The 238802-nt window shown below is 48.8% G+C and overlaps 2 protein-coding genes across 8 annotated transcripts; both read left to right on the top strand.

Annotated features, from left to right (window-relative positions):
• Positions 1–4297: 4297 nt before the first annotated feature.
• On the top strand, positions 4298–15794 carry rsad2 (radical S-adenosyl methionine domain containing 2). Its single transcript, XM_072498749.1, has 6 exons — positions 4298–4722; positions 5479–5640; positions 7907–8136; positions 9689–9838; positions 11753–11785; positions 13286–15794. The coding sequence occupies exons 1-6, from the start codon at positions 4422–4424 to the stop codon at positions 13448–13450; spliced, it is 1041 nt and encodes a 346-aa protein (XP_072354850.1). The 5' UTR covers positions 4298–4421; the 3' UTR covers positions 13451–15794.
• Positions 15795–18797: 3003 nt separating this feature from the next.
• Positions 18798–205169, top strand: LOC140410527 (probable E3 ubiquitin-protein ligase RNF144A-A). 7 transcript variants are annotated; one of them, XM_072498743.1, is made up of 10 exons: positions 18799–19037; positions 65355–65460; positions 67187–67369; positions 102874–103020; positions 111069–111173; positions 117687–117747; positions 150066–150276; positions 160011–160161; positions 194399–194488; positions 202320–205169. In XM_072498743.1, the coding sequence occupies exons 4-10, from the start codon at positions 102886–102888 to the stop codon at positions 202449–202451; spliced, it is 885 nt and encodes a 294-aa protein (XP_072354844.1). In that variant the 5' UTR covers positions 18799–19037; positions 65355–65460; positions 67187–67369; positions 102874–102885; the 3' UTR covers positions 202452–205169. The 7 variants fall into 7 exon arrangements, with proteins under 7 accessions (XP_072354849.1, XP_072354844.1, XP_072354843.1 ...); XM_072498742.1 differs by having other exon boundaries at positions 67184–67369; XM_072498745.1 differs by lacking the exon at positions 65355–65460.
• Positions 205170–238802: the final 33633 nt, after the last annotated feature.

Below are 238802 nucleotides of genomic sequence, written 5' to 3'. Positions count from 1 at the left end.
CAAGTCTGGATGGTGAATGACTTGGAGGGGAACGTCCGGGTGGTGCTGTTCCCATGTATCTGCTACTCTTGTCCTTCTAGATGGCAGTGGTTGTGGGTTTGGAAGGTGCTGTGCATTGGTGGTGGAGGGAGTGAATGTTTGTGCAAGAGGTGCCAATCAAGTGGGCTGCTTTGTCCAGAATGCTGTTAAGCTTCTTAGACGTTGATGGTGCTGCAGTCACCAGGCAACTGTGGAGTATTCCATCACATTCTTGACTTGTGCCTTGTAGATGATGGACAGGCTTTGGCGGGTTACTTGCCACAGGATTCCTAGACTCTGACCTGCTCTTGTAGCCACAGTATTTATATAGCTGGTCCTGTTAAATTTCTGGTCAATGGTAATCCCCAGGACCTTGATGGTGGAGGATTCAGTGATGGTAATGCCATTGAATGTAAGGTGTGATGGCTTAATTCCCTCTCATTGGAAATGGCCATTGCCTGGCACGTGCGTGTCGCGAATATTATTCTGCTGCAAATAACGCAGATGAGCACTTTGAAGAGTAATTTTATTTAAAGTTCCAATTAAGAGTCAATTTAACATGGCCAATCCATCCACACTTGTTGCTAACTTTTGGTTGGCTCTTAATTCGTAATTTGCTCTGTTTGTTTAACCTTTGCTCTAGAGTCGCCAGGTATCTTTATGATACCGCCACGAGGTTCAAGTTCAAGTACTGATCAATAACTCAACACACCAATTAGTAAGATTCAAATCAAAACACATTTATTATATACAGTAAGTCACTACTAATGCATATAACTCTATTTTCTAGACAATGCCTATCACTAAAACGTCTATACTTAGCTTCGGACTGGCCCACCAGGTCAGGGGAACAAATGGCCTTTCGTTCAGGTCCGAGTCTGCAGGATTCAAAAGCTGGTATGGACTTGTAGCTAGGAGCGCCTATCTCGTAGTGAGCGTTGACTGGAGACTTACTTGGTTGATGTGGCCGCTTGGGCAGTTCACTCTCAGGGGTTGGTTCGCGTTGCTGAGTGATCCTGCCAAGAAGGATGATTTGAACTTGGAGGCTTTACTTTATAGTCCCCAGGGGCTTCCCGCCCTTCGGGGCAGACCCCGTACCTGGTTCCAAATGATTCGACTGCGTTCCGATCATTTGGATCGATTTCTCCAATACTGGAGTTGTTCCCTGATCGCTGGGCGGTCCCTAAATGTCCGTTGGCCTTCCTTTGTCGTGGCTCCTGCTGGTGCCGAGGAGTCTGGCTTGGCTTTATTCACCTTAAGTGTTGCGATTGTGCCTGGGAATCGCTCATTACTATGCAGATGGCTGCTGGTTTCAGTGCTGTCTGGTTTTTGCAAGTTTCAATACACCTTGGATTTCTGCACTTGCTCAATTTTGCCTGTGTTGGCTGAATTTCCCTTTAGTCTTTGCGGTTCTCCATTTTAAGTCGGGAAGTGGCTAACCCAGGTGGCTATACACTGCACATCTTTAGGTTATGGGGGTGAGCCCCATGCCGACACGGGGAGAATTTGCAAACTCCACACTGACAGTGACCCGGGGCTGGGATTGAAACCAGGTCCTCGGCGTCGTGAGGTAGCAGTGTTAACCACTGCGCCACCGTGCCGCCTCACTTTGATGAGTAATGTATAGAAGAACGTTGATAGGTATGGATAAAGAAATGTTTTGCAGAGTCTAGCAGAAAGCCTGCAATCAACTTTGAGGTGAATGGAGGAGTCTAGCACTAACACAGCATAGGACTTTTGCAGAGTCTGGAGCCCAGCCTTTCCAATATGGAAGAAGTGGCTAACTCCATGAACTCACTTGAGGACCCAACCATGATCTAACGTCTCATGGTTGATGTCTCAGCAACCAGACTGATGCCACATTACAGTTCCTGCAGTGCAGTCATTTCTTTGAAAATCTGCTCCTGTCTCTCCTTCCTACTATTTAGTGGTTGAAATATCCACCCAGTAGCGTAAAAGCTCCTTTACTATTTCTTACCTCCAACCAAATAGATTCTGTGTTTGATTATTTTCTAATCCTGCAATATTTTCCTTAATCAAAACTGTTTACCCACTTCTTTTTTTTTAATTTTCCTGAGTATCTTACACCCAGGAATATTTGAACATCCACTCCTCCCATTTTTTGACACTGTTTAATTTCCCATGTGGCTATTTGTACCTGCAGCTCACCAACCTTAGGCGCATGTGCGCCTACAAACATGCACTCCAAACCTATCTTGACCTTTGTATTTTCTATACTCCCATTTAATTCTGGATAAAGTGTGGTGCTTGCGCAGAAAAAGAACAGTTAGGAGACAAAACAAAAGGAGCAACATAAAAATAGATAGTGGGACGGAAGCAGATTTACAGGAAGAGTGATTTGAAGGGAGCGGTGGTATAGTGGTATTGTCCCTGGACTAATGATTCAATAGCTAGGTGTAATGCTCTGGGGACCAGAGTTCGAATTCCACCAGGGCAGATGGTGAAATTTGAATTGAACAAAATCTGGAATTAAAAGTCCAAAGATGACCATGAGATAATTGTTGTAAAAATCCATCAGGTTCACTCATGTCCTTCAGGAAGGAAATCTGCCATCCTTACTTGGTTTGGCCTACTTGAGACTCCAGGCCCACAGCAATGTAGGGGGAGGCAGTGGTATTGTTGCTGGACTAGTAATCCAGAGACCCAGGATGATGATCTGGGGACGTGGGTTCGAACCCCACTACAGCAGGTGATGGAATCTAAACTAAAAAAAAAAATTCTGGAAGTCTAATGATGACCATGAAATCGTTGTTGATTGGTCTGGCCTACATAAGAGGGTGATACGGTAGTACAGTGGTTAGCACTGTTGCTTCACAGCTCCAGGGTCCCAGGTTCGATTCCAAGGTTGGGTCACTGTCTGAACGGAGTCTGCACATCCTCCCCGTGTCTGCGTGGGTTTCCTCCGGGTGCTCCGGTTTCCTCCCACAGTCAAAAGATGTGCAGGTTAGGTGGATTGGCCATGATAAATTGCCCTTAGTGTCCAAGAAAGCTTAGGCGGGATTACAGGGATGGGGTGGAGGTGTGGGCTTAAGTAGGGTGTTCTTTCCAAGGGCTGGTGCACTCAATGGGCCGAGTTACCTCCTTCTGCACTGTAAATTCTATGATTCGATGACTCTTAAATACCCTCTAAAATAGTCTAGCAAACCACTCAGTTGAAGGGCAGTTAAGGATGGGTGACAAATGCAGTGTCACCCACATCTCATGAATTCATGAATGAATTTTTTCAAATCCTGCGTTTCTGGAGAAATTGTGGTGTGTATCTCATGGCAGAGGATATCAGGGATGTTCAGTTGCCCGATCCTTTTTAGTGTGTTCTATTTATAGGTCAAAGTGCAGACAACCACACATAGAGGAATCTTGGAAGAGATATACTGTTATAAAGAGAATTATGAAGCGAATGGAAACTGCATGATTCTACAAAACGTAATCCCAAAACTGCAGGGAACAAGCACAGAACAAATTTCCTTCATGAATGCTATAGCGAACACCCTTAAGATTACGAACAGCCTTTCAGTTGTGGACAACTTTCATTGGCAGATTTGACAGGCAAGGTGATATTTGAAAAAAAGAACAGGGTCCAAAGAGGTGGCCTTGATTCAAGAAGTCAGTACAAGTTCCCTCCAGTTAAATAAGTGAGGAATGGGTGCTCGCTTCAGCCACTGTGAGATGTGGCTTCAGCTATTGCAGATGCACTGAATGATACAGCATGCACGCAAGGAAAGCTACAAGGCATGGTAGCTGAGATCTTCCCAACAAGGTTGTTCGCCCCACTTTGAGCACTTTGCCACAGTTTTAGGTTGTAGAATAGAAGCACACCACACAGGATGAACAAAGGAAAGCTTGGACACAATAATTAGAGTGCTCGCCCATGGGGAGACTGCCCAGTCAAACCAGGTTGCCTCCCGAGCTGCCACTAGAGGGGGGAGGGGGGGGGGGCGCTCATTTTTGGGAACCCCTTTTTAGCCCACGGACCCCACGGCGACACTGCTGCTCGTCCTCAGCGACCCCACTGCCTCTTGCTGAAGTGAGGCTGTCCACCGAGTCGGGTCCCCTGCAGTGGAGGAACCTCCGCCACATCCTCGAAATTCCTGCAGTGTCTCCCCCCCCCCCCCCCCCCCCCGCGAAACTGCAATGAAAATAGGGACGCATTTTCTCGATGCATGTTTAGGGTGTTAGTTCGGGCAGCTGATAAAATCTATTGCTATTTTCATTTTCGGTTTCTGTTCTGACGAAATGAAACTTTTTAATGCAAGGCAGCCCTTCTGACGTCAGAGAGTATATATATATATACCTAATCAGACCAAAACATTAGCAATAAGAGAGAACTGCAACAGTGAGAGACACAAATAAATCAGCACCACCCCAGACAGGCAAACAAAAAAATGTACGTGGTTATTTGCATCAGACTTCTGCTGCAGGTTTGCATCGACTGGGTGGGCGAACTCTCCCTGTGGCTGATGAAGTTCAGAGCCTTGGGTAAATATGGGAACTGGGAAAGAGGGCGGCAAAGAGTGAAACGGGGCGAGAAGAGCAGCGCGTGGGCTGCAACCCCCACTAGTGTCAATTACCATTTCACCCGCCAGTGCAACTACAAGTGCGGCTTCTGTTTCCACACCGCCAAGACATCTTTCGTGATGCCCCTGGAAGAAGCCAAAAAGGGGTTGAAAATGCTCAAGGAAGCCGGTAAGTCTCGGAATCCGCCGCCAGTATTACAATGCGGTTTAGTTTCTCTTCATTCAGAATAACATTATACACACTACTGCACGTGCAAAATTAATGGGGAGAGGACAATTAATGCTGATGTCCTCATGTAAGGAATAGCCCGTGAAACTTAGCTTTGGAGTGCAATGTTATGACTGCTAATGTGGTCCAGTATATATTGTCTCAATATTAGCGGATATCGACGACAATTGTTTAAAATTGATGTTATTTTTGTGGGACATTTTTTAAAAAGTCACGTACTGACATGCAAGCGTGCAGCAGGCACAGCAAAGGGCAGAAGTACAAAATGCCAATGCCCAATTCTGCTCTGTGATGGGCAGAGGGAAGGAGATTGGAGTGTGGACCAGAGTAAACAGTGGGCTGCAGACAGCATGTGATGACATTGTCAAGCACTGAAACGGTGAGATTTCCATTATTTGTTTTCTTGCTGAACTGGGAAGCTCAGGAAAATGACCCTTCAATCCTAGAGTATGCCTGTAGAGTGCCTGATGGTTATATATGTTAATAAACCTGGTTCAACGACCTTTCCAGGGGCAAACTGACTGAAATAACTTTGATACCCATGTAGTTCATCTAATTCATTGCCATTCTGTGGTCCGGGTTCTCTTTTTCGAACTATCCTGTGAGCAAAGGTTGGCAGGTTTATACAGATGGTGTTACCTTTGCCGTTGACAGACCAAAGATTTGATTCAAAATATTGTTTTTTGTCTTGCCCAGGTATGGAAAAAATCAACTTTTCAGGAGGAGAACCTTTCCTGCACAATCGCGGGGAGTTTCTCGGCAAGCTGGTGCAGTATTGTAAACAGGAGCTGAAACTGCCCAGTGTCAGCGTTGTGAGTAATGGAAGTCGTATCACCGAGAAGTGGTTCAAAAATTATGGTAATTTGTTTGTTTTTTTTGCTTATCATAGAATAGAATTTTAAAAAAAGAATAGAATCATAGCATCCTGACAGTGCAGGAGGCCATTCGGCCCATCGAGTCTGCACCTACCCTCTGAAAGAGCAACCTTTCTAGGTCCACTCCCCCACCCTATCCCTCTAACCCCACCCAACCTTTGGACACTAATGGGCAATTTAACATGGCCAATCCACCTGTCTGGTTCAGGTCTGGGAATGGGGTTGTAACTGTGTATATATTCTATTCAGATTGCCGTTTACATTCTAATGAAATATGATTGAAATGAGTTAAAATTAAACAAATGTAAGGACCCTCTTGTTAATCCCTGTTTATTCCTTGTTTAGTCCCTTTATTTTCTTTTGTTTTAGCTTTTGTAATTTTTGCCCCAGGACAATTACTGGGACGTACACCTTTAAGATGGACTTCACCTCTAATTTTAAGAAAAGGAGGGGTGGCACAGTGGTGCAGTGGTTAGGACTGCTGCCTCGTGGCACCGAGGACCCGGGTTCGATCCCAGCCTTGGGTCACTGTCTGTGTGGGGTTTGCACATTCCCCCATGTCCGTGTGGGTCTCACTCCCACAACTCAAAGAAGTGCAGGGAAGGTGGATTGGCCATGCTAAAATTTCCCCTTAATTGGAAATGATTTTTTAAAAAAGGAATCCAGCAGGATATGCTAACATCAGTGATGACTCACCTTGATGGACTTGGCTGTCGACCAATGAGCTGTTTACTTTGCTGGATTCTTGGCTATGCAGATTGGTGCTGACCGTTCTGGAATGTTCTGTCAGGGCCAGGCAGGCTTCATCTGATTTTTAGTTTTGGTTTGATCAATAAGCTGGAGGGCGACAACCCTCATCTCTCTTTCTCTTACCGAATGGACTCTGTCTTAAATTTCAAAGTAAAGACCTTCTCTCTTTACAGTCAGATTGAATTGCAAGGAAGCTCAGTTAAGCAGCAGCTGCAGGCAGGGCAAGTTTTTTAAAGTCTCTTTAAAATCTTTTGTGGGAGATCTCTGTTTTTCCTCAGTAAAGCTAGAGGGTATTCTGGTGGAGTTGGAAACAAATAAGAATTACACAGGCCTGAGTCAGGTGTTTTGAGTGAAGGCCCAGCTTAATAAAAGTGAAAGTGACTTCCTAGGGGGAATCCCACAGTCTGAGGATTCAGACTGAATGTTCCAGCCAGAAGACTCTCGTTAGCCATCCAACTGGTGGTTCTCAATCACTCCAACTCTTGGAAGGACAGTCAGCAGAAAAAAAACTTCTACATGCGAAGCAAGAACACTCATCTTCCATCTCACATTAATCCTCTTTTATTTTTCCCCTCCCCTCCCTCTGCGTGTGTATGTCTAGTATGTTGAGGTAGAGGGTGGGACAGTAAAAAGGGGGGGGGAGAGTAGTATTTATCTGTCCATTATTCTAGTATTATTATTGCATGCCTTATCTCTATTGTTGTAATAAATAAACGGTTGTTGTTTTCAATTACAAATCTGGTGCCTGTAAGTCATTGGAACAGTTGTCAAGGGCCAAAGATCTCGGAAACTTTACACTAATTATAGACTAATTCATTTGTGTTGGGACTCCAGGGCCTGTGGGGCTGGAATTGATTGCGTACTAGCCCAGGGTGTTGTAACACAAAGTACTTGCCCAATGACGCATTTGATCATTATATAGCTTGATTTGGCATCAAGCCACACAGGACGGTAGAAACAAGACCCAACAAGGTACCAGCTTCAATACTAGATAAATCTGTTTGGGTGGAATGTTTGATAAGGATATGCCAACATATCGAAGTGCAGAGTACCTTTCCTGAATCCTGTTGTTCAACACTTTGAGTTCATATAGATGAGGCAGATATGAGAACGAATTCCTAATTTCACTATACTAACTACATTTACTCATAACTCCATTAAGAAATGGTAATTAATGTCAGCTCAAGGGCACTGATGTCCGTTGTTTGATCAGATTATACCGTAGACATTGAACAATCTATCTCAATGAATCCCCACTAAGTGAATTCAAGTTTTACTGGGGTAGGTGCTTCAAGCACCTCTGAGATAAGTAACATTTTCGATCAGCTTGGTTCCAGACCAGAATTTGTATAGACCAGAGCTGCTTTTATGTAAGATGGTGCTAGGTGGTGTTTTTAGACGTTTTACTATAGCAAAGAGAATCGACAACTTGTCATCTGGTTTTTAAAAATCTATATGGCTACAGCTCAGCAATTAACCATAAACCATTGATGTTACAGGTAAGGATTTGGACATTTTGGCTGTTTCATGTGACAGTTTTGAAGAGGACACTAATCGTCTGATAGGCCGTGGGCAGGGGAACAAAAATCACATCGAGAACCTCCTCAAGGTCAGAACATGGTGCAAGGACTACAAAGTGGCCTTTAAAATCAACTCTGTCTGCAACATATTCAATGTTGAAGAGGATATGAATGAACAAATCAGGATGTTGAATCCAGTAAGATGGAAGGTAATTCAATTAAGTCACATTTCATGATTTCAGTCACAAGCTATGTAATGTAAGAACATGGAAGATTGGGGTCGAATTCTAGTGTAACTGTGACAAGGAGAACTATTTTGAACAAGGAGAACTTGTCCAAAAATCCTTAGCTGGTGGGCACAGTCTTCTGCCCATCGTAAAATGTGGACAACCTAGCTTGAGTGTATATCTGAGAACATCACTCAGCTTCCCTGGAAATCCATCTTGAAATCTCATTGCTGCCAATGGAACAGGGCATTTTTTTGTTCCTGAAAAGAAATGTAGCAGCTGGGGAAACCTATTAAAAGTTAATATTGGTTTTGTTTCCATCCACCCTATAGCATCTTCACGTCTCAATTGAAGCGTAGAAATTTTTTTCAAATCAAATTAATATGACTTTAATATGGGCAACATGCTTAGTTTAACTTTAGAGAATGAAGGGAGCTATTATTTCTATTCAGAGCTTTTTATTTCCATTTGCCTTCATTGTGGGTGTGAGTGTTGGTAGCGTTATGACAGCATAATGCTTTGAGTCTCAATTTGAATTAGGCTCTACTTGTTTAGCGATGCCCATTTTTGACATTTTCCCCTTCTAACAGTGAGAACATATATATATATGTTTTAAAAAATAAAGAAGCCCACCAAAGGGGCAGGGGAAGCAACGTTTCATTTGGAATATCCTATTGCCTTTGAATGTAAATGTGTCCATGTATAAATTTTGAATTGAAATGGCAGGGAGTGGGCTTCATCAGAAAGTCCTATTCAGTTGTGCTGACCACAGCAGGTGGGCAGCATGAACGAAAAGCATGTTCCAGCCTCAGTGTGCCCTGAATGTTAATGTTGGATTGCGGTGGTGATTTTGTAACTGATAGTTCATCACATTCTCATTATGTGTCTGTGATCTGCCTGCTTTCAAATCCTGTTGAGAATGATTGAACAAATTTCTCCTTTCTCTGTGGTTGTAACCATAGAATTATAGACTTCCTACAGTGCAGAAGGAGGCCATTTGGCCCATCAAGTTTGCACCAACCCTCCAAAAGAGCACCCTACTTCGGCCCAATTCCCCTTAAATCCACCTAATGGTTGCACACTCAGGGGCAATTTAAATTAGCAAATCCATCAAGTCTTTGGACTTTGGAAAGAAACCAGAGTATCCTGAGGAAACCCATGCTGACACAGGGAGAATGTGCAAACTCCACACAGACAGTCACCCAAGGCTGGAATCGAACGTGGGTCCCTGGCACTGTGAGGCAGCAGTGCTAACCATTGTGTCACGTGTTCTGAAAGCGTTATGAATTTTTTTTTTGCAGTTTTCATCCAATGGGTTCAAATGCGTAGCAGAACACTGCTCATAACTTAGTACAACCTGGCAAAAATTAGGTAGTTTTGTATAGATAGGTCACTGGAACTGCTGGTCTATGAAATACCGATTAAAATACTCTGTATAGTCCCGCTGGTAACTAGAGAACACATAATGGATGTATCACATAAATATGTTTGCGATATTGAGTTCTGTATATTGAATTTATTTTATTCAATGCAGGTATTCCAGTGCTTATTGATTGAAGGGGAGAATGCTGGTGAAGAAGCCCTGAGACATGCAGAAACATTTGTTATCAGCAGCGAAGCTTTTCAGAGATTTTTGGAGAGGCATAAAGAGATCAAGTGCCTCGTGCCTGAATCAAATGAGAAGGTAAAATGTCTTAGGAATAGAAACAAAACTTGGAGTACCACTTGAGTCGCGAAATTAGTTGAGAGAAGCGATTTGAGCTTTGCTTTACTTTTATGACCACCAGCCATCAGCTTCCACCTTCTGTGAAAAGTGATTCATTTCCTACATATCTACTGTCATAGGTTTAGCTTTGTCTTCACCACTGGCAGCTAGCAGTAGACCTGGTGCTATATATGACAGCTGCAGTCACATCTGGGTCCTGAGTATATCATTATAATATAAGTATGAAGAGCTGATGGCACACGTCTGTGATTTCAAATGAATAAAACTTATATATAAATAATGAAACAGTCCATAGTATTTCACAGCGGCAAAATTAAACAAAATATGACACAGAACCAAATAGCTAGGAAATATTCAGGCAGACGATTAAAAGCATAGTCAAATAGGTAGGTTTGAAGGAGTGGCTTAAAGGAGGAAAAGGAAGTAGAGATGCAGAGAGGTTTGGGGAGGAAATTTTAGAGCTTAGGGTAGCTGAAGGTAGAGCCACTAATGGTGGTGTGATTAAAATCAGGCGTGCTCAAGAGACCTCAATTAGAGGAGATCATATATTTCCATAGAATCCCTACAGTGCCAAAGGAAATCATTTGGCCCATCGAGTCTGCACCGATCCTCCCAAAGAGCACTCTACCTAAGCCCACTCCTCCGCCCTATCCCTGTAACCCCACTAACCTGCTCATTTCTGGACACTAAGGGGCAATTTAGCATGGCCAATCCATTTAACCTACACATCATTGGACTCTGGGAGGAAACCGGAGCACCCAAAGGAAACCCACGCCGACATGGGGAGAATGTGGAAACTCCACACAGTCACCCAAGGCCAGAATTGAACCCAGGTCCCTGGCGCTGTGAGGCAGCAGTGCTAACCATTGTGCCACTTTACCATTTCAGAGGATTGTAGGAGCAGAGAAGATTATAGATATAGGAAGGGATCAAGCCATGACGGGATTGGAAAACAAGGATAAGAATTATAAAATCAAGGGGCTAGTTAATCGGGAGCCAATGTAGGAAAGCAAGTACAAGCATGATGGGGGGATGCCATTTGGTGCGAGTTAGAATATGACAACAGGGTTTTTGTTGGTTTCAAGTTTACAGGGGTTAGAATTGGAGAGGCTGACCAGAAGTACACTGAAATAGACAAGTCATAACAATAGAATGGATAAGTGTTTCAGCAGCAGAGGCGGAACCAGGCAGTTACAAGGATTGATTGTCCTAATGACATAAAGCATAAAAATAGACCATTTGGCCCAATCAGTTCATGCCGGCATTTATGCTCCCTATGAGCCTATTCCCATCTTTCCTCAACTAACATTGTAAACTTATATTCCATTCTCCTTCATTTGCTTGTCCAAAATGCAACTATAATAATTGCTTCAACCACTTCTTGTCACTCTACGTGATAACGAGTTCCACATTCTCACCACTTTTTAGGTAAAGGCGTTTCTTCTGAATTCTCTATTGAATGTCATAGATATGTGGTTGAAAACTGATCTCAAGGGAAAATAGTCAATCCCCTCCAAAGATTAATTTCAAATTTGGGACATGTCCCTAGTACATCCATATATCTAGGTTTCAATAGGTGCTGTTCATATAAGCATACTTATGCTAAATCTAAGAATTGTTGCAGTCCCTTGTCACTCTTTCTGTTGACTCTTGTTGGCCTTTGCAGGTGTCCACACTAATATGCTAATATTATCTGCTAATATAATATTACTGTTAATATTATCCTTGGACATTTTTCTGCACTACTGCTTCAGTCTTTGTGTTCTTTACATTGAAGTTGTTTTGAATTTTGCATATTCCTCTGGAATTTATTTTAAACATGTGGCATTTCTGTAGCTGTGTTCCTAATTCATGTGTGTGCTCTCTCCACAGATGCGAGATTCGTACCTCATCCTTGATGAATATGTGAGTACGCTTATTACATCTGACAGAATACAGTGCTGTCCTGTCAAGTTCCCATTGTTACTGCCTGTGCAATAAAAGTGCATATAAAATTTGCTGCTGCACGATCATTTCCATGGAAAAAAATTGTTACTATAATACAATATAAAGATGCTCACACCAGTTAAACGCCATGAGAACAATACATTTAAAGAGGTTGCTGGAAGTAAATTCAAAATCACCTTCAGAAGGGAAATATGAAGGCAGAGAAATTGACCTAACCAGATAGTTCTTTCCAATAACCAGCACAGGCATAGTGAATCAAATGACCTCCTTCTATGATGTATGATTCTATATAATTACATTTTATGTAGAATTACACTCAGAGCGAGCATAAGGATGATAGTCAATTTCATGTAGAACTGTGGTGCTAACACCCTTGTTTTACTAGAGTACACTATTTGTTCGAGTAGTGCAATATGTTTAATTTATGATAATTCTATATCTGAGAAATGTGGGTGAATGAAATGGGAGAACAGGATAAATCATTGAAGGGAGAATGACAGGTAAATAGCTTCCAAAACTATATCCATCATTATACACATGATAAATCGAATACACATACTCACAAATATTTTTTTATTGGAAACATGTCAAACCTTTTGAAATGGCAGGGATAACCTGAAGGTTAAAACTTGCATGGAAACTTATAACGTTCATTTGTCTTCTAAAGTCACATGTTTAAAAATTGAAATAGGTGATAGAAACGGATATTTATTTATAGAAAGAACCTATATATGCAATCGGTGTAGTTCCAGGCTACCTTCTTACATTTTAGCTGTCACACTGAAATGAAATAACACTGTCATGATCCTTTCCATCTGGCATCACAATGAAGCTCAATTGTTTCTCATGTGCACCAGTCTCCAGATATTGAAAATAAAAGAGTCAATATTGCAAGATTATACGATAATCTCTTTGTTCGGAGCTTGACTGTCCAAGTTTCCTACAAACTCCCCAAACATAGCATTAAGTGTTGAAATTTGTTTGATTTCTCGGAATACAGTGGATTCACTGAGGACCAGGCAAATAATGCAGCCACACACACACAAATGAACAAATTGGAGCATCTTAAAATCAGAATTTGCTTTTAAATAGATTCTATAAAGTAACAAGTTCACAGTTCTTACTTGCTGGAGGAGCAAAAATCATAAGCATACAAAATGAACTGAAACTTACTTCAACAGCGACATAAAACAGGCAATGTAAGAAACACTGCCTGTGATATGAACTGTCTGATTATTCTTTGCATTGATGTCAATGCTTAAAGGGATCCAACGTCACCTAATTTTACATTTTCATCAAGTTGAAAGTTCAAACCATTATTGTCTTTGGAATAAAAATTTGATGGAACTCAGAGAAGCAACCAACAAATCTCACAGTTGATATGTACATATAGTTCATGTAAGAATTTTATAATTCCCAATTTTTACCTTCCCTCTCTGGTTTCTAAATATTTTTCAGATGCGCTTCTTAGATTGTACTCAAGGCAGAAAAGATCCATCCAAATCCATCTTGGATGTAGGAGTCGAGGATGCTATCAAATTTAGTGGGTTTGATGAGAAGATGTTTTTTAAACGTGGGGGTAAATATGTCTGGAGCAAAGCAGATATGCACTTAGAATGGTAACTGACTGTTCTACATTCTTGCTTGTGCAGCTGATGAACAATGTTCATGTTATATACTTTTTTTATTTATGAAACGTTGCAGTATTTCAGAATATAATAATTGCCTAAAAGAATAGGTCAGTCAATTCTATGTCTTTTCAACTACACCATAGTTACACATAGCAATACGGAAAGAACCTCGTGTACACATAAAACCACTGCGCTAGTTGTAATGAAATGTGGAACTTACAACAGAGGAACAAAAAATTACTGCAAAAAATGTGTTTATTTTTCTCTTTATTTTGCAATCATTTCCGAAATGCTCGAAAAGATTTTTATTGACCGCATTATAATGAATTGCAAACCGAGGGTTTAGAAACAAATCCTGAGAAAACAATGTTGACAAGCAGGATACCATTCATTTCCACATCTGGAAAGAATAGTCAACTGAAATATGGACTAATCGGTTTTGGGGGATTGATTGTATTTTGAATGGTTTATGTTTTGATTACATTTCAACACAGATGACCTGAAAGAACCATCAAAATGTGGTATTAATGGTTCAGGTATTTTTTAAAAAATCCTCAATAACCTATTTTTAAAGTAAAAGATCGAAAAATAGTTTTCACAATGATAGAGTGGTGGTGTTTATTTTCAATGTGGCCATTATATTTAATACAGAGAACTATTATTTCTACATCACTATAATAATAGTGTAGCGTTTTTCATTTTTAAAAAAATACTGAATGTTTGAATTGCAAAGCACTTCATAGTATATACTGGACGGAATTTTCAGAAAGTGTCATGTTCTGACTGAAAACTGGCATATTTCTCACCAAACACAATCAAGGTTTACTCCAAATCTTCGAACATTCCATCAAAAAAAAGCAATGGGTTGTGATTTGCGTCGTCACTCTTGTAGGGCAGGGCCCCGGAGTGAGCAAGCCCAGCTCCAGAGATCGGGGTACCATTTTGAAAGGGCTGCCTGATCTCAAAGTGAAACGGGAAAATTCCTTACTCCCCCGGACCCTCTGCAGACAATGGGAACACCCCCAACTCTCCAACACAGAGGGCCAATCTCTCCCCCTCCCCCCACTTCCCTTACATCACACAAGCACCAGGGTGACCCTTCTCCCCCTCCTCTTTGACAGTGGGCCATCCCCATTCTAAGTCCCGGCGTTACTGTGAAAAGGCACTTGTCACCACATTCCGGCACCTGTTCGGGTACACCGAGGGAGAATTCACAATGTCCAATTCATCTAGCAGCACGTCTTTCGGGACTTGTGGGAGAAAACCGGTGCACCCGGCGGAAACCCACGCAGATATGGGGAGAACGTGCAGACTCTGCACGGGCAGTGACCCAAACCGGGAATCAAAACTGGGACCCCGGTGTGAAGCAACAGTGCTGACCACTATGCAACCGTGCTGCCCAAATGGGGGAATTTACACCAAACGGGGGAATAGTGATTTGTTTCCAATCTTGGCAGTATGTAGATACAGAGAGAAGACTGGATATTAATTTGTTACAATCCCAACAAATTACAAAGTAATGTACATAAAGTCAAAAAGAAAAAAATGATCATCTATCTCTCTTTTGTATCCAGCTAATATTGCTTTCTTTTGAGCACTATTTTCTCAGATTTTCAGTACTCTGCTTTTTTTTCTGTTGTGCCCTTCCACTTCCTCCTTTGCTTGCAAAATCTTCCTTTATATTTATCTCATCATGTTACTTTATTACACGGTACATACAAATAAAACATTATCTGTTGGTCTGTGCTTCTCTTATTAATTTGTTTTATTGCCTCATATGCTGCTTTTTAAAATCCACCTCCCATCATCCTGGTCCTCTCCCCCCCAATCATCCTGGTCCTTCTTGACCCCTTTTTGTTTACCTTTTTTTCACTGCTTACTGTTAAAAATATTTTACTTCTCCTGGCCAACTCTTCCTCTTATTTCTGAATCAACTTTCATTACGTTTATTTCTGTATCTATCTCTGGAGATGCCTACTTGGCCTTATTCTGAAACTTTGTAATCAGGTATCTATTTTGCCACAATTCTAATATCCTCGATCCAAGTAATCTTCTTCACAAGCACATACTAAGCTCTTATCTATAACTGATCCAGCAGAATGCCTCTAACTTCAAAGGGATGTGTGATATAAATAAGGTATTATTAGGATATTTAGTTAATAATGTTTGGAATTTTTGAAAGTATATGAGCTTATCCAAACTTGTGTGCAGTGGAATTGATTTATATGTTAATAGTTATATTTTGTATATAATGACACTTGCAATATTTTGTACCAATAAGCGCGATAAAGTCCAAATAAAGTGGAAAAATATGCAATGCCTACTTTGTATTTATTTTTTGAGGGTCTTATCAGGGAAGAGAACGCTGTCCTTTCATTTAGTCAATGTTAGGCAGAGTTTGCCCATTGTATTTTTGTAAGGTGAACAATGGAGCTTCCAGAAAAATTGCATCAATGAAGTTATGACAGTCAAGTGGGAGAACCCACACAGCAATTCAATGTCCAACCGAGTGGTTCCAAAACCTTCTGCTTTTGTTTCCCATTTCCAGCATCTAGTTTTATTTTAAGGTTTTTTTCACCTTGCTACACATAGTGAAATCCTCAACAATCCTCTAAGGTTCACATTAGACACAACATGTTTCCACTTAGGGAAGTTATTACAATTTAATGAGAATTATGTGTTTCGAAATGCATTCAAAGAAAAAAAGGTTCAATGCAGATCTTAGTGAGCACTTATTTTTTCATGTATTAAAAAAATGTCAATAAAGCATCAGAAAAATGACTTGGTTTCCTACTGCACCTAAAAATATGGCCGGACTTCGAGGAGACCCTCTGAGCAAGTGTTATTTGGGAGTGGGGCCTTTAGAAAAGTGACGGTTGATACGTGACCTTATAGATGTGTTTGAAATTACGATCGGATCAGTAGTGCAATCACAGAAAATCTCTTTCCTCTTTTGGAGGAATGCACAACTAAGGGGTGATAAATATAGGATAGCAATTAATACATCCAATAAAAAATTAGGAGAAACAGCTTTAAGCAGGGAGTCTTTAGAATGAAACTTCATACCACAAGCAGTTGAGATGAATAGTACGACTACATTAAAGCAAAAGCTACATAAATACATGAGCAGAAAGTAAAAAGAATATGTTGATAGGTTAGGTTTAGCTAAAATAGGATGAAGTGCTCATGTGGAGCATACTTGACATGGATGAGTTTTGCCAAATTATTTGCTTTTGCACTGTACATGCCATGTAATTATTATGGTTGAAGGGATTAAGAGTTTTGGGAATATTGCATGCAAGATTCCACACTTTCTTAAAGCCACATATTTACTTTGGATCCAGATTGCACATGGCTGGGTGCAAACAGGAGAAATCTCAGCCCCTTAATATTTTTCAAAGTTGATGCACTCCAAGAGCCGATGCTGTCCATCAGAGAGCTCCAATACTACAAATATTCCTTCAAGTCACTCTCAAGATAGCATCTCTGAAAAGAGCTAAATTCCAGAGGTAAAAGCAAATTACTGTGGATGCTGGGATCTGAAACCAAAAAGAAAATGCTGGAAAATCTCAGCAGGTCTGGCAGCATCTGTAGGGAGAGAAAAGAGCTAACGTTTCGAGTCCAATGACTCTGTCAAAGCTAAAGACAGACAAAGTGGGAAATATTTGTGGAGTGAGAATGAAAGATGAGTCATAGCCACAGAAACTCAGGGAAACGGGTTTCAGAGGTGATGTGAGAGTTGTTGTCCTTGCCATCACCATAGTATTTGGCTGAGTTTGGGAAAGGAAGGAACCCTTGCAAATTTTAAGTCAGTGGAATCACCAAAACCTTCCACTGGTTGGAGCTATACCTAGCCCAAAGCACCAATCATCACAGCCCCAGGAGATTGTTGCAGGCATTCCTCATTCCGAGGCCCAACCATCTTCAGCTGCTTCATAATGATCTTCCCTGCTACATAAGGTTAGAAATGGGGTTATTTACTAATAATTGCTATTCACAATTCCTCAGATACTGAAGCAGTTTGTGTCTGCATTCAGCAAGACCTAAACAACATTCAACTTTAGGATGACATGTGGCAAGTTATATTAATGCTAATCAAGTGTCATGAAATGGCCAACTCCAGCAAAAGTGACTAACCATTTACCCTCAATGGTATAACCAGGGCTGAATCCACCACCATCATATCATGGAGGTTACCGCTGACCAAAAATTTAACTGGACCAGTTATACAAACACAATGGCTAAAAGAGCAAGTCAGGGCTGAGAATTCTGCAGCAAGTACCTCATGTCTGGACTTCCCAAAGCCTTCCCACCAATCTACAAAGCACAAGTCAGGAATATGGTGGAATCCTCTACACTTACATGGATGAGTGCAGCTCCAGCAACATTTAAGAAGTCTTGACACCATACATCCCAGACAAAGCAGCCTGCTTGATTGGCACCCCACCCCATTCATCACTTTAAACATACATTCTCTGCACCAGTGGCAGCAGTGTGTACCATCTACAAGATGCATTGCAACAACTCGCCAATGGTCTTTCAACACCTTCCAAATCCTCTACCATTGAAAAGAACTAGGACAGCAAATGCATGCGACAATAAGCGAACAATAATCGCTTATTGTCACAAGTAGGCTTCAATTAAGTTACTGTGAAAAGCCTTGCACAATCCCCTCAAGTTACACAGCATCTGAACAGTCCCTGGGTCTAAATCCTGGAACATGCTCTCTGACAGCATTATTGTTGCACCTTCACCAAGGGGCTTGCAGGTTGCAAGAAGTGTGCTCAGCGGCTTCTCACGGGCAATTAGGTATGGGCAATAAATGCTGGCCTTGCCAGCGACGCCCACATCCTCTGAACGAAAAATCCAGTTCTTTACTCCCTGCGCAGCGGAGCCCCGATGGCGTTGCCTAAACACGGCTGTGCCTGTGCCCCCGTGGTTTAGCATTGTAACCACATTAATCCCGCGCACTCAACTCGTTGCCGATGTCAACGACAAAGCTCGGACAACTGTCAGCGGAAGGGAGGTGGTGTGGACGATGATCAGCCCCCAGCAAAGCTACAACAGCAACAGTCACACGCTCGAGCCGCTGTCACCTCGTAACCCGGGGAGGATACACGAGCCGCAGCGAGGTGACAGCTGCCAATCAACCATTCAGCGCCGGGCTCGCCATGGGGCGTTCTAGCCGCCGCCTAGCAACCGTTCACCCGGTGTTCCATTCCAACTGCGCCCGCTCTGTGCCAGCGGCGTCTCGCTCTGGCTGTGTGTGTGCTTCATGGGGCTCATTGGTCGGAGCTGCAGCAAGCTCAGCCCAGGGGGCGGGGCGGCTGGCTGGCTGACGTTGCTGCCAGTGACGCAGCGGGCCGCCCATGGAGTGCCATCGGCCGCACTGCCGGATGCAGCGGGTGCCACCTTTCTAGACAATAGGAGAGGGATCCGAAGGACAAGCACGGCGAGGGAAAAAAAGACACAGACTGGAGTTTGCATGGGCAGAGGGGAGGGGGGAAAACAACAACGTCTTCCGGGACAGATTCTGTTCGCCACAGGTTTTGCAACTGAGCATAACCAAAAGGACAAAGGTGGGTCTTGGCGTGTTATTTTTCTTTTACATATGTGTGCATGAGTTAGGACGGGGATCTTGGACGGATTCACGGTTCCGATCCGCCCTCGTTGCCTTTTCTGCAATCAGCAACGTTATCGCCCAAGTGGTCCGGAATGTGGCAACATTTCTTTTAACCAGGGGGACTGCAACCCAATGCATTGTATCCCCCGCCTGCCCGCCCGCACTGGGATGTCGTCCAGCCAGTCCGAGCCGCCTTTGTAACATGTTGGTTCCTTCCCGCCACTTAGTTATGATTATGGTTCGAGGAACGTGGGGCGAATTCAGCACAATGCTTTCCAAGATTTTCGGATTTTTTCCCCCTTCTCCAGTTGCCCTTCGTCGCTCCAACATTGGCAACTGTCTATCCCAGTTGCAACCTCCGCCAAATGCAAAGGTGCATCATTGGCAGCCAGATTACTTGGAACGTTTCTCTTGGGCTACACATTTCCGTGGGACCCCCCCCCCCCCCCCCAAATAAATGCACCGAGTGCGTATTTACGGACATGACTATACGTTGTAAAAATGAAAATGTTTTTAGTTTTGAGTTGCATATGCGACGATCGAGGTGCCGGGTGGTAAATCCTTGTTAAAAACGAGCCATTAGATGGCATACTTGGTAGATTTCGTCTCCGCTGTCCCACGCATTACCGAAAATAGCACTGCTAATTAATGCCTTTTGAATTTTGTTGCGAGTTTCCATTTATACAAATGAACAATTCATGGAAAATAACGTGATTTATGCCACCTGTATTTTTGTGTAGGCTGCTAAGTTATTATTGTATGGCTTGTAGACCACGGTGTGTTTATTGAATTTGTCAGTAACTTTTAATACGAATAAATGTACATTTAAGAATATAATTTGGAGGTATTATGCAAAATTTGCTTTTCAAGAAGGGGTCATTAATATTGAACATTTAATAGGCTGCAAATAACCCCTTAGTGTTACCACTTAAAAATAATCCCTCCTAATGTTCTGAAGGGGGGGTGTTATGTTAGATTATTGTTCAACAGGCAGATTGTCTTTGGCTATCTTATTCAAACCCTTACTCTTCAAGTGTAATTCCAGACAGGAACAATAACTTATTGTTATGGAGTCTTCAGTGTAAACAAAGAACTTTTAATGGATATGGGGGGGGGGGGGGCGGGGGGGGGGGGGGGGTTGACACGAATGAGTGGTCAAAATAATGGATTTTGAGAAGATTTATAAAGTGGTGACAAAGGTGGAAATTCTGGCGAGGGTTCATTGTGGGACTTTGAGAGTCGGCCCAAGGTTGCTGAAGGTTCTGTCACTGATTGGTGATTGCAGAAGAGTTCATAGTCAGAAGACTGAATGGGAAGGATACAGGGTTCAGACTACAGTGAGTTATGGGAGGGATTTGGAAGATGAAGAGAATTTAAAAAAACTGTCTGGTTTAATTTCTTGCAGTGAGGTGCTAGATCCTTTGCTTCCCTGCAAATGTTGAAGCTCTTGTAAGTACACTAAGTAATGCCTCCTCAATCATGCCAGACAAGGTTTACAGACTACACTATAGACTCATGCTCTGACTAATTTGAAAGCTCAAAGCACCACTGTGCATTGGCTAACAAACATGTCACACATCATTTATATACAGTCGTGCTCTGAATATTAGGGGCAACATGTGCAGTCATGATAATTTGATCATGGAAATATACACCTGCTACTGTTGCAACATGTAGTAATTCTAAATCTCAGAATTATGCTGGTAGGAAGGTGGAAAGGGCAATTCTATTGAGCTTGTTGAATTGTGCCATGTTGTTAATGCAACATGGTGGACTGGAGTTAGACTGATCCAAATACAGTGGGATAAACAGTCAGTTTAAAAAAAATGTATTCTCACATGGGATGTGGGTATTGCTGGTTAGGCCAGCATTTTATTACACATAACTAATTGCCCTTAAGAAGGTGGCGGTGTGTGGACGCTAAACTGCTGGCCAAAATGTTGTCCTCCAGGATTGAGGATTGTATTCCAGACGTTATTGTGGAGGACCAGACGGGGTTTGTGAAGGGAAGGCAGTTGGTGGCCAATGTAAGAAGGCTGTTAAACGTGATCATGATGGCCCCGGAAGGTAGGGAGGTGGCGGTAGTGGTCGCAATGGATGCAGAGAAGGCCTTTGATTGAGTAGAATGGGAATATCTGTGGGAGGTACTGGGACGGTTCGGATTTGGGCGGGGCTTTATTGATTGGGTCAGGTTGCTGTATCAGGCTCCTGTGGCGAGTGTACGGATGAATAGGACAACATTGGACTATTTTAGGCTGCATCGGGGGACAAGACAGGGATGCCCCCTCTCCCCACTGTTGTTCGTGATAGCCATAGTGCCGTTGGCAATTGTACTGAGAGCTTCAAGGGGCTGGTCCGTGGGGGAGTGGAACACAGGGTCTCGCTTTACGAAGACGACCTGCTCCTGTATGTATCGGGCCCAGCAGAGGGGATGGAAGAAATCATGAGGATTCTGGGGGAATTTGGCCGGTTTTCGGGGTATAAACTAAATATGGGGAAAAGTGAGATGTTTGCGGTCCAGGTGATGGGACAGGAGAGGCGACTGGGGGAACTGCCTTTAACGGTAGAGGGAAGCTTTCGGTATCTAGGCATCCAAGTGGCGCGGGAATGGAGCGGCTGCACAAACTAAATCTGGCCCGACTAGTGGACCAAATGAAGGATGATTTTCGGAGGTGGGACGCGCTCCCGTTGTCACTAGCTGGGAGGGTGCAGATGGTGAAGATGACCGTCCTCCCGAGATTCCTGTTTGTGTTTCAGTGTTTCCCCATCTTTATTCTGCGGTCCTTTATTAAACAGGTCAGCAAAGTAATTACTGGCTTTGTATGGGCGGGCAAGCCCCCACGAGTAAAGAGGGGGATGCTTGAGCGGAGCCAGGGAGAGGGAGGGTTGGCGCTGCCAAACTTCAGTAACTACTATTGGGCGGCAAATAAAGCCATGATCAGGAAGTGGGTGGTGGGGGGGGGGGGGGTCGGCATGGGAGCGTATGGAGGCGGCCTCATGTATGGGCACCAGCTTGGGGGCGTCGATAGCGGCGCCTCTGCCGTTCCCACCAGCATGGTACTCCACGAGTCCCGAAGTGGTGGCGGCCCTGAGAGCCTGGGGGCAATGGAGGAGACACGTGGGAGCAGACAGAGCATTGGTTTGGTCTCCAATCTGTAATAATCACTGGTTTGCCCCAGGAAGGCTGGATGGAGGGTTCCGGAGATGGCAGAGGGCAGGGATTGAGAGGATGGGGGATCTGTTTATAGAGGGGAGCTTTCCTAGCCTGGGGGAGCTGGAAGACAAATTTTGATTGTCGAGGGGAAACAAATTCAGGTACCTGAAGGTGCGGGACTTCCTACATAGGCAGGTTCCAATCTTCCCACTCCTACCACCAAGGGGGATACAGGACAGGGTAGTTTCTAGAGTGTGGATGGGAGAAGGGAAGGTCTCTGACATCTATAAGGAACTCATGGGGTCAGAGGACACGCAGACTGAGGAGCTGAAGTGCAAGTGGGAGAAGAGATAGAGGATGGTCTCTGGGTGGACGCGTTGAGTAGTGTCAACGCATCCACAACATGTGCCAGGCTCAGCCTGATACAATTCAATGTCGTTCACCGGGCTCACATGACAGTGGCCTGGATGAGCAGGTTCTTTGGGGTAGAAGATAGGTGTGCAAAGTGTGCGGCAGGACCAGCGAACCATGTCCATATGTTCTGGACATGTCCAAAGCTTAGGGGATTTTGGCAGGGGTTTGCAGACATCATGACCACAGTCGGTGTTAAAAACAAGGGCGACACCGAGTCCAGAGGTGGCGATTTTCGGGGTGTTGGAAGATCCGGGAATCCAGGAGGAGAAAGAGACAGACGTTCTGGCCTTTGCTTCACTGGTAGCCCGGAGACGGATATTATTAGCTTGGAGGGACTCAAAACCCCCCAAGTCGGAGACCTGGCTAACGGACATGGCTAGCTTTCTCTGTCTGGAGAAAATCAAGTTCGCCTTGAGAGGGTCATTGTTAGGGTTCGCCCGGAGGGTGGCAACCGTTCGTCAACTTTTTTCCGGAAAATTAATCGTCAGCAGAAGGGGAGGGGGTTAGTTTAGCTTAGATGGGGGGTTAATAAAGGTGGGACCTGTAAGAGAGGAAGATGGCATTTGCACTATGTTTATAGATTCATGGATTGTATTTTCTGTTGTAAAACCAAAAATACCTCAATAAAATGTTTATTAAAAAAGAGAAGGTGTCAGTGAGCTGCCTTGTTGAACTGCTGCAGTCCATGTGGTTCAGTTATACCCAAAATGATGTTAAGAAGTGAGTTCCAACGACAATGATGCAACAGAAATATATTTCTGAGTCAGGATGTAGCTTGGAGGAGAACTTGGTGGTGTTCCAATGCATCTGCTGACCTTGTACTTCTAGTTGGTAACAGTCATGGGTTTGTCGAAAGAGCCTTGGTGTGTTGCTGCAGTGCAAATTGCAGATGGTACACACTGCTGCAACTGTGCATCGATGGTAGAGGGAATAAATGTATAAGCTGGTGGATGGGATGCCTATCAAGTGGACTGCTGTGACCTTGATGGTGTTGAGCTTCCTTTTGTTAAATTTAAAGTGCCCAATTTTTTTTTCCAATTGAGGGGCAATTTAGCATGACCAATCCACCTACCCTGCAACCTTTAGGTTGGGGTGAGGCCCACGCACACACAGGGAGAATGTGCAATCTCCACATGGACAGTGAACCGGGACCAGGGTCGAACCAGGATCCTCGGCGCCATGAGGTAGCAGTGCTAACTACTGCACCACCGTGTCGCATTGTTAGAGCTGCACTCATCCAGGCAAGTGGAAAGTATTCCAACACATTCCTGACTTGTGCCTTGTAGGTGGTGGGCAGACTTTGGGGAGTCGGCAGTTTGTAAGTTACTTTCTGCAGAATTTCCAACCTCTACCTCAGTGAGGGCAATCTAAGCTAGTGAGTAGGCCGCATGAGTGTCCCTCCTTTGTCTCAGTGGTTCGCAAGGTTGAAATCAGGCTTGTTCACTAACCAAGACCCTATGAATAAGATTAAATACTTCAATACATGCCAAATATTTCATAACGTGCTATGACATGGTTAATCTTTAATGGTTAATCTTTTATATATTAATAGAACTATCATCAACTTCAAATGGGAAAACCCAAATAAATATTTACACTTTGGATGCTGCAGGAATGCACGGCTCGCACAGTCAATGTTGTGTGAAATCAGAATGAACCTCACTTCACTTTGTAAAAAATTAATTTACGGAATGTGGGCATCACTGGTTACGCCAGCATTTATTGCCCATACCTAGTTGCCCTTCAGAAGGTAATGGTAAATTGCCATGAACCGCTGCAGTCCCTGAGGGGTAGGTGCACTCACTGTACCGTTAGGGAGGGAGTTCCAGAATTTTGCCCCAGTGGCAGTGAAGGAACAGCGATTTATTTCCAAGACACCGTTGCCGATCATTTCAGTCATGCTGGTAGAAAAAAAACTACGTGGGTGGAAATCAGTAATAGAATGTGACAACCCTGTGTGTGGCCAGTGGTCAACAAAATGTCTCATGGGCTGCACTCAGAACCCTATTGAAAAACATGTGGCCCCCAGGCTGCAGGTTGCCCACCACTGCACTACGTGATCTTGTAGCCACAGTATTTATATGGCTAGTCCAGTTCAGTTTCTGGTTAATGGTTAAAACAACCCCCCCCCCCCTCCCCCACTAGGATGTTGATAGGGGGTGGGGTTCACTGACGGTCATGCCATTGAATGTCAAGGGTGTGGTGTTGGGTGTTCTGACACACAGATGAGCCAACACGGTTGTATATGGTACAACGCTATTTTATTTAAACTTACTATGTACAGTTTTGTCTTTGCACCCTGCACGTGGGGGTTCCCTGCTTGTGATGTTTTAACAGCTCTTTCTTGTTTCTTTGTCCCCAGACCTACTGACCACCAGGTGTCGTGCTCGTGCTTTTTATGTGGTTGGTGTTCTTGTCTGTGATTGGTTGTGGTGTTGTGTGCTCTGATTTGCCTGTTGGTGTGTCCATCATGATGTATGTGTTTGAATATCATGACATCCCCCCTTTTTACAAAGATATGTGCCTACGTGGTAATAAATATGATCGTGTCGTGAGTGCATCTAAGAGTGTGTGTGTGTCGTGTGCAGCATGTGCATATGACGGAACTATGTACATGGGGCGATGTCGGGTGCGTCACATGAACCAAGTTGTACCATAACATAACATAAATGCGAGCGAGAGAAGAAGGAAAAAAAAAACTTGAACAGTTGTCCAGTCAGACGACATCTGGAACGATAAACAACAACAGGTTATCATGTAAAATTGTGCAACTTGTTAAACATATGAACGGTATTATAAGTCCAGTCTAATGGGCTTGCGACGAGTTCGGGTTGATCGCCTCAAGGGTGGATCAAGAACCACCGGCTGCTGTGCAGGCATGGCCATGGGTGGCGATGGAAAGGGCGTGATGTGCGGCAGCTCCACAAAGTCATCCTCGGAAGCCTGTTGAGGATCTGGCGTGTGCGTACTGTGTGGCTGTGAGCGTGGAAGTCGGCGAAGGGCGCGCCGATTGCGGCGACGCACGGAACCATCCGGCATGCGAACCAGGAACGAGCGGGGAGCCACTTGTCGGAGGACTTCGGCCGGTGCTGACCAGCCACCATACGGTTGATGGACGCGTACTTTGTCTCCGGAGGACAGGGGGGGCAGGTCCGTCGCTCGTGTGTCGTACCGACTTTTCTGGCGATCACGCTGCAGTTGCATGTTCCGAAGAACCGCCTCATGGTCTGTTGTTGGTGCCAGGATGGAAGGTACCGTCGTCCTGAGGGAGCGACCCATTAGTAGCTGCGCTGGCGAGAGACCCGTGGATAGCGGGGCCGATCGATAGGCCAGCAAGGCAAGGTTAAAGTCCGATCCGGCAGCAGCCGCCTTGCACAGGAGCCGCTTGGCGATGTGGACACCCTTTTCAGCCTTCCCGTTCGATTGTGGATGCAGAGGGCTGGATGTCACATGAGTGAAACCATATGCTGCGGCAAAGGACGACCATTCATGGCTGGCGAAACAGGGTCCATTGTCTGACATGACAGTCCTTGGAATGCCATAGCGAGCAAATGTTTCCTTGCAGGCCCCAATGACTGCGGACGACGTCAGATCATGGAGAGGCATGACTTCCGGGTAGTTTGAGAAGTAGTCTATGATAACGATGTAATCTCTGCCGAGCGCGTGAAATAGGTCAACACCCACCTTCGCCCAGGGGGACGTCACCATCTCGTGTGGTAGAAGTGTTTCCGGAGATTGCGCCGGCTGAAACCTCTGACAGGTTGTGCAGTTGAGCACCATGTTGGCTATGTCTTCATTAATACCCGGCCAATATACCGCCTCCCGGGCCCTTCGTCTGCATTTTTCGACGCCCAAGTGGCCTTCGTGTAGTTGATGAAGAATCATCTGGCGCACGCTGTGCGGAATAACGATCCTGTGTGATTTCATAAGGACCCCGTCTATGTTGGTAAGATCATCTCGCACATTATAAAACTGGGGGCACTGCCCTTTGAGCCACCCTTCCGTCATGTGGCGCATCACTCGCTGCAGAAGGGGGTCAGTCGCCGTCTCTGCGCGTATGTGGGCCAGACTAGGATCATCAGCTGGCAGATTTGCTGCTGTCAGAGTTACGTGTGCCTCAATTTGACGCACGAACCCCTCCGCATCTGGTGGTGTGCTCACTGCTCGGGAAAGAGTGTCCGCCACGATGAGCTCCTTCCCCGGAGTGTAGATCAGTTCGAAATCGTACCTCCTGAGTTTAAGTAAGATGCGCTGGAGGCGAGGAGTCATGTCGTTCAGGTCTTTGTTAATGATGTTGACCAGGGGGCGGTGGTCAGTTTCGACCGTAAATCGTGGCAGGCCATACACATAGTCGTGGAACTTGTCCAGTCCAGTTAACAAGCCCAGGCATTCTTTTTCGATTTGCGCGTAGCGCTGTTCGGTAGGGGTCATGGCTCGTGAGGCATATGCAACCGGGGCCCATGACGACGTGCTGTCTTTTTGCAGGAGTACCGCTCCAATACCAGATTGGCTGGCGTCTGTTGAGATCTTTGTAGGGCGAGTCGTGTCAAAGAAGGCCAGCACTGGTGCCGTGACCAGTTTGTGCTTGAGCTCCTCCCATTCCCGCTGATGCGATTGGTGCCAGTTGAATTCTGTCGATTTTTTTACGAGATGGCGCATATTTGTTGTATGAGAAGCCAGGTTGGGAATGAACTTCCCAAGGAAGTTGACCATGCCCAGGAATCTTAAGACAGCCTTCTTGTCAGCCGGCCGTGGCATGGCTGTGATGGCGCTAACCTTGTCTGCATCGGGACGGACCCCTGACCTTGAGATGTGGTCCCCGAGGAATTTCAGCTCCGTCTGGCCGAAGGCACACTTCGCACGGTTGAGACGCAGGCCATTTTGTCGTATGCGGGTGAAGACACGTCGTAGACGATGCATGTGTTCCTGCGGAGTGGTGGACCAAATGATGATATCGTCCACATATACACGTACCCCTTCGATGCCTTCCATCATCTGCTCCATAATGCGGTGGAAAACTTCAGATGCTGAAATGATGCCGAATGGCATCCGGTTGTAGCAGAATCTGCCAAAAGGGGTGTTGAATGTGCATAGTCTTCGGCTGGCCGGGTCCAGTTGGATCTGCCAGAATCCTTTGGACGCATCCAATTTGGTGAATATTTTGGCTCGCGCCATCTCGCTGGTGAGGTCCTCTCGTTTCGGGATGGGATAGTGTTCCCGCATGATGTTGTTATTCAGATCTTTAGGATCTATACATATACGGAGCTCGCCAGAGGGCTTCTTTACACAGACCATGGAGCTGACCCATGGCGTGGGCTTCGTGACCCTGGATAGGACCCCTTGGTCCTGAAGAATCTGCAGTTGTGCCTTGAGGCGGTCTTTGAGTGGCGCAGGAACCCTGCGAGGTGCGTGAACGACAGGGATGGCGTCCGGTCTGAGTCGAATCTTGTACGTGTATGGCAATGTCCCCATGCCTTCAAAAACCTCCTGGTTGTGAGCAAGGAGGGAATGGAGATTTGCGTGGAACTCAGCATCCGGGAAGTCGGATATCTCATCTGGAGAGAGAGACATAATGCGCTGTACCAGGTGAAGGACCTTACACGCCTGTGCGCCCAGTAACGAGTCCTTTGATGAGCCGACAACTTCGAAGGGGAGTGTGGCCGTGTACATCTTGTGGGTCACCTGTAGCTGGCAAGATCCTATGGACGGGATGACGTTCCCGTTATAGTCAACCAACTTGAGCCGGGATGGCGTGATGGGTGGTTTGACCTTCATGGCCTGGACTGCAGAATATGCAATCAGGTTGGCGGATGCGCCGGTGTCCAGACGGAAGGCGACGCGCGATCGGTTGACCGTCAGGGTTGCACACCACTCATCGGCTGGATTGATGGCATTGACCTTGTTGACAGCGATGACGGAAACGCGGAAGGCATCCTGGTCATCTGCATCACTTAGCTGGAAGTCTTGATGCGTGGGCTGGACGGTCCTGACTTGTCTGCGAGATTGTCGAGGATGCGCCGGATCCATGGGTTGAGCCGAACGACAGTGGGCTGCGTAGTGGCCCATCTTGCCACATCTGAGGCACTGTCGGTTTTTTGCAGGACATTGCCCTTTTAAATGTAGAGCTCCACAATTGCCGCACGTCATGACGTCACGGTGTTCGTTGCGCCACTGCGCATGCGCAGTGCGATCTTGCGGTGGGCGCGCCTGCGCAGTGCGTCTCTCGTTGTGGCCGTTATTTTTGGCGCGCACCTGCGCGGGAGACCGCGAAAAGCGCGGGAAGCGGCCGCTGTCGTCCGGGCCGTGGGTCGGGAAGTGATCGACGGCCTGGATGCGTTCGACGTCGTGGGCGGCCTGGCTTGCCGATTCGACGGCTGGGGACCCCCTCCGTGCCAACTCGGACGCCTGAAATTGGGCAAAACGGCAGGTAGCATTTTCGTGGAGGACACAGGCTTCCACAGCAGACGCTAAGGTGAGGCTTTTTATTTTAAGAAGCTGCTGGCGTAGGCCACTAGAGGCAACGCCAAAAACAATCTGGTCCCTGATCATGGACTCTGTGATGGTGCCGTAACCGCAGGACTGCGCTAGAATCCGGAGGTGCGTCAAGAAGGGTTGAAAAAGCTCCTCCTTACCTTGCAGGCGTTGCTGAAAGAGGTATCTTTCAAAACTTTCATTTACTTCAACTTGAAAGTGCTGGTCCAGCTTGAGGATGACCGTGTCATATTTGGATTGGTTTTCGCCTTCTTCGAACACCAGTGAGTTGAAGACGTTGGTGGCGTGCTGACCTGCGTAGAAGAGGAGCATTGCAATCTTCGTGTCATCCGAGGCACTCTGTTTTTCGGTGGCATGGATGTACAGGTCAAATCGCTGCCTGTAGAGCTTCCAATTGGTGCCCAGGTTCCCCGCGACTTGCATCGGCTGCGGTCCGTCGGTGTGGTCCATGTCCAGAATGGCAGGTTAGTAGGCAGGTATCGATCCACTCCTGTACCATGTGGTGTTGGGTGTTCTGACACACAGATGAGCCAACACGGTTGTATATGGTACAACGCTATTTTATTTAAACTTACTATGTACAGTTTTGTCTTTGCACCCTGCACGTGGGGGTTCCCTGCTTGTGATGTTTTAACAGCTCTTTCTTGTTTCTTTGTCCCCAGACCTACTGACCACCAGGTGTCGTGCTCGTGCTTTTTATGTGGTTGGTGTTCTTGTCTGTGATTGGTTGTGGTGTTGTGTGCTCTGATTTGCCTGTTGGTGTGTCCATCATGATGTGTGTGTTTGAATATCATGACAAAGGGGAGATGGGTAGATTCTCTTTTGTTGGATCTAGCAGTTGTATGGCATGAATGTTACTTGACACTTTTCAGCCCAGGCCTAAATATTTCTGGGTCTTGCTGCACATGGACAGAGCTTCAGGTGATACACTTGTTGGTTCTGCAATGGCACTTTCTTGCAGCATTTGCCCTGCTTTGGTTGTAAATGTTGCCTGAAAATCCTAAATATAACAAGAATGCAAACTGGATTGTAAAGCCTCTTTACATTATACGTGGTGTCTCAGGAGGGTGGGTCATTTGAAAATCGTGCTCTCCTGTTTACATTAGCTGCCATTGTCATTTCAAATGAACGTTTGTTGGATACCTTTTTTTAAAACTTTGCCTGTTGGAGCTCAATCCTCTCAACTCTATTAATGCATGAGTTCGGCAGGACAGTGTCGTAAACCCAACCATTTCAGCTGCTTCCTTCCATCACAAGGCCAGAAGTGGGGATGTTTGCCGATGATTGCACACAGTTCAGATCCATTCACAATTCCTCCGATACTGAAGCAGTCTGTGCCCACTTGTCACAAGACTTGAACTGCATCCAGGCTTGGACTAATAAGTGGCAACTAACATTTGTGCAATGCATATGCCAGGAAATGACCATTTCCACCCCTACCTGATCTCAAGGGCAGTACCATTGTTAATTCCCCACCATCAAAATCCGCAGGTGTCACTGGTATCCAAATGCTTAACTGGATCAACAACATAAATACTGTGGCTACAGAAGCAGTTCAGAAGTCGGATGTTCCGCAGCGAGTGATTCACTTCTGGCTCCCCAAAATCTTTTCACCAACTAGGCATAAGTCACGAGTGTGATGAATACATTCTACATGCCTGGATGGTGCAGCTCTAACAATACTCAAGAAATTCGAAACCCTCCAGGACAAAGCAACTTCCTTGATCAGCATCCCATCCTACACCTTAAACCTTCACTCGCACCTTAAACCTTCACTCTCTCCACCACAGGTGTGCCATCCGTACATTGCACGGCAGCAACTCCTTCATCACCTCCTAAACATCAGGCCTCTATCACATAAAACAGAGAACATTTCTGGCACATTTGCCCCATTCTGTCTCTGCTGGCAGAAAAGCAGCTGTCCAGTCTGTCATAATATCCACTCATGTATATACTGAAGTGCAGACAGGCAGTGATTGACATACAGGATGACCAATAATAAGCACACAACACAGTGCAGCCAATCACCAGACAGGACATTACCACTATAAAGCCAGAGGGCACTAGGTTTCCTGCTCTCTCGGGACCCAACTACTGAGACAGTCAGAGTCCACGAGCTAGCAAGCACAAACACCATGCGGTAGCTAGTAAGTCTGGTCAGGCTACTACAAGGTCACTAGTCAGATCAGTATAGTGTCGACCCACAGCTGAATATGTACAGCAGTTCATCTGGTTGAATAAAACAGTGTTGGATCTTCTCCTGTGTTAGACGTCTGTTTCTAACTTCCCTGCATCGAGTGCAGTCCACATCGAACCAACCTGCCTAACACATCGTGGTACCAGAGTGATACTGATCTTGACGGACTTACCTCGAGTGAATCAGTATCGAACAGCAAGCAGCCATCCAGCGAAATGGAAAATATCCAGCCTCCTCCGCATCTCCAGCAACCTCGGCACCAACTGAAAAATCTTCAAGCAAAAGTTTCTCTTGTACATCGAGGCCTCCGACCTCGAGGCAGCATCGGATGCCAGGAAGATCGCGCTATTTCTCTCCACTGCGGGGTGCCACGCCATCCACATCTACAATTCGTTTACGTTCGCCAACGGCAAAGACAAAACAAAATTCAAAACAGCCCTGCTGAAGTTCGACAGCCACTGCGACATTGAGGAGAATGAGAGCCTCCAGCAGAGGCTTCAGGGTAAGGATGAACCTTTTCAGTCCTACTTGACCCATCTCCGCATCCTAGTGCAGTCATGTAACTATGACTCGACGGCTGATTCTATGATCCGGGATCAGATCGTTTTCGGGGTCCACTCCGACTCCCTGCTGCAGCAGCTCCTTTAAATCAAACAGTTGACCCTCTCTGTCGCCATCGAGACATGCGTTGTCCATGAAATGAAATGAAAATCGCTTATTGTCACAAGTAGGCTTCAAATGAAGTTACTGTGAAAAGCCCCTAGTCGGCACATTCCGGCACCTGTTTGGGGAGGCTGATACGGGAATCGAACCGTGCTGCTGGCCTGCCTTGGTCTGCTTCCAAAGCCAGTGATTTAGCCCTGTGCTAAACAGCCCCATATGCTGTTGCCATGAGCCCCATGAGCATGCCAAGAATCATTACTCCCACATCAGGGAGGCAGAAACTGCAAAGCTGGCGTCCCATGAGGCAGAAAGTGTGCAGGCCATTGCACAGATGCAGGGACTGAGCATCGAGGAGAGTGGCCGTTTCGCGCGCTTTTCTCGGATCCCTGCGCATGCGCGCCATGACCGAGTGGATGATGAGACCGAAAAACCCGACTACGCAGGTGCGTATGTCAGCTGACCGCACTGCGCATGCGGGTTGGCGCATGGATTGCGCTGACGTCAGCATCATGACGTGTCCGAATTGTGGCTCCGCCCACTTAAAGCGGCAATGTTGGGCAAGAGGACGCCTATGTCTCCAGTGTTGCAAGTTTGGCCACTACGCAGCCCTCTGCAGATCCGCTCAGCAGCCAGCAATCCCAGCTACGGCGCAGAAGTATCCGCTCAATACAACAAGGCATGCCAGATTCTGACCCCGACAGCCCAACGGACCCTGATGTTGACTGCCTCAAGTCTCCATATCGGGTGGGCATCATAACCACACATGAGCTGGCCTCCACCACAACGGCGAAACGCCTCTCGATCCTCAGTGTGGATCCCGACGACGAGTGGTCTGCTGTCCTCACAGTTAACAAGGCTCGCATCCGATTTAAACTGGACACCGGCACATCAGCAAACATCATCTCAAAATCCGACCTCGACACCATCCGCGCCAGACCAAGAATTCTTCCACCGGCCGGCGAGCTCCATGACTACAATGGCAATGCCATAGCTGCCAGTGGCTCGTGTCAACTAGGGGTATCCAACAAGGCGATCAAGGCAACACTGCGGTTTGAAATTGTCGGGCCTGACAGAATGTCCCTGCTCGGTGCTCGAGCCTGCAAGCTCCTGAACCTGGTTCAGCGAGTCCACACCATGTCATCGTCACTGGCGACGGCCTCGCCCGATGGAAATTTTCAAGCCGCCATAGACGGCATTATCACGCAGTACCACAGTGTATTAGATAGAATGGGCACCCTCCCGTACCGATACAAAATACTGCTCAAGCCGAATGCCACCCCTGTAATCCATGCACCACGACGGGTGCCGGCGCCCCTCAAGGATCGTCTGAAAAAGCAACTACAGGACCTCCAAGACCAGGGCATCATCTCGAAGGTCACGGAGCCAACAGACTGGGTCAGCTCCATGGTATGCGTAAAGAATCCATCAGGGGAGCTCCGCATTTGCATTGATCCCAAGGATCGAAACCGCAACATCATGCGGGAGCACTAACCGATCCCGAAGCGTGAAGAGTTAACCAGTGAGATGGCTCATGCCAAATTCTTCACTAAGCTGGACACCTCCCGGGGTTTTTTGGCAAATACAGCTGGACGCGTCCAGTCGCAAGCTGTGCACGTGCAACACCCCGTTCGGCCGCTACTGTTAACAACCGCATGCCTTTCGGTATCATATCTGCCTCCGAAGTGTTTCATCGCATCATGGAGCAGATGGTGGAGGGCATTGAGCGGGTACGAGTATAGGTGGACGACGTGATCATCTGGTCCACAACACCCCAGGAACACATCGCTCACCTCAAGCAGGTCTTCCAGCGAATTCATGAACATGGTCTCCAGCTCAACAGGGCCAAGTGCTCATTTGGTCAATCTGATATAAAGTTTCTAGGCGACCACATCTCATGGCAGGGTGTGCGGCCAGACGCCGACTAGGTCTTGGCGATTGATGCCATGAAGACCCCGGAGGACAAGAAGGTGGTCCTCCGCTTCCTCGGGTTGGTCAACTTTCTCGGGAAATTCATTCCCAATGTGGCATCCCACACCACGGCCCTCTGCCATCTCATCAAGAAGTCAACGGAATTCCAGTGGCTGCCCACACATGAAGGGGAATGGCGTGAGCTGAAGGCAAAGCTCACCACAGTCCCAGTTCTAGCGTTCTTCGACCCAACCAAGGAAACCAAGATATCAACTGATGCAAGCCAGAACGGCATTGGGGCGGTGCTCCTCCAGCGAGAAGACTCCTCGTCCTGGGCTCCAGTGGCATATGCCTTCAGGGCCATGACACCCACTGAGCAACGGTATGCCCAGATCGAAAAGGAGTGTCTGGGTCTCCTGACAGGAATAGTCAAGTTTCATGATTCCGTTTACGGCCTGCCGAAATTCACGGCGGAAACGGACCACAGGCCTCTAGTCCACATAATCCAGAAGGATTTAAATGACATGACACCTCGGTTACAGCGAATTCTTCTTCGACTCCGCAGCTATGACTTCGAACTTGTCTACACGCCAGGCAAAGAGCTGATCAGTGCAGATGCCCAATCCCGGTCCATCATCACACCGTGTGAACAAGGTGACTTTATCTGCCACATTGAAGCGCAAGTGCAATTGTGTGCCACCAACCTCCCAGCCTCTGACGAACGGGTGGTCCAAATTCGTGAGGAAACGGCCAAGGATCCTTTACTGCAGCGTGTGATGCAGCACCTTACCCATGGCTGGCAGAAGGGACAATGTCCCCAATTCTTTAATGTTAAAGACGAGCTGATGGTTGTGGAGGGAATCCTTCTGAAACTCGACAGGATTGTTATTTCTCAAAGCATGCAGGCTATGGTGCTGGGTCAACTCCACGAGGGTCACCTTGGAGTTGAGAAATGCCGACGCAGAGCTCGGGAGGCAGTTTACTGGCCGGGCATTAACCAGGATATTGACAACACGGTTCTCAACTGCCCCACCTGTCAGAAGTTTCAACCGGCTCAACCCAAGGAAACACTGCAACAGCACGAGATTGTGACCTCTCCGTGGTCCAAAGTAGGTGTAGACCTTTTTCACGGCAAGGGGCGTGACTACGTACTCCTGGTCGACTACTTCTCCAGTTACCCAGAAGTGGTGAAACTGTCCGACCTCACATCGAAGGCGGTCATCAAAGCCTGCAAAGAAACGTTCGCCAGGCACGGGATACCGCTCACGGTAATGAGCGACAACAATCCATGCTTTTACACCCAAGAATGGTCTGATTTTGCACAGTCCTACAACTTCCGTCACGTTACCTCCAGTCCCCACTACCCGCAATCAAACGGGAAGGCCGAGAAAGGGGTCCATATTGTCACGCGATTGCTGTGCAAAGCTGCAGACTCAGGCTCCGACTTCAACCTGGCAATGCTGGCATACAGGGCAACCCCACTGTCCACTGGGTTGTCTCCAGCGCAGATGGTCATGAATCGCACTCTGAGGACCAACCATGATCCAGACCTTGACCACCTCACGGTACTACAAAAAGTGCAGCAGTCCCGGGCCCAACAGAAGGCCACATATGATGCTCATGCCACGGTTTTACCTGAGCTGGCTCCAGCCAATCATGTTCGCATCCAGCTGCCTGAGGGCGGTTAGTCAGCTACAGCTGTTGTTGTCAAACAAGTTGCCCCAAGGTCTTTCATTGTTCACATGGCTGTTGGCTCCCTGCTACGGCGCAACAGATGGGCATTGCGAAGAGTTCCACGCCCACCACCTGACTGCAGTGCTCCGCCGGCTATCATGCTTCCTCCGGACGTACCCTGCCACGAGGCCACTGATCTGCCAGCGATCCTGCCGGCCCATGCGGGCACCGCAATGGCAGCGATCCCACCTCTCCATGTGCAGACGGCTCCTGATCCACCTCTGCGGTGATCGACAAGAACTCGTCGCCCGCCACAAAGACTGAATCTGTAGACTTAACTTTTGTAAATTTTGTGACTGAATCCATCGACTTAACTCTTGTAAATATTGCTTAGTTTGCCATGTATCTGCACTATCGACACCTTCCCATGTATATACGTTTGTTCAATCACCGTTTGTATATAGTCAGGCTACATACATACCTCAGTATTTATTTAACTCAAAAAAAAAAGGGGAGATGTCATAATATCCACTCATGTATATAATGAGATGCAGACAGGCAGTGATTGACACATAGGATGACCAGTAAGCATGCAACACAGCACAGCCAATCACCAGACAGGACATTACCACTATAAAGCCAGAGGGCACTAGGTTTCCTGCTCTCTCGGGACCCAACTACTGAGACAGTCAGAGTCCACGAGCTAGCAAGCACAAACACCATGCGGTAGTTAGTAAGTCTGGTCAGGCTACTACAAGGTCACTAGTCAGATCAGTATAGTGTAGACCCACAGCTGAATATGTACAGCAGTTCATCTGGTTGAATAAAACAGTGTTGGATCTTCTCCTGTGTTAGACGTCTGTTTCTAACTTCCCTGCATCGAGTGCAGTCCACATCGAACCAACCTGCCTAACACATTACAGCCTAACCCACTTTCCAGCTCTTGGTCCATATTGATGTAAATTATGACACTTCAGTTGCACACCCTCATAAAAGAACAAAGTCACGAAGTGCGTCCATATTCTCCTCCAAATGATGAACCATCCTAGCATGGAATTATACTGCCATTCCTTCATCGTGGCTGAGTCAAGATGCTGGAATTCCCTACTTAACAACACTCTGAGAGTACCTTCACCAGAGAGACTGCAGCAGCTAACAAAGGCAGCTCACCACCACCTTCTCGAGGGCAATGAGGGTGAGCAATAAGTGCTTACCTTGCCATTGAAATCCACGTACAATGAACTAATAAATAAAAATAGTTTAAAAGTTCTGCCTTTTCAATTGGCTTGCTGCAAAGAACGTACAGGAGTGCAGCGTAATCAGGTAGATTTTTCTTTGGTAATGGGGGTCAAGGGCGATGAGCAGAGGTAGATGGCATTGAGCTACACTTCAACCATGATTAAACTCAAGCTTGACCAACCCGTTTGTGTGGGGGACCACGTTTCAATTTCTCTCACACTCCAGGGGCCGATGAGCAAACCTCAGCAAGATGAGGTTCAGCACAACATTAAAGATGAATCTCAAAAACATAGCTGACACATGAAAATAAATAACTTGCTGAGCAAATGAAAAGTCACAACAACAAACGGATAATTATAAAAATGAGTAATAAATAAAGATAGCCATTATCGTCCAAAGATGTGCAAGTTAGGTGGATTGGCCATGTTAAATTGCCCTTAGGTTAGGTGGGGTTACTGGTTTACGGGGATAGGGTGGAGGTGTGGGCTTAAGCGGGGTGCTCTTTTCAAGAGCCGGTGCAGACCCGATGGGCCGAAAGGTCTCCTTCTGCACTGTACATTCTGTGATATGATCGTGTGAAAGGATGAGGGTGTGTTTGTCCCGCTTACTCCCAGTTTCAGGGCACTCACACTCTTCACAAACATGCACACACACACTTAGAATTATCATTATAAGAATGAATCAATCCTGTATTTGAATGGGTAATAACAGTAAACATTAGGTCAATCAGATATCTCGATTGGATGCTTACAGTAAAATCGATGTCAGTTATTCATACGAATGCATGTTCAAAGCTGAGTTTTGTCAAGACATATTGGATCGTACTGTAACAGACAATCTGAGTTGAAATTGGTTGAGGGTCATTGTGCGTAAACCACCCATCATTACCCTTTCACCCACTCTCACCTGTTCACACCCACCCTCATCCAGACGCTCAATCATCTATCTACCCTCACCCACACTCATGCACCCTCATTCACTCCCCCACCCTCACTAAGTCTGGGGACACGCAGAGAGCTGCGAGTGATGTCGGGAGGGCCGGAGGAACGTGGCCAGAGCCTGGTCCAAGGGACTGCAAATAGCAGAAAGCAGCTGGGGGAAAGTAGCCAAAGCCAGGCCAGAACACCAGGCGTTTGGGGAAAGCAGCCGGAGCTGGGTCAAAGGGGCCAGAACTGGGGAAAAGCAGCTGGAGCCACTTTACTAATGGGGGAACCAGTGCACTCTCGATCCTCTGTTTATCTATCTCCACATTCGCAGTTGCCAGTGTTTGCTGCCCCTCCAATCACGGCCTGTTTCTGTCCCGTGTTTGCAGCAGGGTTGAGCCGATCAACAGAAAACATGGGAGAGAAACAGGCTGTGATGGGAAGATAAGTCCCCTGCAGAAACCTTCAAACTTACTGACCGTTCTTATCAGCATTTGCAACATTCAATCCAGGGGCCACATGGAAGAGCCCACATGAATTACGGGATACTCGAGGAATTGAGTGACCTCCTCCTGTCCCTCATATCATTTTCTTATATCAATAATATGTTAAAATTGAGAGTATAGCATTTATATTTTGTAACACTTCCTGTATTATCAGGGGGCTTGACAGGGTAGATGCTGAGAGGTTGCGGGAGAGTTTCAGACCAGAGGGCAAAATCTCAGAGTAAGGGGATGCCTATTTGAGACAGATGAGGAGGAATTCCTTCTCACAGAGCTATTACGATCCCGGACCAGACCCCAACATTTGCTAGGATACCAGACAGGGATCCCAATACTTTTTTTTAATTTGTAAAACTGTGAGGAAAGGATACTTCGCTTCAGAAGTGATTCCACGCAAAAACAGGGATATAAGGGGCAGCACGGAGGTGCAATGGGTTAGCCCTGCTGCCTCACGGTGCCGAGGTCCCAGGTTCGATCCCGGCTCTGGGTCACTGTCCGTGTGGAGTTTGCTCATTCTCCCCGTGTTTGCATGGGTTTCGCCCTCACAATCCAAAGATGAGCCGGGTAGGTGGATTGGCCATGCTAAATTGCCCCTTAATTGGAAAAAATTAATTGGGTACTCTAAAAATTAAAAAAACAAACACGCAAACACAGAGTGATATGGTATATTAAAATAAACTTTATTATCAACACAGTATTAAACTATCTTAACATCACAGAAGTATAGCTCTCAATTACCAGTTAAACAATGCTTAGCAATAAAAATAAACACTTTAACTTCTAACTCTTTATCTCCAATCAAACAAAACCCATCACAGGTCAAAAACCATTTATAAATAGAGTTAGCAAACACAGGATTGCTTGCCACTCTTTGGATAGAGAGATTTTTTGCAAAGAGAAAAGAGATCCTGTCAGATTAATGCTGAATCTCTTGACAGCCTTCTGCAGAAGCTGCTGTTCAGCTCATAACCAAAACTAAACGAACACAGAACTGACTGTCACAGACCTGGCTGCGCACATTACTACATCTTCTTTATCCCATTCAAATCCCATAACCTAATTACTTATGTTAAAACACAATCAGCGGGATTCTCCGACCCCCCACCGGGTCGGAGAACCCCGGGGGGGGCGGCGCGAATCCCCCACCGCCGCCCGACAGCGGCTGCCTTATTCTCCGGCGCAGGTTTTCGGGCGGAGTTCACGCCACGCCGGTCGGGGGCCTATGGCAGCGGCCCCCCTCGGCAATTCTCCGGGCTCCGATGGGCCGAGCGGCCGTCCATTTGTGACCAGTCCCACTGGCGTGGGTTAGACATGGTCCCACACGGCGGGACCTGGCAGGTAAGTCGGCAGGTGGGGTCCTTGGGGGGGGGGGTGGGGGGGGGGGGGTGATCCGACCCCTGCGGGCGGCCCCCACGGGGGCCTGGCCCGCGATCGGGGCCCACCGATCTGCGGGTGGGCCTGTGCTGTGGGGGCACTCCTTCCTTCTGCACCGGCCCCTGTATGGCTCCGCCATGGCCGGCGCAGAGAAGACAAACCCTTGCGCATGTGCCAGAATACGCCGGCCTGTCTGCGAATGTGTGGAACCATGCCGGCAGTTCTGCGCATGTGCGAGATCACACCGGCCCTTCGGCGAATGCGCTGACTCGCGCAGTCCCTTTGGCACCGGCTGGCACGGCGCCAACCCCTCTGCCGTCCTCCTAGCCCCCAGAAGTGTGGCGAATTCCGCACTTTCGGGGGCTGTTGACGCCGGAGTGGTTCGTGTTGGTTTTCCTGCCAGCGTGGGGACTTCGTCACCGTAAGGGAGAATCCCACCCAATGTCTTCTGTTATCTACTTCATAGGGAATCCCCATATATCATAACAAAATCCCATTCAGATTCTCTTTGTAAACATGTACAAGTCGGAAAGAAGGATAATCTCACATTCGCGACATCTTAATTGCACCTTTTGCAGCCACAAAGCCTGGCTGTCTTTCAAACCAAAATTTAAAAAAAAATGTCACTACAGCAGATACATGCACACCCTAACCCAGGCTTTTAAAAAATGACTGCACCAGATACATTTAATACACTATATATATCAATTTCTTACATTTATCACAATTAGTGAAACTGTGGAATTCGTTACTGCAAAGAGCTGGCTGGGTCGTTAAGTATGTTCAAGGCTGAGATAGATTTTTATTCAGTAAGAGAATGGGGATAAGGTGGGAAAGTGGAGTTGAGGATTATAATAATAATTTTTATTAGTGGCACAAGTAAGCTTACATTAACATGCAATGAAGTTACTGTGAAAATCGCCGAAGTCGCCACACTCCGGCGCCTGTTCAGGTACACTGAGGGAGAATTCAGAATATCCAATTCACTTAACAAGTATGTCTTTCGGGACTCATTGAATGATGGAGCAGCATTGATGGGCCGAATGGCCTACTTCTGCTCCTACATGTTATGGTATTATGTTAAAACAAAACCCCATCTGCCCTAACAGATGGATGTAAAGAATCCTTTTACATTATTTGAAGAATGGGAGAGTATCCAAGCCAAAAGTTATCCTTCAACCAACATCACTAAAACAGATTATCTAATCATTACCCTATTGGTATTTGTAGAGCAGATGGATAATAGGGCAAATTGGCGTCTGCATGTCTGACATTACAATAATGACTACACTTCCAACTACCTGATTTTATGTGGAGTACTTTGGGACCTCCAGAGGTTTTGAAAGACAGTATATAAACAAGAGGCCCTCGTCTTACCTCATGTAATTATTTTCTCTGTCACCTGGTTTTTATAAGACCCCAAATTATTATTAAACAGCACGTTTTCCAACTTCTATCAATGATACCACAGGAGATTGAGTTGTGTCATGTTCTTCGGTTTTAAATAAAATTCAAGCATCTGCCAGAACAGCATTGAGGCAGCCTAGAGCCTCATATCGCACGATAATATAATTTTATGTCATGACCAAGCCATGCCAGTGACCAAAGTCAAACCACCAGCAGCAGTAGAATAAACAGAGACAAGTAAGTTTACAATCTGAAGTGTGCTGATTGAGTAAGACTTGCACACCTGGAGGTGACAGTAGTGGCAGTAATGTGAAGGTTTTATCTCTCTTGTATTGCCAACAGCTTGGCTTACAGAACGACAAAGCAGGATTGCTTGTGTCCAAACAAAATGCTGAAAGACACCAAAATGATATCTAACATTTTCTCTATCACGTACCTTTTTCCCTTCTCTTTCTCTTTTGGTAGTAGTGTGGATCATTCTGTTTTCGTTATTTTCCTCCTTTTTCACTGAAATGGCAATTATAAATTGTGCACTTTGAGATCTGTCCTGTAAAAAGGAGCCGGTGCAATGGTAATTTAGGTGTTCAGTGGAATTTATTTTCCCTAACATATTATGCACCGGGAAAATTCCACCCCTTGAACAAAAATTTGTTGCTTGTCAAACATTAGTGTGTTTGTGCTTTGGCACTGATAGAATTTCTCTAAAGTACCTAATTAGGGAATAATAGCGTTATGGTATGTGTGAGGAGGAGGTGGTGTGAGGGGGTTATTATTTTGACAAAATCCAAAGCGGAGTACTTGGTATTCGCATGTCACAACTTGATATAACAGCCTTCATATAAGCATGCCTTAGTGTTAATTATTGGAAATTACAGGGTTTAAAAATTATTTTTACATGGTAATGTTACACAAATGGAAGTAATCCTGAAAACATCTGCAGTGACACAATAACAACCCTCCTGAACTTTAAACTTATAGGACCCATTGCAATTAGTGGCAGTATAGAACAACTTTCATTGGGCGCGATTCAGCAATCCTGCTGCGTCCGGCGTGGATCTGGGCGCAACAGATGAATCGCGCACAAGCCCTAAATTGAGCACCGCGCTGCGCACAAAACCTTGCGAATCATCCGTTGCTCCGCCCGGCATAATCTGGGTCTCACCCATGCTGGGCAAGATCCAAATCTGCATATTCAAATGAGCTGTACAGCTCATTTAAATACCCGGATGTCAGATTCACCTGGCGCCCGGTACACACCAGCCATGCCTGGGAGACCTCGCCAGGGTGCTGTTTAGTGCTGGTCCACACAAACATGCACCAGTTGTAATGGCACCTGGAGGGGGCTTCCAGGCCAGTATTTTTCAAAAAAAAAATTCTGCGGACCCATTTTGCTAACCGGCCCACACTGCCCTTTAATGCAAGGGATGAGCCTGCTTGGTCCTCACGATCTCACTTGTTTGTCATTCAATGTTACATTTCGATGTGGGCTGTTCATCAGAGGTCCTGGAGCTCCTACCAACACTGTTTTGTCCTGCCGTGGACTCTCCTGTGAAGCTCTCTCCAGCAGATTCGGTTGTGTGATGCTGGCCTATTTGTGTCTCTGGCCCTCTCTTTGTCCAAAAAGATCCATCTTCACTTTTTCATACAATCCTGTTGCTTGCTTGCTGGTAGTTACAAAACGGAGGAAGCTCTCCTCAGTAATTTTGCACTCAGAGTACGTGACGTCAGTGTACCGGGCACGTGACCTGCTCTCTGCCGCCGTTTCTGGCAGGAAGACAAATTGATTAAAAACAATATCTGCTCCTGGGACAGCCTGCTGACGTACTAAGGAGGCGGTTTGCCCGCTGGGGTCTGGGCCTGCGCACAGCTACATCCAGATGAGGGGGCACGCATGCACAGGATGGCCGGCATTTTTAAAAGCCGATCATAGAATTTACAGTGCAGAAGGAGGCCATTCGAGGGAAATTTAGCATGGCCAATCCACCTAACCTGCACATCTTTGGACTGCAATGGCCGTGCCCATTGGTCATGGCCATTGGGCACTTCTTCCCACGATCGGAAACGGTGTGGCACCCAGGCACCTTGGCCCTGAGCCTGGCACTCTGGCAGTGCCTTATGGGCAACCAGGCTGCCAACTGTACAAGTTGGCACTGCCAGGGGTTGGGCCAGGTGGGTGAGAGGTGATTGGGGGGGGCGGTTCCCGGGTATCTACCCAAGGTTGGGAAATTGAGGTGGGGGGGGGGGGGGCGAGGGGGGAACCTGAAAGTGGGAGGAATCACAACTGCTGGACAAAATGGCATGCTGATCTGTGAGGAGCCTTTCCTGCTGGTGAGCTTCACTCAAGTGTGGCCTCAGCAAGGAGAAAGCCCCGAGGCCAATAAAAATGGTTAAGTGCCGTTGGATAGTGGGATGTTTCTTGCCGCTGCAGCCACCAAGGAACACCCCGCCAAACGTGTCGTACTTTAACTTGAGTCCGCTGAATCGGTCCATTGATAAAGAGTGCGATGGCATTGAGAATCCTCATGCGTTATGTCGAGGTTAGTATTTGGCTGTTTGAGCTAGTCTCCTTTTAACTTCTTGTTTACTATGTTTTTGTTCACCTGTTTACGTCTTAACCTTTCTTTGTCCAGTTTACTTGCTCATTCTGATTGATTAAAAAAAAAATCACATTTCTACGACAAAGGGGGAAATTGGAACTTTTAATTGGGGAAAGTGAGAATTAATTTCCCCCCGCATCAAAATTAAGTGAATGGGGCTTTTGAGTTTCCGATTCTCGTGCTATGACCCGAGCGATACTTAACATCTGCACCAACTAATGCTGAAATGCCCTCATGTGTTGAACATCCATTAATGTGGCTTAGTTGAACTTTATTACCATACTAATGTGAGTGTAACATATTAAAGATTCTCATGCTTGTAAACATTTGAGTTGCTTTAATGATTTTTATATGGACAAAATCAAAATTGAATTCCTGAAATTTATTAATTAATTTTTGCGTAATAGTCCTCTGCACAAAACCTCAAATCTGCTGAAGTGGCGTTTGGTGCTTCAACTGAGGTGCTTGCAGACCTTAAGCTTTACTCTGTCGCATTGCCTACATACTCTATAATATCCTTGGGCTAAATTTGACTCTTTCCCCCAATAATTTTGATGGAAACTACCCCCCCCCCACGCCCCTCCCGGGTTGCTGCTGCTGACCACCTCCTAACGCTCCGCTAGAAAGTCTAGGAACGATTGCCACCGCCTGAAGAACCCTTGCACAGATCCTCTTAAGGCAAATTTTACCCTCTCCAATTTAATGAACCCTGCCATGTCGCTGATCCAGGCTTCCACGCTTGGGGGCCTCGCATCCTTCCACTGGAGCAGAATCCTCCTCCGGGCTACCAGGGAGGCAAAGGCCAGAATACCGGCCTCTTTCGCCTCCTGCACTCCCGGCTCGTCCAATACCCCAAATAGTGCAAGCCCCCAATTCGGCTTAACCCGGGTGTTTACCACCTTAGACACCGTCCTCGCAATGCCCCTCCAGACCTCATACAGCGCTGGGCACGCCCAGAACATGTGGGCATGATTTGCTGGGGTCCCCGAACACCTCACACACCTGTCCTCAACTCCAAAAAACCGACTCAGCCGTGCCCCCGTCATGTGCGCCCTGTGCAGAACCTTAAATTGTATCAGGCTAAGCCTGGCGCAAGAGGAGGAAGAATTTACCCTACCCAGGGCGTCTGCCCACGTATCCTCGTCTATCTCCTCCCCCAGCTCCTCCTCCCATTTACCTTTCAGCTCCTCCACCGAGGCCTCCTCCTCCTCCTGCATCTCCTGGTCGATTGCCAAGACCTTGCCTTCTCCAACCCACACCCCCGAGAGCACCCTATCCTGGATCCTACATGCTGGCAGCAGCGGAAATTTCCTCACCTGCTGTCTTACAAACGCCCTTACCTGCATGTACCTGAAGGCATTTCCAGGGAGGAGCCTGAATTTTTCCTCCAGCGCCCCAAGGCTCGCAAACGTCCCATCTATAAACAGGTCCCACATCCTTCTAATACCTGCCCTGTGCCAGCTCAGGAACCTCCCATCCATTCTCCCTGGGACAAACCGATGGTTCTCTCGGATTGGGGACCACACCGAAGCCTCTGCGTCTCCACTGCCCCCAAATTTTGAGGGTCGCCGCCACCACTGGACCCGTGGTGCACCTTGTCGGCGGAAGCGGCAGCGATGCCTTCACCAGCGCTCTCAGGCTCGTGCCCACACAGGACGCCATCTCCAGCCTCTTCCACGCCGCCCCCTCCCCCTCCATTACCCACTTGCGTATCATCGCCACATTGGCAGCCCAGTAGTACCCACACAGATTAGGCAACGGTAGCCCTCCTCTGTCCCTGCTCCGTTCCAGAAACACCCTTCTCACCCTTGGGGTCTTTTTCGCCCATACAAACCCCATGATGCTCCTGCTGACCCGCTTAAAAAAGGCCTTAGGGATCAGGATGGGGAGGCACTGGAATATAAAAAGGAACCTCGGGAGCACCGTCATCTTCACCGACTGTACCCTACCCGCCAGGGAGAGTGGCAGCATATTCCACCTTTTAAACTCCTCCTCCATCTGCTCCACCAGCCTCGTCAAGTTGAGCTTGTGTCGGGTCCCCCAGCTCCTGACCGCCTGGATTCCTAGGTACCGAAAACTCCTTTCCGCCCTCTTCAGTGGAAGCTCGTCAATCCCCCTTCCCTGGTCCCCTGGGTGTATCACGAATAGCTCACTCTTCCCCATGTTGAGCTTATACCGGAAAAGTCTCCAAACTCCCTGAGGATCCGCATCACCTCCGGCGTCCCCCCCACCAGGTCCGCCACATACAGTAACAGGTCGTCTGCATGCAGTGATACCTGGTGTCCCCCACCCTCACCCGCCCCCTCCAGTTCCTGGACTCCCTCAAAGCCATGGCCAAAGTTTCTATTGCCAACGCAAATAGCACGGAGGATAGGGGGCACCCCTGCCTCGTCCCCCAGTACAGCCGAAAGTATTCCGACCTCCTCCAATTTGTGACCACACTCGCCACCGGGGCTTTATACAGTAACCTAACCCAACTAACGAACCCCTCCCCTCCCCGAACCTCCTCAACACTTTCCACAGGTACCCCCACTCCACCCTATCGAAGACCTTCTCTGCATCCATAGCCGCCACAGGCATCATGATTACATTTAGGAGCCTCCGCACATTGGTGTTTAGCTGCCTTCCCTTCACGAAACCCATCTGGTCCTCGTGGATCACCCCCGGAACACATTCCTCAATTCTGGTAGCCAACACCTTCGCTAACAGCTTCGCATCCACGTTGAGGAGCGCGATTAGCCTATACGACCCGCACTGTAAAGGGTCCTTGTCCCGCTTCAAGATCAGCGAGATCAGCGCCCTGGACATCGTCGGGGGTAGGGCCTCCCCCTCCCTCGCCTCATTGAAAATCCTCACTAGTAGTGGGCCCAACAGGTCCATATACGTCCTGTAAAAGTCCACCGTGAACCCATCTGGCCCCGGTGCCTTCCCCGCCTGCATACTCCCCAGCCCCTTAGTCAGCTCCTCGAGCCCTACCGGTGCCCCAAGCCCCGCCACCTGCCCCTCTTCTACCCTCGGAAACCTGAGCCGGTCCAGAAAATGACGCATCCCCCCCATCTCCGTCGGGGGCTCAGACCTATACAGCCCCTCATAGAAGTCTCTAAATACCCTATTTATTCCCACCGTACTCCGCACCGTGTTCCCCCCTTTATCCCAAACTCCCCCAATCCCCCTCGCCGCCTCCCGCTTCCGCAGCTGGTGTGCCAACATCCGGCTAGCCTTCTCCCGGTATTCATATACCGCCCCTTGCGCCTTCCTCCACTGCACCTCCGCCTTCTTGGTAGTCAACAGGTCGAACTCGGCCTGGAGGCTTCGTCGCTCCTTGAGTAGTCCCTCCTCGGGGATCTCTGCATACCTCCTATCTACCCTTAAAATCTCCCCCACCAACCTCTCCCTCTCTCTCCTCTCTTTCCGCTCCTTGTGAGCCCAAGAGGAGATGAGCTCTCCCCTAATCACCGCCTTCAGCGCCTCCCAGACCACCCCTACCTGCACCTCCCCATTATCGTTCATCTCTAGGTATCTTTCAATGCACCCCCGGATCCGCCCGCTCACCTCCTCATCCGCCAGCAAACCCACCTCCAGGTGCCACAGCGGGCGCTGGTCCCTCTCCTCCCCTAGCTCGAGCTCCACCCAGTGCGTGGCATGGCCTGAGATGGCTATGGCCAAATACTCCGTGTCCTCCACCCTCGGGATCAGCGCCCTGCTCAAAACCAAGAAGTCAATCTGGGAGTAGGTTTTATGGATGTGGGAAAAGAAAGAGAATTCCCTGGCCCTCGGCCTAACAAACCTCCATGAGTCCACTCTTCCCATCTGGTCCATAAACCCCCTCAACACCTTGGCCGCCGGCGGCCTCTTACTCATCCTGGATCTAGAGCGGTCCAATGCTGGATCCAATGCCGTATTAAAGTGTCCCCCCCCGCATTATCAAGCCCCCTGCCTCCAGGTCTGGAATCCGACCCAACATGCGCCGCATAAATCCGGCATCGACCCAATTCGAGGCATACACATTCACCAAGACCACCCGCACCCCTTGCAGTTTACCACTCACCATCACGTACCTACCTCTATTGTCTGCGCCTCAAACGACACCCGCTTCCCCACCAAAATCGCCACCCCTCGATTCTTTGCGTCCAACCCCGAATGGAACACCTGCCCTACCCACCCCTTTCTCAGCCTAACCTGACCTGCCACCCTCAAGTGCGTCTCCTGGAGCATGCCCACATCTGCCTTCAGTCCCTTCAGGTACGCGACCACACGGGCCCTCTTGACCGGCTCGTTCAGGCCTCCCACATTCCAAGTTATCAGCCGGATCAGGGGGCTGCCCCCCCTCCCCCCGCTGCCGATTAGCCATCTCCCTTTCTAGGCCTGCCGCGTGCCCGCGCCTCCCGCACTCTCCGTTCCCCCCAGCGGCAGAACCCCGCCTCGACTCTCTCTTCAGGCTCCAGCTCTCCTTTGGCCAATGCAGCAGCAACCCAGTTTCCCCTCCCTCCTCCCCCCGCCTAGCTGCGTTGCTCCCCCCATAGCACTCCCGTAAGTCAGCTGACTCCTAACCCCGGCCGGCCGCTCCCGGCACTCCATCCAACCCCCCAGTGTGAGAATCTCCCCCCACCCCCCCTCCTCTCCATCAGCGGGCGCTCCTCTCCAGCACCACCCCTCCCCCTGACTCCGCCCCTTCCTTCCCTAGCGCGGAGAAAAACCCCGTGCTTTCCACCAAGCCGGCCCCGCCCCCTCAGGCGCAGCTCCCTTTCGCGGCCTGATCCCAGCTCCCCCACCTCAGGCCTCCCCTCTCCCCTCCCCCAATGGGGCCCCCTCTTCCAACCACCGACACCCACACTCTCACCAAACCCCCACTACGAACCATTTCACCCTACCCCACCCAGCACCCAAAAAAACCCAGTACCAAACAGAACAGAACATCCCCCCAAAACACAACAATCCCCTCTCGACATACCCTCGCAACCGACCCTCAATCCGAGTCCAACCTTTCGGCCTGGATAAAGGTCCACGCCTCCTCCGGCGTCTCCAAGCAGTGGTGGCAGTCCTTGAAAGTGACCCACAGTCACGCCGGCTGCAACATTCCAAATTTCACCCCCTTCCGATGCAGAGCCGCCTTAGCCCGATTGTACCCGGCCCTCTTCTTGGTCACCTCCGCGCTCCAGTCCTGGTATATCCGGACCTCTGCATTCTCCCACCTGCTGCTCCGCTCCTTCTTTGCTCACCTTAGGACACACTCCCTGTCCACGAAGCGGTGGAACCGCACCAGCACCGCCCGCGGCGGCTCGTTGGGCTTGGGCCTCCTCGCCAGGACTCGGTGGGCCCCCTCCAGCTCCAGGGGGCCCGGGAAGGCCCCCGCGCCCATCAACGTGTTCAGCATCGTGACCATGTATGCTCCAACATCCGACCCCTCCACTCCCTCCGGGAGACCCAGAATCCGCAGGTTCTTCCTCCTCGACGGGTTCTCCATGTCCTCGAACTTCTCCTGCCATTTTTTATGCATCGCCTCGTGCGCCTCTACCTTCACTGCCAGGCCCAAGATCTCGTCCTCGTTCTCCGAGGCCTTTTGCCGCACCTCCCGTATCGCCGCCCCTTGGGCCTTCTGGGTCTCGAGCAGCTTGTCTATCGAAGCCTTCATCGGCTCCAACAGCTCTGCCTTCAATCCCGTGAAGCAGCGCTGGAGAAACTCCTGCTGTTCCTGCGACCACTGCGCCCACGCTGCCTGGTCTCCACTCGGCGCCATCTTGATTTTCCTCCCTCGCACTTTTCGCTGCTCCAAAACTACTTTTTTCACCGCTCCACTCCTGGTCCAATCCATACAGTGCCGGGGAAATGTTACTATCACCTTTCCACACTGGGAACTATCGAACAAATGCCGCTGGGGGCCCTAAAAAGAGCCCAAAAGTCCGTTTCTGTCGGGAGGTGCCGAACGTGTGACTTAGCTCCCCATAGCCGCAACCGGAAATCATCGAACTGGGCAATTGTGACTGCTTCTCAATTTCGCATTAATCTGCATCTTGGGGCCATAAAAGCTCAAAGTGATGTACACAATTACATTTGGTTCAAATCTTGTTACAGTGTGACCCTAAAACTTGTGATAATCATCGCCTGACATTTAAGATCTTTCCCCCTTCATTTTGGCTGTATTTTCTGTATGATCCTGAATATAAATGCACACAAAGAGTGTGTAGGTACTGAACCAGTTACCCCATTCTTTATTTTTGCTCCTGTACATATACATTTTATCACCTAAAATATGTTCACACCAATTGCTTATACTGGGTACATTCATTCTCTCCTCTGTGCTGCTCTTGACAGCTGTCTTTACAAATCGTCTTTCTCCTGGTCTTATTTCCTTTTCTTATTTGACTCCCCCGCCCCCCCCTCCCCTCCCCCAACTCTCCCGTGCTTCACCTCATTTTTACTATCTGGGTCTCTGATACCTGGAATCCCAAGATAGTTGTGCTGCAGTGAAGTAGAAGAGATTTTGTGACCATGTACAAGAACCAGGAATAGGGTATGAAGCCCTTCGAGCCTGTTCCACAATTAAGTAAGATCATGGCTGATCTGATTGTAACCTCACCTCCACATTCCTGCCTACCCTTGATAACCCTTTACCCCTTGAACAAAGAACAAAGAAAAGTACAGCATAGGAACAGGCCCTTCGGCCCTCCAAGCCTGTGCCGACCACGCTGCCCTTCTAAACTAAAGTCTTCTACACTTCCTGGGTCCGTATCCCTCTATTCCCATCCTATTCATGTATTTGTCAAGATGTCCCTTAAACCTCACTATCGTCCCTGCTTCCACCACCTCCTCCAGCAGCGAGTTCCAGGCACCCACTACCCTCTGTAAAAAAGCTTGCCTCGTACATCTCCTCTAAACCTTGCCCCTCACACCTTAAACCTATGCCCCCTAGTAATTGACCCCTCTACCCTAGGAAAAAGTCTCTGACTATCCACCCTGTCTATACCCCTCATACTTTTGTAGACCTCTATCAGGTCGCCCCTCAACCTCCGTCGTTCCAGAGAGAACAAACCAAGTTTATTCAACCTCTCCTCATAGCTAATGCCCTCCATACCAGGCAACATCCTGATAAAACTTTTCTGCACCCTCTCTAAAGCCTCCACATCCTTCTGGTAGTGTGGCGACCAGAATTGAACACTATACTCCAAGTGTGGCCTAACTAAGGTTCCATACAGCTGTAACATGACTTGCCAATTTTTATACTCAATGCCCCGGCCAATGAAGGCAAGCATGCCGTATGCCTTCTTGACCACTTTCTCCACCTGTGTTGCCCCTTTCAGTGACCTGTGGACCTGTACACCTAGATCTCTCTGACTGTCAATACACTTGAGGGTTCTACCATTCACTGTATATTCCCTACCTGCATTAGACCTTCCAAAATGCATTACCTCACATTTATCTGGATTAAACTCCATCTGCCATCTTTCTGCCCAAGTCTCCAGACGATCTAAATCCTGCTGTATCCTCTTGACAGTCCTCATCGCTATCCGCAGTTCCACCAACCTTTGTTTCGTCTGCAAACTTACTAATCAGACCAGTTACATTTTACTCCAAATCATTTATATATACTACAAACAGCAAAGGTCCCAGCACTGATCCCTGCGGAACAGGCTTATCAAGAATCTATCTACCTCTGCCTAAAAAATATTCAAGGATTCGGCTTCCATTGCCTTTTGAGGAAGAGCGTTCCAAAGACTCAGTCAGCCTTCTGAGAGAAAAAACTTCTCCTCATCTCTGTCTTAAATGGGCGACCCCTTATTCATAAAAAGTGACCTCTGGTTCTAGATTCTCCACAAGAGGAAACATCCTTTCCACAAGCACCCTGTCAAGTAAACCAGGATCGTATAGGATTCAATCAAGTCGCCTCTTACTCTTCTCGGCTCCAGCAGATACAATGACTAGTCTCTCCAAACTTTCCTCATAAGCCAACCTGGCCATTCTAGGTCTTAGTCAAGTAAACCTTCTCTGAACGTCTGATGTGATCTTATCAATGTCCTGTTTGGGGCAGCACGGTGGCGCAGTGGTTAGCATTGCTGCCCCACGTGCCGAGGACCCAGGTTCAATCCCGGCTCTGGGTCACTGTACGTGTGGAGTTTGCACATTCTCCCCGTGTTTGTGTGGGTTTCTCCCCCACAACCCAAAGATGTGCAGGCTAGGTGGATTGGCCACGCTAAATTGCCCCTTAATTTGAAAAACTTTCTTTTAAAAAAAATCAATGTCCTGTTTAACTGAGGCATAACTTCTTTATTTTTGTTTTCCCCTCACAATAACAATAACATTTTATAAACTTTCCTAATCACTTGCTTCACCAATTTATTGAAGTTCTTTGAAGAAGTAATATGTGCTGTTAACATGTGCTGCATCTCTATTGACCTTAACCACTGCACCTCAGAACCCTGCAAACTCTCACTATTGAGATAATATACTTTTTTCCCCTGCTAAAATGCACAATTTCACATTTTTCCACATTATATGCTATTTGCTGAATGTCTGCCCACTCACTTAACCTATCTACGTCCCTATGTAGCCTCTGTAAGTCCTCTTCAGAACTTAATTTCCTACCCATCTGTGTGTCTTCAGAAACTTTAGCAATTATACCTTTGGCCCCTTCATCAAAGTTATGATATAAATTATAAGAAGTGTTTTTATTCAATTTAAAGTGCCAATTCTTTTTTGTTCCAATTAAGGGGCAATTTAGTATGGCCAATCCACCTACCCTGCACATCTTTGGGTTGTGGGAGAATGCAAACTCCACACAGACAGTGACCCGGGGCCAGGATCGAATCCGGGTTCTTGGTGCCATGAGGCAGCAGTGCTAGAGACCGTGCCACCATGCCGCCTTAAATTATAGAAGGTTGACGCCCAATCAGTGATCTTTGCGGCACACTGCTTGTCACATCATGCCACCCAAAAAAAGGCCCATTTACAACCATAGATTCCCTACAGTGCAGAAGGAAGCTGTTCAGCCCATTGAGTCTGCACAGACCTTCAAAAAGAACATCCACCCTAGATCCACTCCCCCAACCTATTTCCGTAACCCTGTAACCCCTCTTAACCTGCACACCTTTGAACACCAAGAGGCAATTTAGCGTGACCAATCCTCCTAATCTGCGCATCTTTGGACTGTGGGAGGAAACCAGAGCACCCGGAGGGAACCCACGCAGACACTGGGAGAAAGTGCAAGCTCCACACAGACAGTCACCCAAGGCCGTAATCGAACCTGGCTCCCTGGCGCTGTGAGGCAGCAGTGCTAACCACTGTGGCACCATACTGCCGATTTATGTCTACTGTCTGTTTTCTGTTAGCTAGCCAACCTTCTAATCATGCTAATATGTTATCTCCTACACTTGAACTTTTATTTTCCACAATAATATTTGATATAGCACCTTATTAAATGCCTTCTGGAAATCTAAGTCCAGTACATTCACCAGCTCCCCTTTATTCACAGCACATGTTACTTTTTCAAAGTACTCCAATAAATTGGTTAAACATGATTTCCCATTCACAAAACCATGTTGACTCTACTTAACTACCTCAAATTTTTCCAAGTGCCCTGGTAGAATACCTTTAATAAAAGCTTCAAACATTTTTCCTACGACAGATGTTATGCTAACTGGCTTAATAGTTTTCTGTTTTCTGTCTCCCTGCCTTTTTGAATAAAGGAATTAAATTTGCTATTTTCTAATCTAATGGAACCTTTCTAGGGAATTTAGGAAAAATAAAACCAATACATCAACTATCTCACTAGCCACTTCGTTCAAGACCTTAGGATGAAGTCCATCAGGACCTGGGGATGTTTAAGCCCGCAGCTCAAACAATCTTCTCAGTACCACTTGCCCGATGATTGTAATTTTATTGAGTTCCTCCCTCTCTTCCATTGCCTGATTTACAGCTATTTCTGGGATATTACTTTTATCCTCTATAGTAAAGACCAATGCAAAATACCTGTTCAATTCTTCTGCGTCTCCTATTTTCCATGCTTAATTCCCAAGACTTTCTATAGACCAACACTCACTTTGGTAACACTTTTCTTTTTATAGAAACTCTTACTATCTGTCTTTATATTTCTAGCCCGCTTTCTCTCGTACTCTAATTTTTCCCTCCTTACTAACCTTTTAATCATTCTTTGCTGTTTTTAATATTTTGTTCAATCTTCTAACCTGCCACCCATCTTTGCACAATTATGTGCTTTTTCTTTCAATTTGATGCCATCTTTTAACTACTTCAGTTAACCACAGATGGTGTGTTCTCCCCTTGGAATTTTTCTTTCTCATTGGAATGTATCTATTTGTGCATTCCGAAATATCCCTTTGACTGTCTGCCAATGCATCTCTACTCACCTAACCCTTAATATAATTTGCCAGTGCACTTTATGCTTTCATGCCCTCATAATTGCCCTTATTTCACTGCAACATATTTTGCATAAATTGCTGTTTCTTGCTTGTTTGCAGAAATAAAAGTTTTACTGAACTAAAGTGAAAAGTAAAGATTGAGATTGGGAGGATACACTGAAGATACACACATGTGATTTAGGCACTGTTCAGAATTTATGTAAAGTGCCTAATTAGGGAAACTGCTGTGACCAATGACTGAAGGAGGATTTAGGTCAATGATGCAGAGCTTCTGAATTTAGGGGGGAGAGAAATCAAGCCAGGTGTAGGCCTGAACTGAGGCCTGTTAGCAAATTCTGCTCCACGGAAAGGGGCTGTAAGGACTGGCAGTTTCTGAAAGTTCAGAAGCTGAATAGGCAAGTGAGTTACTGGGGCTGTTTAGGTAAGTTACTGGGGCTGTTTAGGTAAGTTACTGGGGCTGTTTAGCACAGGGCTAAATCGCTGGCTTTGCAAAGCAGACCAAGGCAGGCCAGCAGCACAGTTCAATTCCCGTACAAGCCTCCCCGAACAGGCGCCGGAATGTGGCGACTAGGGGTTTTTCACAGTAACTTCATTTGAAATCTACTTGTGACAATAAGCGATTTTCATTTCAACGTTCCCTGTTGCAGCTACTATATCAATGACATCGTTATAAGGAACTGCTGGAGATGACAATTATGTATCAGAGGGCCTGACAATCATAGGTTTCTGAGAGACTGCAGTGTCATTATCCTTCTGTGTTGCAAAACAACGACAAATGGTGCCTTTATCAATTACATAAAAATTAATCGTCAAAAGTGCACTTTTAAAAACATGCCAATTTAAAACCAGATTGCTGACTACCTTAGCTGTGGCTGTTCAAACAGCTTGGTATTTCTTACTAAAGTGGGTCCAGACTCTCTTTATCCTGAAGTTAAGGAGTGGGAATTGCCAATGTTGATGGTTTACATAATCTAGTGTGTGCATTACTGGATGCACCGATTTATCTGTTCTGTACGATGGGTGCTCTCTCTTATATTTTAGAAAACCAATTCTACATTTAGCAGACACTTGATAATTGCAGGCTGTGATCAAGGCCAATATTTGGTGCAGAGACAATACTGAATGACCCTCCAAAAGGGGTAATATAATTTTATATCCTGTGAAGGAGTCTTTTGAAGATCCAAATCCGTGTTGTCTGAAAACTCTCCTGAACATGTCAACTGAAAGTATTAACTCCAGACACTGTCTCAAAGCCAAAGTTTCCATATTTCCCACTCTATTGTGTCATGGGCTAGAATGTGCCGTAAAATAACAGAGAGGCTAATGGTGATCACTGATATTTGCACACAAAGTGAAAAGCAACATCAGATGAACATAGCTGTCCAGTTGAACAAAATTTGTGACGTTGTTGTTTGTGATACCTTCCTCCTCTGTAAACTGTGAGAAATCAGAGAAATCAGCATCTCACTGGCTAGCTCCCTATTTCAGACGTATTGTACCTTGGAGATAGGAGCTAAACTTGCCACAAAAATCTAGTGCTGGTCCATTTCTGTGTCAGTGCCGTTTTAAAGAACATAATGGGGGCAAATCTCCGGCCGCATTGTGCCCAGCGTAAATCCTGCTATGTTGGGAGAATTGTGGGACAGCCCTGAAATCGGGGGCGAAATTCTCCGGCGAGGTCCGCCGACTGGCGCCCAAAACGGTGCAAATCAGTCGGGCATCGCGCCGCCCCAAAGGTGCGGAACGCTCCGCATCTTTGGGGGCCGAGCCCCAACCTTAAGGGGCTAGGCCCGCGCCGGACGAATTTCCACCCCGCCAGCTGGCGCGGAAATGACATCTCCGGGCGGCGCATGCGCGGGAACGTCAGCGGCCGCTGACGGCATTCCCGCACATGCGCATTGGAGGGAGTCTCTTCTGCCTCCGCCATGGTGGAGACCGTGGCGGAGGCGGAAGGGAAAGAGTGCCCCCACGGCACAGGCCCGCCCACGGATCGGTGGGCCCCGATCGCGGGCCAGTCCACCGTGGGGGCACCCCCCGGGGCCAGATCGCCCCGCGCCTCCCCCCGGAGCCCGCCCGCGCCGCCTTGTCCCGCCAGTTAGGTAGGTAGTTTCATCTACGCCGGCGGGACAGGCATTTTAGCGGCGGGACTTCGGCCCATCCGGGCCGGAGAATCGCGCGGGGGGGGGCCAGCCAACCGTCGCTGCGCGATTCCCGCCCCCGCTGAATAACCGTTGCCGGAGAATTCGGCAAACTGCGAGGGCGGGATTCACGCCAGCCCTCGGCGATTCTCCGACCCGGCGGGGGTGGTCGGAGAATCCCGCCCGCGATTTGCGGCAGGTGCAAACAATTCCTCATAATTACGGCCCTCTCCAGCTGGCCTGATTAGGAAAGGGCGAGAATCTGATCAGAACTCATTTGCATTCATTTTAATCTCATTACTGAGATTAAAGTTGAATGCAGTGACCTCCTGATATTCTCCGCCCCACAACGGGAAGTAACCCCCCCTCCTCCTCTCCACTTACCTCCAGTGAACACTAGGACACAGCATCCATTAGCCAGGTGCCATGGTTGGGAGGGCGGAGCGGGGGGGGGGGGCGGGATTTGGGAGCTGAGGGCTTGGGCTGGGCAATGCTGGAGAGGACCAGGTCAGAAGTCTCTCTGATCACGCCAGAGAACTCGTGGGTCTTGGTAGCCTCGGGTGGTCTGGGATGGCTGGACAGTGTCGGGGTAGTGCCAAACTGGCTCTGTCAGAGTGACAGGCCAGTAACAGGTTAGCACTGCCAAGGGCAGTCCCTGAAGGGGGGCCATTGTGAACCTCAGAGCAGGGTGTCACTTACTTAGCGTGATCTTTGCCAGTGATTGGGGGGGGTCTTGCCAGTGATTGGGGCGGGGAGGACCTTGCTAGCGATTTGTGAAGAGTTGCCAGCTATTGGGGAAGGGTGGGTGGAGTTGTAGGGTTATCCTAAGATTTTGGGGCACTATTTTAAAGGGCGGCCCGATCTCTGAGGATGTGAATCACCCCGGCTCCAAAACAATTCTGAAGTGTGGGTGGATCGCGTTTTGGATTACGCTGATCCACCTAGTAGGAATCACGGGCGGGATTCTCCGATTGCCGATGGCAAAATCGCAATCGGCGATCGGCTGGAGAATCCGTTTTTTGCGTCGATATCGGGGGTGCCGCCGTTTTCGGACACTCCGCCGGCTCAAACGCGCGCTGTTGTGTCGGCCTCAGGACGTCACCTGAGGCCCTCCCCGATACTCCTCCCCTGATGGGCCGACTTCCCCAATGTTCGTGAACCTGACGTGGCGGCTGCGGACTGTGTCCAGCGCCGTCACAGTCGGGGCGGAGGGGGAGTCTTCCGCGGGGGCTGGGGGTACTAGTGGGGCGTGGTCCGGGGATAGCGAGGAGGTTACAGGGGGCACTATCTGGCAGGTTGGGTCCGCACGTGGACGGCGCCATGTTGTATGGCGTGGCCGCCGCAGGCCACCATCATGCGCATGCGCGGACCCGGACATTCCACGTGCGTATCGATAGGTAAACCCGGGGGCTTTACTTCGGGTGACTACTAGTCCCCCAACGGGCGGAGCATCAGTGCGGGGGCAGTGCCATCTTTTTGGTGGTAAGACCAGACACTTCCTCCGGACATAGCCGCAAAATCGGAGAATCCAGCCCCACATCTTGGGCTGGATTCTCCCAAAATGGGGCTATGTCCCCACCCTGGCGTAAAAACACTGGCATTGCACTCCCGAGTTTCCTCAAAAAAATACAAGCCGATTCACTTACCTTCAGGGGGCTAGCAGGGACATGAAGTGCTTCACACAGCTTTAGCTGCGGATACGGGCCCCGCATTTCTGGTTTCGAGTACGCGCATGAGCGGCCGGACTCGGACCACAGAGGCAGCTCCGAAATGTAGGGCTGCCCCACCCCGATCGGCCGCGCGCCCTTGCATTGGACCGGCCCGTTCTGTGCCCGGCCGCCCATAAGGCCCCCTCCCTCCCTGGTGCCCGATCCCCCCCACGCCCCCCCCCGCTCCAATCTGGGCAGCCGCAGACTGAGTCCGCAGCAGCCATGCGTGGTTCCCGAATGGCAATAGGTGGTCAGAACCACGCCGCCGGGAACTCGGCCGGCTGGGAGCAGAGAATTGCTGGGCGGACCTCTGGCAATGGCCCCCCATCGTTCGGAGTAAATTGTGAAATCACCGATTCTCGGGTCCCGGGGAATCGCCGGAGCGGCACCGGGCCAATTTCGGTGCAAAAGTTGATTCTCCGCCCCCGCGCCAAACGCGATTTTGGCGAGGGACTGCGGAGAATCCAGCCCCTTGTTTCCCACCGGAAAACACATTTAGTAATTTTTGGGGAGAATTCCGCCCATTGTCTTAACTAATGCAAAACAACCTCTTCGTTATGGATGTGGTGTCTCATTCCCTGATGCGCATGGCCAATTTTTTCAGTCCACCGTACCTTTTAAGATTTTTTGTGGAGCAGTGCACTCATAATATTTACCCTGAAACAAGGTGTGCACGATACACTCCAGGCTCCTGAGCAGCTACGCATGCAAGTGTTGTAACAGTGAATTTGGTCCAAGGGCTTCCCAGGCTATCTGAAACTCACCACTGACGGCAAGATGATGGGGAGCGTTACTTAAAGAGATTATAGTGGATAGGGAATGGCAAACATTCGAGGAGCGCATGGGGGAACTGCAACTATTGTTTATTCCTGTCTGACACAAAAGTAAAATGGGAAAGGTGGTCAATCTATGGCTTACAAGGGAAATTAGAGATATTATTCGATCCAAGGAAGAAGCATACAAATTGGCCAAGGAAAACAACAGGTCTGAGGATTGGGAGCAGTTTGGAATTCAGCAGAGAAGGACCAAGGGATTGATTAAAAAAGGGAAAATAGAGTACGGAAGTAAGATTGGAGAGAACATAAAAACTGACTGTAAAAGGTTCTATCGGTACGTGAAGAGAAAAAGATTGGTGAAGACAAATATAGCCCTTCAGTCAGAGACAAGAGAGTGTATAATAGGGGACAAATAAATGGCTGAGCAATTAAACACGTACTTTGGTTCTGTCTTCACAAATGAGGGCACAAATCAGATACCAGAAATGTTGGGGAACGCCAGGTTTAGTGTGAGGTAGGAACTGAAGGAGATCAATATTAGTGGAGAAATGAGAGAAATGGTGTTGGGGAAATTGATGGGATTAAAGGCTGATAAATCCCCAGGATCTGATAAACTACATTCCAGAGTACTTAAGGAAGTGACTCTAGAAATAGTGGAAGAGTTGGTGGTCATCTCCGATGTTCTGTAGACTCTGGAACAGTTCCTGCAGATTGGAGGGGAGTTAATGTAACTCCAATGTTTAAAAAGGGAGTAGAGAGAAAATGTGGAATTATAGACCAGCAAGCCTGACGTCGGTAGTGGGGTAAATTCTGGAATCCATTATCATTTTATAGCAGAGCACTTAGAAAATAGTGGCAGGATCTGACAGAGTCATGATGGATTTATGAAGGGGAAATCATGCTTGACAAATCTACTGGAACTCTTTGAGGATGTAACTAGTAACACAGTGGTTAGCACTGTTGCTACCCAGGTTCGTTTCCCGGGTTGGGTCACTGCTTGTGCAGAATCTGCACTTTCTCCCCGTGTCTGCGTGGGTTTCCTCCGGGCACTCCGGTTTCCTCCCACAAGCCCCGAAAGACGTGCTTGTTAGGCGAATTGGACATTCTGAATTTTCCCTCAGTGTACTGTAGTGTGTTGACGAGGGAATTTTCACAGTATCTCCATTGCAGTGTTAAAGTAAGCCTACTTGTGACACTAATAAAGATTATTATTAGTAGTAGAGTTGTCGAGGGGGAGCCAGTGGATGTGGTATATTTGGACTTTCAGAAGGCCTTTGGCAAAGTCCGCAGTAGAGACTAGTGTGTAAAATTAAAGCACATGGGATTGGGGTAGTGTATTACGATGGGTAGAAAACTGGTTGGCAGACAGGAAACAAAGAGTAGGAATTAATGGATCTTTTTCAAATTGGCAGGCAGTAACTAGTGGGGTACCACAGGGATTGGTGCTGGGGCCCCAGCTATTCACAAGAAATATTAATGATTTAGATGAGGGAACAAAATTTAATATCTCCAGATTTGCAGATAGCACCAAGTTGAGTGGGAGAGCGAGCTGTGAGGAGGATGCAGACGTCCTTCAGTGTGATTAGACAAGTTGAGTGAGTGGGCAAATGAGTGGCAGATGCAGTAAAATTTGGAGAAACACGAGGGTATCCACTTTGGTAGCAAAAATGAGAATACAGACGATTATCTGAATGGCTATAAACTAGGAGAGGAGAATCTGGAATGAAACGTGGGTGGCCTCATACACCAGTCACTGAAGGTAAGCATGCAGGTACAGCAGGCGTTAAAGAAGGCAAATGGTATGTTGGCTTTCATAGTGAGAGGATTCAAGTACAGGAGCAGGGTTGTCTTGCTGCAATTATACAGCGCCTTGGTGAGGCCACACCTGGAGTATTGTGAGACGTTTTGGTCTCCTTATCAGAGGAAGGATGTTCTTACTCGAGAGGGAGTGCAGCGAAGGTTTACCAGACTGATTCCTGATGGTGAGACTGACGTATGAGGAGCAATTAAATTGGTGAGGATTGTATTCACTGGAGTTCAGAAGAATGAGGGGGGATATTATAGATACCTACAAAATTCTAACAGGACTAGACAGTGTAGATGCAGAAAGGATGTTCACGATGGTGGGTGTGTCCAGAATCAGGGGGTCACAGTCTGAGACATGGGACAGAGATGAGGTGAAATTTCTTCACCCAGAAAGTGGTCATCCTGTGGAATTCGTTACCACGGGAAGTAGTTGAGGCCAAAACATTGTATGTTTTCAAGAAGCAGTTAGATATAGCACTTAGGACGAAGGGTATCAAAGGATATGGAGGAGAAAGCGGGATTAGGCTATTGACATTGATGATCAGCCATGGTTATAATGAATGGCAAAGCAGGCTTGAAAGGCCAAATGGCCTTCTCCTGCTCCTATTTTCTATGTTTCTATGACATGACAGTAATTTAGGAGACCAAGGGTGTGATCTATCGGCCACACCACGACTGACTTGGGATGTGTAAATCTTGCGAGAGGTCTTACGTGAGATTTACCAGCCTTGTCACGCCTCGCAAGATCTAACGAGATCTTGCGAGGTGTCGTGATCCAGATTTGCAAATTCAAGTGAGTAGTTAGTTTCACTTGAATATGTCTACGCCGGATGTACTCTGCACCCAGGACCTAATGGGCTCGCCGAGGAGACCCTGGGCGAGCGCATTTAGCACTGGTTTCCACAAACGTGGACCAGGTGTACCGGCACCTGGGGAGACAGGGGTGTTGTCCCAGATGATTTGGGGCCCCTGGGTGGTTGGGCACTGAAAGGGTACCAGGCTGGCAGTGCCAAGGTGCCCAGGTGGCATTATGCCCAAGCCGGCGGTGCCCTGGGGAGGGGAGGTGCGGGAGGCTTGATGGGTGTCCGTAGGCCGAGGTGGGGGGGTGTTTAAAAATAGTGCCCTGATCTCTCCCTGCTCTGGCAAGTGGAAGTCGTTAGTGCAGGAAATGGGACTAAGTGCGGCCTCGGTGGAGTATTCCTCACCGATGTCCAGAAATTAAGCAGAGTCCTTTCAATAGCGGGGTCGTTGTAGGAGCTGCCAGCGTGGGCAGCACCCGGCTAAATGCGCTCCACACGGGATTCCAGTTCATTTCCGTTAAATCGCACCCTAAATCAACAACAGATATGCTATTACATACTCAATGTTCATAGCTACTTTCTCACTTGCTAGTGCAAATTGATTTGTTCACAATACTTTTGCTGAGTAACACTTGGAAAATTTTGCAGTCACATTACGATAGATGTGACTTGTACTGCCTTGGATTACCTGCATTGCACAGAAGAGGTGAGCAGAGAAGTGCAGTTTGCAGGATGCACGCCCCACCTGACCTACAGGCAGAGGCTCACTTTCCTTCATGATTTTAACACCAGTGCCTCAGGAGGTCCAAGTTATTATTTTGGATGGTGTTCGATATCTGCAGCTTTCTAGACGAAGACTGGCCACTCATTAGCAGTGGCTGTCAAAGTCACCACCACCCTCACTAATTTTGCCTCTGGATCCAGGGCTCTTGTCACATACATACATATTCAGGATTTCTTGGTTGGCAACCCACAAATGCATAAGATGGATGGATGAATTACCAGGGCTGCCAATTATGTGAACTTTGCCTGCAGTGACATCAATCAGAATGAGAAGGTACTCAGCTTTGCAGCCCTGGCTGGCTTTCCACAAGTGCAGGGCAACATTGACGGACGTGTGGCAGTGTGGGCATTCCTAAAACAACCAGGATATTTGTCAACCGTAGGGGCTACCGTGCCATCCATGTGCAACCACAAAAATCTCTCCATGCAGGTGTGAGCAAGATTCCTGGGCAGCTGCACCAATGCCTTCATCCTGTAAAGTCCAAGCTCCCTGATCTCTTCAGACTTCAAAACAGACATAAGGGCTGGATGCTCGATGACAAGGGACAATGGCAACCAATGCTCATGACTACCATCAAAAGGTCCAGCTCCGAAGTCCCAATATTCAAATGATAATTGAATGAAAGATTTCTTATCGGGGTGCAATCTATGTTTAATGAGACAGGTTGTGGACGTTTGGCAAGATTAGCATGCTTGGGAGGAAAAGGTGATTTTGGATCTCTGGTTCCCAAAGGTCTCCAACACTGGGTTTTACCTCACAGCATGTCCATAAGTTTGCTGTAGACTATTTGATCGGGATTTATTGCTGTGATTAATCAACAGTCTTTGCTATTATATGACTATCAGGATGGTAGAAGGTGAACTACATGGCCTTTGGCCTTTTTTTATCCAACAGTTCCTATGTACATCACTCAGGATTGATTAATTCTTGCACTGGATATGTGAGCTAGGAACTGTTCCATTCTGCGACACTGTCATTCCTTATCTTCATGGGTTACACAAATTTTTTAAAGGGGCTAAAACAATATTGTGTCATCATTAAAGTTAGAATGTGGTCTATTTCTCAAGAAAGCATTGGCACAAATGGGACCAATGGATAACTCCAGAAAAAGGTTGTGTGGTGGGTAGGTAGATTATAACAACACACTCTGCCAGGAATGGTGGGATATAGATCCTCAACTACCAATCATGGAGGATTTATTTTCTCAGTCACGATGCCCATAGGGGAGGCAGTGGCGTAGTGGTATTGTCGCTGGGCTAGTTATCTAGAGACTCAAAGGCATGTTCTGGGGACCTGGGTTTGAATCCCACCATGGTGAAATTTGAATTCAATAAAAAAAAATCTGGAATTAAAAGCCTAAAGATGACCATGAAGCCATTGTCAATTGTCGTAAAAACCCATCTAGTTCACGAGTGTCCTTGAGGGAAGGAAATCTGTTATCTTTACCCGGTCTGACTTACATGTGACTCCAGATCCACAGCAATGTGATTGATTCTTAAATGCCCTCAAGGATGGGCAGCGATGCCTGTATTCCACGAACAAATAAAAAAAAGTAGATGAGGTCGGGCTGGGGATGGGAACCAAGTCACGTGGGAATGCTTTTTTAAAATTTAGAGTACCAATTCATTTTTTCCAATTAAGGGGCAATTTAGCGTGGCAAATCCACCTTCCCTGCACATCTTTGGGTTGTGGGGGCGAAACCCACGCAAACACGGGGAGAATGTGCAAACTCCACACGGACAGTGACCCAGAGCCGGGATCGAACCTGGGACCTCGGCGGCGTGAGGTAGCAATGCTATCCACTGCGCCACCGGACTGCCCCTAAATATGGGAATGTTAATTGAAAGTTTCCGTAGTCTACTCTTGTATCTTTCAATGTTCAGCTTGAGTACCTTGGAAGTGGTCTAGATATAGGTTGCCCCTCAATCTACATAAACTAGAACTTGTCAGAATCTTTGCTGCCCATATCCGAACTTGCACCAAGTCCTGTTCACCCTCACTCTTCTGCTTGCTGTCCTACGTTGAATCCTGATTCAGCAATACCTCAACGTAAAATTCTTATCCTTGGTTTCAAATTCCTCTGTGTCTTGCCCTTCACCATCTTTCTGGCATCCTTGAGCCTTACAAGCCTTTGAGATAGCCTTCAATTCTGGCTTCCCGTGCGTGCCTGATTTTAATTGTTTCACCAGAGCTGGCTGTGCCTCCAACTGCCGAGGCAGACTCCAGTACTCCCTCCCTAAATCTCTCTGCTTCTTGACTTTTTCCTCAGCCTTTAAGGTTTTAAGGATTTTTTTAAGATTCGGATTTATTGTCACGAGTACCGAGGTACAGTGAAAAGTATTGTTCTGCGTACAGTTCAGGCAGATCGCTCCATACATGAAAACATAGAACATACGATAGAACAGTTATAAATAGGGACGGCACGGTGGTGCAGTGGCTAGCACTGCTGCCTCACAGATCCGAGGATCTGGATTTGATCCCGGCCCGGGTCACTGTCCGTGTGGAGTTTGCACATTCTCCCCGTGTCTGTGTGGGTCTCACCCCTACAACCCAAAGATGTGCAGGTTAGGTGGATTGGCCACGCTAAATTGCCCCTTAATTGGAAAAAAAGAATTGGGTATCTAAAATTTAAAGAAAAGAACAGTTATAACAGATGTAGGAACAGGGTCTGTGGGGAGAGCTCGCAGAGAGTCGCCGCACTCAGGCGCCATCTTGAATTCTGGAGCATCTATCTCTTTGACCAAGCATTTAGTCATCTGTCCTATTATCTCCTTATGTGGCTGGGTTTTAAATTTTGTTTGATTATGCTCCTGAGAAGTGCCTGAGGACGTTTTGCTACATTAAAGGTACAATAAAAACACAAGTTGTGTTAAAAGCTGATCATCGGTAAGAGAAGAGCAAAAAAAAGGTGACGTATCCATTAAAGAAGATTAAATTTACTTTCGAACTTTGAAAACTTTTATGGAAGGCGGTAACTAATAAAAGTTGAGATGGAAAGATGACCATATAAACCCACCTGTTGGATATTTGTCCACTTTTGGGCTCTACATTGCAGGGAGGGTGCTGGAGTAATAGAGTTGATCAGAAATTCAATAGTATTATTATGCTTAGCATAATGAAATGCAGTTGCAAAGAAAGATGTACAGTAATTTTCTTTGTGAATAAGGAGATTAAGGGTAGAAGCAGTTCCCGTATTTAAGGGAACATTTGTATACGGTGGCATGGAAAAGATTTAGGACAGTGAACAGGAGAAGCAGAGTTGTGAGGTTGTGGAACATACTACCATTACTGAACTGCAGACCATGATTCGAGTCACACCTAATACAAAGGTTGTGGTTTTTGCAGGTCAGCCATCTCCTTTCCAGGACATCACTGCAGGAATTCCTTAGGGTAGTGTCCTAGGGCCAACCGTCTTCAGCTGCTTCATCAATGACCTTCTCTCCATCACAAGGTCAGAAGTTGAGATGTTCGTTGATGACTACACAATATTCAGAACCATTTGTGACTCCTCAGACACTGAAGCAGTCTATATCCAAACACAGCAAGATCTGGACAGTATCCAGGTTTGGACTGACAAGTGGCAGGTAACATTCGTGCCACACATTTGCCAGGCAATGTCCAAGAGAGAATCCAACCATCGCCCCTTGATATTCAATGAATGTTACCATCACTGAATCCCCCACTATCAATATCCTGGGGGTCATCATTGACCAGAAATGCAACTGGACTAGTCATACAAAAAGACTAACCATATAAAAACTGCAGCTACAAAAGCAAGTCAGAGGCTAGGAATCCTGCGGCGAGTAGCTTAACTCTCGACTCCCCAAAGCCTGTCCACCATCTACAAGGCACAAGTCAGGAGTGTGATGGAATACTCTCCACTTGCTTGGATGGATGCAGCTCAATAAGCTTAGCAGCATCCAGGACAAAGCAGCCCGCTTGATTGGCACCCCATCCACAAACATTCACTCCCTCCACCACAGATACACACTGGCAGCAGTGCATACCATCTGTAAGATGCACTTCAGGAACTCACCAAGCCTTCTTAAACAGCACCTTAGAAACCTACAACTGCTACCATTTAGATAGTGGGACAAGGGAAGCAGACAGATTGGAACACCACCACCTGGAAGTTCCTCTCCGAGTCACACAATCCTGACTTGGAAATATCGCCTTTCCTTCACTGTCACTGGGTCAGATTCCTGGAACTCTGTCCCTAACAGCACTGTGGGTGTACCTATGCTTCAGTTCAAGAAGACAGTTCACCACGTTCTCAAGGGCAATTAGGAAAGGGCAATAAATGCCAGAGTGGCCAGCGACCCACAGATCCCATGAATTAACTTTTAAAAAATTAATAGGTTAGATAAATGGTTGAAAGAAAAGGAAACAGAGGGATATGGGAATGGGACTGGCATTAAGACTACATGTCCTTCCAAGGAGAAGAAACACCACCATGGACTGGTTGGGCTGGATTCTTCTATCTATGTTGTAATTTCTATCTAACTATTATATTTCAACTCAGCTGAAAGCTTGCCAATATTCCAAATCCTAAAATGTGAAGTTGATATTTGTTATTTACCCATAGCTGCAATCCATATTTTTTGAGCTACGTTTGAACATCTGATCGGCCTAAGCGGCATTCACTAAATCTTTTGTGGAACAGTTTTGCAATAATGTGGTAAAATAAAATAAATTCTTCTTCCACAGAAACTCTTGCCAGTATACCCATGGTTCAACCTTTCCCAGATGGAATAATGGACCCATAGAGCAAATTGGCAACAACCGCAATGAATATCATGTTGCTTAAATCCTTTATAAAAACTTGGATCATTATTTGGTTAAATACAGGATTAAAGTTCAGACAGATGTTCAGACACTGCAATGGAAAACAATGATTCATGTACTGCTGGCATTGACTGGCAGTTCATTAAAAGATGTTCCATCTGGAGAAAGTAATGGCCAGGGTTCAAGAATAAAGATTGATAGCTTTATATGCTGGTATTTAGTTTGATTACATTCCGGGAAAATTTATATCCTTGAAGGAAATGGAGTAAATAGGCTACAGTCTAAAATAGTCGCAATAAGTGTATGAGGTTATGAAAGGAATGGGTTTGGTGGGATAAATGGCCCTTTCTTCCCTAAGATGTTTTCTTATGTACGTATTTCTCATGCAGCAGTGGTGGAACAGTTCCTTTGAATAATTAAACAGTGCATCAAAAACTATGTAAAATGGATCAGCTCATGTGGGAGCAAATGTGAAAAAGGAGGAGAATTTTAAAAAATGGATCAGCTCGTGGGCCTCGTGTTATGCACCTCTGTCATATATTGGAAGGACGTTATACAGTAGTGTGGAATAAGAGGTAATATTTCTCTTGAAAGTTTTTGTTTGAACTTTGACTGTGAATATCACCTTTCCATTCAGCGCAAACCATTTCAGATACTTAACTAGTTTAGAGTGTGACTGTGTGGTAACTTTTTAAGTTTAAATCCTTTGCAGCTTTCAAAATGTAAACATTTTTTGATCACATGGCATCTATAGAACTGACATGATGTTCAATTCTAATAAGAATTGACAGAATCTATGTGGAGATTACTCCCAATTTCAGAGTGAAAAAATCGAAATATTCCTTTATTTTTCATTTTGGGCTGGATTCTTTGGCCGTGCCCGCCGCAAGATCGCCACGGATGGGACGGGGACCATGTAAAGGTCAGTTTTACCTTGGGCAGGAATTTACGATCGGTAGGTGGACACAGCCGAAGAATCCCACCCATTGTTGCAGACGGTACCTTTTTTCTGCAAATGACTACGTTGCATAAAACTGTTCTAAAGTTGATAGTTTCATTTCTGTTGTATGTTTCTGGTTGAACGTTCTACAAACAGCTTCTGGTTGCAGTAGATCAGAACGATGAAATTATGTTTCAGTTCTTGGGACTCTTTAAGGTTTAGATAATTTTAGATCTTATATTACCTTTAAAGTTGGGTTGTGCAGAGCAGCAGCCTGAAAATTTGCTGAACAGCTGGCAAAAAAAATTGAGGATGGTTGGGGAAGAGAAATCCGACTTGAAGAAGGAATGCAATGATTTAATCTGCTTTAATCTGACCAAATGCTGCACTTCAGGGGCGTCATTCTCCGACCCCGCGCCGGGTCGGAGAATCGCCGGGGGCTGGTGTGAATCCCGCCCCTGCCGGTTGCCGAAGTCTCCGGCACCGGAGATTCGGCGGGGGCGGGAATCGCGCCGCGCCGGTTGGCGGCCCCCCCCCGCTCGATTCTCCGGCCCGAATGGGCCGAAGTCCCGCCGATAAATTGCCTGTCCTGCCGGCGTGGATTAAACCACCTTTTTAATGGCGGGACAAGGCGGTGTGCGCGGGCTCCGGGGTCCTGGGGGGGGGGGGGCGCGGGGCGATTTGGCCCCGGGGGGTGCCCCCACGGTGGCCTGGCCCGCGATCGGGGCCCACCGATCCGCGGGCGGGCCTGTGCCGTGGGGGCACTCTTTCCCTTCCGCCTCCACCATGGTCTCCACCATGGCGGAGGTGGGAGAGACTCCCTCCACTGCGCATGCGTGGGAAACTGTCAGCGGCCGCTGACGCTCCCGCGCATGCGCCGCCCGGAGATGTCATTTCCGCGCCAGCTGGCGGGGGAACAAAGGCTGTTTCCGCCAGCTGGCGCGGCGGAAATTACTCCGGCGCCGGCCTAGCCCCTCAATGTTGGGGCTCGGCCCCCAAAGATGCGGAGCATTCCGCACCTTTGGGACGGCACAATGCCCGTCTGATTGGCGCCGCTTTGGGCGCCAGTCGGCGGACATCGCGCCGTTTCGGGAGAATTTCACCCCAGATTCTGGACTGATAAAGAGAAATGAAAGGATATAAAGGAAAATAAGGATGCATTTACTTATTAACGAAATAAATCCCTATTCAAATCACAAAGTGCTTTACAGCCAACAAATTATTTTGGAAGAATAGTCGCTATTGTATAAATATTGTCCTCCTTGTGATGCTTTCTTGATAATTGACGGACTGCAAAGTCTGTTTATTGCACTATATTTCCCAAGGGCAATTTAATAAGCCGGTACACATCTGCATCTTAATTAGAATCTGGTAAGGAAACTCAGTTCGTTATAACTAGTAGCAAGATTAGAAATGAAGTTAAGCTGCTATCATCCAGCCAGTTTTCTGTTGTTCAGATTTGTATGCATTAGATATCCTCAAATAAAAGAAAACTGCCTGATTGAGCACAGTAATTAAAGAAATGCTTTATGGAATGCACCTAAAAACTTTCCTCTTGTAAAATATATGCATTGAATAAAGTTAAATGTAAACTTAGTTCAATATATTCCAGAACGCAATACCCTAGAATGATGTGCAATGACATTGGAGCGCTGGAAGCCAAATCCTGTATTGCTAATCGTTGGTAGTGATCCAAGATTTGATTGAAAATGAACCGATAATCGGAAAAAAGCAGGAAATGCTGCAAATATCTGCAGAGCCCGTCAGCATCTGAAATGTTTTGCATGGGACCAATGACGTGATTATATTATAATGTCACAATCTATACTTTCCTTTCAGAGATCAATACTATTAAGCCAGCTGGTGAAATGTCTATTGCAAATCAATGCTGGTGGCAAAGTTAGCAATTAGCAATGTGGGCAGCACGGTAGCACAAGTGATAGCACTGTGGCTTCACAGCGCCAGGGTCCCAGGTTCGATTCCCCGCTGGATCACTGTCTGTGCGGAGTCTGCACATTCTCCCCGTGTCTGCGTGGGTTTCCTCCGGGTGCTCCGGTTTCCTCCCACAGTTCAAATACGTGCGGGTTAGGTGAATTGGCCAGGATAAATTGCCCTTAGTGACCAAAAAAGGTTAGGAAGGGTTACAGGGATAGGGTGGAAGTGAGGGCTTAAGTGGGTCGGTGCAGACTCGATGGGCCGAATAGCCTCCTTCTGCACTATATGTTCTTAAAAAAATTTTTTTTTAAATGTCCTCATCATTATAACTGATAAAGTGTGTTTATGAAGGGAACTCTATTTTGGTCCCCTCTTCCACCATGTGCTTTTGTGGCTTCTCTTTAAATGCTTCCATGATCTCTACTCAAATACTCCATGTGGTAGCAAGTTCCATATTTTCAACACTCTTTGGGTAAACAAGTTTTTCCTGAATTCATCAGTAAATATATTAGTATTCATCTTATATTTATGACTTATAGTTTCAGACTCCCTACAAGTGAAAACATCTTCTTTGTGTCTGCACTCTTAAGCTTCGTCATAAATTTGAATACGTGTATTAGGTCATCCCACAATCTTTTTTCTAAAGGGAAGGGTTCCATCTTGTTTCCTTTCCTTATGGCCGTAGGTTCTGGTATCATACTTGTAAATCTTTTATGCACTGCTCCAGCATCTATATCTATACATTATATCTAACTTCCTATTTCTTCCTATCCCTATCTATTAGCTAGTGCAGAAGTAGGGATGGTACACACCACCAATGCTTCTGGGACAAAGAATGTAAAATGAATATCCCGTTAATAAGTACACGTCAGTATGCGCATGCACTGGTGTTAGCTGTAATGTGCTCCATGGCTGAATGGACTGTAGAACCCCAGACTGTGCTCACTTAGATTGTGCGATAGAAGGATGTTAATAACTGTGTGGCATGCCCCAATTGGAATCAGCAGCTTCAGGAAGCCTGTTAAATTGGGATGGGATAACTATAAAACATTGAGAAATATTGAAAGTTGGATGTAATGTCCAATGTGACTCTGAATACCACTACATTTTCCTGGCAATTAGACGAAAATGTGGGCAGTTAACCAATTTTTGCTGAGTTTGCCACATAACAGTTGAAGAAAGTTTACATTTTGGGGGGGAAAATGATTTGGAGGTACGGACATTTTATCTCCATTTAGATATATGTGCAAGGTGGTCATCTGTGCATAGTTGTTGCCTGTTGCCCTCCACCTGCCATCATCCCTATCATCCCTTATAAAGGTAACTTGGACCGATGTTTGGCTTTTTAGAAGGCATGGAATACGTTAGAGAGTTGGCTGATGGAAGGTTCCAGTGATGGGAAATGGTGCAAATGAACCATTCCTGGAATGAAAGGAGCCGTTGGAGTATGCATTGAACAGCTTTGGAGCTTGGGTGCACTGGCTGTCATTGAGGTCGTTCTGTTTCCTGAAAATTAGATATAGGTAATATTTTTTTAAAAATCAAGCCGATCTCTTCAAAAGAGCATCCATTCTGCTTTTATTTTAAACTGTTACTCGATTTGAGAGAGGGCTACAAATACAACAAAACGTGTTAAAAATGCAACTATCTATTTTGCATATAATTAGGTTCTGCCTTCAGCTCAGTAAGACCTCACAATTTTTTGTGACCCATTTATTTTCATAGCAAGGATGTTCAAAAGCCAGTAGGTGGAAACATAATTGAATTAAAGTAATGTTTTATTTTCACTGCTGTTTACAGAAGCAGAAGACTGCAATATTGTTATGCAGCTGAAATTCCTGATGAACAGTTCATGGAAATAAGATAAATTGCCTGCTCCTGGTGCCTCCAGAAGCCTTATAATCTCTTTGCAGCCCAGAGGATTGCACAAAACTGGCAAAGTCTTTTGAATGGTGCCGTGGTAATTGCGGTAGAGCCTGAATTCATACAAATTTCATAGAATTTCATAGAATTTACAGTGCAGAAGGAGGCCATTCGGCCCATCGAGTCTGAACCGGGTCTTGGAAAGAGCACCCTACCCAAGGTCAACACCTCCACCCTATCCCCATAAACCAGTAACCCCACCCAACACTAAGGGCAATTTTGCACACTAAGGGCAATTTATCATAGCCAATCTACCTAACCTGCACATCTTTGGACTGTGGGAGGAAACCGGAGCACCCGGAGGAAACCCACGCACACACGGGGAGGATGTGCAGACTCCGCACAGACAGTGACCCAAGCCGGAATCGAACCTGGGACCCTGGAGCTGTGAAGCAATTGTGCTATCCACAATGCTACCGTGCTGCCCAATGGCCAGGGGAGTGCCAGCTGCCCTTGTTAAAAGGAAAGTTTAACCTCAGTATGGATGCTGTACATCTCTATGTCCCTATGCCCCAAGGCGAGGTACATTGGTGAGACCATACAGACGCTGCGCAACGGATGCACGGACAGCGCGCGACAAGCGCCAGGCCGGTATGTTCCCTTCCAGTCGGGGAACATTTCAGCAGTCAAGGGCATTCAGCCTCTGATCTTCGGGTAAGCGGTCTCCAAGGCGGCCTTCAGGACGCGCAACAACGCAGAATCGCCGAGCAGAAACTGATAGCCAAGTTTCGCACACATGAGTATGGCCCCAACCGGGACCTTGGATTCATGTCTCAATACATTCACCCCCCACCATCTGGCCTGGGCTACGAAATCCTACCAACTGTCCTGGCTTGAGACAATTCACACCTCTTTAACCTGTGATTATCCCTCTCTTCAGTCGCTCCGTCTAGACCTGTAAAGACATAATTACCTCCAAAGACTTGCATTCAAAGTATCATCTTGCATCATTGACTTTGTCTATATATGTATTTGTGGAACCCACCTCTTCATTCACCTGAGGAAGGAGCTGCGCTCTGACAGCTAGTGATTCAAAACAAACTGGTTGGACTTTAACCTGATGTTGTAAGACGTCTTCCTGTGCCCACCCCAGTCCAACGCCGGCATCTCCACATCATAGAATCATAGAATTTACAGTGCAGAAGGAGGCCATTTGGCCCATCGAGTCTTCACCGGCTCTTGGAAAGAGCACCCTACCCAAGCCCATACCCCCACCCTATCCCCATAACCCAGTAACCCCACCCAACACTAAGGGCAATTTTGGACACTAAGGGCAATTTAGCATGGCCAATCCACCTAACCCGCACATCTTTGGACTGTGGGAGGAAACCGGAGCACCCGGAGGAAACCCACGCACACACGGGGAGGATGTGCAGACTCCGCACAGACAGCGACCCAAGCTGGGAATCGAACCTGGGACCCTGGAGCGGTGAAGCAATTGTGCTAACCACTATGCTACCGTGCTGCCCTATACTTCTCTATGCAAGAGTTTTATAACCTGTCCCCTTGCTAACAGTAGAAAGCGAAGGAGGTACAAGCAAATAGACACAAGGTTCAAATGCCAGTTAAAGTCCTTGGTATTTTTTGTTGTGTGCATCCTCTTCATTTCAGTGCCTGGTTCATTTTATTTTGTGTTGAGTGAGCAGTATCTTAAAGGGGAAGACTTTGGAGCAGCTCGGTGGCTCAAGTTGCTGCACTGTTGTGTGTGCATGCAACCTAGAGGGAGCATTGGTACTAGTTACTGCACTAAGCTGCAGCACAATTGCTGCATGAGAACCTCCCAGGTCTGATTGCAGCAGAGCTGCCAATTTGTGCAGTCAGGTTTTCTGAGGTGAGCTCGCTCACTAACTCCTACTGCCATGGGTGAATGCATCTCGATCTGGAGTGGGCCAGATCTGACATTGCAGCAAAGAGACACTATAAAACCAGAAGGAAGAAAACTTGTTTTGTATGAGAAACTTTTTAATCCTTGGCGCCTGAGTTACATTATACAAGCTTAGAATTGGTGAGGGGTGGAAATGGCTTCATATTGATGCTGAACTTACCAATCAGCCAATCGGTTTCAACTTCCTATGTTGCTACATAAGTTCGATTGTAACCTTTTTGGGACATTATTGCTTAATGTTGCACTCGCAACGTCAGCTGGATGCTTGTCAGACACAGTTGATCACAGTTAATTGATGCTTTGCTCTGCAATCAATTTGATCATTATTCCGGCATCATTTTAGATGCTTTATGCCAGTTTGGGATACTCTGCATAAAGTCATCTGCTACCTTTTTCTCAAAGCCACTGTCCTTTAATTTCATCTGTAAAATAGGTGGATAATATGAAGTACGTTTTAAACTGCAGATTTTGCACATTATTTTGTGCTGTTCGTCACAGAAATCTGAATAATACTGTGATAGGTCAAATGTACCTCTTGGCCTTGCGAGGGATACCCTGCTTGACTATGGGGTGGAGGGTCCACCCAGATGTCATGGTCATTATAACCAAACTAGATCACCCATCTGGGAGGCTGAGATGGGCAAGGTCCTTAAGGCTCAACTTGTCCAGCAACATGTTGACATCCCCAGTAGGTGGATTGGCCACACTAAATTTCCTCTTATTTGAAAAAAAAAGAATTCAGCACTTTAAATACAAAAAATATTAAGTATAATTTGACACTCTACATCTAAAGGGATATTTAAGGAGAATTGAGAGTGTTTATAGAGATATTTAACCCACATGATTAAAAGGAAAGCAGAGATATTGATGGGAAGAGGGAAAATTGATAAATAAAATATTCATATGTGGAGTTTGGAGTGGGCCAGATAAGTAAAATCAATATGTCGAGATATTGAAAAAAGATCAAACTCAAATCTTGAGCTGAAGAACTTTGCTTGTGAAATTATGTCACATGGACCTGCATAGCACCTAAATGCTCAAATTTGTGAGAGAAAATGCCTCCATATTGGACGGAAACAAGCAAAATATGGACTTTATCCACGTCTGAAGTAGGCATTAAGCCATTTTGCTTATGCAAATAAGTGGTCTAGTGCCTGCTTCAGGAGGAGTTTGGTTGGAGTGGGAAATAGTTGGAGTGGGAAATATTACCCACCAATTGGAGAATGGTATCAGTTTCATGGGAGAGGCCTGACTGAATCAATTACATTTTAGGCACTTATGTGGCCATTATCAGGCCTGTCCCACCCTCCAAATGTTGCCAGCTGGCGTGGTAGCAGCTGGCAGCAGCGTACCTAACAATGGTTGTGTGATCCCAGACCAAAGGTGAATGAAGGCGGGATGTGGTTTGGAGGGTGGGGTTCATGGGAGAGTGGGGTGGGGATAGGTGGGTCAAAGGAAGGGCAGCGGGGTGGCTTTCAGAGGCTATCCCCTGCTGCTGCTGGGTCCCTCACTCAGGCACGAGTGTCTGACTACGAGGCACTCCCCATCCGATAGGGTTTGCTGAAGGCCCCCACCCTAATCATGTGATTTATAACCATAATTTTGAATTGTGGTTCTGAGCCTTGGTCCTCAGTACTGAATTTTCAGTTGATCTATCATCTCCATTTGTGTTGCCATCAAATGCTTCAATATTTTGCATTCTAGTTATTTCCTTCCACCATGGCCACATTAAAAAGTTGTGCACTTTAACATACCCAGCACCAAGTTGTCTTAGCAATCCATTGACAGGTTTGCCCACATCAAGTTGGCTTAGGTCACACATTCGTCTGCAACAAGAGCCTGCTATTTTAGGATCATCCTGTTTTGCCAAAATAACAGCAGCTTTCTTTTATCTATTAACTTTAAAACCACTTTCCTCTACACTTCCACCTTCATCTCTAACCTGGGGCGAAATTCTCCCCCAACGGCGCGATGTCCGCCGACTGTCGCCAAAAACGGCGCCAATCAGACGGGCATCGCGCCGTCCCAAAGGTGCAGAATGCTCTGCACCTTTGGGGGCCGAGCCCCGACATTGAGGGGATAGGCCGGCGCCGGAGGGATTTCCGCCCCGCCAGTTGGCGGAAACGGCGTTTGTTGCCCCGCCAGCTGGCGCGGAAATGCGGCGCATGCGCGGGAGAGTCAGCAGCCGCCGACAGTTTCCCGCACATGCGCAGTGGGGAGAGTCTCTTCCGCCTCCGCCATGGTGGAGGCCGTGGCGGAGGCGGAAGGGAAAGAGTGCCCCCACGGCACAGGCCCGCCCGCGGATCAGTGGGCCCCGATCGCGGGCCAGTCCACCGTGGGGGCACCCCCCGGGGTCAGATCGGCCCGCGCCCCCCCCCCCAGGACCCCGGAGCCCGCCCACGCCGCCTGGTCCCGCCGGTAAATACCAGCTTTGATTTACGCCGGCGGGACAGGCAATTTCTGAGCGGAACTTCGGCCCATCTGGGCCGGAGAATTGAGCGGGGGGTCCCGCCAACCGGCGCGGCCCGGTTCCCGCCCCCGCCCAATCTCCAGTACCGGAGACTTCGGCGGGGGCGGGATTCACGGCGGCCAACGGCCATTCTCCGACCCGGCGGGGGGTCGGAGAATGACGCCCCTGGTTTGTGATGCAGAACAAGGCCAGCAGCGCGGGTTCAATTCCTGTACCAGCTGAGAATTCTGAATTCTCCCTCCGTGTACCCGAACAGGCGCCGGAATGTGGCGACTCGGGGCTTTTCACAGGAATTACATTGCAGTGTTAATGTAAGCCTACCTGTGACAATAAAGGTTATTTATTTATAGTGTGAACTTTGATTAAAAAAACTTCAAGTGGCTGGTCCCATAACGTATCGCTGACGGGGCAGCCTCTGATTCGCCTCCCCATGAGCAACTTCGACACTTGAGGATCCGGGGTGCCATTTTTAAAAGCTGCTCCAGCGCGCACCAAGCAAACCAGTTCACCCTGGCATTGCCAGGGCACCCTGAATGAATTTTTTGACGGGAGGGGGCCATGATTCCAGCATGCAGGCCTGATAATGGCATGTAAATGTATTCAAATGAGGTTCCTGATGTTGAATGTTTGGAAACACACCCCGTCACTGGCAGGGGGAGGGGACAACCACGTTATGCTTTCACACTGATATCAACTCGACTTTGCACCTCTCAGGATATTTTACTGTCACCGAACCCGCCTGATGTGAACAGGGGAGGAAAAAGGCGGTGCGGTAGCATAGTGGTTAGCACTGCTGCTTTACAGTACCAGGGTCCCAGGTTCAATTCCCGGCTTGGGTCACTGTCCGTGCGGAGTCTGCACGTTTTCCCCGTGTCTGTGTGGGTTTCCTCCGGTTGCTCCGGTTTCCTCCCACACGTCCCGAAAGGTGTGCTGTTAGATGAATTGGACATTCTGAATTCTCCCTCTGTGTACCCGAACAGGCGCCGGAATGTGGAGACTAGGGGCTTTTCACAGTAACTTCATTGCAGTGTTAATGTAAGCCGATTTGTGACAACTTTAAAAAAAATGTTTTTGTTGTTTTTCACATTGTATATTACACATTTCACTTTGTATGTTAACAAACAGGTTTCATAACCGCGCATAGAACCAAGGAAAGATTGAAATGACAAAAGAGCGATAAACCAAAGAATGAGAAGGAAAACACAAAGAAGCAAGGATCACTAAAAATATTTACATCTACATGTCCCCCCCCCCGGTCGTGGCTGTGGACCCTATTTGACCGATCTGCCTCAGTTGTCCTTCCCCGTGTATTACCTGGAGTATTGCTCCTCCCTTCGGTCCATCCCCTGCGGCTCTGCCCCTTGTGTCCCGCAGCCTTTTTATTAAGATTTTGCTCCCCTCCCCTTTATGATCCGTGGCTCAGCTGCGCCTCCCCCCCACACCTCCCCCTCCGCTCTACTGCTTGCTGGTTACAAACAGGTCTTGGAACAGGTTGGTGAATGGCTTCCACGTCCTGTAGAAGCCCCCTTCCGACCCATGGATGGCGAATATATTGTTATCCAGTTGGCAGAATTCAGACAGGTCGGACAGCCAGTCTGCAGCTTTGGGTGGTGCTGCTGATCACTAGCCAAGCAGGATTCTGCGGCAAGTGATCAGGGAGGCAAAGGCTAGGGCGTTGCCCCCCCCCCCCCTCCCCAAAAAGAGTTCTGGCTGCTCTGTGACCCGAAAAGTGACACTTTTGGGCACGGCTCCACCCTCATTCCCACAACTGTGGACATTTCCTCAAAGAAGGTTGCCCAGAACCGCCAAGTCTGGGGCAGACCCAGAATATGTGGGTGTGGTTGGCCGGGCCTCCTGGCACCACTTCCGGGAACAAACTGTTCATTCGGCTTCTGGTTAAGTGCGCTCTGTGCATTATCTTTAGCTGCATCAGCTCAGTCCTGCGCACGTGGAGGTGGAGTTCTCCCTGTGTAGTATTTCAATCCAGATTTCTTCCCACCTACTTATGTGGCCAGTTCTACCTCCCATTTTTCACTTGTCTTGTCCAAGGGGGAAATTACCTTCTCCAACAGTCAGCTGTACAGGTTCCCACAGTTCCCCTTCCATAGGTCGCCGCGTCCAACAGTTCCCATGTTGAAGAAGGCCTTGGGGATGTGGATCGGGCGGAATCTGAACAGGAGGAGGAACCTGGGCAGTATGTCCATTTTGATCATCTGCACTCTCCCCCGCCAGAGAGAGTGGAAGTGTGTCCCACCTCTGAAGGTCTATTTTTACTTCCTCCACCAGACCTTACAGGTCCACTTGTGGATCCGTTTTCAGTCGTGGGCTATTTGGATCCCCAGGTAACGGAATTTGATTGGGCTTGTTCATTCTTAATCTTAATGGAAATCAAGATAAGAATGTTTTGTAGTTATAATGTAATCTATTTTGATACTTACTGTATCCAACATCCAACGGCAGTATGGTGGGTTAGTAGTGCAGTAACATCAGTGTTGTGAAATGGCACCCAACATTCTGCAGGTTTTGTTAGGTTATGATTGATTTATAACTTTATAGTTTCATGATATTTAAAAAAATGTTTTTCAGCTTTCTATCCTCTTCCCCTGAAGACAGTGACTCAATTGGGATAAAATTCTATGAGCATAGTTACTGAACTGTATGGGAACCTTCTTGGAATGCATTTTTATTTTACCGATACCAAACTATGGTTTCTTTTTCCTATGTATTTTACATTGCAGATGTGCTTATAAATCACACATTTCTGCGGTTAACATTTATTTTAACAACAATATTTAAGAAAGTTAGTTTTGTGAATCTCCACAAACTGATGTATCTTAAAGCAGAGTTGAGCCATTTTGCCGAGAAATCACGAAAAGAAAACTTTGGTTTGAAACTTGCATTGAGTCACCCATCTCCGCATTGTAGTCCATCCTGTGCCCTTCCTATTTCCCATCCTGAATGCTGAACCAAGTGAGTGATGGGAGTTGAAGCTTCACTTATGATTCCTGCACCGTCTGCTTCCTGAACTCCAATTTACAGTAATTGGCTGTTGAGCTACTTTGGCATAAGTCTTGAAGCAAATCTTCATCTCAAAACCTTTAGATACATGAAAAGCGTTGCATGAGAGGAGGAGTAAGCTGAGAAAATTAATTTGAAGGGATGGGGGAGGAGAAGATAGAAACAGAAATGGTGGATTTCCTCGGTGTCGAGACACATCTAAATTTGCACGAAATTGCATGATGAGCATTTGTACTAATGCCAGGGTGACTGTCACGGTATCTCTCTTCTCGTACCACCATATGAGGACGTCAATAATGGCACTGTAAAAGTGTGTCAATGGACCTCCTTTAGTTTTCTGCTGAACCAAACTTGGTACTAGAGATTAAAAACAGTTGAAGCTTCGTTAATTCTCATCAGTAATCCATTTTCCTTGCACTGGGAGCCTTTATTTCATTAAACGAAACTATTACACCAAATGTTAATAACATTATTACAATTTGGTATTAAATTAACCTTTCATTTGCTGGTTATAATAATGTTGGTATTCAGTCCTTACATGCTAAAATATTTGAGTGGGCTCAACATTGCATTTAAATCCATTAAAAAATGTCAACATTTGGATGCAGCATCTGTTAAGCATGTAGACAGTGCTGTGCCAGGCTTTTACAATGTTAAAAATCCTGTCACTTGACATTAACAGATATAAAAATAGTTGCATTGTGCCAAGGTGATTTGACTCAGCAATGTACGTCATACATTAGTCACACGGTGGCTCAGCCATAACTTGTGTGCTGTCTTGTTGAGGATTATTCATTTAGAGTTTTAATTATTTGTCATATTACGCTAACATTGAGTTGTTCAACAGCTCACTGTATCTTATCAGGCCTGTGCTTCCCAATCCAAGGTCTGTCCACTTTGTGGCTCCCAATTGTATTTTTCCTTGCCTGTCGATCATATTGGTGACCTGCCTTTCAAATATCACTTTTCCCAGCTCTAGCAGATCTGTGAAAAAAGCTCGAGTAACGAGACTGTGCCCTGGCCTGAAAGATCAGGTGATCAGAGCAGACAACAGCAGGTGTTGAGAAAATTACAATGCACATGTGCCCTCACCTTCCCTCTCCCGACTGAGAATGTTAACCACTATAACTGGAGAAATAAGTGCAAGAACGCTGCTATCCACGTTCCCCCAGAAAAGAACATCGACTCGTATAATTAAACAGATGGATGCATAACAGTTGACAACCTCAGCTCTCCAGACCTCCTAGCTGGATGTACTTACCAGGACAAATAAATACATTTTCACCTTGCCTTCCACCCACTCCACCCCACCACAACGCTACTGAGCATGTTTTCCCATCTTGGTTTAGATTGCTTATAGACGAAAACTGAGGATCTCTTCCTGCCACCCACCCAGCCCAAACCACATTGCGCACATATTTCCTCCTCATCATTGAGTTAGTTTGCTGACCCAGACTCTCCACACTTACAATCCCCATCGTTAAGTCTTTCCTCACCTGCCAGCCAAGATTCCAAGCTGACTAATATCCCTCTCGATTTTTGTTTTTAACACTATCATGATCCCAATAGAGACAGATAACCTCCTTTGGAGGTCCCCAGCATCATAGATGTCGGTCTTCAGCCAATTAGATTCACTCCATGTGGTATCAAGAAATGGCTGAATTCACTGAACACTGCAAAACTTTGGGCCCTGACAATATTTTGTCAAAAGTACTTAAGACGTGCTCCAGTACTTGCTGTGCCCTAGCCAAGTTGTTCAGTACAGCCACAATACTGGCATCACTGGAAAATTGTTCAGGATATCCTGTACACAAGAAACATCTGACCTGGCTAATTACTGCCCCATCAGTCTACTCTTGATCATCAGTAAAGTGAAGAGGCCATTAACTGTGCAATCAAGCAACACTTGCTGAATAATAACTTGCTCACTGACGCTCAGTTTGGGTTTCGCTAGGATCACTCAACTCCTGACTTCATTACAGCCTTAGTTCAAACATAGTTCAAAAAGCTGAATGCCAGAGGCGAGGCGAGAGTGACTGCGCCTTGACATCAAGACAGCATTTGACTGAGGGTGGAATCAAGGAGCCCTGGCAAAACTGGAGTCAATGGGATTCAGTGGGAAAACTCTCCGCTGGTTGGAGTCATACCTGGCACAAAGGAAGATGGTTGTGGTTGTTGGAGATCAATCATCTCAGTTTCAGAACATTCACTGCAGCGGTTCATCAGGGTAGTATCCGAGGCCCAACTTCATTCAGTTGCTTCATCAGTGACTTACCTTCCATCATAAGGTCAGAAATAGGATTATTCTCCAATGACTGCACAGTGTTCATCACCATTTGTGACTCCTCAGATACATGTCCAAATGCAGCAAAAAGTGGACAATATCCAGGCTTGGAATGACAGTGGGAAGAAACAGGACCCAGCTGGGACCCAGCCTGAGCCTCTGGTACAGGGTTACCCCGGAGCTGTTGGAGACATTAGGGAGTGGCCGGGACATTCAGAGGGAGATGTCAGCAACATTCCAGCAGATCCATAGCCAATTGGAGAAGTCCCAGAGGCTACGGGTGCAGGAGATGGCGCCGGCAATGCGTGGCACCGAGGCCAACTCTGCTAGGGTGGCAACCGCTGTTGGGAGCCTGGTGCACATCGTCGGCACCATTAGTGAAGGTGTCACGCAGTCAGTGAAGGCCATGGCTGAGGGTCTCAACAGAATGTCCGCCTCGCTGAGGGATGTCACCCAGTACCAGGCTGACCTTGATGAGGTTGTGCGGGACATGTCCCGCTCTCAGATGGGAGTCACTGAGGAGAATCGCTAAGGGCCTAGACACGATGGTGTGGACCTTGGGGTCCACCAGGGCTGGCAGAGCCAAATGATTCAGGGACAGCTGGGGCTCGAACCAGCTGCCCCTCCATCCCAAGGTGAACCCCAGGACCCTATGGACACCAACAGGAAGGAAGGGCACTGAGTGCCAAACCGGACCTGTCCCGTGGAGCGGGGATGGTGGCCATTGGCTCCCCTGAGTTCCACCCCTCTGATGAGGCCGTGTCTCACCCATGAGATTGGGCGGCACGGCTGTGCATGTGGCCCCAGCGTATGCCTGGGCCCTCTGGCCCCAGAGGATGCCAGGGGCATCAAAGGCCACGGGCGAGGTAAGCAACTTGTGCCTCCACCTCAGATGTGCATTCTGTGGACACACCTAACGTAGCGGTAGAGCTAGGAGAGCAAAGCACATCGAAGATGACTGAGGGCACCAGGGGAGGAGGGGGTAGTGTGTGGGAGGTGGGGGTGAGGGGGCTGGGGTGGGGAATTGTCAAACACAGTAAACACCTTTATGCATAATCACTGTCATCTTCTTCCACAGTGTGGGCCGACCCCCGAATTCTTGGCCCATGTCTCCAGGCATCTCCCCCTCTCCATGGCACCCACCCACTCTCCAGCTGTGGACATGTCTCCGGAGCTGTGTCCCATCCTGAGTGTTCGGATGTTGGCTGCTGCGTGTGTGGTGTTGCCTCCCGCAGTGTCCAGGCATCAGGGTGTGATTGGGATGCTAGTCAGTTACTCCCACATGCTACATGGCCCGCCCACCCAAGGGAATCCACTTGGGATGTGTGAAGTGGCCACTTAATGATGATTGCCAATTCCCTATCAGCATTAGCCTTCAGCCAGAGGCCTCGGCAGTCGATGGGGGTTATGGATGGTCGGTGGGGCAGACAGGCAGGGACAAGGGTTGTCCTCGGAACGGGGGAACATGAACCAGGGTCGGGATTCTCCGACCCCCCGCTGGGACGGAGAATTGCCGGGGGCTGGCATGAATCCCGCCCCCACCGGTTGCCGAATTCTCCGGCACCGGATATTTGGCGGGGGTGGAAATCGCGCCGCGCCGGTTGGCGGGGCCAACCCCCTGGCGATTCTCCGGCCAGCGATGGGCCGAAGTCCCGCTGCTGGAATGCCTGTCCCGCCGGCGAGAATCAAACCACCTCTCTTACCGGCGGGATAAGGCGGCGCGGGCGGGCTCCGGGGTCCTGGGGGAGGGGGGGGGGGGCCTGGCCCGCGATCGGGGCCCACCGATCCGCGGGCGGGCCTGTGCCGTGGGGGCACTCTTTTCCTTCCGCCTTCGCAATGGTCTGCACTATGGCGGACACGGAAGAGGCCCCCTCCACTGCGCATGCGCGGGGATGCCGTGAGCAGCCGCTGTCGCTCCCGCGCATGCGCCGCACGGCAAAGTCATTTCCGTGCCAGCTGGCGGGGCACCAAAGGCCTTTCACGCCAGCTGGGGGGGGTGGAAGTCAGTCCGGCGCGGGCCTAGCCCTTCAAGGTGAGGGCTCGGCCCCTCAAGATGCGGAGAATTCCGCACCTTTGGGGCGGCGCGATGCCGGACTGATTCGCGATGTTTTTGGCGCCGGTCAGCAGACATCGCGCCAATTTCGGAGAATCCCACCCCAGGGGTTGGCATGGTGGATGCCCCCTGGTTGCCCCCCCCCCCCCCCAGTTCTTGTTAATTGTAATGGAATGGGGCTTAAGTGGTGATAATTGGTTTCTTGCCACGCTACGACGAGATCCTGATTTCGTCGAGAGATCCAATTCCCTATCAGCATTAGCCTTCAGCCAGAGGCCTCGGCAGTCGATGGGGGTTATGGATGGTCGGTGGGGCAGACAGGCAGGGACAAGGGTTGTCCTCGGAACGGGGGAACATGAACCAGGGTTGGGATTCTCCGACCCCCCGCGCGCCGGTTGCATCGCAAACTGTTTGGCCCCTCCCGCTATTCACTGGCCTCATTTTGCTTGAGCGAGTGCATAGCGAAGTTGGAGGATCGCGCCTGAAGTGTAATTTTGGGCGAGTTTGCTGGGGTGCTTCCCGCTGGACTTTTGGGTGTGATCCAGACCGGTAGTCACCCATATTTAGTCATTTTCTGGGGCCTTGGAAAGTTCCCAGCAATGGGGATCTAAACTCGCCATTAAGTCCAGCTCCCAGTGATCAGCATGCCACTTTTAAAGGGTGCTCTGATCTCTAAGTGAGTTTGATGGTCCCCCCACCAACAGGCAATGCCAGCCCCTGTAGACATGGACATTAACCCCCCCCCCCCCCCCACGAAGTCAGGACACCTCACTATGGGATCGATGAGGCCCCCTTCACCCCTCCACCTTTATGAGGTGAATTTGTACCCCCATTCACCCCCTCCACTCTTCATAAGCCAGGTGTCCCTGGCACCCTGGTAGTGCTAACCGGACACCATGGAAGTGCCAGGTTGGCAATGCTAGAGTGCCCGGTGTCAGGGTACTGCCCTGTCTCCGACAACCCAGGGGGCTCCAATGGCCTCCGAGACCCCCGAGTGGCTACCACAACAGATCTCCGCTTGTGGAGACCAGTTCTAATCGCCACCTGGTTGAGGCCTTGTTGGTGTGGGCAATGACTCCCCAGCGCCAGGTGAATGCTACATCAAGATGGCCACGCATACTTAAATAGATTTTATCTGGATCACGCCCATCTGGACCTGGGCCGCTCCCATGATTCACCCGTCGCATCCAGCTCTAGGCTGGGCACGACATGATGATAGGATCCTGACCAACCTTCTTGTAAAGTCCAGTTTCAGAACAGAACCTCAATTTCAACAACCAATGATATGGTTCAGAGCAATTGCTTGTCTCTGAAGCTTCGTGGAACTTGGTACCTTTGGCAGTGCTTTGTTTTGCCGTTAATCTCGCTAGTAATTTGTAGTTTTGCAGGTTGCCGCTTTAATTGCTAAGCTGAATAGATTACCAATTAAAGCAGTAGTTTACAACACTATAGATGACTACTGAGGTTAACGATAAAGCAAAGCACAGCATTCAAACAGCAAGCAACTTCAGACCCAAAGAACAAACATGGTAACTTGAGGACCATGGCGTCACATATTTTCCGCAGCTCCAGACACTCACGTTATAGGCTACAGCTAAGGTAAAACAATTTTTATCACCTTCAGAAGGAAAAAAATCATGCAACTCTAAAAGTTGTGACCAATCCCCACAATTAGAGTAAAAAGTGTTTTAGTTTACCAGCAAAGGACAACTACAATTAAAATTACAGGACGCTAGATAACCCAGGATGTTCTTGAAGCTAACTACATCTCTACTTGGTGCCTCCTATCACATCTCATAGTATTTGCACCTTCCTAACCCTTGGTATTTAGTCACGGTCACATTCCCTTTGTGACATTGGAGCAAAGAGAGCCTGAATTGAATTTTCACCGCCCTGTGGAGGTGGGACGATGAGAATATTTTGAGATTCTCACATCAGGGAGCATCGTTGGCAGGATCCTGTCTGCGGAAAATCTTGCCGGATCTGACTGGCACCAGGTATCCACCTGACCGTGGAGCGTAGGTAATTAGGTTCATTAAATGCCCATTTGGCATATTGGTGCCTTCTCCCAAGACCTTCCCGATGGTGCACAGGCCCCTAGCTGAGACCAAAGCCCATTTGGAGGCAGCCTCCCAATGAAATATGAAAAATAGCCAACTGTTTGTTACCTCCTCTGTTCCTGTTTCCTTTGGTACATTCAGATCTGTGGATCAATGAGTCACCACCCTGACTTGGAAATATGTCGCCGCTCCTTTGCTGTCGCTAGGGTAACATCCTGGAACTCCCTCCCTAATAGCACAGTGGGTGTACATACATCTCAAGTACTGCAGCGATTCAAAAAGGCAACTCCCCACCACCTTGAAGGGCAACTAGGGATGGGCAATATGTGCTGGCCTAACCAGCGACGCCCACATCCCGTAAAATTAATTTTTAAAAAGTCAAATATCTGTTAGATGTCCATACGCTGTTTTGAAATGGAAGACAACAGAGGAAGGGTCAAAATGCAGAAGCCAAAGCTTCGAGTTTTGTTGATACCTTTCAGTCCCCGAATTTTGTAATTTATCAATTCTGATAAAATGGAGACAGTTTACTTTTAAAGAAATTTGAGTTTTAAAGAAATTAATTGGAGCAAACAGTCGGAAACAGAACACTTTGGCTGACAGATTGCCATCACCCTTTGAGAGTGCAAACAGCAGACTTGCTTTGCAGAACAGTTGATTTGCAAAACCCTTTTGAAACTGTTCTCCCGGCTCTGGCAATGAACGTATCGGTCCTGATTGCTAACGGTTTAAAACCTGGAAACTGTTTTTAAATGAGTGCACATTTGTTCTATTAAATTGTACATATTTTGTACAGGCGGGAAAGTGGAGCTGAGTGCACAAAAGATCAGCCATGATCTTAGTGCATGGCGGAGCAGGCTCGAAGGGCCAGATGGCCTACTCCTGCTCCTAGTTCTTGTGTTCTTATGTATCATGTAATGAATATGGTGACTTGATTGCCACAAATTTTGCAAACATTGAAATTCTATTGGACAATGCTGGATGAAAACCCATTTGTCTTCTGGAAATTTTTGTCATATTGGAATATTTTCATATTAGAGCAAACACTTATGTCAAACCACTCTTAATTGAAGCTTAACTGTTAACAGGTTTTGCAAAAAAATATATGTGTGTGGGACAAATATTTGTTGAATTGAACCAAGTGTTATTAGTTGCACTGCCAATTAACTACTAGCTGTAGCAACGGTCAACATTATGGCCATCTTCTGAATTGCTTTGACCAGAATTTTCTGTCTCTTCCCGCTGGTGGTATCTTCCAGTCTTGCCCAAGGCGAGCTCCCGTGGCGGGTTCTCTGGTGTCCCAGCCGGTGAGCAACGCAAATAGCCAGTGTATTCGGTGAGATTGGAAGATCCTGCCGCGGTAGTGGGTAGGGGGATCCCAGCCTTTATTTTTCTGTTTAACTGAGCCTACTGATGCCAATTACAGCACGTATAATGCATGCTTGGCTCAGGCCAATAAAAGCATTAGTTCATTAGGGAATCTGTTTTGACAAGTGAAGTGAACTGTTGGCATTTTTTGAATGACATCTTTAAGTAGTGATAATAAGATCTTTCTGTCAACTCTTTTGCCAGGGTCTCAATGTTTGTTTGAAGTCTGTCATTGGAGCTTAAACGATATGGCTGATTGAAACTTTTATGTAGTTTCAGTTTAATTCCCTTGCTCTTCCACCATAATGCCACAAGCTTTTTTCTTTAGGTATTTATCCAATTCCACTTTGAAAGTTGTTACTGAAGCTGCGCTCCACTCTTTTAGGCACTACATTCAAGATCAATACATTGGATCCTTAGTTTCTGATTATTGGTGACCAGCCCCCAGTGGATGTAAATATCTCTTTGCAGGTTAATTTTAGGCCTATTGTTGAACTTGGCTGAGATACCCAAAATGTTGAGGAGGCGCTTATCTTTGAGAAAGATGGGAAGGAAATTTGGAGTGGGAAAAAGATTAGGGGCATGATTTACAGAACCCCCTGCCACGTGATTTTCAACAGGGAGGCAGCCAGCCAGCGGGATCTACCAGTCCTGCCATTGTCAATGGGATTTCCCGTTGACAGCATCCCTTGCTGCCGGGAAATCTGTGCGCTGGCGAGGGGCTGGTTTAGCACACTGGGCTAAATCGCTGGCTTTTAAAGCAGACCAAGCAGGCCAGCAGCACGGTTCAAATCCCGTACCAGCCTCCCCGAACAGGCGCCGGAATGTGGCAGGGGTTTCACAGTAACTTCATTGAAGCCTACTTGTGACAATAAGCGATTTTCATTTTCATTCATTTTTCAACTGGAATTTCCCGCTGGCGTGACCAGCCGGTAAATCAACCCCGGATCTGAATCTTGGATTTCTAAATAATAAAAATTGTATTTTAACCTATTCTACTGAGCCTATTTATTATGCTTATGTTTGATATTTATTTGACTCATTTAAATTACAAGGAACATAATATGATTTTTCTTTAATTTGTTTGGAAAATATTTTTATTAAAGTTTTTGATATTTTAACATTTAAAACACACATTACAAAGCAAAACCAACACAGCCCCCTCCCCTCCCCTGCTGATACCCTCAACCAAACACCCCACTTTGCCCCTCCCTACCCCTTAGCAGTTGACGGTAACCAGCTCCTTAAATTGTAATATAAACAAACCCCCCTCAAAGCAAATCTCACCTTTTCCAAATAAAATATCCCCTAGCCACACCGAGGCATAGGGTGGCGAAGCTGACCTCCACCCCAACAGGACCCGCCTGCAAGCGATCAACGAGGCGAAGGCTAAAATATCTGCCCCCGCTCCCGTCTGCAACTCCGGCAAGTCCGACACCCTGAATATGCGACTGGGTTCTAAATCCACATGCAAGACATGACCTCCAAAATCTTTCCAACTTCGGGCAGGACCAGAACATGTGATTGGATGGGCCCCTCCCACACCGTTTACAAGTATCTTCCACCACTTCAAACAACCTTCTCATCCTCAACTTTGTCAGGTGCGCGCTATGTACTACCTTTAACTGTATCGTCCCCAGCTTCGCATACGAGGTTTAGGCATTCACCCTCCGCAGCACCTTACACCACAGCCCCATCTCCAGCGTCAACGCCAACTCTTCCTCCCACTTGGCCGTAACCCCTCCAGAGATGCCTTTTTCTCCCCCAAAATCCTCCCATAGATTGCCGAGATGAGCTCCCCAGCCCTTCACCGACAGCACTTCCTCCAGCAACGCGGAGAGCAGTTCCGTAAGAAAAGTCAGAATAATCTTTTTTTGCAAAATCACGAACCTGCATGTACCTGACAGCCTCCCCCTGTGAGAACCTAACCTTCTCCCCCAGCTCCTCCAAACTCGCAAACCGCCCTTCTAAAAATAAGTCCTGTATTTCCATCACCCATCGCTCCACCCAATCTCGAAACCTCGCATCCATCCTCGCTACCTCAAACCCATGGTTCCCTCAGGTCGCCATCAACTTTGACCATCCCCCCCCAAACCTAAAGTGCTGCCGAAATTGCGTCCATATTTTCAGCGTGGCCACCATCAACGGCTTCCCTGAGTACTTACCTGAGGCAAACGGTAGCGGCGCTGTTGCCAGTGCCCACAACCCCGACCCCTGAGAAGAGCCTGCCTCCATCTGGCACCCTGCTCCAGGCCCGCTCCTTCTCAGTGTTCGCTGCCCAGTAATAGTAGAACAGGTTTGGGAGGGCCATAACTGTCGCCCTCTCTGAATCCTCTTGATTCTTGCCACCTTCCCGACCCACACAAACGACAAAACCAACTGTTCCACCCCGATAAAAAAACGACTTTGGCAAAAAGACCGTCAGGCACTGAAATAAGAATAAAAATGTTCATCTTAACCGCCTGCATCCAGCCAGCCAACGATAGGGGAAGGCTATCGCATCTCAATAAATCCACTTTGACACTACTCATGAGACTCGCAACATTCAGCTTACGGAGCAGGCCCAATCCTAAGCCACCTGCATACCCAGGTACCTAAAGTGGGTAGTTACCACCCAAAATGGCAGCCCCCCCCCCCCCCCCCCCCCCAAACGACTCTCACCCCCGGAGAAGACACCACAAAACTCACTTTTTTTCCATATTTAACTTATAGCCTGAAAACCCCCTCAATCTCCTCAGAAGTCCTATTATGTCCCATACTGAAGAGCCTGGGTTGGAGATATACACCAACAAATCATCAGCATACAGGGACACCCTATGCTCCACACTCCCTCACTATCCCCCTCCATTTATCCAAACCCCCCAGTGCAGTGGCCAAGAGCTCTCTCACCAGCGCAAACAGGAGGGGAGATATGGAGCACCCCTGCCTCGTACCCCTATATAACTGAAAGTACCCTGAATTCACCTCATTCGTATGCACATTTGCCTTCAGATCCTTGTACAGCAAATTTGACCATGCCACGAATGTAGGCCAAATCCCAAACCTCTTCAACATCGCAAACAAATAGCTCCACTCTACACGATAAAACAGCTTCCCCGCATACAGCTCTGCGACCTCCTCCAACTCCTTCCCTTCTGCTGGAGAAAGCACCACATTCAACAGAAGCTGCATGTTTGACAACAACTGCCTACCCTTCACGAACCCTGTCTGATCCTCCCCAGTCACATTCAGGAGGCACTCCTTCAACCTGAGAGCCAGCACCTTTGTCAATATCTTAGCATCCACATTCAACAGAGATATTGGCCTATCCGGCCCACACGCTACCGGGTCCGGGTCCATTTTTAGCAACAAAGAAACGGATGCCTGTCCCAATGTCTCTGGCAGTGCCCCCTTAACCACCGCGTCCTCAAACATCTCCATCTCCCTATCGCCGCCTGCATTCCTTCCATCCCCACTGGCTATTCCAGCCCTGCCCTCTCCTCTCCTACTGCAGGACACTCCAACCGCACCAAAAACTCCCTCATGTCTGACTCATCCTCCTGAGGCTCTGACCGTACAACTTTTGTAGAACTCCTCAAATGCCTTGTCCACCTGCTCCGGTGCGACCACCACATCCTGAACCCACACAATCTCTCTCACAGCTGCCTGACAGCGATGCTGGCCTTCTCCCCATAATCGTACATGGTCCCCCTCGCCCGCCTCCTGTGGACAGAAGGTCAAACCTTGCCTGTAAGTCCTTTCTCCTCACCAGAAGATCTGGAGTAGGATCCTCCGCATACCTTCCATCCATCTCCAAAATTTCCTCTAACAGCCTCTACTGCTCGTCTCTTGCCTCCCTGTCCACCCAAGCCTTAAACAAGATGATCTCACCCCTTACTACTGCCATTAACGCTCTCCACACCACTGATGGCAAAACCTCCCCATTCCTATTAAACCCCACATTGATCACCCTGTCCCTCGAATGCATGAACCTCCACGGGTCTGCCTCCCCCCTCATAAACGTATCCAAATTCAAAAATCCTACGTCCTCCAAAATCGGGGCAAAAACACTAACCAACACCATCAACTTCCCCTTCAAAGCACCTGTTCCTACCCCCTGAGTCCTACTATCAAAGCCCGAGTGGGACACTGACTCACCCAACCCAACCGAAGCCTCACCTGGTCCTTCACCCTCAGATAGGTCTCTTGCAACAGCACCACATCGGCTTTCAAGCTCTTCAAATGCGCGAAGACTCTCAGTCGCTTCACTGGTCTCCCCCAGCCATTGCACATTCCACGTTACCACACGGATCGGGGGTGGTCTCTACCTCACCTGCACATCTTTTGGGTTGTGGGGGTGAGACCCACACAGACACGGGGAGAATGTGCAAACTCCACACGGACAGTGACCTGGGGATGGGATCGAACCTGGGTCCTCAGTGCCGTGAGGTAGCAGTGCTAACCACTGTGCCACCGTGCTGCCCGCTTCCACCCACTCCTTGAGGGAGGACATCATCTCCTTGCGACACTTGTTGAAGTGCTTGGAAAACAACCGCTCAAATTCCCCATCACTTCATCCAGCCATCCACTGTAGTGGGCGCGGCCCACTCATCGAGCCTGCACTCGCCATCTTTCCTCCCACTGAACTCCCCACCAAACTTGCCGGCGGACTTTCGGTCGCACCCTTTCTTCCCTTATTCTTTTTCTGGTATTTCAACATCCTTTGATTGCCACAACCTTTCTAACAATCAATCATATAAAAATTCTCCCCAAAATTTGGTTGAAAAGAGCCAAAAAACAAGAGCTCTAGCAGGAACCACCTAACGTGTGACCTCCACCTACGTGTCGCCACCGGAAGTCCATGATCTTTCTTTATTTAACAAAATAATGTTTATAGAGTTGACCTTTGGTTCATTCTTCATTATATAATGCTGGTAAATCAGTTACTTCTGCCTCCAGGAGGCCATGGACTGGTGAAATGGGTAGCCACATGACAGCTTCAGTTTAATGTGTAGAAGTGCGAAGTGATGCACTTTTAGTACAAAGGATGAAAAGAAGCAATTTAAACTAAATGGTACAATTTTAAAGAAATGCAGGAACAGAGACATGGGGCTGGATTCTCCGCCCCGCGGCGCCACATTTCCGTATCAGTATGCCAGCGGGATGCTCCGTTATGCTGGCTGGTCAATGGGGTTTCCCATTGTGGGGCAGCCCCATGCCGTCGGGAAACCCCCGGGCTCCCGGCAAAATGGAGCATCCCACCGGCAGAGAATCCAGCCCACAGTGTGCACATGCACAAATCTATGAAGGTGGAAGAACAATCTGAGAAGGCTTGTCAAAATTTGACGGGCGTACAATAGTCCAATAAGTTACGTGATCCTTGGCTTTATAAACAGACACAAAAAACTAAAGGTTCAGCATGGCTTTCTTGTTTCTGAGTTCACTGGAGGAGGCCCCATCTGGATGGACCCCAAATCTAGGCCCCACTATTTAGCAACGGTCCAACGGTGATTTATGAGAATCGCACCAGGGACAAGGAACTTCGGCTTTAATTCGAGAAAAGCTGACCGTTTCTCTAAGGTGAACAAGAAGATTAAGGGGAGGTTTAATAATTATTTTCAAATTCATGAACGGTTTTGAAAAAGTAAATAAGGAGGAACACTTTTCAATGTCACAAGGCTGGTAACCAGAGAATTAATGTTATTGGCAAAGGAACCAGAGATGAGAGGCGGGATTCTCCCCTACCCGGCGGGGCGGGGGGTCCCGGCAGGATGGAGTGGCGTGAACCACGCCGGCGTTGGGCCGCCTCAAAGGTGCGGATTTCTCCGGACCTTTAGGGGCCAAGCCCTCACCTTTACGGGATAGGCCCGCGCCTGAGTGGTTGCCGTCCCGCCGGCTGGCGGGAAAGGCCTTTGGCGCCACGCCAGCCGGGGCCGAAGGGACTTCGCCGGCCGGAGGAAGTCCGCGCATGCGTGGGAGCGTCAGCGGCTGCTGACATCATCTCCGCGCATGTGCAGGGAGTGGCTCACTTCCGCGTCGGCCATCGCGGAGGCTATGGCTGACGCGGAAGGAAAAGAGTGCCACCACGGCAGAGACCCGCCCGCGGATTGGTGGGCCCTGATCGTGGGCCAGGCCACCGTGGGGGCACCACCAGGACCCCGGAGCCCGCCCGCGCCGCCAGTCCCGCCGATAAGGTAGGTGGTTTGATTCACGCCGATGGGACCGGCAATACAGCAGCAGGACTTCGGCTCATCGCAGGCCGGAGAATCGCTTGGGGGGGGGGGCGGGGCGCCAACCGGCGCGGCGCAATTCCCGCCCCCGCTGAATATCCGGTGCAGGAGAATTCGGCGGCCGGCGGGATTCACGCCGGCCCCCGGCGATTCTCCGACCCGACGGGGGGTCGGAGAATCCCGCCCGTGGTGTGTTTTTTCTTTAACACAACGAGTTGTTCTATTGATCTAGAATGTAGTGCCTGAAAGAGTGGTGCACAGCTCCAGTCACAACTTTCAAAATGGAATTGGATAAATACTTCAAGGAAAAGCGTGTGGCACTATGGTGGAATTAAACCAATGGAAAAGCTTTGCCAAGATTCTCTGCCAAGATTTGCTGGAGGTACGATGGCCTCCTTGTGTGTTGTCTGACTCCAGGATATTTGAATTTTTGCACTAAAAGAATATAATTATTTGTTAATTCAAATTAAGTAATAATTAGTAACACAGCAGAGTGGGAATCTGGTGGTTGAAAATATTGAACTTTCAGATAGCTGCATACCATGATTGTCATGCTTAAATTAATTATTTTTAATGGCACTTTTTTAAAGTATCATTCTGCACAAAAATATTTGACAAACCGTATTTGTGATCGTATTAATAAAACAATTGCACGTAGAAGTAATCGAAGCTCAGACATTGGAGAAACCTAGACCCTGTGGAACGTTTTGACTTAGATAATCCACAATGTGCTCATTGTAGTGTGACCCTGAAAGTCTCAAACTGCTTTTTACAACTTTCTACTTGTCAGTTTCATGATTTGTTTAGGATCAGCCACCAATGACTTCTTTGTTCGCCAGATCTTTTGGAATTTGGCCCATCAGAAGTAGGTTACTGCAGCAAAATTTTGAATTCATATATGAGTAAAACTGATTCATACAACGATTTGCTGGACATAAAACAGCCGAGGAAAAGTCATTGTGCAACTACTCTGAAGTCATTCTGTAAATAAAGCGATGCAAGAGACAATAGTAGCTGGTGAGGACAGAAGATGTAAAAGGTTTGCTAATAATGCATTTTTATTTGTAAGTGTTCCACCATTGTTCAAGAAAAGGTATAAGAATAAACCCAGTTACTACAGAGCAGTCAATGTAATCTCAGTGGTGTGAAAGCATTTAGGAACTATGGCCGGGATTCTCGCTTCTGGCGACTAAGTCCCCACGCCGGCTGGAAAACCGACGGCAACCGCCCCCCCAAGGTGAGGAATCCTCACCTGTCTAGGGGGCTAGGTGGACGGCGGAGGGGTTGGCGCTGCTCCAGCCGGCATCGAAGGGACGGCGCGAGTTGGTGCATGCACGGAACGGCAAGCGTATTTTCAATCCCGGCCATAGTCCCTGGGGCGGGATTTGCGCCTCTCCCGGGGATTCTCCGACCTAGCAGGGGGCTGGAGGATCCCCGCCGGGTCGGAGAATCCCCGGGGAGAGGCGCAAATCCCGCCCCGTCGCCAGCTGCCGTATTCTCCGGCGCCGTTTTCCGGTACAAATTTTGGTACAAAATGAACAGTAACTTGAACAAAGTGCATTCATTTAGGAAAGTCAGCACAGATCTGTTGTGGGATGAGTTGAAAGATTTGCATTTTCATGACATCAGGATGTACCAGGTATGAAGTATTTTTGTAGTGTAGGCATTGCTGTAATGTAGGACAGAGTTGATGGAGAGAAACTGTTCCCATTTGCAAACGGGTTGAGAACCAGAGAGCACTGATTTAAGATGAATGGCAGAGGAGACATGAAGAAAACTTTTTTACTCAGCGAATGCCCCTGGCGGACCGGCGAATCCCATCTCGTAACCTTTTTCATAAAACGAGGAGGAACAGAGTCACAGGACGACTAATTAGTTTTAACAACAAAAAAAAACAATGAATAAATATGGCAAAATGCTCTCCACAATACACACAGGTTTCAGGATTAACAAGGATTACGTAGTACATCTTAAGCTACAGTGGTCTTATTAACACACAAAGTCCCTTTTAAGCATACCACATGATTGTGGGCAAAATACACTCTGCACCCTGAACGCCTTGTGAATATTTGTGAATGTCTCCTCAGATTTCCCCCCCCGAAGATGATTGACACTTGAGAGCATCCAAAACCACATTTTAAAAACTTCTCTCATAAGTATGCTTTCCCTTAGTGGTTTGCAGTCCGAAATCGAGACCAGGTTTTCCAAATGACAATTTTAACAAAGCTTCCACTCCACCTTTAACAGCAAATCCAGTTGAGGATTTTAAACTAACCCCTTTCGGATTTCCTTATCTTGACAGTTGTACAAACTGTTGACAATCGCTTTAACTCTCAATTCCCAGAGTGTATTAAAATTACATCCAATGTTTCATCCACCTCTGAAGCCTGATGTCCCACTTTAAATCTAGTTACTGCAATTCTCTCTTCAACAGAACATTAATAAGAATAATCTTTATTTTTGTCACAAGTAGGCTTACATTAATACTGCAATGAAGTTACTGTGAAAATCCCCTAGTCGCCACATTCCGGCGCCTGTTCGGGTCCACCTAGGGACAATTTAGAATGTCCAAATTAACTAACATGCGTCTTTCGGGACTTGTGGAAGGAAACCGGAGCACCCAGAGGAAACGCACGCAGACAAAGGGAGAACGTGCAGACTCTGCACAGATAGTGACCCAAGCTGGGAATCAAACCTGGGACCTTGGCGTCGTGAAGCAACAGTGCTAACCACTGTGCTGCCGTGCCATCCATTTTGCTTACTCTTCCTTGAGAATCTTCTAGACAATACCTTGGTCTCTGTTCTCTTAACTCCATTTGCCTTAAGCACTTTCTGCCCCAATTCCCAGGTTACTTGGGCTGCAACTTGTACTTTAGGAAGCCTGCCTCTTTGCAACTCTCGTCCAGTCCAGTCTTTCTTCTGGCTGAGTTGACAGATGTTCACTCCCCGAGATCGTGTCTCCAACCTCCCACAAATTCAGCTAAAACTAAAACGTAAAAGCGTTTTTATCCTTACAATTGCCTCCAGTTACTGAGGAACTCCCACACACTTATACATGTTATTTATTCTTCACACTGTAGCCCTCCCTAAACACTAGGAATTCTATAGTTCACAATAGGAACACAGTTGGAACTTAACCAACCCCCACAAATACAAACACCTTTGTCCAGCATCAATCTAACTATGGGGTGGATTATCCACCTCCCCAGCCGCGTGTTTCTCAGTGGCACACCGTCGCTGGCAGCAAGATTCTCTGTTCCCGCTTCTGACTAATGGGATTTCCCATTGTAGGCACCCCCACGGCGCCGGGAAACCCGTGGGCGGGGGTGCACTACCGGTGGAATGGAGAATTCACCCCCATCCAGACACAGAAACATTAAATTAAACCTTCTTAAAACTAGACCTTATTTTTAACGTTTACCAATACAAATATAAAACTACCTTTGTTTTCCTAACACAATTCAGGCGGGAAAGTGGTGTTCTGCCTGCTGCCTTTTCTGCCATATTTTTTGACATTTAGTTTAAAAAACCCAGGAGGCGGGTCCCACAACATTAGCCCACCCCACCAGTAACCTTGAGCTTCAGGAAACCTAAAACTTTTTAAAAAAGGAATAGAATACCCCCCCCCCCCCACAATAGGGGGCCCCATGGACATGGGCACCCCACCCCACAGGCATAGGGAACCCCCTGCCCCTTCCACAGACTTCCCCATCGGAAGTTCCCCCTACCTGGAAGCGCTATCTGGCACTGCCCCTGTGCCAGGGGACACTGCCTGGGCATGACCTCCTCTCCCCGGGGGCTGCATTTACCTGTGCACCCCCCAGAGTGTTCTCTTCATGAGGCTCCCCATTTGACAGGAGGTGTTGTAATTCCCGCCACCATGATGTCACATCAGTGGGGGTGGGGTGGGTACTGGGGGGGGAGATTCCTAATGTGGGGGGATGGCACAGCTGAGAAACCCGCTAATGATATGTTAATAGGGTTCCTGACCTTTCACCCCATTACTAATGGGGGGCAGGGATAATTGTAACGGAAAATTCCACTGGCTTAAAAGCCGTTTGGGGACTCCCATTGGATTTTCCATCCCCACTGGCTTTCCCTCCTGCCAAAAACAGGAGGTTGAGAATCCTGGCCTGGGTATGGCTCAGCTGGTAAATTGTGCCCCATTCTGCTCGCCACACTTTCGGAAGGATGTCAATGCCTTGGAGAGGGTGCAAAGGAGATTTATTAGAATGACTGGGGGCATTGGGCATTTCAGTTATATGGAGAGACTGGAGAAGCTGGGGCAGCACGGTAGCACAGTGGTTAGCACAGTTGCATCACAGCTCCAGGGTCCCAGGTTCTATTCCCGGCTGGGTCACTGTCTGTGCGGAGTCTGCACATTCTCGCCGTGTCTGTGTGAGTTTCCTCCAGGTGCTCCGGTTTCCTCCCACAAGTCCAACGATGTGCAGGTTAGGTAGATTGGCCATGATAAATTGCCCTTAGTATCCCCCCAAAAAAGGTTATGTAGGGTTGCTGTGTTACGGGGATAGGTTGGAAGTCTGGGCTTAAATGCGGTGCTCTTTCCAAGGGCTGGTGCAGACTCGATGGACCGCATGGCCTCCTTCTGCACTGTAAGTTCTATCTATGATTGTTCTTCGAGTAGAGAAGGTTAATTGGGCATTTAAGAGAGACATTCTAAATATTCATGAATAATTTTCATAAGAATCAGGGAAACTGTTTCCACTGGCAGAAGGACCAGTCACTAGATGGCACAGATTTATGTGGCAATTGACAGAAAAGCCAGCGGAGATGACGCAGCGAGTTATGATGATCCAGAATGTACTGCCTGAAAGGGTGGCAGAACCATGTTCAGTAAATCTTTCAAAGGAGTATTGGATAAATGCTTTAAAGGGCGAGAACTGTAGGGCTGCTGGAGAAAAGAAAACACTGGAAGTAAATACGTAACTCTTTCAAATAAATGGCACAGGCACAGTCGGCTCAGGGACCTCCTTCTGTGGTGTAAGATCTTGTGATAAACTTTCATATTGGAATGTTGTCTAGTTGTGCAAAATTATTAGAATAGTATCCGATCCAAGGAAGAAGCATACAGATTGGCCAAGAAAAATAATAGGTCTGAGGATTGGGAGCAGTCTAAAATTCAGCAAAGAAGGACCAAGGGATTGATTAAGAAGGGGAAAATACAGTGCGAAAGTAAGCTTGCAGGGAGCATAAAGACTGACACTATGGCCGGGATTCTCCGACCCCACCTAATGCCTGTCGGGACCGTTGAAAGCTCTCTCTCTCTCTCTCTCTCTCTCTCTCTCTCTCTCTCTCTCTCTCTCTCTCTCTCTCTCTCTCTCTCTCTCTCTCTCCCCCCCCCCCCCCCCCCCCCCCTGCCACCCCCACCCCCGGCGATTCTCCGGGCTTTGACGGGCCGAGTGCCCGCCAAGTTCGGCTGAGTCCCACCCGGCGGGACCTCAGAGGTCTGTCTGCGGGGGCCGTCCTGGGGGTGGGGGGGGGGGCCTCCACGGCGGCCTGGCCCGCGATTGGGGCCTACCGATCGGCGGGCGGGCTGGTTCCGTGGGAGCCTATGTTCCTCCGCGCCGGGCTCCGCCATATTGCCCGGGGGCCGCCGTGGAGACGGGGACCAATGCGCATGCACGAACTCGGGCGGCCGTTGCGCGCCGGCTTTCGGGCGCTGGAGCTGCGCAGACCCCTCCGGCGCCATACTAGCCCCCTGGGAAGGGGTGGATAGCTGCCAGGTGGGGCCCATCGGCTCCGGAGAGGCTCGTGCCACTTTTCACGCCGGCTGTCAGAACTTGGTCGCAGGATTGGAGAATCCCGGCCCAAAGGTTTCTGTAGATATGTGAAGAGAAAGAGATTGGTAAAGAGAAATGTAGGCCCCCTACAGACAGAAACTGAGGAATGCATAATATGGGACAATGAAATGGCTGAGCAATTGAATACATACTTTGGTTCTGTGTTCGCAAAAGAGGGCTCAAATCAGGGGCGTCATTCTCCGACCCCCCGCCGTAGGCCGCCGTGAATCCTGCCCCCGCCCCCGCCGAAGTCTCCGGTACCGGAGATTGGGCAGGGGCGGGAATCGGGCCGCGCCTGTTGGCAGGACCCCCCGCTGGATTCTCCGCCCAGAAATTGCCTGTCCCGCCGGCGTAAATCAAACCTGGTATTTACCGGCGGGACCAGGCGGAGTGGGCGGGCTCCGGGGTCCTGGGGGGGGGCGCGGGGCGATCTGACCCCGGGGGGTGCCCCCACGGTGGCCTGGCCCGCGATCGGGGCCCACCGATCCGCGGGCGGGCCTGTGCCGTGGGGGCACTCTTTCCCTTCCGCCTCCGCTACGGCCTCCACCATGGCGGAGGTGGAAGTGACTCTCCCCACTGCACATGCGCGGGAAACTGACAGCGGACGCTGACGCTCCCGCGCATGTGCCGGGAAACTGTCAGCGGCCGCTGATGCTCCCGCGCATGCGCCGCATTTCCGCGCCAGCTGGCGGGGCAACAAACGCCATTTCCGCCAGCTGGCGGGGCGGAAATCCCTCCAGCGTCGGCCTAGCCCCTCAATGTTGGGGCTAGGCCGCCAAAGATGCGGAGCATTCCGCACCTTTGGGCCGGCGCGATGCCCGTCTGATTGGCGCCGTGTTTGGCGCCAGTCGGCGGACATCGCGCCGTTGGGGGAGAATTTCGCCCCAGATACCAGAAATGTTGGAGAATGAAAGGTTTAGTGAGAGGGAAGAACTGAGGGAGATCAATATTAGTGGAGAAATGGTGCTGGGAAAACTGCTGGGATTGAAGGCGGATAAATCCCCAGGGCCTGAGAATCTGCATCCCAGAGTGCTTAGAATAGTGGAAGCATTGGTGGTCATCTTCCGGGAGACTATAGACTCTGGAACTGTCCCTGCAGATTGGAGGGTAGCTCACTTCACTCCAATATTCAAAAAGGGAGGTAGAGAGAAAGAAGGGAATTATAGACCAGTAAGCCTCACATCGGTAATGGGGAAAATTCTTGGATCCATTATCAAGGACTTTACAGCGGAATATTTAGAAAGCAGTGGCAGGATCAGTCAGAGTCAGCATGGATTTATGATGGGGAAATCATGCTTGACAAATCTGCTGGAATTCTTTGAAGATGTAACCAGTACAGTTGACAAGGGGGAGCCAGACGATGTATATTTAGACTTTCAGAAGGCATTTGACAAAATCCCGCATAAGAGATTACTGTGCAAAATTAAAGTGCATGGGATTGGGGGGACGTGTATTGAGGTGGAAAGAAACCTGGTTGGCATGGAGGAAACAAAGAGTAGGGATTAATGGGTCCTTTTCAAATTGGCAGGCAGTAACTAGTGGGGTACCACAGGGATCGGTGCTGGGACCCCAGCTATTCACAATAGATATTAATGATTTGGATGAGGGAACAAAATGTGACATCTCAAGGTATGCAGATGATAAGTTGGGTGGGAGGGTGAACTCTGACGAAGATGCAGGGATCCTACAGCAAGATCTGGACAGGTTGGGCGAGTGGGCGAATCAATGGCAGATGCAGTATAATTTGGATAAGTGTGAGGTCATTCACTTTGGAAACAAAAACAGGAAGGCAGATTACTACCTGAATGGTTGTAAATTGGGAGAGGGGAGTGTGCAGTGGGACCTGGGTGTCCTTGTGCACCATTTGCTGAAGGTAAGCATGCAGGTGCAGCAGGCGGTAAATAAGGCTAATGATATGTTGGCCTTCATTGCGAGAGGTTTAGAGTACAGAAGCAGGGATGTGTTGCTGCAATTTTACAGGGTCTTGGTGAGGCCACACTTGGTGTATTGTGTGCAGTTTTGGTCTCCTTTTCTGAGGAAGGATCTTGCTCTCGAGGGAGTGCAGTGAAGGTTTACCAGACTGATTCCAGGGATGGTGGGACTGTCATATGAGGAGAGATTGACCAGGTTGGGATTGTTCTCGCTGGAGTTCAGAAGAATGAGGGAGGATCTCATAGAGACTTATAAAATTCTAACAGGACTAAACAAGGTAGATGCAGGGAAAATGGTGGGTGCACCAGAACCAGGGGTCACAATCTGAGGACTCAGGGTAAACCATTTTGGACAGCGATGAGGAGACATTTCTTCACCCAAAGAGTGGTGAGCCTGTGGAATTCATTACCACAGGAAGTATTTGATGCTAAAACATTGAATATATTCAAGAGGCGGCTAGATATAGCACTTGGGGTGAATGTTACGGGGAGAAAGCAGGATTAGGCTATTGAGTTGGATGATCAGCCATGATCGTGATAAATGGCGGAGCAGGCTTGAAGAGTCAAAAGGCTTCCTTCTGCTCCTATCTTCTATGCTGCTTGCTTAGCAGTACTGAACTAGCACAGTGATTATCACTTTTGCTTCACAACACCAGGGTCCCAGGTTCGATTCCTGCTTGGGTCACTGTCTGTGTGGAGTCTGCACGTTCTCCCTGTGTCTGCGTGGGTTTCCTCCGAGTGCTCCGGTTTCCTCTCACAAGTTCCGAAAGAAGTGCTTGTTAGGTGAATTGGACATTCTGAATTCTTCCTCAGTGTATCCGAACAGGCGCCGGAGTGTGGCAACTTGGGGCTTTTCACAGTAACTACATTGCAGTGTTAATGTAAGCCTACTTGTGACACTAATTATTATTGTCACACATGAGCAAATGAGTTGAGGCAACTGATTTATTTTTGAAAATGGGAACATTTAGCTCAAATTAAGCAAGACCATGGGCCGGATTTTCCAATTTTGCGGCTAAGTGCCGACATCGGCATGGGAGCAGTGGCGTTTTACGATGCCGAACCCTCACCGATCCTGGGACCGGTGAGGGGCTAGCAGCCGCGCAGGGTAAAACTCCCGGTTCCCCACTATTGCCGGAGAATGGTCAGGTCCGTGGCCGCGCACGTGCACATCGACGACCTGCAGCAGTCGCGCCATACAACATGGCGCCGGCCGTGAGCGGACCCAATCTGACAAATATGGCCCCACAGGCCACCCCCCACCAGTCCCCCCAGCCCTCGTGGAAGACCGCCGGCCAGCAGCACGGTTCCCGGCTGACCGCAGCGGCACACCACGCCGGGGTCCTGATTGCTCAGGCGACACGCTGTCCCGCGCGCCGGGAACTGGGCCAATCGGGGGCGGAGCATCGGGGAGGACCTTCCGAAGGCGCGCTTCACGCCGTTCCGATGGCGTGCGGTGCGCGAAAATGACATTTCGTAGGGGGCGGAGAATAAAAAACCGGCGGCAAAACGGCACCGCCGGCCATTTGAGCGTCAAAAGGGATTCTCCGCCTGATCACCAATTACGATATCAGCATCAGGCAACGTAGAATCCTGCCCCATGCTTTCAGTGGTTGATAGGCTTGGCATGCAAACTACCAATAACAAATGTAACATTTATCTGCCACAGTACGATGTGCAAATTGCACTGCAAAGGAATTCAAATTAAATAGTGAATGTCAGCTTGATGGATAACAATCAGACTATCAGTATCGCATCACTTAACTTCGGTCTTGTTTGTGTTGTACCTCTATTTCAACATTAAGAAGTCTTACAACACCAGGTTTGTTTCGATGACACTAGCTTTCCACATCATGGGCGTCATTCTCCAACCCCCTGCCGGGTCGGAGAATCGCCGGGGGCTGGCGTGAATCCCGCCCCCGCCGGTTGCCGAAGTCTCCGGCACCGGATATTCGGTGGGGGCGGGAATCGGGCCGCGCCAGTTGGCGGGCCCCCCCGCTGGATTCTCTGGCCCGGATGGGCCGAAGTCCCGCCAATAAATTGCCTGTCCCGCCGGCGTGGATTAAACCACCTTTTGAACGGCGGGACATCGCGCCGTTTCGGGAGAATTTCGCCCCAAATTTAAACATTGACAATAGCTTTCTACTACCAAACAATTAAACTGTTTAAGTTACAGCTAATTCATTGTTTTCTGTCTTCCAGATTCAGCTTAGAATGACAACACCAAGATATAGGCCTACTTGGGACCTGGCACTGGATCCCCTTGTGTCTTGCAAACTGTGCCTTGGGGAATACCCATTGGAGCAAATGACGACATTGTCACAGTGTCAATGCATATTCTGTACCCTGGTTGGTATGCTTTTTATTTGCTGTGTAACGTATTGCAGGATCTTTAAACAATTTTGCCCCAGTATAATTTGATTTGACATTGAAATTGTTGTGTCTATCACTGTCAAATCAGAGGAGCACGATTTGAAATGCGGGAGCAAAGTCGGGATTCTCCAAACCCCTGCCGGGTCGGAGAATCGGCGGGGGGGGGGGGGCGGCGTGAATCCCGCCCCCGCCGGCCGGCAAATTTTCCGGCGCCGGGATTTTGGTGGGGGCGGGAATCGCGGCACGCCGGTCGGCGGCTGTTGGTGGCGACCCCCCCCGGCGATTCTCCGGCCTGCGATGGGCCGAGTGGCCTCCCATTTTCGGCGGGTCCCGCTGGCGTAAATCACAACTGGTCCTTACCGGCGGGACCTGGCACCACGGGCGGCCTCCAAAGGCCTCGGGGGGGGGGGGGGGGGCGGCGCGGTGCGATCTGGCCCCGGGGGGTGACCCACGGTGGCCTGGCCCGCGATCGGGGCCCACCGATCCGCGGGTGGGTGGGCCTGTGCCGTGGGGGCACTCTTTCCCTCCGCACCGACCGCTGTCAACCTCTGCCATGGCCGGTGCAGAGAAGAACCCCGCTGCGCATGCGCTGGGATGACGCCAGCACACGCCATTTGCTGGTCTTCTGGATGAAATGTGGAAAATTATTAAACAATTTTACTGACATTAAAGGTTGCCACATCCACCATTGCTGATGTTCAGGGCTGGGTTTTAGCTACAGAGGAGAGTGGCTTGAGTTGTCTTTTTGAAAACTCACCACTATTCTTAGAATTCCCCCTATACCAAAAAGGGCCGACATTCTAAATGGTGATCAGAGATTCTCACTCCCCGACTCCGATGCAAGCTTCAGTGGGTGCTATTCAGGTCAAACTATGTTTTCAAGTTATGCCCCGGTATAACCCATACCTTCACCGAAGATTTCATCTACTTACCACTTAGTAGCATCGATCCTGGGTCCCGCATTGCTAAGTAAGTAAAGTAGACTAATAACCACTGTTTCAGGTTAAAACTTTTAAGTTATTTTATTATAATATATTTTTTCTCTTTTTCTAAAAGATGCAATCACTGTCTTTACAGAAAAGTAAAAAGATCTTGCTTCTGGATCCTTCTAGTTGGTTGAAGGGACCTTCAGGCCCAACTTGACAATCAATCTTCTTTTTAAAATCTGGTCTTCTTTAGATGTATTTGCTGGTTAACTCAGTTGCTGTGTCCTATCTTTCCCATGTACAGAGCTGCGAGAGCTATCTCTGAGCTGACTCTGCCTACTTTTTAAATTCTAGTGTTAGCTATTTTAGCTCGGCTGCTCTGCCCTGTCTCTTTCCCATGACTGAGCTGACTGTAATCTGTCTCTGCTTCTCCCCTCTCTCCCTCTGAGTTCTGGTTCTCGTTCTGGTAGTTCCTGCCCTGGTCTCTCGGTTTATATTCTCTTTCTAACAATTACGTTTTTATGACGTTATTGTAAAGTAACTCTTATTTTCTTTGATTGTAAAATGTATCTTTGATCTAAACCTTTTAATCCAACTAAGTATACATTTTGACATGACTTCATCTCATAGATCTGATTACATTGTGTCCTTTGTGATGTTCAAAATGCTTTGACTTCAAGAGGTGTTACTTTTAATTCCTGTCATTTCTATAGTTTTATTTTCCAATTGTGTCCTCAGCTCATAATTTTGACTTTGATTTTGGCTTTGAATTATGTTTCTCGTAGACTGATAGCCTCCAGTTTTCTTTAATTTACCTGGTATTAGCAACGTTTCACACCTAGAATTATCACAAAATTCAACTGAACCTCATCCATTCATTTCCAGATCCTTACTAAGATAGTTACTTTCAATGAAGGTGTGAGCCATTGTTTTTGGCTTCATTCAAAATCCTATTTGTCTTGTTTGCTAAGTCTGCTTGACCAAGGCTATCTGTATTTTATAATCCTTCCCTGGCAGCTGCTGTTAACTCTTTGTGGGATCTTTCCCTGTATCCTCTCATGTTTCTCTCAGACCAGATATTGCCAGACTTCCATGTTTCAAATGACACATCTTTCCATATTTTCAATAACACCCCGTCTTGACATTTGAAACATAACTATATCATTTGGTCAATTATCCCCCCATCTAATTGTACTGACTAACATTTATCCCCGATCTTTCACATTTATATGTATGTTTTGTGATTTTAAATTGTGCACCGAAATCAATTCGTAAATGTATCCATATCACAGACCAGTGTTTTTTTTCCCCGTTCTTTCCTCAAGTCCAATTACCGTGGACCATAGCCGCAGCCGCTCAGGAAGGTAACACAATAGCTATATCCGTGTTCCACTACCTCCAAAGCATTTTACTTCCTTGGGGTAGCAGCACCGTAGAAGCTTCCTCATGTCCCTTAGAAACAGCACACAACTCAGTCCATCAGTAACCAAAAAGGTCTTTTGTCCATCACTGGCTGTCTAGTGTCCCCTTTTTCCATCATTCAAATTGCTTTCCGTTTCTCATTGGAATGGTAAATTATGATATCATGTACCACCCTTTGCTTCATTAATTTAAAGGTTCAATTGATCCTGCTTCTATCCCTGACTTCCCCCCACATTAATGTCTAACATTGTCCTGAACCATGTATGTCTGCCAACCCCTGGTGTACATGAGAGAATATCTTTCTGACAAATTTCCTTCAAATCCCTTTAGTCTGTTATCATTTCCCTTACAACATTTGCAATACAATATGCCAACAGTATTCGCAAAACCACATCGAACTATAACTATTTCCAAATAAATTCTCCCTATTATTAAATACACAGTTTATAAAAATTAAGTCTTATCTTAACACATTACTCATTACCTAACCACACAAATAGACCATGTGTTACACTTTACATAATTGCAACTGTTATCACAATTTCAATACTAAAAATAAAGTACAATATCGACACATCCCTTCGTGGCTTTGGGACCAATAGTCATTATATACTAAATATGGCGTGTAAACAACATCAATATTATTTGTGATGTTCTATGTAGTTAAGTCAAGAAAACACACTAAACTACCACTATTCCCCCTCTCTTAAAACATTCACACATCTTAGAAATGCTGACCAAAGTCCTTGAACGACACACATATCCCCATTGTCATACATAACAGTCCCGACCAATTTACATGACATTTCTTCTTTAATAACGATTACAGCTCTTCAATGCAATATTGTTTGCTGCATTGGTAATAATTTTCCCGCCGTGGCATCAAGCTACAAAAATTCTTAAACTTTTATCATTTATCATATTGGCGTGCCTCGTCAGTCGCTGCTGTCTGCCGAGACCCTTAATAACTCCACCACATAGTACATACCCCGTGGAGACCTCAGATCATCCATCAGCTGATGTCCAATTAGAGATGTCCGACCGGAGGTTTCGCAGCTCAGTAATAATTTGATATTTTGATTTGTTTCTAACCTGTAAAGTTTTCCTCTGGGCTCTTGTCATTTAATTCCCTCAAATATGTAGCCAATTGTATCATTAGTTTCCCCCCAATCCTGTCTGAAACATTCTTTTCTGTAGTGCAGTTCTCTTCCTTCTTGTGAACTGGTTCGTCTGTTATTTACTTTTTCCATCTGAAAAATCAAATGAACAGGTCAAGGGTGGAGAGGGCCCTATCCTTTAATTTGTACTTTCTATCTTCGTTTGAATTTCAGAAGTGCCCTCTCCAGGACTTCAGGATTTCTTTTGCTACCATTTATTTATTTTGTCTTTTTGAACTGGTTTATTTTCCTTATCCTTGATATACATCATACAATTAAAGCCTGTTAAGCCTCCTCCTTCTGTCATTGCAGTTGGGAAATTTCCCAAATTGGCAGATCTATCTCTGTTTAAAGGGCTTTGTTATACTGAGCTTTTGCTCTGGGGAGGAAGGGGTGGGCTGGGTCCACCATCCCCGGAGGCAGGTCCTAGGTGGCCACTGGGGTGGGTGAGTGTTGAGGTGGGCTGGTTAGAAGACCCACCTCACTTCACTGGGACACATGCCAGTTGTGTTAGAAGCTGTTAGGCCCTGTAGTCCTCAGTCTTCACACCCTCCATGAAATGCCGGAGCAAAGGCGGGATTCTCCGAACCCGCGCCGCACCATGGGATCTCCATACCAAAATCATATCCTCATCCACCCTCCATACCCCATGTAACCTTCATGCCAACTCTTTCTTTCTACTCATCCCCATGCTCTTCAACCTGATCCCACTTACAAGTCAATCCATTGCCCCTCACCCTCTTCATGGCACCTCCATAGCCTTTCAGCCAGTATTCACAAAGTGCAGACCTCAGGTACCATGTCAGATGAAAGAAAAAAGAAGCCATTAGCAATTGAATACACTTTCACCCATACACACGTGATACTGAAAAACATTTATCTCAATAAAACTATGAACTCAGGAAATCTTGCTGAGATAATCAAAACTTTTGAAACTCAGCCATGCACTCATTTGTGATCTGAACACAGCGCCTTAGACTGCTGGGCCATCCTGACTGAGACTGCCATGCATTCATAATGGCATCATAATAGCCCTTGGGAAATATCTCAAATACCTCAACTGAAACTTCATGTACAGATGGTAATTTTGCTTCTAACCTACACCAGATGGTCTGTCCATCAAAGCAGCACAGCAGAAGTTTTATAACTCACTGACAACTTCAGATTATTTTCTTTCATGAGTGGCGGAGTTGCAAAAAACTTCAGATCATAACACTTTAACAGATTGTATCTGGTCTTTAAGAGTGCTTATGTCTACTGTTAGATTTGTGACTATCACACTGTGGGTTAAAACCTTTGGAGCACCCAAAATGGAGTCCGCTTAACTCAGCACTAATTTCAAATGTTCAGGATTCCCTCCTGGGTTAAGCATGCCCTGCTTCCTTCCCCCTGTCAGCAGAAATTGGATCTGTCTGAAATTAAGGCGGGCCATCTGCATCCAGGTCCCGTCCGCAATTTTTAAAAGTCTTTCCAACTCCAGACAAAGGTGACACTTCAAAAAATAAAGATTTTAATAAATCACCACAATTATTATGTATGTTGATGCTCTGTTGGTCTTATGCCCTCTGCTCCAGAGGTGAAATATTCCCAGTAATAGTTCCATAAGAGGCTGGTTGAGCACAGGGCTAAATCGCTGGCTTTGAAAGCAGAGCAAGGCAGGCCAGCAGCACGTTCAATTCCCGTACCAGCCTCCCCGAACAGGTGCCGGAATGTGGCGACTAGGGGCTTTTCACAGTAACTTCGTTTGAAGCCTACTCGTGACAATAAGCGATTTTCATTAAAATCTTTTCATTTAATTCCATTAAAAAAAAATGCTTCATTGATTTGTAAGAAGCACACAGTAGAGATATTGGCCAATAACTGGACAGTTCAATGACATGGGGCGGGATTCTCCGACCCCCCGCCAGGTCGGAGAATCGCTGGGGGGGGGCGGTGTGAATCCCGCCGGCCGCCGAATTCTCTGGCGCCGGAGATTCGGCGGGGGCGGGAATCGCGCCAGTCGGCGCCCCCCCCCCGCCCCCCCGGCGATTCTCCAGCCCGCGATGGGCCGAAGTCCCGCTGCTGCTATGCCGGTCCCGCCGGCGTGAATTGAACCAGGTCCCTTACCAGCAGGACCAGGCGGTGCGAGCGGGCTCCGGGGTCCTGGGGGGGGGCGCGGGGCGACCCGGGGGATGCCCCCACGGTGGCCTGGCCCACGATCGGGGCCCACCGATCCGCGGGCGGGCCTGTACCGTGGGGCACTCTTTTACTAAGCGTCGGTCGTGTAGGTCTCCGTGATGGCTGACGCGTAGGTGACCCCCCCGCTGCACATGCGCGGGGATGACGTCAGCAGCCGCTGACTCTCCCGCCGGCCGGCGGAGCCCCTTCGGCCCCGGCTGGCATGGCGCCAAAGGCCTTTCACGCCAGCCGGCGGGGCGCCAACCACTCTGGGGCGGGCCTAGCCCCTAAAGGTGCGGGCTTGGCCCCTAAAGGGGCAGAGGAATCCGCACCTTTGGGGCGACCCAACGCCGGAGTGGTTCATGCCACCCCATCCCGCCGGGACCCCCGTCCCGCTGGGTAGGAGAATCCCGTGCATGTTTACTTAAAAAATAATATCAGTAAGTTGTAAGAGCAGTAGCATGGTGTCACTGTTTGGACACAACCAAAATTATGTAGTTTTGAAATGAGTCGGCACAGACCTTGTGACATTAACGGAGTATAGAACTTTTCAACACATTATTTTAAGGAATATAGAAAAATTCAGGATGAATGTCGTTGGGTCAGGCAACCGAACCAAACTTTACAAGGTCAGGTGAGGAATCGTATTTTAATTTAAAACAAAATTGTTGCATCTTGTACTCAATCTATCCTAAATTGAAATTTGCCATCCTGATTAACTTCATTAAGGATCTTTTTGGTCCAATAAAGTGGCATTTTGAGGAGTCTTGCTGCTACAGTATTGGTTTAGTTGGATAGAGTTTAACAAAGCGGGTTCTCAGCATGTTTCTGGGAACCTTGCCACTGGGATAAATAACAGCAATTGTGCCAATGTTGCTCAGACTAGTCAGTGCAGTCCAGCAAAATGAACATCAGCCTACTGAGTATGGTGGACCTTGTATTATTCAATCTTTAAATTCTGTACAGCAGTCTCTGCAGATCATCACTTTTATGGAATTGCAGTATTCTTCAGGAATCACAAGCTGTAGATCCCAGGAACAACACCGTGCATTGGTGAGGGTGCACAGAAAATTCAAATATAAAGGCGGGAAAAGTAAGGAAGTTGACTGCAACAACAGCTTATATTTATATAGCACCTTTAATGGATTGAAATGTCCCAGGAGCATGATAAAACCAAGTGTGACACCGAGCCACGTAAGGAAATATTCGGTCAGATGATTAAACTCTTGATCAAAGTGGTAGGTTTTAAGAAGTGCCTTAAAGCTGGTTAAGATGTTGACAGCAGATTGCAGGGCGACCTCAAGTTTACAAAGGGAAGAATGTGGGAGACCATAGAATCATAGAATTTACAGTGCAGAAGGAGGTCATTCGGCCCATCGAGTCTGCACCGGCTCTTGGAAAGAGCACCCTACCCAAGGTCTACACCTCCACCCTATCCCCATAACCCAGTAACCCCACCCAACACTAAGGGCAATTTCGGACACTATGGGCAATTTAGCATGGCCAATCCACCTAACCCGCACATCTTTGGACTGTGGGAGGAAACCGGAGCACCCGGAGGAAACCCACGCACACACGGGGAGGATGTGCAGACTCCGCACAGACAGTGACCCAAGCTGGAATCGAACCTGGGACCCTGGAGCTGTGAAGCATTTGTGCTATCCACAATGCTACCGTGCTGCCCGAGGCAGGAGTGCATTGGAATAGTCATCTTCCAGGTGCGACTTTAAACCTTCAGCCCTCCCAAGGGCAGGCTATTTCCCCCTGGCTTCTTGACAATATTTATCCCTTAACCAACATAACTTAAAACAAATTATCTGGCCATTATATGTTGTTTGTGAGATCCTGCTGTGAGCAAATGGGCCGCCAATTTTTCATACATTGCTACGCGTTTAACAGTGACTACATTGGCTGTAAAGTGTTTTGATTGTTAAAACAAAAAGGCAAGACTTTCAAAGTAGTTTTTTAAAAATCTAGCTTAGACGGTCGGGATAAAATCCTCCTATTCCTGTTGTTAGGAAGGTTCTTTTGGGCAGTTTTCATTGGCTGTAAGTGTGCAGGAGATCCACAGCACAAAGGTGCCAATTGCAAATTTCACTTGAGAGTTACGTGACAGCTCTTGTGCCCACGTTAAAAGAAAACACTTTGGTGCTGGACTGGTTGAGACTGAGGTGCTTGGGGAAGAGTAGCGATAGTTTTGTCCGGTGAACCCTGACCTGGCGATGGGCACAAGGTGCTTTTAAATCAAGGAAACCTCAGCCTTTTAAACATCCTTCAGTACAGTGAAGTTCCATCTGTTCTTCGGGGAAATGGATAATTAATGGGGGGAAAGAGTTATTACTTTCCTCTGGTTTGCCAACAGTGTCTGAAACAGTACGTGGAACTTCTAATTAAAGAGGGTCTGGAATCTTCAGTTAGCTGTCCTGATGCCGCTTGCCCAAAGAGAGGTCACCTACAGGAAAATGAGGTACTTTGTTTTATACGTGTTGTGATAAATCAACTATATAAGTGCAAATCTTTTATATCTCTCCAGTCTCTTCTCTGCATGTCTGTGCACTCAGCAGCTGTGGCTCTCGCTTCCTTTCATTCTGCATCCCAGGAAACAATGGGCAGGATTCCCGGTTGCCTGACGGCAATACCCTAATCGGCGATCGGGCAGAGAATCCCAATGTACCACCGAAACAGGGATGGGGCCTGTTTTTGGTTGCTCCGCCCCCTCCAAAGCGGCATCATCGGGGAGTACGCCGCACGCCATTGGGGAGCCGTGCCACTGGCCAGGAGGCCTTCAGCGAGGGCTGGGGGACTAGTGGGGGGGTGGCAGGGGCGGGGTGGGGGGGGGGGTCCAGGAGGGCACTATCTGGCAGGTCTGATCCGCGCGCGGCCAGCACCATGTTGTACAGCCCGCCCGCTGCAGGTCGTCACTGTATGCACGGCCGCGGACCCGGCCATTCTCCTGCTTTTGGCGCGGGAGCCGGGTGTTATACCCGGCGGCGCCGCTTGCCCCTCACCGGAAGGGTGACGGTTCAACGCTGATTTTGAAGTAGTAAAACGGCACAGTTCCCACGCCGGCATCGGCACTGAGCCGCAAAGTCGGAGAATCCAGCCCAGTGTTAACATTGGATGGTTACAATCCAGTGGACTTTATCAGTTTTTTAAAGAAATATATATTTTATTAAAGTTTTCAAACAGAATTTTCCCATTTTACAAATCAACATAAAAATAGCACAGTAACTGATAAATAACATTATTTACATAATATGGTGAACTAACAAAGTAACAAAAAATAGTGCTCCCCCCCCCCCCCCCTTTCCCACCCCCCACACCCCCTCCCCTGGGCTGCTGCTGCTGTCGATCTATTTTCCCTTAACGTTCCGCGAGATAGTCGAGGAACGGTTGCCACAGCCCGGAGAACCCCTGAGCCGATCCTCTCAGCGCAAATTTAATTCGTTCCAGTTTTATGAACCCTGCCATATCGTTTATCCAGGCCCCCACGCCGTGGGGTTTCGCTTCCTTCCACATAAGTAGGATCCTTCGCCGGGCTACCCGGACGCAAAGGCCAGAATATCGGCCTCTTTCACCTCCGGCACTCCCGGCTCTTCCGCTACCCCAAATATAGCTAACCCCCAGCCTGGCTTGACCCGGACCTTCACTACCTTTGAGATCACCTTTGCCACTCCCCTCCAGTACTCATCCAGTGCCGGACACGACCAAATCATGTGTCTGTGGTTCGCCGGGCTTCCCAAGCACCTCCCGCACCTGTCCTCCACTCCGAAGAACCTGCTCTGTCTTGCTCCCGTCATATGTGCTCTGTGTAGAACCTTAAATTGTATCAGACTAAGCCTGGCACACGAGGACGAGGAATTTACCCTACTTAGGGCATCAGCCCATAGCCCCTCCTCAATCTCCTCCCCCAGCTCTTCTTCCCATTTTCCCTTCAGCTCCTCCACCAGCGCCTCCCCCTCATCTCTCATCTCCTGATACATTTCGGACACTTTGCCCTCCCCCACCCATACCCCCGAAATCACTCTATCCTGGATCCCCTGTGTCGGCAGCAGCGGAAATTCTCTCACCTGTTGCCTCGTAAACGCCCTCACTTGCATATATCTAAAGATATTCCCCGGGGGCAACTCATACTTTTCCTCCAACGCTCCCAGGCTCGCAAACGTCCCATCTATAAACAGATCCCTCAGTTTCCTAATTCCTGCTCGTTGCCAGCTCTGGAACCCTCCGTCCATCCTTCCTGGGACAAACCTGTGGTTATTCCTGATCGGGGACCACACCGAGGCACCCGTCACCCCCCTGTGTCGGCTCCACTGCCCCCAGATCCTTAAGGTTGCCACCACCACTGGGTTTGTGGTATACCTTTTCGGGGAGAGCGGCAGCGGCGCCGTCACCAGCGCCTTTAGGCTCGTTCCTTTACAGGACGCCATCTCCAGCCTCTTCCACGCCGCCCCCTCTCCCTCCCTCATCCACTTACAAACCATCGCCACATTGGCGGCCCAGTAGTAGTCATCCAGGCTCGGCAACACCAGTCCCCCTCTGTCCCCGCTACGCTGCAGGAACCCCCTCCTTACCCCCGGGGACTTCCCTGCCCACACAAAGCTCATAATGCTCCTGTCTATTTTCTTGAAAAAGGCCTTTGTGATCAGAATGGGGAGACATTGAAACACGAAAAGAAACCTTGGGAGAACCATCACTCTTACCGCCTGCACTCTGCCCGCCAATGAGAGCTGCAGCACACCCCACCTCCTGAAATCCTCCTCCATCTGCTCCACCAGCCGCGTCAGACCAAGTCTGTGTAGAGTTCCCCAGCTCCTAGCCACCCGGATCCCCAAATAACGGAAGCTCCCCTCCACTCTCCCCAACGGCAGGGCGTCCATTCCTCCTCCCCGGTCCCCGGGGTGTATTACAAAAAGCTCGCTCTTCCCCATATTTAGCCTGTATCCCGAAAAATCTCCAAACTCCCTCAATATCTGCATAACCTCTGTCATCCCGTCTACAGGGTCCGCAACATATAGCAGTAAGCCATCTGCGTAGAGTGACACTCGATGCTCCTCTCCCCCTCTAACCACCCCCCTCCATTTCTTAGAGTTTCTCAACGCTATGGCCAGTGGTTCAATTGCCAACGCGAACAGTAATGGGGACAGGGGGCACCCCTGCCTTGTTCCCCTGTGTAGCCGAAAATACTCCGATCTTTGCCGGTTTGTGACTACACTTGCCACTGGGGCCCCATATAGGAGTCTGACCCATCTGACAAACCCCTCCCCGAACCCAAACCTCCCCAACACCCCCCATAAATGCTCCCACTCTACCCTATCAAATGCCTTCTCCGCATCCATTGCCACCACTATCTCCACCTCCGCCGGGGGCATCATTATCACCACCAGCAGCCGTCGAACGTTGACATTCAGTTGTCTCCCCTTTACAAACCCTGCCCGGTCTTCGTGCATCACCCCCGGGACACAATCCTCTATCCTCGTCGCCAGCACTTTTGCCAGCAGCTTTGCGTCTACATTTAGGAGCGAGATAGGCCTATATGACCCGCATTGCAGCAGATTTTTATCCCGCTTCAGGATTAGTGATATCGTCGCCTCCAACATTGTCGGGGGTAGTATCCCCCCTTCTCTAGCCTCGTTAAAGGTTCTCGCCAGCAGCGGGGCCAACAGGTCCACATATTTCCTGTAGAATTCCACCGGGAACCCGCCTGGTCCCGGGGCCTTCCCTGCTTGCATGTTCCCCAGTCCTTTAGTCACCTCGTCCACCTCAATTGGCGCCCCCAGACCTGCCACCTCCTGCTCCTCCACCCTCTCGAACCTTAGTTGGTCCAGAAAATGTCGCATTCCCTCTTTTCCCTCCGGGGGTTGGGACTTATATAGCCTCTCATAGAAGGTCTTAAACACCTCATTTACCTTCCCTGCTCTCTGCTCCGTAGTTCCCGTTTCATCCCTAACTCCCCCTATCTCTCTCGCCGTTTTCCTCTTGCAAGGTTGGTGGGCCAGCAGCCGGCTCGCCTTTTCCCCATATTCGTATCTCATCCCCTGTGCCTTCCTCCACTGTGCCTCTGCCTTTCCTGTGGTCAGCAGGTCAAACTCCGTCTGAAGTCTTCGCCTCTCTCTGTATAGTCCTTCGTCCGGGGCCTCCGCATATCTTTTATCCATCCTCAAAATCTCCCCCACTAATCTCTCCCTTTCTTTGCCCTCTTGTTTCTCCTTGTGAACTCTAATGGAGATCAACTCTCCCCTAACCACTGCCTTCAGCGCTTCCCATACTACCCCCACCTGGACCTCGCCATCGTCATTGCCCTCCAGGTATCTCTCAATACATCCCCGCACCCTTCCACAGACCCCCTCATCCGCCAATAGTCCCACATCCAGTCGCCAGAGTGGGCGCTGCTCCCTCTCCTCTCCGAATTCCAGATCCACCCAGTGCAGGGCATGGTCTGAAACCTCTATGGCCGAGTACTCCGTTCCTGCCACCTTCGAGATCAGTGCCCTTCTCAGAACAAAGAAATCTATTTGGGAATATACCTTGTGGACATGGGAGAAAAAGGAGAACTCTTTGGCCAACGGCCTAGCAAATCTCCACGGATCCACTCTCCCCATTTGTTCCATAAACCCCCTGAGCAGCTTGGCCGCTGCCGGCCTTCTTCCGGTCCTGGATCTAGACCGGTCTAGCCCTGGATCCAGCACAGTATTGAAATCCCCCCCCCATTACCAGGCTTCCCACCTCTAGGTCCGGGATACGTCCCAGCATCTGCTTCATAAATCCCGCGTCGTCCCAGTTCAGGGCATATACATTTACCAGCACGACCTCCTTTCCCTGCAATCTACCACTCACTATCACATATCTACCCCCGTTATCCACCACTATATTCTTAGCCTCGAACGACACCCGTTTCCCCACCAGTATCGCCACCCCCCTATTTTTCGTGTCCAACCCTGAGTGGAACACCTGTCCCACCCATCCTTTCCTTAACCTAACCTGATCCGCCACCTTCAGATGCGTCTCCTGAAGCATGACTACGTCCGCCTTCAGTCTTTTTAAGTGCGCGAACACCCGGGCCCTGTTAATCGGCCCATTCAGGCCTCTCACATTCCACGTGATCAGCCGGATTGGGGGCCACCCGCCCCGCCGACGAGCCATCCCCTATTCTGGGCCAGCCCCCCGTCCGGGTCCCGCGCACCCACCCATCTCCCAGGCGGCGCCTTCCCGTCCCGACCACCTCTTCTCTTGCCAACTCCCCCTTGCACTCAGCAGCAGCAACCCAGTTAATCCACCCGCCCCCCCCCGCTAGATCCCCATCTAGCATGGTTACTCCCCCCATGATGCTTCCGAAAATCAGCTAACTCTAACTGACCCCGGCTTCCCCCGTTCTCTCTTTGACCCCCCCTGCGTGTGGAGCTCTCTTCCTTCCTGCGCCTATCTTCCCGCCATCATCTCCATAGCGCGGGAAAAACCCCGCGCTTTCCTATCGGCCCTGCCCCCTATGGCGCAGCTCCCTCATTCCCCATCCCCCCTCTCAGTCCCTTTTTCCACCGGCGCCCACATTTCTCCGTGTCCCCCCATCAAGAGGAGAGAGGTTCCCCATCTATCGTTACAATATTATAAACCTCCCATTCCCCAATTTACATTTCTGTACCACAACCTCGTTGTTCCCCCCCCAACATCAGTCTCTCAGTTCTAGTCCAGTTTCTCTTCTTGGATGAAGGTCCATGCCTCATCCGCCGTTTCGAAGTAGTAGTGCTTGCCCTGATGCGTGACCCACAATCGCGCCGGCTGCAGCATCCCAAATTTTATTTTCTTCCTGTGAAGCACCGCCTTGGCCCGATTGAAGCTCGCCCTCCTTCTTGCCACCTCCGCGCTCCAGTCCTGATACACTCATATCACCGCATTCTCCCACCTGCTACTCCGTACCTTCTTGGCCCAGCTCAAAACAGCCGCTCTGTCCGTGAAGCGGTGAAATCTCACCACTATCGCCCTTGGTATTTCCCCCACCTTTGCTCTTCTCACAAGGACCCGGTGAGCTCCTTCCACCTCCAGGGGGCCCGATGGGGCCTCAGCTCCCATTAGCGTATGGAGCATCGTGCTCACATAAGCCCCAACGTCAGCTCCCTCTGTTCCTTCGGGGAGACCTAGAATCCGTAGGTTCTTCCTCCTCGAGCTGTTCTCCAGGGCTTCCAGCCTTTTGATACATCTCTTATGTAGCGCCTCATGCGTCTCCGTTTTTACCACCAGGCCCTGTATCTCATCCTCATTTTCGGCTGCCTTTGCCTTCACTCCACGGAGCTCTATCGCCTGGACCTTTTGTGTTTCCTTCAGCCCATCGATTGCCAATAACATCGGCGGCAGCACCTCCTTCTTTAGTTCCTCCACACACCGTCGGAGGAATTCCTGCTGGTCCGGGCCCCATGTCGTCTGGGCTCCATCCGCCGCCATCTTGCTTCTCCTTCTCTTCTCTGACGCTGCTCCAAATGATCCTTCGCAATCTGGCCACTGCCACTGGTCCTTTCCATACACACCCGGGGGGGACACCTTCCTTCGTCACCCCACACTGGGTTTGGTCTGAAAAAATTTCCGTTGGGGCTCCCGAAAAGAGCCCAAAAGTCCGTTAGAACGGGAGCTGCCAAAACGTGCGGCTTAGCAGTGCATCGCCGCAACCGGAAGTCTGACTTTATCAGTTTTAATGTACTTTAATTAAAATGCTGAATGTAACACTGAAAGTATAAAAGTCATCATTGTCCCAGATGACCATAGGCTGCTTTTCCCTTTGAGGGGGAGAGCTGACTGGTGGTGATTTAACCTGAGGACCACCACACCTCAAGCGAGGGGCAAAGCTGAGAAGGCAGAGTCTTCATGAATAACCTCCAGTCTAGGGTTATTTTGAAAAACGTACTCATTCAAGCATTGTTGATTCTTTTTACTGATAATGTAGCTTGCAATATGTATTTAGAAATTTCTTAACTGTTCATCTTTCCAATAGATTGAATGTGTTGTTGCAACAGAACTTATGGAGAGATATAAAAGATTGAAGTTTGAAAAAGGCAAGTGAATTTTGTTTTAATTACTCATTATGATTTTAGTTAAATTGCACGTGGAGGTTAGGTGGTTTTCCTTTCGTGATTAAACTATGTATTAGCTAATTTCAAACAATTGTCCTAATTTATAGCACAGTATATGTTGATCGGTCAGCTGTCAATACAATTCTCTGCCCTACTTTTTTTTCTGTTGCATTGTTCTTGGCTGCATCTAAGTCATTTTCTTCTGATTTCTATGGTCAGGTTTCTGAATGAAAAGCAGCCCCCCCCGCCCCCCAATCCCCCTCCTGATACTGGATGCTCTGCAACCACCCTTCACCCAGGAGGAAGTTCAACCTCAGAGAGCCATCAGCCAATCTGAATAGCCTGCAGCTCTATATTCCCAGCAGTGCCAGTAGCGGCAATGGCCAAGACTGGGGTTACAAGCAGTCTCCAGATTCAAAGCCACGGAGACCAGGTCCAAATGAGTGTGAGTGGTCTCCTGAGGGCGTGAGGAGTTGAGGGCCGGGGAGAAATAAGGGGCGTGATTCTCCTATTCGGCGGCAGAGTGTTCACGCCGCCGGAAACGCAGTTGCGTTTCACGACGGCGTGAACGGGCCGCTGGGAGTACCGATTCTGGCCCCTACAGGGGGCCAGCACGGCGCTGGAGCGGTTCACTCCGCTACAGCCTCCCATCCCGGCGCAAACTGTGCGCCGCGGGATCTGCGCATGCACAGTGGTGCCGGCGTCAACCCGTGCATGCGCGGTGGCCTCCCTCAACGCGCCGGCCCCGACGCAACATGGCGCGGGAGTTCAGGGGCCGGCGTGGAAGAAAATAGGCCGGGGGACGAGAGGCCGGCCCGCCGATCGGTGGGGTCGGAGCCCCCCCCCCCAGGCCGCTCCCCGACCCTGTGCGCAGAGTTCCCGCCGGCTGCGACCAGGTGTGGATGGCACCAGCAGGACACTGCCTTTTTAGAGCAGCCGCTTGGCCCATCCGGGCCGGAGAATCGGCGGCCCGGCCCACAACCGGCGCCAATGGCGCCGATTCTCTGCTCCGCGTGGCCCGGTTGCAGGGATTCTCCGGCCCGGCCCCAGGCTGAGACAATCCCGCCGGGATCTTAATAAAGAGGCAGAGAAAGGGGGAGAATTTGCACGCTGCTGACCTTGTATGGCGGGACAGGTTGGCGTATGCACAATGTGGAAAGGAGGAAGCTGTTCGCGGCGGGGGGCTGGAGGTCGGCGGGCGTGCAGGGTGACTTGCCGGGCTAGGCCTCGCCTGTCCTCCGTCAAACTACGGACAAGGTGAGGTGAAAACATCCAGGGAATTTTACAGGGCCTGCAAAATTCTGTCCTGTGTCATTTCAAATGTGCTTTTCCCATTGCTCTTGCCAGTTAGAGTAATGGATACACACAGGTTGAAGCGTTCAAAAAACAAAACAGGTTTCTGAATTCAGCGGAAGGCCGTGGTCTCGGATTTAAGAAGCAGATTTAAAAACTACTCAGTAAATGAAACCAGGACTGTTCCTGATCATTTATGTTTTGGACTGCTTAAATATTCTCCTGATAAAAGTGAGTTAATATCCCTGTTAGATTGAGTGGACCAAGTGCAAAAATGAATACTGTGGTTGAGATTACTCAAAGAGAAAAATTGGTCATTAACTAGTACGAGTCCTTTGAGCAAAGAAAAGGTGATATTTATTGGTATTAATTATCTGCAATTAGGTTAGGCATGCTTCTAGATGGAAGTAAAATCATGGAGCTTCTTACGTCAGACTAAAACGGAGAGGCTGTTTATAGACTGATTTACTTGATCTAATATTTATCATTTGAACTCAAAATGAATCCTGGACTCTCAGCCGGGGACATGAACCTAAAACAACAAAAATGAAGATTTCTGACATTCTCTCCTGAAATTTGTGTAGAGTGGGGCAATTTAAAAGGCCGTTTCTGAGAAGAGTCCTAGTAGAGGTAAAATTATGAAGGGGTTTGGTAAGGCACATATACACAACGGGCGGGTTTCGCCACCCCGCCGTACACGTTTTCTGGTGCGGCGCCCCCCCCCCCCCCACCACCACCACCACCCCTCCACCAGCAGCGGGATACTCCGTCCCGGCAGCCGGCCAATGGGTTTTCCCATTGTGGACACCCCCACACCGTCCGTGAGTGCGCTGCCGGCGAAAAGAAGTATCCCGCCCAGCATTTTTCCACTTGTGGGGATGTCCAACAGAGACGATGGGCAGAATTTCCCGAAAATTGACGGTGTAGGTTTTGGCACGATTCTCTCCAGCCCAAACGGCGCAATCCAGACCTCAATTTTCAGGCACTTCGAAAAATATATTTTCCTCCAGGTGAAAACGCGGCACCCGAGGTACAAAGTATCTGATTCGCTGGGGTGGGTGGGGGGGGGGAGGGTGTCATCTGAGTACTTCAATGAAGGGGACGCTGCATTTACCATCATTCAAGCCAGGAGGATGGCAGTGAGGAACCAGCTCCTCGATTCATGGAAGGGGCCCTCAACCGTATGCTGGATGCCAGGGAGGAGCGGTTGGCAACAATATACCCTCAGGCTGGCAGGAGAGCATCCAGACAGGGTGACAGATCCCGTCTGATGAATGACCTACTCTGTTCTGCCAGGATAAGTGCTACCTGTATCCTCTCTGCACTCCACCTTGCCTTCACCCTTCGGAATGACACCTTGATCCCACATGTCCCCACCTAAAAGGGTCCCAGCACCCAACCTTACACAAGCTTCCTCACACTGCCAGGGTACTCCTCATCAGAAACCCTCCTTGCTTACGCAGAACTCCTCCTTGCTTATTCACAATGTCCACACATGCCATCGACTTCTGACCTGCCAGGCGGTCAGCTCATTTCGTCCCCATTTATGTTCTGCAGGAGAAGCTTACTCACAACCACAGCAAGCGATGGGATGTCCGAACTGAGGATCTTGACTCCTTTTGAGGAGAGAACCACGGAGATCGCAGAGGAAGAGCAGGAGTGGGCCTGTGCGGAGAACGAGTTGGGCCTGTAAGAGAAAAGTGAGAAGCCACTCCATCTTCATCCAGAAGACCAAACTCAAGTTTGAGTTGTAAATGGTACAAACCCATGACCGTGCCATATACCATCTTCCTTTCCTTGCAGGGAGAGCCTTGACCGTCCACCAACAGTGTCCCACTGCCCACCCTCGACAGGACCTCGGAGGAGATTTTGGAAGAGGACACTGAAGAAACATCATGGGCGGGATTCTGCCTTCCCCGACACCGGTATCATAATCGGCAATTGGGTGGAGAAACCCATTTTACAACCGAATCGGGGGCAGCGCCCCCTCCAAAACGGCGTCATCAGGGAGTACGCCGCACCCCGTTGAGACGGCCTCAGGATGTTACCTCCCCGATGATCCACCCCTAACGGACCGAGTTCACGATAGTGCGGTTCACGTGCGCTCTCAGTTTTCGTGAACCTGGCATGGTGACTGCAGACTGTGCCCAGCAATGCTACAGTAGAGGGGGGGGGGGGGGGAGAGCCATGCCGCTGGCCGGGGGAGCGTCAGCGAGTGCTGGGGGGACTGGTGGGGGGTGGTCCGGGGATGTCCAGCGGGTGTCCAGAGGAACACTATCTGGCAGGTCGGGTCCGTGCGCAGCCGGCGCCATGTTGTCTAGCGCGACCGCTGTTGGTCGGCGCCGTGCACATGCGCGGCCATGGACCCGGCAATTCTCTGGCCGTTTATTTCGTAAATACTCTGTGTTTTATGTGCCGCGGCTGCTAGCCCCTGATCGGTCGAGGGTCGGTGCTGGGGCCTCGCCAATTCTTTTAATGTAGAACTAGACACTTCTCAGGACATAGCCTCATAATCGGAGAATCCAACCCCATAGTGTCACCCGCACCATCCACCAGTGCAGAGACACACACCTCGGTGGGTAACCTTAGCAGGGAGGCTGGTTTAGCACACTGGGCTAAATCGCTGGCTTTGAAAGCAGGCCAGCAGCACGGTTCAATTCCCGTACCAGCCTCCCCGAACAGGCGCCGGAATGTGGCGACTAGGGGCTTTTCACAGTAACTTCATTTGAAGCCTACTTGTGACAATACGCAATTTTCATTCTGGGTCATAGAATTCCTACAGTGCAGAAGGAGGCCATGCGACCCATCGAGTCTGCATCATCCCTCTGAAAGAGCACCTTTCCTAGACCAACTCCTCCACCCTATCCCCATAACCTCACCTAATCTACATATCTTTGGACACTAAGCGGCAATTTAGCATAAACTGCACAACTGTGGAATGTGGGAGGAAACCGGAGCACAGGAGGAAACCCATGCAGACACGGGGAGAAAGTGCAAAATCCGCACTGTCACCCAAGAACAGAATTGTACCCGGGTCCCTGCCGCTGTGAGGCAGCAGTGCTAACCACTGGTGAGCACCATACTGCTTCTGATGCACATCAGGTAGAGGCAGGAACATCGCAGGGATTGGACAGTCAGATATCTGCTGGATTCCAGGACTCAGCTGTGCCCCAGCCAGGTGCTTTGCCTCTGGACACATTTGTCCCTCAGCTGCTTGAGATGCAAAGGCAGAGCTGGGAAATACCAGGAGTGGTTGTCAGTGACATTGCTGCGACTGCAAGGTTGAATGGAGGCTTCCCAAAGCTGGAGATGGTGCCAGCAATGTGTGGCCAACCCTACAAGGCTGGTGACTGTTGTGTTATTCACCCTGGGGTAACACGGACTGCAACATGATGCAGTGAAATTATCAAGCTTACACCAAACGTAGGCATTGGTTCAATAAGATTTATTGAACTTCAGTAACAAAGCACACAGCTGCTTGTGGGGTGACTCTCTGCTACTCTTAAGTAAACTAACATTAACTACCTAGACCAGGCTAGCTCTGATCCACTGTAGAAGGTGTTTAATGATTTGTACACCCTGACTGTTACTACAGTTGTCACCAGTGGAAAGAGGCAGAGTGCCGATGCCTCGTGTGTTTTATAGTTGGAAGCCCCCCTCTGGTGTTCTGTCTGGTGATTGGTTGTGTTCTGTTCTGTATGTTGATTGGCTAACCTGGGTGTCTGTCACTGCCTGTTTTTACCTCATGATGTGCATGGGTGCATATTATGACATCCCCCTTTTAAAAAAAAAATTGTTGGCTGCTTAGAGCATATACAACATATTTACAAAAGTAACTATATACAGCAATTGGTGAGTGAATGGATATGTACATGTAAGGTGTCTAGCATGCAGAAACATAACAGTATATATACAAAGAAACTATTTATAAGTCCATTTGTTGGGGCTGTCGTCGGATTCTTGTGGACCGCCTGAGAGGTGGAGGTGGGGATGATGGTGTCTTGACAGGTTGGCATGCAGCCAGATTGGTGGCCTCGTGGAGTGAGGTATCCGGATAAGGCAGAACGACATCTGGGAACATGAGATCCGGTGGTGGGCAGGCAAGTTTGCGTAGTGCCCTTCTGTTGCGCCTGACAATAGTTCCATCAGCCATGTGAACCACAAACGACCTGGGAGCAGCCTGTCGAACAACAACAGCTGGAGCTGACCAGCCTCCACCAGGCAACTTGATGTGAACAGGGTCCTTCGGAGAGAGCACGGGCAGATCAGTAGCATGAGCATCATATGTTAACTTTTGCCAGGTTCTGATCTGCTGCATCTTTTGCAGCACTGGAAGGTGATCCAGGTCAGGTACATGAATGGCCAGAACCGTCGTCTGCAGGTTACGATTCATAAGGAGCTGTGCCGGAGACATACTGTTGGACAGAGGGGTTGCCCTGTACGCCAGAAGAGCAAGATTAAAGTCCGAAGCTGAGTCCGCAGCCTTACAGAGCATCTGTTTCACGATATTGACCCCTTTTTCGACCTTCCCGTTAGATTGCGGGTAATGCGGGCTCGAGGTGATATGCTGGAAGTGGTATTGCTTTGCGAAGTTGGACCATTCTTGACTATAGAAACATTGTCGCTCATAACTGTGAGCGGGATTCCATGCCTGGAAAATGCCTCCGTGCAGGCCTTTATGACAGTCCTGGATGTTAGGTCAGACAGTTTCACTACCTTGGGGTAACTGGAGAAGTAATCAATTATCAGGACATAGTCACGCCCATTGCCGTGAAAAAGGTCACGCCGACCTTAGACCACGGAGAGGTCACGATCTCGTGTTGCTGGAGCGTTTCTTTGGGTTGAGCAGGCTGGCAGGTCGCGCAATTGATGACCATGTTTGATATATCCTCATTGATGCCGGGCCAATAGACAGCCTGCTGGGCCCTGCGCCTGAACTTCTCAATACCGAGGTGTCCCTCGTGTATCTGCGTGAGCACCAAGCTCTGGAGGCTGCGCGGAATGACAATGCGATCCAATTTCAGGAAAATCCCCTCGACAACAGTTAGGTCATCCTTTACATTATAGTATTGGGGGCATTGCCCTTTCTGCCAGCCATTCGTGAGGTGATGTATGACCCGCTGCAGAAGAGGGTCTTTGGCGGTCTCTTCCCGAATGATGACGAGGCGTTCGTCAGATGTCAGGAGGTTGCTGGCACACAGTTTCACCTGCGCCTCGATGTCATGTATGAAGTCTACCTGCTCACATGGCGAGGTGATGGCACGCGAAGGGCATCCGCGATGATTAGCTCCTTTCCAGGCGTATAAACCAGTTCAAAATCATACCTGTAGAGCCGAAGGAGAATGCGCTGGAGTTTCATGTCATTTAAGTCCTTGGGTATAATGTGCACTAGGGTCTGTGATCCGTCTGTACTGTAAAGGTCGGGAGACCATAGACATAATCGTGAAATTTCACGATGCCAGTGAGAAGTCCCAGGCATTCTTTCTCTATTTGAGCATACCATTGCTCAGTGGGGGTCATGGCCCTGGAGCCCAGGACGAGGTGTCATCCTTATGGAGGAGCACCGGCCCAATGCCATCCTGGCTGGAGTCTGTGGAGATTTTAGTCTCCCTCGCTGAGTCAACAAAAGCTAGAAAAGGAACGGTGGTTAGCTTCGCTTTCAACTCAAACCACTCTGCTTGATGTGCGGGTAGCCACAGGAAAGTGGTGGACTTCTTCACCAGGTGCCTGAGGGCCGTGGTGTGTGACGCAAGGTTGGGAATGAACTTCCCCCCAAAATTTACCATCCCCAGGAAGCGGAGGACCGCCTTCTTGTCCTCTGGGGTCTTCATTGTGTTGATCGCCTTGACTTTGTCCCAGTCTGGTTGCACGCCCTGCTGGGAGATCTGATCACCCAGAAACTTAATTGACGACATGCCAAAGGAGCATTTGGTTTTATTTAATTTCAGGCCGTTGGCATGTATGCGCCTGAAGATTTGTTGCAGACGAGAAATATGTTCCTCTGTGGTCATGGACCACATGATGACTTTGTCAACATAAACCCGCACACCGTCAATGCCCTCTAGCATTTGCTCCATTATTCGATGAAAGATTTCGGAGGCCGAAACAATACCAAACGGCATGCGGTTGTAGCAATATCTGCCGAAGGGTGTATTAAACGTACAGAGCTTCCTGCTGGACTCGTCCAATTGTATCTGCCAGAAGCCACGAGATGCATCCAGCTTTGTAAAGAATTTGGCATGTGCCATCTCACTCGTCAGCTCCTCCCGCTTCGGGATTGGGTAGTGTTCCCTCATAATGTTGCGGTTCAAATCCTTGGGATCGATACAAATGTGCAGTTCTCCAGAGGGCTTCTTGACACAGACCATCGAGCTGACCCAGTCAGTTGGTTCCGTCACCTTGGATATTATTCCTTGATCTTGGAGCTCCTGCAACTGCGCCTTTAGGCGGTCTTTTAGGAGTGCCGGCACCCGGCGTGGCGCATGGATGACAGGCGTGGCATCAGGCCTGAGCAGAATTTTATACCAGTAGGGCAGCGTACCCATCCCACTGAACACATCCGTGTATTGCAATAGTAGCTCCTCAATGTCGGCCTGAAGAGTGCTGTCGGCAGAGGACATGGCATGTACACGCTGGACGAGATGGAGTAGCTTGCATGCATGGGAATCAAGCAGAGAAGCCTAGCCGGGCTTGACGATCTCAAACCGCAAAGTGGCCTTGATGGCCTTGTTGGATACATGCAGGTGACAGGACCCTAATGCAGTGATGGCATTTTCTTTTTTTTTAACATATTTTATTCAAGATTTTTTGGCCAAACATAACAGTACGTAGTGTTTCTTTTAAACAACAATAAAGCAATATAAATAACAGTGGCCAGTTTTAAACAAATAAATAAATAATATATGAACAGAAACAAAAACCAAACTAAATGGCAACTGCCTTGTCAAAAATAAATACTCTCCAAAGATACAATCCAACAGTCCAATATACATTACCTAAAACATATACATATACAATAACATCCCTGAGAGTCCGTCCGATTCCTCTCTCCCCCCCCCTCCCCCTGGGTTGCTGCTGTTGTCTTCTTCTTTTCCATTCCCTCTATCTTTCTGTGAGGTAGTCGACGAACGGTTGCCACCGCCTGGTGAACCCTTGAGCCGAACCCCTTAGTACGAACTTAATCCGTTTTAACTTTACAAACCCTGCCATGTCGTTTATCCAGGTCTCCACACCCGGGGGTTTGGCTTCCTTCCACCTTAACAATATCCTGCGCCGGGCTACTAGGGACGCAAAGGCCAAAACAACAGCCTCTCTCGCCTCCTGCACTCCCGGCTCTTCTGCAACCCCAAATATAGCCAACCCCCAGCTTGGTTCGACCTGGACCCCCACCACCTTCGAAAGCACCTTTGCCACCCCCACCCAAAACCCCTGTAGTGCCGGGCATGACCAGAACATGTGGGTGTGATTCGCTGGGCTTCTCGAGCATCTCGCACACCTATCCTCTATCCCAAAAAATTTACTGAGCCGTGCTCCAGTCATATGCGCCCTGTGTAACACCTTAAATTGTATCAGGCTTAGCCTGGCACACGAGGATGATGAGTTTACCCTACGTAGGGCATCAGCCCACAGCCCCCCCTCAATCTCCTCCCCCAGCTCTTCTTCCCATTTCCCTTTCAGCTCATCTACCATGATCTCCCCCTCGTCCCTCATTTCCCTATATATGTCCGACACCTTACCATCCCCCACCCATGTCTCTGAGATCACTCTATCCTGCACCTCCTGCGTCGGGAGCTGCGGGAATTCCCTCACCTGTTGCCTCGCAAAAGCCCTCAGTTGCATATACCGAAATGCATTCCCTTGGGGCACACCATATTTTTCCGTCAGCGCTCCCAGACTCGCAAACGTCCCATCTACGAACAGATCTCTCAATTGTGCTACCCCTGCTCTTTGCCCTGCTCCAAATTCCCCCATCCATTCTCCCCGGAACAAACCTATGGTTATTTCTTATCGGGGACCGCACCGAGGCTCCCGTCTTTCCCCTATGTCGTCTCCACTGCCCCCAAATTTTCAATGTAGCCACCACCACCGGGCTTGTGGTGTATTTCTTTGGTGAGAACGGCAATGGCGCCGTCACCATAGCTTGTAGGCTAGTCCCCCTGCAGGACGCCCTCTCCAATCTCTTCCACGCCGCTCCCTCCTCTTCTCCCATCCACTTACACACCATTGAAATATTGGCGGCCCAGTAGTACTCACTTAGGCTCGGTAGTGCCAGCCCCCCCATGTTCCTACTACGCTGCAAAAATCCCCTCCTCACTCTCGGGGTCTTCCCGGCCCACACAAAACTCATAATACTCTTCTCGATTCTTTTGAAAAAAGCCTTCGTGACTACCACCGGGAGGCACTGAAACACAAAAAGGAATCTCGGGAGGACCACCATTTTAACCGCCTGCACCCTACCTGCCAGTGACAGGGACACCATGTCCCATCTCTTAAAGTCCTCCTCCATCTGTTCCACCAACCGCGTTAAATTAAGCCTATGTAATGTACCCCAATTCTTGGCTATCTGGATCCCCAAGTATACCGAAAGTCCCTTGTTACCTTCCTCAATTTCTCTGCTCTGCTCCCCTGGATGCACCATAAACAACTCACTTTTCCCCATGTTTAATTTATACCCTGAAAAATCTCCAAACTCCCCAAGTATCCGCATTATCTCTGGCATCCCCTCCGCCGGGTCCGCCACATATAGCAACAAATCATCCGCATACAGAGATACCCGGTGTTCTTCTCCCCTGACTACTCCCCTCCACTTCCTGGAACCCCCCAATGCTATGGCCAGGGGCTCAATCGCCAGTGCAAACAATAACGGGGACAGAGGACATCCCTGCCTCTCCCTCTATGGAGCCGAAAATAATCAGACCCCCGTCCATTCGTGACCACGCTCACCATCGGGGCCCTATACAGCAACTGTACCCATCTGATATACCCATCTCCAAAGCCAAATCTCTTCAGCACCTCCCACAAATAATCCCACTCCACTCTATCAAATGCTTTCTCGGCATCCATCGCCACCACTATCTCCGCTTCCCCCTCTGGTGGGGGCATCATCATTACCCCTAGCAGCCTCCGTATATTTGTATTCAGCTGTCTCCCCATCACAAACCCAGTTTGGTCCTCATGAACCACCCCATGGACACAATCCTCTATCCTCGTTGCCATTACCTTGGCCAGAATCTTAACGTCCACATTCAGGAGGTAAATAGGCCTATAGGACCCGCATTGCAGCGGGTCTTTTTCCTTCTTTAGGAGGAGCGATATCGTTGCCTCTGACATAGTCGGGGGCAGCTGCCCCCTTTCCCTCGCCTCATTAAAGGTTCTCATCAGTAGCGGGGCCAGCAAGTCCATATATTTCCTATAGAATTCAACTGGGAATCCGTCTGGTCCCAGGGCCTTCCCCGCCTGCATGCTCCCAATCCCTTTCACTACTTCCTCCGTCTCAATCTGTGCTCCCAGTCCCGCCCTCTCCTGCTCCTCCACCTTAGGAAATTCCAGCTGATCCAGAAAGCACATCATTCTCTCCTTCCCATCCGGGGGCTGAGCTTCATATAATCTTTCATAAAATGCCTTGAACACTCCATTCACTCTCTCCGCTCCATCTCTCCCTCCTCATCTCTCACCCCCCCTATCTCCCTCGCTGCTCCCCTTTTCCTCAGTTGGTGGGCCAGCAACCTGCTCGCCTTCTCCCCATATTCGTACTGTACACCCTGTGCCTTCCTCCATTGTGCCTCTGCATTACCCGTAGTCAACAAGTCAAATTCTACATGTAGCCTTTGCCTTTCCCTGTACAGTCCCTCCTCCGGTGCCTCCGCATATTGTCTGTCCACCCTCAGAACTTCTTTCAACAACCGCTCCCTTTCCCTACCCTCCTGCTTTCCTTTATGTGCCCTAATAGATATCAGCTCCCCTCTAACCACTGCCTTCAGCGCCTCCCAGACCACTCCCACCTGGACCTCCCCATTATCATTGAGTTCCAAGTACCTTTCAATACACCCCCTCACCCTTAAACACCCCCCCTCATCCGCCAATAATCCCACGTCCATTCTCCAGGGTGGACGCTGTTCTTTTTCCTCCCCTATCTCCAGGTCCACCCAATGTGGAGCGTTATCCGAAATAGCTATAGCCGTGTACTCCGTCCCCGTCACCTTCGGGATCAGTGCCCTTCCCAAAACAAAAAAGTCTATCCGTGAATAAACTTTGTGGACATAGGAGAAAAACAAAAACTCCTTACTCCTAGGTCTACTAAATCTCCAGGGGTCTACTCCTCCCATCTGCTCCATAAAGTCCTTAAGCACCCTAGCTGCAGCCGGCCTCCTTCCGGTCCTGGACCTCGATCTGTCCAGCCCTGGACCCAGCACCGTATTAAAATCTCCACCCATTACCAACTTCCCCACCTCTAGGTCCGGGATACGTCCTAACATACGCCTCATAAAGTTGGCATCATCCCAGTTCGGGGCATATACGTTCACTAAGACCACCGCCTCCCTTTGCAATTTGCCACTCACCATCACGTATCTGCCCCCACTATCCGCCACTATGGTCTTTGCCTCAAACATTACCCGCTTCCCCACTAGTATAGCCACCCCCCTGTTTTTTGCGTCTAGCCCCGAATGAAACACCTGCCCCACCCTTCCTTTGCGTAGTCTGACCTGGTCTATCAGTTTCAGATGCATCTCCTGCAGCATAACCACATCTGCCTTAAGTTTCTTTAGGTGTGCGAGTACCCGTGCCCTCTTTATCGGCCCGTTCAGCCCTCTCACATTCCACGTGATCAGCCGGGTTGGGGGGCTCTTTACCCCACCCCCCCCTTGTCGACTAGCCATCTCCTTTTTCAATCCAGCTCCTCACCCGGTTCCCACGTAGCCGTATCTCCCCCCAACGGCGCCCTCCCGCCCCGACCACCCCACCCCATACCAGCTCCCCCTTCTCCCCAGCAGCAGCAACCCAGTTAACCCCCCCCCACCCCCCACCCCCCTGCTAGATCCCTCACTAGCGTGATTGCACCCCCCATGTTGCTCCCAGAAGTCAGCAAACTCTGGCGGACCTCGGCTTCCCCCCGTGACCTCGGCTCCCACTGTGCGAGGCCCCCTCCTTCCTGCTTCCCTGTTTCCGCCATGATTACCATAGCGCAGGAACAAAGCCCGCGCTTCCCATTTGGCCCCGCCCCCAATGGCCGGCGCCCCCAGCTCCTCATCCTCCCTCCCCCCCCTCCCCCACAACATGGGGAAGAGAGAAAAGTTACAGGGTTGCAGGATTAACAACTTGGGAAATCATCTCTCCCCACTTTTCCCCCCCTCTTCACCCCACATATTCGCCCCACCACTTTGTCCCAAACGTTCTTTTTCTAGCCCGCTTATTCCAGCTTCTCCTCGACAATAAATGTCCACGCCTCTTCTGCCGTTTCAAAGTAGTGGTGTTTTCCTAGATGTGTGACCCACAGTCTTGCCGGCTGCAGCATTCCAAATTTAACCTTCCTTTTGTGCAGCACCGCCTTGGCCCGATTAAAGCTTGCCCTCCTTCTCGCCACCTCCGCACTCCAATCTTGATATACGCGGATCACCGCGTTCTCCCACCTACTGCTCCGGGTTTTCTTTGCCCATCTGAGGACCATCTCTCTGTCCCTATATCGGAGAAATCCCACCACTATGGCTCGAGGAATTTCTCCAGCCCTCGGTCTTCATGCCATAACCCGATAGGCTCCCTCCACCTCCAACGGGCCCGTCGGGGCCTCCGATCCCATTAACGAGTGCAGCATCGTGCTCACATATGCCCCGACGTCCGCCCCTTCTGCACCTTCGGGAAGACCAAGAATCCTTAAATTCTTCCTCCTCGCATTATTCCCCAGCACCTCCAGCCTTTCCACACACCTTTTGTGTTGTGCCTCGTGCATCTCTGTCTTCACCACCAGGCCCTGTATGTCGTCCTCATTCTCAGCAGCCTTTGCCTTCACGACCCGAAGCTCCTGCTCCTGGGTCTTTTGCTCCTCCTTTAGCCCTTCAATCGCCTGTAATATCGGGGTCAACAGCTCCCTCTTCATCTCCTTTTTAAGTTCTTCCACGCAACGCCGCAGGAACTCTTGTTGGTCAGGGCCCCATATTAAACTGCCTCCTTCCGACGCCATCTTGCTTTGTGCCTGCCTTCCTGGCCGCTGCTCTAGAGGATCCACCGCAATCCGGCCACTTTCCCCTCCTTTTTCCATCCGTGTCCAGGGGGATTCCCTTCTGGTTTACCGCATAGTGTTTTTAGCCGTTAAAATTGCCGTTGGGGCTCCTATCAAGAGCCCAAAAGTCCTTTCCACCGGGAGCTGCCGAAACGTGCGACTTAGCTGGTCATCACCGCACCCGGAAGTCCCAGTGATGGCATTTTCATTGTAGTCGAGCAACTGGCAGGACGACGGAAGAATTGTTGGCTGCCTTTGGATGCGAGCAAGATCTGCTTTGGATATTAGATTGGCCGAAGCACCAGTGTCCAGCTTGAACCGGATGCTACAATCGTTGACTTGTACTGTGGCACGCCACTCGTCCGCATAATCCACATTGAGGATGGGTGTGTGCGTTGCTGAATGCGAGGAGGCCTTGTCATGCATGGTGATGATGCCCACTCGATATGGGGACTCCGGGCAGTCGTCCTCTGGATCCGTGGCGGGTTCCAAATCCAGCAGCCCTTGCTGCACACTTCGAACGTGTCTGCGTTGGAACTGGGATCGCTGGCCTCCTATCGGAGGTGCAGACCTGCACAAAGCCGCAAAATGGCCAAGCTTCTTGCAGTTGAGACATTGCCTGCCTCTTGCAGGGCATTGCCGCTTTAAATGGGCAGTGCCGCAGACGTCATCACATCGACGCCGTGACGCTCGGTGCGTCATCGCACATGCGCAGTGCGGTCAGCCGGCGCTCGCACCTGCGTAGTGTAGTCTTCGGCAGCTTCGTTCTCCCGACCGTGGTGGGCATGTGTGGGACCCCGGGAAAAGCGTGCAAAATGGCCGCCTTCATCGATGCTCAGGTGCCGCATTTGGGTGATGGCCTGTACACTCTCAGCCTCGTGGGAGGCCAGTTGGTCCTGCTCTGCCGACTTAAGGCGGGAATCACAACTTTTCGCCTGTTCGTGGACTTTGCACGTCTCGATGGCTACTGGCAGGGTCATATTTTTTATTTTTAGGAGCTGCTCCAGCAGGGCGTCGGAGTGGACGCCAAACACAATCTGATCCCTGATGAGGGAGTCAGCGGTGTCACCGTGGTTGCATGATTGCGCTAGAATGCGAAGATGAGTGTGAAAAGACTGGAAAGTCTCATCCTTACCCTGAAGGCGCTGCTGGAAGACATAACGCTCGAAGCTTTCTTTCGTCTCGACCTCTCAGTGACTGTCGAATGTGGCTAAGACGTTCTGGAACTTGGTCTTGCCCGCACCGTTGGCAAAAGTGAGCAAATTGAAGATTTGGATGGCCTGGTCCCCCGCAGTCGACAGTAGCAGCGAGATTTTTCAGGCATCAGACGCACTTTCGAGGCCCGAGGCCTCAAGGTATAGACTGAATTTCTGCTTGAAGACCCGCCAGTTGGCGCCAAGGTAAGGTTCCCGGAGATCCGGAGCTGCGGAGATGCTGGATCTTTTCCATGCTGCTGGAAGGCAGTTGCTGGTCGTCAGTGAATTTTCGAAGGTAAATTACTTAGAAGCAGTAGCCACTCCTGGTACCATGTCGTGTTATTCACCCTGGGGTAACACGGACTGCAACACAATGTAGTGAAATGGTCAAGCATACACCAAAAGTAGGCGTTGGTTCAATAAGATTTATTGAACTTCAGTTACGAAGCACACAGCTGCCTGTGGGTGGGCTCTCTACTACTCTAAGTAAACTAACATTAACTATCTAGATCAGGCTAGCTCTGATCCACGTGCAGAAGGTGTTGAATGATTTGTACACCCTGACTGTCATTACAGTTGTCACCAGTGGAAAGAGGCAGAGTGCTGATGCCTCGTGTGTTTTATAGTTGGAAGCCCCCCTTTGGTGTTCTGTCTGGTGATTGGTCGTGTTCTGTTCTGTATGTTGATTGGTTCACCTGGGTGTCTGTCACTGCCTGCTTTAACCTCATGATGTGCATGGGTGCATATTATGGCAGTGACCACAGTCGAAAGCCTGGGGCAAGAGGTCAGATCCATGACAGGAGAACTCCGAAGCATGGCTCAGTCCCAGAGGACCATTGCTGAGGGCTTCAACTGCACGGTTCAGACAATGGTGGGCACCAAGAATGGCAGTGCCAGATGATGCTGAGGCTTTTGAGCTCACTCCAGCAGCCCCTCTGTCCCATGGAGTAGCCCAGGAGCCCTCAAGCACCCAGAGGGAGCAGGTTCCACTGGAACACATTCCAGGACATTCCATCCAGGAGATTCTGGGAGTGACCAGCCATCCTGAACCCCCCCTTCCTAAGACCAGCACAACTCGGGCACAGCGGGCATAACAGGGTGGCGCAGCAAACCATGTCACCTGAAATTAGGCCAGGGCCCTTCATCCCCTGGTCACAGAGGGGTCATGATGTCCTGGTTGGGGGGCCAACAAGCTGCTCTTCCTCCATAAAGCAGGAGGTGTTGAGGGTACTCCTGCCCATGCACACTCTCACCCCTGCCTGGTCTCCACAGGCCAGATCGTTAGCAGGCTCTCCCTCGATGTCTTCCTGCATGTCCTCCTCATGCAAGGACACCATAAGACCATAAGACATAGGAGCGGAAGTAAGGCCATTCGGCCCATCGAGTCCACTCCGCCATTCAATCATGGCGGATTTCAACTCCATTGACCCGCTCTCTCTCCATAGCCCTTAATTCCTTGAGTATGAGGTGGTACTGAGGAAGGTCAGGGTCCCACTGGACCTGTTGAGGCCGATGCACTGCTCAAATCAGGCGCACTGTTGTACATGGCCATCACTATGGTCTGTTGCCTCTGTATTGACATCATCAACCACGACCTGATGGGATATTCCTTGTCCCCAACAAGCCATTCCTTCAGCCTGGGGTGTCCCTTGAAAATTACAGGGATCTGCGACTGGCCGCGGATATAACTATAATAATAATAACCTTTATTGTCGCAAGTAGGCTTACATTAACACAGCAATGAAGTTACAGTGGAAAAACCCTAGTCGCCACATTCCGGCGCCTGTTCGGGTACAGACGGAGAATTCAGAATGTCCAACTCACCTAACAAGTACATCTTTCGGGACTTGTGGGAGGAAACCTGAGTACCCAGAGGAAACTCACACAGTTCGGGGAGAACGCGCAGACTCCGTACAGAGAGCGACCCAAGCCAGGAATCGAACCCGGGACCCTGGCGAAGCAACAGTGCCAACCGCCGTGCCACCAATGTGGGCTTAAGTAGGGTACTCTTTGCAAGGGTCGGTGTAGACCCGATAGGCCGAATGGCCTCCTTCTACATTGTAAATTCTATGATTCTAACTCCACCTTCCAACACTATCATCCAAAACAAATATCCCCTTCTAAATTGTTTTTTGAAAATGCGCAGATGATTTATCCAAGTGAGTGACCTCTAAACTCTTTGCACGTTTAAAAGTAGCGGATTTGTGTGGAGACTGAACAGGGACTTTTGAGTTGCTGTGCTTACACAGATTGCCTACAACGAGGGCAGCTCGGTGGCGCAAAGGGCAGCTCGTTGGCGCAGGGGTTAGCATTGCTGCCTCACGGTGCCGAGGTCCCAGGTTCGGTCCCGGCTCTGGGTCACTGTCCATGTGGAGTTTACACATTCTCCCCGTGTTTTGGTTTTGTGAAGGGGAGGTCGTGTCTCACTAACATGATCGAGTTTTTCGAGGAGGTCACTAAGATGATTGATGCAGGTAGGGCAGTGGATGTTATCTATATGGACTTCAGTAAGGCCTTTGACAAGGTCCCTCATGGTAGACTAGTACAAGAGGTGAAGTCACACGGGATCAGGGGTGAGCTGGCAAGGTGGATACAGAACTGGCTAGGCCATAGAAGGCAGAGAGTAGCAATGGAAGGATGCTTTTCTCATTGGAGGGCTGTGACCAGTGGTGTTCCACAGGGATCAGTGCTGGGACCTTTGCTCTTTGTAGTATATATAAATGATTTGGAGGAAAATGTAACTGGTCTGATTAGTAAGTTTGCAGACGACACAAAGGTTGGTGGAATTGCGGATAGCGATGAGGACTGTCGGAGGATACAGCAGGATTTAGATTGTTTGGAGACTTGGGCGGAGAGATGGCAGATGGAGTTTAATCCGGACAAATGTGAGGTAATGCATTTTGGAAGGTCTAATGCAGGTAGGGAATATACAGTGAATGGTAGAACCCTCAAGAGTATTGAAAGTCAAAGAGATCTAGGAGTACAGGTCCACAGGTCATTGAAAGGGGCAACACAGGTGGAGAAGGTAGTCAAGAAGGCATACGGCATGCTTGCCTTCATTGGCCGGGGCATTGAGTATAAGAATTGGCAAGTCATGTTGCAGCTGTATAGAACCTTAGTTAGGCCACACTTGGAGTATAGTGTTCAATTCTGGTCGCCACACTACCAGAAGGATGTGGAGGCTTTAGAGAGGGTGCAGAAGAGATTTACCAGAATGTTGCCTGGTATGGAGGGCATTAGCTATGAGGAGCGGTTGAATAAACTCGGTTTGTTCTCACTGGAACGAAGGAGGTTGAGGGGAGACCTGATAGAGGTATACAAAATTATGAGGGGCATAGACAGAGTGGATAGTCAGAGGCGTTTCCCCAGGGTAGAGGGGTCAATTACTAGGGGGCATAGGTTTAAGGTGAGAGGAGCAATGTTTAGAGGAGCTGTACGAGGCAAGTTTTTTACACAGAGGGTAGTGGGTGCCTGGAACTCGCTACCGGAGGAGGTGGTGGAAGCAGGGACGGTAGTGACATTTAAGGGGCATCTTGACAAATACATGAATAGGATGGGAATAGAAGGATACGGACCCAGGAAGTGTAGAAGATTGTAGTTTAGTCGGGCAGCATGGTCGGCACGGGCTTGGAGGGCCGAAGGGCCTGTTCCTGTGCTGTACATTTCTTTGTTCTTTGTACTGTTTATTTTGTTTTCTCTTTATAACAGCAGAGGAACATTAAACTCCTCCATCTGTATAAAAAGAAACTATTTGGGATAAATGGGAACTAATGCACTTTAAGGCACGCCTCCTGGAAAATGGACACACAGGTGCACGAAGCGCAGCTGGTGGTCGCACACCACCTACACATGGATGGAGTGTAATACCTTCCGGTTTATTAAGGGGACTCCCTGGTGTCACCACTTAACCCCACTTCCATACAATTAACGAGAGCCACCCATATCCACCAGCCTCCCATCATCAAGTGGTCACACTGACACCGATCAGTATTCCTTTTGAAAAACCTGAACCTGGCGGAAGGGCTTCAGTGGGGCGTTGAGGAGGTGAGTTGCCATCTTTGTTCACAGGCAAAGAGCCCAGGGGTGCTGTGCCTGTCATCCCCGTGCTCGACGGGGGTGGGGTCCTGTTGCTAACTTGCTGTTGTCTCTTAATTTGGCTGTTTAATTACGTTTGCTCAAGAGTCGCCAGGTATCATTCGACACCGCCACAAGGTTTAAAAACGGAATACTGATCAAAGACTCGATACACCAGTTAGTAAGTTCAAAAGCAATGCTCATTTATTTACACACAGTCAAATCTACTCATGCATAAAACTCTACAACCTAAACTATCACTATTACTAAAAGCCTATACTTAGCTTCGGGTGCCCACTCAGTCAGAGGAACAATGGGTGTCGCTCGGTTCTGAGGCTGCTGGGTTGGGCTGTTTACAGGGTAGCAACTAGGAGCGTCTATCTCCTAGCGTGCGTTGACTTGGAACTTACTTGGTCTGGCATAGCTGCTAGGCAGGCCTCTTCTCTGAGAGCAAGGCCAAGACGAAAGATTCTCTCTTGGGGAATACTTTTTATACCCGAAAGGACTTCGCGCGCTTTTGGGCGGGCCTTGAACTTGGCCTCAATTAATTGGGCCTTTCCCAATCATTCCTGTCAATCTTCCTCCAATAGCGGGGTGGGTTCCCTGGTTGCTGGGCGTGTTCTAGGTGACCGTTGGTTTGCTTTGTTTGAGTTTCCTCAGGCGCCGGGGTGTCTGCCTTAACATTGTTTGTCTAAATGTTTCCCTTTTGTCCCTGGAGATGGCTCATTAGTATGTAGATGGCTTAGCAGTACCGGTTCTGTCTGAGAGCCACTGCCCTAATCAACAAACAGACCTTGCACCTGCTTGCTTTTCAGTATTGTCCAATTTTCCCTGCATTCTTTGCAAGTGTCCATTTTGTAATTGGGACATGGCCATCCCAGATGGCTACAGACCCTCCTTGTGATCCTCAACGCGAAGCATGAAGGATCACATTACTACGTCGTCTTCATCCTCTCACCCATACTTAGGCTCTACACTGTCCTATCCTATGCAACACAATTTTACCTAAACCATTTTAAATACATACATTATTATAAAACTCTATGGCATTAATACATGCATTACAGAAAAGTAAAAAAAACTGGAACTTCTAACTATTCTCAATAAACTATCCTTATTCAAACAATCCAAAAATAATCTATACATCTTAACCTGTACAAAATAGCAGCACACAGATTTCTCTGGCCTCGCAGTCAGACACAGAGGTTTACATCTCTTTATTCCATAGAATACATTAAAAAAATGGATGCACTTTAATCCGTCCCAAGGGGTTCGGGGGTCTGGTGAAATCCGAAAATGGGGGACCTAAACCTGTATACCGGGGTGCGAGAGCGATATGCTCTCTTTCGCCATTTCCTAACTCTAAATGTTTGCACAACACTGCAAAGTATCGCCAGCACTAAGAGTGCTTCGACTACATATGAGAGTGAGTACCAGGTGATAAACTTATCACACCAGGTCGGGGTATTGCTAGCTGTCGCGGGGCTAGTTATCTCGGGGTTCCGTCTATTGCAGGGGTGGGTATCATTTACGGTTTGTGTGGTAGGGGTCAGAGGCGTAGCGTCTGCGCACAACTGAAGGGATCCCGCTAAGATCCATGTGAACACGAAGGCTGTCTTCATCTTTGTCGGTCTTCTTCTGGGGTTCCTGAAGTTCTGGAGTTCTGTGGACACAAGCTTAATTTCTGTTATTATCTTGCTTAAGTCTCGTATGCCTGTCTGTCCTTTGTTGCCAATTTCCCTCACCATCTGTGACTCCCGCATTTTAAAAAAATGTTTTAAACCAAATATTTGGGACAAGACATCCGAGAAAATTACTGACATACTGCGAGCCGTCTCGCAGCCTGTGTGATTTACCATCCCAGTGTTTGAGGATGTAAATAGCATAGGGGAGCAACCTAAGGGTTGCCAAAACCAAACAAAAGAATTTTAAACGTAACAAGCCAAAATGGGGTGCGTATGGGCCACGGCGGGTAAGAAATGGGTGGAATCCCCGGGTAGGATGGTGATCAATGCCGTTTGTGCTCTACCCAAGCGTAGCTGACCAGAGGGGGGGACCTCAGGCAGGGCGGGGACCAATGCCGTTTCTCCACTGCCTGAGCAACCGGCAAGAACGGGTAAGAATGTGGTCGTCGTGGGGGCTGCCTCTCATGATCGAAAAGTAGTGTTCTGTCGACAAATTAGTTCCTCTGAACGGTTGTCTGGCGACAAACCTGTACCTCTAAATGGGTTTCTGTTGACAAACTAGTGCCTCTGAACTGTTGTCTGGGGACAAACTTGTTCCATTAACAGCCAGGGGGCATTAAAGGAATGGTGACGTGGGGCCGTGAAAACTTTCGAGTTTACGAACAACATTTAACATTAGCACTAACGAACAAACAAACATGGTGCAGGTTCCATCAGAAAGGACACCGTATCTCTCCATCGGTTCCTTTTTTCTCCATCATCTGGACACCTCACTGCTCAATAGCGAACAGGGTCGCAAAGGGATTTGTTTGGTGGGAGTCAGACTCTAAGTCATCATCTTCTCCCAGCTGCCAAACTCTTGATTGTAGTAACCGTGCTAAAGCTGCTTGGGGCGAATTGGGGTCCATCTCATCATTCCGGATGAGCCTGAATGAATTGTCTCGGTGCCAGAATCGTATGTCGAGGTTGGAGCTACTATGCTTCAATCCGTAATCGTCGGGCGGTGGGTCTGGATCAGGGGCTTTGATGTATGTAATCTCAAAGGAGTCAGTGGAATCATGCTCGGATTCGCTGGGAGTGGGGCCTGGTACAGATGTATAATCGTAACATGGTGTGCTGTGGCTATCATCATCGTGATCGCTATCACTGTCGCTGTCGCTGCTGATTGAGGGAAAGGAGAGGCGGAGTCGTGCCTGTGGGGGCGGAGTTGAAGTCGTGTCTGAGTGCGGGCTGGAGTGGGTGGGGGAGGGTAGGAATACGTCATCTGTGGACGGGGCATTCTCGTCTGCTGCTGCGAGCAGGATGTGGTGTGTGTGGTTATTCTGAGAGCCGTAAGTCTTGAACTGGTTTATGTGAAACCACGCAGACTTGCCATTGGGATAGGTTATTTTGTATACTGAGGGGCTGACTTTGTCCGAAATGGAGTATGGTCCGGAAAATTTAGGGGAAAGGAATTAACTGGGGTTGTATAGGGAAAGCATGACTTGCTGCCCTACTGAAAACTCAGTGGCGTGTACTGTTTTGTCGAAACAAGCCTTGCTCTGTTTCTTCCTGGTTCCAAGTCTCACAGCTGCTGCGAGTTGGGCTGCCTTTATGTTCTGTATCAGTTGTTGAACCGCATTTTCATGCGGGAGGGCTGTAACTGCGGGGCTAGCCAAATCCAGTCCTAATAAATACTCAGTACCTTTTATGGGGTGTCCGGTCATGAGGGTGTGGGAGGTGTATCCTGTGGACGTGGATACCGTGTTTCTTGTAAACATTAAAGCAAATGGGAGAACTGAATCCCAGGTGCTGTTATTCTGCTGAACCATTTTCCTGCGGGTGGCTTTTAATGTCCTATTCATCCTCTCTACAACACCACTTGGCTGGGGGTGGTATGCAATGTGAAACTTGTCGAATGCCGAAAATCGTGAGGACGTTTTTCATTACACGTCCTGTGAAATGGGAGCCTTGATCGGACTCTATACTGCGGGGGAGTCCCCATCTTGTAAAGATGTGGGGCGTCATTCTCCGACCCCCCCCAGCGGGTCGGAGAATGGCCGTTGGCCGCCGTGAATCCCGCCCCCGCCGAAGTCTCCGGTACCGGAGATTGGGCGGGGGCGGGAATCGGGCCGCGCCGGTTGGCGGGATCCCCCGCTCAATTCTCCGGCCCGAATGGGCCGAAGTCCCGCCCAGAAATTGCCTGTCCCGCCGGCGTAAAGCAAAGCTGGTATTTACCGGCGGGACCAGGCGGCGTGGGCGGGCTCCGGGGTCCTGGGGGGGGCCGCGGGGCGATCTGACCCCGGGGGGTGCCCCCACGGTGGCCTGGCCCGCGATCGGGGCCCACCGATCCGCGGGCGGGCCTGTGCCGTGGGGGCACTCTTTCCCTTCCGCCTCCGCCACGGCCTCCACCATGGCGGAGGCGGAAGAGACTCTCCCCACTGCACATGCGCGGGAAACTGTCGGCGGCCACTGACGCTCCCGCGCATGCGCCGCATTTCCGTGCCAGCTGGCGGGGCACCAAACGCCATTTCCGCCAGCTGGCGGGGCAACAAACGCCATTTCCGCCAGCTGGCGGGGCGGAAATCCCTCCGGCGTCGGCCTAGCCCCTCAATGTTGGGGCTCGGCCCCCAAAGATGCGGAGCCATCTTTTTTTGGCGCCAGTCGGCGGTCATCGCGCCGTTGGGGGAGAATTTCGCCCCAGGTGTGTTAATATTTTAGCCGTCATCTTGTCCGTATTAGTTCGCGATGGAAATGCTTCCACCCATTTTGTGAAGGTGTCTATGACCACCGACGCATACTTATAACCATTTCTGCAAGGGGGTAGGGGTCCTGTATACTCTATCTGGAGATTTGTCCAGGGTCCATTAGCGGGGCGGGTATGACTAAGTTGAGCCTTTTTCGCATATATGTCCAGATTGTTCTGGGCACAGATTAAGCAATTCTCTATGTAGTGCGTTACATCGGTTTTTAAATCAGGTCACCAGCAGAGCGGTCTGAGGTGGGCTAGGATGGGTTCAATTCCTTGGTGTCCATGATTGTCATGGAACTAACAAATGATCTGGTTCCTGTCCTGGCTGGGAACAATATAAATGCCATCCTTTAAAATCACACCGTCGTGTGTGGTGATTGCGTTCTTGTATTTATCATACGGGGCTGGGAAGGTACCCTTTAAAACTTCCCTGAGTTTCTGTGCCTTCGCTAAATCCTGAATATTGGTCTGTGAGACCTGAAGTGCGTGTACTGGGGTGCTTTCGGGGGGGGTTCCAAAAATAACCATGCCTGGAGCCTGCCTTCGCTCGGGCGTCTGCTTTAACGTTACCGGGGGGGGGAAGAACGGTGATGACTGAGAACCTTAATTATTCCATATTTTCTATCCTTCGCTGTCTCTAAGATATGGCGGAGTAATGGGGCTGAGGGTAGGGGTTTACCGTCTGCGGAAACAAATCCTCTTGTTTCCCACAGGGGTAGGAATTCTGTCAAACTATTACATACATACAAGCTGCCCGAATAGATGTCTGCTGGGGTCGGGAACGAGTCGGGGTGGTCTACAATATAAGCGCTTGCTGCCAGCTCTGCTGCCTGCGAGCTTAAATGTCCTGGCAACTTTAATGCAATCTCATTTCGGGCGTGTCCTCTACGTAAATACCGCAACCGGTAATTCTCTTTCCATTTAACACTGTGGAGGAGCCATCCACATAAATCTTCAGGGGTGTGCACGTGTCTGTGGGCTGGGGTGTCTGGGATGTGCTACCTGTTTTCCTGGGAGGTGTTTTGGGAATAAATGGGCCTGTGTTCTATTTCGTGGTGATGATCTCACACTCATGAGGGGTGCCTGCATACTGCAAATTATTGGCAAGGAAGGTGTGGGTCTTGGTTCTTTTGACTGTAATGTCCCATCCCTGTAAAAGAAGGGTCCAACGGGCTGCGCGGATTTGGCTGACTGTGCCATCCTTAAGTCGGCCGTCCAACAATAGCTGTGTTGGTGTGTGTTCTTGAGAATGGTGATGAGGCGAAGTATTGTAATGTAGGCGAAGTATTGTACTGCCCAAAAAACTGCGAGCAGGTGCCTTTCACAGGCATAAAATCCTTGCTCTACGAGGTCTAACACGCGTGAGGCTACGGGGCGTAATTGGTCATGGCGTTCCTGGAGGAGTATGGCCGAAAGGGTTCGGTTGGTGCTTGCTACTTCAATAGCGTATGGGGAAAGTGGGTCTGGGACCTATAGTGCGGGGGCTGTGCTGAGTGCTCTTTTTAAAGCATCCACGGCATCTGTATGCTGTGGAAGCCATTCCCAAGGTGCCTGCTTTTTGAGAAGTTCGGAAAGGGGCGCTGCTTTCGTGGCAAAACCGTCAATATGGTTTCGGCAGGAGCCAACCAGTCCTAAAAATGACCGGAGGGCTGAGACATTGTGGGGAAGGGGCAATTTGACGATCGAGTCAATTCTTTTGTGCTCGATCTCGCGTTTACCATGAGTGATCACTGTTCCCAAAATCTGGGCCTTCTTGGGGTCGACTTTACAACCAATTTCTTTTAGGAGTGCGAGGAATTCGGCGAGAAGCAAAATGTGCTCTCCCTTTGTGTCTGTCTGTAATAACAAGTCGTCTACACACTGGATCAGACAATTGGGGCGGGAAAACTTTGCTAATCTATTTGCCAGCTGTCGATGGAAAATGGAGGGGGAGTTGTGGAAGGCACGTCCACGTGTACTGTTGCCCTTGGAATGTAAAGGCGAATTTGTACTGGCACGCTTTAGCCAATGGAATGGACCAAAAGCCGTTACTAATATCCAAAACCGAAAATTTTTTGACTGGAGTCCCTGTTTGAGCATGGTCTCGGTACTCGTGGCTACGGTGGGGGCTGCTGCTGGGGTTACTTTGTTCAGTTCCCAGTAATCAATGGTCAGTCGCCATGATCCATCGGGTTTCCTGACGGGCCAAATTGGTGCGTTGTTTATGGAGACTACTGATCTGAGTACACCTTGATCCAACAAACTCTATATTACTTTGGAGATTTCGCCCTCTGCTTCCTGGGGAAATCCGTACTGCTTCTGGGGTTTGGGGTCGGGACCTGTAATGTTCACAAAGCCAGCCAATTTTCCACAGTCGTGGTTGTGCTGTGCAAATGCTGCTTTATGTTCCTGCAGGACTGCCCTAACCTGTTTGTCTGCACTAATGGTTCGAGGGTCGAACCAGAAGTCTCCTACTGAGCTAATCCTGTTTACATACTCTCCTACTGTGAGCGTGGCGGGGCTCGTGCTGCCTTTGCCATTTTCCATACACGCTTGTTAACTGGGTCAAAAGAAACGTTATGGGAGCTCATGAAATCGATCCCAAGGATGTGTTCTGCTGTCTGGGGCAGATCGACCAAAACTACAGGTTGCTTAGTTGTTATGTCCCCTATTTGTATCGCTACAGGGGCTGTGATGAGTCCCTCTTGTAAATGACCTGTAAAGCCGCTGAGTGTGATAGTGTCTGGTGTGGGCCACGTGTCGCGTTGAAACATCGTGGAGGAATTGAGTGTGGTGCGGGACCCTCCTGTGTTCCAAATAAATTCTACGGGGTGTCCCCGGACTTTGCCTGCCACTACCGGTCTACCGGACTTGTCCCAAAGGGTGTCGCAGACCCATGTTGGGGAGCCCGAACACCGTCAGTCGGTGCCGTTCATGTCTGTACTCTCTGAACGGGCGCTAACGCTATGGATCGGCTGTGCCCTATTCCTGTTTAGGGTGCCTGTCTGTTGGCTTCTCTGCTGCTTTTCGGGCGCATTGCACTCTCGTGCAAAATGTCCTAGCTGTCCACAGTTGTAACATTCCTGAGCTTTGGGTTGGGGTGGGCTGTTCCTGCCCTCATTTCCCATGCGGGGTTCTAGTGTGCTTTAACTGGGTTCATCTCTGCCTGCTCTTCATCGGGTGTTATAAATGCGGTTTTGCCTGCAATTGATTGCTCCCAAGCACGGGACAATCTCTTCGAAACCCATTTTTCATTGTGGGCCTCATTTGAGGGGTCATAATTTGCGCAAGCTTTTTGTCTACTTCTGTGGCGTGGGAGACTAGAATTCGGGTCCATTTGGCCATATTATCTGGGGACAAATGGGCGCGGGCTAACTCTCCAAAAACTGTGGTGAAGTGTATCCACAAGCGTCCAGCAAACACTGTGGGGTGCTCTGTCTTCTTTTGCCTACACTTATTTAGGCCTTCTACGGGGTCTCCTCTGTAAAAGCCGATCGCATCAATGATTGCTGTGTGCATCTCTTGGAGTGTGCCTCCTCCTACATTCTGTGGGTCGGGAAGGGCTGCTGCGACTGAAGGGACGAGGCTTAAAACTGTGAGCTTCACTTGCTCCTTTTCGTCCAGGCCGTACATGGTAGCCTGATGTTTGACTTTCGCGATAAATTGGTGGGGGTCTGATGTGGGAAGGAACGGTGTATTTTTCCACACGCGTCCCGTAATTGGGTCACGGTTAACGGGATTGTGTAAAGGAAATCTGCTTCTCCTTCTGCAGTGGCCCTGCGGTGTGTGGTTACAGGGTTCATGGTGGGGTGTGTTCTGCCTGTTCGGTTGGGGCGCTTTCCTTTTCTGGGGTTTTTCCTGCGTACATGTCCCATGTACGCATCTATGGGCAGTCTCGTTTAATTCCTGCCATTTTGAACGGAAAGCAGAGATTGCAATTCTGCAATTTGCTTCCGGCACTTTGCGTGGTCTACGGAGCTCTGCCTTTGTTCCGTTGTGGAAGTATGGAGTGCTCGTAGGGCTGCTTTCAGATCATTGCATTGTTTCTGCAATTTCTCCATTTGCTGTTCTGTCTCTTGTCTTACCAAGACCGCACGTTGCGTGGCCTGGTAGGCCTTATCGTATTGTGTCTGAAAACTGTTCAAATGCGCAGGACATGACAGATGTGCCCACTTGGCATCATCCACCTTTCTGTCCCTTGCTGCTAACTGCTCTTTTCTCCTTCTCTACCTCGCTCACGTCTCCCTCACTACTTCTGTCTCTCTCCTCTATCTCTCTACGGAGCGTCCTAACGACCTCCACTGTGCCTCGCAATTGTGCCAAGCAGGACACGATTGCCATCGGCTTGCGAGCTTTTCCCAAGCTCTTCTTGTGTATCTCTGACAGGTTCTCCCACCAAGTTTGTCCTATACTCCCGGGGCCTGTTTCCTCATTAGCGCAGAATTCACTCCAAAGGGGCCATCCTTTCCCTTTGAGATATTTCCTGATCTCATCTTCCCAAACGGGACACTGTCTTACTCTACTGGTCGCTGCGACCTTGAATTCCTGGGGGTTCATAAGGCGTTCCATTGCCTTCATTGCCATTTTCTCTATCTAGGTTCTCTATTGAATTTGGAGCAGGGGGTGATAAAGTGGTGGCGTAAATACGGGTACGGCTTACGCTAATTTCCGGCCTACGAAACTCCCGACAGTTTTACGCAACACAATCTCTCAGGTTTACCTTATATCCCTGTTAGAACGCATGCATTAACACACTTCCGAATCTCAGAGGCTTGATCAGTACTGTTCTTACGCTTGTGGTTTTTCTGTTTCCAATTGGATTCCAATTCAAATTTTGGGTTCTCTCGGACTGGTTAGGCCACTTCTAAGTCGAATCCCTGCAGAGTCGCCAGTAAATGTTGCTAACTTGCTGTTGTCTCTTAATTTGGCTCTGTTTAATTACGTTTGCTCAAGAGTCGGCAGGTATCTTTCGACACCGCCACAAGGTTTAGAAACCGAATACTGATCAAAGACTCAATACACCAGTTAGTAAGTTCAAAAGCAATGCTCATTTATTTACACACAGTCAAATCTACTCATGCATAAAACTCTACAACCTAAACTATCACTATTACTAAAAGCCTATATTTAGCTTCGGGTGCCCACCCAGTCAGAGAAACAATGGCCGTTGCTCGGTTCTGAGGCTGCTGAGTTGAGCTGTTTACAGGATAGCAAATAGGAGCGTCTATCTCCTAGCGTGCATTGACTTGGAACTTACTTGGTCTGGCGTAGCTGCTAGGCAGGCCTCTCCTCACTGAGAGCCAAGGCCAAGAGGAAAGATTCTCTCGGGGAATACTTTTTATACCCGAAAAGGCTTCGCGCACTTTTGGGCGGGCCTTGAACTTGGCCTCAATTAATTGGGCCTTTCCCAATCATTCTTATCTATCTTCCTCCAATAGAGGGGTGGGTTCCCTGGTTGCTGGGCGTGTCCCAGGTGGCCGTTGGTTTGCTTTGTTTGAGTCTCCTCTGGTACTGGGGTGTCTGCCTTAACATTGTTTATCTAAATGTTTCCCTTTTGTCCCTGGAGATGGCTCATTAGTATGTAGATGGCTTAGCAGTGCCGGTTCTGTCTGAGAGCCACTGCTCTAATCAACAGACAGATCTTGCACCTGCTTGCTTTTCAGTATTGTCCAATTTTCCCTGCATTCTTTGCAAGTGTCCATTTTGTAATCGGGACATGGCCATCCCAGATGGCTACAGTCCCTCCGTAGGGGTGGGCTGCCATGGGATGTGGGAGGGTGTGCTGTGGGGGCAATCGCTCACGGTACCACCGTGCCAACCCCTGGACCGTATGTACCGGATCCTGGGGCAAACCTTGCATCGGCCCGCCTGCCCCAATGACCACCCACAATTCCCACCGACTGCCGAGTCCTCTGGTCGTGCGGCTGAAGGCTATCGCTAATGAAGTGGATTCCCATGGATGGGAGGGCCATGTAGCATGTGCGAGTTATTGCTTAGCATGCCAATCACACCTTGATGCCTGGACACTGTGCTTGAACACTGCAGGAGGCAACACCACGTACGCAACAGCCAACATCCAGACACCCAGTGGATGGGACGCAGCTCAGGCGTCATGTCTGTTAAGTAATGGGTGAAGAGACATTGCAATTAGTTGTCTCATTTATGTTAAGTATCCAATAATTGACAGCGATATGTAAAGGGGCTTCAGGTGGCCTCTGTCAGGTGATGTATGGTGAGGGTTTTGTGCAAAGGCTGTTGGAAGGAAATAAATGTGTGTTTGTGAAAAAGGTGCATAACTTTAGACTCTCCATATCACAGCAACTAAAATGTCCAACAATGTCCACGGCTAGAGGGTGGGTGAGTGTCACGGGGAGGAGGGAGATGCATGGAGATATGAGCCAAGGGTTCGTGGGTTGCCCGCATTTTGGAAGAAAGTAACAGTAACATAATACTGGTTGTGCATAAAGTGTTTATTGTGTTTGACAATTGCCCACCCTCCTGATGGTGCTGCCCCCATCCCCACCCCAAGCCCCTCATCCCCTCCCCCGGTGCCCTCAGTGATCCTCAAAGTGCTTTGCCCTATTAGGCCTACCACTACGTCTAGGTGTGTCCCCAGGATGCACATCTGAGGTAGAGGCAGCCAGCTGCTTACCTCGTCCCATGGCCTCCGATGCCCCTGGCGGGCGTCCTCAGAGGGCCCCGGCTCACTTGTCCTGTCCCATGTGCTGGTTGTGAGACGTGGCCTCATTAGAGGGGTGGAACTCAGGGGAGCTATGGCCACCATCCCCACTCCACAGGACATGTCCGGATTGGCATTCCCGGTTGATGCCCATAGGGCCCTGCTGTTCACCTTGGGATGGAGGGGCAGCTGGTTCGAGCCCCCACTACCCCTGCATCATCTGGCTCTGCCAGCCCTGTGGGTTCCCCTTGGTCCGCACAATGGAGTCGACGCCCTTGGCGATGCTCCTCAGTGACTGAATCATGCTCTGCAGCGCCTCAGCAATGCCCACCTGCGACTGGGACAAGTTCCACCGCACCTCAACCATTCCCATCTGAGAGCGGAACATGTCCCGCAGAACTTCATCAAGGTCAGCCTGGTACTGGGCGACATCCCTCAGCGAGACCTTCAGCCATGGCCGTCACCGACTATGCGATGCCTTGGACACCTCCTCTAAAGGTGCTGATGTTGTCCACCAGACTCTCCACTGTGGCCGCCACCCGAGCTGTGTTGGCCTCGGTGCCACTCATTGCCAGGCGACATCTCCTGCGCACATTGCCTCTGGGACTCCTCCAATGGGCTATGGATCTGCTGGAGTAACGCTGACATCTCCCTCTGAATGTCCCGGCCGCACTTTAACGTCGCCACAGCACCCAGTAACCCTGTACCCGAGTCTCAACACCAAGCTGGGTCCCAGCTGGGTGCTGGGATCCAGCAGCCCTCCGGGTGGGGATGACAGCCGTGCTGCAACTATTATGGTGGCATCCTCGGAGCTCTCCTCCAAGGTGGTTTCCTGGGAGGTTGGAGAGGGTGCCGCCTGGGATTGGCCGGCGCCGTCAGCTAGGGGACCTTCAGGAGACAGGTTCTTCGGGTAAGGCTCGGTGCTTCCTCACCTCTGCGGCGCTCGCCAGCCTCCGCGTTTGGTGACCGCTCTGTCCTCAGCCACATCGATCACATCAAGGACACGCTCCTCGAAGGTGGTGAGGATCCTGACGTCTGGCATACCACCGTCAGTCTGGCCCGTTATCCGGAGGTTGTGGGAGAGCTTTTCCTGAAGATACACAGAGGGAGCATTGTTAGCCAAATGCATGGTCCACAGTGGTGGGAGGGGGGATGTGAAGGGAGGGTTAGGGGGTGTTGAAGGGGGAGGGGGGGTGGAGGAAGTGTTGGGGGTCCCATAGAGATTTGGTGGAGAATGTTCTCGCGGGGGCGGAAAGGGATGGATGGAGTGGGGCATTGATGCATACTCACTCGTGCTGCCCGGAGTTGGTCGTTGACCTTCCTGTACTGGAGGCCGGTCCTCCCGGTCACACTCCCCAAGCTCACTGCCGCCACCACCTCGTCCAATGCAGCACTGGCTGCCCTGTGGCTGACCCTCCTGGACTCTCGGGGGGACAGGATATATTCCTGTCCTCCACAGCATCTAGCAACCCCCCAGGTCAGCATCCTCGAATCTTCAGGTCGGTCTCCTTGGCGCCATTGTTTTGAGCTGGCTGAGCAAGTGCAGCTTAAGTGCTGCTCGACAGGGGGGCTGGTGAGCACAGTGCTGGCAGATCAGCTGGCAAGCCTTCATTTGCAGCGATACGCCTGTGAGGCCTCTTTAAGTGGACCAATTAAGGTTGAATAGCGTTACTGGCCTTGCTGGGTTGAGCGCCGGGAAGCTTGTAGCCATTCTTGCTCGCTACAACTCTTAGAAATCTTTCGCACCCTTTGCTTCATATTCTCAGAATCGCACCCTAAGTCATTTTTGGGGTGAATTGCGACCAATATTTCAGCTTCTAACTTATTCCCACGTGTACGTCCCGTTCTTTCTTTCGCTCTCTGTAAATGTATTTTTAAATTGAAGGACAATCAGTGCTTTCAATTTCAGATTTGCTGCCTGCCTGAATGCTTCAATGTGACTGCTTACTCTGCTTGATGACACCACTCTTGCTGAACACCTCTTGACATAAGTACCAGAATGAAATTAACGCTGGAGAAAGTGAAAACTGTGCCACAGAGGCCATGAGACCTTTGTGGGCAGCTTTTTTTCACGGTCAGTGGCGAGTATTATTATTTCTCCACTGACAGCAAAGTCCAGGCCCCGAGTGTAATTCTGACGCCACTTTCACCCACTTGCCGCAGTGTAACTTTGTACAGCGTGTGAGTAATGACATGAGAGACAGTTACTTTAAACACAAAAGCTTCAAAAACACTGAGCAATTTCCTTTCATTTTGCCAGTTGCAAGTACAACTATTTTTGCTTATTTGTTTAGATTGTAATTGTTAAATTTTAGGGATTAATACAAGACTGCTGTACAATTCATAGACGTGTGCATCAGCTTATCAGAAACTACATGTTGTGGGGTGCCTATTAGAATGCTTATGTCACGTTTGCAAAATTGGTTATGTCGCTATTTGTTCTTTTCAGAAGTGCTTTTGGATCCATGCCGAACTTGGTGCCCATCCTCCACCTGCCAGTCTGTCTGCCAAATGAAGGAGGCGGAGCTACAGAAACCCCAGCTGGTACAGTGTGCAACTTGTAGCTTGGAGTTTTGCTCTCTTTGCAAAACAAACTGGCACCCAGGACAGGCTTGTCAAGAAAACCTTCCCATTACCTCATTCCTTCCTGGTGAATCAAGGTAATCACTCTTTTGCTTATTGGCAGCAGGTCCTACCTTCGCCCTTCTTATATCTGTTACAGTAATCTGAGGGTGCTGTTGCACTCTTGTTTTCCTTTGCAGATTTACGGTACAGCGTTCCTGGCGCCATTCTGAACTTTGTAAGAATAGTTGACAACCAGACAGCCATCAAGTGATGGTCTTGTAGCCAGATAAACATTTGCTCGGTGCAATGGAACAGGTTTAGCCAACATTTGAAGTAAAACAGAAAATGGTGGGAAAACCCAGCAGGTCAGAGATGTTTACAGCATGGAAACAGGCCCTTCGGCCCAGCTTGTCCATGCTGCCCAGTTTCTATCACTAGGTTAGTCCCACTTGCCCGCATTTGGCCCATATCCCTCTATACCCACCCTGCCCATGTAACTGTCTAACTACATTTTAAAAGACAAAATTGGACCCGCCTCTATCACTGCCTCTGGCAGCCTGTTCCAGGTGCTCTCCACCTCTGTGTGAAGAAATTTCCCCTCTGGTCTCATTTGCATCTCCCCCCTTAAGCCTATTCCCTCTAGTTCTAGGCTCCTCTACCTTTGGGAAAAGATATCGACTATCTACCTTATCTCTGCTCCTCATTATTTTATAGACCTCTATATGATTACCCCTAAGCCTCCTACGCTCCAGGGAAAAAAGTTCCAGCCTATCCAATCTCTCCTTTAACTCAGACCATCAAGTCCTGGTAGCATCCTCTGGCAACATCAGGGGTGAGAGAGAATGAGGTAATGTTTCCGGTCAGTGATCTCTCATCAGGGGTAATCCTGTCATTCGCCGGGTCGGAGAATCGCCAGGGGCTGCCGTGAATCCCGCCCCCGCCGGTTGCCGAATTCTCCGGCACCGGATATTCGGCGGGAGCGGGAATCGCGCCGGTTGGCGGGCCCCCCTCCCCCAGCGATTCTCCGGCCCGGATGGGCCGAAGTCCCTCTGCTAGAATGCCTGTCCCGCCAGCGTAGATTAAACCATCTCTCTTACCGGCGGGACAAGGTGGCGCGGGCGGGCTCCGGGGTCCTGGGGGGGGCCGCGGGGCGATCTGGCCCCGGGGGGTGCCCCCGCGATCGGGGCCCACCTATCCGCGGGCGGGTCTGTGCCGTGGGGGCACTCTTTTCCTTCCGCCTTCGCCACGGTCTCCACCATGGCGGAGGCGGAAGAGACCCCCTCCACAGCACATGCGCGGGGATGCCGTGAGCAGCCGCTAACAATCCCGCGCATGCGCCGCCCGGAGTTGTCATTTCCGCACCAGCTGGCGGGGCACCAAAGGCCTTTCCCGCCAGCTGGCGGGGCGGAAATTAGTCCGGTGCGGGCCTAGCCCCTTAAGGTTGGGGCTCGGCCACTCAAGATGCGGAGGATTCCGCACCTTTGGGGCGGCGCGATGCCCGACTGATTTGCGCCGCTTTGGGCGCCAGTCAGCGGACATCGCGCTGATACCGGAGAATTTCGCCCCAGAACTGAGAAAAGTTAGATGTGCAAGCGGCGGGATTCTCCGTTTCTGAGACAAAAGGCTGGATTCTCCGATTTTGGGGCTATGTCCGGAGGATCCGTGGCGTTTTATGTGGGAAAAATCAGCGAGGCCCCAGTGCCAATCCTCTGACCGGTGAGGGGCAAGCAGTCACACCACGTAAAAAGCACGACCTTCCTGATATAAATGGCTGGAGAGTTGCCGGGACCGTGGCCGCGCATTCGCACGACGACGACCTGCAGTGCTCGCACCATACAACATGGCGCGTGGTCCCGACCTACCAAATACGGCCCCCTTGGGCACCCCACCGCCACCCCCGGGCCATCCCCACCAGTCCAGCCAGCCCCCATCGAAGCCCCCCCGACCAGCGGTATGGCTCCCGCCCGATTGGGGCGGCGCTGGACGCAGCCCGCAGCCGCCTCGCCGGGTTCTCGACTGCTGAGACTACACATGCCCCGAGCAGACGGGAACTCGGCCCATTGGGGGCGGAGCATTGGGGGCGGGCCTTCAGGTCCAAAGGCGTGTGGCGTACTCCTCGATGATGCCTTTTTGGAGGGGGAAAAACACCGAAAACAGGCACCCCCCCCTAATTCGATCGTAAAAAGGGTTCTCCACCCGATCGCTGATTACAAAATCGGCGTCGGCAAGAGGAGAATCCTGCCCTAAGTGTTGATGCCAACGGAGAATCAGTGGACTTTTACGACAGAAAAACCGGCGCCGTACCTGAACTGATTCTGCTACTGTTGAGGGCTTAGCACCGGTGCCACGTGGAACACAATCGATTCGAATGAAAAACGGTGTGGGATATGCCAGGTCCGTGATCGGCACTCAGGAGGCTGACAAGCTGCAGCCGCATTTACACATTACATTCCCTACACACACTTATCCCAGCCAAAAGGATGGCACTGGTTATGCTGGAGCGTGCCCATACAGCTGTCAGGTCGGCTGGGCCCAGAGGGCACCGAGAGAGGCATATGACCTGTGGCACCAGGTTCAAAGTGGGCTGTTAGCGGTGTGCGCAGCTGCATGGCTGCCTTGCCGGTTGCGGCCATGATGCTCTGTGCTCATCCGCCCCAACCCACAGCCCACCTCCTGGCCACCCCCCATTACTCCCCCCAGCCCTATCAAAAGCCCTACGGCCAGTAGCATAACTGTCAGCAAAATCTGCCGCTGTTGGACACCTTCCGTACCCCCGCTCTCTCTCCCTCACAATTTTTTAAAGCACAAGTGAACCGCGCCTTCGGGGACACGGCCCAAGGGAATGGGAATGGGACAGAAAATAAACCAAAGTTTAGTCCAGAGGAGGTGTGAATGACAGGATTTTGAACAACTTTCTTTGGAAAGTAAAAGAAATAAGAGAGGGCGGCATGTGGCGCAGTGGTTAGCACTGGGATTGCGGCGCTGAGGACCCGGGTTCGAATCCCGGCCCTAGGTCACTGTCCTTGTGGAGTTTGCACATTCTCCCCATGTCTGCGTGGGTTTCACTCCCACAACCCAAAGATGTGCTGGTTAGGTGGATTGGCCACGCTAAATTGCCTCTTAATTGGAAAAGAAAAATAATTGGTTACTCTAAATTTACAAAAAAAAGGAATAAGAGAAATGAGAGAAAACCAACCAGCAAAGAAAAATGAAACAATATGAGGGCAGAGGTTATGATCTAAAATTGTATAATTTAATGTTGACTCCAGAGAGCTGTGGCAGGCCTGTTCGAAAGATGAGATGCTGTTCCTCAAGCTTGCATCAGGAGGCTGAAGCAGAAAGTTCAGTTTGGGGGTGCAGTGGAGAATTAAAATGGACCAGTAACAGAAAGCTTGGCGTCACACTTGCAGACTGGCAGAGGTGTTCTGCAAAAAATACTAGTCAACATCTCTGCCATTTGAAATGAAAATATAATAATTTTCCTTTGATTATAACTACTAATTAAGGAAGACGTTGTCACAGTGGTATTGTCCACTGGACTAGAAATCCAGAGACTGAGGATAATCTGCCATCCTTACCTGGTCTGGCCTACATGTGACTCCAGATCCACAGCAATGTGGTTGACCCTTAATTGCCCTCTGAAATGGCCGAACTAGCCAGTCAGTTCAAGGGAACTTAGGGATGGGCAACAAATGCTGGACCAGCCAGCGATGTCCACATCCCGTGAATGAATTTAAAAAAAATTATAACTAGTGCAGATGATTTTACTGTTGTTTTATTTACCATAACAAACACCTTGTATAAAGCAAAATTTGCATGTCCAATGAAATTAGACTTGATCATCTGAAAATATAATTTTAGTAGAGAAAAATATTGGGAGATGTTCAAGTTGTAATGTTTTGAATATTAAAAGATCCCTGAGGCCCACATTGTGACTGCACTATAAAGTAGGTTCACCAATAATTGATCACAGTTGCCGACGCCGAAATCGTGTTCGGCGATCGGCCAGAGAATTGTTTCCGTCACAATCGGAATGCTCTTTCCTACTTGCCCCCAGCCAAACGTAGGATCGGAGGCCGTTTTGCACCAAAATTGCGGTTGTAAAAGGCCACCATTCCCATGCCGGTGCCAGGACATAGCCTGAAAATTAGAGAATACATCCCCTGATCTCACTCTGTGAATTCAGAACCCAAAGCTAGTTTTGAATTAATATTATAATCTCAACAATGTCAAGCGGGATACTTTTTGTGATTAATATTGATGGAAAAAAGTTGTCACAACATCTGTTCAATTCAATTCCAATTTAGTCAGTACAATAAATTCAGCTTCATCTTGTTGTTTCATAAATGGTATTAGAAATCGCTGAGAAACAAAATCATAGTTTCCATCAGTTATGCAATGAGATGTGCATTTAAATGTCATCCATTCAGTCCCATTCTTACAGCACAATATTTTGTCACAATATCACATGTATGAGGGAACGATTTATTTGCAAAGTACTGCCCCTTTTATATTCTGCTACATTTCTTATATTTTACTCACTAAAAATGTTCCCATCCTCTTTCGCTTGTATTCTTAGGAGATATGGGGCGCGATTCTCCACTCCCGCGCCGGTTGGGAGAATCGCCTGGGCCGCCAAATTTTCCCGCGATGCCGGTCCAACGCCCTCCCGCGATTCTCCCAAGCGGCGGGAACGGCCCCGTCGAGTTCCGCGCGGCGCAGACCGGAGAATCACCCGAGACACCCAAAATTGCAATTCTCCGGCACCCCTGCTATTCTCAGGCCCGGATTGGCCAAGCGGCCAGCCCAAAACGGCGCCGTCCACACCTGGTCGCTGCCGTGGGGAAGAGCGCGGGAATGCTGGGGGGGCGGCCTGCGGGGGGGGGGAGGGGGATCCTGCACCGGGGGGTAGCTCAAATGGGGTGTGGCCCGCGATCAGTGCCCACTGATCGTCGGGCCGTCCTCTCTGAAGGAGGACCTCCTTTCTTCCGCAGCCCCGCAAGATCCGTCTGCCATCTTCTTGCGGGGCGGACTCGGAGAGGCAACCACGCATGCGCGGGTTGACGCCAGCCAACCCGGGCATGCGCGGGTGACGGCAGTTATGGCGGCGCCAGCCGCGTCATGTATGCGGCGCCGCCTTTACGTGGCGACAAGGCCTGGCGTGTGTAAATGACGCGACCTCGACGGCGTTCACGACGGCGTGGGCACTTCGGTGCAGGAGTGGAGATTCCCGCCCATGAGATTTCGGAGCTTTTATGTTCTATTTTATGTGGAAGCTGCACTTACCCATGGCTCGATCTCTGATGAATCAGCAGGATATAATCTTTGGAAAGGTGGGTTTAAAGCTTTTTTGTAATTCTGCATCTGTTGAACACTAAAACAAGTAAGGATTGCTGCTGGTATAACTTCTCTATAGTAATTCTACACCAGTAAAGTCAACTACAGAATCCACTGCACAGAAATAGACCATTTGGTCCACTGTCTGTGCCAGTGTTTATCCTTCACGTGGGCCATCTTCCTCAAGTTACCTCTTCCCACCCTGTCCACTTATCCCTCCATTCACCTTTGTGTATGCATCAAACCTCCCTTTAAAGGTGTCAATTAATTATACTTGCGAACATCAAGGAAAAAAGGCCAGCGAGTTGCAGGTTTAGTTCCTGATTGATGCTGAGTCACTCTCTTGGGACTGTTGTAATTAGTTTTGTACCCACTCCCAGGCTGGGCAGATAACAAAATGCCAGAATTCCTAATCCTGATTGCTTCTCATTCTCCATATTAGAAAGTATATGTGTGAATATTGGGCTTGGCTATAATGCTCCATACAATTAAATAACTTGCCATACATGATTATGCAGCCTCACATTGAGCATGCCCTGAAAGGAGTCAATGTCACAAGGGGAAAAAATCCAGTTACATCCAATGAATAACTGAGAAAGTTGAGGAGAAAAACTTGTGAAAATAAATTTTTGAAAGAAATAGGATGAAGTTGCTGAGTGTTGCTGAGACATTTAAAATCCCATTTACCAGGTTTCCTCTTAGGGTGGGATTTTCCGGCTCCTACCGCCAGCGGGAATGCTCCAGTCCCGCCAAAGTCGACCCCACGTGGCGGCTTCCCTAGCGGTGAGGTGGGTGAGCCACACACAAGCCCATGGGCTTCAGCGAACCGGGTGATTCCGTCAGTGGCAATGGCTTGCTGCATCCGCTGTGGGAAAACCCACTGCGAGGGGTCAGGAAAATCCCAGCCTTAAATCCCCTTATTCACCCCTTTCTCAGTGCGTACTGAAATCAACATTTAAACAATTGAGTTGCGTTTCCTAAACATCGGCTGGATTTTACATTTCTCAGCACGGTAAAAACTGAGTGACCCACTTGCTCCAGCCACTGCTTTCTCAGCTTGTCCAATCAAATGTCAAATAGTGGCTGTGCGGCAAGACGGAGGATGGTTAGAAGAGTGGGGGGGGGGTTGGGTGTGTATGTGCCCAATTGGCATTAAATAAATGACAAGTAATATTCGTGCCACACAAGTGACCAGGTAATGACCATCTCCAATAAGAGGGAATCTAACCATCTTCCCTCGACACTTTATAGCATTACCATAATTGAATACCCCACTATCAACAAGCTGGACTGGGCTGGCCATGCTATGGTTATAAGAGCCGCGCAGAGGCTGGAAATTCTGTGGTGAGAAATTCACCCCCTGACACCCAAAGCCAGTCCTCCGTCTACAAGGCACAAGTCGGAGTGTGATGGAAATCTCTCCACTTGCCTGGATGAGTGCAGCTCCTGGAACGTACAATACATCCAACACCATCCAGAATAAAGTCCACTTGATGGGCACCCTATCCACCACCTTCAACATTCACCACTGATGCACAGTGGCAGCAGTGTGTACCATCTATAAGGTACACTGCAGCAACTCACCAAGCCCACTCACCAGCAGCGTCCACATCCTATAAAAGAGATTTTTTTTTTTAAATCGGCATTTACTTTTCAATTGAAGGCTCAAATATAATTTTGAAATGACTTTAAAAAAACATACATACAAACGCTGCCACCTTCCCCAGGAAATTCTGCTGGTCTGTCCAGTATTGATCTCCTTAGTTAACAAAATATGTTAATGCATTAGAAGCAGTCTAGAGAAGATTTATTATAATCTTTATTGTCACAAGTAGGCTTACATTAACACTGCAATGAAGTTACTGTGAAAAGCCCCTAGTCGCCACATTACGACGCCTGTTCGGGTACAATTCCCGTACCAGCCTCCCTGAACAGGCGCCGGAATGTGGCGACTAGTGGCTTTTCACAGTAACTTCATTTGAAGCCTACTTGTGACAATAAGCGATTTTCATTCATATTAATTCAGAATATCCACCTAACAGCACATCTTTCGGGACTTGTAAACCAGAGCGCCCGGAGGAAACCCACGCAGACACAGGGAGAACGTGTAAACTCCACACAGGCAGTGACCCAAGCCGGGAATCAAACTTGCGACCCTGGAGCTGTGAAGCAACAGTGCTAACTACTGTGCTACTGTTTAGTAACTAATGCCAGGAATGGGCAGGTTGTCCTATGAGGAAAGGTTGGAGAGGTTAGGTTTGTATTCACTAGAGTTTCAAAGAGTGAGAGGCCACTTGATTTCAATCTTTTAAGATCCTGAGGGGTATTGACAGGGTGGACATTATTCGAGAATGAAGGACTAAGGGTCACTTTTTCAAAAATAAGTAAAGTCACCATAGTCCCAAGTGACCATAGACTACTTTCCCCTTTTAGGGGGAGAGTTAGCTGACTGGTGGCGATTTAACATAAAGATTAGCGCACCTCAGGCAAGGGGCAAAGTTGAGAAGGTGGGGCCCTCATGAATAATCTCAGCCGGTATGAGAACTGAACCTGCACTGTTGGCCTCTCTCTGCATCATGAACCAGCCTTCCAGTCAACTGAGCTAAACCGGCCCCCAAGTAAGTGGTTACCCAATTAAGACAGAGATGAGGAGAATTGCTTTCTCTCACAGGGCTTTGAATCTCTGGAACTTTCTTCTTCAAATGACAATGGAAACAAAGTCTTTGAACATTTTTAAGGCCAAGCTGGATAGATTCTTGATTAACAAGGGGGTGAAAGGTTATCAGCATAAGCAGGAATGTGGGGTTGAGGCTACAATCAGATCATCCATGTCCTTATTGAATGCCCAACCAGGCCTACTCCTGCTTCTAATTCATATGTTTGTAACAAAGGTCTCATGGGCAGGCGTTTCCTTCCCCCATTTGCTGTCTTGTCAAAGCTGCCATAAAACTTCCAAAATTGATAGAATCATCACGGCGCTGAGGACCCGGGTTCGATCCCCGCCCCGGGTCACTGTCCGTGTGGAGTTTGCACATTCTCCCCGTGCCTGCGTGGGCCTCACCCCCACAACCCAAAGATGTGCAGGCTAGGTGGATTGGCCATGCTAAATTGCCCATTAATTGGAATTTAAAAAAAAAAATTGTTACCATCTAACACCCAAGAGGTGTAGCGGACAATTAAAATTGCAAGTAATTAATGTGTTAAGCAGTTACTTCAAAAGGGGCAGCGGGTTACCACTGTCTGCCCACTTACCTTTCATGATTTGGGAGGCTAGCATGATGATGCTGTATTGCTGACCCATATTTCACATCCATATTGGGGGCGATGGAGTGAGGAGAAGAGGCAGTCCACCCAATTTCCAGATGTAAAATTCATCCCATACAGTTGGTAATGTCAGTAATAACACGGGGAGTTGGCTGCAAAGGCAGAGAAAACACCAACATGATACATTCCACATTTCATATTCATTTTACTGATATTGAATATTAACTGTTCCAGCACATTCAAACTATAAGATTGAACTGGTGCAATAGCACGTCCAGCTTGTACTGAAGAGGGACAGGCCTGCTGACAGCCTTTCTTTAGTAAAGAAGAAATAAAAAGACTTGCGTATATCCAGTTCCTTATCCGTCCTCAGGCAAAGAATTACTTTTGATATATACTCAGCATTGTGTAGGAAAACCTAACTGTGATATTACACACATCCCACTGACAGCAACTGAATAAATGATCAGGCAGATCATTAATGGTGGTGTTGGCTGCGGGAGGAATGTTGGCCAGGGCACTTGTAGAGCATCTCAATTACAATGATAGCACGTGGACATTTCAATGTCAAATGTGGAGAATGATGGTAGGAATTTTAACTCCTCACTCAGGAAGCCAGGCAGGTGAACCATTAAAATGGAATGGGTGACGTGCCACTGCATTCCAGTTTTCAAATCACTCATTTTTCAGACACATGAGGCACCTGCCAAAGTCAGAGATGAGAAATGTGAACCAATTCTTTGAACAATTTGTATAGATAGGTTTTATTTCCTCCAGATATACAAGACATCTTCAAAATTAAATACACTGAATGTTTTACAGGCTAAACTATAAGAGATAGGAGCTGAAGTAGGCCATTCGGTCCATCAAGTCTGCTCTGTCATTCAATGAGATCCTCAACTCCTCTTTCCCGCCTCATCCCCACAACTCTTGATTCTTGATTAGAAAGGTGGTGAAAATTCTGTCAATCTCATCTTTGAACATAAAGACCCAGCCTCTAAAGCCCTCTGTGGTAAAGAACTCCTCAGACTCAGTACTCTGAGATAATAAATTCGTCCACATCTCTGTCTTAAATTGGCAGCCCCTTACTCCGAGAGTAGTTTTTTCCATAAGTGACTATTCGGTGCAAATGAAGCCTGTTGCTGGTGTGTGGTTAGCTCCTTTCTGCTGTTTCTTCAGATATCGGAACCAGATATGTTTTTTGAAAATGATTTTTTTTTCCACCTAGCTCATTCTTTGAAAATGACGAGGTGGATGATGTTCCAATCAAACGTTGCCCAAAATGCAAAGTCTATATCGAAAGAGATGAAGGATGTGCACAAATGATGTGTAAAAACTGCAAGCATGCCTTTTGCTGGTACTGCCTGGAATCACTCGACGTAAGTGAATAAGCATTTGTTACGTTTTTAAAAATTGATAAATGGGTGTTCACCATGAGGCATAACAGGTCATATTTGCACATATAACATTATTTCCTAAATGAGAACCTCAGAATAATATGTATTTTATGGGATTGACCTGTAATACGTTTAAAGTGTCGTAATGATGGGGTAAACAACTGTAATTAGTGAAGGAGTCTCACTGCAACAACAGAGGCAACACATATACAGCACCCTCAACCAGGAATACATTTCAATGTGCTTCACAGAGGCACAATCCAAAAGAGACAATAGTTACAAAGCCAAAGAAAGATATTTAGAAAAGTGACCAGGAGCTCGCTCAAAAAGGGATGTGAAGAGGCTGGCTGTTTTCAAATAAGGGAGCATGGTTCGGCCTATACATTGATGATTCCCAGCACTACAACACCACCGCCTCTTTCAACCCCTCCACTGCCTCTGATTTGTCAGGTTGATTGTCTGACATCCAGAACTGGGTGGGCAAAGGTTTCTTCCAACAAGGTGTTGGGAAGACTGAAGCCATTTATTGTCTATGGCTGCACCACAAACTTCCCATTTCATTGGTCACTGTTTGAAGCTGAATCACACCATTTGCAACCTTGGCACCCTATATGACACTGATTTGAGCTTCCAACCTCATATCTTTATCCTCTCCATCAACAATTATCCTTTGTCTTCCATCATTACAAAGCCTACCGCTGCCACTACTTGAACTCATCTGTTGCTAATATCCTCATTTATACCTTTCTTACCTCTGGACAGCTCTTGAAATACTCTTCACTTGCAGTTTCTGTAAACTTTTTTTTTAATAAACATTTTATTGAGGTATTTTAGGGATTACAACAACAAAATAAACAATGTACCTGAAACTATAAACTTAGTGCAAAAGCCGTCTCCCTTCCTTACAGATCCCACCTTTATTAACCCCCTACTCTAAGCTAAACGAACCCCGCCCCCCCCTCTCTGCTGACGATTAATTTTCCACGAAGAAGTCGACGAACGGTTGCCACCTCCGTGCGAACCCTAACAGTGACCCTCTCAAAGCAAACTTGATTTTCCCCAAACAGAGAAAGCTAGCCATGTCCGATAGCCAGGTCTCCGACTTTGGGGGCTTTGAGTCCCTCCATGCTAATAGTATCCGTCTCCGGGCTACCAGGGAAGCAAAGGCCAGAACGTCTGCCTCTTCCTCCTCCTGGATTCCCGGGTCTTCCAACACCCCGAAAATCGCCACCTCTGGACTCAGTGCCATCCTTGTTTTTAACACCGTGGACATGACATCTGCAAGCCTCTGCCAAAATCCCCGAATCCCCGAAGCTTCGAACATGTCCAGAACATGTGGACATGGTTCGCTGGTCCTCCCGCACATTTTGCACACCTGTCTTCCACTCCAAAGAATCTGGACATCCGGGCCACTGTCATGTCAAAGGGGCTGGTTTAGCTCACTGGGCTAAATCACTGGCTTTGAAAGCAGATCAAGGCAGGCCAGCAGTGCGGTTCAATTCCCGTACTAGCCTCCCCGAACATGCGCCGGAATGTGGCGACTAGAGGCTTTTCACAGTAACTTCATTGAAGCCTACTTGTGACAATAAGTGATTTTCATTTCATTCACTCATTTCATTTAATTTCATTTTCATGTGAGCCCGATGAACGACCTTGAATTGTATCAGGCTGAGCCTGGTACATGTTGCGGACGCGTTGACTCTACAAAACGCGTCCGCCCATAGACCATCCTCTATCTCTCCTCACAGCTCCTCCTCCCACTTGCGCTTCTGCTCCTCGGTCTGCGTCTCCGCTGACCCCATAAGTTCCTTGTAAATGTCCGAGACGCTCCCTTCTCCTACCCACCCTCTGGAAACTACCCTGTCCTGAATCTCCCTTAATGGTAGGAGCGGGAAGGTTGACATCTGTTTACGTAGGAAGTCCCACACCTGCAGATACCTGAATTTGTTCCCCCTCGCCCACCCAAACTTCTCCTCCAGCGCCCTCATACTCAGAAAGCTCCCCTCTATAAACATGTTCCCCATCCTCTCAATCCCTGCTCTCCGCCATATCGGGAACCCCCATCCATACTTCCCGGAGCAAACTGGTGATTATTACAGATTGGGGAGCAGACCGATGCTCCCTCTGCTCCCACATGTCTCCTACATTGCCCCTAGACTCTCAGAGCCGCCACCACCACGGGGCTGGTGGAGTACTATGCCGGCAGTAACGGCAGAGGGGCAGTTACCAACGCCCCAGACTGGTGCCCTTGCATGAAGCCGCCTCCATACGCTCCCATGCCGACCCCTCCCCCACCACCCACTTCCTGATCATGGCTATATTCGCTGCTCAGTAATAGTTACTACAATTTGGCAGCGCCAGCCCACTCCACTCAAACAGTACCTTCCTTACTCGCAGGGTCTTGCCCGCCCAACGAAGCCAGTGATCACCTTGTTGACCCGTTTAAAAAAGGACCGCGGAATAAAGATGGGGAGACACTGAAACACGAACAGGAATCTCGGGTGGACCGTCACCTTCACCGTCTGCACCCTCCCAGCCAGTGACAACGGAAGCGCGTCCCACCTCCGAAAATCGTCCTTCATTTGGTCTACGAGTCGGGCCAGATTTAATTTATGCAGCCAGTGACATTCCGCGCCACTTGAATGCCTAGGTACCTAAAGCTTCCCCCTACTAATCTAAACTGCAGTTCCCCCAATCGCCTCTCCTGTCCCCTCGCCTGGACCACAAACGTCTCACTCTTTCCCATATTTAGCTTATACCCCAAAAACCGGCCAAATTCCCCTAGAATCCTCATGATTTCTTCCATCCCCTCTATTGGGTCCGATACATACAGAAGCAGGTCATCCACATAGAGCGAGACTCTGTGCCCCCCCCCCCCCTCCCGGACCAGCCCCTTGAGGTTCTCAGAGCAATTGCCAGCGGCTCTATAGCTAGCGCAAACAACAGTGGGGAGAGGGGGCATCCCTGTCTCGTCCCCCGGTTCAGTCTAAAATAGTCCGATGTTGTCCTATTCATCCGTACGCTTGCCAGAGGAGCCTGATTCAGCAACCTGACCCAGTCAATAAAACCCCGCCCAAATCCAAACCGTCCCAGTACCTCCCACAGATAATCCCATTCTGCCCGATCAATATCCTTTTCTGCATCTATTGCGATCACTACCTTCACCTCCCTACCTTCCGGGGGCATCATGATCACGTTTAACAACCTTCTTACATTGGCCACCAACTGCCTACCCTTAACGAACCCCGCCTGGTCTTCCCCAATAACATCCGGAACACAATCCTCAATCCTGGAGGACAAAATTTTGGCCAGCAATTTGGCGTCCACATTCAACAGGGATATCGGCCTGTAGGACCCACACAGCTCCGGGTTCTTGTCCCGCTTCAGAATCAGCGAAATCATGGCCTGTGACATTGTCTGGGGCAACACCCCTCTTTCCCTTGCCTCATTGAACACTGGCTCCAATATCCCAGAGAACATTTTATAAAACTCCACTGGGTACCCATCCGGCCCCGGGGCTTTACCCGACTGCATGGTCTTCAGACCCTCCACTATCTCTTCCAACCCGATCGGGGACCCCAGCCCTTCTACCAGTTCCCCGCCCACCTTTGGGAAATTCAGCCCCTCCAAGAAGTGCCTCATCCCCTCCGGCCCCGTAGGGGGTTCTGACCTGTACAGCCTGCTGTAGAAGTCCCTAAACGCCTTATTCACCCCTGCTGAATCTCCAACCAGGTTCCCATCTCCGTCATTTACTTTCTCTTTCTCCCTGGCTGCCTCCCTCTTTCTAAGCTGCTGTGCAAGCATTCTGCTGGCCTTCTCTCCATATTCATAGATCGCCCATGATGCACGATCAACGACCTCTAAAGCGAGGTTGTAGTCCAACTGAAGGCTTTAATTAGCTAGATGTTTACACTGGGCTAAATCGCTGGCTTAGAAAGCAGACCAAGGCAGGCCAGCAGCACGGTTCGATTCCCATAACAGCCTCCCTGAACAGGCGCCGGAATGTGGCGACTAGGGGCTTTTCACAGTAACTTCATTTGAAGCCTACTTGTGACAATAAGCGATTTTCATTTCATTTCCTCCAGCAGTTCAGGTACAGAAAGAAGGCTGCAGAGGCGGCACGGGCTCTTATACCCCGCCTTGCAGGGCTTGACAAATAGGAAACATACAATATCTACCAATGGTGTTCCAGCATTACCAGGTACCGTAATACCTCTACACAGACTACCACATTCACCCCCTGTTAAAAAAAGAGTCAGGCGAGGGTGGTGGCTTGATATTACAACATGGTAATGTGGTAGAAATTATAGTTATGGAGGTTCTGTAATATCTCCGTACCGCGTTTTGTAACTATTTACAGATTCATAATTAACTATACACTTTAAAATGAAGCAATCAGTCGATCGGGGGCCCTGGTCGTCCTCTGTGATCGTCGAAGCTTCGGTGGTGACTCGGGTGGAGGCTCGGGTATCTGTGACTCCGGGAGCGTGGCCTCGATCTCTGAGGCATCTTCAACACCCCTAGACGGCGCTGGTGGGAAAACGGTTGACCTGGGAAGGGAGCGCCTGCGGGGTGCGTCGGTGGGTGGGGGGGCCTAGACGGGGCCGGCGGAAGGACCGATCCTCCTGTCAGGTGTACTGGTGGGAGGGATGGTGGGACTGGTGGCTGGGGTGTGCTTGGGGATCCGGCGGGCGCCAGGTCTTGTAGAGAGACTGTATCTTGTCGGCCGTCGGGGTACGCCACGTAGGCGTACTGGGGGTTAGCGTGGAGAAGATGTACCCTCTCGACCAAAGGGTCCGACTTGTGCACCCGCATGTGTTTTCGGAGCAGGATGGGTCCGGGAGCTGCCAGCCAGGTCGGGAGCGAGGGGCCAGAGGAGGACTTCCTGGGGAAGACAAGGAGACGTTCGTGAGGTGTTTGGTTGGTCGCGGTACAAAGCAGTGACCGGATGGAGTGGAGGGCATCCGGGAGGACTTCCTGCCAGCGGGAGGCTGGAAGATTCCTGGACCGTAGGGCGTTCTCCCTCTCTACCTATCCGTTACCCCGGGGGTTGTAACTGGCCGTTCTGCTCGAGGCGATGCCCTTGCTGAGCAGGAATTGACGCAGTTCGTCGCTCATAAAGGAGGCCCACTCTCATCGCTATGTATGTAAGCGGGGAACCCGAACAGTGCAAAGATGCTATGGAGGGCCTTGATGACGGTGGTTGCGGTCATGTCGGGGCAGGGGATGGCGAATGGGAACCGGGAGTACTCGTCAGTCACGTTCAGGAAGTACGTGTTGCGGTCGATGGAGGGGAGGGCGCCTTTGAAGTCCATGCTGAGGCGCTCAAAGGGACGGGAAGCCTTTATCAGGTGCGCTGTCTGGCCGGTAGAAGTGCGGTTTGCACTCCGCGCAGATTTGGCAGTTCCTGGTGTCAGTCCTGACCTCTTCGATGGAGTAGGGCAGGTTGCGGGTCTTAATGAAGTGGAAAAAACGAGTGACCCCCGGGTGGCAGAGGTTCTCGTGGAGGGATCGGAGGCGGTCCACTTGTGCTTTGGCACATGTGCCGCGGGACAGGGCATCAGGAGGCTCGTTTAGCTTCCTGGGACGATACAAGATCTCGTAGTTGTAGGTGGAGAGTTCGATCCTCCACCGCAAGGTCTTAGTGTTTTTTATCTTGCCCCGCTGTGCATTATCAAACATGAAAGCAACCGACCGTTGGTCAGTGAGGAGAGTAAATCTCCTGCCCGCCAGGTAATGCCTCCAATGTCGCACAGCTTCTACTATGGCCTGGCCTCCTTTTCGACTGAGGAGTGGCGGATTTCGGAAGCATGGAGGGTACGTGAGAAGAAGGCCACGGGTCTGCCCGCTTGGTTGAGGGTGGCCGCCAGAGCTAAGTCAGACGCGTTGCTCTCGACCTGGAACGTGAGGGACTCGTCGATGGCGTGCATCGTGGCCTTTGCAATGTCTGCTTTGATGCAGCTGAAGGCCTGGCGGGCCTCTATCGACAGGGGGATAACTGTGGATTGGATCAGGGAACGGGCCTTGTCCGCATAGTTGGGGACCCACTGGGCATAGTAAGAGAAAGACCCTAGGCAGCGCTTCAGGGCCTTGGAGCAGTGAGGGAGGGGGAACTCCATAAGGGGGCGCATGCGTCCACAGTCGGGGCCTAGAAGTCCATTTCGCACTACGTAGCCGAGGATGGCTAGGCGGTCGGTGCTAAACACGCATTTATCATTGTTATATGTAAGGTTAAGGATCTTTGCGGTCTGGAGGAATTTTCGGAGGTTGGTGTCATGGGCCTGCTGGTCGTGGCCGCAGATGGTGACATTATCGAGATACGGGAATGTTGCCCATAAACCGTACCGGTCAACCATTCGGTGCATCTCTCGCTGGAAGACCGAGACTCCGTTGGTGACACCGAAGGGAACCTTTAAGAAGTGATAGAGCCGCCCATCTGCCTTGAAGGCAGTGTATTTTTGGTCACTAGTGCGGATGGGGAGCTGGTGGTAGGCGGACTTAAGATCCACCGAGGAGAAGACCTTGTAATGCGCGATCCTGTTTACCAGATCAGATATGCAGGGGAGAGGGTACGCGTCCAGCTGCGTAAACCTGTTGATGGTCTGACTTTAGTCGATGACCATCCTATGCTTCTCCCCGGTCTTTACCACCACTACTTGAGCTCTCCAGGGACTGTTGCTAGCTTCAATGACTCCTTCCCTCAGTAGCCTTTGGACCTCTGACCTAATAAAGATCCGGTCCTGGGTACTGTACTGTCTGCTCCTGGTGGCGACGGGTTTGCAATCCGGGGTGAGGTTCACAAACAGGGAAGGCGGATCGACCTTGACGGTCGCGAGGCCGCAGACAGTGAAGGGGGGGGTATAGGGCCGCCGAATTTGAAAGTTAGACTTTGGAGATTACACTGGAAGTCTAAACCCAGGAGTGTGGCCGCGCAGAGGTGGGGAAGGACATAGAGCCGGTAATTTTTAAACTCCCTTCCCTGGACTGTGAGGTTTGCTACACAAAACCCCTTTATCTCTACTGAGTGGGAACCGGAGGCCAGGGAGATTTTTTGATTAACGGGGTGGACGAGGAGAGAACAGCACCTTACCGTGTCAGGGTGTATGAAGCTCTCCGTGCTCCCAGAGCCGATTAAGCAGGACGTCTCGTGCCCGTTGATTAGCACTGTTTTTGTAGCAGTTGAAAGTGTTCGAGGCCGGGACTGGTCCAGGGTCACCGAGGCTAATCGCAGCAGTTGAGAGTTCTCTTCGGGCGGTGTGCGGTCAGCCGAGCTGGGGTCCTGGGAGTCCATCCAAGATGGCAGCTCACATTGATCGCACATGGCTGGGGGTGCACAAAATGGCAGCGCCCATCCATCGAACGTGGCGTCCATGGGACAAGATGGTGGCGCCCGGGGGCCGCACGTGGCCCTGGAGGAGGAAGATGGCGGCGCCCGTTGGCCACACAGGGAGCATGGAGAGTTTTGTGGTGGCGGTCCGCATTCGCCGCCGGAGACCACGGCAACCGCACGGGCCTGGCATACCACCACGAAGTGGCCCTTTTTACCGCATCCCTTGCAGGTGGTTGCGCGGGCCGGGGGTGCTTGGCCTGCCCGCAAAAGTAGCAGCGGGGCCCCCCGGGGTTGCCAGGCCACCTTGCAGCACAAGCTTGTGGGGGGATGGGGGATGTCTCGGGGTCGGCTGCGGAGGGGTTCTACGCTGCCCAGGGGACTGCCGCGCTGTCGGGAACGTTAGCGCGGGCATTTCTGGAGGACACACCCAGGGAGCCTGCAAGGGCCCGTGCCTCCTTGAGGCCTAGGGTGTCTTTTTCCAGCAATCGCTGGCGGATTTGGTCGGACAGCATACCTGCCACGAAAGCGTCCCGGATCAAGAGTTCGGTGTGGTCGATCGCTGAAACCTGCGGGCAGCTGCAGTTTCTCACCAACACCAGGAGCGCACGGTAGAATTCTTCCAGTAATGTGTCGCCTCGTTGCTAGCAGATGTCGGGCGTAGACCTGGTTTACCGGGCGACTATAATGTCCTTTTAGCAGCTCCATTGCTGCATCAAAGTCGTCCGCATCCTTGATGAGGGTGTAGATTTCCGGCTCACCCTCGAGTGCAGGACTTGCAATTTCTGTTCTCCCGTAGGTGTATTTTCGGCCGTTCCGAGGTATCCTTTAAAACACGCCAGCCAGTGCTTGAAGGTTGCTGCTGAGTTCGCCACTTGGGGGCTGAGTTGCAGACACTCTGGCTTGATTCGGAGCTCCATCCTTTTAAATCTAGCTTATTAAATTGATGCATGATCAACGACCACTGAAGCGAGGTTGTAATCCAACTGAAGGCTTTAATAAGCTAGATGTTTCCCCCAGCAGCTCAGGTACAGAAAGAAGGCTGCTGGGGCGGCACGGGCTCTTATACCCCGCCTTGCAGGGCGGAGCTACCATACAGCTTGAACAATAGGAAACATACAATATCCACCAATAGTGTTCCAGCATTACCAGGTACCGTAATACCTCTACACAGACTACCACAGCCCCCCTCGCCTTTCTCAGCTGCTCCACCGCCCTCGGTTTCCATAAACTTGAGCTCACCTCAAACTCTTGCTACCTCTGTCTTAACTCAAACAAACTATTGTTCACTCATTTCCTCTGTGCCTGCTGACCAGTATTGGTTCCCAGTCTAACATCACCTCAATTGTAAAATTGTCATTCTTAACCCCCCCCCCCCCCCCCCCCGGCACTCTGCAACCTCCTCCCACCCGGTAACTCCTCTAAGATCTCTGCATCCCTCTAAATCTGACCTCTTGCACATTCCTGCATTTTAATTGCTCCACGACTGCTGGCCATACCTTCAGCTGCCCCAGCTGTAAGCCCTGGATTTTCCTCCCTATACCTCTCTGACTTTCTACCACTCCCCCTTCAAAGGGGTTCTTGTTCTTTAAAACCTAATTCGTTGTCAACCTTTTAGTCACCTTTTATCTCCTTTTGAAGCTCGACATCAGATTTCATTCGATAGCTCCCCCATCCCCTAAAGAACCTTGCATCAGTTTACTACATTATTGGCATCTACCCGGCAATGTGGAAAATTGCCCAGGTGTGTCCTGAACACAAGAAACAGGACAAATCCAACCCAGCCAATTACCGCTCTATCAGTCTACTCTACATCAGCAAAGGAGTCTCAACAGTGCTATCAAGGAGCACTTACTCAGCAATAACCTGCTCATGGAAATTCAGTTTGGATTCCGCCAGGGTCACTCAGCTCCTGGCCATATTACAGACTTGATTCAAACATGGACGAAAGAGCTGAATGCAAGTGGTGACGTGAGAGTAACTGCCCTTGACATCAAGGCAGCATTTGACTGAGTATGGCATCAAGGAGTACTAGCTAAACTGGAGTCTATGTGTATCGGGCAAAACTCTCCGCTGGTTGAAGTCATACCTGGCACAAATGAAGATGGTTGTGGTGGTTGGAGGTCAATCATCTCAACTCCAGAACATCACTGCAGGAGTTCCTCAGGGGTAGTGTCCTAGGCCCAGTCATCTTCAACTGCTTCATCATTAACCTCCCTTAGGTGGCACGGCGGCACAGTGGTTAGCACTGCTGCCTCACAGCTCCAGGGTCCCGGGTTCAATTCCAGCCTCAGGTGACTGTGTGGAGTTTGCACGTTCTCCCTGTGTCTGCGTGGGTTTCCTCCGGGTGCTCCGGTTTCCTCCCACAGTCCAAAAATGTCCAGGTTAGGTGGATTGTCCATGCTAAATTGCCTTTTAGTGTCAAAAGGTTTATGTGGGGTTACTGGGTTACGGATATAGGGGGAGGTGTGGGCTTAAGTAGGGTGCTCTTTCCAAGGGCCGGTGCAGAAACGATGGCCCGAATAGCCTCCTGCACTGTAGGGATTCTATGATTCTATGACTTCCATCATAAGGTCAGAAGGGGGGTGTTCGCTGATGACTGCACAATGTTCAGCAACTTTTGCCTTTTTACCCTTTATGTGAACCACAAGCTGTTTCTCATATTGACCAAACGACCACACAACCAGTATGTTAGCTCAAAAACAGTTTATTAATAACACAAGACTTGTATCTCTGTGCAATAATACATGCAGCTCTGTACTGAACTACACCTAACAATTAAGATGGCCTTTACTTAACTTCGATGACCGGCACTGTGCAAGATAAGGCCTTTATCCGGGTCCACGGTCGGTTTGGAAGTTGTTGGGTTCGTCTCAGCTGGGCTCGTCCTTCAGGACGCGGGTCCTTGATTGTTCTGCTACAGGTGGTCGCGCACAGGCCAGTCCCAAAAGAGACCGATCTCTCGTGCGCAGGGCTTTTTATCCTTTGTCTCTTTCGCGCCCTTTTGGGCGGTCCTTACTCCAGGTCCAATGGGTCGATAGGGTTTCGATCACCCTCATCGTTCTTAGCCAATTAGGGGGCGGATACCTCGATGGCTGGGCGGGTCATAGCTATCATTTTCCCAGGCACATAGGCCTTTCCAAATAAGGTGGGGGGGGAGGCTTGGCGCCGGTTAGTCTGCTATCGTTGATGGTCCTTAATGTGAATGCTGTTGTCTTGGGGAAAATGGTGATTGATTCTTAATGGATGCAAGTTTCAGTTAAGTCTGGTTTCTTTGCACAATACACAGAGGCTGTGTACCTGCCTGTGTCCCAAATTGACCACAATTCCCATGGTCCTTTGCAGGTGGCCATTTTACATTGCTACATTCCGTCCTTTTGATCCTGAACGCGAAGCATGGTGGACCACAGTCTTGATCCTGTAGTCTACCTTATCAAGCCGGCCACTGGTCAGTCAGTTCAGGTCCTACTCTACTCTGTCCTAGACTTCATTGTACAATTTTACCGAATACCTTATCACATACATCCATTAAAACAATTCACTACAACTGGCCATTTTATATCTAAATTTAATTCATATAAATTAATTAAACTTAAATTTATACTAAACGGTTGGTTGCTAACTAAACTTTCTATGCTACACTCATGCTCCTGTTTTTACATAAAGAACTTATCTACAACACAAAATCTACAAAACTTAAACAGCAGCCCCACATTCTTCCTTCTTATCACATTTCATCAGTACAGAGGTACAAAGGGTACATTTAGCAGCGGTTATCGCAGTTTTCTTTATAAGTTGTACATTCTTAGTAGAGCTCTCTTGGATTCCAAAGAGGGGGGCTCGAACTGTGTATATCGGGGGCCGGGAGGCTTTTGCCTTCCATTTACGGAGTTTGAATGTGAGGACTACACTATAGATTACTGCAATCAGGAGGAGGGTCTCTGTTATGTATGAGCGTGGGTTCCATTTTGCAATGCCTTCCCACCAAGTGGGGGTTTCGGTCTCTATCTCTAACAGTTGTTGTGTGATACCCTGACAGGATATGGTCTGTGGGATGGTGGCGCTCGGCGCTGGCTTAGGTCCTACTCTAATTGTGTGGATTGCCAAATTACCTTTATTGGGTGTCCCGGGGCAATTTTGTCTGATTCTTATTGTGTTCCTTGCAATTTTATTTAAACATTCAATTTTGGGGCACCCTTCATTAGTACGTTCCCACCAATCTTCTGTTCCGGTTGTGCTAATGTAACATTCTGATATGGACCCGTTGGGCTTGTTGTAAATTGTCCATTGGTTATTGCACCCAAATATGATGCTTGTGTTCTTACGCACCCATAGGGTGCCACTCGCACATTCCCCTGCATCTGGGGGACGGTACCACAGACCGCCGGGCTGTGGAAAGTCTTGGGTATCTTGTGCTTGGAGTCCGGTAAGTGCGGCAATTATCCATATGAAGATCATTGGTGCTGGGTTCATCCTGCGGTGTCTGTTTTCCGTGTAATCCTAGGGAATCAAGCATAGTATCATGTCAGTATCGTTGGTTAATATCTGTGTGTGTTAGTCTCTCTCTCTTAGTTCCAATTTCCCTTTATGATTGTCACCATGTGTGACTCCCCCATTTTGTTTTTAAAACAAAAATTTGGAGAGGAACTAATCCAAGTGTCTCAATCCAAGTATTCAAGTGTCTCACAACTTGTGTGGTGGATGCGAGGTGTGTGCGGATGCTTTCTTCGACCATTCTCCATCTTTACTAGCAATCACAGGAGGTTGAGGCTTTGCTTAATCAGCCGAATTTCAGGGCGGCCAGTTTTATAGAGTTTTGTCCCAGGGGCTCAGAGGTAGCAGCAGTGATCAGCAACCATTGTGTTTTAAGTGTAAATTGCATTTGGAAGTGACCCAAAGGGGTCTGAAAGAATAGTGGAAGAAACAAGGGTTTAGATTTGGAGCGGGGAGGAAGATTCAAGACCTGCCCAAAGCAGCAAAGGGTGTAGTAAACCATTCCAGAGAGCATGATGTGAAATGTGGGGTGCGTGTGGGCCGCTGCGGGAGAAGAATGGGTGGGATCCCCGGGAAGGGCGGGGGTTAGTGCCGTTACTCCACTATCCGAGCGTGATTGACCGGATAATTTTGGGGCCCTCAGGTAGGGCAGGGATCAGTGCCGCGACTTCCTACCTGGGTGACCGGGATGAACAGGAAGAATTTGTAGTCTTATTGCACTCAACTGCCATTGGTCAGTAGACTGCATCTGATTGTTCAATCAGAAGAGTAGTTATGACTGTATAACCGAGTGTCGGGCCGACATAGATTAAAATCATGTTTTGGAGAGAAGAGGAAGCTAAAACAAGAAGATGGGCAGGCTCCATCAGAAATTTGGACACCTTGATTCTTAGGTAGTGTCTGTTTCTCATTATCCAGACACCTCAAATATTTGCATACATCATTAAATCATGAAATCATTTCCCAGAAGAGACTCATCGCTTAAATCATCACCTTCTCCTCGTTGCCAGACACGTGTCTGATGGTGGGGAGGCCGCTAGGGATGGCAGTCAAATCCAGGAGGCTGTCATCAGAGTCAATTTCGAGGTTGAAACATGTGATTATGGGCGGAGTCGAAGGGAGAGTGTCGTCCGGAGGGGGGGGGGAGGGTTGGAGTGGGCGTCGGGCTGAGTCGTCAGTGGGCAGAGCGTCAACCTCTCCCATTACCAAGGCTAAGTGGTGGGCGTGGCTACGTTGTGATCTGTAGAGTTTGAGTTAGTTGATGTGGAACCAACCAGTCTTATCGTTGGGGTACGCTATCTTGTCCACAGGGGCTTACTTTGTCAGAGATGGAGTAGGGGCCTGCGAATTTAGGGGCTAGGAAGGAGCTGGGGTTGTACAACGAGATCATAACTTGCTGGCTGACTGTATACACTATGGGGTGAATCTTTTTCTCAAAGCTGGCTTTACTCTGCTTTTTCCTAGCACCTAGTCAGAGAGCAGCAGCTAGTTGTGCCGCATTAATGTTCTCTGTGACCTGTTGGACTGCTTTTTCGTGGATGAGCGCTGTTACGGCGGGATTTGCCAAATCGAGCCCTAATAAATATTCAATGCTTTTCATGGGTCTCCCTGTGGAACTGGAAACTGTGTTCCTGATAATCATGAGAGCAAAGGGTAGTACCGTGTCCCAAGTGGAATTGTTCTGCTGGACCGTCTTCCTAATGGTTGTATTTAAAGTGCGGTTCATGCGTTCTACTATGCCGCTGGACTGGGGGTGGTAGGCTATGTGGAATTTCTGTTTGATACCGAAAATGGTCAGAGCGTTTTATATTACTCTGCCAGTGAAGTGGGAACCTTGATCTGACTCAATGCTGCGTGGAAGACCCCAGCGCGTAAAGATCTGTTGGGTCAAAGTTTTTGTGGTGGCCTTTGCCGTGTTCGAACGTGTGGGGAATGACTCGATCCATTTTATAAATGTATCGATGACGACTAGCACGTACTTGAACCGTTTCTGCAGGTGGGGAGGGGACCAATGTAATCAATTTGCAGATTTGTCCAGGGGCCTTCTACAGGTTGGGTGTGTCATAATTGTCCCTTCTTTGCATAATGTTCTGGATTGTTCTGGGCGCAAATGAGCAATTCTCAACATAATGTGTGACATCGCTTTTCAATTCGGGCAACCAGCACAAGGGTCTTAAATGGGCAATGGTTGTGTCTATTCCCTGATGTCCGTGTCCATCATGGAATTGGTAGATTAACTGGTTTCTGTCTTGGGTGGGGACCACATAAATTCCGTCCTTTACCACTATTCCGTCCTGTATTGTGAATGTGTCCTTCCATTTATCATAGGGGGCTGGGTAGGTGCCATTCAGTACCTGTTTAAGGGAGTCGTCTGCTTTCTGTGCCTGAGATAAATCCTCAATATTGGTTTGGGAGACCTGGATTGAATGTATCTGTTCACACTCGGGGGGGGGTTGCCAGAAGTGACCAGTTTTAGTTAAGGCGTTGGCCTTGCGATTCCCGGGTGGGGAGGTGCAGTTATTACTCTTTACTTTAATGATGCTGTATGTGCGGCCGGTGGCTTTTTGAAGAAAATGTTTCAGGAGAGGGGCGGAGGTTAGGGGTTTTCTGTCGGCGGATACAAAACCTCGAGATTCCCAAAGGGGAAGGAATTCTGTTAGACTGTTGCAGACGTACAAGCTGGCTGAGTATGTCCGCAGGCGTTGGAAAGGAGTCTGGGTGATCAATTACATAAGCTATGGCTGCCAGTTCGGCTACCTGCGAACCCAAGTGGTCGGGTAATTTTAAAGATACCTCTTCTAGTGGGCGTCCCTGTAAATTAAATGAAAATCGCTTATTGGCACAAGTAGGCTTCAAATGAAGTTACTGTGAAAAGCCCCTAGTCGCCACATTCCGGTGCCTGTTCAAGCAGGCTGGTATGCATCCTGTGATTCTTACTCCATCCTCAACAGTGGAGGAGCCATCTACATAGATCTTTACTGTGTCCCCTATGTCTTGGGAACTTAGTGTCTCATTGTTTACACGTGGTTGTAGCGATTTGGGAACAAAGGGTTCTGTGGGGTGTGTGGCTGCAATTATATGGCATTCATGTGTGGTCCCTGCTTATTGTAAATTGTCTCCTAAAAACGTGTGGGTCTTGGTGCGTTTCACAGAAATATCCCTGCCTTGTAATAAGAGTATCCAGCGAGCTGCTCTGATCTGGCTAACTGAACCATCCTTTAGTTTGCCGTCTAACAACAGTTGGGTGGGGGTGTGCTCGGTTAATATTGTGACTGGGTTGAGGCCCGTAATGTAGGCAAAGTACTGGACTGCCCAGAAGACTGCAAGCAAGTGTCATTCACAGGCAGAAAATCCTTGTTCTACGAGGTCGAAAACTCTAGAAGCACAGGCTACCGGTCCTAATCGGTCGTGGTGTTCCTGTAGGAGCACTGCTGAGAGGGTTCAGTCGGTGGTTGCTACCTCTGTGGCATAGGGCAAGTCGGGGTCGGGGACTTGTAAAGCGGGAGCTGTACCTAGGGCGCGTTTTAAATCATCTATGGCATCTGTGTGCTGGGGAAGCCAATTCTATGGGGTGTTCTTTTTCAGAAGCTCTGAGAGCGGGGCGGCCTTGGTGGCAAAACTATCAATATAATTTCTGCAGTATCCCACTAAACCTAGAAATGAGCGGAGTGCACTTACATTACAGGGCAGGGGCAATTTCACAATAGAGTCAATTTGTTTTTGTTCAATTTCACATTTGCTGTAGGTAATAATGGTGCCTAAATAAAGTACCTTTTCCCTCAATATCTGTGCCTTTTTGGGGTTTACCTTACATCCGATGGACTGGAGCAGGGTTAGTAATTCGGCCAATAGAGCCACGTGCTCTTCCCTGGTGTCGGTTTGCAGGAGCAGGCCGTCTACATACTGAATCAGGCATTCGAGGCAGGAGAATTTGGAAAGACCAGCAGCTAGCTGTCTGTGGAAAATAGATGGGGAATTATGAAAGCCTTGGAGGAGACACGTCCACGTGTACTGTCGTCCTTGAAAAGTGAATGCAAATTTATACTGGCAAGCCCAATCTAGGTGAATGGACCAAAAACCATTGCTGATATCCAGCACGGTGAAATACTTTGCTTGCATTCCCTGCTTAAGCATGGCCGTGGGACTTGTGGCAACGGTGGGGGCTGTTAAAGGGGTAACTTTGGTTAGTTTGCGGCAGTCAATGGTGAGTCGCCATGAACCGTCTGGTTTCTTTACGGGCCAAATCGGGGCATTATTAGTGGAAGCTACGGGTCGAATCACTCTTTGTTTTAACAGACTGTTAATTACCTTTAAAATTTTGCCCTCAGCCTGCTGTGGAAATCCATACTGTTTGGGGTCGAGACCTGAGATTATAATTGTACCTGGATTGTGCCCGCCGTCGTGCTTGTGTTGGGCAAACGCACCTTTGTGTGTGGCGAATATCCGTCTAATGGTGTCGTCTTTGCTAATTGCCGAAGGGTTAAACCAATAGTCCCCTACTGAGCAAATCCTGCTTTGGTAATCTCCCACAGAGCGTGGCGGGGGCTCTAGCTGTCTTGGACATTCGCCAGACGCACTTGTTTACGGGGTCAAAGGAGAGGTTATGGGAGTTCATAAAGTCTATGCCTAGGATGTGTTCTGCAGTCGGGGGTAGGTCTATTAGAACAACGGGGTGGGTAGTGGCTACGTTTCCTATTTGGGCAGATATAGGGGCTGTGATATATCCCTCTTGCATGAGGCCTGTGAATCCACTGAGTGTGATGGTATCTGTGGTGGGCCAGGGTGTTGTTTGGAATAGGTTTGCGGAGTTTAGTGTGGTTTGGGATCCTCCTGTGTCCCAAAGAAAATCAACTGCTTGTCCCCAGACTGTGGCTGTGACTACCGGTCTTCCGATGTTATCCCAGCGCGTGTCACAGACCCATGTTGGAGACTCTGGACAACGTCAATCTAGGGAGTTCTAAACAAGGTTATCTGATTGGGCGTTTACGTTATGCATGGGGCGAGCGTTGCCTTCTAGCTGTCGCGGCTGGCGATCGTGGTCTGGCCTATTGTTTCTGGGTGGGGGGTTGGGCTGTTGGGGTCGTTGGTGATGTGGGGGGTTTTGTCTGCAATCGCGGGCAAAATGTCCTACTTGTCCACAAGTGTAACATGAACTTCGTGGTGCGTGGGCTGGGGCTTGTGCTCTGGGGTACTCTTCTCGGGGTAATGTTCCTCTCTTTTGCCCTCATTTATCCATGCGGGTTCCTGGCTAGTTCTGACTGGGTACATTGTAGCTTCTAATCCGTTCTGGTCCATCTGATCCTGAAGTGACTGTTCCCATGCCCAGGATAGGCGTCTTAAGTACCCAAATCTGATTATGCGTGGTATCTGCCGGGTCATACTTTGCGCAAGCCCCTTTTACCTGCTTCAGTGGCATGTGAAACTAAGGTACGGGACCATTTAGTGGTTTCTTCCTCATCTAGGTGAGCGCGGTTTAAATTTCCGTATACTGCCTTGAAATGTATCCAGAGGCGACCGGCAAAGGCGGTCGGATGTTCCCCTTTTGTCTGCATTTGTTCAAACCCTCTACCGGATCCCCTTTGTTGTATCCGATAGTATCTAACACTGCGGCCTTCATTTCCTCTAGGGTTCCTCCTCCCACGTTTTGGGGTTCTGGCAAAGCTGATCGTACCGACTGGCTGAGACTCATTGCAATCAATTTTACTTCCTCCCTTTCATCTAACCCGTACATGACCTTTTGCTGGCGCTCCTCCTCGAAGAAGCTATGTGGAGTAATTTTACCGCAAGCGTCCCTTAACTGGGTTACTGAAAGTGGGGTGATGTAGGTGATATCTGGATCTGCTTAGTCTCTAATCCTTCTCTCTCTGGTTATCGGATTCATGGGTGTCGGGGCAGCTGTGGGGGTTGGTGCGACCTGTGCTGTCGGTGCCTTTCTTTTTGGGATGTGTGGCGGCTGCTTTTGACTTTCCGTTTCTTTAACATACATTTGCGCACTTTCAGTTAACTCTTCCCAGTCTGCCATCTCTTCCTCATCTGTCTCGCCTGTCCCGAAGGCACACATAAAACCATTCGAAACTGAAAGTAACGACTGGAGCTTATCTATCTTCCGCTGACATTTAACATGGTCAGCGGTGCTCTGCCTTTGTTCTTTAGTGGATTGGTGGAGCGCTCTCAAAGCTGCCTGTAAATCGCCGCATTTCTTTGTTAATTGTGTGACCTGGTGTTCAGTCTCCTCTCTTATCAAGACTGTGCGCTGAGTGTCTTGATATGTCTTATCGTACTGGTCTGGAAGCTGCTACGGTGTACTATGCAAGACTGGTGGCTAACTTCTCCCGGAGTTCCTTAATAATGTTCTCACTTGCAAGGGAAATTCTTCAGCAAGGGAAATTCTTCAGGTGAAGGATAGGGCAGGGAAGTTGGTGGTGGCCCCAGTGCTGATTAACAAGGTTTTTGAGGAGTTTTATGAGAGGTTGTACAAGTCAGAGCCACTCGGAGGAGACCGTGAGATGCAGGAATTTCTCGATGGGTTGGAGTACCCGAGGCTAGGGGAGGGGGACAGGGCTACATTAGAAGGAGCAATAGTGGAGCAGGAGATAAAGGACGCGTTTGGGAGGATGCAGTCGGGGAAGGTGGCAGGGCCGGATGGGTTTCCGGTGGAATATTATAAAAAATTTAAGGATAGATTGGCACCCCTGATGGTGGGGATGGTTGAGGAGGCGATAGGGAAGGGGGTGTTGCCGCAAACCTTGGGGCAGGCATCGATTTCCCTGTTACTAAAAAAAGATAAGGATCTGACGGAGCGTGGGTCGTATCGGCCCATATCACTTCTGAATGTGGATGTAAAAGTGTTGGCGAAGGTACTGGCGGGTAGGCTGGAGGAGTGTCTCCCGAAGGTGATAGGGGAGGATCAGACGGGGTTCGTGAAAGGGAGGCAGCTGTTTTCGAACATTAGGAGGGTTTTGAACGTTGTTATGGCACCGGCGGAAGGGAAGAAAACAGAGGTAGCTGTGGCATTGGACGCCGAGAAGGCGTTTGATCGGGTAGAATGGGGGCACCTGATGGCAATGCTGGTGCGGTTTGGGATTGGACCAAGGTTTGTGAACTGGGTAAAGCTATTATATAAGGAACCGAAGGCGAGTGTCCACACAAATAATATCAGTTCGAGATATTTCTCTCTCCACCGTTGGATTCAAGATAATCAACAACTATCATTAAAGTAACCCAGAGCAAAAGCCACAATTATTCTATCTGGGATCGATTCTGGAGCAAAGATCCCTCTATCATCCCATTGACTAGTTACTATTTGTCTCAGAGCTGAATTTCTAGAGACGTTGATGAAAAGATTGTATTGCTAGGCCCAATATTAAATCAGTGCAGTACTTTATCGCAGAAAACACGGCAGTCAAATTCTACATGAAGTGAGTATTAACAACTCTGAAAATTCAGCACAGCCTTTCTATTTAATATTAGCTTGCATTTACCTAGAATCTTTTTAAAAATTTATTTATGGAATGTGGGCGTCGCTCTTTAGACTAGCATTTATTGCCCATCGCTAGTTGCCCTTCAGAAGATGTGGTGAGCTGCCTTCTTGAACTGCTACAGTACCTGAGGTGTAGGTATACCCACTGTGCTGTTAGGGAGGGAATTCCAGGATTTTGCCCCAGCAACATTGAAGGAATGCTGATTATATTTTAAGTAGAGAAGAGATGGCATCGCAGATGATAGAGAAGATGATGAACCCACAGCAGCAACCCGAGGTCGCTGTAGCCAACAAATCAGTGCAGTGCCCCATATGGAAAGATGTGTTGAGAAAGTATTTAAAGGGGAAAGGATGGCCGAAATTTGGTCGAATTTTTGTGCAAATACCGAGGGAGGTCCAGGAAAGATAGGACAGACTTGGTGGGAGGATTTATGCAAGGTATATAAGAAAAATGCAGTTAAGTTCAGGAAGCCAATGGCAATAGTGTCTGCTTGGCACAGTTACGAGGAGCCAAGGAGGTCGTCGAGACGCTACGCAGACAGTTAGTAGAGAAGGAGGAAGAGAAGGAGGGAAACAGTAAAGAAAGTGAGAACATTATTATTATTTTTTTTTAAATTATTCTCCTTTTTCACATTTTCTCCCACATTTACACCCATCAACAATAAACAATAATCAGCAAGATATGTCAATCCCCATAATAACAACGATCCCATCCGCCCACCAACCCCCAAACCTCAGCCCACATGTTTACATAAACAAATGACAAAAAGGAATCAGGGATTACCCATAGTCACCCTTAATCTATACAGCCCCCCTCCCCCCACCCCACCCCCCCCAACTAATGTTCGATGTTATCCAGTTCTTGAAAGTGCATAATAAATAGTGCCCATGACTTGTAGAACCCCTCTGAGTTGCCCCTCTGTTCGAACTTAACCTTCTCAAGGGTCAAGTATTCCAACAGGTCCCCCCGCCACGCCAGGGCACTGGGTGGAGAGGCTGCTCTCCATCCCAGCAGGATCCGCCTTCGGGCGATCAACGAGGCGAAGGCTATGATGTCTGCCTCCGCTCCCGTTTCCAACCCTGGCTGGTCCGACACCCCGAATATGGCCTCCTGGGGACCCGGGTCCAGTTTCACACGCACCACCTTGGAAATCACCCGAAACACCTCCTTCCAGTACTCCCCTAGCTTTGGACAGGACCAAAACATATGAACGTGATTCGCGCCCCCCCCCCCCCAACGCTCACACACATCCTCTACTCCTTCAAAACATCGGCTTATCCTCGCCCTCGTGAGGTGCGTTCTATATACCACCTTCAGCTGTATCAGCCCCAACCTCGCACATGAGGTGGAGTCATTCACTCTCCGGAGCACCTCACACCAGACGCCCTCCTCTATAACCTCTCCCAGCTCTTCCTCCCACTTTGCTTTGATCCCTTCCAGTGGTGCCTTATCCTCTTCCAGAATAGCTCCATACACCGCTGACACTGCCCCCTTCTCCAGTCCCCTTGTCGTCAACACCTCCTCCAGCAATGTGGAGGCCGGTTCCTCTGGGAAGCTCTGTATCTCCTTCCTGGCAAAATCCCGAACCTGCATGTACCTTAACCCTTGACCCTGCTCTAGCCCATACTTCGCTTCCAGCTCCCTCAATCCTGCAAACCGACCCCGAAGAAACAAATCTTTTAGCGCCTTAATCCCCTTCTCTTCCCATTTCCGAAAACTTCCATCCCACCTCCCTGGCTCAAATCTGTGGTTCCGCCGAATCGGCATTTCCCTTGACCCTAAACCCAACCCGAAGTGTTGGCGAAACTGCCTCCAGATTTTCAATGAAGCTATTATTACCGGACTCCCTGAATATTTCCCCGGAGCTATCGGGAGCGGCGCTGTTGCAAGTGCCTTCAGCCCCGACCCCCTGCACAAACTCTCCTCCATTCTGACCCACTGAGAATCCACCCCTCTGACCCAACTCCGCACTTTCTCCACATTCGCCGCCCAGTAGTAGTACAACAAGTTCGGGAGACCCAAACCCCCTGCCTGCCTTCCCCTCTGTAGCAGCACCCTTCTCACTCTGGCCACCTTCCCTCCCCATATGAATGAGGTAATCCTTCCCTCAATCTCCCTGAAAAAAGACTTTGGCAGGAAAATCGGTAGGCATTGAAAAATAAACAGGAATCGCGGCAACACATTCATTTTAACCGCCTGTACCCGACCTGCCAGTGACAGAGGAAGGCCGTCCCACCTTGCCAGATCGGCTTTCACTCTCCCCACCAAACTAGTGATGTTGTACCTGCGAAGCCTCCCCCACTCCCGGGCAACCTGCACCCCCAGATACCTAAAATGAGTCCCTGCTCTACGGAATGGCAGCCCCCCCACCCCTGCTCCCACCCCCGGCCGAGACACCACAAAGTACTCACTCTTGTCCAGGTTCACCTTGTACCCCGAGAAAGACCCAAATACCCGCAGTAGCTCCAATAAGATCAGTGGGCCCCTATCGCCCCCGATCGGTGGGCCGGAGAATCGAGCGGGGGGGGGGGGGGGGGGGGGCGCCAACTGGCGCGGCGCGATTCCTGCCCCCGCCGAATATCCGGTGCCCACCCCAGCAGCAACTTAGTTTTTTAAAGATTGGGAGGCCCCAATAAAAACATTTAAAGGCAGAACACCCTCCTCTTCCCCCCTCCCCTCGATCACCCACCCAACCTGCTTCCCCCAGAAAACACCCTCGCAGCACTGGCCCCCAAGCAATGCACTCACCTAAGCTCCTTTGACAGGTACTGCTCACCAGATGCTCGCAATGAAAGACATGTTGTAATTCATGTCAGGCGTAATGGCCTGATAATCAGATGCTAATTTATTCTAATGGGGATCCTGACATTGAACGTCAGGATTCCTGTTACATAGAACATACAGTGCAGAAAGAGGCCTTTCGGCCCATCGAGTCTGCACGGACCCATTTAAGCCCTCACTTCCACCCTACCCCCGTAACCCAATAACCCCTCCTAATATATTTTTTTTGGTCACTAAGGGCAATTTATCATAGCCAATCCACCTAACCTGCACGTCTTTAGACTGTGGGAGGAAACTGGAGTACCCGGAGGAAACCCACGCAGTCACGTGGAGAACGTGCAATCTCCGCACAGACAGTGACCCAGCGGGGAATCGAACCTGGGACCCTGGCGCTGTGAAGCCACAGTGCTATCCACTTGTGCTACCGTGCTGTCCTGGTGGGGGGCAGGGACGATTGCCTTTACCTCAGCGTGTAAAGCGATTTGGGCCTCTCGTGGGATTTTCCGCTCTTGTCGCCGATCCCACCCAACCGGAACGGAAAGTCGCCCCCTTTGTGTCCTCCTCACTGCTTATATACCCACTCAGCTGCGTGTGGCCGGCACAGTTGATACATTACTCTTGGTCTCTTTATCTAAGTAATTAATGCAGATTGTATGTGCCTGATTCACTAACAATAATCCTTTCAGCACTAGTTACAGACTGCAAATTTGTACATTCCTCATTTATCCTTACTCTCTGCTTCCTGTTAGTTTTGGGGAGATGATGGCATAGTATAATATCCCTGGACTAGTATTCCAGAAACCCAGACGAATGCTCTGGGTTCACAGCATTTAGTGGAATTTAAATCCAATAATATATCATAAACCTGGAATTGAAAGTTTGTTTCAGTAATGGTGACCATGAAACTACTGGCGATTGTCATAACGTAAGGAACATCTTTTAACTCCTTGTCGGATCCTGGTCTCCTTTTTAATGCCCATCCTGCTGTCTGTTTTTAAAACTAGAGACATTTGGTTTTAAACTTTAACCCCTCCCCCCTTGAGCTGCAGTCTACTATTTGAACTGGCCCAGGCACAGGCGTTGATGCAGTGTGCTCTGTGGCATAGCTCATGATATTATTTTGATGGACTTGGCTAGCAGCAACTCCTCCTTTGAAATTCCGGGACTTTTTCTGTTTTTGATTGAGATTGGTAGGGAGTCTTTCAGAAGATTCTGGAGCGGAAGACAGGTTCTATTTTTGTTTTCAGCTTCGTTCGGAGAAGGAGCTGGGCAAAAGCCTGTTAAATATCTCTCCCAGGAAGTCTGGAACAACTTTTCTCTCTCATATCTTGGCTGGAGTGTGTAGGTCTGGACACTATCAGTCCAGTGAAGGTTTAACTTTTGATTAACAGCCTGCAAGCATTCTCAAGCCAGATCTGTAAAAGCCTAACCTCTGTTTGGAAGGCTGAGGAGAGCACAGTGCTGATAGCTCTCCGCTGAGATCTCTAGAGATCTGGAAGGAAGGGCCTTTTACTTTAACTTTTCTACAGTTTATTTTGATCTGCAGAAAGGGCAGACAAGCGTTCCAGAGGCAGAGTGGGCAGAAAACTCTCTTGTAAGCTCTTGTGATGAGACCTACAGTTTGATTCAGTGAGGCTGATGGTCCATTTGGTGGTCATAAGGTAGAATTGCACAGACCAAAGGGAAATTTTTACTGTGAAAGCCCCGGTCAGTGGAAGGGTAGGTAACTTCCCAGAGCAAGCCTTACATCCTGAGAGTTCTAGTTGGAGACAAACATTAGAAGATCCAAAACAACTGATGATTTGAACACTTTACATCCTTGGAAGATCGCTGACTACAGATACCGCTATCTCAGCAGCAGAGAGTCATGGGTTATGGGATTGCAAGGGGCTGGCCTAAGTAGAGTGCTCTTTCAGAGGGTTGTTGCAAACTCGATGGGCTGAATGGCCTCCTGACCTATGATTCTATGTTGGGACTCTACTCATTTAGTTTAGAAGAATGAGAGGTGATCTCATTGAAACTTATAGGATTCTTAAGGGGTTTGACAAGGTAAATACTGAGAGGATGTTTCCCCTCGTGGGAGAGACGAGGACCAGAGGGCATATTCTCAGAAAAAAAGGGTGCCAATTTAAGGCTGAGATGAGGAAGAATTTCTTCTCCCAGAAGGTTATAAGTCTTTTGGAATTCCTTGCCACAGAAAACTGTGGGGGCAGAGTCCTTGAGTATATTTAAGGGATAGATAGACTCTTGATCAGTAAGGGAATCAAGGGTTACAAGCAAAGGTTAGGAAAGTGGCCATGAGGAATGTCAGATCATCCATGATCCTATTGAATGGCAGAGTAGGCTGAAGGGGCTGAATGGCCTACTCCTGTTCCTACTTCTTATGGTCTACGTTTGAACCTCGCGTATAGAGAGCAGTGCAGAGTGTCAGTTTGCACATGATCAATGTGTTCCAGCTCCACACACAGTTAAATGTGGATCTTCCTTCCCAAATCGCACTTCTCTCATTGGCTTCTGTATTTATTGATGCTTTTGTTGTCACGACACCCGGGGTTGGTGCTTAGTCAATACCCCACTTGACCCGGAGTCACAGCCCAAGTGAAATTAGATGTTATTTTAAACTACCCGAGGTCCTTGGCTGAGCCCGATAAACAACAGTCACCAGATTTGTAACTTAACACAAATAATCTTTTTTTATGCGTCGTATTATAATTAGACTAACGAAAAATGTAGCTGACTATCCAATACGCCTTTCCCAACCCCCCCGGCCTTCCTAACTATCCCTCATTCTCCACACATACACACACACCGATAAACAACACAGAGGGGAAAGGGTGATTGAAATGTGAACAAAAATAAAAGGATAAAGGGGGGCGGGATTCTCCATTCCTGAGGCTAAGTGTTGACGCCGTCGTAAACGCCGTCGCGTTTCTCGACTTCGTCAACATGACCTCAGGAGCAGCGATTCTGACCCCTACAGGGGGCCAGCACGGCACTGGAGCGACCCACGCCGCTCCAGCTGCCGATCCCGGCTTCAGATTGGGTCTGCGCATGCGCAATGGGACCACCCCCACACCAGGCCACCCCCGGATGCATGCACGGCGAGGTCCCGCCGGGTAAGAGCAGGTGTGAACGGTGCCGGCGGGACTCGGTTTTTTTTGCGTGGTCGCTTGGCCCATCCCGGGTGGAATATCGCCGGGGGCGCCGCGCTGGCATCAATGGCGCTTATTCTCCGCTCTCCGGAGAATCGGCGGGGCGGCGTCATGCGATTCGCGCCCGTCCTGGCGATTCTCCAGCCCCGGGGTGAGAGAATTCCGCCCAGGATTCGTGGATTTTCACGACAACAAAACTGGCACCGAGCTTCGACCAATTCAGTGACTGTTGAGGGGCTAGCACCAGCACCATGTGGAATACAATTGATTCCAATTGAAAGCGGTGTGGGATTCGTCGGCTTCGTGATCGACACTCGGGAGGCTGGCAAGCTGCAGCCGCACATACACATTACACTCCCCACACACACTCATCGCAACAAGATGGCAATGGTTGTACTGGAGCGTGCCCATACAGCTGATGGGTCGGCTGGGACCAGAGGGCACTGGGCGGATGGCCTGGAGGGACACCCATATGACCCGTTGCCCTAAGTTCACAGTGGGCTGTTAGTAGCATGAGCAGATATATGGCTGCCTTGCCGGCTGCGACAATGGTGTTCAGCACCTGTCCACCCCGACCCCACAGCCCACTTCCTGGCCACCCCCCACTACTCCCCTCGACCCTGGCAGAAGCCCCCTGGCCAGTGGCACAACTGTCAGTAAGCCATGGCGATGTCAGAAACTTTCTGTGCCCCCTCTCTCTCCCTCAGCAGCCACAACGCCAGTTTCACGATTTTTAAAAGCACAAGTGAACCGCGCTGTCGGGAACTTGGCCCATCGGAGGTGGAGAATCCCAGAGACCCTGGAGAATACCAGGCCCGCTAATGACATGCAAATAGTGTTAACTGTACATGTATTGCATTGACGCCACTGTCGAGGTGACGAAGAATTGTGATTTGACGTCAAATCAGTGCCCACCGTGATTTTAGCGTCAGAACCTATTCTCCGCCCATTCACGTTTTGCGATTTCTGCATCAGCCAATGGAGAATCCCGCCCAGGATCTTTGATGCACTAGGATGGCTTCTGGTTAGTTTCTTTCTGAGGTTCAGCTTTCAGTTTGGTACTTTTTCCTTCCACGCTCGAGATGGTTTTTCCTGGCAAGGCTATCTACTTTCTCTGTAGATTCCGATCCTTTCAAGTTTACAATAAAGACGAGTCAGGCACTAACTGGTTTAATAAAACAGTTCTTTACTTCAGCAGCAAGAGAGAGAGAGACTGTTCCTTCTCCTTCCAAGGTCTAAACACTTCTACCAAGCTCTCTCAGACACCAAACTGTTGTCAAGCAGAATACTACTGGCCAAACCACCGGCTGCCGGCCAACCAATCGAACTAACTTCCCCCAAAGCTGGCTCCTAAGGTTCACCTGGTGCTGCCGAGTCTGTTTCTCCTCTCAAAAATACAAAACCTAGGAACACACTGTCCTGACTACCAGGCTGCATCAGTTTCAGTTCTCTGCTTAAAGGTACGTTCTGAATATGGGTCCACGGACCAAAAATAAAAGAAAATGGGAACAAACAAAATAAACAGCAAGGACTTTCAATAAAGGCACGGGGAGTCCAAGGCAAGTTGTGGGGACATTTGTTAACACAACATTATATACATGAGGGCCGGCTACAGCTTACCAGGCCCACTCTCCTTTCTAGTCAGCCTCACACTGGCTGACCTTTTATCTCAGTACTAGTAAGCTCCCCCACCCCCTTGGAGGATGAGTGAGTCATGTGCAGGTTATTACGGACTCTTACAGTGCATCTTTTTATGGTTTTCTGGAAAATAGCTCTCAAATAAATATGCTGTGAACAATTGCACTTGCAACCTCTTGTCCATATCTGTATGTTGTGTATCCAAGTCCATTTTAAACATTTAAAACAAATTATGTCCACAGAGCTGGTTAACAGTATTTGCCTTTATTCTTTTTGCACAGTATTTCTCCTAGTTAAAATCTGCAAATAGAAGCTGTCATCAGAACCTATGACAGTTGTATTGGCTCTCTGAAATATAGTTGCGTACCATCAATTTAACAACTGGCAAAATAGACAACACTTCAGAATCATTCAGGAGACTGTTAGCTGCTTGATGAAACAATATAGCTTTGCATTCAGAGAGCTGAAGGAGCCAAAGGACCTTCCTTACCTTTCCGAGCAACAACTTTTCTGTATTTAATATTGTCCTATAGTTAGTACATTACAAGGTTAGATGTCTGAAAATGTAAAAAGAAAACTTGCAAACAGAGTTATCATTTGTGCTAAGATTCCTGACTTTCTACAGACATGGATACCCCAAACTAATTTCACAATGCCATGGGCGGGATTCTCCCAGCCCTGGGCTGGGCTGGAGAATCCCTGCGGCCGAGCCACGCCGTCCCGATGCCGGCACGCGATTCTCCGCAGAGTGGAGAATTGGCGCTGGCGTGGTTGGCGCGGCACCGGTCGCGGGCCGCTCCGTGCGCCGGCCCACCGATTCTCCAGCCCGGATGGGCTGAGCGGCCGTAAGAAAAAAAACGAGTCCCACCGGCGCCGTTCTAACCTGCTCTGAGCCGGCGGAACCTCGGCGTTGAAGGGTCGGGTGGCGGCCTGTGGGGGAGAGGGAGAGTCCGACCCCGGGGGGGCGGGGGCCTCCGATGTGGCCTGGCCCGTGATCGGGGCCCACTGATCGGCGGGCTGGCCTCTCTGGCTGGGAGCTTCCTCTCCTACGCACCGACCCCTGTAGTCCTGCGCCATGTTGGGTCGGGGCCAACGCATTGATGGAGGCCACTGCGCAGGTGCGCGTTGGCGCCAGCGCCACTGTGCATGCGCGGATCCCGCGGCGCACAGTTCGCACCAGGATCGGCAGCTAGAGTGTCACGAACCACTCCAGCGCCGTGCTGGCCCCCTGTAGGGGCCAGAATTAGTCCTGGCAGCGGCCCGTTCACGCCGTCGTAAAACGCGATGGCGTTTACGACGGCATGGACACTCTGCCACGGGATTAGAGAATCCTGCCCCATATACTTCAACAATCTCTGTCCAACAGAAATGATCGGCACACAAGTTCAAAATTCACTACCTCATGATGGGGTTGAATCTTGCCCATGATTCCACATGTGCTTCTTTGATTGTTGAAAGGCTTTGAGTTTAGGATTGGGTCTGCCCAATTCAATTCTGCTCAGCTACTATGTCATTGATTGAAAAGAACCTTTCTGGGAGTTACACAAATAGCTAATGTGTGGAATGCAAATGTTGGTTCATTCACATAATAGTCGTGGACTTTGCACATTTTTCACCGGGACTGGAAGGTATCTGTGCTGCTATTTAAAAGCCGCATGTAACCATTATAAATAGAGTTCCCGGCCATGAGATCATTGTGCACAGAATATTCTGAAGGCATTTTCTAAATTTGTTTATTAGCCACATGGTGCCATCCGCCAAAGGAAGCTAATGAATTCAATCAAGCCTGAAGTTATCTTAATGGTATTACCAGGACGGTGTGTATCAAACATGGTAACTTCCTAATTTGTGAAATGCAAATATTATGATTATTTTAATATACCGCATCTTGGCATTTATGCTTCTGATGTTAGTTCTTGTGTTCTATCTAGCTAGGAGGAGAACGGAATATTTATCCTAACTGCTTTCTTTATATTAAGTGTGTTGCGGAAATCAGACTGGGTTTCGGGCCATTAATGATTTTTGAGGTGTGCAATTTGGAAATATAAATTTTGAAAAATAATCTGGCATTATGACAAAGTAGTTCCTCAGATCGTCTGACTTACTTTGCAAATTAGGAAAACCCAGAAAGGATTTAATTTTAAACCCATTAGCAATTAAGGTCACAGATTCGGGAAAGTTCAACGATGTCATCTATTTTAACTCTATTTTACTTGCACCCCAAGACTTGATTGCAACAGTCAGATCGTCATCAGTATCATAGCTTGTATTGATATTTGGATAGCAACTGGTGATAGCAATATGTTTAAGTCATATTTTTTAGTTTTGTCCTGTGCCTTGAGATGTTTTGCTAATTTAAAGGCGGAATATAACTGCAAGTTGACCCATAGTTGAGTCATGCTAATTGATGTTGGGCCTTGTGACTTTGATGAATTCTGCTCTATTTCATTATTCAGACATTGTATTACCCGATACAATGGCAAATCATTCACAAACAACTCTTGTTGAGGCACTATAATACTAACTGTGCTTTATAGTTGGTTTAAGCTGGCCTTCCACTTGACTGTACACCTTCCCTGTTCTAAGATGTATCATGTGTTAGGGAAATCTGCCAAATCTTCAAAGCTGTTCTGTCTGGATTCTAAGGATCTCTGTGTCTTGCTTCACCTCCCCCACCAAAATCTCCTACGGTTGGAATATAAGTGTTCTTTGTTTGTCCGACTACTATAAATATGTATGTTTCAATCCTTTTTACACATATCGCCATTCCACCATTTGCCACGAGATATATTTATTTTTTGCAGAGCATTGTTTCTGAAAAATGTAATTTTCACAAGCATCGCAGCATAGTAGAAGGAGCTGACAGAAAGTCAGTCTTGTCCATTTTGAATCAGTGCTGTTGGTAAAAGACTGGCTTTAATATCCGTTTATCCTTTGCTTATTTCAGTCGGGCTGTTAATTATGTGTCATTATTGTTGATCTCATCAGATGAACAAATTTAGATTAATTACTGAGCCCAATTAGTCCTGTGCAATTAATACAAATAAAATGTGCAGATCGCTGAAGTGGCCTGAGGCAGAACATGATGGGGTAGAGCCCTTTGAACACAATTGGGGAAAATGGAAATTTTCTTCAGTATTGTGCTGGATAATTTAAGTGCAAGTTTCCAATAAAATTTATTTGCATAATCACACAAGTAAAATTTTCACGAAATTTTCATTTGCAATCTGGCAGTGATATCTAGGGCGATATTCTCCTCTTCCCCCCCCCCCCCACGCAGGGTGGGAGAATCGCCGGGGCGCCGCGCAAATTGCGCCCCGACCCCGCACGCGATTCTCCCAACCCCCCGGAAACCAGCGGCACGCAATTCGCACTGGGCCGCTCGGAGAACCGGCGAGCGCCAATTCTCCGGCCGGATGGGTCAAGCGGCTGCTACAACATGACAGGTTCCTGACGCCGCCGTCCACCCCTGGTCGCTGCCGGCGGGAACTCTGCAGGAACGCTGGGGGGGGGGGGGGGCAGCCTGTGGGGGACGGAGGGGGGCTCCTTCACCGGGGTGGCCTCCGATGGGGTCTGGTCCACGATCGGGGCCCACCGATCGGCGTGCCGGCCTCCCCCCCCTCCGGGGCCTACCTCCTTCCGCACGCAGCCCCAGAACACCGCCGCCATGTTGAACTGCGCAGGATTGGGCTGCCCTGGCTGCGCATGCGGGGATTGGCGCGGCTCCCATGACAGTTCATGACAGCGCAAACACTTGGCCTCCATATCAGAGAATCGCCCCCAGAATGTATTGTTTAGTTTTCCCATCTTTCCTCCTGTTGCTAACTTTTGGTTGGTTCAATTACTCTATTTTATAACCTTTGCTCTCGAGTCGCCAGGTATCTTTATGATACCGCCACGAGGTTCAAGTCCGAGTAATGATCAATAACTCAACACACCAATTAGTAAGATTCAAATCAAAGCACATTTATTATACACAGTAAATCGCTACTCATGCACAAATTCTACGTCTAAGCTACTTCTACAACTAACAGGCCTATACTTAGCTTCGGACTGGCCCACCAGGTCAGGGGAACAAATGGCCTTTCGTTCGGGTTCTGAGTCTACGGAATTCGAAGTTGGTACGGATTGGTAGCTAGGAGCGCCTATCTCGTAGCGAGCATTGACTTAAGACTTACTGGATATCGGCGGCAGTTGAACCGGTCAAGGATGGTTCGCGTTGCTGAGTGACCCGGTCAAGAAGAACAATTTGAACTTGGGGGCTTAACTCTTATAGTCCCCAGGGGCTTCCCGCCTTTCGGGGCGGACCTTGTACCTGGTTCCAAGTGATTGGACTTCGTTCAATACTGGAGCGGTTCCCTGATCGATGGGCGGTCTTGAGGTGTCCGTTAACCTCTTTTGTGTTGGCTCCTGCTGGCGCCGGGAAGTCTGGCTTGGCTTTGTTTGTCCCAAATGTTGCGATTGTTCCCGGGGATCGCTCATCAGTATGTAGATGGCTGCTACATTATTATGCCGATGGTTGCTTGTATCGATGCTGTCTGGGCTTTTGCAGAGTTTAGTACACAGTAAACCTGCACCTGTTAGTTTCTGCCTGTGTTGGCTGAATTTCTCTGCAGCCTTTGCTGTTCTCCATTTTACATCGGGAATTGGCCAACCCAGGTGGCTACACCACTAAATAATATTTATTAATGTATGTCAGAGTGGTAATCTGCAGATGTTTTATTGATGATGCTGTAAATAGGATTATCATCAAAAGTAAGCATTTTGGTAAGAATGTCCAATACTCCACTGTAAATAAGCTGATTTAAAATCACTGAAAATATTTTTAAGAAGAGAAACTATCCTGAACCATTAAATAGTTTTGTTGGTGTCATTTTCATAGTAAATTAAATATCTTTTGATATCAAAAACTTAAAACGTCCAACTAGTGCCTTTGTGTCAGGCGGTACAGTGGTTCGCACTGCTGCCTCATAGCGGCAGGGACCCGGGGCGGGATTCTCCAACCCCTGCCACGTTGGAGAATCGCTGGGGGGCAGCGTGAATACCGGCCCCACCGGCTGCTGAATTCTCCGGCGCCAGGGTTTTGGCGGGAACAGGAATCGCGGCGTGCCGGTCGGCGGCTGCTGGCAGCGGCCCCCTGGCGATTTTCCGGCCCGCGATGGGCCGAGTGGCTGCCTGTATCCGGCGGGTCCCGCCGGCGTAAATCACAACAGGTCCTTACCGGCGGGACCTGGCTCCACGGGCGGCCTGCAGAGTTCTCGATGGGGCACGGGGGGATCTGGCCCCGCGGGGTGCCCCCACGGTGACCTGGCCCGCAATCGGGGCCCACCGATCCGCGTGCGGGCCTGTGCCGTAGGGACACTCTTTCCTCCCGCACCAGCTGCTGTCAACCTCCGCAATGGCCGGTGCGGAGAAGAACCCAATGCACTTGCGCTGGGATGACGCCAGCACCGCTGGTGCTCCCGCGCATGCGCCAACTCACGCCGGCCGGCGGAGGCCCTTCAGCGCCGGTTGGCGTGGCGCCAAGCCCTTCTGCGCCAGCTGGCGCGGCGCCAAGCTCTCCGGCGCCGGCCAAGCTCCTGAAGGTGCGGAGGGTTCCGCACCTTCGGGGCGGCCCGACGCTGGAGTGGTTTACACTACTCCTCGGCGCCGGAGTGCCCCGCCCCCGATTTCAATTCCGGCCTCAGGTGACTGTGGAGTTTGCATGTTCTCCCCGTGGCTGCGAAGGTTTCCTCCGGGTGCTCCCATTTCCTTCCACAGTCCAAAAATGTGCAGGTTAGGTTGATTGGCCATGCTAAATTGTCCCTCAGTGTCCAGGGATGTACAGGTTAGGTGGGGTTATGGGGATAGGGCGGGGAGTGGACCTAGGTAGGGTGCTCTTTCAGAAGGTCAGTGCAGACATAATGGGCCAAACGGCCCCCATCTACACTGAAGAGATTCTAAGATAAGCGCAATTTGAAGAACTAGGGCATTTGGTTTTGTAAGTGGTCTGGAGTAGAACTCGCCTTAAAATGCCCAGACATTTTGCACTGGTTCAGCTAATTTTGCAAACCTAAACTCGATGTAGATGTCCACATGCATCACATTTTCCAGCAGCCGGAAAGTTGTCGAGTGGAAACCATAGCTAGTTTTCTCCTTTCCCTAGCTCCGAGGGGGTAGAGTGGGATTCAGGGTGACATGGTGGGGGTGCACTTGTGATCCTACTGTGTGTCTTGACAAAGATGACTGAAATTCATCGCAAACCAGGAATTAAACAACACGATGTCCTGGTTGTGTGGCTTAGATCTGCACCGCCAGTACATTTACCTACGGAACAGTCAGGGGAGCCCGGAGTAATCCACTCACATTCAGCAGGCACTCGCACAAGGCCTTATCATAGAATCCCTACAGTGCAGAAGTCGAGTCTGAGCCTACCCTTCAAAAGAGCATCCTACCGAGGTCCGCTCCCCCGCCCTATCTCCATAATCCCAGCTAACCTGCACGTAATTGGACACTAAGGGACAATTTAACATGACCAATCCACCTGACATGCACTTCTTTGGACTGGGAGGAAACCGGAGCACCTGGAGGAAACCCACGCAGACACGGGGAAAATGTGCAAATTCTACACAGACAGTCACCCAAGGCTGGAATTGAACCCAGGTCCCTGTTCCTATGCGGCAGCAGGGCTATCCACTGTACCATCTTTGTAAATGTCGCCAGAGGACCAAACACTGCTCTCCCCTTTTGAGAATTGACTGGTGATGATTTAACCTAAAGGTCACCAACGCCTCAGGTGAGGGGCAAGGTTGAGAAGGCAGGGTCAGTAATAACTTCAGCCAGTACAGAAATTAAATTTGTTGCGTCGCTTCACATCACGAACCAGCCGTCCAGCTAACTGACCCATTTGGCTGCTGGATATCATTTAATAGATTGGGATGCGCTAGGATAACGTACATCACAATGATCCTCTCACAGCAGATCCTCTTTGCAACATTTGAGATGGGGATGACCGTTGGACATTTGACAGTCTACAGTTGTCTCTTGGAGGGCCCTTTTCCCCTTGTCCCGAGTGAGTATTTATTCTGTTTGTGCAAATTCGCAGTGCTGAATGGAAAAACAGAGCCAGTCAACACGATTAAACATCAGGAGAGAAAGCTATCATGTGAGACTTGTTTTTGTAAACCAAAACCATCAAGATTAAACTTTTCCTTTGATTTGTTGGACGGGGTGATGGTCCCTATTTAACGTTGGAAGAATTAATTTGAAGAATGAAAAGCTTTTCTTCAGATAAGATTTAGGAGAAAGATTAATGTGTTTGCCTAGATTGCAATGTTAATCTCTTAAAATTGTGCCTTTGAAAACAGGACGACTTTCTATTAATTCACTATGATAAAGGACCTTGCCGAAACAAACTTGGTCATACTCGGGCCTCCGTCATTTGGCATAGAACCCAGGTGAGTAGGAAAATTTCTGTTTCCGTTGCGGTACACTCCGCTTCCAATGCAATAGCTTTCCTTGCCATTACCCAGTGGTGTCAGTGATCGTGTAATTCCTTACTGGTGCGGGAGCAGCTTTTAACTACATTAAAATCTTCTGCTGACTCCCGATAGAGTTCATTATCTGACTCCCTTATGAGACCTTCTCTTCAAAATCTTAAATGATTGAAGCTCTTAGTTCACAAAGTTCAAGCTCATAATGGAGGCAACTATTTCACCAGCAGTGCAGCTCATAAACTTACTATTGCTTTTTCTGCCAGTACCATTCTCCGGAACCATTGGAAATACTCCAAGAAGAGTAGGTGTAATAGGCAACAATCTCGCCATTAATTACTGTCCTGTCCCCTCTCCTTCCCAAAGGAATTAAAATCCAGCAAATGTGGAAAAATAGTAAAATGACTCTTAATGGATAGAGATATTCATCATTTAATTCTTGGTTTCCCTTTCCCTCAAAATTTATCGTTTCAGCTCTCTCCTCTCTTGAGGGAGCTGGAGAGATACCAGCTGGTTACAGGAATGCTGATGTTGGCGTTTGGTGCATCATTTATCACCCTGCATGTTGAATGAGAAAAACACAAAATAAGCTGAGTACACAGTTGCGATTGACCGACTTTTTTCTCAATTCCTCTGCCTTCTGTTTGGAATACTGAACCAGAAACAGAATATTATTTTTGTGGGATTAAATATATATAGTCACACGCTAGTATTCATCATACTGGACAACAGCTAGAGAGAGGAGAACAAAATGGTGAATTTCGTAATTGGGAACTATGAGATAGGAGGCTTATTTCTTCAAATCAGTTATCCACAGTAATGGGGGCGAGGAGAATGTAATAGAGACAAATACTATTTAACAAAAAATAATCTTCCTCCACACTTTCCTCAACTTTGGACGTTATTAGGCATTAAAATTGTTGAATTACGGTCGTGTTTCCTGTTGGAAAGTGTTCCATTGCAGAAAGAGTTTGGCTGTTTGTGAAGGAATGAGTCACTTGGTGGTCTCAGAGCCTCTCGAATCAATCAAATGAGAAACCTATAAATTCAGGACTATATCTCACAGCAAACAGTGAGGACAGTACCATGCATATCTGATGCTGTTGAGTCAATTGCCTATGCTTTGTTGCTAGTAACTAGGAATTTAGTGGAATATCTCTGTTATGCTACATCTTTATACTTCCTCCTAAATGCTGCTACTGTTGTGTTAATCAGGCTAGTAAAAAGTAATCCTGCAGTGAATGCTAAAGAATTTGACCCAGTTAGTTAGAGAGCAGTTGATAACAAGTATCAAGTATAGGGGCTGCACGGTTGCGGATTGTGGATAGCACAATTGTGGATAGCACAATTGCTTCACAGCTCCAGGGTCCCAGGTTTGATTCCGGCTTGGGTCACTGTCTGTGCGGAGTCTGCACATCCTCCCCGTGTGTGCGTGGGTTTCCTCCGGGTGCTCCGGTTTCCTCCCACAGTCCAAAGATGTGCAGGTTAGGTGGATTGGCCATGATAAATTGCCCTTAGTGTCCAAAATTGCCCTTAGTGTTGGGTGGGGTTACTGGGTTATGGGGATAGGGTGGCAGTGTTGACCTTGGGTAGGGTGCTCTTTCCAAGAGCCGGTGCAGACTCGATGGGTCGAATGGCCTCCTTCTGCACTGTAAATTCTGTGTTAAAAAAAAAATTGTAGTTATCCCCAAATATGTTTTTTTTTCCAATTAGGGGCAATATAGCATGGCCAAACCACCTCCCCCGCACATCTTTGAGTTGTGGGGGTGAGACCCACGCAGACACGGGGAGAATGAGCAAACTCCACATGCACAGTGATCCGGGGCCGGGATCGAACCTGGTCCTCGGCGCCGTGAAGCAGCAGTGCTAACCACCACAAATATGTTTTTTGATACATTTGGATTTTGTTTTTACTTTTGCATCAAATAAAGCAACTTTTGGTCAAAGGAGTACAGTAAAGGACTAAAATCAATTACTTTACAAAAGCTACGGGGGCGATTCTCCGATATTGAGACCAAATGTTCGCGCCGTCGTGAACGCCGTCACATTTCACAACGGCGCAAACAGGGCCCAGACACGACCTATTCTGGCCCCCACAGGGGGCCAGCACGGCGCTGGAGCGGTTCACGCCGCTCCAGCGTCCGCCGTGCATACGCAGTTGGGCCGCGCCATCCCTCGCATGCGCAGGGAACGTCTTATGCCGGCCCCTCACCAACATGGAGCCGGTGTTCTAGGGCCGCGCGCGGAAGGAGGTAGGCCCGGGGGAGGAAAGACCGTCCCGCCGATCGGTGGGCCCGGATCTTGAGCCAGACCCCATCGGAGGCCACCCCGGTGAAGACGAAGCCCCCCCCCGCCCCCCACAGGCCTTCCGGAGGGAGTGGAGGGAATGAGTGCAACAGGCTATGTCGCGAGATTACTGGCTAGGTTGGTGGAAGAGAAGGTGCTGAACCAGGCCCTGGAGATGAATCGGGTCCATAGGTCCCTGAGGCAGAGGCCAAGAACGGGGAGCCGCCAAGGGCGGTGATTGTGTGTTTGCGCAATTTCCAGGATAAGAAAAGATTCTGAGTTGGGCCAGAGCGCAATGGGGCTGTGAATGGGAAGGAACCCTAATCCGGATCTGTTAAGACATTGGAGCAGAGCTGGCCTGGAGGTGGGCGGGGTTCAACAAGGCCACAGCAGCGCTGTACCTGGCCAGACTTTGGGTAACGCCTGAGGGCTGGGAGTATTACATTGGGACGCCGGAGGAGGCAAATTACTTTATTTAGGAAAATAAGATGGGAGAGGGCTGAAGGGAGATCTTCGGTGGAAGTGTTGTCTCTGCGAAAGTTTGTTATCTGTTTCTGTTCATTGACTGGAAACAGTTGTAGCGGAGGTGGTTGCACAACGCTCCCGCCCCCCCATGTGTTTTTTGTATCTTTAGCATTTTTTGTATATTTTGTATTATTGGTACTTATTGGACTTCTTGTATTTTGGCATTCCTGTACAGAAGTTTAATTGCTGCTTGTTTCGGGGGGGGGGGGGGGCTCTTCGGTGTTGGAGGTAGAGTGTTTAGTTTTAATGCACTCTGTTGGCTATGCTGTGTGCAGTGCTTGAGGGGTCGACTTGGCTCGGGGTGGGGCGGTTCGAGAATGCTCTGTAGGGGGGCCATGTCGGGATGAGAGTTCTTGTTTGGGTTGGGTGCAGGGTATGGGGGGAGGAAGAGTTGGGGATGAGGTTTGGAGAGAAGGGGAGAGTTGACATGCTAGCAAGGAATGCTAGTGAAGTGGGGGGGAGGGGCTGCAATGGTTAGCCTGGGGGGGTGGCTGGGGAGCGGGCAGGGGGAGAGGAGTAATGGCAGGTATAGAGGATGGGCTTGGTCATGGACGGGGTGGGGGGCCATTTTGGATGGGCCCGATTTAGAGTGGGGATAGTGTGGGCAGAGCTAAGGGTGGTGATGGCGGACTCTAGGAGGAAGGGGAGGCAAAAGCCACCAGTGAATTGAGACATGAATGTTCGCGGGCTAAATGGGCCGGTTAAACGGTCTCGGGTGTTTGCGCACTTGAAGAATTGGGAGCAGAGATGAAGGAACACATCTCTGGGTGAAAGATCAGATGAGGTTGAGGAAGGGCTGTGTGGGGTTGGGATTTGACTCAAAGTCGAGGGGGGATCGCCATATTGTTGAGCAAGAAACGGGGTTTACAGGGGCCAAGGAAGTGTGGGATTGGGGGTGGGGATTAGTGATAGTGAGTGGTGTGCTAGTGGGGACTCTGGTGGTGTTGGTGAATGCGTATGCACCCAATTGGGATGATGCCGGATTCCTGAAGAGGCTATTGGAGGCGATCCCGGACTTGGACTCTCACCAGCTGATTATTGGGTGGAGAGGTGGATTTCAATTGTGTATTGGAGCCGAGGGTGGATAGGTCAAGTCCTAAGTTGAAGGGGAGGTTGAGAATGGCGTGATAGCTGGATTTATAGTGAGTATGGGGATAGTCGATCCGCAGAGGTTTGGCCACCTCGGAGAGAGGGAATATTCCTTCTTCTCGTATGTGTATCGGGTTTATTCCAGGATTGACTTGTATTTGGTGAGACAGGCAGTGCCGATGGAGGTGGAAGGTGCAAAGTCTGTGGAAATAGTGATTTCGGACCACACTCTGTACTTTCTAGACATGAGACTTCGTTCGGGTCAGGCACATGGACCGAGTTGGAGGTTGGATTCGGGGCTTTTGGCCGACAAGGAGTTCTGTGGGAAGCTGATGGTGGCGATGAAGAATTATGTGGAGCTCATCAGAATGGGCAGCCACATTTTCGGAGGCCTCGAAAGCAGTTGTCCGGGGGGAAATAATTTTGTTCATGGCCATAAGAGGATGAGGAGGCAGGACTATCAGCGACTGCTGGACGAGATAGTGGAGGTGGATAGGAGGTATTCTGTGGCCCCCACGAAGGAGTTGTTGATGGAAAGAAAGAAGTTGCAGAGGCAGTTTGACCGGTTGATGATGGGTAGGGCTGTTGGTGACCTACAGCGGGCGAGGGGGGTGCAGCATGAGTATGGGAAGAAGGTGAGTCGCATGCTTTTCCCACCAGCTGCAGCGACAGGCAGCGTCAAGAGAAATTCTTCAGATTGGGGGGGGGGGGGGGGGTCTCGCTGCTTAATTACGGACGTGAAAATCCTGGCAACGGTATTGGCGAGAAGGTTGGAGGGGTCTGTGCTGGAGGTGGTTTCAGAGGTCCAAACGGGCTAAGTGAAGGGAAAGCAGTTCTCTAGTAATATTAGGTGGTTGTGGAATTTAATATGATCCCATTGGGTGGGGAGGGGCGGGGAGTGCTGGAGGTGATAGTGTCCATGGAGGTGGAGAAGGCCTTTGACCGTGTCGAGTGGAGGTAACTGTTTGAGATTCTGGGGAGGTTTGCAGTGTGGGTTCGGTGTTGTATGCATCCACCATGGCAAGTGTGCAAACAAATATGACATACTCGGGGTATTTTGGATTGTATAGGGGGATGAGGCAAGGGTGCCTGCTGTCGCTGCTATTGTTTGCGTTGCCGATTGAGCCATAAGCAATGGCACTTCGGGCCTCGGTTGAGTGGCGAGGGATTGTGAGGGGAGGCAGGGAGCATCAGGTGTCGTTGTAAGCCGATGGCCTTTTGTTCGTGTCAGACCCGTTGGAAAGCATGGGCAGAATCTGGGCTTACTGGAAAGGTTTTGGGGCTTTTTCAGGTTATAAATTGAATGTGGGGAAAAGTGAGGTTATTCTGGTGAATGCTGTGGGGCGGGGGACAGACCTGGGGTTCTGCCACTTAAGGTGGCACGGTAGTGGTTTCGACACCTGGCGACCCAGATAACGCATGAGTGGGCCACAATGCACGGGTGTAATCTGACTGGGTTGGTAGAGGAGATCAAGGGGGACCATAAAATGTGGGATCCACTGCACCTGACATTGGTGGGGAGGGTAGAGGTGGTTAAAATGAACCTGCTGCCAAGATTCTTGTTTGTGTTTCAGTCCCGCCCAATTTTTCTCCCCAAGGCCTTTATTCAGAAGGTGGATGCGTTATCTCGGAATTTGTGTGGGATGGGAAGATTCCAAGGGTGAAGAGGACCTTGTTCCAAATACAGAGGTGGGAAGGGGGGTTCAGTATCCCAAATCTGTTGTATTATTATTGGGCAGCGAACATGGAGAAGGTGAGACGATGGTGGGGGGGCGGGGGGTCTGGGTCAGATTAGAGGAGGAGTCTTGTACGGGTACGAGCCTAAGGGCTCTGGTGACGATGCCATTGCCGCTCGCTCTGAGGAAGTATACGGGGAGTCCGGTGGTGAAGTTGTCTATAAAAATCTGGAACCAGATGAGGAGGCACTTTAAACTGGGTCACATGTTGGTGTTGATGCCATTGTTTGGGAACCATAGGTTCACACCAGGTGAGGTGGATGGGATGTATAGGTACTGGAGGGAGGGGGGCGATTATTGCGGGTCAGAGACATGTTTGCTGGACTAGAGGAGCTGCATGCGAGGTTTGAGTTCCCAAGGGGGGGTGAATTTAGGTACTGGTAAGGAGCTGCCTTCGTTCCCTCAGATACTGGATAAGCTTCATGAGAAAATGCTGCTCTCGGATGAGGTGGGGGAATGACATGATTGGGGATATATATGGGTGGTTGGGAGAGCAGGGCAAGGAATTAGTGAAAAGATCAAGTGGAAGTGGGAGGAGGAGTTGGGAAGGGCGATAGGATGGGGACTTTGGAGTGAGGTAATGCGGTGAGTGAACTCAACCTCCTGCGCAAGGATGTTTGATACAATTTAACATGGTGCACAGGGTTCACATGACTCTGGCTCGGTTGAGTGGATTTTTTCCAGGGGTGGCAGACAAGTAAGACAAGTGTGGGAGAGGGCCAGCGAATCAGGGGCGGGATTCTCTGACCCCCCGCCGGTTCGGAGAATCACCGGGGGCTGGCGTGAATCCCGCCCCCGCCAGTTGCCGAATTCTCCGGCACCGGATGTTCGGCGGGGGCGGGAATCGCGCCACGCCGGTTGGCGGGCCACCCACGGCGATTCTCCAGCCCGCGATGGGCCGAAGTCCCGCCGCTGTCAACCCACGCCAGCCGGCGTGGATTGTCCACCATGGCGGAGGCGGAAGAGACCCCCTCCACTGCGCATGCGCGGGGATGCCGTGAGCGGCCGCTGACGCTCCCGCGCATGCGCCGACCGGCAAAGTCAGTTTCCCGCCAGCTGGCGGGGCACCAAAGGCCTTTCCCGCCAGCTGGCGGGGCGGAAATCAGTCCGGCGCGGGCCTAGCCCCTCAAACTGAGGGCTCGGCCGCTCAAGATGCGGAGACTTCTGCACCTTTGGGGCGGCGCGATGCCGGACTGATTCGCGCCGGTCGGCGGACATCACGCCTATATCGGAGAATCCCGCCCCATGTTCTGGCGTGTGAGGAGTTGGAGAACTTTTGCGAGGTGGTATTCGGGAACATATTGAGGATTGTAGGGGTTGAGGTGAAGCCAGACCCTATGGTGGCGATCTTTGGGGTGTTGGAGGTGACGGAGCTGCTGGAGGGGAAGGTGGCCGATATCTCTCTGATTGCCGGCGACGGATACTTTTGAATTGGAGGTTGGTTACGACACCGGGGGTCACGGCATGGCTGGAGGATCTGTACCAATTTCTCAAGTTGGAGAAAATCAAATTTGCCTTAAGGGGGTCAGAGGAGGGCTTTGAGGCACAGCGGAGGCCATTCCTCATAGATTACCATAGAATTTACAGTGCAGAAGGAGGCCATTCGGCCCATCGAGTCTGCGCCGGCTCTTGGAAAGAGCACCCTACCCAAGGTCAACACCTCCACCCTATCCCCATCACCCAGTGACCCCACCCAACATTAAGGGCAATTGTGGTTACTAAGGGCAATTTATCATGGCCAATCCACCTAACATGCATATCTTTGGACTGTGGGAGGAAACCGGAGCACCCAGAGGAAACCCACGCACACACGGGGAGGATGTGCAGACTCCGCACAGACAGTGACCCAAGCCGGAATTGAACCTGGGACCCTGGAGCTGTGAAGCAATTGAGCTATCCACAATGCTACCGTGCTGCCCCATTCATGGCTTTACGTGAGGCGTTATTTATCACGGGAGGGTAGGGGTGAGGGATTAAAAGGGGAAAAATGCAAAACTGTATGCTTTGATTGGATGTTAAGTTTGTGTTATTTTGTTGAATGAGTTTGGAATGAAATATCCTTAAAAAAAAATAATCGCTTTCTTAAAGGAGAGTCCTCTAGTTTGTTTTCCCTTTATCATATTATACAGTAATCATGTTTTATCTTCTTCCCCATCTAGGTAGTTGGAATATTTGCAGGGTTTGGCCTTTTGCTGTTAGTGGCATCACCTTTCCTTCTGCTTGCCACACCATTTGTCCTCTGCTGCAAGTGCAAATGTAACAAAGGAGATGATGACCCTTTACCCACATAGGCCAGATACTCGGAAACAGGACTACAATATTTAATGAACATTCTTTCCTATTTTACTTATCATTTTAAACTGTCTTATTTTAACCCACCGTAAATCCCAGTGCCAAAATTTGCTTTCTCGATTTGCATCACTCCATCATACTCCAGAGCCTGAGAGTACGGTGAATACAAGCAAAATGTTGGGTTGAGGCAAAATCTGGATGCCCAGGATACAGTTTATTCAGAGAAAATGAAGAAGAATAAGGTACTCTGGATCACAGGTGGTAAGCTTTGAAAGTACTTGTTTAAATGGTTCCAAAATAAAGCAATACCCTTGACAGTGTACAGCTGTGCACTAAATGCAATGTATATTACAATTGTAATAAGATTATATGAAGAAGGAAAAAAATGCAATGTTGTAAACTGAAAATGCACAGCAAATACTTCAGATTTTGTACAGAGAAAAGGCACATGAACATTTTAGACCCTCTGTCATAATAGAAGGCTGTAATAAGTCATGTTATTATAGGTCATTTATTTGTCAAAATAGGAGTTTAATGCAAAAAAACCACATAAATGACTCTAAAGGCCCAAAGTCAGGTTTACCACATAATGCTTTCATAGGACCTTTTTGTTGATTTACATTGGGCATTTAAATGTTTCTTAATTACTTGGTGATGTGATTTGCAGATGCCGTTTATCTGTATCTAGAATATAGTATATTCATGTTTTTATGTTTGTTAAGTTTCTAAATGTATAAAGGTGCAATGTCTTTTAATAGTTATCTGCAAAATTAAGCTGAATCTTCCCAGACCTGCGGTGATGTGTTTTGGGAAAATAAGGGAAGGCGGCATTGATTTCCCACCTCCAGGGGTAGTTCCCAAGAGCGAGTTGAGAATAATGTTGACAGCCCATTTCTTGGAAGCAGGCAGCCAATTAACGCCCACTTAGGGGCCATTTTCCAAAGGTGCCGGTTAGGATATCCTGTCCTTGAGTTCAGAGCCTCGCAGCTCCTTGGAGGCAGCAAGTTGGGGGACCAGCAGAGCCAGACACTGCAGGCTCCAATGAATAAGCCGCCATAGAACATTTGACCCATCGAATTTGCACCGACCCACTTAAGCCCTCACTTCCACCCTATCCCTGTAACCCAATAACCCCTCCTAACCTTTTTTGGTCACTGAGGGCAATTTATCGTGGCCAATCCACCTAACCTGCACATCTTTGGACTGTGGGAGGAAATCAGAGCACCCGTAGGAAACCCACGCAGACACGGGGAGAACGTGCAGACTCCGCACAGACATTGACCCAGCAGGGAATCGAACCTGGGACCCTGGCGCTGTGAAGCCACAGTGATATCCACTTGTGCTACTGCCATGATGAAAGGCTGCAGCTGCAGACAAACCCAATTCATCAGAGGGGTTCCCCTTCCACATCGATGGCCCTGCTAACTGCGCCTCTTCATTCTCAGATTTGTTGGAAGTGCCCTCACAATTGCCTTTCTGCCTCAGCAGCATCCACCTCTCCCAGCGGGGTTGCCAGTCATTCTGTGCTATTGGACCTCTGGCCCTTCCTTCTCGGGAACCCACCTGCTGGACTTAATAGGACAGCAAATGAAGAAATGGCCAATCAGGAGGCCAACACCCCCCCCCCCCCCCCCCCCCCCCAGAAGGTTGCACCAGAGGGAGCCTTGACACCATGAACAGTTTGAGACTCCCATATGGTCCCAAAGCCCGCCAAAAAAGACTCTCTGATATTTCTGTAATTTTACTGCTGACCTGGAGGCTGATTCCGGATGGTGGAACCGTGAACATGTAAAACCTGTGTAAATCTTGCCACATGCCCAATGCCAGAATTGGTGTTTACTAAAAATGGTTCCAGTAATCAGTTCTTAAAGATAAACACAAAAGATCTGGGGCGGGATTCTCTGTCCCGCCATCCCCGTTTTCCGACTGTGCACACCCCTGCCGGCACCGGGATTCTCCGTTCCCGCAGCCGGCCAATGGGGTTTCCCATTGTGGGCCACTGCACGCCGTCGGGAAACATGCAGGCATGGGTGCACTGCCGGTGGGGCGGAGAATCCCACTGCTGAATATTCTCTCGTTTTAGTTTTCATGACTTGATCAAAACCTTATTAAAGGATCCCTTGAAAGAAAAAGGACTTCAGTTACCCTTTTAAAGTGAGTGCAAATTATGATATTGCGCATTGTGGCAACTTCCTCAGTCGCGTTCTTTTCATGTTCTGTTCCTCTATTAATTGGAAAGATATGCAAGGGTCAGATGCTCACTTGAAATGTCATAACATACAATGCTACGGACCAAGTGTTGAAAGTGGGATTAGAATAGATTGACACTTGATGGCCATCGCAGACACACAATGGGCTGACGAGCCACTTTCTGTGTTGTAAAACTCTATGACTATGACGCAATGGATCAGATTTTGAAAACCGTTCATCTCTGGCTTGCTATGATCAGACTTAATTTATCTTTTATGTGTAATGATGATGAGGTTGTGTCTTGTGGATTTTATATTCGGGTCCATTAACTGTTTCAATACTTGTGACTGCCAACTTGCTTCATTTATACTGCACATACCCTCATGCCTAGAAACCTCTGTACCTCCCCCCAGGTTAAATTTAATTCAAACCAGATGGCTAAAACAAAATGCAGGCTTTCAGCTTAAAAGAAGCAAGTTGAGAGGTACGCCTGCCCACAAACAGATTAAAATTCTGACCAAATGCAATTGACTCTCTGGAACTGTGTTTTTGTCATCGGAGGAACCGAATGAACCCTCCTCTTGAGCAGGATTCTGGCACTGCTAGTATGATGATGTTTATATTACCATATTACCTCAGGTGATGTTCTTGCTGTTGGAGGTGTACTCCAGCATAAGGAAAGCATCTGTGGCTTTGATCACTTCCTGGTTCCACGTTTACTCTCCCATTTCCTCAGTAGTCTAACCCAATGATTTTGAACTTGCATCTCTCGTCAGCCTGTCTTTGTAACTGCCTCTTAGTCTGTGGGCTTGAGAGGGAGACCAGTAATTTAAAGCACAAACTGGGGGGAAGGGGAATGAAGAGGACAAGATGCCCAGTGGTTCAAAGTTAGTTGCGGATGAACCAATCTCCTGACACAAAAGTATGGGTAATGAGAAACAGAGGAAGCAGGCTCACACAAATAATCAAATTGAAGAACAAAATCAAGCTATGCCAGTGAACTTGGTGCAATTGTCAAATGGATGTTTTGCTGCCAATTTCTCTCAGTATCTGCATCATATTTTACCGTGTACGTGTGTTCCATCTCTACCTTAATTACAAGACATTTTTTCCAGCTGCCTAAAGTAATTTCTAAAATAATTGATGTAGTGCTATCAGCTGCAATGACCAGTAAGAAAAACAAAGTTGATTAAGTAGCCAAAGTGCGATGGGGCTGCTGGAAGATGTCACTTATGTGCCTTTTTCTTGTCTCAGTTAAATGTTGATTTTATCTGTTAGCAAATAGGAGAATGGGAAGGTGAACACAGACAGCTAATTTCCGTGGAAATACAAATTAAGCAGAGCACGCAAACAGCACAAATAATGAAGGAGGTGAGGCAGAGTAGCAAAGTAGAGTTGAAATATGAAACAGAGTGAATGTCAGAAATTCTTCAGCGATCTCTGCTTTGATGGGTTATGGGAGAGAGAATCTCGAACTGTGTTGTCCTTGCATCTCCATTATATTTTTAATAGTCCAGTAGCATTAATTAAAAATTTTAGGCTCTTAAAAGCCTATCATCATCTCATGTCAAAATAATTATTGCATGTAAAAATGGTTTCTTATTTAGTAATGCTCAATTTATCATCCAGAGCTGTTGTTAGCAGTAGCATAGTGAAAGAACAATACTGTTAGATTTAACCCTCTTACTCTATTTTCTTTGTTGGTGGGGGTGTTCAAAGACAGTGATTTCCCCCAAATGAGTCTTTAATCCATATGTCACAAAGGTTGCCTTCACTTCTTCACATGGTTGGATCAATTTATTGCATTACCAGGGATTGAATGGATTTTCAATTTGTTTCAGCTTACTGCTTTTATCCCATGGTGCAACTAGACCATGGGAAGAATTCTGAGTCCCTTGGCCTCATTAATTATATGCCCAGGGATTTTGCAACATATTCCATATCGGGGTGGGCTGGATGGCTCATGCCCCACCATAATATCCCGGCACCATTTTTAAAAGGCGACTGAACATCCATGCAATACTTATTACCGGGATGTCTGGAAGTGCAAGCGATCAGTGCCTCAGTTTAGTGATGCTTGCCTGTGCACCTTCCTAGATCATGTGGAGGTGCAGAGGAATATACTTTTTCCAGCTGATGGGAGGGAGAAGCCAAGGAGGAAGTCCAACCCTGATTGGGCGCAAGTGGCCAATGCCGTAAGTGCCCAGGTGTAGACAAGAGCCAGAATTTTACATTGTTCCACGCACGCTGAGTCTTCATCAAATTCATCCCACTGGTTCCGAGCGTATTCAGTACTGCCTGCTATGGCTCCCTTTCGGTGTCCACCTGATAGGTCTGTACTTTGGTTAATATATCTTATGTGTCACCGCACTCAAATATCACTCGACAGATCTTGGAACTGAGCTTCATGCGTGAAGTAAATTATCTTTTATTCAGTTAGTTTTGCAGATGTCTCTTATCAAGTCAGTTTTCTTGCAAATACAGAGTTTTTAAACGTTTGTTTTGTCCAAGCGAATACAGAGTACTGAGTTGAATTCAATACAAATTACAGCTCTTGATAATTTCTTCGAATTGAATACACGATACAGAAAAGTTGAAAATAAACAAAATGGCTGCTTAAAGCGACAGTGCAGAAAGTAGCTTCAGAAATTAAGTAAGATGATTCCGGAATGAATTGTTCAAAACCGGCAGTACTTTTAAAGGTTATTGTTATCACCAATGTCTTTCCCCTTTCTGGCTGTGATTGGGTTAAAGTTATTACAGTTAATTCAATTTGATTTGAGATGTCTGTCCATCAAATTTTAATAGGGAGTGATTGAAATACGTCTCTCTCATGAAGCCTTATCCGTTGTCATGAAAACAGTTTCTGGGAATATAGCCCAGACACTTAAATTAACAAAATATGTCCTTGGTCTGTCCGGCTCATTATCTTGATGTTTCTCATGGGATTCAGCAGTTTTTTACTGTCATGCTTGAAATGTGGGTTTTTAACAAGGCATTTCAGGTAGGTCCCAAATTTGCACACTATGCTGGTCCAGATGTGTTCTGGACCAGCCTGTTTTCCCACTGGCGTCACAGAGAATTGGGTGAAGCGGAAAAGTTCTGGTCAGACCTCCATCTGCATTCCATTAGCAGGATGCAAATCCCTTTCACAACGACCTTCAGCAGGATTCCCACATGGCTCCTCTGTGAAACAGCGTCAGAAGATCCCACTGTCATTTCAAAGTGACGTGGAACTGATTTTTTGACCTCCTGCCAAATTCTTTCCGTGCCCTTCATTGATCCTGCCAACAGGAGCATGGGGGAATTCCATCCTACGGCTTTCAACTTTAAGTGCCAAATTGTAAACGGTCACAAAGAACTACAGTGAAATGACATGGATTTTTCACTGGTTATTAAACTTATCTATCTTTGACTTAGCCAGGAAGGTAGTTAATGGTTATCACTGTTGTGCTAAATTATGTTATGTAGCATTTATTTTCTGTTTTCGTCATCTACAGAACCTATCTCGCCAGATTGCTCCCTGAAAGCTTCATACAGGCTTCATATTTGAACCAGACAGGCTAAGAAATACAGATTAGATTTAGTGTCTATTAAATCTAAAATGGAAGCTGCCAAAGGATCATAATTCAAACATTCAAAGCTGTTTGTATTTAAATTGAGTGTCCTGATTCTCTGCATGATACCTTAATGTTATTGCAATAAAACTAAACCAAGCCACGGCCTAGATTCTGCGCCGGGGGGGAGGCCGAATCCCGCCCCAACGCCGGCTTCCCTATTCTCTGGCGCCATTTTGTCGGGCGGCGGCGGGATTCTCGCAGCGCCGGTCTGGGGCCGTTGACAGCGGCTCCCCCGACGATTCTCCGGGCCGAGTGGCCGACGGGTTCGGCCCAGCCCCGCCAGCGTGGATTACTCACCTCACACACGGCGGGACCTGGAAGGTAACTGTGCGGGGGCCGTCCTGGGTGGGGGGGGGGGGGCCGTGGGATCCGACCCTGGGGGGGGACCCCCACGGTGGCCTAGCCTGCAATTGGGGCCTACTGATCGGCTGGCGGGCTGGATCCGTGGGGGCCTACTTTACTCCGCGCCGGACCCCTGTAGGGCGCCGCCATATTGCCTGGGGGCCAGCGCGGAGAACGGAACCCCCGTGCATTCACGGAAATACACCGGCCGTTATGCGCAAACTTGCGCAGGCCGTTCGGTGCCGGCTGGAGCTGCGGGAACCACTCTGGCGGAAACCTAGCCCCCTAGAATGGGGGGAATTCCTCACTTGGGGCCGTTGGCACCGGTTTTCACGTGTGGACATAGCCTCATTATTGGAGAATCCCACCCACAGTTTCTGTGAGTGAAACATGTTTTTATCCCTATCTGTATTAAGATAGGATTACAGAGACCAATATCATGCCAAATCTTAGACCAAGCATTTTGCTTTTGCTATAGTTGCATCGGCCAGAAGGTACTAATGGCACTACCACCACCATTACTTTCAGGGAATAAATGATTCTTCATAAGACATCTTTATACAAGAATTAAGGTTAACACTGGAGTGAAGGAACTGGAAACTAATCAGTCGCCCCAGTGCAGTGACAAGTCAAGGCCTTGGGTACTTCAGTCGATGCTCAGCCAGTCAGCTGGTAGATACTGGGGCGATAGCATAGCGAAGATGGGTTGAACCCAGGTCCTCAGCAATCTTCCATATTTTTGTGGAGACAGGGATTGTACAAGACCTTCAGTATATAGCTGGTCGGGCCATTGAAGACCCAATGCAGCTGGACCGGCCACGAATGGCATAAATCACACTCATCTGATGACCACAGGGTCCTACAGCTAGCTGACACTTGGAACCTGATTTGCATACGCAAGGCAACGAAAGCCTGTTTCAAGATGCTGCCCTGCACAACCAGAAATGATTGGTCTCCAGTTTGGCAGGTGGCACGCTTCCAAGGAGGATGACACGGCTAAGATCAGGACTCACTATTTGTCCCTCCAGCCTTGATTTCATGCCCACAAAAAGCACAATATTTGTTCAATTTCAATCTTTCCCCATCCCCCATGACCCCCTGCCAATCTCCATGCACTACATAGTTGCATGCCCCATGGTGCCAAATAACATTTCAATTCACACTCCCATTAACTTGTGCCTATCTCAGGTTGCTGATGCTTAACAGTTATCTGCCAGTCAGGAAAAAGTGCTGAGAACAGCCTTTTCTAAACCTCAGGATTGCAAATTTCAAACAAAACAAACAACTGAAGAGAAAAGATAAGCACCAAATGGCGTTCTGGGTTTTGACAACAGGATTGTTGAGATTAGTTTGTTTCCTTTGCTTGGAAAAGGTACAAGATAAACAAAACTTAATCAGAAAGCCAAAATCTGTGGTGAAAGGAATGACTTCAGATTGTTTCATATAACTGGAAGTCACAGTGAAATGTTCAAATTATTGCTCGTGTCAAAATAATGCCAGTTTGAAAATTTGCCCCTATGGGGGTAGACACGGAGGAAAGGACATTTGAGAAATGTTCCTGGATCCACTCTTTTATTCAGTCTTCATCTGGAAATCCAAGTGGGAAGATTTTGATTCACCCCCATTCAGCATCACTGAAAACAATCCCTTTATCTGTTACCTGGATGGAAGAAAATATTACTGTAGAGTTACTGTTAAGTTACCACATATCAGGATAGATAGTGAATTGTCTGGTATGTTTCCCTGACTTTATAATTATTAACGTGTTTATAATTTTAGAAAATATCTCACTCAAAGCAAGAGCCTAAGATGATCCCAAAAACCTGTGTACATTGAGTCCTGAAAAGTCATATTTGGAAAGAGACATAATGAAATCATATGCTCTTTTTTTTGACTCTGCATAGATATTTGCAGCATAGAAGTAGGTCATTCAGTCCCAACTTCATCTAACCCCATCAACACTATCTTCCATTCCTTTCTCCCTCAATTACTTATCTATGCTATTCTTCTCAAAAATAAGTTCCTGTATCAATGGGATTTTTTTTTGTGCTTACACATACTAAGCATATTTTCTGTACACACATATATTAAATGATAATATTGATTTGGCATGGAAAATATTTTTTGTTTGCGATCTCTTGTAAGTATTGTGTTAGGCAAATTATCTCAAAAGTAAATACTGTGGTTGTCTTTGACAAACCACATCATTAAGCCTGAATACCTTTTTAAACGTTATAGTATCTTGCATTGTGTTAAGAATGCCGATTGTCCATTTCTCTGTTCTTTTAGTTCTCTATAATCATTACAGCAGAATAGTAATGCTTGTCTTGAGTACGTTTAATGGTTTCTTTGTAGCTGTGTTTTTATGCAGAAATGTTGCAAAATGTTTTTGTGTATGTCTTAATGTCTTTTTATATCAACTATAAGGAATGTATAAATTATTTCGGCTTTATTTTTCCTCCTTTCTGAAATGTTGCCACGTGACTTAAACCCAGTCTCTATTTCCAGTTTTGTAATCTACGTATGTAATCTAAAGGGGTCAGTTTTCAATGCCTTAAAATGCTTCTGTAAACCCAGTTAATGTTGAAAGAAGATAACCTGCAGATAAATCCTAGAATGTTAATGCAGAATATTTTGCATAATCTCATATGAACGTTTGAATATCTTGTCATCTCCATTCCGCGTGTACTACTAAGCATCTTGTGTGTAAATAACTAAGTGTACTCCTGCATTTAAAAGAATATATATCATTGGTATCTCATTTTTTAAATAAAAGAATGCAAGTATCCATCACTCCTTGTACTGCCAAAATTGAATATTATAATATTTCTTTGGCGTATTTTGAATTTGACCATATTGTTCTGGAGAGGTTTCCACCATATAGAAAGTGCCCCTTTCAGTTCGAGAACAGGGTCTCGTTCATATTTGACTCTTCTATTTTATTCCCACTGAATAACAATCGAATTCTATTTCAGTGAATCCCTAGACTTCTTCGTCAAAGCTGCATACTTTGTTTTAAAAAATCAAAAACAATACAGTAAGGGGAGGTAAATGGTGTAGTGTTGATACTGTTCAGTGATCTTTTCTATTGTGTGTAAAGAAACAAGTTATTCGTTAATTTTTAGAAGTAGGAATCTCCGGATGTTAGAGCTCTGAGAATTAGTCACTGAGCGAATAAGAACAAGAACCTCCTGAGGCGGGATTCTCCCATCGGGCGGCTAAGTGCCGACGTAAAAACGGGAGTGTTTTACTCCGGCGTCAGCGCCCGTTCCGGGACCGCTGTCTGCGGCCCACAGTGAGGTAGCACGGCGCTGGAGCGGCCCACGCCTCTCCAGCTACCGATCCCGGCGTGAACCCCGCTCCGCGGGGTCTGCGCATGCACAGTTGGGCCGGCTCCAACTAGCGCATGTGCAGTTGCCTTCTTCCCCGAGCTGGCCCCGACGCCAAATGGCGCAGGGCTACAGGAGCCGGTGCAGAGGAATGGAGGCTGGGGGTCAGATAGGCCAACCCGCCGATCGGTGGGCCCCGATCGCATGCCAGGCCACTACGAAGGCCGCCCCCAGCCCCTTCAACGCCGAGGTCCTGCCGGCTCAGAGGATGTTAGAACGCCGCCAGCGGGACTCAGCTTTTTAATGACGGCCGCTTGGCCCATCTGGGCTGGAGAATCGGCACGCTGGCCCGGGGCGGAGAGTCGTCGCATAGCCCGACCAGCGCCTCGTCGACCCCAATGGCAGCAATTCTCCGCTTTACGGAGAAACGCGTCCTGGCAGCGTGGCGCGGCCCGCCAGCGATTCTCCGACCCGGCAGGGGGTCGGTGAATTCCACCCTCGCGACCTAAAATAATGGGATGGGCATATCACTGGCTTTCTGACCATTCTTAAGCAGGTCAGAAATCTTGAACTATCGGTAGCTTGATGTTCCTTCTACCCATCCCAGTTACATCAATAATTTATGATGGGGATGTGACTGGATGTTCCTGAATACCCTTGGAGATCAGCTCATTCTGTCTCCGATGGAGCCTTGGGAATGCTAAGAACAAAGATAAGTTCTAATCAGGGCCAGTGAAGACCCCAACACTGAAACATCCAACACGCGTCATCATGAGAGGTTAATTGATGTTACAGATGTGAACCTTCTATAAGTATGAATCTAAGGTTTAAAAATGTCCTATTTTTTCTCTTACAGCCTTGGGCTCTCCCTCTCAGGGGGGGAAAGTGAAACTCCACTATTACAATATTTCTGTGAAATGGGTGACATTACCTGATCTTCAGAATTGGCAAAGTGTTGAAATAGGCACAAGTTCCATTCAGAATATTAATATTCTGCACACATTTTTTGCAAGACTGAACGATCCACCAGGTCTTATTCATGGTGGAGTTAGTCACAGAAGCAGCAGTGCAAGTGCCAGCTTGGCTCAGTTCATTGTACTCTTGCATCTGAGTCAAACATTTGAAATCACTGCAGGGCTTGGCAGGCACTTCAGGAGAGTAATGATGAACGGTCATCAACCTGAAACGTTAACTCTGTCCTCTCGCCACAGACGCTGCCAGATCTACTGAGTATTTCCAGTATTTTCTGATGTTATCGGGCTGGTTATTTACTAGTGCAGCTTTGTTCTGTGTGAAGTGCTTTGGGACATCCTGAAGCTATGAGAAGCTCCTCCATTTCTAGAGAACCAGCTGAAATACGAAAGTCTGGGGGCAGTTCAGAGGTTAAAGAAACTAAGGAATTAGATGAAAACTTCTGTACATGATTTGGCTTAAGAGACAGCCAACACTCTTAATTTTTAATGAACTCCCAGGCATGGAAATAATCTGAAATAATTACAATCTGCATATAAACTGTAAACAGCGGCAATACAATGCTGCCTTATCTGTGGTTGGACTGTTTTAGATCCTATCAGTATCAAAGCACCAGCAACACAGTTGACAAACTAAAATACTGCAAATGGTGGAAATATGAAGCAAAAACAGAAACATGATGAAAGGATTAACAAGTCAGCAAAGAGGAAAGAATTTAGGAATTTGAGTGGAACCCTTTGTCAGAATGTTGAAACTATTGAATCAAGACATTTTTCTGGATTAAAATTATTATTTTGAATGGTACATTCAGTCCTCATATTTCTTTAAATGAAATTATTCATATGTTAAGGACATCTTTGTTTCAAAGGGTTGCTACAGCCATGTTGGGTGAGAAATCCCGGCCGGAATTCTCCGTTGTGATTCACTTTTCCTGCCGGCAATGTGGCCCCACCAGCGGGTTTCACGGTGGCGTGGGGCGTTTACAATGGGAAATCCTATTGACAAGCAACGGGAAGATAGAATCCTGCCGCCAGTGAACGGCGCGCAGTTGAGAAACACGCAGCTGGGGAACCGGAGAACCTCGTCCCAGTTTTCAGCAGGAATGCAACAAGCATAGTGAGAGACTCGTTCCACACCTCATCTGAATTTCCCTTTCCAGTCAGTGGATTTACGCTCGTCCAATAGTTACATTTTATCCCATTTCTTTCTGACACCAATTTTTCTCATTCTTCTGACGTTGAGGGCAGCATGGTGGCACAGAGGTATTAGCCCTGCTGCTTCATGGCGTCGAGGTCCCAGGTTCGATCCCGGCTCTGGGTCACTATCTGTGTGGAGTTTGCACATTCTCTTCTGACCAATGTGTGCACACATGGTGGGGTGGGGGTGTCATTTTAACATTTGGCGATGGTGTATAAACAAGCAAATTCTGAGAGGCTTCTCATTTTAAACCCAAAATTTACGAGAGCTTGACAAGATATTGATCCGCTGTCGCTCATTTTGTGCCATCACATAGTGTTGATTACCCTCCGATAAGGCCAGCACTCTTCTACTAATTTGCCTGTTTCTTAACTTAGTTTCGATTAATAGACCTTGAGGCAACAAACTAACAGAAAAACATAATCTCCAGACCTCCAGATTTATAAAGTTCAAACAAACGCAGCGACTAGACTTTTAAATAGATTTAAAACTATTAGAACTACCAGATGTAGCAAAAGGAAAAGTAAGCTGTGGAGTAAGAAAACCTTGCTTTTTGAAAAAAAAAAATATTGGATTAAAATCCCTTGTTCTGTTTTAAACAGCTCTTAACCTGGTTAAAGTTAATAGACTAATTCCCCATTTAAAATCACAGCCAGAAGAATTTTGTACAAATGCATGTAAAGCACATGCAGTCCAAAGAAGTGCTGATTAGGTGGGGTTATGGTGGGGGCCTAGGTAAGGTGCTCTTTCAGACTTGATGGGCTGAATGGCCTTCTGCACTGTAGGGATTCAAACACTTATACCATCGTATGATTTGATGGTTGAAGTTTTTACAGAAAGCACCAATGAAAATTTTAATTGCTCTAAAATAGGGTCGCAATTTGAATCTAAAGTAAATGCTTTCCCCAAAGGGCTTCCTTGGGGAGCTCAGTTTTTAGGTTTATTTCTCCTCCCATTGTTTACTCTTAAGATTCCTTCATTACAACTTTTCAGATAAATACATGAACAATAGTGATAGGTGACTGTACAGAATATGGTCTTATACCAGCGTTGTGCTTGTGGGCATAGGAATTAGGAGCAGAAGTAGGCAATTTATCTCCTCGAGCCTGTTCTGCCATTCAACCATATCATGGCTGATCTCTTCCTGGTCTGAAATCCACCCCCTACCTGTTCCCCATAGCCCTTTAAACTGTCTTTTATCAGAAATACATCTTATCTCCTTCATTTAATGGTGCAGATTCCACCGCACTGATATCTAACTTTCTCTCAAATTGCTCTGAGGTCCCGATGGGCTTTCTCCTCTCTGTTCATGTAAGTGACCTTCTCCACTTAGCCAGTTTAGTCCACACTTGCTGATTTAACCCACCATTCATGAGTGCCCTTCAGATTTCACCCCTCAGGAACATACACCCTCCTGTCCCCTTAAGAGTTCAATAATTGAATGATAACGACTTATAAAATATTTTTGTTCATTTCATGTTTTGAAAGCAGTATTTGAAAACAACATCCAGCATATTTTCACCACCTCTAAGAAGTCTGGTTCCCTCCTTCATGACAGATACTCCTTTTCTCTTGTAACAGCGTAACAGCATAAAATCCCAGTCCATACAAGGCTTGAATTCTGTTCTTGTATTTGGGGGGGTGGGGAGGTTCCTTCATTTCTGGACAGGATACAAAAAAATTATTTTGCACTTCTAGCCTTGTCTCACTATTTCATCAATAATGATCAATACTCCAAGCCTTGTATTTGACCTTCCCTGTTATGTATTTCTTCCTGCATCCTTATTGTCCTGCCTCGGTGTAGGTGTTTCTTACACCTCCTACATACTCATTTTGTGAAAATTGTGATTCACCACAAAGTTCTCTTCAGCAGTTTAAGTTAAAATCATCTTTTAAAAAACAATTTCATGACCTCCTACAGTTTTACTGCTGTAGTCTTCAGGCTTTTGAAACTTTAGCTGGATCCTGTCTGTTGCGAACTTTTGGTTGGTTCAATTGGCTCTGTTTTATAACCTTTGCTCTAGAGTCGCCAGGTATCTTTATACCGCCACGAGGTTCAAGTTCAAGTAATGATCACTAACTCAACACACCAATTAGTAAGATTCAAATCAAAACACATTTATTATGCACAGTCAATCGCTACTCATACATAAATTCTATGTAATAAACTATCTCTATAACTAACAGGCCTATACTTAGCTTTGGACTGGCCCACCAGGTCAGGGGAACAAATGGCCTTTCGTTCAGGTCCTGAGTCTACGGGATTCAAAAGCTGGTATGGACTGGTAGCTAGGAGCGCCTATCTCGTAGCGAGCATTGACTTGAGACTTACTTGCTTGGAGGCAGCTTGGGCAGTTCACTCTCAAGGGTTGATTCGCTGCTGAGTGACCCTGCCAAGAAGGACGATTTGAACTTGGGGTCTTTACTTTATAGTCCCCAGGGGCTTCCCGCCCTTCGGGGCGGACCCCGCACCTGGTTCCAAGTGATGGGACTACTTTCCGATCACTTGGATCGATTTCTCCAATGCTGGGGTGGTTCCCTGCTGGCTAGGCGGTCCTAAGTGTCCGTTGGCCTTCCTTTGTCTTGGCTCCTGCTGGCGCCGAGGAGTCTGGCTTGGCTTTTGTTTACCTTTACTGTTGCTATTGTGCCTGGGGATCGCAGATTACTATGTAGATGGCTGCTACATTACTATGCAGATGGCTGCTGGTTTCGGTGCTGTCTGGTTGTTTTGCAGGTTCCAATATACATGATTCCTGTATTTGCCAGTCTTTGCCTGTGTTGGCTGAAGTTCCCTTCAGCCTTTGCGGTTCTCCATTTTAAGTCGGGAAGTGGCCAACTCAGGTGGCTACACACCCTCCTTGTGATCCTAACGCGAAGCGTGAAGGATCGCATAACTGCGTTGTCTTCATTCCCTGACCCGGCGAGCACTCTTCTATGGCCTCTACACTGACCATAACTATGCAAGAAAAATTTTAACTAACATTCTAAGTGGCGCTATGTCAAAACAGGGACATGCATTACAAAATAAAAACGGTACCTCTAACTGTCCTCACTAAACTACACTCACTCAAACATTCAATCATATTAACTTCTTAAACAATACACACAAAATCATGGCAGCATTATTCACATTTTGCCTGGCTTGGCAGTCAAGCTCAGGATTGTACAATTGCTCATGAAACACATTGCTTTATTCACAGAAGGAACGCAAACGAATGTCCTTTATTATAGATCGCAAGGGTCTGGTCATAACCAAAAATAGGGAATCTTATCCTATATCCCGAGGTGCGAGCGCGGTAGGCTCTCCTTTGCCATTTCCTCATGCGGATAGTCTGTACGATGCTGCAGAGTACCGTCAATACTAATAGGGATTCTATTAAGTAGGACAGGGAGTACCAGGTTATAAACCTGTCACACCAAGATGGTGTGGTGTCGCTTGTGACTGGGCTCTGGTTGCTATGGGGAAGTGAATCATTAATGGCGGGGGGGTTGGGGTCAGGGAGTTTGCGTTCGCGCGTAACCACATGTTCATTAGGGTGATGAGCAACACGGAGGATGTCCTCATGGTTCTTCTTTCTCTTCTCTTCGTTTCGTCTCTTTTCCTGGAGCTTCTGGGGTTCTGTGGGATCAAGCATAGTGTCTGTTACTTTCTTGGTTAATATCTCATGCGTTAGTATGTCTGTCCTTCAGTGCCAATTCTCCCTTTACAATTTGTCACCATGTGTGACTCCCTCATTTTTTTTTTAAACCGAATATTCAGGACAAGACACACTTAAAAATACTGAAACAGTGCGAGCCGTCTCGCAGGCTGTGCGATTTACCATCCAAATATTTGAGGATGTAAATGGCATAGGGATGGCAACCTAAGGGAACAAAACAAAACTTTTTGAACCAAAGGTGCCAAAACAAGGTGCGCATGGGCCGCGGCGGGTAAGAATTGGATGGAATCCCCGGGTAGGATGCCATGTGTGCTCTACCTGAGCGTAGCTGACCAGAGAGGGGGGGTTCCCAGGCAGGGCGGGTCCCAATGCCATTTCTCCACTGCCTGAGCAACCGACAAGAACGGACAAAAATGTAGTCATCATGGGGGATTGCCGTAAAGGTTCTACCTTTAAACCTGAAGGGCAGTTATGAACGGTTTTTCTGTCGACAAACTAGTTCCTCTGAACTAGCGTCCGGGACAAACTAGTTTCTCTGACTGCCAGTGGGCGTCAGAAGGGTGGTGGCGTGGGGCCGTGAAAATGTTTTCGATCTTACAAACAACATTTAACAATACCACTACAAACAACATTAAGCATGCTGCAGGTTCCATCAGAAAGGACACCGTTTTCTCCCAAGCGGTTCCTTTTTAAAACGTCATCTGCACACCTCAGTTATCTTTGCGAACAGGGTTGCAAAGGGGTTCTCGCTTTGGGAGTCAGACTCAAAGTCGTCATCTTCTCCCGGATGCCATACTCTGGAATGTATCAGGGCTGATAGGGCTGCATGGTGCGATTTGGGGTCCAGCTCGTCGTCCCGGACGAGCCTGTATGAGTTGTCGCGGTGCCAAAAGGTGGTGTCTAGTTCTGTGGGGACGGAATCGGGGTCGTAATCGTAGGGTGGTGGTCTTTGTTGGGGTTTGTTGAGGAATGTGATGAGGAAGGGATCACTTGAATCATGGTCAGATTCGCTGGGTGTGGGTCTTGTTGCCTGGGGATAGGAGGGAGGCGTGCTGTGGCTATTGTCTGAGTCACAGTCGCTGTCGCTGCTGCTGCTGTCTGTGGGCGTTCCGGGGCAGAGTCTACAGGTCGAGGGTGGAGTCGAGGGCGAGTCCTTGGATGTGGTGGGCGTGTTGGGGGAGGGTAGGGATATGTTGGCTGTGGGCGGGGTGTGGTCTGCTGCGTCGAGCATGACGTGATGTGTGTGGTTGGACTGTGGGCCATATGCCTTAAGCTGGTTAATATGGAACCACGCAGTCTTTCCGTTGGGGTACTTAATTTTATAGACGGAGGGGCTTACTTCGTCCGCAATGGAGTACGGACCCGAATACTTGGGTGACAGGAATGTGCTGGGGTTGTAAATTGAGAGCATGACTTGCTGTCCTACCTCAATCTCAGTCGCATGCACTGCCTTGTCAAAACAGGCCTTGCTCTGTTTCTTCCTTGTGCCTAATCTTACTGCGGCTGCTAGCTGAGCCGTTTTCACATTCTCCACTAACTGTTTGACTGCGTTCTCGTGTGCGAGGGCCGTCACTTCGGGGCTGGTCAAGTCCATCCTAATAAAAATTCTGTGCCTTTCATGCGGCGTCAGGTCATGAGAGTGTGTGGGGTGTAACCTGTGGAAGTTGAGACAGTATTTCGCAAAAACATCAGTGCAAAAGAGAGGACTGAATCCCAAGTGGTGTTGTTTTGTTGGACCATTTTTCGGAGGGTGGATTTTAGGGTCCGATTCATGCGCTCCACGATACCACTTGACTGGGGGTGGTATGCGATGTGGAATTTTTGGGTAATGCCAAATATCGTGAGGACGTTCTTCATGACACGACCCGTAAAATAGGAACCTTGGGCGGATTCAATGCTGCGGGGGAGTCCCCATCTCATAAAGATATGGTGGGTTAAGATCTTGGCTGTGGTCTTTGCCATGTTCGTTCTGGATGGGAATGCCTCTACCCATTTTGTAAATGTGTCTATCACAACGAGTACATACTTATAACCATTCCTGCAAGGGGGCAATGGTCCTATAAAATCAATCTGGAGGTTAGTCCAGGGGCCATTAACGGGGCGGATGTGACTAAGTTGAGCTTTCTTGGCGTATCTGTCCGGATTGTTCTGGGCACAGATAAGGCAATTCTCAACGTAGTGCGTTATGTCTTCTTTTAAACTTGGCCACCAACAGAGCTGCCTGAGGTGGGCTGTAGTGGGATCAATTCCCTGATGCCCTTGACTGCCATGGAACAAACAAATGAGCTGATTCCTGTCCTGTTCAGGAACCACATAAAGGGTGTCTTTTATCACCACACCGTCATGTGTGGTCAGAGCATTTTTAAATCTATCATAGGGTGCTGGGAATCTTCCCTTTAAAATCTCCCTGAGATTGCTGTCTTGCTTCTGGGCCTGTAGTAAATCCTCAATATTAGTCTGCGAGACCTGAACTGCATTCACTGGTGCGCTTTCGGGGGGTGTCCAAAAATATCCACGCCTGGAGCCTGCTTTAGCCAGTGCGTCGGCTTTTACATTTCCAGGGGGGAGGAACGATGGTGACTACGAACTTTAACTATTCCAAAAGTCCTGCCGTGGGCTTTACCTAAAATGTGACGGAGCAATGGGGCTGAGTGGAGGGGTTTTCCGTCTGCGGAAACAAATCCTCTTGCTTTCCACAGGGGTAGGAAATCTGTAAGGCTGTTGCAGACATAGAGGCTGTCCGAGTATATGTCTGCTGGGCTGGGGAAGGAATCTGCGTGTTCTACAATGTACGCCATGGCTGCTAGTTCTGCCGCCTGCGTGCCTAAGTGTCCTGGAAGTTTTATTGCGATTTCTTCTCGGGCGCGTCCCTGCGCGTCCTCGACATAAATGCCGCATCCTGTTATGCGCTTCCATTTTAATATTGTGGAAGATCCATCCACATATATTCGCAAAGGTGCGCACGTGTCTGTGGGCTGGGGGCTCTGGGTTGGACTACCTATCTTTCTGGGGTGTGTTTTCGCAATAAAGGGTGTTGTGGTGTGGTGAGATGATTTCACATTCATGGAGGTTATCTGCTAAGAAAGTGTGGGTCTTGGTCCTTTTAACAGTGATGTCCCGTCCCTGCAAAAGAAGGGTCCATCTGGCTGCTCTTATTTGACTGACTGCACCGTCCTTGAGTCGTCCGTCAAGTAAAAGTTGGGTGGGGGTGTGTTCTGTGAGGATTGTGATGGGTTTAGTCCGGTTATGTAGGAAAAATACTGAACTGCCCAGAAAACTGCGAGCAGGTGCCTTTCACAGGCCGAAAATCCCTGCTCCACAGGATCTAAAAGTCTGGAGGCGTAAGCCACGGGTCTTAATTGTTCGTGCTGTTCCTGGAGGAGCACGGCCGAAAGGGTGCGGTCGGTGTTAGCTATCTCTAATTTTTTAAAGTAAGGGGAAAGTGAGTCTGGAACTTGTAGCGCGGGGGCTGCAATGAGGGCTCTTTTTAAAGCATCCACAGCATCCGTATGCTGCGGAAGCCATTCCTAGGGGGCTCCTTTCTTTCGGAGGTCTGAGAGGGGCGCTGCATTGTTGGCGAAACCGTCAATGTGGTTTCGGCAGTAGCCAACCAGTCCTTAAAATTCTGGGGAAGGGGCAATTTGGCAATCAAGTCAATTCTTTTGTGCTCGATCTCGCGTTTACCATGTGTGATAATCGTACCCAAATATATCACCTTGTTTTCTAAAATCTGGACCTTTTTGGGGTTTACTTTGCAACCAATCTTCTGTCGGAGTTCCAGGAGTTCGGACAGAAACTCGATGTGCTCTGCCATGCTGTCTGTCTGCAGTAATAGGTCGTCCACATACTGGACTAGACATTCGGGGCAAGAAAATTTTGATAAACCATTTGCTAGCTGTATGTGGAAAATGGAGGGGGAGTTGTGGAATCCTTGTGGAAGGCATGTCCACGTGTACTGCTGATTTTTTAAAGTGAAGGTAAATTTGTATTGGCACGCTTTTGCCAATGGAATGGACCAGAATCCATTACTGACGTCCAAAACCGTAAAGTATCGTGAGTTGAGTCCCTGTTTGAGCATGGTCTCAGGACTTGTGGCTACCGTGGGGGCTGCTGCGGGGGTGACTTTGTTGAGTTCCCGGTAATTGATGGTCAGTCGCCATGATCCATCGGGCTTTCTCACCGGCCAAATCGGGGCATTATTAGTAGAGGCTACTGATCTAAGTATGCCCTGCTCTAATAAGCTGTTGATAACTTTTGCGATTTCTCCCTCTGCCTCTTGGGGAAATCCGTATTGCTTTTGGGGTCTAGGGTCAGGTCCTGTGATTTGAACAGAACCAGTCATCCGGCCACAGACGTGTTTGTGGGTCGCGAATGCTGTCCTGTGCTTCTGCAGAACTGCCCTAACCTGCTTGTCTGTGTTAATTGTGGTCGGGTCAAACCAAAATTTGCCTACTGCGCTAATCTGGTTTGCATATTCTCCTATGGTGAGCATTGCGGGGGCTGTTGCGGATTTTGCCATTCCCCAAACACATTGATTGACTGGATCGAAGGATAGGTTGTGGGAATTCATAAAATCGATGTCCAGAATGTGTTCTGCTGTGTGGGGCAGATCGACTATGACTATGGGGTGCTTGGTGGTGATGTTGCCGATTTGAATGGGTACAGGGGCTGTGATGTGTCCCTGCTGTGAGTGGCCTGTAAAGCCGCTGAGGGTGATGGTGGCTGTAGTGGGCCACGTGTCCTTTTGAAACATGGTGGAGGAATTGATTGTGGTGCGGGACCCTCCTCTGTCCCAGAGAAATTCGATGGGCTGTCCCCGTATCTTTGCTGCAACTACTGGTCGGCCGGACCTATCCCAAAGGGTGTCGCAGACCAACTGGGGAAGCCCGAACACCGTCAGTCCGTTCCGATCAGGTCCGTCTGGTCTGAACGGGTGCTCGCACTATGTATCGGCTGTGTCCTATTCTTATTCAGAGTGCCTGCCTGCTGGGCTCTCTGTGGCTTTCGTGGGGCATTGCATTCTCGTGCAAAGTGTCCTAACTGTCCACAGTTGTCACACTCCTGTGGCTTTTGTGGGGGGCTGTTCCTGCCTTCGTTCACCCATGCGGGGTTCTGGTGCGTTTTCACCACTTGGATGTCTGCTTCTGCCTGCTGTTCCTCGGGTTTCCTAACTGCGGGTTTGTTTTGTACAGACTGCTCCCAGGCGCGGGACAATCTTTTTAAAACCCATTTCTCATTGTGGACTTCCTCTGAGGGGTCATAATTCGTACAGGCTTTTTGTCCTGCCTCTGTGGCATGGGAGATAAGGGTGCGGGTCCATTTGGCCATACCGTCTTGGGACAAATGGGCACGTTCTAAATTACCGAAAACTGCTGTGAAATGGATCCACAGGCGTCCAGCAAACGCTGTGGGGTGTTCTGTCCTTTTCTGCCTGCACTTATTCAGGCCTTCTACGGGGTCACCTCTGTTGTAGCCAATCGCGTCTAGGATCGCTGCGTGCATTTCTGCAAGGGTGCCTCCTCCTACATTCTGTGGGTCGGGAAGGGCTGCTACGACTGAAGGGTCTAAACTCAAAACTGTGAGCTTCACGTGCTCACACTCGTCCAGGCCGTACATGGTCGCCTGCTGCTTTACTCTAGCAAAGAAGTGGTGGGGGTCTGAGGTGGGGAGGAACGGTGTGATCTTTTTGCACGCGTCCCGTAATTGGGTCACGGTTAAGGGGGTGGTATAAAGAAATTCGGTATCTCCGTCCGATGTGACTGTGCGGTGGGTGGTTACTGGATTCATGGGTGCCTGAACTATCTGCTCTGTGGGGGGTTGGGGCGTTTTTCTCTTCTGGGGCTTTCCTTGCGCACATGTTCCCTGAACATATCTATGTGTGGTCTCATTTAATTCTTCCCAATCAGGGCCGTCTTCCTCATCTAATTGGGATCCAAAGGTGCTCTGGAATCCTTTCTGAACGGAAAGCAAAGACTGCATTTCTGCAATCTGCTTCTGGCACTTTGCGTGATCTAGTGAGCTTTGTCTGTGCTCCGTGGTGGTAGTATGGTGTGCTCATAATGCTGCTTTCAGGTCGCTTTTGCAATGTCTTTGCAATGCCTCTACCTGTTTCTCTGTTTCGTCTCTTACCAGGACTGCACGTTGCGTGTCCTGATAGGCCTTTTCGTGCTGTGTCTGGAAGCTGATTAGGTGCGCCAGACAAGACTGGTGTGCCCACTTGGCATCATCCACCTCTCCGTCCTTTGCTGCTAACTTCCTTCTTAATTCTAGGTTCTCTTTCTCTATCTCGCCCACATCGACCTTACTCATTTGATGTGTCTCCTCTATCTCTTTACGGAGCGTTCGAACGACCTCCTCTGTGTCTCGCAATTGCGCCAAACAGGACACGATTGCCATCGGCTTGCGAGCTTTTCCCAAGCCTTTCTCAAGAATTTCGCTCAGGTTCTCCCACCAAGTATGTCCTATACTCCCAGGACCTGTTTCCTCATTTTCACAGAATTCGCTCCAAAGGGGCCATCCTTTCCCTTTGAGGTACTTTCTGATTTCCTCTTCCCAAACGGGACACTGTCCTACTCTACTGCTGGTCGCTGCGACCATGAATTCTTCGGGGTTCATGAGGCGTTGCATTGCCTGCATTGCCATCTTTCCTCTCTGAATACTTCTCTTAAAATTTAGAACAAGGGGTACTAAGGCGGTGCTGTAATTACGGGTACGGCTTTCGCTATTTTCCAGAATACAAACTCCCGACAGTTTTGTCGCAACAAAAATCTATCAGTGATACCTTATCGCCCTGTTAGTTACGCATGCATTAACACACTTCTTATGAGGATTGATCAGAACTGCTTGAACACTTGTGGTTTTCTGTTCCCAAATGGATTTCTAATTCAAATTTTGGGTTCTCCCGGAGTGGTTAAGCCACTTCTGGATCGGGTCCCGTCAGGATGTCGCCAGTAATATGTTGCTAACTTTTGGTTGGTTCAATTGGCTCTGTTTTATAACCTTTGCTCTAGAGTCGCCAAGAACTTTATGATGCCGCCACGAGGTTTAAGTTCAAGTAATGATCAATAACTCAACACACTAATTAGTAAGATTCAAATCAAAACACATTTATTATGCACAGTCAATCGCTACTCATGCATAAATTCTACTTAATAAACTATCTCTGTAACTAACAGGCCTACACTTAGCTTTGGACTGGCCCACCAGGTCAGGGGAACAAATGGCCTTTCGTTCATGTCCTGAGTCTACGGGATTCAAAAGCTGGTATGGACTGGTAGCTAGGAGCGCCTATCTCGTAGCGAGCGTTGACTTGGGACTTACTTGCTTGGAGGCAGCTTGGGCAGTTCACTCTCAAGGGTTGATTCGCTGCTGAATGACCCTGCCAAGAAGGACGATTTGAAATTGGGGGCTTTACTTTATAGTCCCCAGGGGCTTCCCACCCTTCGGGCGGACCACGTACCTGGTTCCAAGTGATGGGTCTACTTTCCGATCACTTGGATCGATTTCTCCAATGCTGGAGCGGTTTCCTGATGGCTAGGCGGTCCTAAGTGTCCGTTGACCTGCCTTTGTCTTGGCTCCTGCTGGCGCCGAGGAGTCTGGCTTGGCTGTGTTTACCTTAACTGTTGCCATTGTGCCTGGGGATCACACATTACTATGTAGATGGCTGCTACATTACTATGCAGATGGCTGCTGGTTTCAGTGCTGTCTGGTTGTTTTGCAGGTTCCAATATACATGATTCCTGTATTTGCTCGTCTTTGCCTGTGTTGGCTGAATTTCCCTTCAGCCTTTGCGGTTCTCCATTTTAAGTCGGGAAGTGGCCAATTCAGGTGGCTACATGTCTAATCACCATTTCCTGATGCACCTTCCAGTTTTATTCTGTGCAGGCCACTAACCAAACTGAGCAGTCAGGCTCGGTCTGACCCCTCATCTTGGCCTTCCAATGTAAAAGTAAGTGGGGTGAGTTCCGATTTAAAAACGAAGGCTCAGATTTTTGCCACGGAGGACAGGCTCTCTGCCAACTCAAAAGTTTCAGAAATAACTTCAAATTCTAAGTCCTGCATGTGAATCCATAATTTCTCACCCCAGGGACCACACTGGTGTTGGGCCAGGATTCACACACATGCGTGGTTTGCAGAGGTAATTTAAATCGGCAACTGCCTCCATGAAAGTCGGATTTTGGCAGGCTAGGAGTGTGAAACCGGCATTGTGCAGATTAGACCAGGTGAGAGGAAGTCGGAACTTGGTGGATTTGTTTGGATACCCCTTTGAATAGGATCTTGAGACACCTTTGGGAGAGGAAAGGCACCCAGTGGCATTGTTACAATTAAACAATTGCGCACTTTTTATACAAAATCATTGGAATTGTCCAGCTGTCAAAGAACTGTCCAGTTGTCAAGGGACTCACTGCCCAACTGTCAAGGATGCGAGATGAGTGTGGCATAGAGAGAGTAAGGGTGGAGGGTATAAGGAGTCATTATGGATGGGTAGTAGGGCATGGATTGACATCGGGAGTATGAGGGGCCAGGTTGGATTTAGAGACATATGTTGGCAAAGGTGGTGTGCCATGGGTTTGACATAGGAAGTGTGGGCGCTCGAGGGCTGCTTTTTGTTTTAATCTTTTCCTTTAAATACTGGCGGCGCACTGAGAAATCCCTCCACCCAGTGGGGGCGGAGAGTTGTGGTTGACTTAAATAGGAATCGGGAAGGGCGAGCTCAGAACCGATGCAAAGCCAAATTCTGCACTTGTTCTGGGCTTGGCCACCCGTGTGCTCCTATTTAACTCAACCACACCCCTCCCCCACCGGCCCGACCGAAAATCCAACCTGCAGGTGGGTATTTTTAAAGTAAAAGTAAAATTTTGCGTTTGCTGGAAATCTGAAATAAAAACAGAAAATGCTGGAAACCCTCAACAGGGTTCGGGTTTGAAGCTGGGAAGTCTCCCAACTCTGAGCATTCGACCCAAGGCTGAAAATCTGAGCCAAAGAAGGGTCCTAAACATTGACAAGTGCTCCCTCTAGTGTTTGTAAGATTCCAAAATTATAAACATAATAAAAATAACATGCAGGAAAAGACTAGCTTGTCCATTAAACCTGCCTGTCGTTTATGATGGCTGGAATCTTCCTAACATTCCAACCACCCAATGCCATGTAATCTCCTGGGATAGGGACAAAAATCAGCATCGATGAGCAAACATTCCTTTCTGACCTCCTGAGGAGATTGAAGCCACATGGTGTGTTACCTGATGCCATCACTGCCTCAGTCAAGAACCAGTCCAGCTACCTCAAAACATGAAGGGTTTTAAGACTGTTGAAGGGGGTAACGCAATATTCAAAGTCTCATTGTACTCCAGGACTCTGAATTATAAAAGCAGCTCTGTACTGTACTGGTTGAAATTGGTGAGGCTGCCCAACCCATGGAACAGAAAAGGGAAAGACTGCTGACATCACTGAGATACAAATAAAGAGAAAGATGATTCTCACCACCAGGATCTGGAGGACAATAAGCAACCAACACTTTGCATGGAATATGTAATTTGATGCAGATAGTTGATGATGGTGGCAGTTGCAGTCCGCTCCCTGCTCTTCTCCTTGCTCCTTTTTGGTCTTTCCCACCTCATCTCTCATCTCAAATTTACCTTGGGCTACGAGCTCCAGCAATCACCGTGAGATTTTCCCCACCCTCTCGATGCAGACCTGCTGTAGAGCCACCGTCCTTGATTCTCCGTATCGGGTCGCCAGGAATGCGTTACCCAATGGGACGGAGATCGGGCGTTGGGGCAAAATTGGGATTGACGCCGACCCGAACGCAATGCTCCCAAAGAACGAGTCCCACGCCGCACGCCAGCGGGAGCATGGAAATAAATGCAAATGGATCATAATGACCTATTTGCATCAATTTAGCGGCCCGCACCCTGGGCGCGATTCTCCGCTCCCGCGACTAAGTGCCCACGCCGTCGTGAACGCCATCGAGGTTCACGATGGCGCGAAACGGCCCCGATCTCGACCGATTCAGGGCCCGAAAATGGGCTAGGATCGGGGCCGCGAGAAACTCGGGGGGCGTGTCACGAAAGCAGCGTTGTCAGCGTTCGCCGGGCATTGGCACCGCGTAAAAGGCGTAACTGGCATCACCCGCCATGCGCGGGTTGGCGGGCGCCAGCCGGCGCCAACCTGTGCATGCGTGGTTGCCGTCCTCCCTGAGGCCGCCCCGCAAGAAGATGTCGGATGGATCTTGCGGGCCACGGATGAAAGGAGGTCCTCCTTCAGAGAGGCTGGCCTGCCGATCGTTGGGCACCGATCGCGGGCCTGACCCCTTTTGAGTCCTACCCCGGTGAAAGAACCCCCCTCGCCCCCCACAGGCCGCCTCCCCCAGTGTTCCCGCGCTGTTCCCGCCGGCAGCGACCAGGTGTGGATGGCGCCGGCGGGAAGCCGTCGTTTTGGGAAGGCTGCTCGGCCCATCCGGGCCGCAGAATAGCCATTTTGGGGGTCCCGGGCGATTCTCCAGCCTGCGTGCGCAGAACTCGATGGGGCCGTTCTCGCCGCTTGGGTGAATCGCGGGACGGCGTCGGACCGGAGTCGCGGGGAAAAATGGCGCGCCAGGTGATTCTCCCAACCGGCGCGGGAGCAGAGAATTGCGCCCCCTATGTATGCTTCTTCTGTGATTCTCTGGTCCCTGCGGCGAGGAATCGCATAGGCGCGATTCACTTGTGGTCCCTACCATTGTGACCCTGGTGTGGTAATCTCACACCGGCACTACAATGGTATCTGAGCCCCCCCCCCCCCCCCCGCCCGCCCGCCCCCCCCCCCCCAACCCCCCGCACCAGACAGCAGCCCCAACCGATTTCCTGGGTGCTCCCCCACGACCCAGCCTGCCCCCCCAGAGGCACCTGTAATAGAGACCTCCCCAAGGACCCCTGTGATAGGGAACCCCCCCCCCAACAGGGACCCCTGTGAAAGGGATATCCCTCACAGGGACCCTCTGCCTAAAGGAACCCCCTCCACAGGCCCCCCCCCCACACCACACATGCACTGAACCCCTCTCCCCCAGAAAAGGGACCACTATCATCAAGGTAGAGAGCAGTGCAGACATAGGCTGTGGGAAGCATTATAGCTGTAATACTTAACTTGCAGCTCCACATGTCCATTCCTCAAGGAGAGCAGCTGGGCCTGCCTCTGGTTTCCACATTCAGCTGGTTTCCATCCACGCAGCTTTTTTCCTACTGATTGACTGAAGCGATACGCTCACAAAGCGAGGGTAAGTGGAGTGAGGTGCATGTTGATCGTACACAACTTTGTGAGAGCCTTGTGCTCCCTTTGCACCCAAAATGTAAATAGTTATTTTGTTTTTTACCACTTGCAGTTGATGACAGTTCTATTAATATATGAATGATTAACCATTTTCTATAATTTATGAAATATTCGGCATGTATTAAATGTATTCAATCTTGATCAAGGATAATGGTTATTGAACAAGCCCAATCTCAATCATGTGGCCCACTGAGATGAAGGAGGACCACTCATGCGGCTCACTCTAGCCTTGGTTGTCCATCACTGTGTTAAAGGTTAACACACTAAAGGTTTGCACAGCAAAAACTATAGTTTGGGAAGAGCAAACACAGGATGCAATGGTAAAATGTAACAGGATAAAGACTTTCCAGCAATCGATTCAATTATTGCGGGTTTCAAAACACCCAAGGAGAGTTAATTCCAGCAACAATTAGACAATGATCGAAAATTGCATAAAAAGTGATATTTAGTAGGAACTTTGCATACCTTCAAATTCAGACACCGAGAACAGCCTTGGATAAATAATAAAAACAGAAAGAGGTAAACAGAGAGTTAAGTGCAGCGATTGGAATGCACTTAGTGCATCTTTTTGATGTGGTCAATGTAACAAACATTGGGGTTTCGCCGCTTAGGCCACTGACCCAAAAGGATATGAACGGATCAAAGCTGCAGATAGTTTTTACGAGCTGTCAATCACAGACCACTACTCAAGCTATGAATGACTTGCAGATAATGGATTTAATTGGATTGGATTGGATTTGTTTATTGTCACGTGTACCGAGGTACAGTGAAAAGTATTTTTCTGCGAGCAGCTCAACAAATCATTAAGTACATGAGAAGAAAAGGGAAGAAAAGAAAATACAAAATAGGGCAACATAAGGCATACAATGTAACAATTATAAGCACCAACATCGGATGAAGCATACAGGGTGTGGTGTTAATGAGGTCAGTCCATAAGAGGGTCATTTAGGAGTCTGGTAACAGCGGGGAAGAATCTATTTTTGAGTCTGTTCGTGCGTGTTCGCAGACTTTTGTATCTCCTGCCCGATGGAACAAGTTGGAAGAGTGAGTAAGTTGGGTGGGAGGGGTCTTTGATTATGCTGCCCGCTTTCCCCAGGCAGCGGGAGGTGTAGATGGAGTCAATGGATGGGAGGCAGGTTTGTGTGATGGACTGGGCGGTGTTCACGACTCTCTGAAGTTTCTTGCGGTCCTGGGCCGAGCAGTTGCCATACCAGGCTGTGATGCAGTCAGATAGGATGCTTTCTATGGTGCATCTGTAAAAGTTGGTAAGGGTTAATGTGGACATGCCAAATTTCCTTCGTTTCCTGAGGAAGTAAAGGTGCTGTTGTGCTTTCTTGGTGGTAGCGTCAACGTGGGTGGACCAGGACAGATTTTTGGAGATTTGAAACTGCTAACCATCTCCACCTCGGCCCCGTTGATGCTGACAGGGGTGTGTACAGTACTTTGCTTCCTGAAGTCAATGACCAGCTCTTTAGTTTTGCTGGCATTGAGGGATGGATTGTTGTCGCTGCACCACTCCACTAGGTTCTCTATCTCCCTCCTGTATTCTGACTCGTCGTTATTCGAGATCCGGCCCATTATCGTCGTATCGTCAGCAAACTTGTAGATGGAGTTGGAACCAAATTTTGCCACGCAGTCGTGTGTGTACAGGGAGTAGAGTAGGGGGCTAAGTACGCAGCCTTGCGGGGCCCCGGTATTGAGGACTATTGTGGAGGAGGTGTTGTTGTTCATTCTTACTGATTGTGGTCTGTTGGTCAGAAAGTCGAGGATCCAGTTGCAAAATCAGGAGCCAAGTCCTAGGTTTTGGAGCTTTGATATGAGCTTGGCTGGGATTATGGTGTTGAAGGCAGAGCTGTAGTCAATAAATAGGAGTCTGATGTAGGAGTCCTTGTTTTCGAAATGCTCGAGGGATGAGGGCCAGGGAAATGGTGTCTGATGTGGACCGGTTGCAGCGGTATGCGAATTGCAGTGGATCAAGGCGTTCTGGGAGTATGGAGGTGATGCGCTTCACAATCAACCTCTCGAAGCACTACATTACGACTGAAGTCAGGGCCACCGGACGGTAGTCATTGAGGCACGTTGCCTGGCTCTTCTTTGGCACCGGTATGATGGTGGTCTTCTTGAAGCAGGTGGGGACCTCGGAGTGGAGTAGGGACAGGGTAAAGATGTCCGCGAATACCTCTGCCAGCTGGTCCGCGCAGGCTCTGAGTGCACGACCAGGGATCCCGTCCGGGCCCGTCGACTTCCGAGGGTTCACCTTCAGGAAAGCCAATCTGACTTCGGAAGCTGTGATGGCGGGTATGGGTGAGTTATGGGCTGCTGGGATACTCGACAGCGGATTGATGGTTACCTGCTCGAAACGAGCATAGAATACATTGAGTTCATCGGGGAGGGGTGCTTCATCAGGGAGGGGTGCGCTGCTGCCGGAGATACTGCTTGGCTTTGCTTTGTAGCCCGTTATGTTGTTTAGTCCTTACCACAATCGCCGAGAGTCTGTCTGCGACTCTAGCTTGGTTTGGTATTCTCTCTTGGCATCTCGGATGGCTTTGTGGAGGTCGTACCTGGATTTCTTGTATAGGTCAGGGTCGTCTGACTTGAACGCCTCAGATCTGTCCTTCAGTACGGAGTCAATCTCGCGATTGGGCCATGGTTTCTGGTTGGGGAACGTACGTACTGCTTCCTTTGGCACGCAGTCGTCCACACATTTGCTGATGAAGTCTGTGACAGTGGTGGCATACTCATTTAAGTTGGTCGCTGAGCTCTTAAATGTGGTCCAGTCCACTGTCTCTAAGCAGTAACGTAGGAGCTCTTCTGTTTCCTCAGACCAGCACTGCACAACCTTCTTAGCTGGATTCTCCCGTTTGAGTTTCTGCTTGTATGCCGGGAGAAGGAGCACCGTCTTATGGTCTGATTTCCCAAAGTGCGGTCGGGGGATGGAACGGTAGGCGCCCTTGATTTTTGAGTAGCAGTGGTCAAGAGTGTTGTCACGCCTGGTGGGACAGGAGAAATGCTGGTGGAATTTTGGCAGTACACTCTTGAGGTTGGCCTTGTTGAAGTCTCTGGCCACGATGAACAAGGCCTCCGGGTGTTCTGTTTCGTAGTTGTTTATAACTGTGTACAGTTCGTCTGGCGCCTTCCTCACTTCTGCCTGGGGTGGGATGTAGACCGCTGTGATAATGGCTGAAGTGAACTCACGTGGAAGATAGTTTGGGCGGCACTTCACGGTCAGGTATTCCAGGTCCGGGGAGCAGTAGGTCGCCAGAGTTGCCACATCCAAGCACCAGGAGGAGTTGATGAGGAGGCAAACCCTTCCACCCTTCGCTTTGCCTGATGATGCCGTATGGTCCGGCCAGTGAATTGAGAAGCCTTCAGGTTGTATGGCTCAGTCCGGTGAGGTGGGGTTGAGCCATGTCTCTGTGAAACAGAGCACACAGCAGTCTCTTACTTCCCTCTGAGAGATAAGTCTGACGTTAAGTTCATCCAGCTTGCTTTCGATCGATTGGACGTTTGCCAGAAGTATGCTGGGGAGAGGGGTCTTGAAACCGCGTTGCTTCAGTCTAACTTGCAGACCACTGTGTTTCCCTCGCTTCCTCGGTCCGCAGCTGCGGCTGGATGATCCTGGGATCTGATGGGAGAAGTCTAACCTTATGGCAAGTAGGTGGTTGCATCTGGCGGGGTCCAGGGCACTGGCGGGGACCAGGACGCTGGTTACGTTTCCGGGGTCGCGTCTGGCAGGGTCCCGGACGCTGGTTGAGGTAGAGGGGTTGCTTGGGGGGCATGTTTGCGATCCGGATGGGTCCCGGCGTTCTGCAGGCACGTGAATACCTTACAGCGCATTCGAGTCCTCGCGCAGGATCTCCGCCATTTTGGGGGTCCTGGGTCGTGGGTAGGGGCTTCCTGAGGCAGGTTGGGCTGAGGCCCGTGGTCTGTTCCCTCTCTGGGCGCTCCTGGGGTCTGGGCTTGCAGTTGACCCAGTCGGGCCTCCACCTGGATTTTTCTTTCTTCCATCTCCATGTAGGTCGGGTTGCTGGGCGGGCCTCTCCGGGTCGGGTCGCTGGGTGGGTCTCTCGGGGTCGAGTTGGGCTGGGTCTCATCGTCAGGGGTCGGATCGGGAGCTCCGGGGTCTGGGCCGGGCGATCCAGGGACTAGCGTCGGTTGATAGGCTGGGTTGGGAGATCTGAGGTCCGGGTCTGCTCCAAATTGAGGTTGGGGCTTCACTTCCGGTTTGGGCCCGAGCCACTTCCAGGTCGTGGAGGTCAGGTCAGGTCGGGTCAAATGGTCTCCACGGGCCTCGGAGGATGTTCAAGCCTGCAAGAAAAGATAAAAGAGAGTGGTTAGTAATAATGTTAGTCTTAGAATTAAATTTTAAAACATTAGAACGAGTATAAGTTAAGTAAAAAGTGGATCTGTTGGGGAGAGCTCGCAGAGAGTTGCCTCGGTCCGGCGCCATCTTCTGTGCACCTCCTTCTCGTCAAACCGTGGCAATGCTTGGACATATTTAAATAGATCCCCACCAAGCCTTCGACTTTGACGCTCTTTTTCACTATCATCCAACTGTACGTTTCCCTTTACGTCTACCAATTTTAACTGACTGTCATGTTTCATGGCCATTTTCTGAAGTTCGAACTCTCTTTCTTTATCTTTTTCCCTGATCTGTATCTCCCTTTCTCTTTCTTTTTGTTCTGCCAGGGCTATTCTTTCTTTTCTCCTGTCTTCTCTCTCCTTTTCTTTTTCCTCTCTCTTTCGTATTCAAGCTGCTTTAATTCTTTCTCATGTTCAATTTGTTTAAGTTGTAACTGAATTTTTATCATTTCCAATGAGTGAAACTGTATCTCAGGCAACTTTAAATGCTTAGCCACCATCATAATTACCTCACCTTTTCGCATTTTGTCAGGTAATGCTAACTGCAATGTTTCTGCCAAATCTAACAGTCTGCTTTTAGTCTCTGTCCGTAAGGTACTGCGTGTGACCGTCTCCACCCCCAAAAACTTCAGAGCCTCTGAAAGAGCTACTGTCCTCAACACACTCCCCACTTAAACTAAAATACCACACCTGAAAAGCAACCACAATATGCTCACCCCTTACTGTCTTTAAGGTCACTAAGTCAATCCAATAGATAGACTTTTTTCCCGGACGAGCACCCAGTTTGTTATGGGCCAGGGTTTAGAGAACCCCAAAATGTATCATTGAGTTCACCTGACCCACAACTTTTACTAGATTGTGGTATGGGGAGCACACGGCCCACTCTACAGGTGTGGTACAGCAGAGATCGAAAAGTATTTTTTAAAGCAAAACAATGATTATTCTATGAACTCAAGTTAACCTTTTTAAAACATACAGTGAACATCTTAGCAACCGTCAATTCAAATACAACCCCCAAAGAATACAACACTAAGTAATCCTTAATAACTTCCCAAACAACATCCAGAAGACGAAAGAACACCTTTTAACAGAAGCACATTAGGTTTAATTCTGAATTCACCAAATCATCAAGAGATAGTCTTTTCATGGCAGAGAGATCAACAGTACACCTGCTCTGTCGGGCTTCAGCTCCAACACTGAAAATGAAACTAAAACACACCCTACAGCAAACAGCCTAAAACGAAAGTAAAAGGCTGACAGACTGCCCAGCTCCACCCACTCTCTGACATCACTACAGTAGTAAACACCCATTTCTTAAAGGTACTCTCACTACAGATATTTATATACACACCCATTTATAAACACCCAATTTCTTAAAGGTACTCTCACATGACAGGGGTGGGGTAGTGGGTGAGGGTGTGTGTGGCTCCATCAGGAGAGTGAGGAATTGTAAAACAAAATAAACACCCTTGTGCACAACCATTATGCCTCTGTCACTTTCTTCCGCAATGCGTGGCAACCTCTGAACCCTTGCCCACCTGTGCAGGCATCTCCCCTCCCCATGGCAGTCACCCACCCACCGGCCATGGACATGTCCCCGGAGCTGTGTCCCATCCCTGCGTGTTCGGATGTTGGCTGTTGCTTGTGTGATGTTGCCCCCCGCAGTATTTAAATACAGTATCCAGGCATCAAGGTCTGATTGGGATGCTAGGCAATGGGTCCCACATGCTACATGGCCCGCTCACCCACAGGGATCTACTTGGGTTGTGTGAAGTGCTTGCTGACCGCGATTGCCAATTCCCGATTAGCAATAGCCTTTAGCCGCACGGTCAGAGGCCTCGGCAGTTGATGGGGGTTATGGGTGGTCGGTCGTCCAGACGGGCAGGGAGGAATGGGTACACACGCTCCAGGGGTTGGCATGGTGGTGCCATGTATGGATGCCCCCCGGTTGACCCCCCCCAGCGCCAAACCCCCAGCCTCCCATTGCCGGGTCCTCCACCCCCAGCCGATGGTCTCCCCCACCGCCCACCGGGTTGGTGAGACCAGTGCCCCCAGGCTCTTTGCCTGTGAGCAAAGATGGCCTTCCGCCAGGTTCACGTTTTTAAAAAAGAGTACCAATCGGTGCCAGCATGACCACTTGCTGGGGAGGCCGCTGAATGACGGGAGGCCGTTGGATATGGGGTGGCTCCCGCTCATTGTATGGGAATAGGGCTTAAGTGATGATAATTGGTTTCTCACCATGGCGAGATCCTGGATTTGCCTATGGGAGCGGGCTGGTTGCATCGCAAACTGTCTGCCGCCTGCTGCAGTTCTCGTTTTGGTCTCTCCCGCTATTCACCGGCCTTGTTTCGCTCGATCCGGAGAATCACATCCAGTCAGTAATTTCAGTGGATTTGCAAATTTAGCACAGATTCCCTATTAGTCAATGACATCACAGCTTTTTGGTGATGTCACTTTTCAGTTTTTGGAACACTCAGAGTATCACTTACCTTCCCAGAATCCTCTCCGGTGTCCATCACTCATCTCAGCTTCCGATGTGAAGGCCAGTGCAGTGAATCCCACTCCTCCTGAATGACATACTAGCGCAGTGATCCCCCACCACCTTTGAATTCTTGTCTATTTTCAAAGACTATTCAAAAACCGGTGCAGGATATGGTAAATTATTGTTTCACACTGGATTGTGCTGGTTATCTCATAGGAGCATCCTAAAAAAAATGTTTTAGTGGCTGACTACTTTTCTGTGCACAATCCTGCATTGGCTGTAACCTGCCGATTTTAACCTGTTAAATGATGCGACCATCAATTCACTCGAGACAAGAGTAAAGGTAAACCGTGGCTTTAATCAACTTAGAACAGTGCCTGCCTGCGACTGAACAATACTGTGTGCTGCCTACAGGTCGACTGCTCTTTATACCCCCCTCAAGGGGAGGAGCCATGGGCGGAGCCCATACGTGTCCCAACATGTTCCCCTATGGATGATGCCATACAATGGCCCATAGATGGAGCCCACAAGGGCAACAACACAGTATAGATGCAAATACAAAGGCAAAGCATGGTACTGATACAGTGGTGGATTATTGGTATAATACATTCACCACATTCACCTACTGTTAAAAAAAATGAAGTCCGGCAGGGGTGATGGGTACATTAGTTCAGCTGGTCCAGCGCACGGATCGTCGTTATGATCGCCAAAGCTCTGGCGTTGTTGCTGGCCCGGGTGTCGAGCTCATCCGTGCTGGCATCGGTAGTGGGAGCGCCGGTGCGGGCACTGACGTGGACTCCGGGAGCGTCTCTTCTGGAGCTTCATTCCTGTGGATCGGTGAAGGGGGGATGGCAGGCGGGAGGGAGCGCGGGAGCCATAAAGGGGCGGAGGCACTGATCATGGTAGGTTGGGCGGGATATAGTGGAGGGGCGGTGGTGGTGGAACCGGCGGGCGCCTGGTCCCGCAGGGAGACCGTATCTCGTCGGTTATCGGGGTGTTCGATATAAGCTTACTGGGGGTTTGAGTGTAGGAGCTGGACCCTCTCTACCAGAGGGTCGGACTTATGGCTCCTGACGTGTTTTCTGAGTAGTACTGGCCCCGGTGTCTTCAGCCAGGATGGAAGCGAGACCCCGGAGGTGGATTTCCTAGGGAAAACAAATAGGTCACGAGGGGTCTCGTTCGTGGCTGTGCAAAGTAGGGATCTAATAGAGTGGAGCACATCGGGGAGGACCTCCTGCCAGTGAGAAACTAGGAGATTCCTGGAGGGCAGGGTCAGTCGGACGGTCTTCCAGACCGTCGCGTTCTCCCTCTCCACCTGCCCGATTCCCCTGGGGTTATAACTGGTAGTCCTGCTCGAGGCGATGCCCTTACTGAGCAGGTACTGACGCAGTTCGTCGCTCATGAACGACGAGCCCCGGTTACTGTGGCCATAATTGGGGAAACCAAACAGGGTGAAGACACTATGTAGGGCTTTAATGACAGTGGGGGTGGTCATATCGGGGCAGGGAATTGCAAAGGGGAAGCGGGAGAACTCATCAATAATATTGAGGAAATACGTATTGCGGTTATTGGAGGGGAGGGGCCCTTTGAAATCGATACTGAGGCGCCAGGATGCCTTTACCAGGTGGGCCTTATCTGGTCGACAGAAGTGCGGTTTACACTCCGCACAGATCTGGCAGTCTCTGGTTATAGCTCTGACCTCCTCGGTGGAGTACGGCAGGTTGCGCGCCTTGATATAGTGGATAAGCCGGGTGACCCCCAGGTGGCAGAGGTCATCGTGGATTGCCCGTCGTCGGTCATCCTGCGCGCTGGCGCATGTGCCGCGGGACAGGGCATCTGGGGCTCGTTGAGCTTCCCAGGACGATACACTATATCGCAGTTATAGGTGGAAAGTTCGATCCTCCACCTCAAGATCTTATCGTTCTTGATTTTTCCCCGCTGCGTATTGTCGAACATGAAGGCTACCGATCGTTGGTCAGTGACGAGGGTAAACCTCCTACCAGCGAGGTAGTGCCTCCGGTGCCGTACGGCTTCCACGATGGCTTGGGCTTCTTTTTCGACCGAGGAGTGTCGGATTTCAGAGGTGGTGAGGGTGCGCAAAAAAAACACTACCAGTCTGCATGCTTGGTTGAGGGTGGCGGCGAGAGCAACCTCTGATGCGTCGCTCTCCACCTGGAAGGGGACGGACTCATCCACCGCGCGCATCGCGGCTTTGGTGATGTCCGCCTTGATGCAGCTGAAGGCCTGGCGGGCCTCAGCTGCCAGTGGAAAGATGGTGGCCTTGATTAGTGGATGGGCTTTGTCCACATAGTTGGGGACCCACTGGGCATAATACGAAAAGAACCCGAGGCACCTCTTCATGGCCTTGGGGCAGTGAGGGAGAGGGAGTTGCAGGAGTGCATACGGTCAGGGTCGGGCCCTAGGACCCCGTTCTCCACGGCGTAGCCGAGGATGGCTAGCCTGGTTGTGCAGAAAACGCATTTCTCCTTGTTGTAGGTGAGATTGAGGGTTTGGAGAAATCGGTGGAGTTTGGCGTCGTGGTCCTGCTGATCATGGCCGCAGATGGTGACATTGTCCAAGTACGGAAACGTGGCCTGCAGCTCGTACTGGTCCACCATTCGGTCCATTGTTCTTTGGAACACCGAAACCCCGTTCGTGACCCCAAAGGGGACCCGGAGGAAGTGGAAAAGGCGGCCGTCTGCCTCAAAAGCCATGTAGTGGCGGTCCTCCGGGCGGATTGGGAGCTGGTGGTATGCAGACTTCAGATCCACCGTGGAGAACACCCAGTAGTGCGCGATCTGGTTTACCATGTCTGCAATCCAGGGAAGGGAGTACGCATCGAGTTGCGTAAACCGGTTAATGGTCTGGCTGTAATCAGCCACCATCCGGAGCT

The sequence above is a fragment of the Scyliorhinus torazame genome, chromosome 4 (assembly GCF_047496885.1).
Source record: "Scyliorhinus torazame isolate Kashiwa2021f chromosome 4, sScyTor2.1, whole genome shotgun sequence".
In the NCBI taxonomy this organism is placed as follows: domain Eukaryota; kingdom Metazoa; phylum Chordata; class Chondrichthyes; order Carcharhiniformes; family Scyliorhinidae; genus Scyliorhinus; species Scyliorhinus torazame.
Note: the sequence above shows the minus strand (reverse complement) of the source record. Positions and strands in the feature narration are given on the sequence as shown.

Bases quoted from the DNA above. Each gene is read 5' to 3' on its own strand.
- rsad2 (XM_072498749.1), top strand. From the start codon at position 4,422: ATGTACGTGGTTATTTGCATCAGACTTCTGCTGCAGGTTTGCATCGAC. The intron at 9,839-11,752 runs GTAAAATGTCTT...CTCTCTCCACAG, and splicing joins TGCCTGAATCAAATGAGAAG to ATGCGAGATTCGTACCTCAT. The intron at 11,786-13,285 runs GTGAGTACGCTT...AATATTTTTCAG, and splicing joins ACCTCATCCTTGATGAATAT to ATGCGCTTCTTAGATTGTAC.
- LOC140410527 (XM_072498745.1), top strand. From the start codon at position 102,886: ATGACAACACCAAGATATAGGCCTACTTGGGACCTGGCACTGGATCCC. The intron at 103,021-111,068 runs GTTGGTATGCTT...GTTTGCCAACAG, and splicing joins AATGCATATTCTGTACCCTG to TGTCTGAAACAGTACGTGGA. The intron at 117,748-150,065 runs GCAAGTGAATTT...TGTTCTTTTCAG, and splicing joins AAGATTGAAGTTTGAAAAAG to AAGTGCTTTTGGATCCATGC.